Source organism: Gambusia affinis, linkage group LG06 (assembly GCF_019740435.1).
Source record: "Gambusia affinis linkage group LG06, SWU_Gaff_1.0, whole genome shotgun sequence".
NCBI classification, from domain to species: Eukaryota; Metazoa; Chordata; class Actinopteri; order Cyprinodontiformes; family Poeciliidae; genus Gambusia; species Gambusia affinis.
This window is the reverse complement of record NC_057873.1, coordinates 27,414,577-27,702,934: the sequence shown is the minus strand read 5'-3', so window position 1 is coordinate 27,702,934 and position 288,358 is coordinate 27,414,577. Positions and strand designations below refer to the sequence as shown.

Below are 288,358 nucleotides of genomic sequence, written 5' to 3'. Positions count from 1 at the left end.
GAAGAGCTGTGGATTCGACATGTTTGAATGACACACAGCTCTTTATAAACTGTGTGATGCTGTGAGAGTTAGTGGATTTACTTTCAGAATTTCAATTTGTGTAATTCTATAGCTAATTCAAACACAGCTACTATCAATAAAGTGTCACAATGCTGAACAAAACGTCCCAATCACCTGACTCCAGCTCAGAGGAATGGTGCTTTCAAACAGCGTCCAGACGACAGCTTCAGCGCAGTTGGGAGTCGTGAGGGAGCCGTCGTAGCGGAAGTATTTCTTCAAGCTGCTCTGAGGGGGAATAAGCATTTCCAGGGAGACGCCTGGCAGCGTGGCGTTACTGGCTGGGGGTTCAAAACAGACAGATAAGGAACAATAGGTTCAATCCATATATTGTGAGAGAAAAGTTGTTATGGTGTTTTGTTACTGTGTAACTGCTGGCCTTTAGCCTTAACACACATCAGCGTGCAGATAATGGGGTTTGATCATGTTCTTATTCCATGAAATCTGCAATATCTTACAGGGTTTAATGATCTGCTTCAGAGCATCAACTAGGGGAGCGTACTTCTTATTCTCAGACAGAGACTCCTGAAACGAAGAAAGAAAGTGTCTGGAAATAAAATCAGGATTATATAAAGACTGGTGATGCACACAGCAGATGATTGGTGCTCAACAAGTGATGAAGATAAAAAATTTGTAAAAAAAAAAAAAGATATATGATCAGTCATTTGATCCAACCGAGGAAGCTGAAAATGTGGGAAAATTTAGGATGACGATGATGAATTGGTCACACTGAAATGACGCTCGTAGCTCTTTGAAGACTCTTTAAACAATATTTACGGACAGATTTATGTCACCACTTCATATTTGCCCCTGACTGAGGCATTACTGAGCTCAATAAAAGGCCTGTTTTTATGTCGTTATGTCCTCAAAATTTAATTACATGCTACTGTTTTAGCTCATCCCATTTTAAGACTGTGTTTCCACTGGAAAAAAAAAAGTTTCCCAAAAGCAACAATGGTAACACCTAACCTTTAACTACCTTAAAGTTACCCATTAACTTGAAGGTAATAAATACCTTCAAGTTAATAGGTATAATGCACGTTACATTATAATGGATGTAGCATGCAATGACATGTGAAGATTTTCCTCAGATGAAAAGTTTGCCCTCGTTGCTTTTGGTGTCACATTAACCCTCGATTCAGATTGTTGATGAAATAAAAAGAAGTAAAGTTACCTGAAAGAAAAATCCAAGAACTGCAATTCCAGAAGGGTCCATCACAGCCTGGGACAAAGAACTGTAATCTTCTTTGATGTGGACAATGTGCATCTGCAGGTTAGATGAAAGATATACTTGTATTTTTATTGTTTTTTTTTTTTTTTTCTTGAGGTGAGGTTTATTGTATTTAAACAAAGGTCATAAACAAGTTAAATATGCTCCTGTTGCACGTATTACCTCCATGGGAAACTGCTCTCCATCAATCGTGTGTTCGGATCCAGGTGAGCCGTCCTTGCCCCAGTGAAGATGGAGCTGAATGGCTTTGTAATTTGCAGCCAAGTGTCCTCCACTGATCACGATACCAGGAGGTAAGTCCAGCTGAACTAAAAAAAAAAAAAGAGAAATGTATATTTATAAACATAAAATATTGAAAAAAATCTATACAACATAAGCAAAATATACATCTTTGTACACATTTATTAAAATAAATTTTTGAAATGAAGTATTCTTTTTAAATGCTGAAATGTTATGTCACTCAAAGTTTACAAAGACCTTGAAAGCAATGACAAATTCTTCAGTTTTTTGTCGTACCTCAAGAATCTGAGATATTGCCTTCCTTCTGTCACCGGCAAGAAATAAGGAAGAGACCAACGAGCTATCAGACCAACTAACGAACCAACCAATAAGTCAACCAACTAACCAACTAATGAACCAACCAACCAAGAAACAAAATATGTCAGTCAAAATTTACAAATAACTTGAAAACAGTGACAAATTCTTCCGATCTGTGTCATATCTCAAGAATCTGAGATATTGCCTTCCTTCTGTCACTAGCAAGAAGGAAGGAACCAACGAGCCACCAGACCAACAAACCAATCAAGAAACAAGATGTTGTCAGTCAAAGTTTATGAAAGAACATGAAAACAAAGACAAATTCTTGATATATTAATCATATCTCCAAGAAGTAGAGCTATTACCTTTCTTCTGTCATTGGCCATAAGGAACAAAGGAACCAACAAACTGACCAACTAAGCAAGAAACCATCCATCCATCCATCCATCCATTTTCTTCCGCTTTATCCGGGGTCGGGTCGCGGGGGTAGCAGCTTCAGAAGGGAGGCCCAGACTTCTCTCTCCCAGCCACTTCTTCCAGCTCCTCCGGAGGAATCCCAAGGCGTTCCCATGCCAGCCGAGAGACATAGTCCCTCCAGCGTGTCCTGGGTCTTCCCAGGGGCCTCCTCCCGGTGGGACGTGCCCAGAACACCTCACCAGGGAGGCGTCCAGGAGGCATCCTAACCAGATGCCCAAGCCAATCTCAACTGGCCCCTCTCGACGTGAAGGAGCAGCGGCTCTACTCTGAGTCCCTCCCGGATGACTGACCTTGTCACCCTATCTCTAAGGGAGAGCCCAGCCACCCTACGGAGAAAACCCAGTTCGGCCGCTTATATCTGTGATCTCATTCTTTCGGTCATGACCCAAAGCTCATGACCATAGACAAGGGTCAGAATGTAGATCAACCGGTAAATCAAGAGCTTTGCTTTTTGACTCAGCTCTCTCTTCACCAACACAGATCGGTACAGCACCCGCTTGACAGCACAAGAAGTTCAATATCAAACTCTTCACAGCAACAGTATTTATCATTATCCTGGCCTTCTACTGGATAATATTCAAAATGTAAAAAACAAAACAAAATCTATTCAAATTCAAGAATAAAAATAAATACTTTAGAGGGAATTTGATCATGAAGATAAAACAAGTTGAGAAATCAGAAACAGTCAACACTCCCCTCTTCAAAATCTTTGCTTTATTTGAATTTCCTAATCTTCCCCAAACTCCTCTCAGCTCTGTTCGTTTCCATTCAAGCTATTTTTCCGACTCCTTTCTTCATCCTTATCTTTATAGCCTACAGCTAAACATTACCTTCTGACTAGTTTTACTCCTGCTCCTGTCTTCATTATTTACCGTTTTTTTCCAGCGTAAAGTTAATTTGACCTGAGACCTACCAGTGTGACCGTTGTTCATGAGGTGGACGTTAGACGCCTCCTGGTAGCCGTTAAACTGAAGTGGGGTAAGCCGCTCGTCTTTGAACGTTTTCCTCGTCACGATGTTCACTGGAGACTGAGATCTGCCACCACATTGTTGAGAAACTGTCTGCCACACATCTGGGCCTGTGAGGAGAAGATGACAAGAAGACTAAAACAACAAGTTTACCTGTTAAAACCTTTCATGTGACTGGACTGAAGCAGGGCTCACCTGAACAGGTGCTGTTGCAGCTAACCTGTGACTGGTAGCACCATTCTGGAAGAAAGACGCACTGATGATGGTGTGCAGATCATCAACAGATTTTGCACTGAAAACATCCAAATGTCAAAACTCTTCAGTTGATTTAGTAAATAGTCTTGTGCAGGTTCTTCATGAATCGAAGAAGGCACAATTTCTCAAGATTAAATTTTGTAAACTCCAAAAATTGATGAAGGCTTTACAAATTCATTAACATAAAACATTGCACAGACCTGAAAATGTGCAGTCTGTCTAAATTTAAAGATCTGAACTCGTTAATGTGACTCTTTACAGGACATACCTGCAGCTGAGACGGTCTTCACGGACAATGCAAAGCAAATTAAAACCCAGGTGAGCTGCATGGTGGAAACCCACTTTACGTCTGTCTGCATTTTCTGACTGCTTTGGAGGTGAAACATTCGACGAGATGTCCAGAGGTCAATTATATATCAGGTAGGTCCACCTATCAACCACTCCCACAATGAATGACCTGCTATTTCCGTCTGGATTGGCGATATCTATTGTAATTTAGATTGAGTGCAGATTTGCTTCCAATGCTTAGTTGCAATTACCAACATTCTGCTGATTCTGCCTGATGTTTTACTGATTTCACCTTTACTCTCAATACTTACAGCCTCATTTGATGGAAGAATTTCCACAATAATACCATATTTGTAGTTTTTATACTTTTCCAATTTTTATAGAGTATGTTAAGTGTTTTTAAGGTCTTTCAACCATTCAAATCTGCAAGACTTTTTAAAATAAGTAGATATAGTCCTGTCCATTTTTCACTTACTTTGACTGACAGAGTTTATATTCAACAATTCTGTCAAGTTTCACCTGAATGCGTTGGCCTTAAATCCCTTTGTTCTGCTCAGTAACTAAGTTAATGTCAACAGCAGACGATGGTGATTTCTCACGATTATTTGCCTGCAAACAGGTTTACGATGTGATGAATGAGTACTTTAACGAACCAAACCATCAGAAGTTCAAACAAAGAATTTATTACTCCAGAGCTCAGTCATGGTGGACTTTGGTTTGATGAACATTTTTAAACTCAGTGAGTCAATTTTACATATTTTTTTTTAGATATTCCATCCTCAATCTACATTCATAACACAGCTTTAGTCGATCCCAGGATGTTTTTTGTGATTGCTGCAGCCCAAAATTATTGACCTTTTTGAAAAAGTTGAGGTCAAAGTTGCTCATTTTTTTACGGTTCATTTTTGCCATAACACTGTTTTAATCTATCACTGAAAAACATGAAGATGTTTTGTCTGATCAGCCATATGGTCAGACTTCAAGGATTCCAGATCCAGGAGGGAAACTTTAACAATCCCCCAGTAACACTCCCCAGCTTGTCTTTGTAAAAGAGGATTACAAGCTGAGAGGTTATGGAGAGGAGGGCCTATAACATGTTGGAATAGCAGTGTGGTTATTGTCCCGGTTGTGAAATACTGGATGAGCTATACACCCAAAGCAGGTTCTGGAGGGTGCATGGGAGTTCACCCAACCAGTTTATATGTGGTTTGTGGACTTGGAGAAAGAGTTCGACTGTGTCTCTTGGGGGGCAGTCTGGGGATATGGGGTACCAGATTGGGGCTGTTAGGTCCCTGTATGACCGGTGGCAGGTCCACATTGCCGGTAGTAAGTCAGACTCGTTTCTGGTGGGAGTTGGACTCTGACAAGGTTGTACTTTGTCACCAACTCGGTTCCTTTATGGCTAGAATTTCTAGACGAAGCCAAGCTGTTGAGGGGATCCATTTGGATATCCTTAGGATTGCATCGCTGCTCTTTGCAGACTATGTGGTTCTGTTGGCTTCATCTGGTTGTGATCTCCAGCTTTCACTGGAGAGGTTCTCAGCTGAGTGTGAAGCAGCAGGGATGAGATACAGTCCCTCCAAATCTGAGGTCATGTTCTGGAGCCGGTATAGAGTGCCTTCTCTGGGTACAAGAAGAGATTTTGCCCCGACTGGGGGAGTTTAAGTATCTTGAGATCTTGTTCACGAATGAAAGAATATTGGTTATTGGTGCAGGAGATCAATGGATGGATTGGTGCAGCGTCTACAGTAAAGCGAATGATGTCCCAGTCTGTCATGGTGAAGAGAGAGCTGAGCCAATAGGCAAATCTCTTGATTTACCAGTTGACCTACATTCCTCCCCTCATCTATGATCAGGAGCTATGGCTAAATACCAAAAGGTTGATAGACTGAGAAACTCAGCCAGTCCACAAAACACAACACCAGTCGAGGTGACTCAGGAATGTGATTAGGATGCCTCCTTAATGCCTCCATGGGGAAGAGTTCTGGGCACGTCCCTCCAGGAGGAGACCCAGAGGAAGACCCAAACTATGCTGAAAGACTATGTTTGTCGGCTGACCTGGGAACACTTTGGGATTTCCCCAGAGGACCTAGCCTAAGAGGCCAGTCTGGGTCTCTCTGCATAGACCAGGGGTGGGCAATCCTGGTCCTCGAGAGCCGGTGTCCTGCAACTCTTAGATGTCTCTCTGGTCCAACACACTTGAATCCAACAGCTGAATCTCCTCTTCAGTGCAGTCAAGTTCTCCAGAGTCCTTCTAATGACCTCATTATTTGGCTGAGGTGTGTTGAAGTAGAGATGCATCTAAAAGTTGCAGGAGACCGGACCTCCAGGCCTGGAGTTAGCCACCCCTGGCATAGACTGCTGCCTGGCGACCTGACTCTGGATAAGCTGGTTGATTGATTGATTGATTGATTGATTGATTGATTGATTGATTGATTGATTGATTGATTGATTGATTGATTGATTGATTGATTGATTGATTGATTGATTGATGTTTGCTGGGTTTAGAATTTAGGTTCATACATTTTTGGTTGATTGCCTTGCGTTATTCCTACTGTTTTATGACCTCTGACCAATCCCTTTTTCAGTGAAGATGATCATTAGGAGCCTTTCACACCAGATCAGTTTGCTCCACTCGGTCTACTTTAAATGGATCTGAGGTGTTTTCCTTGGATAGTCCACTTTGTTCTGGCAGGACAAAATGCTCATCCGAACTCTGCTGCAGTCCAAGAACACAAATCTTGGTCCGCCTGAAAATGCGGATCAAGGTTTCCTTACTGCGAAAACGTAAATCAAGTGAACCAAAGAAAAGAATGGAACAGATTAAATTTATGAACACATGCGTGCTCTGAAATCCTTGCTAGGAGTCTGTTATAATAAAATCATCTCATAAACCTTTTCACAAAACAAATCAAGCTGAAAGAGAGTGAGTTACTTTGCTGGAACTGGCTTTATAGCCTCCTGTCACGCAACTAGATCTTTAATGATCTAACCCCGGGCTGAAGGAAGGGGAAAAACCAAGTATGACTAAACCAGCGATATTGGAAAAATCTCTGCAAGACGTTTTATCAAGTCCACAATGGACAGAGTGTACAACAAAACATGGTGCGGCCCTATTCGGACATGTACTATGAAATTTGAGAGATGACCTTCTCAGCCAATCATGTTGCTTTATTGAGCAGTACTGAGGTTGTCCCAAAACTTGAAACAGAGAAGGCGCCTTTTTCTGAAGGTTGAGCCTCCTTGAAGACCTGCGCTTTTAAGATATGCTGATAATATATCTTGGACAGGACAGATCAGGTGAAAAAGTCTTATGCAATGACTCCTTTTTTCTTCGTACCGCTTGTCAAAATCTAGCTCTTTTCCTGATTTCCATCGCCATCCCACAAAAAAAAGAAGAATGATGAAACCCAAGGGAGCGACAAAAGGGGATGTGGGCCATTTTAAAGGAATTTCACCAGGAGGAAAAGATGAGGCTGCAACAGCTAAAGAGCTTTTGATGGTGAACTAGCAAAGCCAGAGTTTAGAATTTGAATCTAAACAAATGCCCAACAAGGGCTTTATTAAAACACCACTTTAAACATGGGAATGCCACACAGCATGGATAACAAACTGCAGCACCAGGAAAAGAAGGGAAAGAACGCTTCCACAACATTTTAGGACACTCAGTGCAGCTATAATCTTCCTTAATGAGGGAAAGGATATCCAGAATGGCTAACACAGCCTCACAGTACCAACATCATCCCAGCACAAGTTTCAACAACTTTCACAGAGATGTACCGCTGAATGACAGCCAAGATACTTCAGCCCATCACACTGTTAACATTTATTAGACAGCTGCACTGATTTTTATTTGAACGTTCTGTACAAGCTCACTTTACAGCACGCCTTTGCACATTAATTTGTGTGTGTGTGTGTGTGTGTGGGGAGGGGGTTTGCTACATGCGTTTCTGAAAATGATTATGCATTTTATGAATAAAATGTTTTCAGTGATCAGCAATTCATTCCTGTGGCAAATTGAGAACATAGATGACTTAGGTCAAATACAGCAGGCGTATAGGAAAAGGTAGATAAAAAGCCAATTGAACAGACTAACATTTCTCAGACTTGCGCATTGTGTTATGCTGCAGACACAAAAACGATGTTTTTGTGCTACTATGTTTACATCATTGTCTTTTAACCACAGATTTATAGCAAGATGTTGGGGTGATGCAGTTTTATGGACCAACTACTTCAAATGTAAAAAAAAATCATCTACTTTTAGTCTTAAAATAAGACTTTTTATTTTAAAGGAAATTGTCTATGTAGAGCAAGAAGATATTAAGGCCTTTTATTCATGCAAAATTAGGTTATCAATATTTTGTCTTGAGGCCAGGCTCTACGGTTGAAACCAGACATTTTCACACAGTGAGTAAAAAATTGTCTGTCTGAACTTTAATCAGATCAAACTTGTCTTTCTTTAGGTTACATTTACTAAAGGTATTTTTATTTGCTTAATGACGCAATTCTTAGAGAAAAGTAAAAAAAAAAAAGCAGAGGTTTTTTCTTGCAATGAGGGGAAAGATAGATGATGATGTCATGGCTTTGGAAACGTCTGATAGGTTAACTTTAACATTTGAGCTAATCAGAGCCAGAGATTGACTTATTTTGGTCAGAAGTGGACCCCCGAACTAAAGGCAAAAACCTAGTGTAGATGCAGGCTGAATCACAGAAGACAGTGTCATTGTCCACAGTGAAGCGCATCCTGTACCCACATGGACTGAAAGGCCATTCAGCCAGGAGGAAGAAATTACTCCCGTAGAAAAATGAAAAGCCAGATTGCAGTTTGCAGATGAACACAGGGACAAAGATCTTCATTTTTAGAGACACGTTCTGTGATCTGATCAAACTGAAGTGGAACTGATTAGTTAATGACCACCAATACATTTGGAGGAAAAAATGGGATGCTCTATATCCCAACTATGAAGAATGGCGGCGGCAGCATCATGTTGTGGGGCTGTTTTGAGGAACTGGTGCACTTCATAAACTAGACTGCATGATTAGGAGCAAACAGTGTGTGGAAATATTGAAGCAACATCTAAATACATCAACGAGAAAGGAAGAGCTTTGGTGCTGATTAGTCTTCTTAATGGACAATAACCCTCAACATACAGCCAAAGCGTTTAGTGTTTTATAAAAGTTTGGTTTGATTTAACCTCAGACAGTGAGGGAACAAATGAGTTTTTTTTTCTTCTTTCATCCATCCATCCATCCATTTTCTGTTGACCCTTGTCCCTAATGGGGTCAGGAGGGTTGCTGGTTCCTCTCCAGCTACGTTCCGGGCGAGAGGCGGGGTTCACCCTGGACAGGTCGCCCATCGGTCGCAGTTTCTTTATTCAACGTGCAGAAACTTCTGGTTTCATTTGTAGATGCTTCCTGTGATGCAAACACCAGGTTGAGATGTTATTATGAAATTATATATTTTTTTCTTCTTTTTACCTCTTGTAGGTCGTCTCATACCCAAACAGAACAGAGTCGTACAGCAGATAAGCAAGACCCATTGCTCAGGTTAGGAATGGGTCATTAGGAGCCTTTCACACCAGATCCGTTTGTTGTGAAAGGACGAGGACAACATGAACAGAAGGATTAAACCGCTCAAAAGGTGATGGACGTACCGATGAATGGAAATCGTGCTATATTTCGTGCGCAACTGCTACGACTATCTTTTTGTACTTTTCTTTGTAGTCGAGTTTATTTGTACAGGACATTTCAGCAACAATGCAGCTAAAAGTGTTTCACATGGTAAATACATCAGGCAACAAGAGACACCATTTAATCAGCTGTAGCCTGCCCCTCTCCCCCTCTCTGCACATGAAAACATCGAAAAGCTTGTTAACTCCAGCCGTACCTAATCGCTTGTGCCTGCGGTGTTCTGCATGCGCCTCACAGGACTTTTTCCAACCCCGCAGTGCATCCAGAGCTTAGCTGAAGGGATGTCAAGCCCCTTATATTTCTCTTATCATGCAGCAAAAATATAAACTAAAACGTTTCTTCAAATAACTGATCCACATCTCTGCGTGCAGCACATTTTCAATGGATTTTGAGATGAAAGAGTACACTGCATTATGTGTTTTACTTTTCCTCCGGTTACATAACGAGGGACAGCATGTAAAAGGGGTTTTATTTAATTAGAATGAATAGACTAGTAGACCCTCTTTAAGCTGCTGCTTGAGCATGACGCAGCTGAAAGTGACAGCAAATTAATCATTAGCTTTTTATTCCACAACAATATCTGCCTTTGATAGCCAATGTTGAACTATGGCACTAATTCAATAACTGCAGGACTCCACCTGAACTTTATACAAAGATCTGACATCAAGGATGAAGTGGAGGTTTTTGTCTTTATCAAAATGGATTTGTTCCATGAAACTGCAGTGGAAACACACGATTCCACTACCAGACTGAGGTAGTTGGAGGTTTTTAATAATTTATAGAGCTAACGTTCTTATTCACATATGGTATTAATCATGATTTTCATTTAATAGAAATGCCACAATTGTGAAATGGGTTGGGTTTTTTTTTTTTTTTTTTGGCATTAGTGCCATACTGTTAAAGTTTTGCATATAAATGCAGCAAATAATTGCATTCGACCACATAATTGCACAATTTGACATTTTGAAAATATATTTGCCTAATGGAAAAACGGCAATTAAAAAAAAATATATATAATTTCTCGATAAAACCTTTTTGGTGATACGATAAGGTGTGTTTTTTAGACCATATAAAAACCAGTTTACTTTGCAAAACATTTTCTGCCTGTCACATTTTAGCACGGAAAGGTTCAGAATATTTTTGCATGACAACGTAGCTTGCAAAAATCACAACACAGATGCTGGGCTGAGACTCTCAAACAGATGTTTTATGAAATATTTTTACTCAAAACAAAAAACCCACGAGAGAACACAGAGATAATAAAAAACATTCTACAATTGAGCAACTACACTTCAAACATTGTTTATCATTTAACAAAATGACAAGAAAGCATTAGGAAAGATTAGCTCTATGGGAGACATGAGAACTCAGTGTAAGATTAGACAAATACACAAACCCATTGTGCATTTAGTTAAATATTTTCCAAAGGTGATGTCTGGTGAACAGGAGTTCACTAGTAGATAGTTACATTTACTTGAGTAACTTTTAGAAAAAGTGTACTTTCAGAAGTTTTTTTTTTTTTTTTACTACGCTGTACTTTTTACTGGAGTAATTTTATCTTGAAGCATCAATATTGTTACTCTCTGGATTATCTTAAGTAACTTCACTGAATGAAGAAGAAGCTTGTTAAAATTCAACAGACACACAACTGGACTTTCCTTCATTTTGTTAGTTTGTGATTATGTTATGTTATGTTATGTTATGTTATGTTATGTTATGTTATGTTATGTTATGTTATGTTATGTTATGTTATGTTATGTTATGTTATGTGAATTACTTTCATTTTGACATTCAAAATACCAAAATTGTCCACATAACTCATATTTCGGTCTGTCTGAGGATGTAATCTTTACATATTACACGACTGGTGTTTTCTTCAGTTATTCAGTACTTCTTTCCTAATACCTTTTTTACTGTTATGACCAATGACATCAAGCCTGATTTAGCTTGACTGAACTTTGCTAAAGTTCTGCTAAAGTCGGAACTTGCACAAGTTCCTGTTCCTGTTTCAGGATCTAGAAGAGCGTGAAATCCAGGCTGTTATTAGCAAAACGTGCTGAGTCTACAATGACTATGCTGTGGTGGGTTACACAATTCTTCCCTTTCAACTCTCACGGACTTTATCAAAAGGCTCTCCATCCATCCATCCATCCATCCATCCATCCATCCATCCATCCATCCATCCGTCCATCCGTCCATCCATCATGAGTGCGAGGAGTGGCCTTGAACGCACCGCGCAGAATGGGGCGTCTCCGTGCGGCACAACTCCGGACTATAAAAAACCGGTGTTCTCCCGGCTTCCTCTGTCTCTTGCCCTGCTTACCTGTAGTGAAGACCTGCCGTGAAGCTGTGATGGACCGCTGGAAGGGCAGAGTGGCTCTGGTGACCGGAGCTTCGGTCGGGATTGGAGCGACCATCGCCAAAGAGCTGGTCCGGTACGGCATGACGGTGGTGGGCTGCGCGAGGAGCCTGGACAAAATTCAGGTTTGTTACACTTTGATAAAAAAAAAACCAAAAAACAATAATAATAATAATAATAATAATAATAATAATAATAATAATAATAATAATAATAATAATAATAATAATAATAATAAAAGAAAAGAAAAATGAGCAATTTGATATAAAGTTAGAATTTTATCAAAGCAAATGAGAATACATTTACATAATAATAATAATAATAATAATAATAATAATAATAATAATAATAATAATGATGATGATGATAATAATAATAATAGTAATAATAATAATAATAATAACAATAATAATAATAAAAGTTGTAGAGAGCTTAAATTATTCATGAAATTGTTAATGACAAAAATATTTATAGATGTATAGAGTCGGATTTATGTTTAAGATTTCTTTCGACTGTGTCGTGATTGCATAAGCTGGAGAACAGAGGGGCATTTTAAATGTAATATAAGCTAACAAAACCTTGTAAAAATACAATGGTCCTGTTATGCAATAGAATAAGCAGATCGGTTTACAGTTAAAATCCACCGGGACTGGTTTGTAGAAAACTGGAGTTCCGCAGAGACTCATGAGTTACACAATGAAGTCAATGTCTGCAGCAGGCAACATTTAGGGTCTTTATTGAGTTGGGTATCGTTGAAAAATTGTCAAATGATTCAAAAAGACAAAAGCACGTTACAGAAGTTTGAAATTAAATGTGAAATATGTTCAGTCTCTGTGTTTAAAAATAGCAAATTGTGAAGACAAAAGAGAAACGGTATGTTACCCGGATACAGAGAGAAATTTCCTGAACAGGTTAAAGTCCTGTTGAGATTAAACTGTGTAAATATAGTTAATTATTCACTTATAATACAATAAAGGTGTTCATTCTGGAAAGGCCTGGGAAAAAAAATCTGCCAAAATATATATATATATTTTTTTTAATCTTCAAACTAAAAAAGAATGAAATCATTAAAGTAAGAAATTATTTAAATGGCAATTTTTCATATTTTATTCTTCTTTCTGTGGAGGTATGGGAGTTGATTTGTACTTTTTTTCAATAGAAATCTGTTTTGTTATGCAAATCTAAAAAGAAAATGCCCCAAATCCAAACATTCAAAACCATCTGCTCATTTTTGAATATGTTCCAACATATTCAGATTGACTATATGACATTGTGGTAAAATAGTAAAATGATGCCAGTAGTTGTTCTGAGTCAGCTAAAACTGAACAGCAGAGAAAACCTCTGCATATAAAATAAATATGTTTTTTATTAATTGCATTCAAAGCATAGATGTGTATGTTTATGTATTTAATGACTGGCTTTGTTTTTTGGGTTTTTTTTTTTTACATTTACTGTAAAAGTTTAAGTTTATTGATCTGTATAATCAGATCCTGTTCACTAAACATTAGCTTACACATTTGACTCGACATTAGCTAATTCAAATATTAGTTTTGAAAAAGCCAGAGTTGACCACAATGGAAACTAAGGAAGCAGATTTACACATTAGATGTATGCAGCTTCCCACGTCTTTTGTGGTGCCATCTTGGATTTAAACTTCCATCCTTAAATAAAACTGAAAATAAGTTTCTTTAGCACAAGAAGATTTTCAGTCATCATATTGTCAGAAGCTTCAATCAAATGTTTTCACAAACTACTGCTTCGTTTTAGGCCCTGGCTGCAGAGTGTAAGAGCGCGGGCCTCAGTGGAGTCCTGATCCCGATGAAGTGCGACCTGACCAACGCGGAGGACATCCAGTCCATGTTCGCAGCCATCAAAGCGCAGCACAAAGGCGTGGACGTTTGCATCAACAACGCCGGCCTGGCTCACCCCGACTCTCTGCTGAGCGGCAAAACCAGCGCCTGGAAGAACATGCTGGACGTGAGGATTCACTGTGGCTCGGAAAATCTGATGAGACATTGTTTTGAGGCTTTCAGAGACAGTTGAAATATTTTATGTCTGAAAATGAGGAGGAGAAGGGAGAAATGAGCAGAGGTAAAGGTGGGCTAGTTCATCTACCTGAGGTTAATCTCAGGTTAACCACTTTTATGATTTCATTTTTTTTAGTTTGAAGAGGTTAGAGGTGGTTAAGATAAGTTAGTGAGGCCAGAGGGTACTTCACTGAGCCCAGGGCAGGAATTAGAACAAGACTAGAATCCAGAGAAACTCTTGTTAGTTTATCTAGAGAAACTACACATTCAGCATTTAGTATTAAACTTTTAATAACAGAGCAAGACCTAGAGGAACTCCTGATAGTTTACAAATCTAGAACAAACTTAGAAAGTACCATTAAGTTTTGAGTACAAGAATCCAGAGAAACCCCTAAATTACAGATTACTTATCCTTAAACTTGGGAAACTAATTTGTAGTTTTATCCTTTTTTCTCTTTTGCTCTTTCCTTTGGTTTGTTGTTTTGTTGCATTCCATTCTAATCCATGCAAAACACTTTGTTGCTGAAAATGTGCTATGTAGATATAATTACCTTACCTTTCCTTACCTGCTGTGATGGCAATAACACCAAACGGAGATACAAAAAAAACAAATCTAAGACTGTACTTGCATTATTTTTTGGCATTTGGTAAATAGAAATAATTTTGATAACTCTACCAAACCTTAAACAAGATGGTCTGCTTTAACAGACAATAAGAAAAAAAAATGTTTCAGTTAACTAAAACAGACACTAACATCTCCTGCAGAGCAATTTTCTACACGTGTCCATCCTCTGCATGTGGTGCGCTTGTTCTGCAGGTGAACGTTATGGCTCTGAGCATCTGCACTCGGGAAGCGTACCAGTCGATGAAAGAACGGAACGTTGATGATGGGCACATCATCAACCTGAACAGGTACGCTTTCATTTTACTCATTTGTTTTCTTTGCCTTCCAGACAGTAATAATAACTGACTGGGTCTTTTGCGGTGGAGAACAAACTGGTCACGCTAACTTAGCCTCTGGTTCATTGAGTATCATGGAAGTAATCATTTGGAACTGGAACCTTATTGTAATTAATTCAATCTTTTTTCTTTTTTTTTTTTACATTTCTTCCTTTGTTTTCATTTTAAATCCAGTTATTGGTATCAGCTGCCATGTCAGTTGCTGTATATGACAAAAAAAAAGCCTTAATAAGCACAGAAAGTTCGTACGAAGTTAATGCCATTGTTTGTTCTGCCAGAAGAACAACAGAGCTAAGCCCTAAAGTACCGATGAAGACGACTTTCTATGGGAAATCATAACCGGCCGCCCACAATTAATGGCAGCAACAAGAAATGTTTTGATGAACAAGCACAGCAAACAAAATCCAAGCTTTTGGTTGCTTATGAAAACACTGCTGAGTTAAATGAGAGTCTTCTGACGCAGAATGTCTGATCCTGTTCACTCATTTTATTGCGCTGTTTTTGTTACTTTTGTGGCGGGGATATATCAGTAGTTCTTTGTGCGTGTTTGACTCGTGTAACCCTCAAATATCCCCCCGCCCTCCTCCCCTCTGTTCCAGCATCTGTGGACACATTGTGATTAACAGCGGCGATATCCATTTTTACACGGCAACCAAGTACGCCGTGTCCGCCCTGACCGAAGGCCTGAGGCAGGAGCTCAGAGAGGCCAAGACTCACATCAGAGCCACGGTGAGGTTTCAGTGCCGTTCATTTAGAAACTGGGGTTGGCACTTTAACGCTTTAACTTCGACTCATTGATTTCATCGATTGTAACGCGCTGAAAATTATAACGTGGTTAGCTTAGCGTGCAAAGGTTCCAGTCGGAACCTTTTGTATTCACGTGTTTCTGGTGCGCCCGTAAATCTGACGCACAAGCGACATCCACAAACAACAAAGCTGCTTCTCTTAACCAACTCAAGGTTAATTTCTTCTTCAAAAGAAAAACAAACGATAGGATGAAACATAGAAAAGTCTGTTGTGTTCGAGTTGTGCTGAAAGGAGCTAACTAATCAACGAACTGTTCCAGCCTAGCATAGCATCTGAATGCTAATCATGTAGCAGCAGCACAGACGTCCCCAACGTCGTCCACAGTCTGCATTTCTAAAAGACTTTTGAAAGAACTTTCCTGTATGATCAGACGTACTTAAAACACTGAATTTGTAAAACAGCATTTTGTACCAATCTGATGGTTGAATAACTTAAACAACATGTTATATATATTTAGCTCAAAAGTATTTAAAATTGAAAATTTCGCTTATTTTGTCTCATTATGGTTTTGATTAAAGTGCTATTAATTGCATTTAACTCGATAAAAAATCTGAGGAGTGCCCCACCACTATTGAAAACGCACCTTTTGTATACAGTAAGCCTCCGATGAGTCAGATTATGATCTGTCCATGTTGATAGATCCACCACGCCCAGTAACGAACTCTCTGGGAACATCATAGCCGTGACCAGGTTTAAAGCCGAGTAGATCCATCATCTTTTCATTCCTACTGTGTGGCGCGGCCCTGTGAAGGTGTGTTTGTTGACAAGAAAGTTCACGACTCGAGCCGCTTTGTCTCGACAGACTGTTGGCGATTGCTATCTTGTTGGCGCTTGGAATCCACGATTTGCTGCTGAATTTGACTTATTATTCTTTCAATTCATGCATGAGTTTTTGGAATTGATCCCCAAAGATTCAGGTCCGACCGGTTCTGCAGTCTCTGATAGGACAGACGCCTTTTTTATGTCCCAACGTTAACTGACTGTCCTCTTGTCTCTTCAGTCCATCTCTCCTGGCATAGTAGAGACTGAATTTGCTCATCGTTTCTACAGCGAAAGCCCTGACAAAGCCACTGCAACATATAATCACCTTAAGGTAAGCATATTTTAAAAAAGTACACAAAAATACACTCCATACTTTTTACAGAGGAATGCAGTAAAGCCTTTATCTTATTCAACAGGCATTGGAGGCGATAGACGTTGCTAATGCCGTGGTTTATGTCCTGAGTGCCCCACCTCATGTTCAGGTAGTTGGTTTTTCTTTCTTTACATGTTTCAGTTCTGAAGGATTGTCCTTTGCTTTGCTTTTCTTTGTCTGAGCGCCTCCACCTTGATTTCCAGGTGGGGGATGTTGTGTTGCGACCTGTGGAGCAGGAGATGTGATGCTGAACCATGTGATGGCTGCATTTACGCACCACTCACTCTTCAGACGATCTCCATCTGTGAAATTAAAGATGTTGATCTCCAATTAAACAAATAAAAGTTTGATTTTAAGGTGGAACGTGTCGCTGCTTTGTAAGAGCATTCACAACTCTGGAATCTTTCCACATTTGTTTTTATGTGGCACCACATATAGATTCTATTTAAATTAAAACCATTAATGTAAACAGAATTTAACTGCTTTTTGAAGGGTTAATGAGAGCTTGATCTAAAAAATATAACCAACAAATGTCCTTGAAGAAATGAAACTAAGGGGGAAACTTATTGACATTTTACAACTGTTAAAAAAAAACAACCTTAATTTTGACATTGAATGACATTGAATTTGAGTTGCAGTTGGTAGCACTGTTGCCTTGCTGTCACGAAGTTTGCATGTTCTCCCTGTGCATGGTGGGTTCTCTCCGGGTTCTCCGGCTTCCTCCCACAGTCCAAAAACATGACTGTCAGGTTAATTGGTCTCTCTAAATTCTCCCTAGGTGTGAGTGTGTGTGTGAATGGTTGTTTGTCCTGTATGTCTCTGTGTTGCCCTGCGACAGACTGGCCACCTGTCCAGGGTGAACCCGCCTCTCGCCTGGAACGTAGCTGGAGAGGAACCAGCAACCCTCCTGATCCCATTAGGGACAAGAGTGTAAGAAAATGAATGGATGACATTGAAATAATCTTTTATGTCAGAGGACGCAGCTGAAATTGTAAAAATGCAATGTTTATGACAAACTGTTGACTTACTTTTAATTGTGCTCTTTCAAAATAAATTATTTTTCTGCTAGTTTAGAATTGAATAATCTTTAAAAATGAACACATTTTTGTTGTTTGCAACAACAAAAATATTTCAGCATTTTAATCTTTCACTTCTGCTTCCAGCTTGAGACAAATTTGGTTGCGTTATTATTCTTTTTGTCTCTTGCAAACCTTTACCTTGAAGTTATCGCAGATATTTAGAGCTCCAAATTATGTCTGAAACTTTGAGCTTATATTTCATATAGAGAGCGTTGATAGGCATTCTGATTGAATCAGTTAAGCCTTGAAGATTATTATATGAATACATGTTTGTAGAGAGAGAGAAAAATATCTTCAAATCACAGAATATTTAAATTTTAACACCCAAATCTTGGCTTTAAATTCTGTGTTTAATCGTAAATTCAGTTCACCATGTATATATATGTATATATATATAAAAAAAATAATAGCAATTATAATAATAAAAAGAAGAAGAAGAGGAAGCGTCACCCTCCAAAGAAACTTATTAAGCTTTTTGAAGGCAGTTCAAAAATACCGGGGAATGTAGGTTAGCAAAATTCAATTAGCTAATTTATTTGTAATCTATAACTATTCTAATAAACATTCTTAAACGTAAAGAGGTTAGTTTTATGTAATATGAAACAAAAAGGGGGGGAAAGAGGTTTTATGTCTTTTTATACGATAAATGCTAATAAGTAGCTTAGCAGTAACGGGAAAAAGGCCCATTTGTTCATATTTCTGAGACAAGTCTTCGCACAAGACCGGATGTGGTCATTACATCACGAGAGCGCAAACCTTCAGGATGAGGACTGTGGAATGGGGTGGGGGGCGGATAGTGGTCGAGGTTCGATGTTAGAATCCACCCACAAACTACTTTTATTGAATAGTTAGTGGGTGGATGGTCCCTAATGGAACCAAAGCGTCCTGGAGCGAGTACAGTCTGTCTACCCACTGTCTCTGACAGCGCACGCCATGAGGAGCCATGACAATAAATCACGGAGATAGTATGTGTCAAATGTTCAACTTTAAACTGCAGGAGTAAAATTGGAAATTCAGAGTGTATGAGAAGAATTATTCAACCAATTTTGTGGGTACAGGTTGATAGAGACAGAAAGCTTTTTAAGTCACTATTTTCTACATGTAGAAATATTGATGTCTCTTTATTATTCAAGGTTAATGTTTAATTTAATTTAGTTTTATGATTCAAGGAATCATGCAATCTGCCTTCTGCCAGGAAGTCGAACGTCCATCTCCAAGTTTGCAAACGTATGCAGCAGTTCACCTCTGAATGACTAAAAAAATTAAGATGAAATAAATAAAAATAAAATAGGGAGTTTTTTTTATTTAATTAAATGCTAAATTAACATTAATAATAAATTAATATATATTATTATATACATTATATATATATTAATAATTTATAATTAATAAACTTTGTCAAACAGACTCAGCAGAAACTCAGATTAAAGAAAACTTTTAAAAATACAGCTTCACATACAAACATTTGCTAGAACTTTGCAAGAGAAAGAGAGAGAAAAAGAGAGTTGTTTTCATTGTCCTGATTGTGCCTCATAAATCCTCTCCTGAGGACACACCTTAGTTTACCCTCTAAAATTGTAGATCGAATTTCAACAAACTCGCCGATGCAGTTTCATCGTCCAGCAGCTAATTCTAGGGCATTTACAGAAATGGTACTTACACAGCCAAATAAATGAAAAAAATTCTAATTTCAATCCACCCTTAGGATGTGTTGGTAACATATTGACAACTAAAACAGATTAGCACAGTACACATCATGCAATAATAAATCTATTTATGCTTTCTTCCATCTTTGTTATTTGTTGCTGATATTCAGCACCTTGTTTCAGCTGTGGCTGGTGTTAAAGTATACTTTATAAACAAAGTTGTTGTTGTTTTTGTTGTTGTTGTTGATGATGATGATGATGATGATGATGATGATGATGATGATGATGATGATGATGATGATGATGATGATGATGATGATGATGATGATGTTTCCAATTTAGTTTCAAATCAAAAACACAAAATGGACACCGGGACAGAAAGTAATTATAATTCATGTGACCCAGAGGTTTGGTAAGGAGTGTTAGCAAACAACATTAAGATTGTTGTCAGGACCAGACACAATGGTCTTTTTTAAAAATTATTAAATAAACCAATCAGTTTAAAGTGGTCATGTGCATCCTGAGATTTTTGCTATGCGCAGTGTTTGTGTTCCATAATCCCTATGAATACTGGGGTTCCGCTGTAATTTGTCAGTGCTGTACTAAAGAAAATAAATTGTTTATTTTAATTATGAGAAATTGTTTCATGATGTAATAGTACAGAATAGCAGTCAGAATTATCAGCCGTACGACATAAATATCATTATTAGATCATATTTATGTATGTTGTATTATGAGATACAGCGTACATAGACCGCATATTTCTTACTTTTATATATATATATTTTTTTTTTTATTTTTTTCTCATGACAGTGGCAGAAATTGGCCTCCATACGATTCGCAACGGTTCCCTGCGTTTTTTCTCTTTACGCTCCTCTTAGATAACGTATTGCGTCACCACCAGCGTGCTGCGTTCACGGGTTTGTAACTATAGAAACTCGCTGGTCTCTCTGCTGCCCTGTCACATGCTTCATGGTCGCCTTTTTTAGCTGAAGAACGTACCGGTGAGAAGCAGTGATGGACCGCTGGAAGGGCAGAGTGGCTCTGGTGACCGGAGCTTCGGTCGGGATTGGAGCGGCTACAGCTAAGGAGCTGGTCCGGTTCGGCATGAAAGTAGTGGGCTGCGCAAGGGACGTAGAGAAAATAAAGGTTTGTTTCAAGTTCAACTTTATTGTAACACTTTTTAGCACTAACCATCTTACTGAAGGTGAAGAGTGAGCATGTCAAGTGGATCACAAATTAAGTAGAAATCCCCAACTTCCTCCAGTGGTCCAATAAAAACTAATGGGCTGCGTGTGTGTGTGTGCGTGTGTTTGTGTGTGTGTGTGTGTGTGTGTGTGTAGGTGTGTGCGTGTGTGTGTGTGTGTGTGTGTGTGTGCGCGCGCGCGCGCGCGTGTGTGCGTGTGTGCGTATGGAGAGTGAACAGTGCCAAATTCCAATAAATATATTACTTGTGGAATAATGATTTACATGTGGCATTTATTTCTTTTAAACTAGAAATAATTATGGAAATAATTTATTATATGAAGCAATAAATCAATCGAGGTTATTTGAATAGCAAATTTCAGCAACAAGGCAGTTCAAAGTGCTTTACATCATAAAAACACAAAACTAAAAAGTCCTCAAAACGACATACAGTTGACAATTGAGAAACGAGTGACAAACATTGCATTTTGACGAGTGCCATCATCAAAATCATCAATACACATCGATAGCCAGTACATGCGTCTCAATTAAATGTATATTTTATTATGTTTAAAAACAAACAAGACGATGTAATTATTTCATGATTTTGTAAAATATTCCATGCTCCTGGGTCAACTTCACCCGTCAAACTCAGTGGGCGGGATTAGGGAAGCCAGACGTCTCATTGGCTACTTCACACAGGAAGTCAAGAGAACGTCGTCCACATGTACAGTAGGTGGCGGTATGCACCTTAAAGTTGCTTGTGATCCGCCATAATAGAAAAGAAGAAGAAGAACTTCGTCCACATTTGCTGTGACTTTGAGTTCAATAGCTTCACCGAGAAGGACAGAAATAACTTCAGTACTATAATAAACAAATACGTTTATGAATGTTAGTCGGTGTTAGCTAACACTGATTCTGCATGATGTCTGTGTCAGCTTCCTCAATGCAGGCTCACAGTGAGCGCTCCTGTTATCCTGTTAGAGATATTTCAGACCCCAACAGAAACATAAAGGTTGGAGCTGCTCAGCCAAAATTTGTAGCAAATAAATTGGAAAAATTTCTTGAAGTTATTCCTACACTATGAGTGGAAATAAGATTTTTAGCATCCCTAATCCCGCCTCCCGACTTCGATGGGTGAAGCTAACAGTTTCATTAAATAACTTTATTAAATAGGTATAAGTAAAAATTTATAAAATTGTGACATAATTATGTCCAGTTTTTAAAATGAAATCAATGCATGTAATTGAAACCCATATAATTGAATTCTATATTTAATAAATGATTTCTGTGTGTTTTCCAGTTTTAATAAACTAACGACACATGTGAATAACTCTTTCATAAGCTATTAATCTAATTAGAACGTGACACTCCTCACCCTCTTTCAAACCCAGCTGTGAACTGTTTGCACAGAAACATTAAATTAAATTAAGGATTCAAATTTGGCATGAGCTTCATCACAAGACTTTCTTGTGACCGTTTTCATCTTCAGTTCTTCTCAAATTTGCTACTGCACAGTAAAAACAAGAGCCTGTAGCTGGCTGTGTGAACTTAGTTTAATTAGACTCTGTGCGTAGAAACCCTGGAGTTGATGTTATCTGTTTTTTTTGGGGTTTTTTTTAGTATTTGCTATTTTGAAAACATAGGAAAACATAATAAATCTGGGCTGTGTTTTCTCAGGCAGCTGCGGTTACTGATGAGGACGATGTGCTACATTCTGTTGGGGACAAATAAAAATGAATGGTTTCTGTGTCTCCACTGAACAAGTTCTTAATAGCTTTTTGTGTTGTACAAAATATGACAGTGATTCTTAGGATTACCAGTGTCTAACTGAGCTCTAGAGAAAAGATAAATCAACCCAGATTTTCTTAATTTCCACTCATCATTGATGACTCTCCCTATGTCACATCGTCAGTTACACAGAAAGAAAAATGTATTAATCATGTATTAGCTAAAATTGGAGGTGGCAGATCAGCTTTTTATAAAGCCAGAAAACTGCAATCGGTGCTTCCCTACTATAGACTCGTTTCACCACTGGAGGACAGTTTCTGACTGTTCAAGATAGAAAGTGATTTTATTTGACTTTATTAAAATCAAATAAAGTTTTGATGTTAACTTTATTTCAGACAGGTTTGTACAGGTCAGGCGGTTCAAACCTGACCTGTACATGTAGAAGTGGGTCGATGGGGCAATAGTTTCACTCTCTTAAAAATAATAGTAATCAAGTTGAAGTAAAAACGTTGTTGTGTAAAAAAGTGACTGCAGTAAGAGTTTTCTTTTTGTTTTTTTGTTTTTTAAAGCGTCGAAGTGACTATTCCAGGATTGTTTGATTCTCATGACTTCACCTTTTTTTCAACACAATTTGAGATTTTAGAAAACCAGTTTTTGTCTTTGAAAATATGCAAAACAGCATTTCCAATGCCTTTTGTTTTTTTCATGGGTGCGCCGATAAATCCCGCCCACTCTCCTGGTTTTGTTAATTTTGGGAGAACGGTAGCAAAAATCAATTTGTTGTGTAATGACGGAAAAATTCTAAGCTTCAGTTGTTGACTGTGTGTTCTTTTTTTGGTTTTTTTGTGATGTAAAAACACATCACATAAATATGTACAGCACATAAAATAAAATTTCATTTGACTTTATTTCAGACATTAAAATCTTTCACGGCCAAAATTAGAATCTGCAGGTCAGGTTTTTTAAAAATCGGTAACTGGTGATCGGTGCACCCCTGGATTTTTTATTATTTTTTTGCATAGGCAGCACCTTAGATCAAATGTTATTGTATATATTATGTCATATGAAGAGCCTGCCAGAGAAACTAGCATAAATTTCCTTGAGCTGACCTCTGAAGGCACGGCTTTGGAGTTCTTTTAAATGCACCAGTGAAGTTACTGAAATAAAGAAGTTTTGTTGCAGTAAAATATTCAAAGTGATCTTTTTTAAAAATTTTATTTTCAGAGCCTTGCTGCAGAGTGTCAGAGTGCCGGCTACAGCGGCGTGTTGATCCCGTTCAAGTGCGACCTGACCAACGTGGACGAGATCCAGTCCATGTTCGCCGCCATCAAGGCGCAGCACAACGGCGTGGACGTGTGCATCAACAACGCCGGCCTGGCTCACGCTGAGCCTCTGCTGAGCGGCAAAACCAGCGCCTGGAAGAACATGCTGGACGTAAGGATGGTTCTGATCCGCCCGGGTCGGAGGGACGTTTGGCTGCTGATTCCACGTGGGAGTTTTTACAAAATCTTTTTCTCGATTTCACAGGTTAACATTGTAGCGCTGAGCGTCTGCACTCGTGAATCGTACCAGTCAATGAAGGAAAGGAAAATTGACGACGGACACATCATCAACTTAAACAGGTGAGCTTCTAGTTGATAACGATAGTAATAACAACAATCCTCCAAAATGGAGACGTGCGTCAGTAAACTTATCTGTATCTCACTGGACCTTTCGTGGAATGTTTGTGAATGAACTGAAATGCAATAAAATGAATTCAGTCGAACTCAAAGTAGTGGATGATGAGGAGAATTGACGCGTTTTCAAGATAATTTAAAATAAGAAATCTGATCATCAGAAATCTGGTTATGTTCAGCGTTCTTTATGGGGTTATTGAGTCTTTTTACTTCACTTACTCTGATGGTGCTGAACCAATACACGACCTGCAGCTTCTTCTGGCCAAACACTGGAGACCTTCAGCTTCTTCTATAAGTGAGGTCTGCTGCGTCTCGTCACTGTTGAGTCTTCTCTCCGTTTCACACGGTCTTCCTTCAGTAACGGTTCTCTTCTTGCAGCTTCTCCCTAAAAGTGAGATTTGTGTGTATCGGTATCAGAAGTGGAAAAAAGTGTCTAGTTATTAGGTGACTTCTGATCGCAAGTAGTGCTTCTGATTGACTAAAAATGCACGCCACACTTTTCAGATTATGTCTTAAAACTTTTGACAATCATGTATAATTTTTACTCAGTTTACATACAAATCCCAATAAAATGCATCTAAGTTTGTTACAGTGTGAAATAAATGGGTGGTGGTGGGGGGGGATATAAAATATGCTTCAACTTAACAAGGAACTCCACAATCCAGAGATATTAAATTCAGAATTTAATTCAAATTAAAATAAAATAAATATAAAGAATGTACTAATCCCAATGGAACTTGGATTGTTTTTCCACTCCCAGTCACTCAGGGGTGGAAAAATAAGACAAACAAGAATATTTTCCAAAATAAGCCCCTGACCTTACGAATGAAAAGCTGCCCCGCCGTTCCTGTCTGTTTGAAATGACGTTGGCTCCTCAAGCTTCCATCTTCTGTTGCAGCATGTGTGGACACCGTGTTCTTCCCAACGCTGATATCCATTTCTACACGGGAACCAAGTATGCTGTGACCGCCCTGACCGAGGGCCTGAGGCAGGAGCTGCGAGACGCCAAGACCCACATCAGAGCCACAGTAAAGGCCCCGTCGCTCCCTGTGGGGAATTTAAAGCCCTGATTTATACTCATTGAGTCGGGAGTGCATCATTAAAACCAAAGCAGATTCATCAGTTTAACCACAAAGTGTCACACGCTCTGTAAACCCAACCACCTCGCCCCGGCCCGGCCCATGTCGACCCCTCCAGGCGGGGGTCCGGGGAACACGCCGTGTACCGTGTGGTGCTCAACGCCCTTTCTCTCTCTGCAGTGCATCTCTCCGGGTTTAGTGGAGACGGAGTTCGCTCGGCGCCTCTACAGCCAAAACGCAGAGAAAGCCGCGTCGGTTTACTCCAGTTATAAAGTACGACAGCTACCGTCGAGTGGGATTGTTTTGTTACACTTCTGGGGAGCTGAAATGACTAAACTGTTTGTTTGTCCCCCCTCCCCCTGTCTCCCCCCCTCCCATTCCCCCCCATCACCTCCCCCCCATCTCCCCCCACCACCCATCTCCACCCCCCCTCAGGCTCTGGAAGCAATAGACGTCGCTAATGCTGTCGTATACGTCCTAAGCACTCCTCCTCATGTGCAGGTTGTTTTATTCTTCTTTGAAACAGTTTTTGTTTTGTTTTGTTTTTTTTTCTGTCATTTTTGTCCTGCTTTACACAATTTTAAATGACCTTTCCCCTGTATTTTTAATTTTTTTTTTTTCTGGTTCAGATCGGAGACATTCAGATGCGATCGGTTGAGCAAGTGTCGTAGAGTTGCCGAACTCTTACGCTATTGCTTCACAAGGGTTTGTCCACCATGTCTGTGGGATGAGTAAAACTCATCAATTAGCAGTAGAACTAATAAAAGTCTGATTTAAAAGGTAAAACCTGTTGCTTTTTTGTGCCGGTATTTTCCAAAAAGTAAAAGTTTGTGGTGGCGTGCTGTGGTGGCGTGCTGTGGTGGCGTAGGGGATAGCGCTGCCCACATTTGGAGGCCTTGAGTCCTCGATGCGGCCGTCACGGGTTCGATTCCCAGACCTGACTTGCGTTTGCTGCGTGTCTTCTCCCCTCTCCTTCCTCCTCTCCTGTCAGCCTACTGTCATATAACGGACATTAGAGCCCACAAAAAGACCCCCTGGAAGGAAAAAAAAAAAGTTTGTATTTGTAACGTTGCGAAGTAGGAAGAGTGTAGCTGTCAGGGTCCATTCTTCGGGAGTCGTAACCTTCATGTTTTAGATGTTTCTGTAGTTCAACATGACTGAGTGTAATGAGTGGCTCACTGCAGACGTTCATGACATACTGAGACAGGAGTTTCTGCTGTGACTTCAGCTGTGTTTGAACAGGGCCACATCTACAATGTTCAGAGTCTGGAGTTAGGGTTCCTCCTCCCCCAACAAACCCCTCACCCCATATATCCTTTTTTTTAAATGAAATTATTTGTATTAATTCACCGAATAGTGCACACATAACAAAAATCAAACATGTTTTGATCTACAAAAGAACAAGCAACAAATTAGATAAGAGAACAAACAATAATAACAAAAAAGAAAATCAAAAGGGAAACCCTGTTTTCAAACAAATGCTACAAAATATGTAAAGAAACATCAAATTTTAGAATAAAAAAAAAAAATTTTATTCACATTGTTACTGCAGTAGATTAGCCTGAATGCTGCCTCATCTCTTCTGGTTTTAGTTGGACAGGAGAGCTAACCTTTCCACTTGCTATGCTAGCTTGAGTAGCATAGCAGCTAGATGAATTTGGCAGCCAGTCAGAAAAATTAGCGTATCTATTTACATACAAGTTAGAAAATCTGCCACATTTTCATTTTATTGTACCGAGTGACCAGGCGTTTTAGTTTTAGTAGGACAACATTTTGTGATAAAACCCAACCAATGTAGAAAGTCCAACTTCTCTACTAGATTGTAACGTCTTGACAGCACAGTGGTACTTGGAAAAATGTAGTATTCATTGGTACTTGTTATTAAACTCTGAAGAATTCTTCCATCCATCCATTTTCTTACGCCCTTGACCCTAGCGGGGTCAGGAGGGGTTCTGGTTTGTATCTCCAGCACAACTTTTCGGGCGAGAGGCGGGGTCACCCTGGACAGGTCGCCAGTCCGTCGCAGCTGAAGAAGTCTTGTTCAAGAAGAATAATGCATGGCACTGAAGGTGGTAATCTTTTTGACCGGGAGAGAACGTCTGTGTGCGAACATCCATGACAAAATAAAATATTATCCTTGTTTTTCCAGATGATTCTGGAACCTAATCTGAATATTAGGCCAGGTCAGAGGTCACCAACTGTCCAAACTTTGATCACCAACTTTATTACCGTGCTAGTACCCTTCTCCATTTCCTGTCCTAACAGTGAAATGAATAAAAGAAAAGTTGGTTAAACTAACATATTATGGAGGGTTGCTGCATTCAGTTTATCTCTAAAGTGGGAGAGCTTGAACAGCTAGGCGCCAAAGCCGAGTTTCAGGTGACGGTCCGTTTTTCAGATATAAATATTTTACAGCCTCTTGACTGTCTGTGGTTTAATAAGATTAAAACCTGATAGAAGTCTACTAGTCAGGAGAATTTCAACATATATCATCCATGGCAGCCATGTTGGATATGGACATGGACAAAATGCATCTGGATTCAGGGTGGATTCTCGTTGTTTTTCTGACTGGGATATCTTAAATCTTAACTATGCAAAACTTTTAGCTAGCTGGAATTTGTCTCTTGATTGACCTTTATTATTATTATTATTATTATTATTATTATTATTATTATTATTATTATTATTATTATTATTATTATTATTATTATTATTATTATTATTATTATTATTATTATTATTATTATTATTATTATTATTTTGCTATTTGTTCATCAAAACTGATCATACAGTTAACTTGGAGTCAAAACTCAAATCAGAGCGAGTTATAGTTTATTTCTGACATATTTAGAACAGCTGGGCAAAGTGCTGTACAAAGTACAAAAACAATAATAGTAAAATATAAACTTCAATACAACAATGAAAAACAAATAAAACATAGCTAGACAAGATAGAAAGGTTGTACAGTAACAGGAAAGATATCTTCAACTTGAACTAAAAGCCAATGGACAATGGGGTTTAAATGATCTTAAAATGATCGCCAGTCTGTGAAAGTTGTTCTTTAACTCCAGTTCCAGATCGAACTCCACATCATTACCACCAGGTGGCGGTAAAGCGCTGTTCCCTTACTTGCTGGGAACAGCGCCATTAAAAAAATAACAGAAGAAGAAGCTGCAGCTTATGAATTTTTTTTGGGTGGGAGACGTATTTTATGAGTGGCCTCTCATATTATTTCCCCTCCTCGTATATTTCAGTTTTGTAGTGACAATGTCTTCATCTCCGGATCTTAGAGAGTTCGTCAGAGAAAGACTGACGGCTGCTGCGGAGGAAATCTTCTCAGAGTTTGAAAAGCACATCATCCGATATCAGGAAACTATTAGACTGTTCAATGGCTACTGGAAACCGCAATTGAAGCTGCACAGATTAAGTATGGACATGAAATTTAACTCAATAAGGGCATTTTTAATATGTAAGAAAGTCTCCGTGATTAGGACGGGAGGATAACTTATTTTATTCGCGGGAGCTTATTAGCTATACAGCTACACCCGCTACCAAAATAAGAGCTATGACGGCGTTTGTTTTGGGTTTATTTTAGTGTGTCAATATGTCCTTCAGAAACCCCAGTGTTAAATTTGAAACTAAAAGAACGAAATTTTAAAATTCTGTAAAAATGCTTTATGGTGGGCGGTGGTGACAGGTTGACTTGGGGAAAACTGATCTAGAATCTGTGTGGCATCTTTATTTAAAACAACTATTTGCTTCTCAGTACCTTGAAAACGCATTTTTAGTTAAGTGTACGTTGTATTCAAATTGCATATGTGATTCAGGATACAATCATTTAAGATGCATTTCACTGCATTGTGCACTGACAGACATAGAAGGAAACATTCTTCTATTTTCTCAAGATGTCTGAGTCACTTGTTCGACATTTAAATTATTTTTTGGTAAGGCTGAGCAGAGAAGGCACACGGACAATTTCAGCTGCATTCAGCGCAGCAGAAAAAGCTTCTGGTAGTTTCCAGTTCTGGGTTCTACTAAAGTGATTTACTGAACTCATCTATCAAAACAGCGCGCTCAGTCAAAGTCAAACAGTGATTTAACAAGAGGAGAAATTACTTGTTGTCACACAGTTAAGTGTGATTAGGATATATTTTTTCCGCCCCTGGATAAATAAAATCAAAATTTAAATGCTGCTTTTAGAAATTTCATTTTGTTTTCAATCTTCTGAAACTTATAAGTGTGTCTAGACCTGTCACAGTAATTTCACTGGACGATAAATTGTCCCAGTTATTGCAACAAACGATAATATTGTTGCTTTGAGTTCACTTCCTACAATAATAATAATGGAAGTCGGGCCTCTCAAAGTTCAATAAACTTTTAATTTAGTAAAGAACTCTTCATACTGGGAACTGGTAGATATTTCTAAATATAGATAACGACGTAAACCAACTTTTGTTCCGATCGTCTCCAGGTTCTCATCTTTTTCCGGCTTCACAGTCGTGGTTTTTTGTCTTTTTCTCCCCAGGCCTCCCGCAGCAACACGACAGCGTGGCGGACAGCGTTTCCGCCGGGCAGCTGGCCGGTGACGGGGGGACGAGCTGCAGCCGGGACCCGGAGGAACCACGGCCTCCACGGGTGAAACACGAAGAGGAGGACTGCTGCAGCGCCCAGGAGGAGGAGACACACAGACACACACCGAATGCTTGTCATGAGGAAGGTGGGGAATATGAACTTGTCCGTTCTGACTCTTCTACTGTGAAAACGCTGTTCAATATTTTTAGTGGACACATTTTTTGTTTTTTTATGATTTGTAGTTTCCTGGAGTTGTTGACTAAAGTTAGAATGTTTTTATACTATGTACTGTCTGATTCCACCATATTGAACTGCGTTCTTAAAGTTTTTCAGATTTGTAAAGGCTTGATTGGTTTACAGTGAGGACAGAGTTTCACTACCACAACGACACAAAACCACGCTGACCTTGGGTGGATTATGAGCAAGAATTACAAGACTATCAGTTTCTTTTTAAGTATTTGGATGCTCTTTCCAGTCAGATACGTTTCTAACGGTTTTCCCCAGAACATTTGATTGATTAGCCAACACAGGAAGGCAAGTAGCATTTGATGCATTTTGGTTCTGATCAAATGTAACTTAAAAAAAAGAAAGGTTAACATCTAAGTAAATGAAAATTACAACATAAAACAATTTAGTGTTAGTCTCTCTTGTTATATTTGAACTAAAAGGTCTTATAGAAGGATATTTGTTGCACTCTGATGTAAACTTAGACCTATTTTTCTTTTATTTCCACTTCTATCCAATCACATTCTGAATATTCAGAATTTTATTTTTATATATACATGGGTTTTAGTATTATTGTTATTATTATTATTATTATAGCTATTAGAAATTGAATCTGACAGCAACAGTTGACTATCTACAACATGTAAAAATAAACTGCAGCAATCTTTCTTTCAAATGACTCAGAAAGTGCAATTAGGAACTTTAAATAGATAATAAAGCATGATGTTGATCAGATCACAAAGCATAGAGCTAGACTGAATAGATTTGCCGTTATGGATCGGGCACATTGTTACCGATACACAATCTGGATTTTCTTGAATATCAGGACCGATACAGATATTAATATCGGATCAGTGCATCTCTATCCAGAGTACGGCTGGTTTTTCCTAAAAAAAAAGTGACACCAGATTCCTGCTCAGACTGGTGGCAGTGGTCCTGATGAGGACTTTCAAAATCAAAGTCTTGAAAATGCAAAGTATCAGATTATTTTCCTGCATTTGACAAGATTCTTAAATGGAAACTACTCCTTTCCTCCAGATTCTTTCAGCTGCTTTGTCTTTTTGTCGCTACAGACCTCCCACGCCAACAGCTCTGCGTGGAGGAGAACGCTCCCACTGACCAGCTGCTCTGTGGCCAGGACAGGACCCGCACTGGAGTCGAGGAGGAGCCAGAACCTCCACAAATCAAAGAGGAACAGGAGGAATGGAAGCTTGAAGCGCAGGAGGAGACAAACGGACTCTTGCCGACTCCTAGTTGTGAGGAAGGAGAAAGCTCTGTGTCAGAAGGACGCGCCAGCGTAGGTGACCGGACCAGCCTCTCGCCGTGTTTGCACCTAAGGAGGAATCTTACGAAGGAAGCAAAGGTGCACGTGAAGACGATATAAACATGGACCTCCCTCTGGTGTCGGGCTCTACGGCTGAGGCGGGCACGCAGACGTTTGGGTGTGGCTTTTGTGAGAAAACCTTTCAGGTTAGATCCCAGCTGATCCGACACGTGGGCACCCACATGCACAAAGGCAAGTTGAGATGCGGCGTTGGTAAGAAACCGATCCACCACGAGAAAACCAACGGCTCCGGCGGAGAACCGCTTGGTCCACAGGCCGGCTTCTCGACTCGCGCTGAGACTGAGCGAAACCTCTGCAACACGTGTGGGAAGCGCTTCAGCGACCAATACATCATGAAGAGACACGCGAGAGTCCACACGGGCGAGAGGCCGTTTGCCTGCGGCGCGTGCGGGATGTCCTTCAGTCGAAGGGACCAACTGCTGTACCACATGAAATCCCGCTCAGCCGAACCGCGAGACCCACCGCAGCCCGCCAACAAGCACAAGGCCATCCACGGGGCCAAGAAGCTCTATTTTTGCCAAACATGCGGGAAACGCTTCGCGCGACACCGCTGCTTCTTGTACCACGCCAAGAGTCACAGCCCGCTCGTCTGCAAGACCTGCGGGAAACAATTCAGTCAGTCATCGGGACTGAAGCGACACGAGTCAGAAATCCACTTGGGGGTGAAGCGGTTTCCCTGCAGCATCTGCGGGAAATCCCTGAGTAGAAGGGACCACTTGGTGCGCCACATGAAAGTCCACGCCAAGAGCAAGCCTTTTTCTTTGACGTAGCCAAATGTTGATAGAAACGCAGCAGTTAAGGGCTGAAAACGTTTTTAGTTTGATTGTGGTAATTTGACAGTCCACATGAGATTCAACACTGGTGAGATGCTTTCCTGTCACAGAGATTGAGAAGAGTAAATCCAGTGTAGTCCAGCACAATGGACTGCACTAACTTCAACAAACAGCAAATATACCTTAATATACACAGTGGAAACTAGAGATGCACCAACTGCAGTTTTCTGAGCTAACCAGTTACAGTCCATCATTTAAAAAGCCTGGCCTACCCATTCCAATATTGGCCAATACCAATTTCTTTTTGTCTGTAAATGTTAAATCGGTTCATTTCTATCAGAGAAGCTAACTTCTACAGTCGTTCTTATCTCTGCCAATCAGCGCCTTGTTCTTGAATTCAGCTGCTGGGATTGGCTGCTTTGCTTGCAGCAGCCAATAACGTGTCACATAGCCTTAATGAAAGAAATGTTCATAAATAATTTAGTTCAACAGAAAAATGTTTTGATTTGTGTAATCCACAGGTGTTTCATCAACAAAGCTTTTTTTTTCTTTCTCAAATCAACTTTGTTTTTCTCCCTAAAATTAAGATATTTTGGTTAAATTGTGTTTGTTTTCTGTGTCCTTGTACATAAGCAAGAAATACTCTGTCTTACAAATAACAGCAGAAATTATTGAAATTAAACCCATCTCGAAATATTTTCTGTCATTTTTAATTTTTATTTAGAAAAGAAAGCAAGAGGGAAAATTTGATTTAAAATCGGATCTGGGATGAAGGAAATGTGAGATTTTATCATAAAACACAAAATCAAAATGTCATAAAAACATCAGACAGATGGATTTTGTCAGGCACAAAGATTAAATCCTACTCCAGGTGCTTGTAGATGTTCTTAGGACTCATTCTGTGACTTTGGTTTCAAGATACTTTATATCCAGCTGACATATGTAAGAAAACATAACAAAAAAAGGCCATTTTTATTTATTGATGAAAAATGAGAAAGAAGAATTAGAATCTGATCTGTTTGAGTCGTATTGAAGAGGTAGTACCAGCAGGGGGCGACACAGTTTATTCCTCAACCTGTTCAATTTGAACTGCGGGCTCCAGCTGCTACGTAGCTCGTGCAAACATAACCATCTCGTTGGCTTTTTTTTTTTTTTTTTTTTTTTTAAAGAAACTTCCCCGATACATTCTGGGAAAAGAAAATTACGTGGAATAACAAAGTTAAAGCAAATATTTTTAAAGCAGAAGCATTTAGAATACATTTTGTACTTCTAAAGAAAAAAATCTCTAGTGGGAAAGAATGAAAAATGTCCAATATTTGTTATAGCAAAACTGACGTAACATTTTTTGATACTAAAATGAGTCGATAGCTAAAGTTTTTTACTCTATAAAGACTAGAGGCTGCTTCTTCAAATTTTACAAAGCTGCTTTTTCTTAGTAGGTCAGTTAGTTTGTAGGTGAGTTCACGTTCGACTCCGAACGCTAATTTACGCTAATATACGCTAATGGTCGCTTGATTTTTGACCCTCTAACCACGAATCTTAAGCTTTCTTATTGCTCGGCATGTTTCTTTGCTTTGCCATTTTGAAGAGTGACTCCACTATTTCGTGCCATATTTGTACCTCTGTGAAACAGGAAGCTTGAAATTTAGTAAAAGCTGCTTCAATTATATTTGCTTGATAGAATTTGGTAGAAGAGCCAGAATTTGATTCATCAGGGGGAAAAAAAAGTCTATTAAAAAAATCATTTAGTCTTATAAATGCTTCTGCTTGAAAAATATTTGCTTTAACTTTGTCATTCCACATAATGTAAGTTTTCTCTTACGGAAAAGATACTTCCTAAAATGAAATACTAGCTTCACCAAATGAGTGAATTCAAAATAAAGGTAAGCTGACAGCAGGTGTTGAATATGAAAACCTGTCTGCCACTGAGCTGAATCTGCTTTCTGAGAACGTTCAGGTAAAATCTGTGTTCAGTTTTAGACTCATCTGTTCAAACACTGTCCGTCCAGAAGTCCTGATCTTTGTCATTCTTCTATCAGGCCAACATGTTTTATCTTTTATTTAAACTTCCCATGAAATTTAAACTTGTCCAGTCTCTTTCCAATTCTACGGGCCTGGACTATTATGTTACAGGTCCCTTTGTCACTCTTTGGTTTTCTAAAGCTTCTTTTAGGACCACTATCACAAGTAGTACCACTGAGGTCAAGGTGAGTAGGTTTTCCAAACTGTTTAGAAAACCATCTTTGTTTGGGCTTTAATAAACCAGTAACGATGTCACGTAACACGAAAAGATAGGTTTTGTGTAAATGCAAAATGCTAAAATGCTCAAGTTGACATAAGTTTAAAATAGTATGTTAAATTGTTATCTCTTCCAAAAGTATCTTTTTCTGTTTCTCCTTTCTTTTTATTTAAATGAATCACTTAAAAAAAAAAAAAAGGTGGTTTAAATTATGGTTTTATCTCCACTAGGCTCTTGAGTAGAACTGTGTTTGGGTTTTTGGTGTCTAATAATAAATTGGTGTACAGAGGGAACCTGCTGGAGGAGTTTGACCCTGGCCTTTCACTGCAGATGCTCTCCTTTGACTCCAGACATTCCTGTAGATAACATTGTGTCCAAGACCTCAAGGGCATGACGTAGGCTGGCACAGGGCAGTCTGGATCAGGGACCTGCAGCCTGCGGCTCCAGAGCCACACGTGGCGCTCTGGACCCTCCTCTGTCGGTCTTGCAAAAATCGTAAATGTAAATGTAACTATAGAAGCAATAAAAATAGATGGTTTTAGGAATTCTTCTACTTCATGCAGTATCTGGTTGGAACAGTGTTTTTCAACAGGGCCCCCCTATCCATTACCGGCCCACATCAAAGAAGATGTAGGCTACTTTGCACTGAATAATATTTTAATATTAATATATCACTTTTCTTGATGTTTTTATTTTTGTGGCTGTGTCTGGAGTGGAAAAACAAAAGTTCCAGATGCTTTTAATGCAACATAAATATGAGACAGAAATATATATATATCTTTATTTAAATCTTTATATAGACCTGACTATTGATTTATAGATTAATAGTTTAACTGGACAGAAATTACAAAGAACAAAGCTGGTTCTTAATCAAATCCTAATGAGTCAGACTGCAAGTGTCATGGAGTCATCAGCCTCATGACATTAACACTGTCATGCAAAATAATATTGAAGAAATAAATATATCAAATCTAATCTGAAACATAAATAAGTGATAAGTTCTTTACTGTTATTGTCTACAAGATATATTTCTTCTTAGCACTAGATATGGTCTCAACAAACTCATGGCACTTCAACAATATTATTTGACCTTTTATCTGAAAACAGAGTCTGTTTGTTCTTACCATACAGTCCTCTGTATTAATTATTGCTCAAAAAGTCTTGTCATACCAGTTTATTCCTCTGTATTTACTTTAGTTTCTTAGTTTATTCTTGCATTTTGTTCTTCATTCATTTCCATTTGGTTTTCTTTGATATTATTTGTTATTGATGCTCACCACCAGTAATCTTCTCTCCTCACCTGCTGCGCTGCCTAATCATCATGTTTCACATCATGTGTTGATTTGCCACTCATTGATTTTTCACTGTTCGTCGTTGGATTCTCTGTTTTTATGCCCTGATTCACATCTAGTTTGTCGCTCTGTTCTACATCCCGGTTCTCCTGTTTCTGAGTTTTGCACATCGTTTTTTGTGTTTTAACCCCCTACAGCGGTCGGGAAGCGTATCGACTGATGAAAGCAGACTGACGTAAACCTTTTTAAAACAACGGGAAAAATCCCGGTATTCAGATGATTGGAGGTCAAAAGTGCTGTGGTACCGTTTCATACCAAACCACTTACAGCGCCGACGTTAACTGTATAAAATGAACGCTGTCTATCGTGTTATCACCCATGGAAGGATTTCTTTATTTAACTTATTAAATAAATATTAACAGTTAGGGTATCGTGATTTTTAAGTAATCACGTTTTTATGAGAGAGATATTCTGTTGTCCTTCTATGGAAGCGGGCAGCATCCAGACGGACATTAAAACACTTTTTAATATAAGTTGCTGCTTTGACATGATCACAACACTGCCAAAACAAATGTACGAAAATCAGACACCAGACAAGGGAGTCACAGCAACGTCATCAGCCTGTGTGACGCTGAACTGATGCGGTGACCCTATTAGTAGCAGGAGAACGGAGCTGCGCCAAGAAGCTACAAACACTGAAGAGAAGAAGAGCTGCCATAGATACAGTTGCAGGGATTGTGCAACTGTACCGGGATTGTGTTTTAATGTTACACAATACAGTTTTAACAAGTTGATCAAAGTCTGAACTGGTATTGTTGTGCATTTAAGAAGTAAAGTTTACCTTCGACTAGACGCCCCCCAAAAAATCTCAGCGCCCGCCTTTTGTAAAAATTTCCGCCAGCGCCCCCTGCTGTCCTCCGAACGCCCGGTGAGAAACGCTAGGTTAGAATATCATAGTGGAAGGGCAGCAATGACACAAGGCTTGTAATAGTAAATTTATGTTTTTTATCTTTATTCTATGCACTTTATCATTTTTAAGTGGTCTTTAAGTGGCCCATCTTTCTTCATTTTGCATATTTATGAAAGGCTCACTCATTTGGCCTCAGCTTGAGATTTTGTTCCATTGTAAAAGTTGGATTTATTTTGTTCTAAAATCTAAATATAGAGAAAAAAAAAGTATCCAGTACAGACCAAAAGTTTGGACACACAGTTGTGTCCAAACTTTTGGTCTGTACTGTACATTTTCACTCCAAAGCTGTCAAAATACAAATAACTTTTGGTGCGTACTTATGAAATCTTTTTTTTTTTTTTGGCTCTAGCTATATATAAGTGTAAAAATAGTTGCAAATGTAGCGACTATCACTTTTAATATGAAAAAAACAACTCAATGTCTATATTTTAAGGATACTAAAGTTAAGATTGACAATCCTTGCTTATCTTTTATTTGCTCTTTTCTTTCATTATTTTATGTAGTTCAAAACTATTTAAATCATTTGATGAATTGCACACAATGTACAGGCATGTTTTCTTTCTGAAGATAATCTTCTCCCCTGTCAAGCCAAATTTTGCTGAAAAGACTGAAAACATGATATTAATTTTCATCTCAACACATTTGCACTTTAAGTGGATGGTGTTTTCATAGAAAAACATTTAATCTGGTTTGCAGGTCATAAACTGCTTATGTTTGGACTATATTTTGGCAGGCGATATGAGCAAAATATTGTTGACAGTTTAATTTTCTTTCTGAACGTAACAACCAGCAGCCACCAATCTGAAACTCCCAAAAAATAACGCTCATAGCACAGCATTTCTCTGAAAATGTCACTGAACTACCGTAATTTCTGGACTATAAGCCGCGACTTTTGTCTCGTGCTTTCGACACTGCGGCTTATACAACGACGCGGCTTATTTAGGAATTTTTTCTAACGGCCAGTAGGGGCCTGAAGCAAAAAAGGTAAGCGTAAGACAGCTGGAATATATCTGTAGAGGAAGACTAATGTAACGTTGTGCTTTGTGCATGAATAAAATTAGCTCCCTCATCATGGAGAATGCAAGAAGAAATGCATTATGATGCAGCTTTCAAGTTAAAAGCAATGGAGCTGGCCGATAAAGAATATCTGACGCTATTTCAATCCGACACTGAGGAAGAAGACTTCCATGGTTTCAGTGCACAGGAGGAAGAGGATGACGGCTCTCTATGACTTTTAACCGTATGTTATTCAAACCAGCCCTGTTAGTGTTGTTTTGCTACATTGCTGCTGTTCAGAAAGAAAAGCTACGGCATATTATTAAAACTTCAAAACACTTTCTGTGTACCGTCTTTCTTTGTAAATATCTCATGTTTCAATGTAGGCACATGCGGCTTATACACCGGTGCGGCTTATGTATGTACAAAAATGTGTTTCCTTTAAAAATGTAGGGGGTGCGGCTTATAATCAGGTGCGCTCTATAGTCCGGAAATTACGGTATAAAACAATATTCTTCCATATTCACTAACAAATTTGCATTGTGTACCAACCCTATGCTCCAGCTAAAGGAATGTGAGGTATTCACTCTACTTTCTTATTTCTTCCAAACATCATAAATTATCTTAATTTAGATAAACTAAATTAACAAACCAGCTACGGTAATTAGCTTTGTTGAGTACATTGGCGTTGGTGTGTTGTGTACTGTTCAGACTGTTGTTAGTGATAGTTTTCTGTTTCCTGATGTGGCCAGTGAATTTCCTCATGTCTCAGCTCCCCACCTGTCTCTCATCTGCTCATTAACTCACCTGTCTTCCATCACAGCAGCCACCCCTCCCAGCATGAATACCTCTTCGTTTTTCTCAGGTTGTCTAATTATTGTCCCCCGTCTGTTTTGTTGTGTTCCTGAGTTCAGTTGCTATAAAAATCTGCAGTCCTCACCTCCACTGCTTATTGTTCTCGTGTGTGTGCTGGTGTGGACTTTTACTCAGCTTCTTTGTGTTACTTTCCGATAAAGTTCTTCGATGAAAAACCTCGTAACATCGTGGTAACAGAGGTCAAATATGGCTGCTGTGCCTGTTGAAGTTTCTCCATGTAAAGTATTATGTAAGCATGTGGAAAATCACCTGACCTGGGGGTTTCTGTGCCAGCTATTACAACCCTAAAATGGAAGAAGTGAAAGTAATGAAGGCCTAATCTGTGTGGACGAGAATGTGAGCCGATTTGTGGTGGAGGCAGCAAGTGGATCAAAGTCTTCACCACCCAGAAAACTCGCCAAACTGCACATACTCAGCGTTTTCATGGCGTCCGTTCTACAGCTTGAAAATTAAGGATTACAAAATCATCTGAAAGAAGTTTAAGAAGGTTACAGTTAAGCCTTTCCGGTTTATACATTCAGTTTTTCTATGATTTGACATTTTCAGCTGAGATAATGCGCAAAGTATTAAGCTAGCAAGACTGCTAGGTGACAGCTAATGTGGTAGTTTGAATTATATGAATTAATTTGAAATTTCACAGTATTTCTATAACATCTCAAGCTTGAATGACAGAGTCTTGTCTACACATTGTATCCCTAACAGTTAAATAACATGTTTATTTCTTTTAGATAAACACAAAACGTCCCTAGCAGCTAGCTAGCAAAAAAATTATTTTGGCTTATCTTAGAAACGCAGGATACTCTTAACTATAAAGAGTTAAGAGTGATACAATCCTATTTCCAGCACATAAGCAATAAGCATTATGTGTTATTAATTTACATTAAAAATATTTATTAAAATTTTAAGCCAGCAGCTGTAGTTCTTTTTAAATCTCGAAAGCAACCTCTAGCTGTTGGAGAAATTGTTCGTAACTATACATTTTTAAAAAGTATTTTAGCCTTTGCCAGCAAAATCCTCTGCAAACAATATTGGATGAATTTTTATCTGTCTGAGTTTTTTTTTTATTATTATTATTAGAAAAATCTTAAATAAATGACTTTTTTTGACCAATTGCATTTTGCGCCCTTCTGAAGATATCCAAGGGTACGCCTCAGAGTTCTGTTTTGGGGCAGGAGCATTTTTTAATTGAAAAAAACCCCAAACATTTTTATTTTAAATTGAATTTTTCTTCTTCTTTTTTTCTTCTTTTACCGGCACACAATAAATTAAACATACTTTACACTACCAGGTAAAAGTCTGGACATATCTCATTCAATTCAATATGATGTTGTGTCCCCACTTTTGATTTGTAGTACATGTCTTGATTTTACTGGTCAGCTTAAAAAAAGGGCCAATAACTTATTTTCTCAAAGAGCCTTATTGGTTTGTGTAGCTATTCCTGTATACAACTCTACAGGATTTTATCACAGACGTGAACCATTTCTCCAAACAAACCCACAAAGAATATTTTATAAATTTTATTACTGACATACGGGTAAAAATATTGAAAAACATGATTCTCGAGGTACAATCAGTGATTGTATGATTTCATTCTTTTAAGCAGTATAATGAAACATGACCTCTAGACTAAGTCCAGCTACGCCAGAAACACAGGGGCCTATTGCTGTCGACGCAACTGCACTGTCTTCCTCCTTTTCTTCCTGTTGAACTGTGCTCTCGCCCTCTCAATAGAGAACTGAAGCGGACTCATGGATGGAGCTGCAGACGTGGTCGTCCAGGACTTTTGGGATCTGACCTTGATTGGCGAAGTTGGAAGTGTCTCTGGTTCGTTTTGTTCCTGGTCGGATTTCTGCCGTTTCCTCAGAAGCACGTTGAGATTTGTACTCACTGTGGGGGCGGCCGTTGTCAAGAGCCTCAATTCATCCTGAGCTTCTGTGTCTTGCAGCGCAGGGATGCTCGCGAAACCCGGCCGACCAACCAGGATGTGAGGAGATGTGGGAACAAGGTTGGCATTTTCAGGGCCGCTGTGGGAAAATAGGTTTTCACCGGAGAGAAGGATGGCTGTTTTCCTCCTTCTGTTTCTCTGCACTCTCTCTTTTGACCTTCGCCTCTTTGAGGCAGAAAAGTTGGGGCTGAGAGCCGTAACCTGACTGTCCGGTCTGTAAAATGGCGCCCTTAAAAGCTGCAGCTCTGTGCATGGGGCTGGTGCAGAGGTGGTAGACCCGGTGAGAGGGAACGCTGTCCGACTCTCTGGAGAGGAATCCCGAGGGTCAGAGGGCACAATCAGAGCGTCTGAGCTGACTTTCTTTCTTTTCTTTCTCCTCTCCTTGTCTCCTCTCTCCTTTGACCTGCTCCTTTGCACTTTGGGGGCTACAATACGAACACTGGCAGTGCTTGTAGTAGTGGAGCTACGTTGCTCCGGTTCTGCAGTTGGCAGAATAATCGTTGGAACAGAGTCTACGGAGTTTAATCTACGGTGTTCAGAAGAAGGAGGTGAAGTTTTCTTGCCCCTCTTTCTCCCACCCTGTTTTTGTCCTCTGGTTTTTACTTTCTGTGGCGTACTAAGAGTCGTCAGGTTTTCTGAGGAAGGGACTTCCTCTTTCATCCTCTCAATTGACTCATCTGGCATTTTCTGGATCTTCAGAGGGGATGATGTAATGGAAACCGTCTCCTTACCCGAGGCAGGCTCATCTTTCATGACGTCATTGGAGGGCTCGCCTGTCCTTCTAAGCTCAAATTCCCTGTCATCAACCCTGTTTGCATTAATCCTTGACTGGTCACGTTTGTTGGGCTCGCTGATGAAGTTGCTCAAAGACAAGAAGATGTCTTCTGCCTTGCTTCCTGCAGCTCCTTCCTCTGCTTTCACACCCGTCTCCGTTTTCTGCTTCCTCTTCCTGCCCTTCCCTTTCTTTTTATGCTTTCGGTTTGCTTTCTTCTTCGCCCCGGTGTTCTTCCTCTTCTTCTTCTCCGAGGTTTGCGCCTCCTCCTTGTCGGAGTCTGCGTTGGAGCTTTGAGACGTGGAGACGGTGGCGAGCACCTTGATGAAGTCCTCGGCGGCGGTAACGACGTTCCTTAGCGACGGCTCCGATATCGTGCTTTGAGTGGGACTCTCCCGCTGCTCTTCCTCTTCGCTCTGCTTGGATTCCTCCCGCTTGCGTGGCGCCACCGTCAGCTCGTCTATGACGTCAATACCGCCGTAGTCGTATGGCACTGCTTCTCTCAGCACGGCGATGGGGAACTTGTCGTATCGTTTGCACCTGCGGGACGGAGGAGACAAAAGGAAAGGAAGTTCATAAAGAATTCATGATGAACTGCAGCCTTGCAAGTTGTTGGCCTTCTGAACTGGGCGGTGATACTTACAGGCCGTACCAGTGCCGCTCAGCGCACTGTTCCTCGTAGGCGAAGTCAAAGCAGGGCACACCGATGACGTTGAAAAACGCCTGACCCACAACCCTGGAGGAAGTGTCGTTGACTTGTCTCAGACAAGCTTTCAACCTGCAGGAAGAAATAAGAGTCGATCAAAAGGAGAAAAAAAACAAGAGGATATGATGTGGGCAAAACGAGGGATTCTTTTTGCCCACATCTTTGTATCTGACACGTTACATGTAAAATAATGCTTTGATTTTTTTTTTTACTATACTTGATTCTGCTTTAAATTTACAAGTGGATTTTTTATTTTGTCTCAGTTAAGCCAGGATTTTAAAAGGCCTCATGCAGTGGTTCATTGATATGGGGTCAACACCAGTGACCATCCAACTGGTCCTCCATGCTTGGCGGCTTTTTGATTTTAAAACCTGCTACACAGACGCACATGAGCTGAACAATTAACTAAATTCCCTAAATGACAGAGCTTGTTTTCCTTGACAATCACAACACTCACTTCGTATGAAATTATTATTTCAAGCACTTCTTTATTTTCGTCAATATTTTATTTTAGTTCTTTTTACAGAAAAGCTGTAAGAGCAGAAATACCTTTATGGAGTTGTTTTTTTACTGAGGAAATCTGGCGCTACTAAAGGTCAATTTGACCTAAACGCTCTTTCCCCTGCTTACGTGCGAAGCACAAAGTTGGACCAAATATGGCTTAGGAAGCAAGATGTTTGGATAGATAAGTGTAACAATTGTGATGAGATGACTTATTCGGCAACCCTGAAATGAAGCAGATGTGAGGTCAAGAGGTCTGAACATTCCCAAAAAGGAACCCCATACAAACTCAATTCAACGATTGCCAGAAAACCTGCGTAAAAGCATACGCAAAACACAAGCAGCAATATTATTGGTCAAAACTTACCAAACCACACCAATGGAATTGAGGTTCTATAAAGACAGATTGTACCTAGAATACTTTGAGATTTTTGGGGATTTTGGGAACTTTCGTATTCGAGTTGATGTAATTGTAACATGATCTGTGGAAAAGTGTAATAAATCTCCACCTGCCGTGGCCTGCAGTTAAGGGACTCGTCTCTGAGTATTATTTCTTATTTTATAAAGTATAATTAAGTGTTTAGACCCTTTCATTCTCTTGCAAAGCTTCCCTGAGTTCACTGAGTAAAAATTGTTGACTTCAGAGTCTGTTTTCTCCATGTTCTTTAAATGAACAGATTTTTTTTCTTCAAATTTCTAGTCTTATGTAATTGACACAGCAGCAAAAATGAGTTACTTAAAAGCGTTTTACCATCACTTTCAAACTATACAGATATCTGGTGGTGTTTCTCACCCTGTCTCGCGATAATTTAAAGAGATCATTTAAATGTATTTTCCAGGGACAACGTGCCGTTTTACAGCACAGTCAAGAAACTGTGTTACCGTCTGCTGCTATAAAAATTTTGTTTGTTTTTTTCATATGACTTAAAAGAAATTTTGTTGGACTGAGAAATAGTTCCTATGCTAAGTTAAGGAGACTTGCAGTTCCACCAGGAGCATTAATGCACTCCTAAATAGTCGCCATGAGAGATTCAGGGATTCCTCAAACCTTCATGAAAGGATCACAGCAACACTCTAGATTTGACAAGGGAATAACAATATAATGTGATAAAAAGATCAAAGTTGATTTTATATTCTTGGATGTTCTTGGATGTCCCAGGCCAGCTGGTGACCCTAAAACAAACATCAAATGTTTCTATCCTGGCCATCTTAGTTTAACACTCTGGTTCTTGAGTTAAACGGTGCATTAGATATAATAACAACATCATGCTAGGGACAGCTCAAAAATATTTATTTTAATGACGTTTAATCCCACCTATATGATTCAATACAGCAACAAAACACTCAACTAAGTTTGCAGTGTTACTCACTCCTCATCGCAGTCACAGTGGCAGATGGAGTGCCACTTGAAGTTGGTGTATCCATAGTTTGAGGAGAAGGCGTGGATGACGTGGGGGCAGTGGTCGTGGGTCCTGCAGCAGCTGTCCGTGTCTGCAAAGTCTCCTGCGGAAAGGAGGTCACGGGGTCACCGTTTAGTCAGGCGTGTATATGCGCGTGCGACCATTTCATTTCGACCACGCGTCGCCTCTCTCTTACCCAGCTGGTTGTAGTTATCCGCCATGTTCCCGGCTCCGCACCAAAGGGTCCCCGGGTAGGTGAAGCCCCTCTTGGATCTCCTCAGAACCTTCCTCTGCTCACTCTCTCCGCCGCCGTGCGCCCTACTCTCCTCAAACTCCCGGCACGCCAGCCTGGCTTCATCCATGCGCGCAAAACGCGCCTCCTCCTCCCCCTCCTCTCCTTCTTCCTCCTCCGGCCGCCGGTTGGTTCCGCTCCGCTCCTCCAGCCCCAGGTTGCACTCGTGCGCGAAGGACTTCACCTCCGTCCGGTTCACGACCACCGAGCAGGTCACCGGTTGCCCGCCGGGGCTCACCACAGTGCGGACCACCTCGGATCCGTCCGACACCTGGTAGAGGACGTTCCCCCCCAGCGGGGACATCTTTGCGCAGAAGGTGCCGTTGACCATGGAGAACATCTCCTTGATCTCCTTGTCCACGTCCGAAGCGCGGCTCGGGAAGTCGCCCCTGGCCACGTTTCTGTCCAGGTAGGACAGGAAGACAAAGAAGACTGACCACATGACGGTGGGCGGGTGGCACTTTTCAGCACCACGCGTAGCGCAGACAGCTCCCCTGGCGAGCCTCTTCTGGCGCTGGCTGGCGCAACCCTCCCACTTTTAAAGCCAGGCTGAGGTGGTGCGACTCGTAACGCGCAGTGACCACATGGGGAGGAGTCAGAGGAGCAAGATTAACCTCTTTAGACTGAGGGGCATTGTGTTTCTGGTGCGCGGCCAGCAGGTACAGCCGCCCGGTGTAGGGTTGCACCGAAGAGAGCAGAGGGTTAAACCCCCTCACCCCCCACCCACACCGCAGCTTCTCCAGAGAGACGTGACCGCAGGTTACCTTCCAGGCCCCTCCTCTCAGAGAGGAGAGGAGTCCGACTCTCTGGGAACATGCGTGGAGGAATTCGAGCTTGCCTACGTTTCCCATGGTAACGCAAGCATCATGGACCACACCACGGACATTGGACATCCTTCAAACGCAACAAAAAAAAAAAAAAAAAAAAAAAAAAAAAACGAGGCCGTGAATCGGTGTCGACCTAAAATCCAGACGTCGGGACAAAACTCTCCGGCTGAGGAATGTGGGGCGAGAGAGAGAGAGAGAGAGAAAGAGAGAGAGAGCGCTCCAAACTGAACTCCTGGAGTCACAGTGTGTCAAGTTTAAGGGGCAAGTTCAGTTTGGGAACCGAAGATGTAGGTCAGCTTTGTCCAGAAGAGTTTGAGATGAAGTTAGAAGATGTTTGTTCCTGTTAAGCATCTCCTCGTCTAAACTTGGAACACTTTTTGTACTGTTCCTGTACTATTAAAAATCCTAGTGAATTTTTAAAATTCCTCTATTTATATTAAATGTCAAAAAGTTTTATTAGATTTTTATTATTTATTTATATTTGTTTTTCATTCTGCATTCAGGTTGCATAAGTTCCAATTTTTCATTCCCGTTCGGGAGCAGACGGTATTGATTTATTATCGGCAATATTATTACATTATTATAATCAGATTTTTTTCCTATTCATTGTTAACAGTGTTATTTTTATTATCATAAGCAATGTAATGTAGCTATTATTATATCATTTTATTTATTTTTTTCTTCTTTCATAAATTCACGCAATACCTACAGGACTGCACTGAACTCTGCTTTTTTCCCCCACACATGTTGTTTTGTTTCTGTGTACATTCACTTAATCTTACACCGCTATTTGATTTGTTTACTTTATAATAAAAGAAAAAAGGAGATATTTCGAGATCGACCAACACAAATTAGTGACATTCAGAAGTACCGTAGAAGGAAAGTGCTGCTCCGTAAAAACAAAATTCCCCCTCATTTGCCTTCAGAGCTCACCTGTAGGAAAATCCTCAGCAGCACAACTATTAGCAGTGGCGGGTTTTGATATGGGCAGTTGCCCAGGGCGGAACTGGAAGAGGTGGTGGGGGATGTTTTCATTGGTGCAGAATGAGGGATTTGACTATTAGTCACTTCCCAGCGGCAACATTAGTACTTCAGCTTAAACATATCAAGCTTTTCTCCAGTTGCTTCAGGGATGCTGTTGATGGAGGACAAACCATATTACTAGAATGGCTTAGTCAAAGTTCAGAGTCTTAACTGAAAACCCTCGATCCTTGACAAGATCTGAAATCTAAGGTTCAGATAAAATTTCCACCCAACTGACTTATCTATCCAAAAAGGAATGGGCAAAACAAAAGCATCAACTGTACATGTGCAAAGCTGTTTGAGATATGACCTAAAAAGATTCAAAACACATTCAATACATTTGTGAAATGTGAAATAGAATTTTCAAATGATCTGTAAAAGAAAATGCATGAGAGCCATTTATGAATTTTGTTCCACTTAACGTGACAAAAGTAAAAATTTTGAGGTAAACAAAATAATTTAATTCAGTTTACATAATCATACATAATTGAATACCTTTGTAAGGCAAAGTATATTTTCCTAATCTGTCGTTTTGATATGATGCCTCTTGCTAATAAACGTAAGTGATGCATCTGGATGGAAGTGACTTTTTGTCCCAGGACAATAAAACCCTTCTAATGAGCCCAGTGTTTTTGTCACATGGTTGGTCTTACTGTGAGGCACTAGAGGAGGAGATCCAACCCACACAAGCCACTGAAATCGGATTGCTGGAAGGCGGAGAAAAATGATGTAAAATCACCAGAGGCAACATTCGATCACATCTCGAAGGAGTGAGAGGAGGGGGGGGCAAAGAGAGAAGAAGAATGAAGAAAAAAAAGTTTCCCATGAATTGAAGTGCTCAGGGGTGGAAGGATTGGGGGCAAGAGAACAAGAGTAATAATCCTGCAGTTCCTGTGGAGCTCATTTACCCCACACTGAAGAAATAACACAGAATCATTTTGAAGGGGTTTGACAAACTTAAACATTGAAGAAATAGAAATTTTGTTTTTAGGAGTTCTAGATATTTTTTTTAATCAAGGTAATCAATTAACAACCTGTATGCACAAAAAGTCTAATTTGTTTTTCCACACTGAAATATTTGGATTAATAATTTAAATAAGATGCTAACATGGCCATTTTCGATATATATTTTTGGAACCTGTGGCATTGATTCTTACAGGATTTGAACCGTCCATTTTATTGCACACAGAACAGCACCCTCTGGTGGCAGAGCAGTGAGTGCTGTTAATGTTTTTGCCTCCTAGACATGATTTCTGATTTTTTTATTTTATTTTTTTGTCAGATATTTCTCATTGTTAGTTTGGTGTGGTCCCTCTTTGCTCGTGTCAGACCTACATTACCCGTCTCAGATTGTTGTTATTCTGACATTGTGCTTTTTCTTTGTAAGTGAAGTTTGTGGTTTACGCAGATTAAAGATTTTCTTGCTTTTTCTCCCACCTGGAAACTTCTGGAAGTTGCTGATTCATCACGATCTGTTACACATGTTAAAGGTTCAGTGTGTAGCTTATGCTGACATCTAGTGGAGACATTAGATATTCTGTACTTACAATATGATGTGATTTGTTTAAAAAGATTGAAAAATTAAACTGCTATATAATGGTTTAATGGTGCGTTCAAACCAAACGTGTTTTCAGCAGCCAGACTTGTCTGGTCGAGTGCGTCCAACACGTCCGATGTTCCACATAGACTCTGAATGTAAGCCAGACGTGCCTGACGCTCGAAACATTCGTGTGAACACATCAAAAGTGCACCTGCGTCAAACTTGAAACGTCAGACGCGTAACGTGCTTGGTGTGAGCCCCCTCTTCTTTCATTTGGTACCTAGGTACTTACCAAATAAGTACTTACGGTACCTAAGTACCGTAAGTACCACAATGAAAGATGAGTGGACTCAACATGGCAACACATGCTTATGAGATGCAGGTGTGAGCCAGAGGCGTTTGGTGCCCAAATATGCTTTTCCTCCTCGTGTTTTTACCTCCTTTGGTGAGACTAGTTCAGTGTCTTTTAATGTCTGTTGCATTATGTGACAGTTGTTTGCATTTTGTAAAAGCAAAGCCTCAAACGCCTCATAAAGCAGCACAAAACTGCACGCATTCTTCTTTTTCACTACAGAGCACCTCATTTCATAGCAATGATACCTAAATATGAAAGATTGTTCATTCTAAGATAATAAATACATACAGCCACAACATTTACCACACAATTCATTGTGGGGTCATTTGGTTTAAGCCACACATGAGTCAGACTGTGGGAAAATGTCAAGGCTGCTGACTGCAGCGTCAGCACTCAGCGTGAGCTCTGAGCTCCGAAAACTGGGATGAAATTTCAGATATGAGTTTATTTTAAAACAGTGAGCAGCTTTCAGACAGAGATCTGTGAAATATAATGTGAATACATGGAGATGAAGGGTCAAGTTGTGGCTACAGTGAAAGTGAACTCCACTTTAGCTTTCTCAGAAATGGATCCTCTCTGGCAGCAGCGGCTTAAAGCAGGTACTTACAATAATAACCTCAGGTATGCGTGAAGGAAGCTTTGAGATCTTTTTTTTTTTTTTTTTTGCAATCTGTGGTCCAACTTCAGCAAGCGCAGATGCAAGACAGAAACAAATTATATGTTATTTAAAGTTTCTAAATAAAGCTCCATTTGAGCATTAAATAGCTTATCTTTGTAAAATGGTCAAATATTTGCATTTGAAAGGGATTTGGAAATCATTTCATTTATATTTTACACAACATCATGGGAATTACTTATAATTATCATAAGTAGACCAAATTCCAAATTCTAGACAATTCGCAAAGCCTAATGTCAAATTATGTCTTCCAAATTCGTACACAAGTCATAAACGTTAATCATGTAGCTAAATACCAGCAGAAGTAGGACTTTAGCCAAATGTTAGCAGCGGCTAGCGAGATTATAACAGAAGTTAGCATTTGGCTAAATGTAAGAATCAACTAGCATCTATATGGATGTCCTCAGAAATTAACATCTAGCTACATTTCAGCAGCAGTTAACATCTATCTAAATGTTATCAGAAGGGCCTATATAGTTAAATGTTAGTAGCAGCTAGAATCTCGCTAAATGTTAACTTATTACTTGGACCTCTTCTATGAACCTTAACATCTAAATGTTAACACCAGCTATCATCGAGCTAAATGTTATCAGAAGTGCACATCTAGCTATTTGACAGCAGCCTTTAACATTTAGCTAATTGCTGGTAGGAGTTAGCATATACCTTAATGCTATCCATCTGGCTAAATGTTAGCAGCAGCTAGCATCTAGCTAAATGTTAGCAGACAATTATAACTAAATTATAGTGGTAGCTTGAATACACCTAAATGTTAGTAGAAGTTAAACGCCGAGGTAAATATTAGCAATATACAAAATCCAAAAATCACAAATAAAGATACAGGAACCGAAAACATAAAAAAGGAACCATACAAGTTAATTTAAGTAAACAAAGAAATTGAAAAAACAGAAACACAATTGAAACCCGAAAATCAATCACAAACCAATCCTAACAGAATATTTTCAGTTATAACAACTATAAGATATTATAACTTATGTTATAATAACTTATTTAAACTTATTATAATAACTTACAATCACACATATAGATATAACTATAGATATAAGTTATAAATCCGATAATAAGCGTTATAAAATTATTATAACTCTAAATGTTAGTAGAAGTTACTACTAACTTCTAGTAGTAACTAGAAGTTAGTAGTATAACTCTTATAGTAAGAGTTATAATAAGTTATAATAACTTATAAGTTAAGTTATAAGTTAACTTAAAGTTATTATAAGTTATAACTTATAACTTATAAGTTAAGTTATAAGTTAACTTGTAAGTTATAAGCATTTGGCATTTATAATTATAAATGCCAAATGCCAAAGTTTGAAGTTTCAAACTTTGAAATGTTTCCACTGACATTATAAAATTTGCGCTGGATTATTTACTGATTTTATTTGCCTATTTCTGCGATCTAGATATGGATCTAGATCCCAGATTTCAGAGTTCAGAATTACTGGGGAACATTTTGAATATTCAATTAGAGTGCACACATCGTTTTTAAAAGGAAAAACCGGAGAACCCGGTGAAAACCTAAAGGTGGGCATTCTTTTCTGAGTTGACCTTTCTGTCACGGGAGCATTTAGAATATCCAATTATATTCAATTAGAAAACAGGGACTGAGACTCCAGATATGAAAGGATCAGGCTGTGAGTTTGAATTTTGATGCCCAGACCTAAAATATGAAATAAATAACAGGTTTATGAAAGTTTATTCCAGAATTTTGTTTAGTCTATGTCATCAAATGCCAATTATTTCTCAATGTAAAAAGTGATGTTAGCTCGTTTTACATTGAGAAAAAGATGTAAAGTTAACCATTTGTGTTTAACTAGTTAATCCCAGTAAACCACAATGTTAACTGGAATTGTGGTCTGCACTCTACTGGCAGGTAGAAGAGCCTCTCTATTTTCCGTAGAAGCTCTTGAAAGGTTTTTTGACTGCCGAAAATAACTTGCGAACCGGACCTTTTGGGGGTTTGGATTGAATGTAGCTATTCAAATATGATATTACGGCCCCCTTAAAAGGACGACCGCCGTGCATTGTTGCGGCCTTCCACAAGTCTTCAGTAGAACCAAACTGGCTTTTCAGACTGCTGTAGAGGTCTTGAACAAAATGTTTAATGTTTTCATTGTCTTTGCTGACGGCAAAGTCTGTGATGTCCTCTATCTCCTCCCCGGACAGGTAATACAAGATTTTCTTCATGTCACTGGACTTCAAGGGCCCACCGTTTTCCTCAGAACAGCTTAACACTGTCCTCATCACGAAGCACGCCATGCCATCCTCTAGTTCTTTCATCTTCTTCTCTGGGGCTTCAGTTCTCGGCCCCTGCACTTTAAGGATTGCATCGACAATTGACATGTTTCTAATATCTGATGCTACAAACTGATCGATCAGTGACAACTCGGCGAGATTCTGCAGGAAGTCAATGTCCCTGCTTAAAGGAAGATCAGATTTACGCTGCTGTATCAGTTCATTTGGGACGGCTGCGGTGAAGCGCCTCTCCTCTTTCTCCTCACAGGGCTCTGGAGTCTTGGCTCTTGGGAGTTGGTTGGACGTGTCATATATTTGTTCAACTAGATTATTGATCTCCGAGATTGCGTTGGACACCCTGTCGGTCTCACTTATGCGATTTGTTTCCTCGTTTTTGATCCAGAGAAAGATGTTCTGGAGAAATCTCCTCACTTCATCTTCTATTCTGGCGCAGAAAACCTCAGGGCTAATCACTGTCTGACCAGATATGTCGCTTATTTTCTCGTCGGAGAGGACGGAATCTGAAGGAATTTTTGGAGGAACAGGAAGTGTGTCATAATGGCTCCTCATGATATCGGTATATATTTTTTCTGTCAGTTCTATTTCAAACTGTCTGATCTTGTCATATAGCTGGGGGTTTTCCATGGATTCTGCACACAGCCTCTCAATTTGAGGTTTAATGGACTGAAAATCCAGTTTAGGGATTCGGTCCGTCTCAGCGTGGTCAAGTAGTTTCACCCTCTCCTCATCTGACAAAGCTCCAGGGACCATCAGTTTGGTTGGGCTACCTGCGCCACGTTTCAGTTTCACCACATTGGTCTCACTCGAATCCATGACCGAGGTCTCCAAAGACGACACCATGCGGGTGAACTGGTCACTGGCAAATCTGGAAAACTCTGGTTTTCTGACTATTTCTTCTTTTCCAGCAAAATCCGCTTTGTCTTTTGACACGAAAAGGTTCTTGATATCACCAACAATTTTCTTCAAGTTAAAATGAGGTGCACATTGACAGTGTGGACCGATTGGCGCGACCGTACCCTCAGCCTTACAGTAGTGAAGATCGTCGATAATTGTTTTGCTGATTCCGTCTGCAACTTCATTCACTTCGAAAGTGTCCGTTGACAGAGAAAATTCTGATTCATCGCCTGCCCCGTTGCTGAGGCCTGATTCGTCTGAGTATTTCCCCAATATTTCAGTGATGCTTTCACAAACTGAGGCCACAGAAAAGATGGATTTTACGCTAGCAGAAGCACTTTTCTCTGGAAGGTCTAAAGCAGCTTCTGATTCGGTTGTAGGTCTGCCTGAGATTCGCTTTTTTGTGAAGGCACACCAGTATCTTTCGGCGCATCTCGACCTGACTATGTTTATATGGTTTCGGAGACACTGAGATGTGTTGGAAACCATTTTGTTTAAATTTTTCAGGTTAGAAATGCAGCCACTCACAAATACCGCAGGTGATTCAGGAATACTAGAGGTTTCTTTGATGCCATTTGCGATGGACGTTACTTTTTCAGAGACCTCCTGCTCCATCAATGAGTTTAACTCCATGCCCTGGTCACAGACCTCTGGTGGCACCTCCAGGACGGTGGCCATTTCTGTGGAAATCATGTTGGTCAAATGCACACTGATGTCTTCATCTGGAATTTCGCTCTTCACGCCTGGCACAATCCTTTCTTCCATTACGGGCACCAGCAGTGTCAATGAATTTTCCACACAGTGCTGAAAAATGTTGTTAAGTATGTCAGACATAATGCCGGTTATATGTGAATCCCTTAAGCCCTGTGAAAGCAAGGTCCACTGTGCTGGTGACAGTGTGTTTAAACGAGGTAATATGATGTCCTCCAAATTGTCGATGGAAATGTGGATGTTTCTTTTCACTTGCTTGTTTGCCTCGGCCATTTTTCAAAGTTTTTTAAAATTATTATTATTATTACTATTATTATTATTTCAAAGTTTTCTGTAAAGATATGATGTTGTACTCACTATGGCTTCTGTTTTCGGAATGACGATTAACTTAAAACTAATCACTACGTAGCAGTAAGTTGCCTTTGACAATTGTTCACGTCACAATCCATTACGATGTAGGCTTCCTTTGCGCAAACCTTACCAAGCATGCGTATTAGACAAGTCTTGTTTACCGAATGCCCTCCTGAGAACAGCCTGTGGCAGCGTATTCATGTCTATGGGTGGAAGATTGACGCCTCCACTGTCACATGGTCTACTTAGCTCTGTAACCATAGAAACATAAACTGCGCCTTAAGCTATAATTTAACATTCTTTCTGATCATTTAAGTATCAGCCTGGATTATGAACCCATAAACCAAGTTGTATAATTAAATTGACAGGTTAAAGTTTCTACCTGCTAACGTTCTCCATATAAAGCGTCAGCTGCTACCTCCGATTATAAACTAATACGAGGATTTTGATTTACAAAATATCCAAGATGGCGTCGCGGCAGAAGCGCTCCAAAGTATGGTTAACATTTCTCACACACAAAGGAAGGAAGAAAGAAAAGATGACACTGGGGCCAGTTGCAACATGTGCAGACCTTTAATCACAATAAAATGTAAAGTGTTTCATACGTTGCTTAGCGACCGTGGTGATCCTCAAGGTGGGGGAGGGGCGAGATTTGAGCACATCGTCATCCACCAGCGATGAAGGGATGGAAGAAATTGAGTACTCAGGCAAATATTGTGCTATCAGAACGTTTTCAAGATGACTGTATAAAAGCGCTGTACAACTGAGCTGTTTTATGTGTTGCAGTTCTTTAATTTAATGTTGTAGCATCAACAATCTAATTTACCTTTAACACATTAATTTATTCAATGCATTCACTCACATTCACTTGGTGACATTGTAAAGTAGAGCTCTGTATCAATTATAGTAACTTACCTTACTACTTGTTATAGTTATGCAGATATGAAACAACAGGGGCCCCAAGATGGAACCTTGGCTCCAATGAGAAGTTACCTGCTGAGTCAAAGAATCCCTGGTTTTCATGTAAAAACTCCAACCAGTGATGTACCAGAGAGTCCAACCCTCTGGTAAAACATTCGTAACTTTGCGTTGGATGTAACGTGACAACATGTGCGAAAGACGGTGAGGTTTGAACACTCCTTTTTGGTTTTGGATGGAGTCAGCTAAAAGACAAAGTTGTTTTCACATCTGAAATCTCTGGCCTGTCAGCGGGGTTTAAAGGTGAAGTAATAGACTCAGACATCCAAAAGAATACAAAGCCAAGTTTATTAGCAAGTCTCATGAAAGTCCTGAAGTGATTCTCCCATGATCCTGATTGCCCTCTGACTCATAACCAGGACACAACAAAGAGTCTAGTGTTCAACATTCTGCTCACACAGGCTGAAAACTCCCTCCAGAATGTTTTACTTTACATAAAATTAGCCTTTCTATAGGCTTTTTTTTCCCTTTCAGCAACCATGATCAACACATACAAGGTGTCATATTTGACTGAAAAAACTTGCAAGACATCAAGTCAAGAAATTAAAAATAAAGCTAATAAATAAACAATAGTTTGTAAGTTTTCCAATCAATAAGGCAGACTTCCAAGTAAGTGTAAATTTATGCAATATCTCTAGATATACACTTTATATAAAGGAACTTTAGCTATGTAAAAAATCTGAAGAAAGGTGCATGGTTGTCCGTTGCAGCAACTGCATGAAATGCTGAAATTGTCATAATAGTGTAAAATAACAGTTTCACCTTCTTTCTTTACTGTTAATATGGATATTTATGACTGTGTAATAGGGATTTTGTAGATAGAAAGGGGGAAAAAAGGAATAAATTTCTGCCAAAACATTTCTGAGCTCCAAAATTTTAAAAAATATTCTAAAAAAAAATCCAAAATTGTAATAATAATCAAATAAATTTTCTAGAAAAAACATGGAAATTCTTTATGTTGTGATGACTTCCTGAAGGCGGAGTTTCAGAAAGAGAAGGAGGTTCTTAAAGAGATAAAAGTCCAACTTCAAAGAGATAAATTACAAAGTCAATTTTCTTTAAAGTCATATGTGAAATATTTATGTAGCCCTTTTATCAATCAAACAAATTCTTATTTGTATAGCACATTTCAGCAACAAAGCCTTTCAAAGTCCTTTTTATCATAACAAACACAGAAACACAAAGTTATGCAACAGAGAATCAACAATCAATTAAGTCAAATGCCATCATGAAATTCGTAATTGATTACGTTTCAAATACAACTCTAAACAAGTGGGTTTTTAGTAGAGATTTAAAGGAAGTCAGTGTTTCAGCTGTTTTACAGTTTTCTGGAAGTTTGTTCCAGATTTTTGGTGCATAGATGCTGAATGCTGCTTCTCCTCGTTTGGTTCTGGTTCTGGGGATGCAGAGCAGAACCAGAACCAGAAGACCTGAGAGGTCTGGAAGGTTGATACAACAGCAACAAATCTTTAATGTATTGTGGTGTTAAACCATTCAGTGATTTATAAACTAACAACAGTATTTTAAACTCTATTCTTTGAGGTACAGGGAGCCAGTGGAGGGACTTTAAAACTGGTGTTATGTGCTCTATCTTCCTGGTTTTAGTGAGAACGCCAGCAGCAGCATTCTGGATCAGCTGCAGCTGTTTGATTGATTTGTTGGACAGACCTGTGAAGACGCTGTTGCAATAATCAGCGGGACTGAAGATAAACGCATGGATGAGTTTCTCTAGCTCTGGCTTAGACATTAGTCCTAGATAGTTATAGAAGGCCGACTTTGTAACTGTCTTTAAGTGGCTCTGAATATTAAGGTCAGAGTTCATCACTACTCCCAGGTTTCGGGCCTGATTGCTGGTTTTTAGTTGTAATAACTGAAGTTGTGCATTGACTATAGATCGCTCCTCTTTATGTTCAAAAATAACTTCAATTTTATAACAACTGAACTAACAAAGTTACTTGATTATGTTATGAAATGATCCTATGGGCTAGAAATTACTGCCCCTTTAACAATATCAGAACATTAGGAATTCTTTATGAAGTTACCTAATTTTGCCGACTTTAAAGTCCAGGTCCAACAGCAGAATGAATCTATAACAGAGTCCAGTCCCACCCACCAGCCCCAGTCCCCCCTCTGGAATCTGATACAGGCAACTGTCTCATTCCTAGTCCGGCTGGTTTTCCTCCCCACGTTTCTCCATCTGGCTGCATAGACTGCAGCATCGCAGCTACTTCAGATGGACGTGCTGGACGTTCCCGCAGACCGCCAGAAAGGATGGTACCTTTCACTCATGGCCCCCAACACAAAAGGACCAGAGTTCGCCTGGCTGGACCCGTCCAGACTCTACTGCAACTCGCAGGTCCGATAAGAGAGGAGCAGCACGCGCTCCGGTCTGTAGCTGGTGGTTTATTAACTCTTTGCATGGTGTGAATTCTCCCTGTCGTTTTGGATCTGATCCAGGCTCTGGCAGACTGCGTCAAAGACCTTCTGGGTCCGTTTCACAGCGACCCCGTTGACCTGGTTGCTGGGATCGATGCCATGGGATTAATTCTTGGTGAGAAAACAAAGTCGTTTATCTTGAATGGGGAAGAGGGGGGGAAAGCAAACACAGTTCAGACCGATCTTATTCAGAACGGCTGCTACTGTGTGACTGAAGAAGATGGAGAAACCTGACCCATTCAGGGTGCAATGCTAAATTTAGACATAACTAATATAAAACTTGTCTCTCACACATGGTGGGACTGTGAGGGTTTTCTGTCTTTCTTTCTTTTCTTTTTTTTAAAGGGGCTTCTGTCGCCACGACTCTTGGAAAAGGTTTTCTGGCCATTCGTAAAGCAGGTCATCTGTGTGTAGCGACCCAAAAACAGAACTACACAGACTACACAGGAAGAGAAAAGACTATGGAAGTAAGACTGGATGTGCTAAAACCAGGTTAATTATCACATTTCACTTAAGTTACACAATCAGTTCTTAGTATAATGTTTAGAAAAAGCAAGGACAACTAAAAGATTTAAAACCAAAAATTCAACCAAATCAGTTCAGTCTTGTCAAACAATGTTTCACAAAAAGCAGTTAAAAAAAAACCCAAACAGCTTAAAATATGAAAGGAAAGCTTTATTATGTATTGTTTTCTGTCATTTATGTGACAATATTAAAGCTAAAGGGAATATTAAAAACTAATGAGCACTATTTGAGGATTGTTAGGATAAAAAAACCATCCCACTAAATTGGTGGCGGTTCCAGTAAAGCAAAGTGCAGTCATCATTAAAAAAATGTCGGCAAAATTGTAAAAAGTTTCACCTCAATATTTTCTGGTGAGAAACGCGAAGCACATTTTCATAACCAGAAATTTTAAAGCACTAAAGTTTTTATTCCAAAACCACGGATTAGTTTGACTCGGAGCCGTCAGTGGGTCACGGGAAGTGAAGAATACCGCAATCATTTCCATGCCGTTCTTTTCAACGGTGCCATCTAGTGATGGCGAGAGTGTATTGCAGTTTACATATACCACATAGACAAGTTTTTTCTAACTGAAATCAGAGCAAACTTCTTGTTTTATGTCAGTTACTGATTTTTTTTCTATGATGTGTGAACCTCTAACTTGTTGGCAATCAATAAATCAAAACCTTTAATTTGCAACACTTGACCTAATTTAGTTTTTCCACACCATTGACTGGGCCAAAATCGTACTCGTAGGCCAAATAAAATATAATTTTTAAAAACTGAAAAGGCTTTTTTTTTTTTTTTTTATATAATTGAACATTTTTTATTGTAGGAACAGGATTGTAGATTCAAAACCTCAAACAATTTCTGTATGTTTTTCTTGTAAAACAAAAGGCTTCCAGTTTTCTTTTAACTTTGGGATTTAGAAAACAGAAAAATATATTTCTGTCCTCAGCAACTAAACCCATGTAGGTCAGTCTTCATTTGAAAACACAATTTAAATGTAAATTTAGATACACCAAGGTGTTTTTAGAATATAAGTCAATGAGTTAAACCAGAATGCTCACTTTGTGTTTCATCTAACATTTTTGTATGTAAATTTTGATTTAAAAGTTGTAGTTTTGTCCCAATCTATTCTTGAATTCTGGTCCGGCAAAAGACAGGTCCAGGGTCTGTACTTTGACCACCCTTGTTCTTCAAAATGCTAAAACTGAAGATCCTTTTGGACGTGTTCTGTGGCAGGTCTGAGGGTCTTGCTGGTGGACCAGTGGATAGAGACGGGCGGCACGATGAGGGCTGCCATCCAGCTGGTGGAAAACCTGGGAGCCACGGTCGCAGGTCAGCCGGCGCGGAGACCTCGTTGACCAATCAGAGCTCGGCAGCTGAATTCAGACTTGTCTCCTCGTTTGCTGTGCAGGTGTGGCAGCCGTGGCCATCGAGAACACGGAGGGAGGGAAGTGGATCAAGGAAAACTACAAGTTCTCCCACTGCATCCCAGAAGGGCTGCAGAGCCAAGTGGACGGGAAACACCTGGACTCTTTCAAGAGCTTCACTAAGTAGAGGCGACCCTCAGCGAAGACGACTAGGACGCATTTTACGTGAAATGCTTTAATTTGCATAGAGATACTGTAACGTAGTAGGTTTAATTTTATTTTTTTTTTACTAACTAAAATTATTTGACATGATTGTATTACTGCCATAAAAAAAAAGATTAAACACTTAATGATTAAACAGCAACGACTAGTCAATGCAAACAGAAAACAGACGCTACAACAAAATTCCGTCACTGATTTGATAGAAAGTAACGTAAAACGTACCCACCAGGATTCCTGGAAATGTTTTTAAAGCAGTGAGCAGTGAGCAGCATGAGGCGTGCCAGAGAAGATGGTGATCATCAAAGAGTGTGGTTTAGAAATGAATTTAGGAGGGAATCTATTCACTATCAGTGTTTACAACGCTCAGCGTAACGCTGTAATAAATGGCAGCTCCATGCTGAAACGACAGTAGTGTAACCTTTGTGACAACTTGTATTGTAGTAGCATAATCTCACACTGATCCAACCTTTAATGTGAGCACATTTTTGTGGAGGGTAAAGAGTATAGAGCAGTAATAATCAAATCACAAGCCTTATAGTAATTTGCAATTGTGTAATATTGTTAAAAATAACACTTATTTTGGTAACACTTTGACAGATTTGTGTAAGACATTGCACTGTCATAATCATGACATAACACCTGTCATTATGATGATAGAGTCTTCATGAATGTTCATGACTGTTGTCATAAAGTGTAATTAGGTAAATAATGACACTTTTAATGAGAAGTTGAATTAAAACTTGCCTTAAAAGTCCATTAAAATGGTCAACTTTCCATTAGAAGTGTCATAATTTACCGAATGACACTCCATGACAACAGTCATAAACATTCCTGAAGACTCCTTCATCATCCTGACAGGTGTTATGTTATGATTATGTCAGTGTCATGTCAGTCTTATGCATGTCAAATAAAGCGTTATCATTATTTTTTCTTCTGTGGGGGTCAGGGTGTTCACACATCCTTTGCAATGTCTTCAACGACCTGAAGAATGTGTAAGTTGGCCTTCAACACATTAATCACAGGTCTTATATGTTTGTTGTGGCTATGAAGGTTTTATTCTTACGAGATTTTTATGTCAAAGTTATTACAGTTAACAAAACCTAACAAAATAAAGAAAATTGAGATTGAGAAAACATTTTTTGCCAACTGAAATTAGTAATGGTACTTAATGGTGAAAAACTATAACCAACTGAAACTATGTTGCTTTTTTATAAAAGTAACTAAACATACTGGAATTAGAGAAATTCTTCATTTCGCAAAAAACCAAGCAAACACACTCTAAAGACCGATTACGGTACAACTAACTGAACTAGGGAAACAGAGAGTCACAACAAAAACAAACTAAGCTACAAAGCAGAACCTAAACTTATTATAAACTTCTAAATTATTGCATTTTCTTGTCGAAACGCCCTGACTTTAAACGACACATAAATATGGCATCTCTGTCCTTTCTTTCCTATTTTGAAGAGAGACTAACAGAAGTGGGTGTATAAGTGACTCTATAGTGAGGCTTCAGGCAGACAAGTACTCCCAGGTTAGTAAGTAAAAGTTCACAGCCACTATAAAAATGAAAAGAAAAATTACTGGGAAAATTAATAGTGTCATTCAGTTTAAAATAAGGGATTCCAGTAGCTTTGTATCAAAAAGAATTTCACCCACATAATAATTGAACTTAAATTAAAGGTTGGATTTTGTAATTTTTTCAGTATGAAAATGTGCCACAGCCTTAAAAGGTACATTCATACTAAGATGATTTACACGTTTCTATCAAGTTACCAGAACATCTAAACGGCAACAAAGGAGTTGAGGGGAAGAACTAGTGATATAAAAAGTGGGAGTTGGGGAAAAACACACAAAACTTCACCTATATGTTTGAGCTAAAAATGCAATAAGAAATTGATTCTGAAAAACTCTACAGCAGCAAAACTGGAGCTATAAGCTGAGTAAGTATCTGAAAACTCTTTGGCAGTTTGATGGCAGCACTATCGCTCTGTGTTTAAAGTCCACCACAAATATCCTCACTTTTCCTGCTGGTCAGGAAAAAAAAATAATAGTAATACAGACGCTAAACATGCCATGAAATGCTCCCCTCCTTTTCTGGCCACAGAAATCCTCCCAACTAAGCTGGACGGCAGCCACACTCATCCACCGCTGAGAAAAAGTCTCATTCAGTCTGTGCGTTTGCTTTTTGTTTTTAAAAACCTTTAGCCCATCCTTACTGACAGCAGTTGGCCTGCTTCTTCTTTGTTGTGGTGTACAGATTGCTTGAAGTGCTGTTAATTCCTAAACGCAACAACAAAGAAGAGTGTTAACTTGTGGGACGTTTGTTTAACTTCTCGAGACAGTTCACATACTCACTGACAACATCGCCAATCTGTCTCGATGCGCTTTTCTCCAACTCGGCAAGAACGTTTGTCTCAAAGGCCAAACCGGCGACTCGAAAGAAGAACTCTTTGACGTTTTCGCCTGAAGAAAAGCAGCCATAGATCTGTTAGAGGCTAGTTGGAAACCACTGTAATGGCTAAGTGATACTTCACATGTCTCTTTATTTAAAAATATTTTTCTATATCTTTTTTCAAACTGCTTTTGACAGTAAAGTGTCGGAGATGGTGTTAGCATTTATGCTAAGAAAGCTAAACAAATACCGTAGACCCGAGCCAGTATTCACAGATTTTTCTGCTGAATGTGACTCCATTCCAAATTATTTATGGAAAATTTGCCTGTTTTTGTATTTTCGTCCAGTATATCCCAAATATTTGAAATAAAATGCAGCGGGAGAAGCTGAAATACCTTGGCGCGGTGCTAGCTGACATGCTATGCAGTGATGGTCAACTTAAAGAAGACTGTGGATGTTAGCTTCTGCAGTACTGTAGTGCGAAGACGGTTTCCACTCTAACGCAGTGTTTCTCAATTATTTTCTGTCATGCCCCTCCTGGGAATCATCACTTTTTCACGACCCCTCCCCCCGTTGACCTTCCCTCCTACTATTAATATTGTTCATATTTAATAATTTATCTGTACAAACCATTGGCTACTTCTACTGGCTGGAACAGCCTGTTGATTAGTTTGAACAATTCAGCCACCCGGCCTCATGACCGGAGGCTTGTTTATCACTCAAGCACGAATAAAGACAATTATAAAGTCTTGCTTCTTGCGCCCCCCTGATCCCTAAAGGGTAGACAGAGACTTGGTGTTTTATCAAAAATAAAAAAGTAAATATATTTTAAATACTTTTATCTTCGTGTTAACCCGCATGTCTGTCTTCTGTCACGTCGCTGCTGTTACACCTGAATTTTCTCACAGTTGGGACAGTGGAGCATATTTTTATCCCACTTTATGATTTATACAGAGAGTGATTGGCGAGCTCTGTATACAAAGGCAGAGTGTCAGACATTAAAACAAATTTCACTGGAATGAAATGTATCGACTCACCCGTCAGCGATGAGACAGCCCAGTACTCAGCATGAATCTCTCTCGCAAGTTTTATGGCATCTTGTTCGATCCGGGAATACTGAGCAGGAGACTGTTTGAAATGGGAGGAGAAACCAGAGGCTGCTTTCTAATATGCATTAAAAGCATTTTCATTTGAAATATGTACAGTCATGATGAAAGTGTTACGGTATACGTTCCAACTAAGCTTATTTGTTTCAAAAGCACCACATGAAAAATCACAACATTCAAGGAGGTATTAAAAATACTTTTCATTAAGTCAATGTTTCTACACTATTATTAATATTATTGTTAAATTGTTGGTCTGTGTGATATTCTAATATTAAATGTTGTGCTTCATTAGTTATGAAGAGAAAATCATGGCAATTAACAAAACGTAAAGAATAAAAAGCACCACACTGTTAAATTAATCTATATAACATGTTACTTAGTGAACTCATTTACTGAAATATTCAATTCAATTCAATCTTTATTAAAGAAAAAGTATTTTGATTCATAACAGAGATTAAAAAATAAAATAGGAAAATAAGAGAGAAGAAAATAGCAATGAAATAAATGAAGTTTTTGATATTATTGTAATTTATTGAATATATATAATGGTGTATATTTGGTAGATAATTTGATACGCCAATGTTTCTTGAGTGGAGAACTTGCCAAGAACTCCTGCAGTGCAACGTAACTAGATGAGTGACATGTGAGAATACAGGAATTGCCACATATCTGTGCAACTTACGTATAAAATTTTAAACGTTTGACGATACAATTCATCTGTAATTCACCACTAGCAGCAAAGTAAAAAAGGAACTTTGACGAGAATCAGGCGAAAGTTGAAGAGCTCAGACTCATCTCAAAAACAGCCAATATTTCTGCCTCAGTCAGAAAAGCTTTCGGGGTTTTTATGAGGAGGACGAAACATTCCTGAGGTTTCAACCAGAGGAAGAACACAAACTGTGTGTGTGTGTGAGAGAGAGTGGGCGTGTGTGTGCGTCTGGCGTTGACCCAAGCGCTTCCAGTAAAAAAAAAAACCCAACATAACACATCCACAGGCAGTGCCCACTTTAAACAGCGTTAAGACTCACACTCAGGTCCTTTTTTGTGCCGACGAGGAAGAGCTGAACGCTGGTGGGATCGTTCTCCTTCAAGGCGTCCTCCAGCCACTGCCTGCAGCAATAAAACATGGCAGGACATCAAACCGAGCGAGACAGAAATCATGAGTCCAGCAACACTGTCGTGATCACAGATCTTACCTGACGTGGCCCAGAGAGGCGATGTCATTCACGTCAAACGCGATTATCACAACTGAGGAAAGAAGAACATTTAACTTGAAGACTTTTTGAATTTTTTCTTCCCAACACCTGTTTCCTGTTTAATCCGCGGTATATTTGGGAAAGCTGGACGGACGAACCCTGAGCTCCTCTGTAGTAAGTGGAAGCGATGCACTTGAACCTTTCCTGGCCTGCAGTGTCCCAACTTTAACAGAGCAAAGACTCAGCAAAGTCACAGCAAGCGGATTAAATAAATAATATTATTAATAATAATAAAAAAGAAGAAATAATCAAACTCACAGCTGCAGGCTGAAAGGGACGCCGAGCACCTCAAAGCGCTCCATCTCAAAGTCAACACCGATGGTCGCCTTGTAGTTCTTATCAAAGGCATCCTTGCAAAATCTAAAGCAGAAATCTGGTTTTACTTTCTGGATCACTCGGTCACGTTGCTCACGCAGCTGAACTTTTTCTTTTTATGTAAATACTATTGAAAATGTGTTCTCACATTTATAGATTTCATGTCTTTTGTAATACTTTTGCTTACATTTTTATTTTGGAAGCAGGACTTCATGCCTTTCTTCTCAAAACTTGTATTGCTTCTACTATGTTGTCTTAGGCAGGAATTTGTTCACCCAGCCAAAGATCAGTAGCTGTTAGCCATCAGTAGCTCACTGCTGGTGGATGTTTAGTGTACTATGGAGAAGAAAGCTGACTTCGTTGTTTCTCCCTACATCCAGTGGGTGGCGCAGGTTGCTACAATCGATAGTAGCCACACAGGCACACCCGCTAGAAGGAAACAAACACACCCAGTACAACACTTTCATCCTATTGGCTGAGAGGTTACCAGGCGACTGTGCCAAAAGGCAGTTCTATGTTTTATAGAACTGTGAGCGCGAGGAGAAGTTTTGAGTACAAGCGTTACAAGTTTTGAGAAGAAGTCTTGCCTTCAAAAATAAAAATGTAAGCAAAAGTGTTAAAAGACATGAAATCCTGTTTTCAGACTGAAAATGTGTGCTCTGGGATTGTGGCAGAAAAATTCCTCCATATTCCTGGTTACCAATTATGTTTGACTGGATAACAATTAACACATGTTCACTGTCCTTCCTGCTATCTTTAATAATTTAACTACAAACACAGTTACACTCACTACTAATCCTCAACAATGTTTGTAGATACTCTCAGAGGTTGCAAAAATAACATCCGACTCTTAATGTTTGTACATTAGTAAATATTTTTAATGAATAAATCAAGCTTCATGCATTCATTAGCCTGCACCGTTTACCTATTAATCAGGCAGGTTTTCCCCACAGCCAGATCACCGACCACGATGACCTTGGAGATTTTAAATCTGACACAAGGAATGGTAGAAGAGTCAGCCGATGAAACATAAATAGAAATAGTCAAGCCGAGCTCACAGAGAGTTCAGGTGTTCGTTCTCACCCCACAGTGCCGGTCCGCTGCTCCTGGCAGGCCGTCCTCACTTTATTATTGAATTCGTCCGTAATCTGAAGAGCCGCCTCCTTTCTGAAAGCCTAAAATCAAAAGAGAGGAAGAGAAAGTGAGAGCGATATTGATTTTCTAAAACAATAAAGTTGCTGCTGACGCGCCCACTTTTGATTTTCACCTGAGGCAGCTGAGCGATGACCCGGTCCCGGCGAACCGGAGGAAAAACGCTCATGCTTGAAACTCTGAGAGACATGAAGCCTCGGGGAAAACGACGTCTGAACGAGAAAAACACAAACGTTTCAACTCTTTGGGTTTGTTGTTTCAAGCTGCTGTCACATTATGTTGCCGTAGCGCAGGGATAATGGAATGGGTGTGTGTCGTGTGGATCAAACAAATTGACAGATTTGACAGTTTTTGAAGTGCATGTGTCACTTTTGATGTCATCTTGCTCAGAATAGTGCATGTATATTAGAATCAACGATGTGGTTGCAATACAGGGTATTTGCAGGTTACGGCAAGTCGAATTTAACACTTTTTAATGCCGCTTCAAATGAAATTTAAGACAGAAAAAGCTTTAGATACACAGTGTTTGGGGGGATCCTTTGTCCTTCTCACACTGCATCTGGCTCTCTACACACTTAACCCCCATACTGCCAAACTTAAAAGTTTATTTTGCATAGAAAGCACCTAGACTCACATGGGTTAACAACACAAGCGAGACAGTGGTATAAACAAACAGCCAGATGTTGATAAATTCACCCTTAATGTAAAATTAAGTAATGTAAAATTTCTAGGAATATAGTGCCATTTCATAGCACAAAATGTCATGGTCAGTTTTTATGAAAACGCTATACATATCAAATATGACTTAGTAATTTAATGCTTTAAAATTAGGCTTATTTTTTTTTAAATGCAGCTCTATGGATTTTTTTTTCTTCTGTTGAATAAAATGACTAAAATCAAAGGTAATTTTTTTTTACATTTTTCAGTCGGAGTCAATGCCACTGCAATAAAAATAGATTTTAAGGCTTTCCACATATCTTTACCATTTTGGAGGGTGTGGTAAACTGGGTATCAAAACACTATCAGAAATCCTTTAGTGTTTATGACGCTTGTAATGCTTTTTTAAAGTAAACAAAAAAGTAAAAAAATATATAATGTTAAACATTTCATTTTTACATATATAACATCAAATTCCTCGGGATTAGTTCATACAGTAAATAATTGGAATAAATATTTCTGCTTCTAAATTCGTACATCTTTACTAGGTACTATTACAGCTTTACACCCAGAGGTTATAAAACACAGGCTCCTACTACTACACACATATCCCGAGACTTCCTACGAGCTACGGCAGCCTAAAGGAGCCAAAGGTGGATTACTCATGAAATGAAAGGTAGCCGGGGCAACTGTAATCAGTGCCGAGCCACTTACTGTCTGTTTTAATCCTATTGTTCATCAAAGCTCCGACTGAAGACAAAAGAAGTACAATTTACTTCATTCAGTTTCCTTCTACGTTCAGCTGTAGCGACTTTTTAAACTTTTATGTACCAACAAACCGTAAGTAAAAAGCTGAAAAGAGAGAAGGTCGCTGTGAGTTTTCTAAAGTAAACTGTAGAGAGGTAGCGTTTTAGCTGCAGTTGATGTTACAGGATACCTCAGCGATTCAAGATGGTCCTCTTCAGTCTTACTCCCCCAAAAGACGCCTCTTGCTCCACACTGACGCAGCTCACGCTTTCCGTGTTAAGTAAAAAAAAAAAAAGTTGACATTTATTAATGGGATTTAAGTCGAGCCACGGAAGTTGAGGGGAGCAGCCGAGAGGGACCGCAGCAGCTGCTGACTCAGTTCCCCTGGATTCATTCTTTCCTCCCACATTTTCCCCTGCTCGGCCCCCTGCTGGACAAAATGAAGAACTGCCAGGAATCTGTTGATCGTCTCCACTACTGCATCCATGACAAAGGATAAACTTTTTAAGAAAAATGATAGTTTATTTACTAAATTTGAATACACAAAAGAAAACCTGGCTTACATCTCAGATTTTTACTGACTTTTGGCTCTTTTAGCGCCATTATTTGAGACAGGGTTGTGTAACACAGACTGACCTGAGAGCAGAGCTGGAATTCTGACTTTTTAAAAGTAAGAATCCTGAGCAAAAAAAATTAGATTTATGAGATTAAAGTCTGATTGCATATGCAGTTGCATAATCTTACATTGAAAATTTTAGAGAAATCCAACCTTTAATCTGAGTCCTTTTATATTGTTGTTTTCTGACACTGAATTGGCCGCACAACTGGATGTTTAATCATCTGTAGCTGTATTTCCACTGGAAATGTGCTTAAAGCTTTGTCTGTATTCCCTAACCCTAACCCAAAAAACCCAACTCTACCTAGCACCTAAACGTTTGATCAAAACTCAAGAGTATTTTTGAAATTGCTATGTTTCCGTCCATTTTCTTACACCTTTATCCCAGGTGTAAGAATAAACACCTGGGATAAAGGTCAGGATTTGTTCCGGTGCCTATCTCCAGCTGTCAATGGACAACAGGCGGGCTCAACCTGGACAGGTCGCCAGTCCATTGCAGGGCGTGTTTCCATTGTACGAAAAATATTTTTGTAATGTAAATTTGTGCAATTATATGGTCAGTGGAAATGCTGCTAGGAAGCTCTTTTGATTGTTGTCAAGTCAAGGTTCTGATTTGTATTATTTAGCATCCAACTGAACAATGGCATTTTCTGAGCTGAACAATTCACTGAACTCAGTTGTCTCAACATTTGGCTTCATACATTGGATGGGCAAATTTTCATAATTTTATTGGTAGAAAGTGCTGTGGACAACATGTCCTCAAAAATGTTATGTTATTCAGCTTTCACATGCAAACTGAAACACAGAAAGAAATCATGACCCTTGTGATTTTAAACACTGTTTTATTCACTCAGTGATTCGAAAGACACTTTTAATACAAGAGTCATTTACATTGTTGTGCTGATGATCAATTGAAATAACTGTCGCAACTCCTTCCCTTCATTGTGTGGGAAACTTAGAATTATTGTAGTCTGCTTATGTTCAAAAGGCACTTTGGTACGAAGGCACAACAGCAAAGGTCAGACGCACATCAGCTCCGTCTATGCCTTTTTTTCTTGCCGTTGGTTGAAATATAAAATGAAGTTTACATTGATCAGCCACAACATTATGACTATTGGTAAAGAGAGTTATACGGGGTTGCTTTGTTACATCCTGATGATTTAGCACTTGCAACATCCTCATGTCTTTTTGGAAATAAATCAAAGATTGTATTGCTAATGTCTCAGGATCCAAACTTGTCCGTGCTTCTCTCCATGAAGAAGACTGGAGGGCATCTGATGTTGTGTCTGAGGAATAAACTTGTCAGTAAAATTTTACTGTCATCAGCAGTTACGACTTATGCAATGATCAAGTCCACTTAGAGCCAACAAACACGTACATCTTTAAAAATGAAAAAAAAAAAAGTTCTAAAGGAACGTGCACTTGAGGACAAATATTTACAAAGTGTTTTACATCCATTTCTGAGGAAATAAGAGAAAGAAGAGACATACGTCGATCAGGTTCAATCTTTAAAACTTGATCATCTCCAATGTGTTGCTATTAACCAAACCAGCAAAAGAGATACACAGTGTCTGACCACACGGTTGTGCTGCTGCCTGCTCGGTATGAAAGATTTATTTTTTCAGGGTTCCTCGTGAAAAAATGGCAGAAAGATCTCGTTTCAGCTCCACTGGAGTCAGTTAGAAACAGATTTGATCAAAGAGTCATAGAAGAAATGATCCTGCATCATAGCATGTTAGCAGTTCAATTGGTCATGAACAACTCTGTCCAGTCCAGCATCTCTTCAGCCATTCCTGGAGACATGGCTTCATAGAGACGGAAGGCTTGGTCCACATAGTTATGCAATGTTAAAATGCTAATTCAGAAAATTCCAAGTGTCAACAACATTAATCAAAAAGCCCTATAAAAAAAAAACACTTTTTCCCATGCAGGTGTAAAATAGATTGCAACATACCATATAGTGAGTGTGCTGTACAAAAAGCAGCAGACGAAACGCGATTACCCATTTCAAATACATACTGAAATATTCTTAACATATACTTCAATGGACAAGTGTAACATTACCACAAGATGTTAGCATTCCAGCAGCAAATAATATAGTTATAAATATTATCAGTACCTCGCTTGTATCAAGCGCCCATTTAAAGTAGCAAGCAACAATCAACCTGACTCAAAACATTAGCAACATCACGTTAAATAAGGAAATTCATCTAGTACCTATGAAGGTAAATTGTAACTGTACTTAAATGTCTTTTACTTTCTTTTTTTTGCTTTAGTTATAATAAAATATTGATACAGAGAGATTTTAATGAAACTATCAGTACCATTCTCATGTGTGTAAGCTAAATAGGCAGCTAATTTGAAGCATTTAGACAGGGAATGAATGAGAAAAAAAAAATGCTTTTTGAAAAGTAAACAAAAGTTGTATATCATCTTTAAACATACTACCTAACTAGTTAACTACATTTTACTAATTAGTGCCATATTAAACAATAAAAGAGAAGCTAGCCACCTGTAGCTTTAGCGTTTAGCTCAATAGCTGCAAGTATATATATTAGTAGTGTCAGGAATGCAACACTTTAAATTAACCAAAGGTTACTATAAAAAATAATTTTTAAATTAATTTCTAATCCACAACCATTAATTCTGTAATCTCATATGGGCTATGCTAGCTTCTGTGTTTCATTCACTTACTGATAGGCTACAATGGTCACTCAGGTCGAAGTTGTCAGGGTCTTAACATAATTTATTTTTATTAATTTGTTTTCTCTCGTTGATATGGTTCCATTGAACACTAGGCGGTACAAGTTGTTTGTATTCTTATCCTATTGCTGACATCCCGACTAGTTCCATCCTTAGTATTAGTACAAAGGAAAGATCTGTGGCATATTCTTTATATTTAGCTTACAGACATGGAATGGTCATGTTTGTTAAGTAAGGCTAATGAATGCATTTTACAAGCATTACATTATCAAACGATCGATATGGTGGTTTTTGTCATCTCTACACAGCCGCCATTGGATCACTTTTTAAAAAAGAATCACTGCTCATAGAAACCAAAACAGACTAAAATCTATTTACATCACACTGGTTGTTATTATCTTTCCATTAATGTTACGTATGTCAATTTAACAATCCCATTCCATAAAGCTAAGCTTCTCCTACTTCTTATGTATGCATACTAATCATTAGCACACAGTGCTTATACACAGTTTGATACAGAAGTTAATGTTAAATCCCACTCAGTGCTATCGCTACTTAGTTGACTCTGTATACTTTATTTATTATGTAGTTACGTTATACTACATATAAGCTGGTCAGAAAAATTGGTCAATAGGCCAAAAGCTTGAGTTCTTCCAAACTTCCATTTTAACCTTCAGTAGGAAAGTGATCAAGAGAAATGCTGATCTCATTTTTACAAAACATCAAAGAAACCTTAGTATTCCAACGAATAAAACATTGTCCATTACGCCAAAACTTGTACAATTTCAAGGATTTGTCAGTTTTCACTTAAACTCGTGTTGAATTTAGTTCAAATTCCCTACTTTAAAATTTCTGTGTAAAAGCAGCACTCGAAAAGGCTACGTGTTTTGGGGAGTTAATACTTTGGCAGTGAATCTGTTGTCATGAGCATTTGTTAGTATGAAAACACAACAAAATCTGTAAACTTCCCGTCTTAAATTAAATACATGGTGCAGTCCTGTAAACCGCTCACCCGGTCAGTCGCTGAGAAACTTCTTGGAGTTGTTGTTGTGCGTGCCGTTCTGTCCCGCGTACCTCTTGCTTCGGGGAAAGAAGTCAGTACGGAGCAAACGGTAGAAATAAATCACCATCATGATGTTCATCATCATCATGGTGACGAGGAAGTACCCGCCGTGGTCCATCCAGGAGTAGTTGTTGACGATGTACCAAGTGAGGTAGAACTGGGTGCCGAGGCGAAACATGACATAGGTGAAGAGGTTGGCAATTTTGTTGATGTGGTATATGGAGGAGGACTGAGCGTTGGCCAGCTTCAGCATCAGCCGCAAGTGCAGGGTGACGCTGTTGACCTCCACGAAGAGGGCGATCAAAGCACCGGCAATGTAGAGCTGGGTGTAGAGGGCGTACAGGAAACACCAGATCACCTGGAGACAGAACATTACGGTGAGGGTGTTCGTACCAATGGACGGCTAACCTCTGGTTTGGTTTTGGACAATAAATCATTAACAATATCAATCGCAATATCAATATCATAATACGTCTGATAGAACACTCAATAGCTTCCCTGAACTCTTATCCAGAACCGCATGGCATTCTGGGGGATGTAGGCAAAGGGAACACTATAGCTGCTCAACCTTGGTACCAACAGACCAACTGACTCTTTGGTTACCTAGCAACGACGTGTTGAGTAACTTGTGGAGAAGCAGTTCTCAAGCCTCATAAATGTTTGAGAATAAAGAAAAACAACAGCGTGGAGTGAAAGCTGTGGCTAAAAAAAGGAACGATTGCAGCACCAGTTTTCTCTGGAAGTATTTCAGATATTTAAAACTAAAAAGTAATCAATAATTATTAGGGCTGTCAACATTAACGCATGTGATTAATCTATAAAGATTAACACATTAATATTACATAATTCCACTGAAGCACAACCAGTTTATTGTTGACATTTCTAAGCTACGTTTGAAACAAAATGACTTCTTTTAAACCATCCTAAGTTCAAAAACCTGGAAAACTGAGATGTTTGGTTTGAGACAATAAAAGATTTTCGTGTATTTTTACATTTCAAGCGTACATGGTTAAAGCACGGTAATAAATCGTGACTAGTAAACAAGTAAACAGAAACACAAATAAGATAAGTTATGACGTCTCTGTAAACAAAATTGTTCTTTAAAAAAAGGGGGCTAGTTGAGACCAAAGCATCATCCAATTTTTGGTACAAGGAGAAAGAGAAGAGAAAAACGATAAATCATACAAATGGAAATTATTGCGTTTGTTTTAATTGATCAGTTAATTGATTCACTGTTTATTGCAACAGGCCTAGACAGCACTAATAATTATCTACATCTACTGATGTGAAACTTTTACATCGTAATACATTTTTCAGCCATATCGTCCAGCCCTCTCTAAGAGTGCCACAATCTGTTTAAAAGTTGACTTTTTCATTCTTTCAGTGTGAGATTATACTATTGCAGTAAATGTTGAATGTGTTAGATTTAATGGACACATTTTGAGTAAAATTTTTACTAACATTCATTAATATTTCAAGCAAAAAAAAAAAACATTAAGCGGGACAAAAGTCCAGCAATGTTTCTTCATCAGTGGAAATCCTGTTTTCTTTTGTCATCTACACTTTGTTTGATAAAAAAAGAGGAAAAACAAAGCTCTCTCTATTAATAACCAATCAAGTCAACTTCAACTCTCCCCTTTTTTTTTCCATGTCCTGGGAACCTGTCCAACGCATTGCAGAACTTGATGTTATCTTTCTTTTGTCTTGTGACTCAGATGTACTGTCTGAACCAGAAACGCCTGCTTGATCGAGTTAAAAACAAAAGCACGAGCACCAACATCTTACCATCGCATGATGGAGTAGGAACTCCCATGATCCTCTGCCGTGTCCCGTCAGAATGATGTCGCCTGCATCGTGCACGAAGTAACCTGGGGGTAAAAAAGTAGTTTTGTATTAATGTGGTGTGAGGTAAAGACATGGACTTTCCATTAAAAAATTTTTTTTTTTTCAAAATGAAAGTGTTGTAGTATAACACACCAACACAACAGAACTGACCTTACACACACATTTTAACAACATTCATGAATGCCTCTTAAAATGCATTGGGGCTTATAGATTACACATGAATAATAGATTTCTACTAGCTTCTAGCACTTATGAATTTGGTAATACAGTGTTATTCTCTAAAATTACACACTTGTCTGTGTAATGAGACGAGGCCACATCTTTCCAAATCTCTATTTCTGATTGGCTGATCGTTCCTGGTGATGTCTCCTCTCCCAGAAGGCCCGGAAGTTGCAATCGGAACCCAACTTCATTTTTGTATTGTACAGTATTGTCTTCATGTTTGAGGTGATGTTGAATTGTAGGTGATGTAATGTATCTAAAGAACAAATTTCAATACCTATATGTCGCCTACGGATATTTTATGTCCACTATTTTTCTTGATAAAGTTTTGTTTAAAGAAAAAAAGTGTAAACCAGGTATGCTGGTCGTTAGCCTCTCCAATGCTAACACCAGCCTGGTGGACAGAAGAGTAGGAGGTACACTAGAGTACATGCTAGTGTACTCTCTTCCTCATTCTTGCTAGCGCCGGCCTCTCATTAATCAGACTAGCAGCTATCGCTTCATAATAATTATAGCCTCCTGTGAAAAGGAAGTAGCCACTGCTTGATGCGCAGAAGTCTTAATTTTGGACCTAATACCACTCCATAGTTTATAGCATTGAAGTTATTGCTTTTTTTTTTTTTTTTTAATACAATTAGATAATGCTTCTCTTTTTTGTGTGACTGTTAAACTCCTCTGACAGGAGAGCGAAATGTCTCCAGTCATCATATTCCAGACATGCAAACTAAACGTTTCCCATTTGGTTATTAAACTGTGACAGTCTGATTCAGCTGAAATATTTCTACCGCCTGGGATTTTTTCATTTATGCATTTATTTATTTAGTTTTACGAGTGCCACTCTGAGGTGAGAATGACACACAAACAGCTGCTGTGTTAATGCGCCTAACCTCTCATTTCATTTGTGTTTGGGCTCTGAGGAGCTGTTTGCAGTTGTTGGGTGGGGGGGAAGCTCTCACCAGACTTGTATTCTCCTAGAGTAGAGACATGAAAACCAAGCCACACACAACAGAGATACTCGAACAGACCACCGAGGCTCGAGACGGTTGTTTTTGGTGGCCATAGCGTTCGCCTGTCAGGATTAAAGGAGGAGCTGCCGACTGCTTCAAACAACAGAAAGTGAGATAATTACACGCTTCTTTGGTAACAGGAGGCAAATGCAGCTGAACTCCTCCCACACTCTGCCGTGGGTGCAATAACATTTCAATATTCTCACGTACAGATCAAATAACTTGGCTGTTTAAAAGTCAGAACCTTTTTTTTTTAATTGCGTCACCTTCTCAGATATAGACTTCCCTTCGTATTTTAACACATCACAACAGTACAGTTTTGTGCTGGGATTTTATGTACAAAGTTGTTAGGTGCCTGGAAGGACAATGATAAAAAACTTTGGAACATAAAAATCTGAAAAGTGGCCTTCTAATTTCAACTGCAAATGGAAACCTCCAATCATCAACTTTAAGTATTCCAGAAGGTTAGTAATGATAACATAACAAAACAAACATCTAGTCAGGCGTCATAATTAGGAACTTGTGTAGGAATATGGAAAAATGAGTCATGGCTTCTCCGGTAAGTGAGAAGCCAGATGTTAAATTTAAAAAGAAAAATGTTAGTTTCCACTCATGTTTTTTTTTTCCTACATGTCATATTTTCACATTCAAAATGACAATTAAAAAAACTATTTTTTTTTTCTTCTTGTTCCCTTTTGTTCTGGAGAAAATCCAAATGGATTTGGTTTTCTCTTCATATTTCACAAATTAAAAACATAAAATCAATTGCCAAACGTGCACAGATGACAAACAATTCATATTTTCACATTTCACCAATAAAATATCACTTTGTGAAATTGTAAAAGTTTCAACTTTTTAAAAAAACAATATCAATGTTCCTTAACAAAGTTAGCAACAATGATATTTGTGTTGCTTGATGTAAAGCATTGTGAGGCATGAACAAACTTTTAATTTGATCTTCAAAGTGAACTTAAATTCTCCATAAATCTAACCTGATTAACTAACAGGTTAGATTTATGTTAGAGAAAGATGCTCAGTGGTGCTTGGACTAAGGCTCCATGCCCTAGGCGACACTTTATATGGGGGCGCAATGAGGCCGAAAAACAATTATGTTTTTTTGTTTGTTTTTTTGGTAGGTTACATCTAGATTCAAACACAGACTATATTTCACACCGTTGGAGTGCTTTTGCTAATAAAGTGATTTCTGAATTCAATCGTTTGAACTGCTTCTTTATGTTTTAATATTGTTATTTTATATTTTATTTTATATAAAATCCCTCCATGTTCTGTCACTGCTCAATTATATGCTACTTATGTTGCTCTAACAAAAAAAAAATCAAACTAATTAATTACATTGTTTATGTTTGGAATGTGACAGAATGCGAATAAAAGAGAAAAACTATAAGCGACCTGGATGTCATTTTGGCACATAAAACTGACAGAGGTGCGTTTACTGACCTGTGGAGATGCAGATGAGCAGGTAGGACAGGGGGGTGTGAAAGCTGTGGATGTTGCTAAGCGTCTCGGGCCAGATCACCACGCTGCAGAGAGGGACACACACAGGACGGATTAACGACTCTGAATATTCACCTGAGTCAGACAGGCAGCGGCTCGTTTGTGGACAGAAAACCCTGACAAAGCAGAAGCGTCGGTAAGAAAGGCCTTTCAAAAACCTCCTTCCCCCAACAACAGATATCAATGCTTTCAGGGGATGTTCTAAAGCATCGGCGCCTCTCTGAGCTGTATACACCACAGGTTTATTACTTAGAACATTTTGACAAATATACTTCATATTATGAACATTTTCCACACTTGATGTATGATTATGTTTGCATATATCAAACATGGCTTAAAAAATTGACTTTGCAATGTAATGCCTTGAAATTGGGCCTCTGTCTCTTTAAGAAACTCCTGCTCTTTCTTCTAACACGCCAACCTCACAACATTGCTCCTCTATTAACCCTTTAGCCAGCGCTGCACCTGCACTGAGAAGTAGCTCCTACAATGAGCTCAGCAGATGCACAGTCCAACAAATGTTTGCTAATTACTGCTGGCTAGTCTGAAGGAGCTGAATGGCATAGTCGTAGGGGAAAAGGTTCTCTATGGATTACAAGCTGGGAAGGTTAGATCCTCCAAACAGGCAAAGTTAGGTCCAACCAGGCGTTTTGCACAGCTAACTGGTTGCCATGGAAATTAAAGGACTCCTCAAACATGCCTGGAAGATTCAAGGCAACACTCCAGGTCTGTTTTTGACAAGGGAATAACATTGTAACTCGACATAAAAGCTCAAAAAAGTCAATTCTACATGATACCGCCCCTTTAATGGCCCAACGTTTTGTGTGTGTGTAAACACGCCACAGTGAAAGCTCGGTTCTAAACCGTGCCATGCGCTACTGAGTCATTCCTTCACATTTCTGATTCAGAAATTAAAGAAGTATTTACATTACTGGTGACTCTCAATGTGGGGAGATAAGTCATGTGTGTCGATTCCCCGCCCCTCTTTTGATGCTTTCACAATACACAATCAGGTTTTTCCTGTTGATTTTTTTTAATCTTTTCTTATTCTGTCTGCAGCTCAGAACTAAAACCACCAACAACCGTGCGTTAATTCAACAACAGAAGCAGCTCCGCATGTCCCTCCCCACTTAAGAATGCCATTGTCCCAGTTCAAGCATGCCCTTCTTCTTCTTCTCCTGACTGCCACAGACTGTCACTGCTACACACACACACACACACACACACACACAAGCATACACACATTCTCCCACACGTTGTACTACATCATGTGAACCGGGAACAAGACAATGCCACCTCAGTGTGGAGCAGCGGGGTGGATGGATGGAGCTGTCACTCACCAGGTCAGAGCCCAGGTCCCGGTCAGCATCGAGTGCACCATGGACACGGACAGGTTCTTCCACTTCCAGGAGCGGAAGGCGTCCTGCCGGACCACCGTGGGGACGGGCAGCCTCTGCAGCAGCTGGTGGGCCACCCTGAACAGCAGAGAGCAGACCAGCACCGCTGGGCCCGGGTGGCTCTTCAACACAGGCAGCAGGGCCTCCATGCTCTTCTTTACGTCCCTGCTCCTCTAGAATTAAAACGGGAGCTGTTGTTGTTGTTGTTGTTATTGTTGTTTGTTTTGTTTTTGTTTGTTTTGTTTTGTTTTTTTTAAAGAGATGGATTCCCTCCCTATGTGATGGGGAGCGTCGTGCAGGAGAAAAAGAAGAAGAGGAGACGATCAAATCACCGCGCAGCGGATGTCTGGCTGTTGCCGTCTCGCGTTTTTACGCACGGGTCCAAGTCCGGGTCCGGCAGGGGACGGAGGCGAGGGAAGCAGGGGGGATTCCGTGTCGGATCATTCCAGTGGGACGGCGGTGGTTTTCTACACGCCGCGCTTCGTAAACATGACGAGGCGAGCCGCGCTCAGCTCGGCTATCCGTGCAGAATGACGGGAGAAAAGGAGGAGGGAGGAAGGCAGTGGGGGTGGGTGGTGTCGCGGCTGCTCCGTCGGCTCGCAGGAACAAGGAGGGGCAGACACACCAAGATTATGTTACGCAAAAAACAAACTCCCAAAAGCCAGATCTGATGCTGCTGCTGCCGCTTGTGGAATGCGGTTCGGAAATATGCTGGTGACAAATAATAATGATGATAACAAAAGAATGGCATCAGCGGAGATCGTTCAGAAAGAATGATCATGGGCGGCACGTGACGTGCTTACAAGGTCCGAGCGTGTTTGGGTAATTGGGTTTTCTCATCAGAAACATTCCCAATCAGAAGCATTTCCATTACAAATGCGCTTCAAATCCTTGTTTATATTCTGATAGTAATAATAATAATAATAATAATAATAATAATAATAATAATAATAATAATAATAATAATAATAATAATAATAATAATAATAATTTTAGAAAACAAACAAACAAAAAAACTATTTTGTAGATGTGGCGTTTCCATTAAATAAGAAATTACACTAAAATCACACGTAAATAAGGTTGTTCACGCAATAATTACAAAATCATGGCAGCGACGGATGTAAACAGTTACACGAGACATATTCATAACTCAGCTGTGGTGCTAGCCAATCAGATGAGACACTGGAATCTTATTCAGGTGGATAAGCCGATTAGGACCTGGGGAAAATTGTAGTGATTTTACAGAGGAGCTATGGATTCAACACTTTCAAATGACTCCCTGGTGGAGCCAGCTGCACATTGTCGAGAGAAAAAAACAAACAAACCTTATGCTACTTTTCCTTCGTTTTCAGAAGTAGTAACATCCGGTTATACATCACGAGATTCATGTGATGTGAAAAGGTGTTTCCAATAGCTGAGAAACCAGCCCAAATCTAAAATTGTATCAAACGTGGACTCTCCCCCTCCCCCAAATTGTTGTGTTTCTATTAAGCAAATTTATTTTCGTAATTTCAATTTGGAAATTACAAATTAGAAACACAGATAGTGGCCCAAATAAAGAAGTGGTTTTAAAGAATTTTGTCAAATATTCATCTATGTTTGTTTTTCTTCTCACAAAACAAACATAGAAGAGAATTGATCCGAATTCATCAGAGGTTTTCAGGGGAACGGTTCCGATTTTTTTTAACTGATTGAAGTCCATCATCCTGTAAAGAAGAATGATTTTTCCTTAATTATAATTTATGAACACCTTATGACATGACTATTTCAATATCATAAGTCACTCATTTTTGAAAAGTGGAAAAATTACAGAATTGATTTATTAAATGTAGCTGGGTTTGGCATAAGAACTATCACGTATAATGTGTTATTCTACAGCAGCCATGCTATTGCATGATTTTGTTTTGTTCATGTTATTTTGTTTGCCATCTGCATGTCTCGCACGCTTCAATGTGCCCATGTAATGGGTCTCTGTTGTTGCACATATTGGCCACTAGAGGGCAGGGCAGTGCTTAGAATTGATCACCGTTTTCCCAAGGATGTGCCTCAATTAAATGTTATGGCTTCATTTCAAGAACATCATTCAAACTGTCAACTTCGCCCATCAAATTCAGGGGGCGGGACGATGGGAACGTTCTATAGAACATGGCATCTGATTGGCTGTCAAGATGACTTCTTCCAAATTTGCAATGGCTCCGAACAGAAATAACTTCATCCACTTAATTAAATTGCTCCAATTTGTTTACCACAAGCTTAACAGTAAAGACACATCTTATTTATTTATTTATTTATTGTGATTTGGCATTGCTCACACAGGCAGACACATCAGTGTGATACTTGTACAGTACTTTGGAATAAATTGGATTTTATGAGGAATGTTGTCACGTGTCTACTTTACACAAATACAGATTACTAAATTTGTGCAGTGACGTCACAAGATAGTGTGTTTGTGAAAGATAAAGAGTGGAAGATGCCAAAAAATTAGCAAACGATTTTGATAATTTGATTTTTTGTTTCCATCTGAAGCCAGTATTGATACCACAACAAAACATCTAGTCAGCCATGATCGTACCTGTGTAGGAACATGTAGGAACAGTAAGATATTTTAAGTAATATTTTAAATATAAAAATACTTCCATTTCTTTTCTTTGTGCTTTACTTACATTTCTAACCACTGGTGAGTAGATGTCCCCCTGTGGCAGTGTTGTATATTTCAGTCCTTCATGTTTCTGTTTCCCTATACTTCATACAGGAAGTGCCAGTGAAGATACTGGATAAGAAAACTAAAGAATTCTTTCGCTTTTCTGCTGTCTGGTGATGCAAGGAAGTGCACCTCATCATTAATGAAATAAATCAGTTTATGGGCAGAGGGGGTGTAGAATTTCTTTTTCTTTCTTTCCTTCTTTTTTTCCTTTTACTTTAAATCATGTTATAACATTATTCCCTCATCAAAACATGGTCAGAGGAGTGGCACGCCGAGACCTAGAGGCTCCTTCAGGTGCTGCCATACTATATTCCTGAGAAAGAGCAAACCATTGTTTGTGAAACCGGCGACTAGTCTGACTTCCATCGGAGGAGCTTCTTTTTTGAAAAAAAAAAAATGAAAAAGCGAGAGAGGGATTGAAGAGAAGGTTCGGTTACGCTCAGATGATTGTTTGTGGCAATGCATGATTATTTCAGATTGATAATGACAGAGGAAGCATGTACTTCACCACACAGAGCGGGCTTTGTCGCTGCACAAAGCATTTATTATCCCATCATGGCAGACAGAAGACGCAGTGGTCGCAGACCCTCCTTCCTGCGTAGGAAATGGGGAAGATGCTTAATAATTACCAGGTATATGGAAGCAACACTGCAGAACTTGATGCCCCACTAATGACATAATTACATCTCAACCTAACTTTTCACATAACCTGTTTATGTCTGCATGGGTCAAGAACATATTTCTCAGAAAGAGACATTTTACAGACCTAAAGGCAGTCGATTGGAATGTTAAAATAATGAGTAACTTTAGAAAAATGGCAGCTTGGGTTGACGATATTCTGAAAAAAATGTAAATAATACACTCACTAGAAGGAAAATACTAGGTTTTAGAATGATACAGGCCTTTATCTGAACTTGCCTCGACTGTTGCAAAGCTGGTGTCAGTCAGACATCTGGCATGTCTTTATCCCTCCTATTTATATCTACATGCTCCTGCTAGTATGTAGCTTGTTTCTAGCTTGCTGCAGCTAAAAAGACTTATTATCTTTGACCCTAAAGAGGAACAATCTACATACTTAGAAAGTCCAGAGAAAACTTATTTATACTCATCTAGCGACCCAGAAGACCAGAGCATACTTCTATTTACTTACACTTATTTAGCAACACAGAACAGAACAGAACAAACTTAGAATCCAGAAAACTACCTTAGCAACTACATTTTAGACTTCTATTCTTCCAACCCAGAAAAGGAATTAGACCAGAGGATACTTACTTACACTTATCTACCAACCCTGAATACGAGTATGTAGTTTATTTCATTCTCAGTCACTCCTTGCTGGTTCCTCCTTTTAAATCCTGTTACTTTCCTGCTTTACCCTGTTGGTTTTTGTTCCTGGTGTCCTGTTTTTTCTCTCTCTTCTGAGAGAGAAAAAACTCCATGAGTTCTCCAAGGTTGTTGGAAGTTTTGTTCTTCCTTTTGTAAAAATGAAACTCGTTGCTTGAACTCAGTCATTTTACACCATGATATTTTTTGTACTGTATTTCTCGCAGCCTTATAAAGAGTATCAGTTAACACTCAAAGGAGAGGCAGAACCAACTGATGGAAAACGGCAGGCTTTAGTTTCATTGATGGGACGAGAAGTCAAGCCTGTGCTGATAAAATAGCAGATGTTCCTTGAGTTTTGTTCTTTATCTTGTCTTAAAAGGTTTAGACCATTTTAGTATCTTTCTTGGTGACCTTTAAAATGAAAACACAATGTGGATATCTAAATGAACCTTAACAGACATTTTTGTTAAATGTTATTTAAAGCATAACTTGATGGACCAACGTCTATTCCCAGTCTATCTCTCTCTCTTTCTCTCTTTCTCCTTTTCTCTCTCCAGGATCTGTTTCAGAGAAGCTTCTGGAACACGACTGTGAACATTGTCAGAGACTCCTCACACCCTCTCTGTGAACTTGATGAACTGCTGCCATTATGAATAGTGTGATTTCACAGAGGCAGAACCACCAGACTGCTGTACAACTTTCTACCTCAAGCTGTTGAAGTTTTGACACACTCTATATTATTGCACATTTTGTTCCAGCTATTTAGTACGTTTTCCACAAATCTGTTGATCATTTCAGAGTTTTTCTGTGTAATTCTAAGTTATGCAATAAATGCATAGCTAAAAGCAGAGATTACCATTTTCTTTGGAACAAATGTTCCAAAAAAAGGAACTCCACTCACTTCAAAAGAATATGTTTTACTTGAGCAATGATATCAGAAAGTAGCTAAACCAAATAAAGAACAAACATGTTTTAAACAAAAATGTTTGAGACATTGACATCTAATTTTAACGTGAGATTTTTGTTGTTGTTGTTGGTTTCCACACAAGATTTGTTCTGTTATTTTCTATCTGCTGAGCCCGCTTGGGCCATTTTGAAGTTAAGTCTATAAAATACACAGAGGATACTGTCACTATAAGTACTTTATTCTGTTATAGCATATTGGTATATGTTTTAGGTTGAAGATGATTGATTTGAAAAAGTTTCTTCTGAATTTTTGTAATTTTATATTTGATTACATAAATAGATAATAAATCAGATGTGGACAAACTGTTGCTTAGAACTTAAGTAGCCTTTTTACAAAATATATTTTTCTCTTACTTGAATCATTGTTAAATAGCTGCCTTTTACTATTCAGTAAAGTAAAAGTATGCTAAATACTTTATCATATTTTTACTTGGATTAAAAATATACTAAACGTAATGCTTCTCTTTGAGTACAATCTTTGGTAACTCTACCCGCCTCTGGAATAATGAAAGGCAGTAGAATAATGAATTATTTACAAATTGCTGTACTTGCAACTTAACTGCCAAACCATAAAGAGAAGATGAAGAAAAAACGAGCCTCTGTTGTTGCCAATTTAGTTACCTAGAAAGGAGGAAAAAAGTATATCTTTTTGATTTTTAGTCCCTCGCTGGTTGCCGTAGTGCCGTCGCTCGGTTGCCAGGAGACGACTGGAGACGTTTGAGGCGCTTCGACGATGGAGAAGTATGAGAAAATCAAAGTTGTTGGGAGAGGAGCTTTCGGGTAAACTCTGCTCTTTCACACACATTAACATTGCTTCGTGTTGTAAACTTTTGTCTTCCTGAAACAACGGGGCTGTCTGGAGTTTATTAAGACAGACAGAAGTCGGTAAAGGTCCACTTTTATTCTTCAAATCCAACGGAATGTCTGTCTTCTGCTGAGAGGAAAAAGAGGGAGGAGATAACGGAGCGTCCGTTTTTTCACTAAGAAAAAAGTGAATGATAGTAAGCAGCCGTGATAAAACATGGCGGTGTAATTATATAGGGATTTAAAACTGCCGTTATGTAAGTGGAAAAGTATTCACACCCCACACTTTGATGGTACAACACAAAGTACAACATAATTAGGCATTAAAAGTAAAATGACATGTTTGTTTTATTATTATTTTCCACAGAATAAATTTAGAATTACCCCATTTACTCACAAATAAAGTCCCAGAACAACCAGAAAGGGACACAACAATAGCAATATCTTAAGCTGTCAAACGTTCATCCAACACTGTTTAGTCGGTTAAAAATAAAGCAGAGCTGCGACTAACTATTATTTCAGTATTCGACAGCTAAGTTAAAACTAAGCCACTTAGTTCTGGATATAATATGTTTACATATTTAAATGTTTTAAAATCTTAAATGCAAAATGTATACATTTTTGCGCAGTTTTGGCTTAGTTACTGCTCTGAGTGTGATGTTCTTTCAGCAGATGGGCTTCTTTTTTTTGTGTCTATTCTCCATTTAACAATTAATCGGTTACAAAAGTTGTAGAAAGTGATTTCAATAATTGATTAATCATGATTAATTCAATCCATCATTTCAGCCGTACAAAAAACCCTTCAATAGCCGGTATAACAGCAAAATCTGGTTCTACAAACTCACTTTGGCGAGTTCAACATATACTTTACCGGTTGTTTGATAAAATACTTTAAAAATTATATTTCCCTTTCCCTTAATATTTTTTGCTACAATTTTGCAATGCATTGCAATTATATTTGTAATGCAAAATTGTACAAAGATGGATTTGAAATACTTTTTGTTAAGTCAAATTTCAAATATTTAATCTCGTAACAGATGTGTGAAAAACTTTTTATGAACCCAGTTAAAAATTCTGAATTTACATTGGAAATCTTAGTTCAGGAGAAAAAAAAACAATTGAGGAACTTTTGACTCCATGATAACAAAGAGAAACTAAACCCATTTTTTTTCAAAGTGAGATGCATCTGCTTCAGCTTCATTCAGTCCCGATAACTTCACCAAAACTGAGCTGCCACATATCATCCTCCCCCTTCTTCTATCATGTTTTGTTTGTATGTTTGTTTTTGTTTTTTGAGGACATTTTTCTCGTGTCGTCTGGTTGGTCAGGATCGTCCACCTGTGCCGCAGACGCAGTGACGGAGCCTTCGTCATCCTGAAGGAGATCCCGGTTGAGCAGATGTCACGGGACGAACGCTTGGCGGCCCAGAACGAGTGTCAGGTGCTCAAGCTGCTCAACCACCCAAACATCATTGAGTACTACGAGAACTTCCTGGAGGACAAGGCCCTGATGATAGCCATGGAGTACGCACCAGGTTAGCTCCCTTCCGGATCCGGTTACACCGCGCTCTTTTGTCTGGGCAAACCAGTTTACTTTTCCCATGCCTTAGGGTTCCACACACAGACCACTTGAGTGCATCTTAACATCTAAGTCTGTGTGAAGTAGGTGTTTGTGCAGGACTGTGTAATAAGGGAAATTACATAGCTTTGCACCGGTGATTCCACAGTTCTTTGCCTTAACTAACTTTTTTACCCCCTGAAATCATCAGATTAAAAGCTTAAACTGTCTTCATTTTCAGACTAAGAGAAAAAAAAGCTTTGAATATGCTTTAGAAAATGTTTTATTATCTTCCTGAGCACTTAAATCACTTGATTGGGATTTTTATTGTTAGTCGGGTTAATGATACCAAAATAATTTTATGTCCCCATGTGCGGATCATTTTCTGATTTAGCTTCTGTGCCAGATATTCATGTTCTAGATTCTATTTACTCTTAAGCTGACATCAAGGCTTCCCTCACATTATGAAGAAGAACCCTGTTCTGTTCTTATTGTCTGATTTGATTCCATGTACCTATCTCTCATACTCCAACAACATTTCACCTCTACAGTGTGAATGATGCGTTTCCTTCGTTCCCCTGCAGGTGGGACGCTGGCTGAATACATCCAGAAGCGCTGCAACTCCCTCCTGGACGAGGACACCATCCTCCACTTCTTTGTGCAGATCCTGCTCGCTCTCTACCACGTTCACAACAAACTGATTCTGCACCGCGACCTCAAGACTCAGAACATTCTGCTGGACAAGCACCAGATGATCGTCAAAATCGGAGACTTCGGCATCTCCAAGATCCTCGTCAGCAAGAGCAAGGCGTACACGGTGATCGGATCTTTTCTCCTGGCTTAAGAACGTAAATGAATGAATCAATCAATCGATCAAGTTTATTTGTCTACCATGTCTCAGTAACACGGCAGTTCAAATTGCTTCACATCAATTTCATAAAAACATCATACAGTCACCAGTTGTGAAACCAGTAACAGACTTCACATTTTGTCAATTGCTGTCATTAAAATCATCAATACACATCAAATATGTTGGTAAATGTTCCAGTTATTATGGTTCAAAAGCAACTCTGATCATTTAATTTAATTTAATTTAATCATCAAACGTTGTTCCCAAATACTCTGGAAAAGTCTGGAATTTGTTTTAGCCATTCCTGTCCATCCGTCTGTCCGTCCGTCCGTCCATCCATCCATCCATCCATCCATCCATCCATCCATCCATCCATCCATCCATCCATCCATTCATCCATTATATCTGAGTTTGGAAAACTTTGATATAAACAATATCTACGAAGGCTGGTTGATGGTGTCAGTTGATCCTACCGCTGCTAACAGTGGCTGCTCTGTGTGTGTGTGTGTGTGCAGGTGGTGGGGACTCCCTGTTACATCTCCCCAGAGCTGTGTGAGGGAAAGCCGTACAACCAGAAGAGCGACATCTGGGCTCTGGGCTGCGTCCTGTATGAGCTGGCCAGCCTAAAGAGAGCTTTTGAGGCGGCTGTAGGAAAACAATTCTTCATTCTGCTTTTCTTCTGGCTTATGCAGTCACAATAATCCCACTGCTTTATAATACTTTAATACAGAAACTCGTAGTGTTCGGAAAGGTCAGGAATCGCTCCTAACCACCATGACTGCTACGCTTTTCCAACTGTACACTGCAGTTGGTCTTGCTTTCATTATTGAAATGTTTCGTTAAAGCTCAGATCTGTCTTCATCTAAAACCCGTTTTCTTTTTTTTTTTTCCCCTTCCAGAATCTTCCCGCCCTCGTCTTGAAGATCATGAGCGGAACCTTCGCTCCAATATCGGACCGCTACAGCCCAGAACTCCGGCAGCTCATCCTCAACATGCTCAACCTGGACCCATCCAAACGGCCCCAGCTCAATGAAATCATGGCTTTGCCCATCTGCATCCGGCCGCTGCTTAATCTCTACACAGACGTAGGCAATGTGAAAATGCGCCGGTACGCAACGGACGAATGATTAAAGTAATTGCACTGATTTGTGACAAAGACTCATAAGTTTTTGTTTTTTTTAATTCCAGGATTGAGAAACCGCTGTCGAACGTTCAGCCGCGAGGCAGACCAGGAGGAAGAGTTCCTGCTAACCGGACCAGAGGTTATATTAGACTTTGCGTAGGCCGGCTTTCACCTTGTGATTCTTATCATTCTTGTTTTTTGTTCTTGCCGTTAAGCAGACTCATCTGCGGGTTTGGGATCAGGAAAGGTGCATTCTCTCCCGCTGTCCTCCGTGTATACCTGGGGAAGTGGGATAACGGCGCCTCTCCGGCTGCCGATGCTGAACACCGAAGTGCTTCAGGTCTCACTGGGCAGGACTCAGAAGATGGGAGTCACCAAGTCCGGCCGCCTGATTACCTGGGAGGTAAAACACTGTTTTCACACTTCCCTCACATCCTAAACGGACAAAATGCTTAACAGGAAGTCCTCTGGTCAGACAACCCTCCCCTTCATTTTCCTCCTTACAACCGGACACTCCGATGTGTTTTATTGGAATCATCTGTGCTAGGCCATTGCAAAAATAATGAAAAATCTGTTAATTTATGTTCAGCTCTGTTAAATCAATACAAACTAAAGTTGGGAGAAAGAGCTCATGTTCTGTTAGATTCTCAATTTGATCCAGATTTGGACTTCTCAGCCAGGGAAGCTCTTTAATTTAAATCCTTCTGTTTTTCCTCTGGCTGTACCTTTAGGGTGGTTGTCCTGCTGGACGGTGAACCCTTCGCTTCAGTCTCGAGCTCCTCTGCCTCCTCTCAGTGATCCGACTGCCATCTGCAGGAAGCTACTCAGTGTGATAGTAGCGGAGAAAAAATGTACAGTTCCAGGAAAATTATTTGTCTGCCATCAGGGGTGGCCATGCTAACAAGACATAGCATTAGCAGAGAGCGAAGGGGAGGCTGTGAGCAACATGTTACAACAGCAAGATTGACAGCGCTAAGATCCTCCCCTTGGCTCTGATTGGTTGTTTCTGGCAGAGCTGGATATTTCTGCAAATGGAATAGGAGGATCCTGAGGAGCAACAATTTTAAAAATATGTTTCTAGAAACACGTTTTTTTTAAATATAAGTTACCTGCTGAAGCAATGAAGCAACATCTATGTAGGACCAAACTATTCCAGACAACGCGTGATGGCGTGCGTGGCTCTGTGTGTGACCTGGTTCCAGGCTCCCTCCGTTGTGTCTGGAGAGGCCAGTCTTCCAGGCCTGGTGGATCAGATGCAGCCGCTGTTCATTTCCCGTTTCCTGGAGGGTCAGTCAGGGGTCACCATCAAGTCCGTGTCCTGTGGTGATCTGTTCACCTCCTGCTTGACAGGTGGGTCAGTTCTTTTTGCTTTGAACCCAACAGAGAAACTAAAGGAAACTGATGATTGGGTTGTGGTCTCTTAACCCCTCAGCCTGCAGGAAGTACTCCATTAAAAACTGAGGCACAAACTGGAGGGGATTATAAACTCTTTTTTTTTCTGATCCCCCCCTTTTTCCATTATATTTTATTAGAGTGACACAGATAAACATTTCCTAAAAAGGGATTATGAGAATTCTGTTGGTGTGTGCAATAGTTCATGCCAGCTCATCAACTAAAAGTGCCATTAATCTCCGGTTTTTATTTTCCCTTTGCAGACAGAGGTATTATCATGACATTTGGAAGTGGAAGCAACGGCTGTCTGGGACATGGCAACTTTAATGATGTAACACAGGTACGCCTTCACGTTTCTGTCCACAGAGTTGTTCAAATGCATTAGGAAAATTGTTTGTCACTAAGTGAAACAGACTATTTAGATCCTGGGTGTCAAAGGCAATCAAATCAAAAGTACTAACTACAAAAAAGAAATTCAGTTTTCTTTTACCTCTTCAACAACATGCTGTAATATTTTAATAAAACAAAGTCATACAATTTTTTGTAAATTTGATGTTTAACTAAATCTTGAACCAAAACCTAAAAAAGAAGTTTTGAATTTTTTCCTCATTAAATAAAGGGCATCCATCCATCCATCCATCCATCCATCCATCCATCCATCCATCCATCCATCCATCCATTCATCCATCCATCCATCCATCCATCCATCCATCCATCCATCCATCCATTTTCTGTTCACCCTTGTCCCTAATGGGGTCAGGAAGGTTGCTGGTTCATCTCCAGCTACGTTCCTGGCGAGAGGCGGGGTCACCCTGGACAGGTCGCCAGTCTGTTACAGGGCAGCACAGAGACATACAGGACATACAACCATTCACACACACACACACCTAGGGAGAATTTAGAGAGACCAATTAACCTGACAGTCATGTTTTTGGACTGTGGGAGGAACCCGGAGAACCCGGAGAGAACCCACCATGCACAGGGAGAACATGCAGAAAGACCCCGGGCCGGGAATTGAACCCAAGACCAGACAAGGCAACAGCTGTACCAACTGCGCCACTATGCAGCCCAAAAAAAAGGCATCCACTTCGTAAATTCTTTGGGACTCATTCAGAGAAAAAAAAAAAATACAGTCTGATCTCAAAACAAAAAGATAATTTGGGTAACTCTGAAAACACCTGCTGTATTTGTTCTATTTGTATACACATATAGAGTATCAGAAAAGTCAAAGTCCTTTCAAATGAGATTACAACATTTCAAACCCATTTTACCGACAAGTTTCACCTCAAGCTCACCTGTTCACACTCGATTTCACGTCGTCACTCTACATCCACACTCAAAACGTTCCGTTTGCTTCAATTCAGCGCTTTGCTTGAGTCTCTTCTGCAAATCAACTCAATCATTCAGCATGCAGCATGTGATACCTGCATCATCTCTCTTTGTGTTTGTGTGCGCAGCCTAAGATTGTGGAGGCTCTCCTGGGCTACGAGTTGGTCCAGGTGTCCTGCGGAGCTTCTCATGTCGTCGCTGTGACCAATGAAAGGGAGGTGTTTGCTTGGGGAAGAGGAGACAACGGTACAACAAAAGAACCACTTGTGTTTTTTGGGGGGTTTTTTAAGGCTGTTTGAACACCAGCGATTTACGATGATGGCGTAATTGGTGGCTCTCTGTCCTGAAGGTCGCCTCGGCCTGGGCACCCAGGACACACACAACAGTCCCCAGCAGGTGTGTCTGCCTGCTGAGTTCGAGGCTCAGAAGGTGGTGTGTGGCGTGGATTGCTCCATGGTTATCAGCACGCGGTGCAGCATTCTGGCATGTGGAAGCAACAGGTTGGTGCTCTGCCTCCCCGACGCGAACAATGACTTGCTGGTTTTGCATCCTGCAGACTTGTGTTTATGTTACGAGGGTGTGTGGGATGGCGATAGATTAAAGGTTTAAAGAAATAGTTCGTCTGTGTATAACCTGTGAGACGGCATTCTCCAAAACTCTTTCTGCTGACAGGATGTAGATATGTGTGTTAGGAATGAGGAGTGAGAGCGAGGTCTGGTGTGACGCTTAACTTCTGTTACATCTTAAGTCTGTGTTTAAGGTCTATTTAGAATGTGTTTAAATGCTGATTTAACCAAGAATCAGAAATAGACAATGAAAATGCTCAATTCTGATTTCTTTTTTGCTCAAATCCAATATGTTTTTTTTTTTATTTTCTTTATTTATTTTCATGGTTGTTTATTCCTTTTATGTATCAATCAGAATCCTTTATGTCCGGATTTTTTTTTCAAACTGTTTTTGATTTTTTTTTAAAGCATAGAAAAGAAAAAAAAAAGGTGGGAAAAATGTTTGTAGAAATATATGCATATATTTTTAGGATTTTTTGGTGATGAGTTGTAATTCTCTCCAAATACAAAGTTGTTGTTTGGAAAATACATAAGTAGTATTAGTTTTTAGGGGTTACTTGACGTCGAAATAGTTTTTCACCTTTAAGGGTTTTCTACAGTGGAAGGAGGAAGTGTTCGCTCCTGAGTTGCTTTTTCGTCTGTCTGCCATATTGGATTTAACAAAAATATTCTTGCACTTGCAGTGGATGGACAGTAGCTGATAATGTATTTCATGATGCACCAGTGGATTATAGAAAATATCTTATTTAATGTATTTGCATCCAGTTGTTGTTTTTAAAACTATTTAAATATTTTTCTTGAATAATCATTCTACTCTAAAAAAAAAAAAATAAATAAAAAACCAGATCAAACTATTATAAAATTCATGCCTGTGGTGCATGTTACTTACATGAGACTCTATGTAAGTAACTTTAGTTGTAAACTGTTTTCGTTTCAGGTTCAACAAGCTTGGTCTGGACACGGTTACAGCTGGGGAGGAACCAAATCCTGGGAATCAGGTTGAAGAAGTCCATTCTTACACTCCGGTTCAGTCAGCCCCACTTAACTCTGAGAGGATAGTTTACGTCGACATTGGAACGGCCCATTCTGTTGCTGTCACAGGTTCAGAAATCTACTGTAATGATCACATGCCTGAAACAGATTTGTTCCTGCAAGCGTCTGACCTTGTTAGATTTATGTATTTCCCACAAAAACGAAGCCTGATTACTGCTTATTGAGTATGAAGAAGTTTTGATCTCATCTGTTATTTAAACTCCTGCCTGTTCAGCTGTCCACTTCGTCAGAAATCATTTCTGCGTTTTGACCGTTTTGCTCTCAATATGCAGAAGAGGGCCAGTGTTATACGTTTGGCAGCAACCAGCACGGTCAGACGGGCTGCAGCTCCCGGCGCAGCAGCAGGGTGCCCTACCAGGTGCTCGGCCTGAAGGACATCACCTTGGCCGCATGCGGTGACGCCTTCACCCTGGCCATCGGAGCTGGTGAGTGGATGATGTGTAGCATCTTTAACGTGACAAAAAGCATAAACTACGAGCAAATTAATTTAACAGCAAGGTTTGAACATTTGTTCTCTCGCAGGATTAAGACTTACTCTTTATAGGGTTAGTCATACTGTAAGGAAGGCTCATATTTCATCTTGTATTGTACTTTTTTTTGTCCTTGAGGGACTTTTCTGTCAGGCGAAAGTCTGAGTCGTGCTCAAACATCTTCATTAGGTTCTATGGCTAGAAGCATTTGATGCTACCTGTAACCAGTGGCTAATATACCGTGCCATCTAGCTGGGCTTTCCTTTGGGCTGAACTCACTTTCAGCCCTGAAGGTTCAAGCCTCAGACCGGCCCACTTTGAGAACCACCTATCATCATTTAAATCATGTAATTATAATCTTACATGTTAACTCCACAGTAAGGTCTTGAAATTCACTATATTTTTCTATAACATTTCTAATTCACTGCAGATACTTCATTGACCTGATTGAACATTTCATCGACCTCATTTGACATTGCTAACCGTGAGCTAGTTTTTGTGAAAAAGTTGCAGCGTACATGATCAACCCAGTACCATGAATACACACTAAAATGTCATATTGACATACTGGGATTTGCCCAGAACTTCCCAATTAGTCAATTTGTGTCTGTTAGCTAGCTAACTAGCAGTATGTGTCTGTCATGGGCGATGGGCTGGATGGAAGACAGTGGCAGGCAAAAGACACATGGTGTGAAACCCAACACAGAGGCAAAGGTTTGAACATTTTTCAATTTTCTTGCATCTTGTCTTAACTCAATTCCAACTCAGAACAACAGAGTACCGGAAAGCGCCAAAAACACACAATCTGTAAACCGTAACATCCTGACTGGGATTGAGTGAAGCCCCCTAGTGGTTCACCACAAAATGATATTAAAAATCTGTTTGATATGAAACATTTCAGTATATTTTAAGATTAAAATTGTCCCTGAGTGCAGATATTTAGTCATTCACCAGCAAACTAACAACCCCTCCAAAACAAAGGTGATTTGCTGAAATGGACAAAAGAACCACTTTCCTTTTCTCCCTCTTCTGTTGTTACTGGTCTCTAAGTGGCGCACAAGGCTTGTCGAACCTAATTAGATAAATCCATTTATACACTGGAACTACCCTTTTACCATGTTGGCCCTTAGATGGGTAACAGATGTCTTTTGTTTGTAAGTTTTGTTGTTGCAGTTGGGTGTAAAACAGTAAAAAGCTGTATGGTGACAGTGAGTGGCTCCCTGCGGAGAGGCCAGCAGGGCCTGTAGGTCTCTCTTTGTTGAAGAAGGGCTTTGTTCAGCTCAGACTTCCTACAGATAGAGCCATTATGAATCCAAGACAGACCTGTCAGTTAAAGATTTGAGTGGATTAGCCCCTCAAGAGGAGGTTTTCCTACAAATGAGGTGATTAATTTGTTTTCTTGGTGGGTTTTTTTCTGGCAGAAGGTGAGGTGTACACGTGGGGGAAGGGAGCCCGCGGTCGCCTCGGAAGAAAAGAAGAGGATTGCGGGATACCGAAGCCGGTGCAGCTCGACGAGAGCCACCCATTCGCAGTGACATCGGTGGCCTGTTGTCATGGCAACACCCTGCTGGCAGTCAAACGTAATATTTTTTGCTTATTGCCCCAACTTAGGAAACACCGTGGCGAAATGTAACTAATCTGATGAAAGGTCGTCTGAACTGCAGACAAGCATCTTCGGACGGAGCCAAGCGTGTGAATACTTCTGCTGTATCTGCTGCTTCTGGAGGTTGTTCTAGATTTACTAGAACAAACTAGATTGTTCACAAGTCTTACATTTTGTTGTGACAGGACTACTTACTCATATATTCTGAGTAGACTACTTTTCTTGTGAGACTTTTCTGTCAGGTAGAAGTTTGAGTTGGACACAGGCATTTTGTGACTCGAGGTGGTTGGAACTACCGCTAAATAGCTGCTAATAAACGCTTGCTAACTAGCTAGCTTTTTGCGTCCATAAATGGTAAGTGTAAGTTATACTCAGTTGGTTGGATGATGTTCGTCTTCACCACTAGCTCACTTCTGTTGGCAATCCGTACGGTGCTATCTACGTACTGGTCCAAAAAAAATGTAAAAATCGGCACTACGATATAAGATATGCGATTTTCTTGTCATGATACAAGTCTTAAATTTCATTTATAGTGCTGTTAAAAAGTCTAAAATTAGAGTTGTGGAAACCTGCAGAGACCCTGAATAAAATGCACTCAAGTTTTTGGTTGAATGTGACGGAGATTGAATTCAATTAATGTGTGTGAATACTTTGACAACGCAGTTTTGACAGTTTATTCCTTTTAACTTAGTGTTTTAAGATGTTATAGCACCCTCTGATTTTCAAACTCATATATTAGAAAGAAAATGTAGATTCTGTAAAAAACTTGATGTTCATATCTTCATCACTTGGCTTCTTTCAGATGTACTAACTTTACCTCTTTGTGTTTCAGCTTTGTTCGAGGATTCTGGTTCCAGATGACTTTGAGCTGAACACATATGATGGAGACCTTCCCTACTCCCTCCTCAACCCTCCTCTGCATCCGGTCCATTTGTGTGTGTGTGTGTTTTTTTTTGTGTGTGTGTGTGGTGAACACACACAGAAGGTCAGAACTATTCGGAGGAAACAGGTGTATCGCACTCCAGACATGCCAAAGGAATGTCGCAACGCTGATACCAAAGCTGGATTACTGCAGTCATTAGGCCGGTTCTCATGTGGTGAGCGATTGTCTTCCCTCACACACGTCTTTTCTGCCGTCAAAAGCCAGCGAAAGTCAAACAGGTTTTGTTCCCTCTTAAGACGGCAGAGTGAATGAGACGGAAAGAATGAAGATGGAGTCAAGAGACGAGAGCGCGAGGAGGGGAGTCGGGGTTTTTTGGGCTCTTTATTGGATTAGTGCTGCAAACACAAACAAGCAGCGTTCGAACTAGATAATGAGGAGGGAGTGGGGCAGGTGGGGGGGGGGACGTAAGGGGACATGTTACCCCGCTTGTTCAGACACATTCACAGCTTCTTCAGAGCGGAGAATAGCAGCCTGTAGAGTAAACAGGCAGCTATTCACGCCACCGCCAGCGGTAAACAACGTACTATTAACAACGTTGTTTTCATTCCACTGTAGGAATTTTTACTGGCTGAACAGCTGAGAGGGTTTTCACGCCACAGAGACCGAAAATGGTGAGAGGCAGATAACGACGTCTTTCCGGCTCCCATAGAGTTGAAACCAGACATTTGCATGTACTGAATAAATAGCCACAAGCATGTTTTTTTTGTTGTTGTTTTGTTTTTTTCTCAGTGTCTGAAGTTAAATCAGACCAAACTGTTCTTGTTCTAGGTTACTTAGAATTACCCAAATTATTTCTATTTGCTCAATGCCTGAAAACTTGGCGAGAACCATTTTTTTTTGTATGTTTTTGCTTTCTTCAAATTCAAAAATGTGCGTACATTTGGTCGTGGATAACTGTCTTTTTAAACTGTACAACTTAAATTTGAAGGAAAAAAATAATCTAAAACGCTCTCCGGCATTTAGCAAACACAGACAATTTTGGTCATTCTAACCAGCCTGAATCAAGAAAAGTTTGGTCTGATTTAACTTCAGACAGTGATGAGGAAAAAAAAATGTGTTTGTGTCTTTTTATTCAGTGTATGTAAATAACTGGCTTCAACTGGATTTGTGGAAAAACTAACAGATTATAAACAGAATAAACAACTTTGGTTTCTGTAGATCAAAAACATCTGAATTTTTAACGACAATTCCCCGCCAGGGGAGAACGAGCGTCGAAAAACTTCCCGTCTTCATCTGATAAGAGCTGATTATAGACAAACGGGAAAGAAGTAAAACATTGTGAAAGAATAGGGTGCCTTGTTATTTAATGAGGCTTCAAATTAGTTGAAAACTCACGACCTGATTAATTTGACAAAAAAACAGCAATAGAACAGTGTGGAAACTATCTATAATACATTAGATTACCACAGAGTCATATTTATTATGCTGGTGATTAATGTTTAATACAGCTGCAGCTGGTAACAGTGAGTAGATTAAAGTTTCATACTTCAATCTTTAAAGGTGAATTATTGAGTCCTAGTTAATTATGTCATAATATATTCATTTGAATGCTGATTAGTGAGTTAAGCAAAGTAAAGAAAATCTTTTTTCATCTGTAGTAGAGCATGAGTCAAAAGTAGACAGCATGTTTTTGAACTGCACAATTAAAAAGTGATTTTGAACATTGGTGCAAATGAAGCATTTTGACTTTTAAAAAAAATAAAAAGTGTAGAGTAGAGAAAAGAGAAGAAGGATGTGAAATGTTAGATTGAGTGGTTTAATAAATTTTTTTTTTTTAAAAACACTACGAGAGAATTTGTTAATAAAATTTGCTTTGTTCAAACACGGTGCGTTGCAAAGTGTTTATTTATGTATTTGGTCACTTTAAAATCACAAATTGTAATTTTAACAACAAAGTAGTGCAAAACTGTAACTCATATCGTCCAAAGCTGTTGGCTGATGGAAAGAAGAATCTCCTGTCTGTATTTTGGCGGATATAAAGAATGAAGATGCTTAGAACATATCGATTTGTGGATGTGCCATAACTTTCTCCAGCTGAACAGAAGTAGAGATAAAGTTATTCCCTAAAGAGGAACAATCTACTCAGCTTCAGTTATTACAACTAGAAACCAGCGATCAGGCCCAAAATGTGGGTGTAGTGATGGACTCTGACCTGAACATTCAGAGTCACATAAAGACCGTTACAAAGTCGGCCTTCCATCAGTGCTCCTCTTTCAGAGCTCTTTCCTTCTTATAACAGGTTTTCTTACACAGATTACCCAGTAATTAGCTCCATCACTCTTCCCATCAGCTGAAGACTTTCAGTGATCATTTTGTGTGGGGCTCCAAAATGTTTTCTCATCGTTTTTGCTGTTGTTTAGATAAACGTCTGCTTTGCAAACATTGTACTTTACATAAAACTCATAGGCCCAAATCATGTGATTAGTTATTTTAGAATTTTTATGTATATGTACAATACAACAAATATTCATGTATTTGAAAATTATAAAGTTACAGTCAATTTTTTGGTAAGAACATGGAGTTATTGGTAAAAAGAAAAAAAAAAAGTTAACACCCGCAGATGTATGGAACTACAATGCCCTGTAATTGGCATTAGTAATTGAAATTTTCCTTGGTATATAGGGCACCCAAACTGGTTCCAATCCGGTCCTGGCCAGCAACATGTTAGACTTTGGATGTCTAACAAACCTCTGACGACTAAGACATGGACTTAGAAGGCAATATGTTGCATCTCACATATTGTGCTCCGTAGCTCCGTAGCTTTGACGTGAGCTGCTCTTTGCTGGATTGGCGAGGCATAGTATCACCGGGGGTTTGAATACAAACGTCGTACTTTTCAGACTTTTTTTATTTTTGTAAAGAAAAAATACAATGGGATTTTTGCACATTGTATTTCCTGGTTCTCCTTTGTATAAAATCCCAAATAAAATACGTCGAAATGTGTGGTCCTAATACGACAAAGGTGAAAAAGTTCAAGCCATATGAATACTTTCGCAACGCATCGGAAAAATTGCCACAAAATTTTTCCGATGCACACAAGCTTGCGGTGTGTGTTTTTGAGCAATATGAATTCTTTCTCCCAGCTGTCAGGCTTCTGTTCGTCCTCGGAGACACCTTCCTTTTGTGGGGACATGGCCCCGCTGCCATTGTTGTCCTTGTCCCGGTGATGTAATGGTGATGTAATCCGGAGCCAATGCAGCAGGTGAAAGAAGATCCAGATGTGTGGGGTCGAGCGCTGGTCTATCTCTGTTCCTCCACCTCACATCTGCGGTGTTTGTGTTTTAAATCAGCTGTAGCAATGTCAGCTGGAGGGGATTTAAAGCGCACAGGTGCTAGATTTTAACAGAAATCACAAAGATTAATATTTAGTTTGTGCATTTATCCGCCACTAGAGGGCGAAGTTGTCCCTCTTCAACGTCTGCTTGGACGTATTTGAGTCAGAACCTTGCTTTTTATTTATTATCTCTCACCTTTTTTTTGCTACGTTTTCTCACAGGTGAGCGTATATGACACTGTACGCCGGGTGAATATGAGCAAAAAAAGTCTCATTAAATTTCCCGGAGGAGAGGCAACGGAGGTACAAGGCGACTCCTCCCGCTTGGAGGAGGAGGAAGAGGCGGAGGAGGAGCTGCGTGTGCACCTAAACAGACGGTGAGGGTAATGCATTGTGTTCAGTGTGTCAGTCCTGCACGCAGCGCAGTCAGGAGAGCGGCCCAGCCGGTCAAAACAAACCCAGCGGAGGGGAGGTATCGTTCCTGCTGCTGCGGCTGTCCTCTATCGGGAAAGAGCGGCGGTGGGGGACGAGTGCTCCGTAGCTTTGACGTGAGCTGCTCTTCGTCTTAAACGGCCCCTCAAACAGCTCCCTGCTCCCAGAAGGGAAAAACAAAACAAGAGGGCATCAGCTGTATCATTTTTTTAACCCGAAGGCCCCGAGAGAGGGATAAAAAGCGACCGTGAGCCCCGCAGACATGCCCGGCTTCGACTACAAGTTCCTGGAGAAGCCGAAGAGACGCTTCCAGTGTCCGCTCTGCAGCAAGGCGATGCGGGAACCCGTCCAAGTGTCCACCTGTGGACACCGGTTCTGTGACACCTGTCTGCAAGAATTCCTCAGGTAGGGTCTCCGTGTGTGTATATAGCCTATGTGTGTGTGTGTGTTGAGAAATAAATATATATATCCAGTTATCTGCAGGTGATATTGTACCCTGCTTCTGTGTGGCGCGAGCCTCGGTAAATAAAAGCTCGAAAAGGTGTGTCCTGCTCACCTATTTTTATAGTTGGTCTTTTGTGCTTCTGCTGCACAAAGCATCTGGACAACCCGAGGCCTGGTGAGCAAGCAACGACTGTAATTTCACTTTATATTTTTTTTTTTGATTGATTTTTTTTTCTCCACATGTGCAAAATAGCTGGAATAAGCTATTTTTCTGAGTTATTGTGGGCTGTTGCAGGCCGGGGCTTTTATTTCTGCCAATCTAATCTGTAGGTTGAGGTGATTCTGGAGTTTGCAGCTCTCTTGTTGTGGTGCTTGTGTCCTGCAGAGGGCCCCTGTGTCCTCATCCCTCGCAAAGGATGGCTCAGTTAGTAGTCCCTGTGTCTGAAATTAGACAAGATCTTTTCTCTTCAGGAGGGGGGAGTCAGCGGGGGCCACTCTGAGGGGACCTTTCACTTTGGGGTCATGACTGCAAGAGACCTCCTCACCCTCCTAATCTGCTCCACAGTGAAGTCTGTTTTAAGGCTCCTACAAAGACAGCCTTTGTTTTAACAGTTTTAAGATGGCACCGTCAATAATTATCTCTCTACACTTAAAGGAGACTCGCATTACGCCTAGAACTAGAGCCGTATAGTTCACGTGTCCCTTTTCACATTAATCCGCTACATCTGTCCATCAGCACGTCTCTGCTATAGATGGAGCACATGTGACTCCTTGTTTGTCTTTATGGAGGTTTTAAAGGCTTATTTTTCTCCCCCCTCTCTCCTTGCATGAAGGCTCGTTTCAGTCTCTTAAAAACTCTTGGAAAAGCATGACTTTGTTGTGGTTAGAGTCAAATCTTCTTTTCCCAGAAACCAAATTTTTGAGTTTGAGTCTTGTGGCTCGGGCTTTGACCTGTGGACACAGATTTGGCTGACACAAGAACATTTAGGGCTTTTTTTTTCTTCATGAAAAGCAGAGGTTTGTGGTTGTGAGAGAACAGCTGCTCTAAAACAAAACTTAACTTACATTTTCTTGGTAATTTCCTTCGTAAAATTACAAAGAATGATTACAAAGTAAGACAGTTTAAGCTATTTAGCATTTTGTAGTGTTGCTGTCAAAACCTCTAATCTAATCTGAGTCAAAATCAAAGACTTTGAATGTGCGGTCTTAAGACAGCTCTAGAGTACAACACACTATTTTTAATAGCGAGACTAATTCAGTTAGCATTGCTAAAATAGCTGTCACTGCTTTGGATAATTTTGAAAATGTTGAACCTGACCTTATCTTTGACATATGAAAACGTCTTTGTAATTTAACAAGCTCCATAACAAATACAGATAGGAAACTCAAAAGAAGTCTTGCTCTCTCTCGCTCTTTTGCAGCCTGAACGAACAACTTAACTTATTAACGTCATTAGCATCCACTCGGATAACAAAGTCTTTATTAAGAGAACACTTGATCGTAGAGTTGTACTTTAAGTGTCTACAAGTTATTTTTATTACTTGTACACAAGTAATTTGAATCATTTTGTAAACAGAAAATCTTCTTGTATGAAAGGAAATGCTAACAAATCGCTATCTCCTGATTCAGTTACGGTAATTACTTTAACTTTGAATTCCACTTTAGGAAGCTCGTTCACTTTAAACAAAATGATAAGTTGTGCATAATATATAGGGAGATGCCACCAACTGAGTCATGGACCTCACCTGTGCTGACTCATATCTGACTGTCAATGATCGATTAAAAGGATTAGCCCAGAAAACATAAACCAGATGTTAGGCTAAATAGGCTAAATACTTGGCAGAGAAATCTGAATATTTGAGTCTGGAAAATTATTGAGAGCATTTTGATTAGGAACCCTGCAAATGATCTGCAGTGTCATTTCAACTTCACTAATGCTGAATATGTTAATGTTTTCGGTTCTGACTTGATGCAACAGGAAGAAAAAAAGCTCATCAGCAAATAGAACTTTTCTTAAGCTTTCCACTGTCTTTTCAGCAAAACAGGAAAATTATATTTGGTGATAATTCTCAGCAAGTGCGTCTGCCGGTGGAGTGACGCTGTGAATACATTATCCAGTCGTGAGTTCCCGGTCTGCAGTGGTTTTTGAGTCATCAGGAAGCCTCCTCTGGTTTATTAAACAGCAGCATCGTGAAGCAGAAGTGGAAGAACAAGCGAGAGCGAGGGAGGAAGAGTTTTCTTTTGCTTTTTTTTTCTCATCAATGAGTTTTGCCCGACGCTTTGTCTGCATCATCCTGCTCGCCTCCATGCGCCTCCTCCTCCGGACTACGGTCCATTTTCTCCTCCCACGCGCCAACTGAAATTACAGTTTCATAACTTTGCAAAGTTTTAGTATATAGAAGTTGTGCTGCTGTGGGGTGTCGCAACAGAGGATGTCACGACCTAAAGCAGCAGTGATTTGCTGAGACGTGCGTAACACTTTTTGATTACAATGCAAAACTCTATCTTGGTCTCACTACCGATTAGAACAGTCTTTGAGCAGCAAAATTGGGCAAACTCCTACTAGTACCCAGGGATGCACTAATCAGTCCAGTTCTTGTTAGGGAGCACAACCACTCACAAAAACGGGAAATCCTCAAATACATAAGACCCTGTCTAAAGACATTAACAACTGTGTATTTTAATAGTTCAAACACCAAATATGTTTTAACAAGCATTAATACACAAGGTGGAAATCATCCTAGCACCACTGCAGAAGCTAACGTCTACAGTCTGTCTTATCTTCGCTTTTGTCGCTACAGCCAGTTGATGACAAGGAAAATAAATGACTCTCCTGCATTGGTTGCTTTGTAAATGGCAGCCAATCGTGTGCGAAGTAGTATTGTATCTGTGTAGTTTCCCATGATGCATTTAAAGAAGGTAGTCGCAGTATAATTGCAGAGTTGACATTTTAAACTGTCTTTTGCATCTTAGCACTAGCCTGGTAAAAACCTACGTTTTGCTTAGACCCTCATACAGATTGAGAAACGATCGTTTCCTAGAGGCATGGAATCTGACGAAGTTTTAAATTTGATATTATTGCTAATGTTTTGATCATGACATTTGTAATGATTAGCTAGCTAACGGTGCCAAAGGTTGAGGTAAACTTCTCCTTATGTTCACCAGGGAACTCGATCTCAATGGGAGAAATCCCAGTAAAGGGAGATGAGACTCCAATCGCGTAGAAAGGTAATGGTCAGGCTAGATTAGCGCTAGATTAGGACAGTCAGCATCACAAAAACAATAGTCTCTTTGTGTTTATTGTAGAAAAATAGATTCTTACCTGAACTCAGACATCCTAAAGGTTTACAACATGTTCCATGACAGACGTCATGTAGATGTCTATTGTATACGTGGGTCTACTGGAGTGAGAATTTATTAGGAACAGAAAATCTTGTTGTATGACAGAACGGAAGAAAGCTTGAAAGTCTCTGACCACAACTGGAAGTTTTTTTCCACTGTCATTTAGCAGCAATAAACAGATTGAAAACATCAATAAGAAAATCAGTGATAGTTGCTTTAACAATGTATCCCCTGGTTCACTTTGCCAATGTATAAAAAGCAAATAAACATCAATAACGGCAGCAGACTCGTGGGCGCTGACAGATCCACTCGGCCGCCTTCGTTTTCACCTCTTTAATTAAGGAAGTGTGCTGGTCGAGGTCATTGAGCCGGGGAGCGCCCATTGTGAGCGGAGCTCAGGTTTATTGAGACTGACAGACAGTAGTTGGCTAATGCCTTGCCCATTGTGCAAGCACGAGTTGAACCTCTTTCCCACTAACTATTAAAGGTTGTGTCACAACCAGTCCAGGCTTGCCAACCCAGTCAGGAAACCTTCACACGTACAACTGATTGTGCACTTGTTTTCATAAACCTTTTTAACATTTCTTCCATGTTATAACCTTACACTTTGGGAATTTGCGTTTTTCTTCAGCAGGGCCAAAGAGCTTGTAAAAAAAAGAAAATGTTTAAAGGCCTGCATCCTTCTTGCCATTTCATAATTATACACTACTTTTATGTTGGTCTGTCTCAGAAAATCATAAAGGAAGATAGAGCACATAACACCAGTTTTAAAGTCCCTCCACTGGCTCCCTGTAGCTCAGACAATAGACTTTAAAATACTGTTGTTAGTTTATAAATCACTGAATGGTTTAGCACCATAATACATTAAAGATCTGCTGCTGTTTTATCAACCTTCCAGACCTCTCGGGTCTTCTGGTTCTGGTTCTGCTCTGCATCCCCAGAACCAGATCCAAACGAGGAGAAACAGCATTTAGGATCTATGCACCACAAATCTGGAACAAACTTCCGGAAAACTGTAAAACAGCTGAAACACTGACTTCCTTTAAATGTCAACTAAAAACCCACTTGTTTAGAGTTGAATTTGAAACGTAATCAATTACAGGTTTATTGATGGAATCTGACTTAATATTGTGTTTTGATTGTTGATTCTATGTTGCATTGTGTTTTTGTGTTTGATTTGGTGTAAAGCACTTTGAAATGCCTTGATGCTGAAATGTGCTATACAAATAAAATTTAATTTGATTTAAAAAAGCAACAATCTAAAATTAATGGTTTATATTTGTCAGAATGTGAAACGGTCAAAGAGCTATAGGATTTGCTTTAACTCTCATTCAGTTTATTACAGGACACAAAGTCCCTGTAGTTTGGAGTACATTCCGAAACCCGAGTCACTTAAAAATAATGTCTTTTCAACTTAGTTCCAGCTTCGAAAAGCTAAAGAATAACTTTTTTTTTAGCTGATGTTTAGCTTGATTGGCTCTGAGGAGGCAACACGTGAGTGGTTCTGCCTTCTCCGTGTTCGCGCGCCTCTGTTAGCATGTGATGCTAATGGACGGCGTTTCCTCCCGGAGCAGAGCGGAGAGGAATGTGCAGCAGCAGCAGTCCTGCAGGCTGCCCCCGCTCCCAGGGAGAGTCGTGGGGTAAGAGCGGGACTTCCTCCCAGCTTCGACTCTCTCTCTACGATCAAATATGAGTCACATGCTTCAGCGCTCGTCAGGGGCGGGCTTTTGTTGTAGCTCCTCTGCCTTGCTAAATAAAGAACAATCGATGCTTCATAGCTGGGCTTAGCTCCGGGCCATGTACGCTGGGTTCGACGGAGACGCGGTGTGACAGCGGCGCCCGTTGTGGGTACGAAGCTCTGGACGGGGGACGGGATTGGGTCGCTCAGCTACTGCTGACTTTGTGTGCACTGAGACACTAGGAACTTTTCTTCTGCCTCAATCGCCCTCTGACCTGGAATAAATGGAAGATTCAGTTTCAAGTTTTAACTTTGCAGCTGGTCTTATATGCGGTGCTACGTTTGCATCCATCACTCATGCTGCTTCCATGTTGTGGTGTTAGAGGTACAGTACACCGATGGGAAAAACTGCTTGTTCTTTCCCTCCTCTGCCTCTATATTTCAGTGTCTGTGTAATAAATGAAATGGGATGAACTGGTTTTGTTTAGATGAGATTTTCTTTTCATTTGTTCAAACTCTCTCCACAGCATAAACTGAGCTCCAGGTTGACTGTGCCACAATTACACCAGTTCTGATCAGAAGACGATACAAGAAATGAACATAATCCACTTGAAAACAGCAATTAGGTCAATTCATTTCAATTTCTGATTTTATGTAACCTCGCACTGTGTCAAATTTACAGATAGTTATCTGTCTGTCGATCCATCTTTCTGTCATTTCTACATCTGTTTGTCTTTTTCTCTGCGTGTCTTTCTATATGTCAGTATTTCTGTTCTGTCTCTATATCTGTTTCTGAATTTCTATTTTTCTGTCTGTCATATCTATCTTTTAGTCTTTGCATCTATGTTTTTGTTTTTATCTCTGTCTTTATATCAATCTTAGTTTATTCAAGGTGAAACTACAGAATTTAGTTTTTGACTTCTTTCTGTTCTCCATCCAGTTGGAGCAACACTGAGTTTCAGGAAAACTGACTCCAAACTAGTGCCACAGCATGATGCCGCCACCACTCTGCTTGATAATTTGTACTACCCTCCTTGGTATGAAAACGTCACTCACCTTGATTTCTCCATTTATTCTTCTCATCGTGTTTTGAAGCTGGGGCTTCTATGTTAGCTGGCAGCCTCCAGTTGTTGTTAAACTGGCCTCAGGGAGAACAAGTGACAGTGGTGTTCCAGGTCCATGGTGGTTCTTGAACATCCATCCATCCATCCATCCATCCATTTTCTGTTCACCCTTGTCCCTAATGGGGTCAGGAGGGTTGCTGATGTCTATCTCCAGCTGCGTTCCGGGCGAGAGACGGGGTCACCCTGGACAGGTGGCCAGTCTGTCGCAGGGCAACACAGAGACATACAGGACACACAACCATTCACACACACACTCACACCTAGGGAGAATTTAGAGAGACCAATTAACCTGACAGTCATGTTTTTGGACTGTGGGAGGAACCCGGAGAACCCGGAGAGAACCCACCATGCACAGGGAGAACATGCAAACTCCATGCAGAAAGACCCCGGGCCGGGAATCGATCCCAGGATGGTTCTTGAACATTCAAGTCAATTTCCTTTACTCTCAGGATGACAAATTGGGTCAAGCAATAGGCGGTGGTCCATCATAATTAGGGTTGCTACAAATGATTATTTTAGTAATCAATTATTCTCATGATCAATCAATTAACTGGGGGGAAAAAAATGGCACATTTTTGGATTTAGCCACTTAAGCCTTCTTATACAACATTAGACATGCTTATAAAGATGGTAGGAAATAATTTACCATCTGTTTTAAAAATAACAAAATAAACATTTTGTTGCTAAAAATGCAGTAACATGGCATTCATTTAGTGCAGTGTTTCCCAACCCTGGTCCACACTGCACTAAATGCCCTACATGTTTTAAACGTTTCTCTGCTTTAATGTTCCTGATTCAACTGATTGCAGTTCAACAAACGCCTGTTAATCAGTCATCAATTGAAATCAGCTGGATTGAAGCAAGGAAATACCTAAAACATGCAGGGCAGTGAGCCTTGAGGACCATGGAGGGAAACGCTGATTTAGTGAATACTTGATCATTTGTAGAAAATGATGCAGCAGCAGCTAAAAAAATACCTCACATGTGAACAGCCCAACCGTTTCTATTTGACTTACAGGACTGATATGTTAAAGGTGCTTAATATGGGTTTTTTCTTTCTGCTTTTTTTTTTTGTGCAAAATTTTAAAACTGGGTGAAGCTAAAAACTATGGCACTTGAAGAGTTTTTGTTAGAACTTGGAGTTAAATGCACAATATATATGTTATATATACAGTCTTGTCTGAATTATGTTCTGATTGTCTTGTTCTTTCAGCACATTTTTTTTGAGTCTGTATACTCTAGTTAATAATTAACCCCCTCTAAATTAGTGCAGATTATTTCAATAATCCGATTAATCATTTCAGCTCTAGTCATATATGAGTGTTTCAACAAGACGGGGATTAATCAAACCTGTTTTTTGAGGCTTGGATAAACGTCCTGGACCTTAACCAGATTAAGAACAAATGAACTGCACCTGGAAGCCATTCTTAGACAAGGAAACCAACCAGTTTCCATAAATCCCCCTCAAAAATCAAGTCACAGCGTCTCCAGAAGCTCGTTTGGAGCTCCAAGACGCTTTGCGGTTGAGGCGCTACTTTCTAAAAGGCGTTCAGCCAACTATTGGTGGGGGTGTGACTATTTGTTGATGACTGTTAAATTAAAATTAACCACATGAAAGTCCAACACAAGTCCAAATTTGCAGAATAAAACCTCAGATGAACCACACAAGGAGACGATAGCTCTTCTTCCTCACACACCAAAGTTCTGTGCAGAAACGCTGTTTGGCCGTTTCTCGAAGTGCCTGAATGAAGTTTGTGTTTCATCAGCGCCCGGTGTTGTGTAGACGTCTGCCACTTCGAGGCAGCTGGGCCTTTGAATCTCAGTGGGTATCTGTGTCTAAATGGCGGCGGCGCCAAGGAGGGCTGATGAAAGACCGCCTTCTCATCCTTCCCTGTCCTCACAGAGACGCACAGAGGCTCCGCAGGTGTCCTCGGGCGCCCCACGTCCAGATCCGGAGAGCTCCGTCCTTCTCTGTCACAGAGAGGCTTTTTGGGCCTCCGTTCTGCACATCGGGGCGACAGAGCTGGAAGTGGCCCAGTAAATCTCAGCACAGTCAATGCGGCGACAGACACATGCAGAGATCAGAGAGGTTTGGGAACAGAGCGGTGCTTGTTTGAGGAAAAGAGGTTTTAAGATAAGTGGGCGTCTTTTCCTTCAAGAAGCCTTAATTTACCTGTAAAGTCAAAGAGGGGAACGCTTCTATAATGTCAGCAGACTGAATGGACTTCGCACTGCAACCTTCCATTGATGTTTACATTCTGAACTGCAGCCAAAATAGCATAAAAAGTTCACTCAATTTCAGCTTTAAGGGCTTGATTTGGAACCTATTTGCATTTAGTCATCATGTTTCACTGCTATCTTTTCTTTTTCTATGAAGTTCTTTAATATATATCTTGGAGCCATAAATAGTCTGTTTGTTTTGAGAGAAAGTCCAGAGAAACGACCGGAAACACCTCCAGATCACAGGGTTTTATGGAGTTTGGGATGTTTATCCCAGTTATCCATGTTTAGTTTGAAAAACTGAACCTGCAGCATCTTGTTTAAAATGTCCTGTTTTTTCTCGTCACTTTTTCTATCTGAACCGTTGTGATCAATTTGTTTCCATGCCTCTGCATTTCTCATAAGCAAACTCTTCTAAGCCTTTTCTGGGATAAAAATGGGCTTTTCGCAGAACTAACTCATCTCAACGAAATGCCTTAAAAAGTCTGGAATATGTCAAGGTTTTCCAACATAGGTCTTTAAGGAATTTATTTGCGTATCCTGAAACGTTTTCAAACCTCATGTAAATATTTTTTTCTGTGTTCTGTAGCTCCAGCTGTTGAATTTGTGTGTTTTAATGCTTGTAGCTTGCGTCGCTTTTAAAGGCCTTCGGTGTAAAACTTGCTGAAGCCTTTCTGGACTCATCCACATATACTCCAGAGGCTGGCAGATGTAAGCCGGCCAGCTTTGGGATTAGATGATCGTCTCCTGAGAGGAAGCAGAGAGGCTTCAAAGATGCAGCTGCATTGATGAGAGAAAACAAACCCAAATATTTCACACAGCTGCAGAGACTCTCTGCACACAAGAGCGATGGCCAATGCCAGCACCTCTTCTGCCTCGGATGTGAACAAATGAGAGCAACCTCACACAAAATTGACATATATTTGGTGTCAGACTCTAATTTTGCTCTGTGTGAACCTTGACAGTCCAACGAACCCTTTCTGCCCTCGATCCAGCCAATGTAAACTCATTTAGAGCCACAAATGTTGCATTACTTTTTGGGGTGGAAACAAAAGACGGCCTATAACTTTTACTAAATATTTACCGTGGGGATTCTGTTGTCAGTTTTAAAAGGAGCACCATTTTACTACTAACTTTAGCTCTTAAAATATTAACCTAAAACTTAAGCATTTTCTTTTGCTGGATGTTGATCTTTCTGGAAAATTATATATACTGGTATATAAATAAAAAAATTATGTATATATGTATGTATATAGCACATTTTTTATCGACTTCTCAGCAATGACAAGAGAAGTCGATCTAAAATATATTGCTGTTAATTTCCACGACATCCTGTCGTGGAAATCCAGTCCAATTACTGATTGAGAAGCTTCTGAAAGCTGTATTAGTTATTATATCTACGTTTAAAAACATTAGTTAGTTCTTTATTATTGCTAGCCAAAGTTGTGGAGAGCCATTTTGGAAGGTCCGAAGAGCCACTCGCGGCTCTGGAGTCTACATGGAAATACTCGCAGCCTCTGCCGTTTGTTGTAACTAGGCATAATGAAGGCAGTTAGTGGTTTACAGGAAGAATGTGAGTCAGTCTTTACACCTGGATGACACAGATTTGTTTCACATTACATGCAATGAAAGGCTTACGGAAGAAGACGAGTCAGGCTATTTTTAGTTTGCTTTGTTTAGTTTTTAATCACTTGATACTAAACACATCTGACGGGTTGAGCCAGCTCTCCGGATGTTTTCTGATTTATCCTCATGAAGTTTTCTGTGTTGTGTAATTAGGAGGCAGTTCAAGGTATCTTGTTTTTCTTGAGCATATTTATTGGTTAAGTCTTTTGTTTTTAGCTTTACCTTGTGTAAATTCTATAAAATTTAATAGCACTTTATTAACACTGAAGGTAAAGGAAACAAAAATTCCCCAGGAGGACATTGTACTTGAAAGCCTAGACTGAAAAGCGTTTTTATACTGCTTACGGTTTTTTGTAGTTTTCAGCAGATTGATTTATCTCAAACTTAAAGGTATAATTGTGAATTTTTGTAATGGTTAAAAAGATTCCTCCAATTTCTCATTGCTTAAATCCAAATTAATTGGTCACAAATGTCAAAGTTGGTTGGAGGCCGGCAGCAACCAAAGCATAAACTGGCTACATGTTTGCACTGGTTGTGGAGACTGCCGATTATTTTCTTTGTAAATCCATCTATGAGCCGGTGCAGCACCAATGAGCCTATTGTGACGCAGGTTGTTAAAAGATGTAGAACAAGTGTTTCCAGAGCAACCGTTTGATGTAAAAGTAGCTTTTCTGCTTCGCTCCATCACTCGCTTTGGCTAGCCGTTAGCTTGAAGCTTTGGCATCAACTTGACTGGGTTGATGCTGGCAGAATTACAAACTGTACCCCAATGAAACATATCTAGACTTGGATTCTGTCACCAACAAATCTGTTCCTAATTTCTGGATTTAAATAAAAAAGTAGATAAAGCGATATTAGATTATTGGGGTTAGGGTTAGCCAGAAATCTGGGTAAATGTTTTTTAATGTGTTTTTGCCTGAAAATGAGCATGTTTAACTAAAAACAATTATTTCTAAGAAGGAAATATCCAACCATAGTGAAAATGTAAGAAAACTCAGTATTTGTACCTGCATGTGGACATGGAAAACAGAGATTTATGGGTAGATGTATCCATCTACTTGCTTTGACATGATTCCCAATTCACATTGTCTTATGTTTTAAAATATTTTTATTCTTACAAGCTATGTAAAAGTAGTTAAAACCTATACATTGGTTCACACAAATGAACCTCCTGTCACCATGTGTAATTTCTTACAGGAAGTTCTGATTGTTTTGAAGCGATCCGATTGGCTGACGTAGCCAATCGGATTGCTTCGTCACTGCCCCCTATGGGTTTGGCATGTTTGAACAATATGTGCGGTTAATGTGGATGAAAACATTTCTGAATCCAGTCCCATGTCCGATGTTATTATTTTAAAACGATATGGCAGACATGTTTATTTTTTATAAAGACCCGGCTACATGTGGACGAGACGTATGTTCTTACTGTCTGGGTTTGGGGGTAAAGTCAGACATTTCCTTCTGTTTTTTCCCCACCAAACATTTCCCAGCATGCACCTTTTACTGATATTCTAGTCCCTCTGGTCTCTTTAAATATTAAGTAACCTTCATCAAGGAGTAGAAAAGCCTTTTGGTTACTTGAAGTGTTTCCTTGCTGCTTGTAGATTGCTGCCCACCAAAGTGAACAGCATCTCCCCAGTAAAAGTAGCAGTCTAGTCTGAACATGTCTCGACTTGCCCTTTCCTATAAAAGCTCCTTCTAAAATGAATATCACTGCCTTTTTGGTTAAATACAAAGGCGTGAAACATTCCAGCTATGTGCTGAACCACCTTCCCCTCCGCTCAGCGATCACGCTGGGACGAAAGCGCCTCGCCTCGGCCCGGCCCCGCCGCTGGACCGCTGCCAGCTGGCCCAGATCTGCCGAGCGGCGTGGCTGGCTGCTTCCACATGCTCGGGTATGCACGTTATGTGACGAGGCAGCCCAGATAGAGAGGTGTGTTTTGTTGACGCGCACAGGCTCCCTGCCTGCTTCCCATTGCACAGCGTGCGAGTCGGGGCTTGCGTCTCCGTTGCTGTGGTTGTTTTTAGATGTTTCGTGGCATCCGAGGCGCTTTATCTCTGCTTCCCTCTACTCCTGCTTTCAGACCGTGTTTGTGTTGTTTACAGGTCAACGAGCAGAGTCACTGCACATGCATACGGACACACACGTGCTGGAGCTCCCACACACATTATGTCTGCTTTCTGATTTCAGGATTTAAACGTGTACATTGCCTTTGGGCAAACTCTGTGGGCTTATTAGTTGATTAAGTCATGTAATTTATAATTGATGGAACAAAAGATTTCTCTAATTGAAAGTTGAATGTTTCATATTTTTAAAATGAAAAATAAAAAACATTGGTTTAATGGTATTTACATCCAAATTTAAAGTCAAATTAATATATGGTTTTGTTTTTGGAGGTTTTTTTTGTTTGTTTTTTACGACAGCTAAGCAGTTCATTTATGGCAATCATAGTTTTAAACTACTTGAATAAAAGTGAAGGGTGACCCTCCTTTAGTTTTCTTGGTATCGGTTTTGAAATGTCATTAAGAAAAACTTAATATCAGGCCTTAAAATGTGTTAAACCAAGCAGATTTTCAGTAGTTCAATTATTTCTTCAAACTTTTTATCTGAGATTTTTTTTTTCTTCTTACTTTATTCCCCACCGACTCCTTCATATTTTGTAAACAAAAGCGTTTTTCTTCTTCCGTTTCTCCGACTATAAATAAACTTCTGAGAAGTGACCCTGATGAAGCAACAGGTTCCTTGATCCGTAGCTTCTCAAGAATCCAACTCTTAACGGCGGTGCCACCGTTACTCACGGAGCAGCGGACGCCTACGTGACCTTTAACCCCCAACGTTTGTGTCAGGAAGTCATCCTGTGGCTCTGATTCAGTTCCCGAGGTGGCAGGAAGGCACTTGAGGAATGTGTGTCTGACAGCAGGGCAGCTGGGGCAGGAAGCTCCGGGGAAAGCGGGCGGCTCGCTGCCGAGGCACCTGTCCTCAGTGAAAGGCTTCTCTGTGGAGCCGAAACAGGTGTCGGCAGAGACGTTTAGCCCCTCGCTAAAGGCCGACACTTACTGAATCGGCCATTTAACCGACGGGGGCCCTCGTCAATGTTAAGGTCACTGCCCAGTTGCATGGGTTTTTTTTTTTTTTTTTTTCTTTCTTTCCTGTTGAATTCAGACAACTGCTTCCTTCCTGCCAAGGTTCCTCAGCTCTCTTCAGCTCAATGAGAGCCTCAGTCAGAATAGCTTCAGCGCTCTGAGCCGCCTCCTTCCTGACCGAGCGGCAGATCCCATGAAAGGACGGCACAGGAAGTGCTCCGTCAGGTGCAGCTCCAGATGTCAGGAATGAGCCACCATATTCCTAATCTATACTGAGAGACGGGAGTCATTTAGTGATAAACTGCTGATTATGATGAATGAATATGGTAGTTAATTTACTTTAAAATGTTATTTATGCTGCTAGAATAAAAGATGAAGGCGATTTTACGGCTTTTCACGTGTTTTTATGAGGGTGCCGATAAACGTAGAGGGCAGTGTACACATTTGACATTTGCTCCAACTCAACACTGTTGCACCATAAAGTCGTCTTTGGATGTTTCCTCTTTGAGTAGATTTGGTTGATTGGGGACCAAAATTGCAACATTTGTTACATTTTCAGCTGGTGCAATCAAATAAACCATTAGTCAACGATTCATTGTAAGTCAATTAATTCTTTACATCAGTCTATTATTTTCTCTTTTGTGTTTTCATTGTATTTAGAAAAAAGAATCAGTATTGGCCAAGAAAACCCCAAAGCAAGCCAACAGCTGAGGACCCTTAACATTTTTCTTTTTTAAAGAAGTTATTGTGAGTTGTGATAATGTCAGCAACCCACCAGCAGCACCTTTTGTTTATTTATCTGCCTTGCTGCTTTAAATCACTGTGTTGCTCCTAAAGCAGCCGAAGAGGCTCCTTGTTTATCTGCTAGGATTCAAAGCAAAAGCACTTCCTCCTGACAGTTGCCGTGAGAGATGGGTGACATCTCTGTTTGTTGCTAATTACTCCCATTGCTCTTTGTTTTGTTTTTTTATTATTATTATTATTATGATTATTCAACAACTGAAAATCTTGTCATCTACCTCATTGTTGCTCCTGGAAACGGGAGGGGGCAGGTTGCAGAATTTCATGCCTCGTGCGAACAATGCAGCTGAGGCGTTCCGAAACAAAGGAGGCGATCTGACGTCAGCCCCCCTCGCATCGCTGAACAAAGGAGCCGCATCCACGAAGCAGAGAGGTGGACAGCAAAAAGGACAGTCAGGCGCTTGAGCGAGCGCGGCTCTCCGCGCTGTTTTGGTCTCGCGTCACGTGCGTGCGAGTCTTCGCAGATGGTGGCTGATAAGGTTGACCTGCAGGACGTCTGAGGTGTGACTACACCAGCTGATCCATACCTGTTTTTGTTTTTTGTTTTTTGTCATGTAGCCCACCGATGTGTGTAAGCCATCCCTTTTCCCTCCCTGTTTCCATGGACACAAATCTAAATTTGTCCCCTGCACACCTCTCCGGCGTCAATCGAATCATCGACGGAAGCCTTTATGCAAAATTCAAAATAGGTCGGATGTTGGGGTTACGTAAGGCCACGCTCTTCCAGAGGATGGAACAGCAGCGATGAGGCAAAGTTCAGACATTGCCGAGAAGGAAAAGTTTTTTTTTATTATTATTTTCCCTCAGAGGAACCGGAGTGACTCACAACACATCAGACTCAGCTGTGCCGCCAGCACTCGGCGCTGCAATAAGGCTGAATCACAGCCTGGCAGATCATACGCTCTGACAGGGGAAAATCCAAATGATAAACCCTGGAAGTCTGCACCTTTGAGCTCATGTGATGTAGAAACAAATGTGCTTATCAGATTACCAGCATAGAGGCTGAATGGTTGGGTATGTCTTCATAAACACTGTATGGGTTGGACTGGCTGCCCCCTCACTAATTCATCTGGCCAAAGGTGCACTTCTGGGGTTGGAGCAGAATAGTTTGCCTGCACAGGAAAGCTGATAACAGCTTATTCACAGCTGCTATCTCATATGCGGGTCAGCTGGAAAAGGTACGGGTTCGCCTTTGTGCAGAGTCGTTTATGTTTCCCGTTCCACGGAGATACGAACCTGTGTGAAACCGGAAACAAAGATGACTCGTGGATGATGGCAGAAGCCGGCGGTCTTATGTAAGGGGGGATTTCAGAGCGTTTCTGTGCCCCAGAAACATTCAAATACTCAAAACCGCACAAACTGACACGCTTGGCTTTTTAAATTACCAGCTGGTTGTGTTCATTCGGTAGTCAAGTGCCATTGAACAGCTTTGTTGTTAAATCTACTTCAAACGTACTCAATTTCACATTCTTCCTGCACAAAAACCATTTAGATTTCAAAGCTAGGACAGACCAGAACCTTGTGTCTCAGGATCTTTCCTTCCAACTTGGGCTAGTGTTAGAAAAATATTTATTTGTGATAATATCTATTATAATCAACCAGTTTCAAAATTTGTCTTTTCAGTTAAAATCATCAGATTCTCAAATGATCATGTTAGGGTCATTCTTGTACCCAAATATTTCTGGTGTGTTAGAGTGACCTGCCTTAAGATGTTTCCTTTCTTGCACGCACTGTCCACTCCACACCCACCCTATAGACACGTTCCATGTTGTTTACATCTGAAAAATTTGTACATTCGCACAACACCGAAAGGCTTTAAGACGATTCTTTAACTGCTGCAGCTGTGGGACAATTCCTTTAAAATGAAACCCGGCAATGTGGGTATTATTAATTTAGTGCAGTGCGCCACAGCAAAGGGAAGAAGAAAGCAGAAAAACATGTTGAAGAACAGCTCAAAACCACTCGTATTCTTCTTTTGCCACATGCGTTACGATAGCAACTGACTGACAACAGCTCCACTAGTGCTTTACGATTCAACACCAAAACAGAAACGGTCAAAGAACAAAACATTCGGCTGGTTATGTTTACAGGCTTAATGAAACACACTGAATTCTGCAGCACATCTACATTTAAGGTTGCCAAAATCAAGCTAGCATAACCGACCTACCTCCCTCTCCCTCGCTGTTTTTTTTTTTTTCTCAAAACTTTTTTCTGACTTTTGACATGTGATACCGTTGGACCTTGTGATCTACTTGTTGTAGTGTTGACAATTAATAGCAATTAGTTTCTTTTGCATGTCACATGTACATTTCAGGTTTTATTGCGTTATGTTGACAACTGGACAGCAAAAACCAAAGGTCATCATCGTTTTTGCAGTTTTGTTCTCTCCAGCAGGGAGCTGATGGACGGGATGTTGCGCCCGTGACATCACGTTGCAAAGTGTCTATAGATATTCAGTCTCTACATTGACATCACGACATCCCACAGTGTTACACAATGGTGGCCGACAGCTAGCGAATTAGTCTTTTTAAATTACTTTTTTTAATCAATTTTGGAACGTTTTATATGAATTCTAAAATTTGGTGAAAGAGAATTGTGATTTTTATTTGAATATATTTTTTAGGCACACCCCTAATAAATCATCCTTATAACTGTCTATTTTTAAAGTTCAAGAAAACGAAGCATTTTTAGAGGGGGGTCTCAAGTATTTGACGGTTTCAGCTATTGGCCGGCAGTTTTGGTCCCTGACCTCTCCGGATATCGAGCTGTCTTCCTGCGCATGCTGACTAACGCAGTTTAAAGACTTTAATCCACAGCAGCACCTTCACGTGTCTCATTGACTTGAATAAACCTCCTCCTACTCGTTAGCAAAGTATCTAATGTTTGTTCCCTTTTAAACTCTGATCCACCAAATCATTTTAAGCCATGTACACAACTAACACACTTCAATATTGCAAAATCTTGTCAAACTCGTTGGTTTGCAGGTCAGAATAATTATTTGCAACTCCGAATATTTAAAAGCCAATAAATCTTTGATTTGCGGATTTTCTTTCTTCATTTTTTCCCCCCATCTGCGTTGATTTGTTGTGTGTAAAAAGTATTATCAGCTCTGTAAGTGCTCCCTGGAGACAGGCGGATGTAGCAACAACAGCTCTACTCAAGCATTTAACACGACACGTTACGGTGGTCTGCTGTTTTTGTTGTTTTTTTTTCTCTCTCAGCCTGTTGAAAACACACTTCTTTGCACATGTTTTCAAAGAGGTTTCAGTCATGCAGCATTCAAAGAACTTTGTTTTAACAGGAGGAGGATGAGAGCTGTGTTTCTCTGAGGCTCCTTTTCCCCTTGGGCATACAGAAGATCTACACACATTTAAAAAAAACCCAAAAAAACCAATAAACAACAGTCGTCTTTGTCCACGTTGAGCTTCGGGAGTGAAAGTCGTCCCCGTAAATAAGCAAACCAAAGACTTCTCTGTAGCATTAATGGGATTTATGATGAGAGCTGCAGCTCATCGTCACGTTCCTCTCCTGAAACAAACTCTTGTCTATTGGTGCTGCTAAATTGTAAAACCTTTGCTCTGATTGATGTCCCAGCTGTTGGCCAAGCCTAAAATAAAATGTTCTGGATCTTTCCCTCTTGGTTTGTGGTGTTGCTGGAACTAACCGTGGCCGATTTCGAAGACGGCGCTAAAAGATGTCGAGTTTTTCCTGTGTGTTGATGTAGCAAATATGCTGCGTAACACAATTATATGTAAAAAGAAAATGTGTTACTTTGCATTAGATAATCATTGAATTTTTTTTTCATTTTTGCTGAATTCATATCCGATTAGCTTTTTTTCTTTTAACTCGGGGCTGCATCTCCCGCTCTGACTGTATAACAGGATTTATTGTGAGATTTGAATCCTTAGCTAATCCATTGTTTTTGCAGAAGAATGGCTTCATGTCTGGGATCATAAATAGTAAGGGAAAGTTTGCAAATTTTGTTTTATGATTAGAAAATCCTTTTCTTTGGACTTAGTGGGCATTAAGCTCCTAACCATCCCATGCACCATCTGTCAGGTCTTCTGACGACATTAAATGGCAGTGCTGTGCGCCACATGTTTACAAGATCTAAGCAGGTCAGAGGATTTATACCACTTATGCTAGATATGGGGCTAACATTACAGCTAACAGCTTTGTTTAATACATAAAGGTGTTAATGACCTGATTTTGTACAAAGGCTTTTATAGGGATTGAACAGACAGAACATGTAGTTTATTAAATAGAGGTGTTTGTGATTTTATTATTATTATTATTGAGGCAAATCAGATGTTTTTAATTCTCTGCTAATTTAACTTGCAATGAAAATTTCAGTCTGAGAATTAGTTAGAATAGAATGGAGCGTTTATCATAGAGCACATGTATACAAATTAAATTGTTTGTGTTGCGCTAAAACAAACTAAACCGTATGAAGTAAGTTTTAACAATTCCTAATTAAATAATCAAATAAGAAATAATCAATTTATCAATGTTCAACACATGCCATGTTAAACAAGCTAAACTCAACCAACATGATCTTAAATAAATTCATCTAAGCCAATTCTGAAATTATGATAATTCATTTTCTACATTAAACCAATCTAGGCTTAAGTCATGCAGTGATAAATAAATCTAAGCTAACATCTTTCTAAAAGTGATCAATCAATTTGTTAAAGAAAGAAAAGAAAAACAACAATCCATTTAATAGTCAACTTTCTAAAGCTTTGGTGAGCTAAGCTAACACAGTTTCTAAGAAGTGCAGGTTGATTTATTTTGTCTTTGTTAAAATAAGACATGTAAACAAAGCTAAGCTAATAACAGCTAACCCGAGCTGAGTGTTTTCTAAAATAAGGATAACAAATTGTTTAATAAATAAAAAGAGAATAAAGCAAACAATGTCTACCTGAAGTCATCTTTCTTAATATGTAATCTGAGATTAACAAGTTTATTCCCAGTTTTTGAACAATACAACCAATCTGGTATTATCCATTACAATAAATCTGTAATCCAACACTGGCAGTCATTCTTGTTACAATGTTTGTGGTGAAACAAGCTACAAAAGGAGGTGGTTTCATAAAAGATCTTGAAATTCAGCATTGGTACGTTTAGCATGCATCCTCTTACATAACGCATTAATTTTAGAGACATGGCACCGATTTAAAAAAATGCATTTCATCTCGTCTTTCTTGATTTGACTGACGGCTTGAGTAGAAGCTGGAAATACGCTTCTCCCTTCACACTTAATCTGTGTTAGAGCTGCGATTTCATGCTGCGCGTCTGGATGATTGTGACTCCAGTAGCTGATTCATTGATGCTGCTTGGAGGAAAACCGACGCGACTGCGTTTGCTGCTGCCTTCCCGTCACCATATGCAGCATACAGTTGGCAGCCACCTTCCCTTTTTACTAACCCACTTTTTTTTTTTTTTTCCTTTTTGGGAGATTCTTAGATCGTCTAAATTCATGGCAGGCATTTAAATCCGACTGTCTTCACTGCAGATAGTCCTTTTCAGCAGACATCTGCCCTCTGACGTGAAGCTAAAATTAGAACAGCCATCTGTGATTAAACCAGCCAGAATTTACATGCGCATGAAAGAAAAATAAACTTTTATAGGCTGTAAACGCTTCCATTTGTCGCTAAATAACACCCTTTGGATTCTTTGGTATAGCATTTGAATCCTCACAGTAGTGTGAAAGTGAGTAGAAGAATCGAGAGTGGGATGTTTCACGCTTTCCGCAACCTTGACGGCAGTTTTTAACACTTCTTTGCGGGCCAGTAGGTCCTTCGCACGTCTTTGACATGCTAGAGCAACGGACTTTTCATTGATCTCCAAGTTTGGTCCTCAACTAACCGCTCTTAAACCACATCTGATGTAAAGTGTGTCCTTTCAAGCCCTCCTTTCCTTTCATGTACGTAGGGCAGACCATCGTCTGCGTGGGTACGCTGCAGCCATGGTGGTCTCTTCTGGGTACTGTGTGGGTGAGGGTGATCGCTCTCACGCATCGGGTGGGACTTTAGCTTTCTATCATCCACTCATCCATTAGGATCAACAACAATGGGGAAAATGGATTTGGTTTTCCGATACTCTAAGCTTAATCCGAAAGCAGAGAATCCACAATCATTACGAAAAAGGAATTTGTTTGATTTTAAGCAGTTTCTTGGATGTATTAAGACTTTGTGATTAAATGACCTTTGCTTTAAATTGAGCTCTTTTTTTAAATAGATAATTTCATATTTATAACCGTCTTATTTTTTAGTCTCTTGCAACAGAAGCAGGTCACTCAAAGGGGAAGATGCCATTATTAGGCTCCATAACTCTCAGGCCTTTTGTGATTCACCCATTTTACAACCTACTGCTTGGTCTCATTCTCTAACCAGTAATATAATAAAATTTATGTTTGATGTCTGTATTTATACATTGTTTGTCAGAGCTCACAACTAAAGACTAAAGGCTTCCACATACTTGGAAGTACCATGCAAACTCTGTTAGTCACTTGGACTCCATGGATGCTGTTCTCTGACAGTTCAGATTCTGTTGTTTTACCTCCCAATATCCTAGATTTCTTGTGACGGATTCCTTAATTTCCAAGTTTAAGGAGCTAGCTAGATGCCTAGCCTTGTTTCGTCTCCACTAAGGCAGCTACCACACACCCATCAGTGCAGCACACAGTGATAATCATGCTAGTTGCGCCGACTAAACTTTAACAGCATAGAAAAAACTTTTTTTATGCTTAGTCTCGCATAAAAAAAAAAAAACATCTCCGCGTGAACACCGCTTTCTGCCAAGCAGTTTACTGTACGACAGAAAGTACGATCACGCAGTCTTAAAACACTTCCAGCAGTTTTAACAGATGGAGGCATTTGGACCACCCATGTTTTTTTTTTTTTACTCTGCACTGATCCCTTTTATGAGGTTTTTTTTGTGTGTCTGTGTGGTTTTGGTAACTGACGATCTGACGGGACAACCTTTCCTCGCTGTATGACCGTGACATTTGCTTCGCTCCTCCTGAGCACTGTGCTAAGACCGCAGTAGTAATCCCCGGCCGTGCCTATTGTGCTTCCTGATATTGCTGTCAGTACTACATATAAGAAATTGATCATTCTTCAGCTACATTTGCTGAATGGAAACTGAACATCCAGTCTCAGGAACAACCAGTTTCACTTGATGAAGGGACAACAGTGCCAGGGAGATTATGACTTATTCAACACGAAGCCACAAGTTAAGGTTTTTGTGAATACGGCAGCAGGAAAGAACTAGACAACAAGCACCAGAGCTTCAGAGGAACATCTTCATTAAAATGTTAATAAAACAAACTCAAAAGGAAGAAGTTACATAAATTGCACACAAATTACTTGGAGGCATGAAGCTTAGCTATGAAAAGGCCACAAAGCTACCAAGGCTGGGAATTGACCTCTCTATATTGAGTTCTTGATCTATTTCTACGTCAGACGGTGCCTCATGATCAGGTTTAGTTGTTGTTTTAATGCGGCGTTTCATCGGCTCTCTCTTTCATTTGAAACAAAGGGGTAGATCTACAGGGTTAGACTGGGACTCTCTCAAGACATCTTTCACTTGGCAGAGAGCCTAAAATAACTTGTGAACTTTTGAACTGTAAATCATGACATAATACTCAGAACTTGAGTGGAAATCTCTCTAGAAATTAGCATATTTAGCTCCCCTAAAGTCAAACTAAGCTTACAAGCTTTTAGTATTATCGTAGACTACAGGAGTGTATTTTTTTCTCTCTTTTTTATGTTTGAGGAACTCAGATTTAGACCCTATAAGTCAAAAAGTTTGAGTCCTGTAAATTCATAAAATTTCCAGAAGAAGCTGAGAACCAGGATGAAGCTCGCCGGGTCTTGAAGATTCCCGCAGTGATATGGGCTCCATGTCAGAGTCCAATCATGCTGATGGAGGACAACAGTGCGAGGGGGATTATGACTAGTTATAAGCTCGGTCTCCCCTCCACTCACACTTAAGAGTGGATTATGCCAACTCGCAGGCTTTTCCTCCCATCCTGCAGATGGCTTCTCCTCCTCCCTCTGACCCTTTGCGTCCAGCCTGTCCTTCATTTCTGGAGCCGGCCCTCCCTCAGGCAGGTGGCTCTCCGTCTACTGATGGCTGCAGTCGTCGTGTGCAGAGCTTCGTTTCTCGTAGCATTATTACTCGTGTTTTTAACCTCTCACTAATTGAAACTGATTTCAGCCATTGAAGAGAGGACGGCCGTCCAGTGAAGGGAGGCTTTTGGTCAAGACTGGAATCGCCAGAAATATAAAATACATTTACGACAAAGTACTGAGGCCACGCTAAGAAAAATAATGAATAAAATGTTGAGACTAAAGTCATAATAAGTTGAGACTAAATTCATGTACAACTATTCAAGTTGTACATGAATAGTCATTTTATGACTATATTTTCATAATATATTGACTTTGTTCTCAAAATACTGACTTTCTCGTAACATTATTCCCGTAATATTATGTCTTTATTCTCATATTATGACTTTATTCTTGTATGACTTTTTTCTCGCGATACTATGAACTTGTACTCGTGATATCATGACTTTATTCTTGTGATTTACGAGTTTGGTCTCGTAATTTTGTGTTTTTATTTTTTAGTTCTCCTCACTACGGCCCTGATCCTCTATTGTAGAATCTGAATGTCGTCCTCTGAAATCTGGTTCAGAGTGTGTCCATGCAACATCAACACAGTATTAGTAGTCTTCATCTGGTAAAGGTGACATTTCAGGAAAGCAAAGCAAGGTTTTTCCAGCGACCTCGCTCACAGATGGCCCGAGCTCACGAACGTCAACACGGCGAGGTGCAGCGGCACGGAGAAACCGAGCTCATTACATAAGCAGTGACGGCAGACGCAGCGATTGCGGCCCCAGGTGTTCTGGCTCAGTGCTGCGTTTTCCACAGCCGGAACATACTCTCTGTCCAAATCAAAGTCCAGCAGCATCAGAGTCCGATTTGTATTTCGTTCGGTTCTCTTTTTAAACTGTGCGTAGCTCGTAGTAGAAGCATCCTTTCATGTGTTTCTATCTGGAGCCACATCGCTGTGAATGGGTTGCATGGGGCGCAGGGAGAGGAGCCAGGGAAAGAGGCCAGATATCCACCCACACACACACATATGAACACACACACTTTAGTAGTAGTGCCTTTCTTCCACTTGCATCATTTTTTTTCCCCTTTTTGCCAAAGCAACAAGACAAAAATAGTATATATTTTTTTCTTCCTAGAGAGAGAAGCGTGAACTAGAAAGGAGCTTCAAAACGAACATAAAACAAATGTAGGGAATGAACGGATCGTTTTCCACTTATCCTTTCAGGCTCGTCTGACAGAGAGTCAGGCGTGATTTATTTCGGTCTTTCGATGAGCGCGACCTGCAGACTGTCAGCCATTGTTACTTCATTTCAGACGGCTGTGTGGAGGGGGGTGGGGGTTGGAGGCCAGTGATGATCCTGCAGGTGTCAAATTTCAGGTTAGTCATTTCGCTGCAGGCTCCCAACATGCGCATGTCAGAAACCACAACAGAAAACTAGCATCACATTTCAACTGTGAGCCTGTTAATTTGTTCATTTGAATCTTCTAATATGCTTGGTTGATTTACAAAAGCGATAAAAAAAAAAAGGAAAAGCACAAGATCAGAAACCAAATTAAAAGCGAGAACTGTTGTTGTTTTTTTTTAATCAAAATACTTTGTCAGTTCATCACATTTGCGAGATTAAACATAAAAGGATGCATGTGATACTTTTTGCTTCGTTTTGTTGTTGTTTTCCATGTACAAATCATTTGCCAACAGCTCAAAAGCTACTATTCTAAAGGACAGTAAAGTCCAAAAGTCTTGAGTTACTTGCTTATTTTGTGGCACCAGTCGCTTTTATTATTGTTTTTTTTAGGCGGAGAGAACATGACTTTCTTCAAAGCTCCAGAAGTTGGTAGTCAAACCATGGATGTAAAATCCTCCATCTGTTACCGTTACACCTTCTGCTCCTCAGACTGTGTTGGAATCTCTGTAGTGAACTTAATAAATTGTCCCTTCAAATTTTCAATTGTTTTCTTGTTAAAATACTTAGAAGAATGTTTCTTTGTGCTTGTTAAGCCACTTAAATCTGATCTACCATTTGATGTTTAGGTATAACAATTCCAAAAACTACTAATTTTGGTGTTTTTTTTTTTAATACAATCCCTTTTTCTTCATAGTTCTGAGACGTGTTGATCTCATCACATCTTTTTTTAATTTTTTTTTTTACCAATTGCAATGACATTTATTGGTGACGATGTTAAACTGGACATAGATTCATAGAAAAACATGCCATTGATTTCAATGAATTATAGAACTGGAACTCTGCATCTGCAAATACTTAGTCCTAAATAACTCAAATGTGTCAAAGAACAAGCATTTCTGATGGGGATATTCCCTATATTAACACTTGGACACAAAACAAATAAAAAGCCGTTCAAAGGAAACCTTTGAACTTCGTAAGGGCCGTCAAGGAGCCTGAAAACTATCGATGGTTATTACAGGTTTTAGATGATCACAAAAAAGTCTGGCTTTTGGAAAGTAAGGAATAATAGTTTCAGTTTCAAACTTTTCTCAGTATTATGTAAAAAACAAAAAAAAAAACGTTTGCTTGTTACTAATATGCTTGTCCATGACCAGTTTTTGTTAAATCTTTGGATATCTGTACTTACTTATACTTTGCCAACAGGCTGCGTTGTGCAATATGGCTCTGACTTCCTGTTAGTCTTTTAACAGAAAATAATTTCCTACACACCACAGGTGTGTGAACGGCTCATTACGTAGGCATTACCTCCCACAGGTAGAACTGCGTAAGTAACAGCATCATTCTGCATCCTGCACAGAAAGAGAAGCTGCTTTCAACCTGTGGGCAGGTACAGGGATACGTTCTGTGGATGGAAAGCTGCTCCTCCCCGTCTTTGGTCTGATAAATTCAGTTCAGTTAAACAAAACATACCTGCTGAGCAAAACCCAATGTTACAACTTCTTCACATTTCAATTTCTGTGACACAAATGTCTGGGTCACTTTTGTCCCAGTTTGTGCTGGACTGAAGAAATCCTAACCAGTAGCTCATTGAGTGTCATTTGGAAGAAATTACAGCAAGTTTATGGTTTGTGGTCTGACAGCTTCAGATGTTTCTGGGAAAACGCAACAATCTACTGTTAAATCTTTGGAAAAACGTTTGGCTTTCTTTTGAGTGAAGTTACTCTTATTAAAGTGGAAGAAGTCGGGGTATAATTTACCCGAATATTTTTATTTTTTTATGTGGAAACATGCCGTACAAACTTTTACAAACAGAACACCAGAATGTTGAGACAGTTAAACCTGAATCAAGACCCAAAAATGTATCGTCTGAAACATTTCCAAGAGACACGGAAGAAGAGAACAGCTTTGTACAGTATGCTGTAAAATACTGTACAAGGACTAGGATACATAACAGACCCAAAAAAAGAGAAAACTTAAAAAAAAATACTTTATTAATTATCCCATGTCATAATCTATCATGGAATATTAAGTCACTTGTACAGCACTTCTGCTCAATAGGACACGAAAGTAAAGGTGATAAAAAGCTGATTCCTGTTACCAGCCAATTTCTTGATTCGTTTCTAATCTATACGTCAATAGTTTATATGCCACATTACTTTGCATATCTAATTGAACTCTGTTGTCAAACATCCCTCTCTCCTGGCTGTCTCAAGGAAAACAGCCATCGTCATCGTTATAAACGGGAGGATCAGACAAAAAGGAAATCCGGACTTTACACACAGATTTTGAGGGATTACAGTAACCTGTGTGAGATGAATCAGAAGTCTTACTTCTCGGCAAACTTCCTGAGCGAAGGGTTTGGTTTCAGCCTGCAGGCAGCTTCTGTTTGAGAAAATTAACGTTAATCCCAGTTGTAGCTTGAAAAGACAAGAAGGTTTGGCATAAGCATGAAGATGAAAGCCGCTCGAGGTAAATTGGCGGTTGGGACGAACCTCCCGATGCCTCCCGGGTTGATGGCAGCGGTAAGTTCGGCCCATCGGAGAGCTGCAGTCTTGCGCTCCCTAAAGCGTTTGGTTGGGTTTGTTCAGGGCGTCTCGTCGGTCGTTCCTACCTCTCTGGTAAACATGGGGGTTTGTTTAGGAGTCTCTCTGTTGTGTTAATCGATAGACCGGACTTCAAGGTTACTCATGGCTCCCTGACTGTCACCAACGCGTCCTCGTGTGTGTGGTTGGAGCTGGTTGCTGTCACTTGGAAAAATAAAACCCCTCTCCCTCCCCACTGCACTCATGAGATTAATCTGGAGGGATTTGTACCTCTCGCCGTCTGCCTGTCAGGAGCGCTGCGCAGAGGGACCAAAGGATGTTGTGACGGCTGTGTTGGTGGTGTGAGCTGGATGAATGGACGCTGCCTAAGAAGATTTGGTGGATGAGTGGGGAGAGAGAAAGGGCAATTATACAGGGGGAAGGGGGCAGATATGATGTGAACATGAGTATCCGAGCAGACGGAGGGAGGTGGTTAAATTGTAATGAGGTGATTGTATTATACAGTACGGAGTCCAGTCAGAGCTGCTCCCCTGTGACATCTCATCTCCACACAGAAGCATTGCTGATGAATTTGTCCCCAGACGCTCATTGACTAGGCAGTAAACGGTAGCTGTTAACATATCAGCCTAACTTGGTTTAGATCATTTATTATTTTTAGAAGCAATTTCTTACAGTTTAAGCCTTCATGACTCTATTATTGGTAGAGATATTTCTAAATCCTGCATGTTTCCTGACAGACCAGTTTACAACTCAAAAGGAAACAAAAAAATAAATTTATTGTGCTCCATGTAGTCTCCCTGTTTCATTTGGAAGTCCTGCTCTCTCTCACTCTCTTGCAGCCTGCATGAGTTGCAAACATTGAACGTGTTGACAGTACTGTTTAATTTACATCCTATAACATCCTGTTTCACCTTTTGTGCTTTCTCTGGCTTCACTGGTAAACACCTCACTCACAAAAACATATAAATTTGTTTGTTTTTTACCAAACCGGTTCTGAAGCTCAACTGCTGCCTGTGTTTGCGTTACACCAGTTCTTTGTGTTTACACTGAGGCAAACTCTGGCTCTGGGTCCCCATCATCAAATAATAGCCTTTTTCAACTACCCAAAATGTTACTTTAGTTTTTATTCTTCTTAATATAAAACACAGCTATTAAACCACCAATCTTCATCATTAATAAAAAGTCTGATTTGCATCACACTAACAGAATCTTACTGTCTCTTTTCATCCAGCTGCTTGTTTTTTTTTTAATCATCCACCATAGAGCTGCTCTGACAGCGGATGTTTTCCCTGAATCCATAAACATAATTTCAGAGTCAGTTTTCCTGTGTTTCAATATTAGCAGACATTGTTAATAACGCCTGGTGTTAATGTTGTGGTATTTGCTGTTTTTCTAGCACTGGTACCGATCACGTCAAAGATCAGCTGATTGGGAAATTTTAAAAGATGTTAGATATTTGTTTGCAGGGATGCTGAGATAAAACAAGATGAATAGTGCAGCACCGCATTTCTCATCGTATTTACTGCATGAAACGCTCACAGGGACACAGTGATCCGACTCGATGTCGACTCCAGTGTCAGTAGTGGTTGGCCTCTGGAAATGCTTGAGAAGAGAAGCTTTAGTCCTGGAGACTCGGTTCAATTAGGGTAATTGAACTCCAACAAAATTCCAACAATTGTTACATTTTCAGCTGCTGCAGTTCTGTTCCACACTGTACCGTGTCAGACAAGACAAAACGTTTCAAAAACCTGTTCCCCTCTTTTTATCCACCAAGCATCACTGCAGGAAATGACTCAAAAAGCTCTCGGGAAGAGATTGAGCGTAACATCCTCCTTATGAAATGTAAACAGAAAAGAAGTGGCATCAGATTTTAGCGGTTGTAGGATTTCTCTTTTTGTCTTAAGCAAAAGACCACAAGCTATTTCTCCTGCTCACTCAAGACTCACGTGTTTTGGTTTGGTTGTATTTACACAGAACGCCCCGTTCTTTAGTCGACTTCCAGCTCCGGCCCGCTTTGCTTTCACATATGCATTTGAACCGCGCCAGAGTTCACTTCAACCGAACCGAGACTTTGGTTCTTAGGCGAACCACTGATCAGGAAAAATTGTGGCCATTAGCTGATTTCTAACATGCAAATGAAACTGTAGCTCCACCACACGTCATTGTGGTTTCACCGAGTCGATGTGAATTCAACCCATGAGTGAATTGCGTGCAGTTGTTTGCTAGTGGAGCTAGACACGTAATCGTCTCTGCAGCCAGGACAGGAAATCATCCTGACTCTCTGCGACTCGGCTGTTTTTCGCCTTTCTGCCTCTCCGTGTCTCAGAGTTGGACGGGGCCGGGCCCCGGGGCCGTCCCTCTGCGTCTCCCCCATCGCAAGCCGAGGCCCTGTCACTTCCCATCTCCTATCGGGGTCTACTGTCGCGGGACATTCGGAGCTGGCTGGCTGTCGCGCACAGTCTTCGGCGATGATGACGATGAGTTCAGTAAATGGTTTCACACAGGAGATGCTGAGTGGACTCTCGCAGGCTTCCAATCGATCGGCCCTCCCTCACGGCCCGTTGTGGTTTTGTTAATTGGTCTCCGGCTCACTGCTGACACAGTAACCCTAATGGAGAAGAATTACTGCTGTGCCGTCATGCATTAACCTCCCTCCTCCACCCCTCTTTCCATCAACCCTCCCTCGCTCGCTCTTGGGCCTGACCTCTGCTCCCATCCCCCCTCCCGTCGCCGGCAGCATCAGCAGGCGCGTTTCACAGCTGGGTAGACGGAGAGGCCAGTGCACACACACTCCCAGCCGGTGCACACACACTCCCGTCCTGTGTTCCTGTGCCTCGGGGACCTAAGGTCAGGTGACGCTGATGACCGAATTAAAGCACTAAAAGGCAAACACTCTCTGAACAGCACTGCTCCCTAATTAGTTTAGCTGTAACTGAGGCATGGTCTGGGTTAGAGGGGGTAATTTTAGTACCTTTGTGCAAGGTTTGAGCTTATATTCAGGTCATTATGAAAATATTCCCACTGCTTTAACTTTTTCTCATTTTGTCACATTAAAACCACTAACTTCAATGTAATCTTTTGGGATTTTATGTGAAAAGCAAGGTACAACTGAAGTATAGGGGAAATGAAAACTTGAATGATGTGTTGCGCATTTATATTTGTTCCATTTTACTCTGATACCCATAGAGGTAAACATCTAGTGCAACTAATTGCCTCCAGAAGTTGGCAGATTGGAGTCCATCAGTGAATAAGTTAATCTCAGGCCTCAGAGGTTTGTTGCAGAACATTAGTGGTCTTTTGCCCAAAAAAAAAATCCTATAGCCGCTAAAATCTGATTCTTCTCCATTTTTGTTTACATTTTGCGAAGAAGGTTTTGCTCACCGTCGTCTTCAGAGGTTTTTGTGTTGTTTCCTTCAGTAGTTCTTGGTGCAGTGCCCCTACAGGCTTGGAGGTGAACAGGTTTTTCAAAGGTTTTGGTTTGTTTGCCCCAGTGTAGTTTGAAAGCGAATTGCAGCAGCTGAAAATGTAACAAATGTTGCCATTTTGTTCCCCAATCCAACCAAGTCCACCAGACTATCAAGTATGAAAACACCATGAGTCAGAGAAGCAGACAAAGTGCACATCGTAACCATCAGGACAATTACCAGTTGTAAATTCACGCCGTTTTATCAACCTCACAGACGTCTTTTTTTCATATACTTTGTACTAATAATGTATAATTATTACATTGCCTATGTGAAAGGTTGATATTGAAGTTAATTTTCTCAATTATTTTAGTTTTTTTTCCATTTGTTTTTTTCTTATTATTCTTCCGTTTCCTGTCCAGGTCATTCCTGGAAATGAGATTTTGTTCTCAAGGAACTTATCTGGTTTAGTGAAATAAAAGTGAACAAAATGTAGTTTTTAGCTTCTTCTGCAGCAGCTCTATAGACACTCTACATCGTCTGCAGGGGGGGGGGTGGAGAAAAGAGCTCATTAAAGTCACTTTGCTTCATGGCGCATGGAAAATGTGTTCCCTGTATGTGATGCAGCCTGATGAGTCAGAGGAGTTTTCAGAGTAAGGGTGAGCTTGAAAAGACTAAACCTTTGTGCTCTGCAGCGATGCTCAGAAACTCTTTTTGACTTTTTAACAGCACTTTGTGGTTCTTTAATACCCGTACTGTATAATTGCCTGCATGCTTTTCATAAACCAACATGTTCTCTGTTTCGTTTTGCAGTGAGGGCGTCTTCAAATGTCCAGAGGATCAGCTGCCTTTAGACTACGCCAAGGTACGACGGATACACCTGCCTGACACTAATTGACACCACAAACTCTTGGGTTATTGAGCTAACAACGTTTTAAAAACTTGTTTGCATTTTTGCATATTCCCTGGACGTCTTGGAGCAGTCCAACCCTACTTTTAATATTTACACTCATAACAAGCAGCAACATGTATTAGATAGAAACAGTGAGGCGTCCCGTCGGTAAAATCATAGATTAGACGAGCCAGAGTTTCCTCCACTTAAGTCATAAAAGACCAAATTTGTTGTTTCTGGTGCCCAAAAATACAAGGTTAGCTATCCAGTTTGTTGCTTTGTCGGTTGCTTTTGCGGTCACTTTGTAAATTTGTTCAAGTTTATGACATAGGATCCAAAAATCTAGCTTTTAGTTTCAAAAAAAGCATAACAATGACGACCCAAGATGCTGACCTCCATCCTCTAGAATATCATCTCCAAATGAATAAACAGTCCCACAGACATCACATCCATCAGCTCTATTCAGATCAAAATGTTTATACAAGTGGGACATTTAACTGAATAAATATATTCTGCTTTACATTTTACTGTTACATGACTTCATGTGAGCACTGTGTCGAATCTCTTTAGTGTTGTAGATCACTAACATGAAACAAATTAAAAAGTGGGTTAGAAACAAGACAAAGCTAATCCAGTTAAAATTGATGTGTTTTTTTCCCCCCAAGAAAATTGGCTATCATCGGCTCCTACAAGGACAAATACGCCATCTCAGAGGAGTTATTATAACAAATCTAGTTCATGTGAAAACGTGAACTCGTGCGAACCCTGCAAACATCTGGTATTGGTTTATGTATCTTGTACGAAGGCATCGGGCTTTGACAGGTCCGGACTGCAGCTGGTTAGACGCTGTGACTTTTACTTCACGTTGTTAAAATAAAAACCTGAGGGTTTGTGTCTCTGATTTACTGTAGTGCACAAAGGCAGTAAAACACGTCTTTGCCCCCAAGTTAGAGGTTGCAATTTATTTCATTACACCAGAACGTTTATTAAAACCACTGCACTCAATCACTCCCTGAGCAGATTGAGAAATAAAATTCAGCCGTCCTCCAAATGTAATGTAATCAGATTGTGCTCAGGGAGAGGGGGGCATAAAGACCCTATTCAGAGTCGGGACTCTCTCACGTGTGATCTCTGCTTTTTGAAGCAACTACATTTCAGGGCTCAGGGACACAGAAAGATCATCTCTCTTCTTTTCTTTTCTGCTCCAGCTTTTGGCATATTTCTCTGATGCTAGACTTTTGTCTTATTGACTCTAGAAGACATAAACAATAAAATTCACAATCACAAAAAAAAAAAAAAAAACATTAAACATAATAATGTCTGCAGATCTCTTAAATAAACGCTCTCTCTTCTGATATCTCGCCACACTACTGAAAAGATGTGAATAAATCTTAAATATTTGTGTTTTTCATGAATGCCAGTGCTATGTAGTGGACACAGTTCATTAGTTAAACTGGTGCAGATATTATTGAATGCACGCTTGGTGTTTTCAGGATGAAGAATTAAGTGAAGGGGACGTTTAGCTTGGATGTCCTCAGCTATTTAACTGACACCCTGAAAACCTGAGATGTGCAAAGACTGAACAACACGACCCGAAGAAAACAAAACGAAAGCAGAGATGTTTATGTTCAGCAGTGAACCTGAACTGCAGCATGATCTGCGGGCCCCGGTGCTGTTAGCGATGGAGGCGCCTCTAATAGCAGGAACTCCCCTGGGCGGGAGGGAGGCGCTCATGGCACACCTGTCAGACATTGTTATTTACCAAGGCGCTCCCAGGCTCCCAGTCGCCTGCAAATTACCCCCATCTTGGTGGTCTCCTGTCAGGGTTATCGTAATGCTCACTGCACGCCGTCACTCCTTTCCAAAAAAAAAACCCCCAAAAAAACAAAGTCAAAATGCAGAAACACAACCGCAGAAGAACAGCGCTGCAGTCATTAAAGGATTGTCCTGCTGCCACTGCTGCTGTAGTTATGGTGAGGGACAGAGTAAACCCCCAACTTGAACCGAAGAGCTTAACATCTCCCCGATGAGCCGGGGGACTAAGTTATTAAAAGGTCATTATTGCAGCTTTCCAAGCAGATTCTAAGACTGGAAAGAATGAGAGATTGTTCTTTAATTTCCCCCCCAAAAATAAGTTTATTACAGCAAAATACTTTGTGCACAGGAGTGAAAAGCTTACATATCTGCAGTTGAACATGACCTGAGTGAGACGAGTTATTTTAAGACATTTCCAGGTGCATTGTGTTTTTGATTGGACCGTGCTTACTCATGTTTCAGTGCGGGTGCACGTGACTGAACAAATCACAACTCAACAGCCAGCCTACAGAGGGCCGTTGTGACATTTGTTAGGAAGTGGCTTTTCTTGTTTGACCGGGTTTTTTTTTTTTTTTTTTTTTCCCCCGGCGTGGGGGGACGGAGGCTTAAAAGCCTCAGGACAGCGACTTGATGGAGAGGATTTGGGGGGATTTTAGTCGAACGCAGAATCTTCATCATTGTTCAGTGACCACGGATAAATATTTCTCTGCCTCTTTACTGCTTATTTCTCTCTCTGAGGTCCCATAAAGTCACAAACTTCTTCATTATCACTGCAGTAGCAGGCCTGACTCACTGCTGCAGTGTAGGGAGAAAAAAAAGATGTGAAATTCCCTCATTTCTCTGTGCAGCTTAGTGTAAACAGTGTCGCCTTTCCAACGTTTTGGCGCAGCGTAACTTTTATTTCTGCCGACAATCTTGTGGTTTTAGTTGAGTTGAGTTGTTTAATGATACTCAAAGAATTCTCACGTCAGCTTTTTGTCTTGTTTTTTTTTTGTTGCTCTTTTACTACCACTGTCAGGCTGCCTCTGTTTCTGGTTAAACTAGACCTGGCAGTGGTTTGATTACGTGTCAAAGTGCAAAAACAGAATGACTTTATCATCAATCAGGTAAATATGTAAACCTTCCTAAATATGTGACAACTTAAGAGCTGAAAAGAGTCTAAATATAATCTCACATGTGAGGAGAAAACGTGAAAAAAAACTTGTTCAACTTCTAGTTTTTGCTAATATAACTGTGGGAGCTAATTCTCAAACGATTTTTAGTTTTTACATTTTCAAAAAAAAAAAAAAAATGTATTGGTCTTTTGCCCTCTTGCTCGGTTAAGCAAAATGTGTGGCCCTTATTTTTATTTTTTTTCATTGTGTTGAAAGGTTAGGGAACTATATGTATATCGGTAGATATAATTATTGGGCATAGCGGCAATATTAATATTGGATGTCGACATTCCAAATTTTCACATTAGTGCATCTTTAGAAATTAACATTTAAAATATTATTTTCCAACCTTTCTGCTACAAATCGTCATTAGTTACTTATCAGTCCTTCCAGATTCTTGTGGATATTCACTCAAAATCAACTGATCAAAAAGTCACACTTACTGTCACACCTGGACCAAGTGCAGAATTTCTTGCAAATTTTTCTAAAGTAGCAACACAAAATCGGATTTCGATTGCAAAAGATTACAAAGACATTTGTGAAATCAGATTATTTTACATCTAGCAATACAAAAAGAGCAGTCTTTATGTTCATTCCTTAAAAATGTACATACTTATCTTTTTTTGAAGCTTTATAACCATTTTCAAACAAAGCTAAGCATTTGCCTAGCACCCCTTGTTTGGGATTAGCACAGTTAGCGTAGTTATCATAAGCTAACGAGATTTCTAAAAGGTGGCCAACATTTCCAGATCCAGAATGCTCTATAACAAACAGATGAACAGAGCACCTTAGCTGCTCACTGTTTAGCCTTTTTGTTGTTGTTCTTGAAGTCTTGCTCTCTCTTGCTCCTTTGCAGCCTGTATGATATGCAGACATATTGTTGGACATCCAGCCTCCATTTTGACGTTTCCATCACTTTACTTCCTCTAATTTCATTTTTAACACCTCATTGAGACTCAAATGATCCATCTTAACTACTTCACTCATATAATTGGAAAATACATCCTAAGTGTTATCAAGCTAATGTCACATTCAGCCAGGTGGGCGGAGTCTTACAGGACACACCAGTTACAGATGACATTTCTTAAAACGCTGCCATTGTCAGTGAACAGCAGCGGGTGTCTGTATCTGTTCTTCCCTGACTTCATGCCACGTTGTCGCCCTCAGATCTACCCGGACCCGGAGCTGGAGCAGCAGATCCTGGCGCTGCCCATCCGCTGCATCCACAGCGAGGAGGGCTGCCGCTGGACCGGACAGATGAAGCAGCTGCAGGTGAGAAGAAGCTCTTGCTTCTCTCTCTCTCTCCCCGTCATTCACTCGCCCACTTCGGTGCCCAACAAATGGGGCAGATCTGCTGAACGTGTGGCTGGTTTCTCCTCCACCCTCAGGGCCACTTCTCCACCTGCGCCTTCAACGTGATCCCGTGTCCCAACCGCTGCTCCGTCAAGCTGACGCGCCGCGACCTGCCCGACCACCTGCAGCACGACTGCCCCAAGCGCAAGGTCAAGTGCGAGTTTTGCGGCAGCGAGTTCACCGGCGAGGCCTACGAAGTAAACACTGCTTTTTTGTTTTTTGTTTGTTTTTCTTTGTGGTTGTGTGAGTTTGATGGAAAAAGAAACACCTGGCAAGAGATGACTCATGGTGTCAAATGAAACAAGTACCTGTTAAAAACAGCTGGAAGAACTCGGGCCTGTGCGTCACCGTATTAGAAAAATATTTTCTGGTAGCACGAATGATGGAAGAGGAAACAACTTTTTAATGTTTTTTCCTCAGCAAGTGAATGGAGGGGCCTTTTACTCCTCACTAAAACCTCTGTTGGTCCTGACTCCCTTCTATTTACTCTCTCTCTATGTACACATTTCAGGAACCACCACCTTTCACTTTCAAATAAACAACAAAAAAAAACTGTTAGAAATGTTAAGTGAAGGTTGCTCTCTTTCTGGTCTATCTACCCTCTTTCTTTTCTTTGCTTCTGCCATTGTGACCTGCATTCTTTGCTTCTGTGTTTGGGTCTTTTCTCCTTTCCTTTCCTCCCTTCTTCCTTCTTGTCTCCGGTTTTTGTGGATTCTATTTTATAAGTGTAAACATAAATTCACTGATTATTGTTATTATGTCACATTTTAAAATAAGCATAAAGAACCGAGACGTGTTAGAACCCTTATAGAAAGGCTAACCCTGTGCATACAAGCGCCAGCAACGAGACACAAAAACGTTGAAAGATGTTAAAACTTTTATTGCTGTCGTCTGTATCGCTTCCAATGAGTTGGGTTTCACAGCGAGTGGCGAGAACTTTTTCCTTTCTCAATCATTCGTCAAGCCTGTCACTCATGATAGACATAAAGTTCTAGCTAGCTCTCTTAGCCAGCTACTAGCTAGCTAACTGGTGCCTAGCTAGCTACCTGTTACTGGTAGCCTCACCTGCCACAGAAGGTGAAGAGGTCGGCACTCAACTCAAAACTGACGGAAAAATATCTACATATACAAGAATATAAGAGATTAAATAGTTTTCTCACGACACAATGTAAGACTTGTGATTAACATATTTAAGATCAACGCACATTATTATAATGTATTTAAGATCTTCATTTTAGATACGTGAAGTTAAGGACAACCAAAGTTTTGACTTTGATTTTTTTTCTTTTTTCAATCATCAATAATAATCTAATCTAATCACATTTGTTTCTGTTTTGTTTATTTGTTTGTTTGTTTGTTTGTTTTGGTCAGAACCACCAGGGCGTGTGTCCTCAGGAGAGCGTTTACTGTGAGAACAAATGCGGAGCGAGGATGATGCGCCGCCTGCTGTCCCAGCACAGCATGGCCGAGTGTCCCAAACGCACGCAGCCCTGCAAGTACTGCGGCAAAGAGTTCGTCTTCGACACAATCCAGGTGAGTTTCACTTGAGCCAAAGAACAAAAGAGAAAAAAGAAATTGGCAATTGTAAGAAAACAGAACCAACTTGTATTTGACACAACAACGGACAGAGACGCGTTTATTTTCATGTAAGTATTCCTGCAGCTGCTTTCTGTCTGAGGCCTGAGCGGCGCAGGACAAAGAAGAAGTGCAGCAGCAGCAGCAGCAGCATGTTTCCATTCAGGGTGTCTGTGTCCTTCTCCAGCTGGACGCGGTGTGAGCCGCTGCCATTAGTGCTTTTAAGTTGAGCTCTCTTCCCCTCAGCACTTCTCTGACAAAGGCAGAGCTGTGATTTTCCCCTCCTCTCACATGCTGGTCAAGATGTGCTGACGTAACCAAACGTGGGTCGAACAGCTGATTTCCTGTTTTTTCACGGATTTTCATGACAGTGTGAACACCGAGAAGCTTTAAAGTTGTTGAAACACTTTCTTCTCTGTGAGCGAGAAGCGCCAAACATTAAGTTGCGCACAATTCCTCTGTTGTTGGCAAATGATGCAGCTTTTAAGCTTTGTCTACAGCGACTTCAGTGTCCATCAAAACAACAATTTTATCGTTTATCGCAATTATTTTTGGGACAATTTATCGTCCAGGACAACCATAAGCATTTCTGCTTCACTTTTAGCTTTTTCAGCTAACTTAACCAAATCGCTCCAATTTATAGCATTGCAATAATAAAAAAAAGAAAATTGTAATATTTTTAGCATACAAAAATGTAATCACTACTATTAAATTTATAATTTACCCCAAATTCACCAGAAATACCATCTAAAGTCAGAATACAAGACACAATTGATCTGATTTATACCAAACATGTAGTCAAATCAACCCCACCATAGACTGGTATTTTTCATGCATTTATTTTCACTCTTGGTTACAATACAGTGCATTTAAATTCAGTTTGAAATGCCAAATTGCAAAAATGTTTCCTATTTAGGGAAACCCAGATGATTATATTGATTCACTGACTTTGCAGCAAACTGGGAGGGTCTGAACCTTTGTCACCTCGTGAAAAGTGAGCAAAACAATATGAAATTATCCCGCAGATACCTTAAATGAATGGAAAGCATATCGTCTCTTTTTCATTCATTTAAACCAAAAATAATGTTTCCGTTTCCGTTCTCTTGGACGCAGAACCACCAGTATCACTGCCCTCGCTTCCCTGTCCAGTGTCCAAACCAATGCAGCACTCCCAACATCGCCCGGGAGGACCTGGCCAACCACGTCAAGGACAACTGCGGCAACGCACTCGTCCTCTGTCCTTTCAAAGACGCCGGCTGCAAACACAGGGTAAGACTGACCTGCATCTGTGCTCATTAAAATTCTCCTGACTCTGTAGGAATTTCCTTTTAACACGCCCATTGTTGTGTTAATCATTAGCCAGGAAGCTTTTTGAAAAAATACATAATCTTTACTTGACCTTGGTTACCAGGTCCAAAGATCCAGGTTGTTGCCTAATAACAGGACAGATGCAAACAAACTGACATAGCTATCAGTGTCTTTTTTAAAGGTACCAAAGTCTGGAAATGCTGTGATGTCACTTTTCCTCTTTTTGTAGACTCTGAGAGTCAAGAAAGCCTCAAATGGAAGCAAACAGAAACACATATAAGCAATAATAATAAAGGTAAAATTGAGACTATATGGTAAATATGAAGAAACATCAGATGCAAATTGGTTTTTAAACAAGCTGGTTCATGAACATTCGGACATGAATAACTGCAATTTTATAAATCATGAAGGCAACAGAGAGTTCTAATAATGTTGAGGTATAGACCTTTTCAAAATGTAACCTGATAACCTGAGAGTGTACATCTTGTGTTGATTTAGATTTGTTATTCCCCATTTTCCAGAGTTGGCTGCTGTTTGAAAATACAAAGAGTTTTTAAAAGAGACAGAGGCTCAATTTCAAGGTGTTAAGTTACAAAGTCAAATTTCTTTTAAGTCATATTTGATACACATGACATTTTTATAACAACTGAAGCTAACATAGTTACTTGGTTGTGCTATAAAATGGCACCATGTGACTGGAAAGTACATAATACTGCCCTCCTAATCAAAAGAAACTTCTGGATAAAGTTACAAGGAAACTTAACTTAAAATATAGAAAACTTAAATTAATTATTTTGACCCATCAACCTATCACATTTCAAATCAACCTGACGCAGTGTTTGATTGAGTCAGAGTCACAAAGACTCATGAAAAATAATCAAACATATTCAGTAGAGAATTACCTGTATTTTATGAACTCTTAAACAGCAGTGATTTGTTTTTCTCCCTGCAGTGTCCTAAGCTGGCTATTAGCCGTCACTTGGAAGAGACCACCAAGTCGCATCTCACCCTGATGTGCAACTTGGTTGGTCGCCAACGGCAAGAAATCCTGGAGCTGCGACGAGAGATGGAGGAGCTGTCCGTCAGCCAAGACGGCGTCCTCATCTGGAAACTCAGTGACTACTCCCGCAAACTCCAAGAGGCCAAACTGCGGAGCAACCACGAGTTCTTCAGCCCGCCGTTCTACACGCACCGCTACGGCTACAAGCTCCAGGTGTCGGCCTTCCTGAACGGCAACGGCAGCGGCGAGGGCTCCCACCTCTCCGTCTACATCCGCGTCCTGCCGGGAGAGTACGACAACCTGCTGGAGTGGCCCTTCTCCTACAAGGTGACGTTCTCCATCCTGGACCAGAGCGACCCGTCGCTCTCCAAACCTCAGCACATCACAGAGACCTTCAACCCGGACCCCAACTGGAAGAACTTCCAGAAGCCCTGCAGCAGCCGCAACTCGCTGGACGAGAGCACCCTGGGCTTCGGCTACCCCAAGTTCATCTCGCACGAGGAAATCAAGAAGAGGAACTACATCCGAGACAACTGCATCTTCATCAAGGCCTCTATAGATATTCCCCAGAAGATAATGGGTTGAGACCCAAGTGTTTGTTTTTCTGTCCATGAAGGAGGAAGATGGGTTAAAGACTGGAACTGACACTTAACCTTGAAAACTTCTACACGTTCATCCTTTAGATCCTTCCTCCCCTGATAGCCTCTCCGCCGCAGAGCTTGAAGCGAGTCTGGTTTGTGCGAGCTGACTTGGAGGAACTCGCATCACGAGAGGGGACAAAATGTTTGGTCTGCAGAACTGTCACTCGTTGACGTTCCTTTTTTACGTTGGTTTTTTCTATGCGTTTGCTGACCTTTTGATCACCCTCTGCAACTTAAAGCCTTTGAAATCAAACAGTGCCTAGAGTGTTTATCTTGAGTTATACTTCTGTTTTTGTTTCTGCAGTACCAACACAAGAAGAATGTGGTAAAAATATAGATGTATAAGGTTTGAAGGGCATCTGTGAGTGGAAAGAAACAAATGTTCAGCACCGCCCCAAAGAAGAGGGACCTAGCAGATTCAAACTCAAGCCCAACTGACTTTTGTTTACACACTCGGACAGTATCGTGATCCTTTAACAAACACACCGTCCCCCATGATTACTACCAATGAGGTTTATATAAACACAGGTTTATACAAATACTTTTAGGTGACCCTAAATATCTAGATGTTTTAATTAAATGTCTTTGGCAATTCATAGCGCTCCTTAGGCCATGAAAACTCTTACGATATGCTAAATGTGAAATTTCCGTTTCTTGTTTGTTTAACTTACCTTACAGAGTTGAAGACTGAAAAACAGAATGGTTTTGTTAGGGGAAACCACAGATAAAAATTGTAATCTTGAATCTAGACATAAATTTAAGACTAAGCAACTTCCTGTTTTTTTGAGGTTTATGTACCTCCACTGAACTTGGAATTTCAGGTTAACATGTCTGACCTTTAGCAGAATGCTGACCACAGCTTCCAGAGACTTATTAAAAAGACTTAATAATTGAGGCTTTAGAGTTTTTACTATGCTAGAAAGAAAATTAATTTGTGCTGATAATGAAATTAAAGCTGGCTTCAGAATTGCTTAAATATCTTTAATAAGAACCAGAACCAGGAAGAACTTATAAAACCTCTTTTCATTTATCTCTAAAAACCCCATATTTTTATTTCCCTAAAACTTGACAAAAACGCATAAAACTAAAACTAACATCCATTTTCAAATGGCTAGGTTTAACTTAAATATTTGAAGAATAACCAACATGGCTTTTATTGAACAACTATTACCAATATTAAATGTGAATCTCACTCCTGGACCTAAGCCGTTAAACTATCTGCTCTGATTTTATGTTTTTATGCTAGGCTATGCTAACTTCAAATTATAAGCATAGCTTTGCACTGACAGCTACATACATTTTCATTTACCGGTACTTTTTGTAACAGTAAAAGGTCATTTTGAGTTTTGTTTTGACCTTTTAGCTTTCCAAAAACACTAATGCAAGACTTTTGCAATTGTGCAGCTAAAGGTGATCTTTGAATAGCTAAGCTTAGCTTAACTCTGAATAAAAAGTAAGAACCATCATGGCTTTTACTGAACAGTTGCCACCCAGCAGTAGATGTAAGTTGTAATTCCTCCATACATATAGATGGAGCAAGTTAACTGTTTGTTCCAGATTTCAGTCGTTTAAGGGTTTTCCATACATGCAAGAACTGAGAAAGATTTTTATTTTCTCAAGGTGTCAAGATTTCACAGAAAGGAAACGGCACAATTCTTGGGACGTCAGCAAAGCCTTTTTCCCCATTAAACACATCCTATATAATTTTTAAATTTCAAAGCTTTTCCTAGATGATTTGTTGAGGATACTCTGCATTCATTTCCTACTGCCCTGGAATTTCTCTGCTCTTGCGTAGTATGCATAGCCCTTTAGGCTAACGATTGCTAACAATTTTCATTAGCATAACTTACCCTAGATATTCAAACATCTGTTCACTTGTGTCCTCTAACAGAGAAAGTCTGATTTTATGTACTTTTTTTAAAAAAACATTGCCAAAACCAAGACTACACTGAAAACAAATTACACGAGAATGGTGAATATGTGTTGGTTGTTATCGTAGCAGGAACTAGCTTGCGCTCTTGTGTAAGTTGTAACCAGATCAAAGTGTCAGGGGCTCTCTGGTGTACTGAACACACACACAACTCTACCTGGCTCCATATTTACAGAGTCCTCACCTTTTGTCCACTTCCTCCCGACTATCAGAATACACACCCGTTTTAAGAGTGAAGGAAAAGCCATGTGGCCTTTTTTACACAGTATGTCTTCGCATGAGAGTTTTAAGGGTGTGCAGGCAAACGCATGCTTCATGTGTCAAAACCTCGTTCTCACGTTTTGTTTTTTGTTTTGTTTTTTTAATGTAAGCTGTATTCTTGAAATCTTCACTTGTTGATGACTTTTTGCTATTTTTCTTTAACCCTTTTCAGTTGACAAGAACTGTCAAAAGGAAAAACTTTTCTGATTTTGTTTTTATAAAATGTGAACCTTTGTGGCATAACCTATAAGGACAATGAACATTTGACATTAGTGTGCTTATCACACGTGGGGAATGGAAAGGCGTTCAGAGGCTCGGTGTAATGTTAGCTCAACACACAGTGTGACAACGAGCAGCCTCGTGCTGTACGCGTGTTTTTGTCAAAGCACCATAAGGAACTGAGAAGACTTTTACAGTTTACTTATGATATATGTGAATACTAATGTAAAAAAAATGCAGAAGCACATTCTGTCTTTTTATTATTATACATGGGGGAATTCTTAATTTCTTGTCATGAATACCAGCTGATATTTTACAGTGACGCAAAAAGGCAAGGAAATAAAAAAAAAGAAAAAAAAAACTTTTTTGTAAGATTCTGTATTTTTCAAAACACTTAACTGTTTTATACAAGCTCTTTATGTTGGAGAGTCGGGGTTGACTTTGGGAGTTTTCGGACCCATTCGTCTTTTGAACATTTGGATAATTTGTTAGTCTGTGTGGTTTGAGCCTGTTCTGTCTATATTATTTCCTCTTAAAAGTATTTATTTTAAGGAGCCATCCAGAGTCTGATGGCACAAATGTTTTATTATGTTGATTGATGAGTGCTTGTCAATTTCTTATGTAAAATAAAATACCGTATATCAGTTGTTTTACTTATTTCCATGTGTGCTCCACAATCTATTTTAATTGCTTCATTGTGTTATGGAAACACTCGTTGACATTTTATCACCAAAGTAAAGGCAGTATTATTGTAAAAGTAAACCACAAACTTAAAAACAACCTCCAATATGCAATTTTATTTGCAAAGCATTGAGTGTGCTGTCCAAGAAATGGAGAGAAAATTACTTTGAAAATAAATATGACGGAACACTTGCATAAGAGGAAACATTACAATGAAATTTTAAAACTGGGAGTTGGTTTTAAAGTGTTTAAGTGTTTAGTTTTATAAAAACTAAACGCTGCCTGTCCTTGTTTAGTTCTACGACATGGATGGTAAAAGGAAAACCAGCAGGACGTGCGTTCCTTCAAACCTCTAGAAATATGTCAGTCCTCCTTATCTAATATCCAATCCAAGCTGATTTTAAACAAGAGGAAACAGAAACTGATAACTTTGACCTCTGATTCTTAGACGTACATCTTAATCACTGATTTACCTAACAGTTTAAAGTCAGTTCTTTTGAATTTGAACATTTTAAAAAATAAAGCAGAGGCCTGCAGAGTTCAAGACGTGACTGTACTGAACCCATACTTCAAATGCTACACTTGACGAGTCCCTGCCTTCCCATGATGCTAATTAAAAGCCTGGTATTAGCAGTGGTGGCGGTTTAATGAAAAGTCCCCATGAACAAGCAGTGACTTTAGCTTAGCCACTGCATTAGTTTAACCCAAATACAAGAAGTCCCCCAGTTAGTTTTATTGCTGTTTTTTTCTTGAAACTGTATTTAAATTAATTAAAATAACTAATTTGTTTGACTTTTAAGTTGGCTTACGACCAAAATACGTAGCTCAAGATTGCAGTTTAAATCTGCTCTGAATTTACATTGTGCTACTTTTTTATCGGTGGACCAGGAGTTTGACGTCTGTTTGACAGAAATGTGTGCTGGAAATACAAAATGTTTAAATTGTTAGACCAGCGCATTAGCCGCCACCATTACATTTAAAGTATCAGCATACTTAGAGCTTCACTGAATTATTGATTAAATATGCCACTAATGTAAATACTTAATGAAACTGAAAGCCGATAAAGCTCATCTAGCCATCTGTCCTGTTGGGACTGCTTTATAAAAATTAAAGCAGCTGCAATATTCATCTTCTATTCTTCTAAACCAATAAAAAAAAACACAAAAAAAAACGCTTACTCAGTTATGTAGCTTTCCTGTAAAAAACATCTTAAGTTTGTGCTGTTGCCAATTTATTTTGCTTCTATCTAGATATCTAAGTCAGGGGTCATTGTAGTTTTGCAATTTTTTTTTCCAATATCTCCAGTCAGAGATGGTGGGAGTGAGGCAGACAGGAGTTTGCATCAGCTCTCCATTTGGCTCTGGTGCAAGATTACACAAGAGGAAAGTGAGCTTTTAATATCGAAATCTCTCTGCAACCTCTAAAGAGGACAGTCTTGCATTTCACTTGCTGTACAAACGCTGGCCAAGGCCCTGCAAAAGCTATAATCTCGCTTCTCTTAGTGCTCATTTCATGGCTCAAAGATAAAAACATCTGGGGGGGGGGGTTCTGTTTTTTTTTTTTTAAGAAGAAGAAGAAAGGAGTGGGCTTCTTTTTCACTTCAAGAGCCAGTTATTCAATAACGCAGAGAAAAGTTTTTAGTTTTAAATTGAAAGCTTCGCGGATTCCTGGCATGGAGCGAACAACCAACAACCCTGTTGCTCCTTCAGGGCGACGGTAGCATCAAAATAGTAACAGGCTAATTACATGTTAGCAGAGCTTTTTCCTCCCCGCGCTCCATGTGGAGCAGAGTCACGTGCGCCTCGCCGCATACAGGCCCGTCGTTTGGCTTCGCTCTCTGAAGTGAGCCTCTGTTCCCTCAGGTAAATCATTTGCAGGTAGTCACATTCCCAACACTGTGAGCACACAAAACGTAACCTTTGGCCAAAAATACACACTGGAAGAAAAAAAAAAAGGAAAGAAGCGAGATGCCGGCAGGGTCGGAGGAAGAGGAGGCGGTGAAGATGGAGAAGAGCCCGACCTCCTCGTGAGGCTTCCCTTGCCTCGTGAAACCCGGCACATCAAAGGGAAGCTGCGGTTCGTGAAGCGGTGCCAGGCTGTCGCTGCTCATGCTGGAAGTTTAACAATCGCGCCTCAGAACCGAGCTGGTTTATGAGTAAGGTGGTGTCCCATGGCGGCTTTATAGAAAATCTGTGCCTGAATTAACGCCAGAACCTCCCTAGAAGATTAACAGGACGAGTCAGAGCAGTCATCTAAAGCAGTGGTCCCCAACCTTTTTATTACAGCGGACCGGCCAAAGCCTTCGTAAATTTCCGCGGACGGGGGGGGCATGCGCGTTGTGAGGATCGTCGAACGGGGGGGGGGAGGGGCGTTGTGAGCTGGCGCAAGACTCAACCCTCGGCATCCGGTGTACGACTTTTCAAAATAAAAGCTCCTCCAGACTCAATACATAGAACGGACATATTTTATTAGTTCTTGCGCGGCCCGGTACCAATTGGTCCACGGACCGGTACCGGTCCGCGGCCCGGTGGTTGGGGACCACTGATCTAAAGAATAAACCTCACAGCATGTGTCAGCACTGACAGCTGACCTGGAAATGACTATTTAATGTGAAAAATAAATAAATAAAAATGGCAGAATGTAACTTTTATTTTAAGAAAACAGATGTCGCCATGTTTTGACAGTGTAATATGACGCAGATAATCTGACAAATTATTGCTGCTACCAAAAACAACCAATCAGAGCCAATGTGGTCTTAATGTGGTCAATCATCCTCATGTACTCTGCTCAATTTGCTAATGCCAGAGAAACCATTGATGGGGACAAAAACATTTTCTCCTCTGTCATTGGTGGCCATGATAACTAGCTTTAGCATTCACAACTGTTCTTTTCTAGCTGCAGCATAGCTGAGTGAGGAGGATGATTGATAGCACTAAGACCCGCCTCTTTGCTCTGATTGGTTACTTCCAGTTAACACTGGGAGAAGACAGAGGAGCTATATATTACATATTGTATTAATTTGTTGCATTATTATTATTATTATTATTATTATTATTATTATTATTATTATTATTATTATTATTATTATTATTACATGTTACAGTGAGATCATTACATTTCTTACAGCACAAAACACACATGTAAATATATTTATTCCTCAACTGTCTAATAATCATAGAAACCCGGTTACTTCTACCTTTAAACGAGAACTGCTGCCTGACACTCAACGGTTTTTACTGAAAGGTTTCAGATTATCAGCTCTTCTCATTTCCATTTGTTCTCTATGCCTCAAGACTTTCTCCATGATCCTCTCTTTCTCCAAGGCCGCTCCACCCAACCCGTCCCTCTAATGAGTCACTCACATTATCCCACTTATCTTTGACTCACTCCGACAAATCCAGTGACACAAAACATAATTGACATACCCCAAACTTTAGAATCCCTGTTGTGGCGATGGCACACATTTCCATTTCCAAAATGCCAAAACTACTTAATGTGATATTAAAGCTTTCCAAACATTCACACAGGTCCACTCAGGTCTCCAGCCGGATCGTGAAACGTTTGAGAAAAAAAAACAAAACCAGAAAACAAACGTGTGGTCCATCATCCACTGCATTTTTTCCACGTATCTGTGCAGCAGTGGAGTAATAAAATTCAACTGCGAAACTAGAAGTTAGGGTCCCAGGTCAAAGGTCAATGAGATCCAGTGTGGCTGCCTGCCAGTAGCAGCGCTGCCAGGCATGGATCAATTACTGTTCTGGGTTCATCAAAACACACAGAGGCGATTTTTATGAACGAAATGCTCACCCACACATCTGAACGAGCTTTCTGACTGATCATAACTCTCATGCTACAGATACAACAACCTAATGGGCCACCTGATAAACATATGCAAAATGCCTTAAAACAAATTTAATGCAGTCGGGAGGGGAAAAAAAATCAACCTGGGATGAAGTTTTTTAAGAACATGATCAGAGGTGCTGCTCCCTCAGCTACTGAAACGTTTTATTTTCTAAGGCTGACAGTTCATTTTAAACCCATGACCGTCTTATGTGACGTAACACAGAGGAGACAGGACAGCATTCCTCTCAATTAGCTTGGATGAGGGTTGACCATTACAAGTCAGGAAATGACCACAAGGAACAGCTACTGTATGAGCAATATTTAAAACTTTTCAAATAACTTAAACTGCGGATAGAAAACTCTGACTCAAGGGTTGAGACTTGGAATCACCATCGGCAAGAAAAGGCCTACGTCTCACCTTCACAAACGTAAAAACAATACATTTATTGAGGTGGAATGTGTTCCTGAATAGATAAAAAGTTTTATTTTTATCACTGTTTTATGACATATATTTGTGGTTGTGACAGTGGTCCAGTTCCTGGCGTTACAGCACATGAGGCTTTCTGCACTGAGTTTGCATGTTTTCTCTGTGCCTCTATAGCTCTTATATAGTTACTTTCTCTCCAAATTGCCCATATTGTAGGTATAAGCGTGTGGAATACAAAATTGTTGGATGGCAGGTTGTTTTTCCTCTCCACTGTCGCTACATGCAGTGGAATTCCTCCTGTAAAGGACGCAGAGCGATTGTCAGCTGTGGCTACAAGGAGCTACAAGTCAATGACTTCATGTGATCCACTGGGTTTCCTTAGATAACTTTAAATGCATTTGAATGATGACTTGAACTAAATTTACGGTTTGGTAGCTAGAATCAATTGGAATATTTGTGTGATTGAACTGAAATGACTTATTTGCAAGCTGCCTCAAGAGGGCATTTGTCGTGAATTAGTCCTGTACAAATAAACCAAATTTAATTTAACGTAGTTGTGACTCCAACATGGCAAAATATTTATTCTATGTGTTATAAAATCCATCCAACCATCCATCCATTTTCTAACCCCCATGGCCTCTGTGGGGTTGGGAGGTGCTGGTGTTTATCTCCAGCTAACGTTCTGGGCGAGAGGCGGGGTCACCCTGGACAGGTCTGTGTTATAAGTTATCCAATATTTTTATGAACAGCAGGTTTTTTTTATTTTTACTTGAATCAAGATAACATGTTTTGTCTTTCTTATTATTTCCACCTGTTGCAGTCAAATCCACGCGGAACGTGAGCCATTGATCTCGACAGAGTATTTTTATGAAACGCGTTTCTCATAAATTCCATAGACAGCGAAGTGTCGTCTGCGAGGGCGATTCATCGGAGAAGATGTAAACACTAAGAGGTGCAAAAAGCAGTCAGCTACTGAGAAGAAACTGTGAAAAACAGAAGTGTGTTTGCAACATCAGTCAATAGACATCTGTCGCTCATGTCGCCAAGTTCTGTTCGCTCAAATATGAGAGTTGTAACACGAATCAACCTGCCGGACCGACAGGGTTCTTTATTTTTATTTTATTAAAGCTGCAAATCAAGGATAGGAACATGGAGTAAAAAAAAAAAGAAGCAGAAAAAAGAAAACAATAGCATGATATTTTTAGCTGCTATTGTAAACTGTAATGTTTTTTTATTTAATCTTGGAAACTGGATCATCTTATTTTCTGACACAGTAAGGACAAATTTACTGTATATCTGGTTATGAAAAAATGGTGGATTCACAAATTTTGTCCCAATTTTGTACAATATGCTGAAATAATATTACATAAATGTTTCACAAATCAAGATTTCATTGGAACGTTTACGAGCATGGGAATGGAAATTAAACTGAAAATGCTTAACTGGGATGAAAGTGTGCAGATTCTATGTCTTTGTGTGTTTCTGTGTGGATGTGATGTTTTAGATTTAGATCATCCAATGGTCGTCCAGTTCAGATTTCCATTTAAAACTCCTGGTATTTTAAAGACAGAATGATACGAAGGATTTCAGAACTTTTGGGAAGTTTTATTATAGTTTTTGTTGCATGTCTGGTTAAAGTATTTTGTATTTTATTACTCTGTGTGTGCAACTGCAGTGCTTTATGCATTGTGTACAGCACTTTAATCTTTGTGATAAAGTAAAATGCTTTGTAAATACACCTGGATTGGATTTGGAATATGAATGGAGCCCACAGCATCACAGACCCCCTACCTTACTGAACAATGAGCATAAATGTGGGTGGGTTCGTGTGCACATGGATGGTTTTATGTTTTAAAAGTTTGTAATAAGTAGCTAAAGTAGCTTAATAATTTGGGTCAGATGGGTTTAAAATATATGGAGCCATTTGGATGAGATAATTCCCACGCATATTAAGAAAATTAATGAGGACGAATATTTTTAAGAACTGTAACATTTGGTACATTTTCAGCTGCTGTGGTTCGATTTCATACCACCACACTGTCTCAAGCAATCAAAACCCTTTGATTGCTGTTTCCCCTCATCGCCTGCGGTGGCGCTGTGCCTAAACTACTGAAGGAAACAACTCGAGAACCTCCGAAGAAGACACCGGGCGCTACTTTACGAAAGGTAAACAAAAATGCGTCAGGTTTTAGCGGTTGTAGTATTTCTCTTTTGCCTTTGGGTAAAGACCGTGAAACATTTCTGTTGCTATCACGATAGACTCGCGCGTTTGTGTTGGTTGTATTTACCCGGAACGCGCGGACAAACCTTCTCATTAGATTTCTAATATGTCCTTAACCAAAACGCTCTCCGACCACAATTAGCTTAATTCAGCTGTTTCCATTCTGCAATCCTCCCAGTGATAAACACACTGTTGCGTTGACAAGCCAGTGGAAACAGATCCCGCTGGCCAGCAGGCCTGCATGTAATCTTAATTCCAGCCTTTAGCTCATAAGTAAAGCCTTTCTGTGGCGCCAATCATGCAGCCCGTAATCTAGCTGTATGCTCAATGGCCACATGGCAGATTGTCAAGAAAGAGGGAAAAAAGAAAGTGGACTAAAATAGAACTGTGACCCATTTATTAAGATCTATTTTTAGTTGCCTGTTTTATAAATAAGTACTGAAGAAAGTGTTTTTAATAACAACAGTTAGAAACGCAATCCATTTTCTCAATCTGGCACTTAAATGTTATTTAATAATTGCATCCATTTGTTCTAATTCTATTTGTTCACACTGTCAGGGTACTAGTCAAAGAATGCCTTTAAAAATATGTATGGTGAACCAAGTTTTTACATTGTTAGATCTATAATTCATGCGCAACAATTTTTGTGATCTGTACTTGAACCCCTCGCACTCGGGAAAGCTACTCAAGAAAGTATAAGTAACCTAGGTTACTCTAATTGACTACAACAAGCAATAAAATATATATACAAAATAATTATTAACGCATCGTTGTGACAACACACTGAAGGTGGACTGTTGGAAAGAGTAGGAGCTTCTTAAAGAGACAGAAGCCCAGTGTTAAAGCAACAAATTTCTTGTAAGTTATGTTTGACATATATACAGCGTTTTTATAACATCTGAAGGTAACATTAATAAAATGGCACCATGTGCCTGAAATATACATAATACCATCCCTTTAAAGGTTGTTTGCTTGAAGTTGACTTGTCAGTAAAAAAAGACAGGCAGAAAATTAAATATCAGTTTATGAACTTCAGACGTTTTCAAGGCCACATAAAAAATATATATATATTTTTTTTTCCAAGCCTTTCTCCTTGCATATTTAATTTCAAGTTCACTCATCCTCTCTCACATTAGCATACATAAATATGTTTTTAAACACAAAATGACTGCAGTTAAACTGTAAGGAAGTTCAAGTTGAAGTTTCTCCGCGCAGAATGGAAAGGAAGTCTTTGTTTTTGTGGGTCATTGTCTTCTCCGGTAAGCGCCTCCTCACTTCCAGCTTTTTCTTTCTTCTTTGTAGTTTCAAGGCTACGGCAGGTCGTACATCACAAGGACAGGAATCGTAAGCTGTGAATTATTGAACTCTGCGTTGTAGTCTTACAGTTTGAGCCAGAGCTGAGTACAAAGACTGAAAACATCATGCAGCGTTAAATATCTGTCCAGTCCACTTGAGAATCCGTTGCCAGGCTTAAAAATCACTTCACATTCAACCTGGACCTGCTCTTTGGTGAATGCAATGGGGAAAGACTTCACTAGATATACAATGTATGGGTGTATTACTTACACTTACACATTGTCAACTTTTAAATTCCTTAAATTTATTCAAGTGACAAAATACAGCATAACAATAGAAGGGATTAAACATATTATGCTAATTTTCAAAGCAGCTTTAGATGATTTGGTTTTATTTATTTACCTGTTCATCCCACTCACCTGTTCCCAGTCCATCAACTCCTCCGGTACAAACACAAACAAGAAAGGAAAATATCCCATGTATTGGCCGTCATCAAATACAAATTTGTTGAGATGGTAAATTCATAAAAAGCTCACACTTCAAAATTTATCACGTTACAGAACCCAAGGGCTTTGGCGTACGCAACTGCTACAAAGATCCGTGTAATCAATTTGCTTGAAACATCAAATTTCACTCTGAGAATAATACCAAGAAATGCTGGAGAGTCGGACAGCCGACTAAACCTTCCCGAATTGAGTCGGAGGACATATGAATTCAGCAGGGATTTGTACATAATTCAAGAGATGGAACATCGTGACTCTGCTCTCATTAGAGCAGAGTCACTAATGACAGTTTGGTATGTTATGTGGTATGTTCGGGAACCTCAAGCTAACCCAGCTAACCGAGAAAACAACTAGTGGAAAACGACGCGTTGGATTGACAACAGGCAGAGGTAAAACTCTGCCTTGTCCGTAAGTACCGCTATCCACCACAGTCAGCTGAACAGCGAGAGATCGGCTGTGCTTGGACAACACGTCTGGCCCAGGGTGTCTGTGTTCACAGAGCGACAGTGCGGCTAGCTTGCTGCGGCTAGCTTACTAACATCACGGCTGCTAACCGGGACGAGGCCAACGTCCGGCAGCTAACCGACCTAACAGAGAAAACAACCAGTGGAAAACGACGCGTTGGATTGACAACAGGCAGAGGTAAAACTCTGCCTTGTCCGTAAGTACCGCTATCCACCACAGTCAGCTGAACAGCGAGAGATCGGCTGTGCTTGGACAACGCGTCTGGCCCAGGGTGTCTGTGTTCACAGAGAGACAGCGCAGTGGCCTCCAACTGCTGAGCAGGAGCCTTAAGGAAGCGACAGGCAAAAAGAAGCGAAATAATGCCTCCAAAAGGATCCAAGACCGACGGGAGACAAGATGAGGACTATGTATCACTCACGCAAGTCAAAGAGTTGCTGAGCCAGCAAAAGCAAATGTATATGGAGTTACTCCAACAACAACAGGACAATTTTAAGGGTTTTGTTAAAATCATTGTGGACACTACTAACACCAGAATGGACGCAATGACACGAGAACTACAGGACATTAAAACCAGCCTGCAATTTACACAGAAAGACATTGACGACATTAAAGTAGAAAGTGCTAAGCACAAGGACCGAAATGACACGGTGCAGTCAGACATATTTAAAGTATGTGAGGGTATGATGACTATCACGGATAAAATGGAGTACCTTGAGGGGCAATCAAGGAGAAACAATCTGGTTTTTGATGGAATTACTGAATCACCAAATGAGACTTGGGCTGAGACTGAGGAGAAAGTGAAAACTATTTTAAATGAAAAGCTAAACTTTCAACATAAGGTTGACATTGAGAGAGCTCACCGCACCGGTAAACATAGAGGAGACAGACCCAGGCCTATTGTTGTCAAATTTTTACGATACAAGGACAGATCAACTATTCTGCAGAGCACCAAGGCACTTAAGGGATCTAAGATTTTCATTAACGAAGACTTCACGGATGCAGTAAGGAAAAGGAGGGCGGAACTAATGCCGGACTTAAAAGCAGCACGTCAAAGAGGGGACATTGCTTACCTACGTTATGATAAGTTGATCACCCATCCACGTACTAGTACCCCTAAATTATCCAACAATGTATGACAGACAGCCAGACATAGCTGACGTTCACTTCTGAAAGAGAAACATGCAACAGATCATGGCCTATGAGGATATAGAGTTACCCGTATTCCAACACAGAAACTATCATCAGCAAGATATTGAAACTGACATTGATCCTGATAACAACTCTATAATGTCAGCAATGATAGTTGTCACTATTACAGCGATGATCAGTTCAACAACAGCATTAAAATGGAACAAAAGCTGTCAATAATTCACTTCAATAGCAGAAGCCTTTATGCAAATTTTGACAGCATCAAACAATACCTCCAACAACTTTCACAGACATTCAATGTTATTGCCTTATCAGAAACTTGGCTCAATAGTGATAAGGGCATAGACTTTGAAATCAATGGTTATGAAATGGTTTGTAAGAACAGAGAAAACAAAAATGGAGGGGGAGTAGCTTTATATGTTGACAAGAAGATTAATTATAAGTTGATCGAAACAATGTCAACTGTGATGGACAACATGTTTGAATGTGTGACTATAGAAATACTCGTGGACAAAGGAAAATGTCTTAGTGAGTTGCATTTATAGAGCCCCTGGATCAAACATTGAAGTATTCAACAACTGGATAGAAGAAAAATTTATAACAATTAATCAAAAAATATTATTTTTCTGTGGGGATTTCAATATTGACCTTCTCAATCCAAATAAACATAGAATGACTGAAGAATTTATTAACACCATGTTCAGTTTAAGCCTGTATCCTAAAATCACCAGGCCCAGTCGCATTACATCGCACTGCGCTACCTTAATTGATAATATTTTTACAAATGTGCTGGAAAATAATTTAACTAGTGGAATATTAATGAATGACATAACCGATCACTTACCAGTGTTCATAGTCTACGACTGTAAGTGCAAAACAGACGATCAAAAAATAGAGACGCATTACAGACGGGTTACGTCTGAAGAGACACTAAAAGCTCTAGAAGCTGAGTTGTTGGCCTATGATTGGAGATTAATATATAAAATGAATGATGTGAATTTAGCATATGAAGAATTTCTAAAAATATTTAAAATATTATATAACAAGCACTGCCCAATCAAACAATATAACAGGAAAAGCAATCAAAAAAATGAACAGTGGATCACAAAAGGAATACAAAAGGCATGTAAAAAGAAAAACAAACTTTATAGAGAATTTCTAAAACATAGAACGTCTGAATCAGAAAACAAATATAAGAAATATAAAAATAAGTTAACTAATATTATAAAAACATGTAAAAAGGACTATTATCATAAATTACTGGATAGGAATAAAAACAACATTAAGGAAACATGGAATATTTTAAATAGAGTTATTAGAAAAGCTAACAATAACAAATATCCAGACTATTTTATAGATAATGAACAGAATATTACTGATTTGAAAAGTGTCGTCAATAAATTCAATAGATTTTTTGTTAATATAGGACCTCAATTAGCAGAAAAAATACCGACTACAAAAACTGCAACTCAGCAATATCTAATTGAGAATAATCCCAGCTCCTTATATCTCAAGCCTGTACTAGAAGAAGAAATCATAAACATTGTGAATAACTGTAAAAATAAGACTTCCACTGACTGTGATGATCTGGACATGAAAACTATTAAAATAGTAATTAAAGGAATCTCTAAACCACTAACTTATATTTGCAATTTATCATTTCAAACAGGATCATTTCCCAACAAAATGAAAATAGCGAAGGTCAAACCAATGTATAAAACTGGCAACAAACACCTCTTCACTAACTACAGGCCTGTTTCTCTTCTCCCACAATTTTCTAAAATCCTGGAAAAACTCTTTAAGAAAAGACTGGAACAATTCATAGAAAAACATTCGCTACTTATCAGCAGTCAATATGGATTCAGAGCAAACCGGTCAACATCGCTGGCGTAACTGACTTAATAGAAGAAATAACCAACGCAACAGATAGTAAGAAACTGGCAGTAGGGATATTTATAGATTTAAAGAAAGCTTTTGATACAATAAATCATGAAATCCTACTTAAAAAATTAGAACGCTATGGAATTAGGGGAGTAGTTTCTGACTGGATGAGGAGTTATTTAAAGAGCCGGAAACAATTTGTGAAATTGGGAGATGTGGAATCTGATTGGCAGGAGACTGTCTGTGGAGTACCACAAGGATCAGTATTGGGACCAGTTTTATTTAATCTTTATATAAATGATATCAGTAAAGTGTCCAATGTATTAAAATTTATCTTATTCGCTGATGACACAAATATTCTAGCCTCAGGAGACAATTTAGAGCATCTTCTCTCAACAGTCACTTCAGAGATTAGTAAGTTAAAGATATGGTTTGACCATAACAAATTATCCCTAAATTTGGACAAGACGAAATTCATGGTCTTTGGGAACTGTTATAAAAATACTGAAATCCAAGTTCAAATAGAGGATGTAACTCTAGAAAGGGTTTTTGCTAATAAGTTCCTCGGTTTAATAATAGATGACAAAATCAGTTGGAAACCTCATATTCAACATTTACAGAGTAAACTCAGTAGAAGTATATCCATATTGGCTAGAGCTAGACATGTATTGAATGCTAAATCACTTCATATTCTATATAACTCTCTGATTTTACCATATCTATCATATTGCTGTGAAGTGTGGGGAGTTAATTACAAGAGCTCTTTACATCCGGTAACTCCTACAGAAACGAGCCATTAGAATCATCCATAATGTTGGTTATTATGAGCATACAAACCCGCTCTTCATAATATCCAGAATTCTCAAATTTGACGAGCTTGTAGAATTTAAAATGGCTCAATTTATGTTCAAGGTATCTAAAAAGTTGTTACCTGAGCACATACAGAGCACGTTTTCTGAAAGAGAAGGGGGGTATAACTTAAGGGGTCACTCAAACTTCAAGATCCGCAATTTTAGAACAACAAGAAAAAGCTTCTGTATTTCAATTAAAGGTGTAAAGTTATGGAATAAGTTACATGAAGATTTAAAACAAAGCAATAGTTTAACTCAATTCAAAAGAAAGTACAAAGAGGTAATTTTCAATAGATACACACATGGGGACAGAAAGCAATAAGGTGTGTATTGAAGATAACAACTTGGTGTCAGGGTTTAGAAAGATAAACCAGCATAAAATGGGAAAATGTATAGGTAAATATTAGTAACTGTTACTTCTGACTGCCACTTTGATTTTGATTTTTTTTAATGACAGTAGGACTCTAAAGTCTCAAGTGTTTAGGGGTAGGAGTTTATAAGTTCTCACTTCTTCCTACCCCATTTTGAGCATGATATGTTAACTGAAACAAAAAATCTGTATTTTCTCTTCTTTCTTATGCACTTCTTGTTACTGTGCACTATTTTATTTTTATATTTGTATCATGTTCGAATAAATTTCATTTCAAATTTCATTTCATATCATATAGCACAAGTTTGGGGTAATATTCTCTTTTAGCGAGAGACCTTTACCTAATCTTCTGAGATTCATGTGGCAACATAAAAAATAGATTTGTGGCCAATCACTTTTTGAAAAAAAAGTAGACATGAGCTATGTTTCCATTAAAAATGTACACAAAACCTTGACATTATTCTGCTAATTTAAAAAAAAAAATCATGCAATTTCACAATCACATAACGATCACACGTAAATAAGTTTGCCCACGTGATAAATCATTAAAAAAAACATGCCGTGCCATCATCCTCCAACAACTACTTTCACCTTCTCTCCAACATCCGGTTGCCATCTTGGCTGTCGATCATGTGACTCATGAGTTTCCATTGCAGTTTCGTGAGATTAACCGTTTCAATACGAGTAAAAAAAAAACTCCACCTCATCCAAGCGGAAAAACCTTTTATCAACGACCGAGAGATTCTTCGATATTGCCGTGTTTCCACTGAGCAAATTTATTTTTAAAGTGTCAAATACGGTGGAAACACAGCTGTTGAGAAACATTTCGTCCCTCCATCAGTGATAATGTTCTCTGCAGTAGGGTCTATAGAAGCAATGTCACAACAGTGTCAACCGCGTTTAATCCTATTACAACCACTTTCCTAATCACCAAGATTTCTGGATTAAATTTCCCGTGTCAGCGGCGATTAAACTGGGAGAGCAATGGGATTGCCGTTGCTTCCAGATGGGCTGACTCAACTGGAAGTGACCAGTGGTAGCATACGATAAGTATAGATTATATGGTTCACCGCTGGCTTGGGGTTTGGCGTACAAGCTGCTGCCTCCTCCAACCAGCGCCAGCAAGACGCATTCGCTTCAGAGATGTAAATCCGACGATGTTCTTACAGGAGGACTATGTTTTTGCTCTGATCCTGAGGAAAATCCAGGGAGAATCTTGACCAGATGGCCCGGCTGAGATTATCTTCTAAACATGTCTCCGTTTCTGTCACTCAGCCGCCCTTGGCATCGCGACATTTCTATGAAGACGTAGAGGGATAAACACCCAGTGAGCAGGTTTCCCCCTGTGTACCTCTGTTGCGTGTTTGTTGCCGTGTGCTTACATGTGGCCGGGGAAGGCTTGCTCAAACAAGCGCGGTTTGTTCTCTGGCCCGGCCGCTTTGAAAACGCTTGGCACCACCCACACTTGTCTCGAGCCGTGTTCCCACATCTGTGCCGTGGCTCAAATATCACTCCTTCCCCCCACCAGCATCTGCTGCAGGCGGAGGGCTCAGTTCTCCTCAAACTCTCAGATTATCTCATGTTTAACTCATTTGAACCCTCGGAGATAACCTCGCCGGTCTAAATGATATCGGGACGCCCAAAATGAAACGGCGATGAGGAAGGGGGTAACATGACAGTGGGGTGTGTGGAGCAGTGGGCCGGTTTCGGTGGACCGGTGGGTATTATCCTGTCGTTCTTACAGAAATGGTCTGAGGACTGACAGTGAGCAGAGGTAGAGCGCAGCCGTTGCCACAGAGAACAAGCTGAGTTTCCTAGAGCCGGCCTCTGATTGGCTGAAGCCTCCACTGAAGGAGGTAGACTCTGCCAATGGGAAACTATTGATATTTTGTTGCCAGGCCAAGCTCTCCTGATACAAAACTCATGTTTATGAGCAACAAGATCAGGTTCAGAAAGTTCCTGTTTTCACGAGATGATTATATTTGAGTGTATAAATGTGAATAAGTTCATATCTAATATTCACAATAAGTCCTGGTTTCTTCTAAACTGGAACCAGCTGCTCCTTCACATCAGACTGGCTTTTTAAGTCACTCCTTATAACACATTTATACTCTCTGGTTTTTAATACGGTGCAAAAGGTGCATTTGTTGGGATTTTTACGTTTCTATTTCTGTCTTACACATATTTTCATTTATGTTGCAATGTATATTATTTGTTGTTTTTGTGTGTGGCTCTTTTGCCAACTGCAGCTTTTCTTAAATGTACTAGATAAATAAATGTAATTTGTTTTGATAAATTAACAGAAAATCTACTGATGTAAATGTTCCTTTTAATAAATTACAGCAACATTTACTGCTTTCATGGAAATGTTGTTTGACTCCAAATAAAATACTTAGCAAATCAAATAAACAAGAAAACATTTTAAATAGATTATATTTCATTTTTCACCAGTTTTATTTTTTATTTGCAGTCTTTGCAGATTTTAAACCAAATGCTATTGGAAAAGTGGCATTTTATAGTATAATTATTTTTAACGATTTGGACCTTTTATGATTTTGGTGTGCTTAAGATTTAGTGCTTTAAGTTTATTTCATTGTGACGAAACAATTTTGATAGCATTTTACTTTAACTGGGTAAAAAAATATAAATAAACTGAGACGGGTCAGGCATCCAGAAGATAGATAAGTCATATCTTAGTTGTACAATATGTCTGATATTTTATTTAATGATAAACATAAACGTAAAATTAAAACCCGCTGTCAATAAAGACATACAGATGCTTTAGACCATGCTTTGGTGTATACTGCTTTTCAAAGAAATGTATTAGGGTTTTTGGTTGTTGTTGTCAAGTTATTCTTTCATTGTTGATGTTTTGTGAATTTATGCTGTACTTGTAGTTGTATTTCTGGTCGTTCCACGTTACTGTGGTGTTCCCGAATCACCTGCCAGTCTGTTCCTGTCATTCCCGCTGCTGAACGTTGCTGTTTTGAGAACGCAGAGGCGATGCACAGAACAGAAGTAAGACTTAACGGCTGCAATTAAATGCTTTAGATAAAAATGATAATGAAGTTCTAATTCAATAGAAAGTGCTGGTGATAGATGTTCTCCATCCAGTCTGACTACGGTTGAGCTGTTTGGCAAAGAGAATTGAAAAAAAAAAGGTAAAAATTTTCAAAATTTCATAAAAAATAAAAGAATAAAAATACATTATTTTCTGATCTTTGTCTGAATAACTATGAAGTACTTAGTGTTTGTCTATGACAGAAAATCCCAGCTGAAGTTTGTTGTAACTTGACTAAATGTGACGTTTCAGGCCATATAAGTGCTTTTGTAGATGCAGCCTCAAACTATTCCCCCACAGCCTGCTGGCAGGATGGAGCTGTAAGTGTGTGTGTGTGTGTGTGTGCGTGTGCGTGTGTGTGTGTGGGGGGAGGCGGGGGGGTGAATCGGGGCGCAGGTTGCAGAGCGATCCTGTTAGTACCTAGCAGGTTTCTTATGGGAATTTGCTGCTGACATATAAAGGGTGGCGAGGCCCCCGGAGGGCTAAAATAGCAGGTCAAAACCTGTCGTACAAACAGAAGGCGTGTGACTGTGTTCACGCTCACCCAGAATTAGAGAACTTACATTTTTTATATGCTTTAATGTTAATGTTTTAACTGTTTCCTTGTGTAAATGTGTCTGTTTTGTTTTAGATGGGCTTTTTCCTCTTCACCCTCCTGTACCCACAGGAAAATAAGTAACTAAAATAAAACTATTAAAATGTTCATTTGTCATTAACGCAGCACCAACTGAACTACTTGCTTTTACTAACACTGCACTGTAGATGTTGATTTCCATCTCTTTTTGAGTGGTGCTGCTGATTTTTCACCATCTTCACCTTGGGTAAAAATATTTGCTGTTTTGAGCCGACTGTTAAATATCTCAGAACGATTCAGACCAAAATGCACATATCGGCTCACGCTTCCTTTTTCTCAGTTGCTTTATTATGTTTGATCGGTTCATGCAAACAGATCCTCCCTGTTTTTAATAAAGTGTTTTCTGTCTGAGTTTTCAGGGTGTTTGAGGCTGTGGGGCATTAACTTTATGAAGAAGATGGAAAAACAATGAGCTCACATTTCTCTTTGGAGATTTCATTTTCTTCAGTGTATCCTTAGTTTTTAATATGCCCTTTATAACCTGGGTGTGAGCAGGAAAACTTTTGTGTGTATGTAGAAAAATAAAGTTTTGAATTTAGCCAAGTGTATCTAGGTATCTCGCTAGCTAGCTAGCTAGATATGCTAGCTAGCTAGCTAATTTTGAGCTAGCTAGATAGATATGCTAGCTAGCTAACTAATCTTGAGCTAGCTAGATAGACATGCTAGCTAGCTAACTAATCTTGAGCTAGCTAGATAGATATGCTAGCTAGCTACCTTTCATTTGTTGAAAATAAGAAGAAAATGAAACTTTGTGGACAATTTCTAATAAGAGGAGTGCTTAAGCGTCCAGCCACAGTTATGCTGAATGTGTTGGATGGTTGACAAATGAAAGTTTTGTTAAGAGTTGAAAACATTAGCTTAGCATTCAAATTGCCAAACAAAAGACAAAGAATACAACTGTATTCAGACTGCAGATCAAACTTTCTGCTAAAGTTTCACATTTTTATTACACGAGGATGTTATTTTCCAGTATCTGCAACTGAACATAAGAATATGAAGCTCTCAGACATTCAGACCCCTTCAGTCGATAAAACGCCGACTCGTGTGCTCAGCAGGTTTTACTGATTTTTTCCCCCGTATCTAAGTAAAGTGATTATGAGGTGATAAAAAGGAAACTGCTTGAGGTAAATGTGGTTAAAAAAAATAACCAAAAATATTCAGGACTGAGTGAGGGTTAAGGCACGACTCAATACTGTAAATGTAGCTTTAATTTTGTTTTGGAATTTATTTTCTTTTTAAATAAAACAGAAAAAAAGAACAGACACCTGGAATTGTTAAACAATACAAAAACTTCCACGAAGGTAACAAAAACAAACAACGAAAAAAAAACATTTGAAATCTTCAAATATCAGTAGCCAGAGGGAGCGATGTTTCTGGTAGCTATTAAAGGGGCAGTGTACGGTAAAAGCAAATATTTTGAGCTTTACATCATGTTATTATATTCTCTCATCAAAAACGTACCTGGAGTGTTGATTCGTTCATGTATGTTTGAGAAATTCTTCAATCTCCATGGCAACCATTCAACTGTGCAAAACGCCCAGGTGGTGCTAGCTCCACCTTTGACAAGGTATCTCCTCCTTGGCGTTGCAGTTTCCAAACTTCTGATCTTCTGTGCTCTCACTCGGCTCCTTCAGACTAGCCAGTAGCAATTAGCAAACAGCTGGTGGAACTGAGCATCTGCTGACCTCGTTATCGGAGCTGCTTCTCAGTGCAACGCTGGTAAAAACGTTGTTAAAAGGTTAATAGAGGAGACATGTTGTGATGACTTCCTGAAAGCAGAGATTCAGAAAGAGCAGGAGTTTTTAAAGAGACAGAGGCCCGATTTCAAGGCCTTCAATTGCAAAGTAAAATTTCTTTAAAGTCATATTCGATATATGTACAATTTTTAGAACAACTGAAGTTAATATAGTTTCTTGATTGTGCAATTTTGTAGCACAGTGTGCCTGGAAAACTCAGACAATTTTAAATCCCTAAAACTGAGAAAAGTGCACCTTGGCCGTTATTTTTCCAGCATCCCGTCGTCACGTGAGCGCTAATCAGAAACAGGCCAGCTGGACCGGGTCCAGCTTTCGCATTGCTGGGTCAGAGAGGCTGAGAACAATTAGCGTGCGTGAGGGCTCGCCTTCCCTCGGCGAGGAAGGAATGACACATTCATTTCTCAGCACTCATTTAAGGGGCTCCATTTAAGTGAGAGGGATTATTTAAGAAGTGGAGCGACTCCATTCCTGCGTTGTTGAGTCAAAAGTAAAGCAGTTTCTCAAAGTAGGAGAGGATCCGTTCGAGTACTCCCGTCCTCCTTCTTGCATAAATTAGAAGTGGGTAAAACAAAAAAGAATGAAAACTTTGATGTCGCCACCCAGGAGCATTTTTGGGTGCTACAGGGAGGGGGCGTGTGTGAGTGTTTGCGGTGTTGGCTCGGCTCGGACTGGCGCCGTGTTCGGCCTCACGGCTGCGGCCGCTCTAGATGTGCTTTGTCTTTCTTTCGTTGAGGATAGGCTCAACAACAACAACAACAACAACAAAGAAAATACAAAACAAAAAACGTCCGAACAAGAAAACACAGAGTCTGCAGCGGGAAGGACGTGGAGCGCAAACGGCTGCGGGGATCTTCCCATCCTCCACCCTGGCACTAAACTGTTCCGTCCTGGGAGAAACTCCAGTCTCTGTGGTCTGATGCTTCTCATAAAAGGTTTTTTTTGTTACTTTTATTACTTTCTAATACCAGTGCTTTGTGTCAAGCCTGTCCTGTCACTTTTTTTTTTTTTTTACCACTCTGCTCAGTTTTTCCCACAGTAAACTCGTCCACAGCCTCTTCTCTGTCTCCATGGCTGATGAACTGGATCCAGAACTCCAGCACTGAAGGTTGTAGAACTCAATCTGATTGAGCTTAGGGGTCTAAATTAAAAAAAATTAAAAATAACATGTATGTCCTTTCATTCTGTTTCCCCAGTTGAATAAAGGTTTATTGGAAACGTTAAGCTGATATTAATAGATCTCAGTTCAAGGTTGAATAAACCATGTTGAAGTTCAGGTTTGAGATTCGTTGTTGGACTAAAAACAATCAACAATCCTCAGAAGAAGTGAAACGCCGCCTTAAAAATAAACTTTTTGGAGCTTTGCATCATGTTCTAATGTTATTCTGTCATCAAGTGTTGCCTTGATTTTTTTATGCATGTTTGAGAAATCCTTTAGTGTCCCGTGACAAACCATTCAGCTGTACACAACGCCTGGGTGGACCAAGTCCCGCCTTCGAGGACGAAGCTCCTCCTTTGAGCTGGATATTACAACGTTCCATCGTGACTTCCTTCAAACTAGTTAACAGAAATTAGCAAACACCTGGTGGAAATATACGTCAGCTGAGCTCTTTAAAGGGTTAATAGAGGAGCGATGTTGTGATGACTTCCCTAAGGCAGAGTTTTAGAAAAAGTCTGCCTTTTTAAAGAGCCAGAGGCCCAATTTCAAGGTGTTAATTTACAAAGTCAAATTTCTGTTTAAGTCATACAGTGTGTTTACATTTTTACAACAAGGTAACAGTTACTTGATTGCGCTGTAAAATGGTGCTGTGTGTCTGGAAAAGACATTATTCCATTTTAAGTGTCATTGGGCTCTGCTTTGTACAGAACATTAATTTCAAATTTTTTGTTTCAAAAGAAAAACCTTTTTTTAAAAAAAAAGAAGAAAAAAAAGAGTAGTTTTCATTTCAGACTAACAGTTTAAGTGCTGCATCGTCCGTCATCGTGAAGCTTTATTGGGCAGGCTGCAGGTGTCAGCTGAGGCGGGTAATGAGTTTAGTCATCAAGCGGTGCCGTGTCATCCTGATGGGCCGCCTGGGAGTCCTCCATCACCTACGGCTCTAATTGTGTCGTCGTGCTCCTCTCTCAGGCACAGTACCGTTCCACTGGATTAACCAGCCTGGATGTGGCACTTCAGCGGGGTGACGTCCCACCCGCCACTTCCTGCCCACCGACTGCTTTGTTTTCTCTGTAAACCCTCCGAACGTTCAGGACCTGTTGTCGCAGAACGCGGCTGTTTACTGGGGCCGAGGCTGCCGCCGTAAATCAGACCGAGGAATGTCGCTGAAATTCAAAACCCCTGCAGACTTGTAGATGTGTAGACGTGGATAAATCTTAAATTCATCCCGTTGCCAGAACAAGATGTTGCTCTGATTTATTTGTTTGAAATCCAACCTTTAATTTGAGGGGTATTTTTATGCAGGGGGTGGTTAAGAAGTCCTAAATTTTCAAATGAAATCCAAGAGCAAAAACCTGTTGGGACATGTGGTGTTGATCCTTGGTTCTCTTCTAACATTTCACCAGTTTGGACGTTTGACCTCTGTGAACCGTCCACATCCGGGAGGGTCAGAGGTGCTGTCAGTTCAAAGTTTTGCTCTTTAGAAGAGTCACTGATGTCCTGTTCTTTTTGCTGAACTTAAACAACAAACATTAAAACAGTTGACGCCAAATATTTAGAAACCCGTCTTTGTTTTTTAATAAATGGAACATGAAAGACTTTGTAATCATTTGCAAATCCCATTTATGTACAGTAACCCTTTGAAAAAACTGTTCCCCAACTTCGCCTGTGGTGGCGCTGCACCAAAAACCATTGAAAGAACGACACAAAAACCTCAGAAGAAGAAATTGAAATCAACTTCCTTCATAAAATGTAGGCAAATCTGGAGTGGCATTTTCTATTCTTTATTGTAGAATTTCCTCATTTGTCTTTGACAGCAAACCACAAGACATTTCTAGTGCTAGACTGTCGTGTTTGTTTTGGAGCTTTTACCCAGAATGCCCTGGGAGTGTAGTCCACTTCCTGCTGTTGGAGCGGTCTCTCGTCTGCTCAGCGTTTACACGTGCATTCGAATTGCGGCAGGATTCATCGAATTCAGAGACAATTATTCTTGCTATAACAGTTTTTTAAGGTTTGTTTGATCAACATGTTGGGCCACAACCATACTTTAAGAACAGTCTTGATCTTGATGTGGCTCAAAATGAAAATAAGTTTAATACTCCTGATTTAGACAGGAATTCTCTTTATGAAACATTATGCAAAAATAAAAACGGGCTTCAAGGTTTCTCTTTTGGTGTATAATTTGACCCTGGTATTTACATCCCAAAGAAAAACAAATGTTTATGAGGACTTCTGCAAACACAACCACATCAGCCATTTTTGACGGTAAGGGCGTCGGCCATCTTAATGCTGGTTAAAGCTTACCTTCCGGTTTTTGTTATGTTTGCACATTTGCGCATAATAAACTGCGTTGATTACAACACCTTTCCGCAGCAGGGGCATGATTCACACATTCCATTAACACAAAGGTAAACTCACTCACATTAAACATTAACAGTTTACATCGCTCACCCACACACTGAACTATTTATCAGTTCAGAAACCAAGTAACCTTTTTTTTTTTTTTTTTTTTTTTTGTAGTTCGGCGAGGGTTCGGCCTGGACACAGTGAGGCTGGAGGCGCTCCCACTTTTTATCTCCGAGCTTTAAATTCAGATCTGACAGGTCGACTGAAACTCTGGTGGTGGAGGAGGGAAGGAGGCGGCGGCCGGAGTGTGACTCTGGGTGTCCGCTTTCAAGCAGCACTCCGGCTCAACATACAGTGAGTTTAATCTGAGGTCAGTCAGCTTCACAAAGGGCATCCTAATCTAAACCACTATTTAAAAAAATTCAAGCAGAAAACACAGTACTTCTCAGCCGCATTTGTTGATCAATCAAATGGAACTTTTCTGTAATGGATTGTTTCTCGAAAGACAGTTTGGTTAATAAAACAGTTTTATTCCGTCCTGTCGTAAAGTCAAGTCAACCCCGGCAATCTCTTCCAGAGATTCTTAAGTATATAAAGCGATATTTGACAAATTGACCTTGTTTTCTTGTACTTTTCCAAATGCAATCCCTTTAATTTCTCTGTATTTTCATCAAATTAATGTGTCAATTTCATCACTGATTTGTATGGACCGAAACAAACAGAATCAACATGAAAAAAATGGAATTAAACTTTAAAGTTAAATTACTTAATTAGAAATTAACACTACGTATGTTAGAAGTAATTAAAAAAATGTCAATTCTGCAGCAATACACAGTGCCTGTAACAAGTGTTCACTCACTTGAATGTGTCTCCCTTTTATTGTCTTTACTGATCGATCCTGATCATGTATGGAAACATGTTTAATGTCAAAGTGGAAACTGATTTTTAAAAAGTTGAATAAAAACTTATAGAAAGTTTTGTTTAATATGAAACAAGCGACTAGATGAATATTCAACCCCTTTTGTCGCGGATTTGTGGCTAGCAACCCGACAGAACTTGAGCGTTTTTGCAGTTCGTTTTCCCCTGTTGGTCTGGACCTTTTGAGCAGGTGAATAAACTCAAGATAACCCTGAAACGGACCGAACAATAAGGGTAAGACGCACTTTGTGAGGTGGTCTCGGTCGGCTTCCAAACGAATTCTGGTCCAGTTCGCTTCTGGTGTGAACATGGAAAAAAACCTTCTACAGGGGATGTACTTCTTTTTGAACTTCATGAGCCACCGTTGCTGAGACTGGTTACCTTTTTTCGAAATGAGATGGAAACATGCGATTTTCAACAACATGATCAAATCACGGGGCCATCTAGCGCCCGGGTTCCTTAAGATACCAGCAGGTTCGGCTGGGGGGTGGAAACCATGTTGTTGATGTAACTCTAGTCACAAAGATGACACGATTTGTTTTTCAGATGTCTTATTGTTTCTGCAAGATATCTTCACAAGCAGAAGTCGAGGCCCGACTGGTAGAAAATGACCAATAAAACGACCTAGAGAAGAGTTTAGATGGAGATTTGTGTTTCTTCTGCTTCAGTTTTTTTTTTTTTCAATTTTTAAGCTAACAACAACAAACCGTTTCGATTGTGTTTGTGTTTTTGTCATTTCTCTTTTGCTTTTAATAAATGCTACCCATTAAAACTACACATTGAGAAATATTAAAATATGAATTAATAGCTGTCTGCATTGGGTGAGTAATTCTTGAGATTAAATATTGAACATCTTTTCACGTTGACGTAATTTGGCAAAGTACAGCAAAAAAAAAAAAAGCTTTGATTTGATTGATAAACTAATATTTAAGCACACAAATGTTTACTTGAAGTTCTATTTATGTGACTCTCTGGAGTCTAGAAGGTCACATAGACGAGGAGAGTCTCAGTCATGCTGGTGTAAATGCTGCAGCGGAGAAACTACTCACAGTCAAAAAACTCTTTATCCACCACCATCGATGGTTATGCCTACTAGCCTTAGCATTCACAACAGGCTCTGGGGTGAGCAGTGTTTACAGACGCATGATTGACAGCGGTAAGATCCTCCCCCTTATTCTGATTGGTTGTTCCCTGTTGAGCGGTGCGATTCTGCAGATGGCAGCGGGACCACAGGGAGGAGGTAGAGGAACTCGATCTTTTCACAGGTTATTTCTCAAATTAAACAGCCATGACATAATGACAGTTTTAACATTTTAAATAAAATGTACATACTGCAGCTTTAAAAGACCTGCAGAATATTTAACTCTGCAGGTCTGTCAGAAAGATAACGACCACTTTCTGGCTACAAAAACTATCAAATCAGTGTTATCAAAAAATAGACCAGAGGCTGAGAGTAAAAGTGTCAGTGTGTGACAAACTTTTATAATCTTGTCACACTTTTAAAATGTCCTTCTTTTTTTTTAAACAGCAAATTTCCGTGTATTTATTCAACTCAAATAAGCTTTGGGTTTGTTAGTGATTCAGTTATCCCTCTGTTGTTGTTGTTGTTGTTGTTGTCATCATACAGACGTTCTGTGCTTCCACATAAAGAAGAAAGATCTCATCTGAGCCGAGTTTATTTCAACAACACAAAATCTTGCAGCTCCACGGGGATCCTGCTGTGCCTGAGAGAGATAGCACACCGCCGTCACCGTGTAGGAAAGGTGCGGCCAAATTGGCGCAGCGCCGCTGCAGCGGCTTTGAGGGGGACATAAATCTGTCCTGAGTCTCCTCCGATATCTGAGGACAAAAAAAAAAAATCTCAGAAGGTCGGAAGGCCGAGAGCTGGCCTGGTGAGCTCATGAAATCACAACGCATGACAGGTTGGAGTTGACTCATTCCTCCACGCCTGACCGCATACGTCTCCTCTCAGAAAATGAAATATTTGCATGTTTAGATTGAAATTTATTTGCTAAAAACAAAATCAACATATTTGAGAAACAAGAAGCCGGACAGAGGGAAGAGCTGTAAACGTAATGAGTTGGGAGGTCTTCATCTGACAGGCCTGTGCTCTGACTGTCAGGGCAGGTCGTGACCCTTAACCTCAGCTGGATACCTTTCCTCCCTGCTGGTGCTGCTGCGCGTCGGCTCCTCTAACTTTAGGAAAATGGCGTCGTCAGGGGAAACGGCCATGTGTCTTCCAGCTGTCTCCACCCAGAGACAATGATCCGTGCCTCATGATCGTCTGCTGTACAGCTGACAGGATTGATTTTCTGCTGGAAATCGACATCAGGTGTCAGACGTGGAGCAGATTTACGTCAAACAGCTCCCGTGACCTTCGACCTGTGCTGATGGATGCATTTAACCTCCGGATACAGACGGTCCTCATGTCCCTGTGGGTTGTGGCAAAATTTGATATGAGAAATGTGGCTCACCGCCCAGGGGGGTTTGTCCTGTGGGGCGACACCTCATTGTCTTCATGGTCAACCTTAGCCTTCAGTGTTATAGAAAAAAAACAACTGCTTTACAGAAATGATGAAAACATTTAAGAAAATACCGCCACAAACAGGAAGATGCATCTCATCTTTTCAGGCAATTTTTTTTCTTTTAATCTGTCCCCATAAAAAAAGTTTTCATGGATATATTTAAAGACAAAATTAAGAATTTAACTCTCCCTAAAGAAAATTCACACAAAGATATTTAACATCCAGTGTTAAAATGAGCTTTCAAGGAGGTTATTGTCATTTTAACCTGTCCTAAAAACTTGATGTGAAATTAAATAAGTTACTCTGGTCCTGTTGAAAGCCTAATGGCTTCAATAAAAAACTGGTGAACAAACAAGTGACATAGTTGATTAATACAAGTACCCAAAATCGCAAAATGAGTAATTACAGGAAGGGGAATGATGTAAAATGGACTTTTTTGGATTTATTTATGCTATAATGTTATTTCCTCATCAAAAACATACATGGAGTGCTTCATACGCGTTTGAGAAATCTTTGAATCTCTCTTGCAACCATTCAGGGGGTGCCTAAACGCTTGCTTTCACAAAGCTCGGCCTTTTCTGTGAAGCTCCTGCAGACTAGCTGGCAGTAATTGGCACACACTTGGTGGAACTGTGAGTCTACTCATTACTGGAAATACTTCTCAGTGCATCAATGGTAAGAACGGTTGCAAATGGCATAATGAGAAGCATTGTTGTGACAACTTCCTGAAGGCTCCGTCTCTTGAAGGAGCTTCTTAAAGAGACGGAGGCCCAATTTTCAAGTGTCGAATTGAGAAGTCCATTTTCTTTTATGTCATATTTGTCCCACATAATTTGCCCATATCTTATTTTCAGAATTTTAAAATTCAGTTTTCAGTTCCACCTGGAGGTTGTAATTTTTATTCTTCTTTTGTTATTTTTAACAAATTTTTGCTGATACGTTTATTTTTATTGCCAAGTTTCCTTGTAGATTTTCTCACTTTCTACAGCTTATATTTCAGTCAGTGTCACAGAAGTGACTGGCTAACTTATTTTGTTAGACTGGTTCTGAAATAGAAAATAAACAAAATGTGTATATGTTATGATTTTACAGGGAGTATTTTTTGCAGAAAAGAATGTGAAATAGTGTAAATCCATGAGGCAGAAAATGTTTTTCTTTGATTCTGATGTGAATCATCATATATAATTTAAGACTGTTGTGATAGAGATTTATGAACTATATCTACTGACATCATAAATAAATTTCTCCTCACTTTAAATAATGACTTAAAAGAGGCTGCGGTTCTGCTCAGAGACTCGGACATAAAAGCAGATTTTCTGCTTCTGCTCCTTTTGACGCCGACCTTAACAAGTTAGTGCTTAAATTGGGCCGTTAGTTTAAAAAAAGAACAGAAGTGATGAAAGTTAATAAAAGTTACAGTTGATCCAATCCGCTAATGTCATTGTTTTGGATATATCACATTTAATGAGTTCTTTACAAGTAAGTTTTTAACAGGAACCTGAAGCCGCCAAGTAGAGCCTTTCAGGCAGCAAAAATAAAACCACCCCGTTAACTTCACGCTTTTTCTGTTTTTCACGCTCCTGTCATCACTGTCCAGCGGTGAATAATTTAGGCCGGGCACAGTGTGGCGTGCGGTGAGGGAGTCATTGCTCTCCAGCTCCAACGCTGTGGCGTTGGTGAGAGTCGTAAGCTCGTCATGAATAAAACATCTCTGCGTCTGAGCCAGGAGAGGGCTTACGTTGCAGCAGTTTGCAGGCCAACTGGGTCTTCAATTGCGATAAGTTATTGCGATTTTATTTGACAGAAAGACTCGGGGGCTGGAGGGTCCATGATTGTGAAGTGGAGGTAAATGATAGACGGCTTTTATACGTTTTTTAGATGAAAATCTGAAAAGAGAGGCAATGCGGTTTGATTCAGATTCGCTGTTGATTCCTGTACAAACGTTCATCATTCTAAAGTCGTTCTTAAAGATCATCTTATTGATAAGCAATAATAACGTCACGTTCTAAATTTGATCTAAATTTGAGTTTGTTCTTGACTTTATTCCATTGTTGTCCAACTGGAGATTGACTGGCATGTTCAGGATGATGTACAGTAACTTCTAAATGTTAGATCTTAAACGTGTAAACATTTCTTTTTTGTTTTTCTTTCAATTATGACTTTGTTTTAGCCACTGTTGCTTGGTGCCAGATTTGTGGAGTACATGGAAAATAAAAGCTTTCTTTTCTACAGATGCTAAGGCTAGTTAGCATGGCAACCAAGGATGGGAGAAACAGTTTATCTACATGCTAGTTGTGGAGAAAATCAACGTTGTTTCTCCTTTTTGCAGATGGCTGTAGGACCACAGAGAGGAGCCAGAGGAGTTAATTTTCTTCCCAGATTATCTCATGTAATACAGTCAGAACATAGTGAAAATTTCAACAAATGTTTTTAAAAAACATGTTTGTAAAACATGTTTTGTCTTCATAAAACACTTCTTATAAAAGTTATCTGTCGCTGCTTTAAACTTCTGAAGAAGATTCTTGCTAACGTGTCTTATGTTTTCCTTGGACTTTATGAAATAATGTTGGTTCTCTAATGTCCTCTCAGGCCTCGTTTCCACTGACTAATGCAGACTTTGTCGGTGATTGGTCTGCTTCCATTTTAAAAGCGGCCCTTACAGCCGAACCGCACCATGGCTGTTCTATAGGGCTATCGGGTGGAGCTAATGATGTCCCATTGGGGGCCTTAAAGATGTCACTTCTTGTGACAAACACAAATTTGTTTTACTTGAGCAGCTTTTTGGGGAAAAAAAAATACTCTTAGGAGTGTTTTTGCTATTCTGTAATTTTTCTTTTCACTTGAGTAATTCGTACTGCTACTCTACCCAGGCTTATGTGAATCATTTTCATTTTGGTTTTTAAAATCCCCAAATAACTTTAGATTTTGGTGCGCGGTGAATCGGCTGTGTCGGACGTGCTGCTGGTGGTCCTGGCTGGCTCTGCTGGTGGTTCCAGTAACTGAACATGAGAATGAGCCGCTGTCAGCACTGGGATCATGTGTCGGTGTCAACAGACACAAAGGCTGCCTCTGAGTCTGTGGTGAGGACAGCAGGGAGAGGAGTGTGTTAAAAAGACCAACATTAGCTGCGATTCTAATACAAATGTGCACAAAACTTTGTCAATGTTCGGCTAACGTCAGAGAAACACAAATTTGCCATTAAAATTTCTTTTAAGTCAGGAACACACTTAAAAACATGTCAGTAAGTTTGTTCACAAAGTCAGTGATTAAAAAACATGCTGTGCTGCAATCCTCCAACTACTTCCTGTCATTTTCTTCATCTTTTCCACCAGTAGTAACATTCACCTGTTGACCATGTGGCTCATGTGCGAAATACACTAATGCTGCATTCAGACCGTATGCGATTTGAGTGGAATCTCACAGTGATAGATGCGCTGCGTGGCTGAAGCGTTTCAAGCATTTGACGATGGTCAAGCACGTCCGAAGCAGCAAATGCCAGAATTGGAGATTGTTGATGCCAAAGTGGGTCAGCAGATCGTCAATCCGAGGTCGTCAAAATGAGACCAGAGTAGCGCTGAAAGTAACCCTGTTCAGCATGCGGCTAGGTTTTAGAACTCACCAAACTCACAACAGCCCTGAATGATTTGGTGAATTCAAACACGGTGCAGAGGTGACCAGTGGTGACATTCTCTCCGCTCGGTAAATAAAGCCGAGACGCTTTCTCAATATTTCATCCGCCATTGAAACTGAAATAGGAAAAATAAAGTTTAGAGGCGCCTCCCAACACGTGTCGTTCCACTCTTTGCTCAGATGTAGCAGGTCTAGAGCGATTTTGAAGCTCGATGTTAAGCATCTGACTTTAGATGCGCAAGTGTCCAACCTGAGACACTGGATGCGTTCTTGATTTACGTTTGGTCTGAATGCAGCATAATTTTGATACAGCCGAGAACATTTTTATAGAAAACCGTGAATTTGTTTGAAATTGGCAAATTTATGTAATTCCAATTTGCTCAATTATATGGTCAATGGAAATTCAGCTTGTCACCTTTATTGTCTTGTTCCCCTGTTCCTTCCTACACTGAAGGGGGTCTACAAACACCAAAGCCGTCTGGAAATCCCAGTTTAACCAGAAAACTCTCAACCAGCCATTATGACAGTCAGTCAATTTACACTCTGAGTTTCCAGCTCTTCCCTCTCTGGTGCGCCGGGCAGCAGCCGTTCCCTGATTGTTCACTAAATGATTGTGTGAACCGGTGACTCTGGAGTCCATGTTTGTGTCACGGTGTGCTGAAGGAGATAAGCAGTGCTCTGAAGGAGTCGGTGAGCTCAGAGGGACCAGAAGAAAGTCCTCTGGATCATACAGGAAAGGGTGTAAAACGAGCCGCTGCACAAACAGGAAGTGGATGATGGATTGCAGCTTTTGTAGCAGAGGAAGGAGGGAATTGCTCGAGAGCCGGTCAATCGCTTCAGCACATGGCCGGGTTGTTAGAAAACTCTCAAGCAGGAAAAGAGACTTTTAAGGCCAATTGTAGGGGCATGTGGTGACTGGAGGTTTGTTTTCTTAACTGGTTGAACTTTTCAGTGTTTTTCTTCCTTAATTGCATTTTTATCACTCTAAGGATATCTAAATAAAATGTAGGTCTATGAAGCAATAATGCAATCCGTTATTTACTTACTTAACGGGAATTTTCAACATTTTTCTACATTGCAAATCAAATTAAGCAGTTGGGTTTTGTTTGATATTTTTGATTTATTTCTTTCTTTCTTTATTTTTTTTACAAAAATGTATAAATCGTAGGCACTTTTATATTGTGGAAACTTTAAAACACTTATGAAAAAGTAAAGTCTGAGGAAACTAGATGGTATCAAATAGTACTTGAAGAATTGATTTACTTTTAGTTATTAATCAATTACTAAACCAATTAATCCGATGAATCATTCCAGCTCTAATTGCGTTTTATAACTCAGATATAATACAACGATACAATCATTTATTCCTGAGTCGTTCTTACTTCTATAGTTTAAAACAGAAGAAATTTGTAATTATTTCCTTTTCTCACGCAAAACGATTTATTTGTGCAATTTTCTTTTTTAAACATACTGCAAAGTTATCAGAGCAACGAACACTTCAGCAGACGAAGAACAAGGCTCGCAATACATCATAAAGGTTATTGCATGTACAGTTTGTCTAAACCTTTAATACAGCGCACCATATGGTGAGGATTATGGGATAATAAGTATGGAGTTTCATGTCTTCGCTGTACATCAGATTAGAATGGATATAACCTGCAAAGCGTGCAGTAACGACATCTGACGTGTTATTAAAATGCCTTCAGAATCACTTTACAAACTATAGAAGAGGCTTGCATTTCTAAAATATCTTACGGTAGTCCTCTGGGTGGTCCCACCTGTGCTCTAGCACCAACAGGTGGAGACGCATTTTCTGATCTATTTTAAGCAAAAATCACCTGTTTGCAAGCGACAGTCGGGTAGAACAGCATTGACCCAAAACGATTTGCTGTAAAGTTTATTTTATGAAAGATTTTGTAAACTTAAAAAAAAAAAAATAGCAGTGAGAACTTTACTATCAGGAATGAAATGTTGCTTTCCATTCAACTTCATTATTTGTGTTTGTTTCCAGGAGACAAGTAAATGCAGTTCATGATAAATGTTCATAAGACTTCATGTTATCTTCAGAAAGTCCTGCTCTCTCTCAATCACCTGCAGCTTCAATAAACCTCATAAAAAAGTTACATTTTTCTTTTAAATTGCTTCCTCTGATAAGCGGCCAACTTGTATCGGCTGACTTTGAGTCTTTTTCTGCTCAATAAAAGTGTCACGAGTCGTTACTCCGACCTTTTAGCTCCATCAGTAACTGCTGAGATCATCCCCAGTGATCACATCACAACAACTGATTTTTCTTTCCATTCCAGATTTGTGTTTTGTTTAGAGGTTTTCCTCGTCTAATGTCTGAGGGATGAAGATGATATCCAGAACAAGTCAGTATTAATTCCACCAGTACAGAATAAGTCACAAAACTGCCCTGTTAGATGACCGGCGGTGTTATGTAACATATCATGTAACCTGGAGTGTTGCTTTGATTCTTTCATGCATGTTTGAGAAATCCTTTTATCTCCCGTGGCAACCATTCAGCTGTGAAAACATCTGGTTGGACCGAGGGCCGCCTACAAGGACGAAGCTCCTCCTCTGAGTCGCAGTTTCTGAGCTTCTGCCTCACAGAGCAGCCTTTCCCCACGACTCCCATTCTCAGCTCCTTCAGACTAGCCAGCAGCAATTAGCAAACACCTTTTGGGACTTTACATGCTGAGCTCATTAAGTCAGCTCAGCAGGTGTTAAAGGGTTATTTCAAGAATGATGTTGTGATGACTTCCTGAAGGCAGAGTTTCAGAAAGAGCAGGAGCTTCTTAAAGAAACAAAGACACAATTTCAAAGCGTTAAATTACCAAGTTTAAGTCACATTTGATATATATATCATTTTTACAACAACTGAAGGTAACATTTTTACTTGATTGTGCTATAAAGTGTCACTATGTGCCTGGTTGACACATAATACTTCTCCTTTAAAAGCCTCATTTGAAGCAACAACAACAACCCCGTTGACTGTGAAGTGAAAAATAGCTGATTCTTATGCAATGTATAGTTTTGCTATCATAACCTGTTGTGACCAAAGAAGCAGTTTACATCAAACAACACTGTGGTGCGACTGTGGCCCCTGCTACATCCTGCTACAGCGGGCAGCATTCATACTGACCGGGAGCCCGTGTATCACCGTGACGCCTCTGACACAGAGCATGATGTATGAGGACTCCTCTACAGTCTGTCTGCAATTAGCATCCTGGCTGCAGGAGATGAGACTCGGCTGCTCAGCCACGCTGCTGCTGCTGCTGGTTGTGGTTCTGGAGACCCTCAGGATGGACTCTGAGACACCAGGTGAACAGACGCACGCTTTCAATCAAGTCCAAAAGTATTCACACCCCCGTTGGAGCACTAATAATCTATGTAGAGAATATGTGGAAGGCCAAAGTAAAACAGAAACACATGCTAATGGCGATACCAAAAGAAATGTTTACATGAATAGTAAATATATATATATTGTATTTTAAAATTCAGAAAACAAACTTATTTGCTTATTTGTATTAATTCTGGGCTTTTAGGATTCATTTATTGTTTAATGCAGAAAGTATTAGATAACGCTGACAGCTGGATGCTGCGTTTCCCCCGTTTCATTTTGAACATTCACAATTGTACGTTGCATCAGAAATTGCAGTAATGAGTGGAGAAAAAAAATCCTAAAAGATGCCAGCAGTGGATTGTGTGGCAGTGTGAGTCATTCTGATCCCACACACACACAATCAAACGGGGGGGATCCTATTTTAATTTAAAATTGACCGTTATTTGTTGACCATGAACTTATTAACATACATTTTGTCATCTTCTAGATAAATAAAGGATTTTACAAAGATAAAAGACATAAAAAGAAGGAAACTTTTCTCAGAGCACCAAAAAAAGGTCCCACTGGTCGACTTGATGTCTTTCTTTATTGTCCTTGAGAGAAGCAGCAGATTTGTATTTTTCTGTGTTCTGAAGACCGTTCTCATATGGATTCATAGGTCAAAGGAATGTACTTTTAGAAATGTGATCCAGATGTCGACGGAATAATCTGTAGCAGCAGAAACAATGCTGAGCTGCAACACAAACTTTCTACACCCATTAAAGCCAAAACCAACTCTGTGAATGTTTTTTTTTTTCTTTCTCTTTTTTTTTTAGAAGTTGAAAAAAAAACCTGTCATCTGGTTTTGATCGTAAATAATTTCTAATAACTTCCCTTCTCCTCTGCCGACGGATCAAATTGTGGATCGTTCATAGAATAATGAAACTCCACTTCTTAAAAAAAAAACAAAAAACAATCATCTCAGCATCAGTTCTCCACCGTAAATCTGATCTCAAACTACTTAGTCGGGGAAAATACTCTCCATGTGGAAGTTGTGCTACGTTGCATCAGCCAAAAGGCTAAAAAAAAAAAAAGTTTATAACATCCAAAGAGGGGTCTGGGCAGGCTCCGATTTTTACGATCCCACAGACACAATCGTACTGGAACATGTGGTTTTGATGGGCTCACGTGCGAGGCCGAGGCCCGTCGAGGCTCCGGCGCGCAGCCATTACTCACTGAACTGCAGCAATGAGAACCACATGTCAGTTTTCCAGCCCAGGAAGCCGGGATCCCTGTCGTCCCTGGGCTCGGCCGAGTCCTCTTCCCGAGCAAGCAAACAATGGCTCGGTGTTTATTAAGCCTTCCCGAAACACGGCGCTTCTCCCGAATAAAAGTTTTCACACGGCATGAAAGGAAATGTGATGTGAGCTCCAGGGCTGTCTGGAACAGGCTCAAATAACAAGCAGAAATTATCATTAGAATGAAACACAAGCGTGTGGAGAGGAAAAAAACTTGTTTGATATGGTTGTGTTTACAATATTAGAAATCCAAATGTTTATATTATTGGTGGAAACTTTGTTTCTAAGAATTTGTGTACTAGTAGTTGTGCTAGATCAGCTAGTATAGCTGGGAGCTGATCTACCATGGTTGGTTAGCTGCTGACTAATCGTAGCATTTTGCCCTGATTTTTAACTTTATTTTATCTTTCTGACAAACTTAGAAGCCCTAATTACTGCGACGTCTTTAAAAACAGCCATTAATCTCCATATATGAACAAAATAAACTGTGTTTAGTTGTTCTGCTATTAAATTATTGAGTAAATAGACACATGATTTCAACAACAGTAGTATTTATTGTTTTTGTATTCTGTTATTCTTGTTATTCAACCGTCAGATTTCTGGAAAATGTTATTCTAGCCGTTCAGCTGAGTCTCAAAGGCGGAGCTAGATCCACCCAGGCGTTTTGGTCAGCTGAGCGGTTACCACGGGAGATTCAAGGATTTATCAAACACGCATAAAAGAATCAAAGCGATGCTCCAGATTTGTTTTTGAATAATAATAGGACGTGATGTGAAACAAAAAAAGGAGTTGATTTTATATAATACTTCCTCTTTATGCATTTTTCCATCTTTTCAATATTTTCCTTTATTTCGAAAGTAAAATGCAGACGGCCGAGTTTTGGAGAACTTTAGTTTCCTCACTTTATGTGGCGTGATAACAAATTTGATCAATTTTTCTTCAACATGTTTTGCAATTTAAAGCTATTGTGTGGTTTTGAACATGGCATTGTTGTTTTGAGCACAAGTGCCTGTGTGCTGAAGCTAAGAGAAAACGTTTTTCTTTTTTTCTGAAGCGCCATGAAGAAATTAAATAAAATTGGTCAATTATCCTTGCTTTATATTGTGTTATTAACTCTTTTCTTTTGGCTTCTCTTCCGTAACTCAGCTTGAGGAAACCGAGACTTTCATGTTTCCGGTTTTCCGGAAGCCTCCTGCTTCTGCTGCCGCCTGACATGGCACACCTTCCCACTGACCTTCCCACTGGGATGTACTTGTAAACGCGCTCTTGTTGCCCACGGCCCGGTCTGTGAAGTCTGAACTGTGTGTCATCTGTGTCACTCAGCTGTTTGCTGTCATCAACGCAGCGCTTGTGTGCTGCTCATGGCACACTTTGTGCGCTCAGTGCAGGACTCTTGCAGCCTGGAGGAGTCTGAATTTGATTTATTGGTCTTTAATACATCAATCCACCTATTCTGTCAACAGTTTAGAAAGCTCTTCATGGCTACTAAAGTCTGCAGGTATTTTAGATCCCCTTTAAAAACTTCTGATTCTAATAGTTTAAGCACAAGATAAACCTTAATGTGCATGAATATGTGGCACACAGGCCATTTTGATGGAATAGTCGAGGTAAATTGATACTGTTTTGTGTTTATTAATACTGTTTTGTGTTTCGTTGTGTGTGTTATTTACTAGTGGTGTCGCAGTTTGACGTGGTTGCGGAGGGGGGTCAATATCACTCCGCCGTTGCTAGGAAACGAAGGTTGTGGAACGGAAGTGGATGTGTTCTTTTTTTTCTGTTCTAACGGCTGATAAAAAAAACGATACCGCTAACGAAGTTACTTTGTAACAATCATTAAATTAAAATGTTGCGGACTCAATCCCCATCTCTCTTTTGATTGTTTGCCACCGTTACAAATACGCACAGTGGAAACCGTCTTGGCAGAAGCTAATATCTATTGTATTCCTAATCATCACTCTTTAGGTTGTAGCCAGCCATTGCTAAGGAGAAGAAACGGCACTTCTGGATTGGCTGCTTGTCAAGTGCCAACCAATTGCATGTCAGATAGTATTTCAGCTTCCCAAGTTGCATTTTCATTTAAAAATGTTAGATATGCTGTATGAAAAAGTCCGTATATTTTACATAAATAATTTGGAGTCTGGTTTTGTAACATAATCTGTGATCACTGGACCGCCAATAGGTGAGGGTCCACTTTTGTGCCAAATCAATTCGCACAGATAGAAAAAAAGAAAAAGAAAAGAAAATGATCTATTCATGTGAAGCAGACAGTTGCACATTCAAAGTCACTCAGAGTCAGTAAGAAAAATCTCCCCTTTTCCACATATGATTTGTCCTTCTGTTCTTGAAAGTTAGACCGAATCGTTGATGTCAGCAACTCGGCGGCGGTTTTGTAGCTCAAAGGAAAAGTGGATGGAAGTAGTTAAAAATCTCACTTCTCTGACATGATCCATTTCACAGCAGTTCTTGCAAACCAGATTGAAGGTTCTGGTGCACAGCAACAATTGCATACAAAAATGGATTTACAACATAATTGAGGTTTGGAAAGTGGCTAAAGTGATTTCACACTGGGTTCCTATCCGTCTGTCCGTCTGTTTGACCTTCTCCAGTTCTTTGTAGATTTCTCCTCGATTGAAATGGCTGCTGTCAATTTCAGAGTAAAATTTTGTCTTTACACTTTAAAAGTTAAAGAGAAACTCCTGACTCAGATGGATTGAAGTTGAATAGAAGAGAAACATCCTTTAATTGTCCCAACGTGGGGAAATTTCTGCAGTGACTCACACAAACAGAGAATATAAATATATCCATAAACAACAGAATAAAAACATAAATAACATACTGTACAGAAAGGGCAACATTTCAACATAAATACTGTGTAGTTTTAAAAAATATATTGTACTCCAGTTTTGTGGGATGTACAACTGAGTTAGTTAACTAATTTAATTCAAACTTTATTAAAGACAGTATCCTGGTTAATAGTAGAGATTAAAAAAAAAATTTAGAAAAAGGGAGAAAATAAAATCTACCATCCTGTCATTGGTTTCCTCTTTCCCTCCAGCCCGGCCACTCAGTGCCGTGGTTCCACCCCGATTGAGGCCGGTGTGGAAGTGTGTCTCTTTATCTCGCCTTTCCATTCCTCCTCCTCCCTGGCAGCCACTTAACGCTCCTCCTCGGCGTTACTCTCACTCCTAAAGAGCAGCAGGTGACATCCAGGAATACTTTCGCCTCGTTGACAGGCCGCATGGCATACCGCTGGAAGACGACGCCACACATTCCCGGCCACCTGGCAATGAGGTCAGGGGGATAATGTTCTCGCCGGGGCCGACGGCTCCAGACCTCCGGGCCGTTTCTGCTCCAGCTGCGGCCTTTTATGAAATCGTTCTCCCTGACCTCTCGCTGTTGTTTCTGCCCATTCTCCTAAGCGCCAGCGCCAACAATACATCAGTGCAGGTCCTCATTCTTCCTGTATATAATTCCAGTGAGAGTTTTGTGTTGCATCCACATTACTGAGACCCAGGTTGCTTTAGCAGGCAGCTGCTAAAGCAACAGGGCCGTGCTGTGAGAGCCGTCAAGGCCTCCGTGGCTGATGCGTTGTGGCAGTGTTGTGGTGGATCCGCTCTGCCGTGAGAGGAAACACGGGAAACACGGAGCTTCACAGGGAGGAATCTCTCTTAACATCCACAGCTCAGCCTCAGTGGGGATTCTCCTTCGTACGTATTTCCTCCACTCACCTGGTTTCCCATTCCTGCAGGTTTCTGTTTCCGAGCAGAGATATAAAAAAAAAAGAAAAAGAAAAGAAAAGTAAAGAGAAGAAAAGATGCCTGTTAGAACTGTTTTAAAGGGCCGGTGTTTTGTGTTTTCCAGGCCCATAGAATCATTTATAGCACAATCAAGTTTCCTCCAGTTATCAGAAAAATGTTGTACATGTCAAATATGACTTAAAAGAAATGTTACTTTGTAATTTAATTCCGTGAAATTGTGCCTCTGTCTCTTTAAGAAGCACTTTTTGAAACTCTGCCTTGTATAATGATGTCAGCAGATGTGCAGTTCCATCAGGAGTTTGCTAATTGCTGCTGGCTAGTCTGGAGGAGCTGAATGGAGAAGGGCTGCTCTGCTTGTAAGTTGCATCTCTTAGGAGCAGCTGTGCCTCGAAGGCGGAGCTAGGTCCACCCGGACGTTTAGCTCTGTTTGAACGGTTGCCATGGAAGATTAAAGAATTTCTCAAGTATGCCTGAAAAAATCTAGTAAACTGAATTGAAACTGTTTTGAATTTAGCTTTAACACTTAATAATGTGATGTTGTGGTTATACAGCAGAGAGAGAACCACTGTGTGTCTGAATGGTTTCTGTAAGAAAGAGGATGGAGACATAACAAAACGCTGGGATTTGATAAGAAAGTGCATTTTCTTCCTTACAGCTCTCTGGTTAGGTTTGTTTGACAATCCCGTGGGAGCGTCACGGCTTTACTTTGGACAAAGAGCACTTGTTTTCATAAGCAAACAAAAAATCTGAGCTTTTTTGATAGTAAAGTCTACCACTATACCCCCCCAGTCCAGCTCTAACAAGCTGACTACCACAAAAGACAGCAGAGATAGTACACTAAGTACTTTCTGCTGTGTTTATTTTTGGGTTTTATCCCATTTATTCCACAATCTTAGGGTTTTCTTCATGCTAGAGCTTCAGATTGCCATATAATAGCCAACTTCACATAACAAGACTAAGATGAATCATCTAAATTTTAATAATTGGCCCTGAAATTAAATAAAACTGTTACCAGCTGGCATGTTGCTAAATCAGTAAGAAATAACAGAATGTTGTGCTGCGCTCCAGATCCCAGTCAACAAAAGTTAACTGGAACACACTGAAGTCGAATTTCCCCCTGGTCCAACTAACAAGTGAAAATTAGCCTGTGGCTAGAAAACCTTCGTACAAACAACGGTGACTTTGTGTTTGTAGATAACCTTGTTTACTGCGCTTCAATTCAAGTTTCCAAACTCAAACTGAATTGGAAACTGGGAGAAACTCCGACTTCTTCTTCTTGTGTTATGTATTGGCGGTTGGCAAGCAACTTTGCCACCAAATAGAAACTTCTAGTATGTCAGTTATGACTTTTTTTTGTTTTATTGAATATTAAAACATTTGCAACGACCCTCCACCCAACTAAGGACATGTAAGGTTCACTTCGTGTTTCAATATGGCGGCTCGCCACGTCTTACTGTGGCGCAACATGTTTATTTTACAAGGCACACGACACGAGTCTAAAATCACTGTGACAAAGTGACTGCCACTATAACCTGAACAAACTGAAAACTTATGGTGTTTGCTTATGGAAAGTAAAGATTTACACATGTTGTTTGTAACAGGTACTGCTAACAAAGTTTACGGGCGTCGCCTCGTTGAAATCCCGACTTCTTCACGGTTAACTTCCTTGGGGTCAAGCCCAGCTCCGAGTGCATTGTGGGTAATGTAGGCAGTAACTACATTGCGCACAATGTAGCGTTAAAATAGTTCAGCAACAATCTCAGGTTCTGCTGCGGTGATGCCTTATCACTGTTGCTGGTCTGAAAATGTTTCTTGAACTGCTTCTTTTAACTTGCGCCGGCTGTGCTTTTTAAATTCCTGTGGGCTGTCCTGAAGGCCGACACATGCTTTCCCACTGAGCCTCTGTGCTGCTGCGTTGCTCTACATGGGAAAAACCTTACATTCCACACCCACTTGTTGACCTTCATGAACTCGAACTGCGCTGATTCTTCAGCGTTACCTCAGCCGTGGGGATGAGGATGTCCACATGAGCTCACAGGGAGGAGAACCCTACAGGGGGAACCTTTAAGCAATGGTGGCTCCCCAGGATTTGCTCTGGTTTCAATATATTAACTTACTGTTCCTCACTGTGGATAGTGGAGCGTTCTTCAAGATGTTTATTTCAAGATTAGATGTGTAATGATTCTCCGAAGTCAGGAAAAACACAACTGTTTATGCTTGCCCTCTGTAAATCCAGCTGTCATAATCTCAGTTGTGGGCTGTAATATTTAATAGGAGCTCGAAACTCCACACACATAATAACCCAAACAAACAAGTTTTCTAGGAGGTATTTTTTTAAAAACCAAATGTGATCTATTTATTTATTTTTGTACTTTTATTGTCTGCTTATTTCCACACAAACTTGTGGTTGGCAGCATGAGACATGAAGAACAAGATTCGTAGAGCAAGGATTGGCAGAAAATATTTCACCAACAGTGTGTATGAAGAGTGTAAGTGAAAAGATGACCAGATTTACTGCTTGGTTTATGTTTGGCTCATTACCCAAACACGATTATTTGTAGAAATCTTTTACCACTTGAGGTCAAAGCCGACCTTCTTACAGTGATAAGTCTTTTTCTTGTCTACATAACTACAGCACTCCACGCCAAAGCACTGCATGTCAAATGAATCTCAGACTAAACTGGATTACACTAAATGTGTTTTGAGTTTCGATGTCAGGGAAGGGAAGAAAAATCCAAGCTTTTGGTAATGTCCACAAAAATATTGATTCAGTCGACCCTTCTTTCCCAATTCAAAGCTGATGTTGTTTTGCTGTTTTATGAACCTTTTTTTTAAATCAAGTTCTAAAAGAAGGAAGGAAAATAGTAAAGTTAAGTCAGTTTATGTAAATGTTCTTAGCATTAAGTAGATCTACCTTTTAGGCAGTTTGACTCTGGTGAAACATTTTAGGAATCCTTTCACAGCTTTCTTAGAAAAGCGGGAGTTAGCTGGAAGCTCGGTACGGTTTTGCTGATAGACCTGCTGAAACCGAGTTAGGTTTGTAGGCTGCTTTTCCTGCCAACCGTTTTCAGATCCACCCAGGTTTTGGTTGGCGACTGAGATTTAAATTTTATGACTATAAAACTGTAATGTGGCTTTTTTAAAAATGTTTATATGCCTTCTTCGATTCTGAGCGGCGTTTCAGTCGGCATCTTGTGAAAGGTCTTTGGAGTTTGTTTTAGCGCTGATGTCATATCGATCCTATTTCAAACTCTGTGGCGTGATGCTCACACATTGCCATGCTGTTCATGTTTGCTAGAATAATCAGAAGCTCACAAAACCATATTATCATCTTTATGGATTACAAAATTGTTTGCAGGTGTAAAACAAAGTGTGACAGAGCTTTAAGAAACCTCTTTGTTTCCTTCTTTCTTTGTCTTTCTTTCTCTCCTCCTATGCCGACAAAAGGGTGACGATCAACAAAAAATTATATCTAATGAAAATAAACAATATGTGAGATTTAAATGTTTTTATGACTAAATATTTCCCCCAGTTCATCCAGCACAGTAAAGGTTCAACAGAAATATCCTTACTGACTACATGGTTTGTTTGTGAGTGCAAAATCAGACATAGGCTGCGACAAGCAAGACGTGAAACAGGGTTCAAATTGGCAAAATGGCTAATTCGACCTGGAGCCTTTTTAATTACTTCTGCCTCTTAAAAGTACTCAGCGCCACAATAAAAACCAACAGTGGAAACTGGCACATTCCCAAATATAAACAATAAATTTCTTCATAGAACATTAAATTATAAAACAAAAAATCATACTCGTTGGATGCGTTTATGTTTTGGACGTGTTCAAATGTGCAGTAAAGCACAAATAAAACCCCCAGGAGATACATAACGATCTTAACGAGTCACCCAGAAAGAAAAGGTCATTTCTTTTAAGCAACTCTGCTAATCAGTTACAGACGGAGTTAGTTTTCTTTTTAAAAGAAATCTCAGTCTGAAAATGTAATTTAAGAAAGTACAGAGTTAACATAAAAAACCCCCCAAAAAAACAACAACACACTTTTAGGTCATGGCGATAAAAGCAAGCACTGCAGATTTTCTGAGATGGAGTTCGTGGATCATCAGTAATATGAAGTGGCATATTTTATTGAAAGCTACAGTTTGACATGTTTTTTTTTTTTTTTTTTAACTCCTCGCCTCCAAGGCGTGTGCCAGATGCCCTTTTCTTTCTCTAGGGAGTCCCTCTGATTCAAACCCCGGCAGCTGGGGAGTGCTTTGAGGCAGAGGAGTGGCCAGACACCAGGGGAGTTTTTAAAGATGTGACAGGGTGGGGGCCGGTCTTTTTTTGATTCGCCTCCACCTAATCTGGCACACGCCTGTAACAGAGAAAGCCCTCGCCTGTCAGCCTTTGAAGCGAATTAGCAGCGTGAGGGCCTTTCTGTAGGTGTGAGGGACAGAGGAAGAAGGGGGGGCTGGAGAGACAGCAGGTTGTTTGCTCAGGCGACGACAACGATGATGATGATGATGCTGTGGTGGAGAGAACTTGAACGTTTTCTTTGTTAATGTGGGTAATGGAGTCTTCCTTGCATTGCCAGCCAAGATGTGATTTGATGCGGTTTGCTTCCACATATGCTGACTTGGGCGTTTTAGACTGGCTGCAGCTGAGAGTATTGCTTTGTCAAATTTATCGAATGAATAGAAGGAGTTAAAATCTCACCTTTTTTTCCCCCCTAAATAATGATCTCTTTTGCAGCAATACTTACAAACTGGATTGAGAGCTACGATGCTCAGCAACATTTGTGAATCATACAATGGCTTCACAATCTGACTGAATGTCTGGAAAATAACTGGTCTACACCAAATACTGTGATAAACACACTGGGTTGAGAAGTTTATAAAATTCAGTTTCAAAACTCCATCCAGAAAACTGCAAAACAGCTGAAACACTGAGTTCCTTTGACTCAAGACTAAATAACCACCCGGTTAGAGTTGCCCATGAACCACAAGGAATGAAACATTGACCAACATGTTTGATGATGACGCTCATCAAAATGTAAAGTTTGTTCAATTGTTGATGGTGTTTTCTTTAAAACTTTGCAATTTTTGTGTTTGAACCACCTTGCTCCTGAAATGTGCTATGCAAATAAATGTCATCCATCCATATTTAGCTCAGACAATGGGTCCATGAAGACACCAGTGTCCTCATAGTGGTTAAAGCTACAGTCGGTAACTTTTATAATAATATGTTTCTCACTGAGACAGATGATCTGTGAAAAAATTGCATCCCCGTGCCTCCCATAAAAGCACATGCTATTTTTTTATTGTTTTGTTTTAGATCTTTTCTCATCAACAGGTCGGTAACGTCACTGAATAAAGAAGGGTTTTCACAGAAATGTGCTCATGTTCAGTTCAGACATCTTTATTTTCAGCATTTAGCACTTTAGGAAATTCTCTTAAAACTAGAGACAAGACTGAAAACCAACAATGGATGGCTTTGATCTCCTTCTACCCAAAATACAGGGACCTTATATAGTTGAAAAGCCTGTAATGGTCTGAGGGGACAAAAATGTTTTTCTATTCAAGGCAGTTCAGCCTATTGTTGGCCCTCAACCTTAAACCAATGGTATAGTCCAAATGACAGAACGAAATGGTTGGTTTGGGTCGTCCTTGAAGAACAAAAGACTTTGTGAGAGAGTAAACAGGGATAGACTGGCTTCATTTGGTTAAGCTACAAACTGCCACATAGAAAGGAGAAGTTCCCTTTCAAAGACACACAAATTGTAACGCTCCCACAGGATTGTCAAACAAACCGTTTCAACAGCGAGCTGGAAATAACACAGAGGGGAAGTACAACCGTCTCTTTATCGTGCTCCATTCTGTTGCGTTGAACAGCCACTTTGTTATTACTCATGTATCTGCGGCGCTTCGGGCCCCTCCGCTCTCAGTGAGTCTCTCCCTCGAGGTCCGCTGTCGACCCAGAGCGTCGGGAGACGGGACGCACTCTTTACTGGGGCTGAACACGCTTGTCACTGCGGATTGTCCTCACAGCGAGCAGGAGGACATTCATTTAACCTAACAAGCACTTCCAAGTTCATGCAAAACTTTTCATTTCTCTAGGCTTAAGGCTAATACTGTGTGTATTTGCTCTTACTTAGCTAACAAAGCAAAAAATAAAAAAATAAAAAATAGAAAACTAACATTCAGTTGTCAGATAAACCCACTTGTAGACCATAAGTGCTGGGACCAGAAGCAAAGCTGCAGTTCTAGGCGTCAACTTTTAGAGGTATTCATTTTTGCTGGATCCCCTTTTGTGCAGACAGAGGGAGTGCTTGAGCTGCTGCTGGAGTTCTGGTTTGATTCGGGGGCCAGAACTGGAGAGATCCTGTGGAAAATATCTAGAACAGGATATTTATTACTTTCTTCTATTAAACGGTGGTGTGTTCAAGCCATTCTCAGGCCTGGAAGAGGACTACTGAGGACTAAATACAGTATGGGGGCGATTTGGGGTGAACTGTAATATCCATCTCACGTATTTCCACTCCTCAGCTTAACCAACCAGCCAACACACATACACACACACACGCACACACACACACACACACACACACACACACACACACACACACACACACACACACACACACACACACACACACACACACACACACACACACACGCACGCACAAACACAAGGCTCAAGAGGTAGCCTGTGCTGAGAGTGAAAACAAAGGCTTGCAAAGCATTGGCATTTTTCATATGTAAGACACTGGAGCAAGAGCGACGCCTGGTGCCAAAAAGGGGAAATTTACCTTTTCCTTTTGTCCTGAATGTAAAAAGTGCTTAAATGAAGCGAATGCGTGTTTGTATACATATGTTTATGTATGTAATGAGTAATGTACTCATCATAACATTTGATTTACTATGTAAAGATTATGTCACCAGCGAAACAAAATAAGCTATTTTCAAATTCTGGTATCTTAAAATCTAAAATGAAAATAAGTAAATAAATAAATAAATAAATAAAAATACAATCACAAAATAACAAATTCGGGCACAAGAAACAGTTTTCCATATATACATATATATATATTCTTCAACATAAACTAATAAACCCATTACTTATAGTAGGCAATTTATATGTGACGTGAGCTGTAAGCAAAAAATTTACATTTAAAACAGTTTCGTTAATTACAAGTTTAGGATTTGTTTCCTTTTATATATGCCTCTAAAGGTACTGCGCAAGCATAAACATAATATTTTATACACTCAACGATGTCCATTCGATCTACATGTTAAAAATATTCTTAAAATCTTGGGACTCGTGTATCCCACATTCTGCGCATCCAATCATATGCACTCGATTAGCTTTGACTTGAGCTTCGAGAAATAGATCAATCCTGAACCTCAATTCGGGGTTTTGTTTTTATTTTTTTCTCTCCAAAAATCATACTAAAATGGACTGTCTAGCATCGTTTACAAGTAAGTGTCTGTAAAAACACATAGACAACCAATTAAATTCAGCAGCTGTTCCTCCAGTGTTTGCGTGTTTTTGATATTTTTTCCAAGCCGTCGCTCTATGTTGTTAGCCAAGCTAACTTTAGCATTCACAGATAAAGAAAGCGCATTAAATGTTTCATTCAAAACCTTAAAATATGAAAGCATACATTTTGGTATTGCTGAAGATGTTCGACCAGTTAAGCAGCGATAAAGACGCAAACCTGAAGCTAATTATAAGGAACTAAATGCAAACATTAGCTAGCTTTAAATTTGCAGCCAAATGTTATTTTATAGCCTAAATTAAATCCCTTTGTAATTCTGACTGACTAGAGAATATTTATTTAATGAATATATTTTATATGTACTCGTGTTTTGCAGTCTATAATTAGTAAGTAAACCGTAACTATGATATTGCAATCATAACGCCTGTAATATTGCAGATGATCCCTTTGACAAGCCGCCCTGCAGAGGATGCTCTTCATATCTAACTGAGCCTTACATCAAGTGTGCACAATGTGGACCAGCTCCGTTTCTGCTCTGCCTCCAGGTGAGTGGATAACAAACATGTGGCTCATCAGCAGACCTCTGACTGACCCCAGTAATAGGAAATGGTTCTATTTATCTTATGCTTGTTTTGTTTTTGTTTTTTTGTTTATTTTAACTTTCCTGCACTAGATTTTGTTCGAGTTTGGTGTTGATTGCTAAAATTAACTTGTGTGTTATGCATGAAAGAGATAAGCACGTTGTTGGCTCCTCAGCACTCCTAAAATATCTCTGGACTGAGATAAAGTTTCGGGAATGGGGGTCTGCAGCCTGTGGCTCCAGAAGTGGCTCTTTAATAACTTTCAATCATCTAATGTAGAAATGGACGACAGCTTTGGGGTAAAAATGAGGAGAATGTTTCTTTTCTTTCTTTCTTCTTTTTTTTTTTTTGCATCAGTGTCAGTTTTCATCTCTTAGCACATGCACATCCTGTGGATGAACACATCTTGGGAAGAACATAACAGTTTCATTTGGCCTGTTTTTAAAGATATAATTTCTACTTTATTCTCAATATTTTGACTTTTATCACAAAACAAAATTTTGACTTTTTTTTTAACATTTCAACTTTATCCTAAATCCTTTTTATATAGCAAGACTAGCATCTTGCTAAGAGCAATTTACGTATGTTTATATTTGTATATAATCTTGACTCATGCAGTTATTATATTAGATCATAATCGATACAGTCCTCTACAAATATTTGTCTAGTTTCGGTGTTGAATGGTTCCAGGTATTAGTCAGTCCCTCCAGGATTTTTCAAAGTTTTCTTGAGATTGTTGCAGGCTATAGTTAAGGATTTTTGTGGCGCCTTCTTTGAAAGGTTTCAGTCATAACAGGGTCTTACAAAAAAGTTTAAATTGCTGCACATACCCTCCCCCAAAAAAGGCAAGATTTTAACCTATTTAAGGTGCAAGAACTTTCTTGAAATAGTATCCTCATACAAATCAAATCATGCCCCAAAGGATTTGTCAAAATTTAAATAAAGAATTCCGTATTAATCATTCTCTCTAACGTGAAATGTTTACATTACGAGCAAATCCTACAGGACATCTCAACAGAAAAAAGGAAAATATCATCAAGCGTCACCCTTGATTTTGTCTTCCAGGTTTGGCAAGATAAAATCCCGTCATAATTCCCAAGTATTGGTCAAAATTCAGCCGAGTTGCAGTGATTGGTCAGAAAAGAAGGGAATACAAAAACGTTGAGGTGATGGGTCAGAGATGACTGGTAAAAATTTCAAGTCTGTGTAAAATATGTGAATGACGAGTGAATTTGCGTTACTGTTTATGATCGCAGTGACCTGGAAGTCCTCCGCCATTTTGACTGTCCGACGGTCTTAAGAGATGGGGTCATTTGGGCCCCGCAATTTTTGTGCAGAGTCACACTGACCCTGCGTACGCCATTATGAGTTTTGTTGTTGTTGTTGTTGCTGGAACTGACTGTCTGACGGGACAACCTGTCGGCTTCCCCCTGGTCGCATTGGAGGGTTAAAAGCTTCAGAACAGGAGAATCTTTTCCTGGTTTTAAAAGTCTTTTCAGTAGGAAGTCAGAGTGACTTCAGTCAGTCTAACCATGTGGATCTCTTTCAGTGTTTCACCAGGGGATTCGAGTACAAAAAACATCAGAGTGATCACAAATATGAAATCATGGTGAGGAGTTTTCTTTTATTTCACCATGTTGCAAACCTGCAACCCCCCCACACACACAGTCCTGTCAGATGTGTTACTCTACTTCCCCACCCTGCAGACATCGGACTTCCCGGTTCTGGAGCCGGGCTGGACGGCGCAGGAGGAGATGGCGCTGCTGGAGGCGGTCATGGACTGCGGCTTCGGGAACTGGTGGGCACTTCCTCACTGTGATTTGAGAAGGCTGTCTGTCTGCCTGATTGTTTTCCCTCTGCCCCACTCTCTGGTGTCATTTATTTAAGGTTTCAAGGTTTGTTTCTGGGTTTCACGGCCTCAGGGTTGAAGCTCTTCATCACACCGCTGCCATTGGCTCTCAGGTTAAATATTAAATGTTTGTGTCGTAGCTCAGAGCGCAACACGTAACTTCCGGGGGAGACGTGAACACTCTCTGCTGAATGAGTTCAGTTTGTGATGCTTTAATGAGTTTGATGTTTTGGTCTGTGAGGAAATTTTCTCCCACCACAGGTTGTTCTGTCACTTATTGTTTCCAGCTAGAAAACAATAGCTTCCATCCATTTGTTTGTCTACTCATCCACTCAACACAGTATTTGCGCTCTGTTTCCTAAACCCATCAACCCGGTGTAACCCGTTCATAGATCTGGACGAAGCGTCCTCGGCGGAGCCAAAGGATGAATCTTCGTGTTTGTGTTTTTCTCGCCTCTCCAGGCAGGACGTAGCATATCAGATGCGCACCAAAACCAAAGAAGAATGCGAGAGCCACTACATGAAGAATTTCATCAATAACCCGCTCTTCTCCTCCACCTTGCTCAGCCTGCGGAAAGCAAAAGACTCTTGCTATGCGGACGGAGCCATTCCTTTCAAACGTAAGCCGTTTCCATGTTTTATCTCTTTCATTTTCTCTCACAACGGAACACAAAACCCTTCAAAAGAGACACGATAGGCCGGTTGTTTCCTTAATTTTCTTTTAAAATCATGGTTAGTGAGATTAGTCAGACACGGTGTTTCAAGGTAGCTTTATAAATGATGGGAGTTAATAAAACGTGATGATTTTCTAAGTGAAGTGTGGAAAATGTTTTTCAATTCTAGACTTTATCTTCTGTCATATATAAGATTCAAAACTAATTTATAGAGAAGCATGCTTTTAACTTTCATTTACATTTAAATAAAAAGCTTTACTTGACTTTTGCTACACGTATTTTTAAATTTTTAATCAGAATTATTGATCATTAAACTCCCTGTGGTTCTTATTCTTGATCTCCTCTTTCTTCTTCTAGCAAATAATATAAAGATTTCATGGATCGCACTCTATTCCTTAAACAATCTGTATTTATTGTAGGTTATTCCAGTTTATATTTTGTAAGACTATATTATACAAGTTTCCATGCAGAGGCGATGTGCTACAAATGCCAAAAAAAGCTTTTAAATTGCACTGGAAGAGAAACCGATCGTTTGTTGAAAAGTCAAACATATAAAAAGTAAAACACAAACGTTTACTATTTGACCTACCGATTGAAACTGAATGATTGATGCATCTCTACAAACTACAGCTAATTTCTTTTGTAAAACCATGTAAAATCCCCATGGCTTCATTTGAAAAAATGTTTTTGTGGATAAAAGTCAGACGTCCTTGTATTTTTGTTTTGTTTGTTTTTTTCCATTGAATTTTTACTTGAAACTTTGATTGAAATTGAGCAATGCTTTTACAATAAAAAAAAATGCTTCGTTGGAAAGTTGGATAATATCAATTATGAGTATTCAGAAAATCCAAAATAAAATTTATAATGAAACTAATAACAGAAATTAGTAATATTAATAAACTATGAACATAAGATTAGGCCTAAAATCTCCGTCTGCCACACCTTTTCTATTAATTTTTTTGTGCTTAAGGCGACTAGCTGATCAAATTTTGTAACATTTTTGGCCCCTGGGATGAAAATTATTTAGTTTATTGGTGCCCTATCAACTAAAGAAAACTTTGTTTGCTGATACAGTATTTTAGCAAATAACAGTATATTAATAGGTAGTGCTATACATAAATGGGGGCGAACTGATGATACCTACTGGAAATGGTAGATTTTGGCCCCAAGAAGAGATTATAACTTCATAATTTTCAGACACTTTAGTATTGTTTATATTCATACCCCCCTCCACCCTCCATTTATCATTACATCTCACTTGATATGAAAATATCTGCATTTATTAAAAAACTAAAATAAAAAAAATGGTTACAACACCCCCCAAAAAAGTGATGCCCTGGGCTACTGCCCATATGAGCCCTTTCTAAAGTCCAGCCCAGAATGTAAATAATCACAAACCACTGAAGCATTTTGGGTTCTTACATGTATTCCTCTGACCCCACAGCCTCTGACGACCCCCCCCGGCCGACCTTTGACTCGGTTCTGTCTCGGGACATGGCAGGGTACATGCCAGCCAGGGCCGACTTCATGGAGGTGAGGTTGAGCTGACATCACCTGTCTGGAACGAGTAAATCAGTCAAACGGCCACTAGAGGGCTCGGCAGTAAATGTTCATGAAAATAGTGACTCACACCTTGGGTTGTCACCCGGCAGCCAGTCGTCATAGCGACGTCATCAGAGCCTGACGCCATTTTTATCTCTCTCCTAGGAGTTCGACAACTACGCAGAATGGGACCTGAAAGACATCGACTTTGTGGACGATGACTCAGAGATACTGCACTGTACGGCTACTTTATTTTTTTAAATCATGTCTGATTTGCACCTTCTACTTAAACTTTCTGCTCCTTTCACAGCTCTCAAGCTTGCAGTCGTCGATATATATCATTCGAGATTAAAAGAGAGACAAAGAAGAAAGAAGTAGGTGTTTGTTTTCATTTCTGTCTCTGTGGAAATGCAGCCAGTAGCCTGCAGTGATCTCAGTTTTTCAGCAGATGGCGTCAGAAGCTTCTGTATTCATTGCCCTGGTATTTTCTACACTGGGTTACAAATAGTAATTCACACCTTTTCCAGCAGCACTCTGCTTACTTAGCATCTAGCATTTCACTGGACGGATGTATTTATAACATTGTTTAGTGTTTTATCAAAAGCCGCCAGTCCAGAGTAGATGGGATTATCACTGAACGGGTTGCTAACTTTAAGACGATTTATTTGCTGCCGTTCATTTGGTCTTTCAGGTTGAGTTTACAAGCCGCAGGGTGTCTGTTCACTCCATGAATATATTTAGATATGCATTTGTTCTTTCCTCCAACATGTGAATGCCAGTCTGTTTGACAACATGCCCGTTCTCCCGGCAGGAAGGAAATAAGAAATGTGTTTTAATCCTGAAGAACAATCCAGTTTACAGACAGCCCCGTCCTCACTTTTGGTCTTTTTGCTTCCCTGCATTTTCTCCTCTGTCTTAGACACCATTCACATGAAATTCTAGCAGATTTACTCATTCCATTTTAGTTGTTCCAATATAAATATAAATATTTGATTATTTAAGTGGTTTTTTGCGTATGTCTTTTTTAGTATTTACCAATACTAAGCTCTGTGTAGCGTTGGACAAATTAAGAAAACTGAACATTTAAATGATCATCATAAGATGCCAATAAAACTAAATTTCTTTTATTGTTAGAATAAAACTGTTGGACAAACAAAATGACAACATGAGTGTCCAGACGTACCGTGCCATGTCGAAGTGTTCACAAACTTTTAATTTTGCGCTTTGTCAGATTAGAACCAAAGATTTCAGTCGAGCTCCGCCCACTTCTTTGTTGAAAGCCAAGCACATTTGGTCAGCTGGCTTTCCCACCATACGCGCTGTACTCTGACTGCTGGAAAAGACGAGTGCATTTTTTATTAACTCCAACAAAGAAGAGAAGGTTGATCTCTGATAACCCATAGAAAAGTTTTTTTTATATCTCAAAAATGACAACGGCACAAACGGACATTTTTGCTGCACAAATGTAGCACACTTGATTGATGCTATATTTCATTTGATTTTGTAAATTTGGGCTGGCTGGTTGACCTTTGACCTCTGTAAACTTTAAGATGGTAGCGGCACAAACAGAAACGGCTGCAGGCTGCTGCACAAACGTTAGTGCAAACGTTTCTGACTCGGGGGTCAAAGATGCATTGTTGTACAATTGCACATCTGTTCACACCCATTATTACATGTACATATGGTAACAGGAGTTTGGGGGCGTGGCCAGAAGCAACTTATTTGCATAAAAGCGACAGAAGCTGTAGCTCAAAACTGGCCGAACTGAGCAGGTGACATTTCATTATCTGAGAAAGAGTTTGTGCAAGAAATGTAGTGAACATGTTTTGTAGAACCCATGCACATCTCTTAACTTGTTTTTAAAGAAGCATAATAGGTGTTCTTTAACATTCCTGGTTTTTTTTTTTAGGAGGAAAATAAATTTTCTGTTGTTATCCTGCCAGCTGTCACTCTTTGTCACCACTCACTGCGCCTCGCATCCATCACAGAGTCAACTTTAACGAGTTTCTGCTCCCTGAACTCCGTGGAATGGCATTCAAGGCTCGCAAAGCGTTTCCCAGCCACCTCGAGCAGCCAGGCTCCTATTTTATCTCTGCTAAGTTGTCAGAGAGGATTGTAAGATCAGACCTTGAGCTCCGCAGCCGAACATCAGAACTCACATTTGTGAGCTTTCTCCGGCCCTAAAAGCACTGAATTCTGTTTGGTAGAAACCGACTACGGTTTCTACCAGTAGCCTTGATTCACTTTCCACTGACGCTGGCTCCACAGTTTCCTGTACCGCCCGATTCATCCTGAAGTTTAACCGCCCATTTTGAACACAACTCACTAATAAGTGTTAGTAATTGTAGTCCTGGTGTGTTTTTGGCCGCCTTCCACATATTGGGTTTGAAGAGTTCGTCTCACAGGTTCAGGACAGACAAACTGACCGAAGAGTGATTTAGGATTGGCATAAAAAGACAGCTTTACTGGGAGCTTATTTGATATTTACACTGAGATAAAGTTACACCTAAGTGGATTCCATTTCTTGCTTTGCTTCAGCAATCAAAGGATGGTTTTTCTGAACCGCTCTGTTCGTCTCTTTCAGGATCATCCGAGACCACGGTTTGATCAACCTGCGCAAATTCCAGAGTGAGTTCCCTTCAGAAACTCATTAGCTCTGCTGAGTCATTCACAACGGCTTGGCCAGACATTTCATACCTGGCAGCCAAGTCGCTGCTCTGCTTTCTGGAGGATGTGTGCAAACAAAACTGTGCTGTAATAACCTTGATTTGTCTTTTAAGGTCCTTGACTGTTTACATTATTTTTAGTTATATCTGAGCTTGGATGAATACGGATATAAGTGTTTTTCGTCCAATTTGTTTAAAAAAGTCTAGAGAGGTAGGTTTTTAACTTAAAGAGCTGAAATTAGTGTTTTTCTGTCTAAATCATGGAAATGTCCCGAGAGCATATTAGGGCCATCATGGACACAAGAAAAAAAAAAAAAGGGAGGTAATTTTCCTAAAACAAACTCTGAAACTTTGAGATTTATTTCACATATTTCCTAGAAAGAATTTGGTCATTTTTTGAGCTTGTCAAAATTTTTCGACTTGGAAATTCACTCAGTTTCAAACGTAGAAAATTTTCAGCTCTTTGCTCTGAGAATTTCCTTTTCTTTTCTAGAAAGTTTCTGAGATTAATCTCAGCAAAGGGGAGGCGATCTGCATTGGATAGATCAGGTTGATTGACAGCACTAAGACCCTCCTACCTCCCCGCTCTGATTGGTTGTCTATGACCAAGCAGTGTGTCTGATAATATACTATCACAACATAGTGACAGTTTTAACACACATATTAAAACATTATTTTTTTACAAAAGTTACCAACTCCATCTTCAATTATATTATCACTTTCAAAAACTGTGTAAATTATTACAATATTGACGTCCATCTTGAGTTGAGCGTACTTAAACTACAAAATACAGAAACAAAGAGCAGAATCTGAAACCTGGTAACTCTGTTGTCTTTATGTCATCAACAGGGGAACATTTTGTGCTTTAACTTTGTCGTCCCCTGTTTTGTACCATGAAAACTTTCTGCACATGGATTCTGTCATAATGGATGAGTAAAACCTTCACTAGCTACAAATAATTACAGCTATGTTCACACTTCAAACAAGAAATACGATAAATGTTTTTCAAAGAAAGAGAAAGATGTGTGAATCTTCCTGTCAGTATGGGCGTTGGGCGTAACCTCACTCCCCTGTTTTGAAGGGCGTTGCTGCAGAGACGGCCGCAGCCTCCACCTGTTACAGGTTGGATTTCACCGGGTTCAGTGAAATAATTCCTTGCAGGGAGGGACCAGATGGATTTAGATTTTTATGGCGAGCTTGAGCCGCGAAAGGATTTTGTCTGGTTCTAGTGCCTCGTAACTTTCCCCGCCGTGCCGCCTCGCCACGTGTTGCTCCGCAGAGCTCGCTCCAGGTTCTGCAGTCGGAACAGTTTCCCCCCTCATCTTTTATTGACGTTTCCCTTCAGCCCGCCGGTTAGCCCCTGCTGCCTTATCTCTGCAGCCTTTTCAAGACAAAAGCCAACTCAGACTGGAGCTGCACACCGGTTGCCATGGAGACTGTCAAAGAGCGCGTGTGTGTATACGTGTGCGTTCATGCGTCTGTCACATGCAATCATGGGAGCGGTGGCGTCTCTCGCGACCCGTCGGTCCGCTTGTCGTTGGCTGTTTGGGCCCAGTTTGGAGTTCTGGTCTCCTCCCTGCGTGTGTGTGTGTGTGTGTGCAGGGCGGCGTGTGCGTGTGTGTGTGTGTGTGTGTATCCGGTGTTCGGTTAGGTCCGCAACTTCATAGACTCAGCCGGAGATGGCAGCTGTTAATTAGCGCTCACACACGCCGCAGTCTGAACCCACAAAAGAAGCCTCTCCTCTCGGGCTCCGACATTCGTCTTGTTACTCGGCAACGCGGCCGAAGCTTTCAGGCGAACACAACAAGTCTCAGAGTGTGTATGCGTGTTCAGGGGAGTTAAATGTGTGAACACTCACCAGCGGAGCGTCGCTCTGGCAAATCATGCAGCAAAGAGATGAGTTTCTGTTTTCATGCAGCAAGGCTGCTGAATGTTTTATTGAGTATGAGTTTGAGATTCTTCCTCTGCAATGGATAAGAAATCCAAAATTCAGTTTGTTTAGGTTCTTGAACGAATTGTGAATCTTGGATATATACAGTGTCTTATAAACTTATTTATCCCCTGTGGCGTTTTGCTTTGTCACAACCATAGACCTCAATGTGTTCTGTTTTGATTTACATGGTTTTATGTGATGGGCCACCACAAATTGAAAAGTAGAAGAGAAACAGCACAAAGTGTGTAAAAAAATTCTAAGCTGGAAACAAATAAATGTGGCACACATTTATACCGCCTTAAGGTCAGAAGTTTGTAGAACCACCTTTGGTTCCAGAGGCAACTTTTGGGGGTTTTTTTGCTAATGTTTTTTGGCAATAAAATCTCAAGTTCAGTCTGATTGGTTGGAGAGAATCAGTGGATGTTATCATCTCTCAGCTACTGCCACAGATTCTCAGCTAGGTTTAGGTCTGGTTCTTGACCAAGCAAATCTAACCCATACATGTTTCAATCTAAAGCACCACAGGGGAGTGTTTATGTATTTTTTGTATTGCTATATTTTTAAGTTAACCTAGCATTACGACAACCTTTGTATCCTATTACAGGATTTCTTCCATTGCTAACATACTGTACACACAAACACATAAGTTTGTATTTCTACGCATATAAGGACTTTGCATTGACTTCCACTCATTTTATTTCCTTCATTTATACCTAAACCAGACATTTTCCCTAAACCTATCCAGTACTAGTCTACTCCTAATCCTACCTCTAACTTAGTTCACCTCTAATTTACCTCTAAGCTAACCCTAAACAAGGGGTATACCCTATTAGGGCCAGACTTTGGTCCCCATAAGGACATCAGTCTTCAGAAGGTCAGTGAATATCCCAGAAATGATCTTAAGAAGACTAGATAAACAAGTACACACACACACACACACACACACACACACACACACACACACCATCTTTCGATATTCTCAGGGACTTTGCATTGACTTCCATTCATTTTCAGTACATTTCTCTAACCTAACTCTTACCCAAAACCGTTACCAGTACATGTCTAACCCTAAGCCCAACCTAAACTGAATTCACATCTTAGTCCTAAACTTAACCCATAACTCAAAACCAGCACTTCTTGTCTTTTGGGGGCCTGGGGCTTTATACTACTTCCATTGATAAATTACTTCACTTATAACAAAACATGTTCCCATGTTTTTATAAGTGAAATTATCTCCAACGGACCTAATATTTATTATAAATACTATGGAATTTTGGACATAAAAAAAGTTTCACTGTCTTGCTGAAAAGTTACTTGTAAGTTAGTTTTGTTTTATTCTCAGCGTATTTGCTCTAGAAATTAGACCAGATCTGCTTGGTAATATTTTGTGCATTTTGTGGTGCAGGTGCAGTTTTAAAGCGAAGGACTCGTAATCAGTTTTAGTGCAGCTGGTCACTCCCAGCCGCCTGGCTCAGCTGATCCGTTTTTTCCTGTAGCAGATCAGAAACGGTACACCTCAGAAATTAATATGTTCTAATAACATCACCTCTCACATTCCAAAAAAAATAATAGAAGAGGAGGATTTAAAATCTAGCTTTATCAAGCAGTTACTGATGCTGTTTTTTTTTTTGGATGTGATAAAGTTATAATCGGCTTTAAATGTTACCACATCAGTGATTTCAATATTTCCCCTCTCCAGATTGAGAGCTCTGAGAGGCAAGCTCATACAGTGTTGACAATTAAAGATCTTTGTATTGACTGTATTACGCAAGCTGAGCTGTGTAAAGACACCCTGAGTGCTAATAGCTTTTTGTGTAATCAGTGGTTTTGGATGAGAAGTGAACATCCATTCGGCTACAGGGAGAGAATTGGTTCCCTGCAGCCGCCTCAGGAGATCGTATCAGCCCCGTCTGCACAGAGCGGTCGTGATTACAGGTGCAACCGCGGCGCACAGGCAGGGTTTTATTCTGATCATGGCTGTGAATCCCCTGGCCAGTGTTCTAAATCTACCCGCCGGGTCTCTTGAAGTCATACTTTGATTCCTAAACAATACCTGTGGTTTAAAAAGTAGCTGGGCCTCCACCGACCCCGTTCACTGCGGCGCTGAATTGTTTCACAAGCCGAGGATAAAAGGTTGGGAAGGTGTCGCTGTTTTCGTCCTGCCGTCCCCCGTGTCAATAAATAAACAGGTTGAAGTGGCGATTGGAAAAATTGCATAAACGGACCATGAATCACTGTGAACAATGTGTGTTTTTCACAGTCTAAATGTGATCTGAGTTCAGTTATTCTAGTGTGTCAGGCTCCTATGTTTTGGTCTTTAATCAATGCAATAAAATTATTTGGTTATTTCAAATGCTTCTTTATTTTCAATAAACTTATTTTAGAAATGAAAACATCTTTTCTATATTGGGTATTAGATGGGAAGCCCAAACGTTACCCACGTTTTATATTTATTAGCTATAAACAAATAAAGTTTTCATTCATGTATTTGATAAAATCACTTCTGTTATTATTGTTGGGTTTTTTTACAGAAATTTGGTGCAAAAGGTGGATTTTATAGGGGATTTGCTCCAATCCACACAGTCACAATTCTATATTGTCACCTTCCTAAAATAATGGTCTAAGTCACTATTTGCCAAAAGTGATACTGGCAAAAAACAAGGAAGAATCTGCCAATACTGAAGTTCAAATACACTTAAATGATCATAACATGTGATGAATGCCCTGTACACACGAAGCCGGGCAAATATCTCCTCCACTTTGTTCAAAAAGATAATATCATAAACACAGGATCTCTTTCAGAAAAGTTTTCATCCACATGAATCCACACAAATCTGTCCCTGAGCGTTGCATAAAACATGCCAGAACCATAGGGGGCAGTGTAGCGCACAGCTAGAACCTACAGTACAGACCAAAAGTTTGGACACACAGTGTGTGTCCAAACTTTTGGTCTATACTGTATGTCAGCCAATCAGATTGCTTCAAAATAACCACAACTTCAGAAACAACCAATCAGAGCCAGGAGGAGGGTCTTCATGCTGTCAGTCACTCTTTTGTATGTGCTGCTCACAGCTTCCATCTTTGCTCTCTGCGACGCTACAGCTCCTCCCCCACTGCAGAGCCTGTCGTGATTGCTAAGGCTAGTTAGCATGACCACAGTGACGGCAGAAAAATGGTTTTCCTGGAACAGTCAGTGGTTTCTCTGCTATTAGCACATTGAGCAGGGCTTGACCCTGATTGGCTATTTCTGATCAGTAGGGATGCATTTCTGCTAATGACGATAGCAGCTCAAGGAGGAATTGGAGGACCTCGATCTTTTCACAGATTATCTGTCTCATAGTGTTAAAACATAGCGACAGTTTAAACAAATATGTAAAAAAAACCAACACTTTTTAATAAAAGTTACATACTGCAGGTTGGAGTTTCTTTCATACTTTAGAAAAACAGTGGTTAAGTGCATCACTAAAAGCCATTGAGTGACATTAATGTAACAGGTTTGTTCTCTGTCCATTAACTCACAAACTAAATGACTTTCCAGCTGAAGCAGCAGAAGTCATAAACTGCTCCAGAGGAGGCGGATCGCTCCTTTCATGTTTCTCCGTTACATTCTCCTGGATCTGCTGCCCACTCATTCCTGTCCTCTCTTGTCTCTCTCTCTCTCCTGTTAGTGTTGGAGCGATGTTACCCGAAAGAGGTGCAGGAGCTGTATGAGGTCATGAGGCGGTTCGCCAGAGTGGTCGGACCGACCGAACACGACAAATTCATCGAAAGTCACGCACGTCAGTATCGGCCCCTGGCGCGTACACCTGAGAACATGCACAGAGTTTTTTCACCAAGATCGAGCCAGTCTGAGTAACCTGGCTTTCTGAGTTTCACTCTGAAAGGATGTAACTTTGAATCCTGGTGGGAAAACGAAGTGACATTACCGCTTTCTGTTTTTAGAAAGTGTGTGGATATTTTCTTACTTTATTTCATCTTTTGAAATGTTTCTTCTTCCTGAAGTTTTTAATTGGATTTTACAAGATTAAAGTTTATTTAGAAGACACACATTTCTACTCCTCTTACCCTAAAAATGTCGCGCTTCAGGACGTCATCTCACTCACGTGGTGTTGCCTGAACACACACCTGCTTTCCGGAGGCATGTTTGCGCTCAGTAATGGAAGGCGTGACATGTAACACAGCAGCGATGCTGTCTGGTGGGGCATGATCTGCCATTCCTGCTCAAGCTTTTACACACAGCGTTGGCTCTGAAACGTCCCTGTGTAGAGAGCTGATCGTAGAGAACAGGGTGTGTGTGAGTGTGTGAAGGCTTCTCTATCTGCAGCAGGTGTTACATGCTTGAAACCGACTGAAATTACTTGAGAGCTGACTGGCTCTCTGTTCTAACAATTTTCAGAAAAAAATATTTTAAGAAAAGTGCCTTATTTCCATTCCTGCATTGATAGATGCAGAGTTCTCATTCTCATCATTGAGCAACACCAGCAAACTGTTTTCTGCTCATCCCCATTTTTGTATGTTTGTTGTCACCTGAAGCATAAATACACACATCACTTTTTGCTCAGCCACTTTACCGTTTAGGATCTGGATGGATGAACATGTTTGATGGAAGATGTGCCAAATGCCTTCTATAAATCTAAAAATAATGTTCTCACCATTGAAATGAGTCCTGTACCAACATGGGCTGAAAGGAAGAAGCCATTCCTCAGAAGCCAACTTAGAAACCCAGATTACATTTCAGGGTTTCTCCAGAAAAGCTGCTGTGTTTGTTGGTAGGGATGCAAGGTGTATAAAAAACATTTAAAAGAAACAGCACAGTTAAGTCTGGTAGCCCGCCAGGCTTAGAATACTGAAGGAAACATTCTGGAGGCTTCTGCAGCAGTATGATGACAACTGGAGCGCTTGGCAAACATTTGTGTTGTTTGTTCCTCCAGCTGCGTTTCCATTAGCCACATAATGGCTCAATTTAACAGCAAGAAAATAAATTCACTTAATGAAAATACAGCAATTTTGAAAAGAACTAATTTCTCTATAATAGAAATGAGTTTTCTGGGCGTGCTGCGGTGGCGTAGTGGATAGCACGACCCACATTTGGAGGCCTTGAGTCCTCGACGCGGCGGTCATGGGTTCGATTCCCGGACCCGGCGACATTCGCTGCATGTCTTCCCCCCTCTCCCTGTCAGCCTACTGTCATATAATGGACACTTGAGCCCACAAAAAGACCCCCTGGTGGGGGAAAAAAAAGAAATGAGTTTTCTATTGTAGAGTTTTTTGGCCACATAAAAATTGGTTTATTTTGCAAAACTCTGATGGCAGCATTTTGTTTTGGAGCACGTGAGTCATGTGATCAACAACCAGGTGTTGCCACTGGCACAAACAGCAAGGAAGACGACAACAGGAAGTAGTTGGAGGATGATGTCCTGAGTCATTTTTTTACTGACTTATCATGAGAACCAGTTTATTCACGTGTGAGTTTTTTTTTTTTTTATTGTTTCCTATTTAATGAAAACACAGCAATTGCAAAATTGTGTCGTTTTAACTTTAGCCGAATATCGTCAAGGTTTTGTTAGTAGTCCTGATGATTATCACTTTGTTTTACTTTATACTTTTGGGTTTTTTTATTGTTGAAGGGAAAATAAAATCCACCTTAACTTGAACTTGTATAAAAATCCGACTTTTATTGTATTTATTCAGCCATCTGAAGGACTTAACTCGATTTTTGCTTCCGCCAGAGTGTCTGGAGGGCTCCTTTCAAACAGTCTGTGGCTCTGAATGTGCATCTACTGTTATGTTTATGAATCAGTCTGTGCAGATTTGCATTAAGCGACCTTCAACTCTCTCTCTTCACAGTTGAGTTCGAGCTGAGGAGAGAGATCCGCAGGCTGCAGGAATACAGGAAGGCAGGAATCAAGTCCTTCTGCAGTGAGTTGAGTTTTGATATTTTCACTTTTTGGGACCAAAAACGTCAAGTAAAAATCTGGGTGTTTGTTTATGGTTTTCATATTCAGGACGCTGGACACATTTAGTAAACATCCCTGCACTCTGGGGAAATGTGACAGAAAGATGGGATTTCTACAATAATTGCAGACACATCCTCTGAATACAGAGGACTTTTCCAATATAAATATGAAAAGTTGTGTGTAGTTTTATAATTGTGGCTCTTTAGGAAAGATGAGCTGAGACTTTTTGGATATCCTAGAATCTCTGGACTCTAATAAAACAATTTTACTCTCAAGAAGAGAAAAGTTTCTTAAATCTTTGCCCGACTTTAACTATAAATGTTAGGAAATTGCCTCAGTTATGAAAAAGCTGCTTTCACTGCAGAAGCAGCAACATAATCGTCTGCAATCCAAAGGTCAAACTTTGTCTTCAAGTGGAAATATTACAGACGGGACCTTAAATTTAGATGAAATTCAGTCATTTTTCTTAATCTTCCTTTAACATTTAGTTTGTCTCCAGGTTCAGCTGGAATTCTTTGGAGATATGTTTTTAGAAAAGTGTACAGGAAAGAGTTTTGACTTAGATGATGTTTGACCTGTCGCTAAAGGAAATGAATCAATTAACCACATGAAGAATTAAAATGATTTCCATTTTGATAACTTGATATTTTTTGAATGGCAGCCCATTTTATGTTTTTCATTTCTATTTTTATTTATCAATTTTGGTTCTCTTGTTTTACTTAGGATATGTAAAACATCTTCCAGTACAAATGTGTAGTGTCTTTTACGAAACTAAAATTTATTAGTCTTGAACTTTCATTGCTACCCTATTGTTGACACAATACTTAAAATGGCCTCAAAGAAAAAATATTATCGCTTATCCCAATAATTATTGGGGCAATTTATCCTCCAGCAAAATGTTATCGTGACAGACCTAATGATGCTGTACGTATAAAAAAGTGACGGTATAATAAGCTTACACTCTTTTCAGTCTGCGCTTTGTGTTCTTGCATTGGCAGAAATTTAAAGATTTATTTCTGTGCTAGCTCTTTTTTTTTGCTTTTGCTTCTTTTGTTTTTCTTTTCAGCATTGTGTTTTTTCTTTTCTACTCGCGTAAAGAAAGGTTAAAAATGACTGAAACATACATATGAAATAAAAACTGGTTATTGTTGCATTAACCCGTACGGCAATGCGTTGCGTTGCGCTGCTTTCCATTGTGGTCTGCAGCGGGTACCGGCTCGCTGTGGCTCCACTTTTGAACTCTTCCTCCTACGTTTTCCGTCCACCAGGTGCCAAGGTGTTCGAGCGAGTGAAGAGGATGCGTGAGGACGAGCGGAGGAAGAGGACCATGCTGAATGACGTTCTGCAGTACATCCAGGACGGCAGAGCGTGTCAGCAGTGGCTCAGCAAGCAGGCGGCCATGTGAGCGTCCGAAGGGTTTGCGCGGTCTGCGTGTTACGCTACGCTACAATAAGCCCCATTCCTACATTAGCTTGCGCTGCCATTTCAACACGTACCACTCTGGTTTTCTTTTCTTTTCTTTTCTTTCATCGTCATCTTTTCCACTGGCTGTCGTCCAACTTCCACCTCTAAATAAAAGCTCTCAAACGGAATGACTCATCTTTTTTCCTTTTTTTTTTTGGATGACATTCAGGAGTGAGAGTAGTGAACAGAGAGGCTGCGTAAAAGTGGGATGTGTGTCTGCATAAACACAGCAGCAGAGATGATGAGGCTTTTTCTTTCTCCTCTGTTACAGAGATGCTGGCGTCACTCCAGCTGTCACAACAATCACGGTGTCAGGTAGGAAGTTTCTCTCCTAGTCTTCCTCTGTCACCTCCGTGTGGCTCCAGGGCTCAGCCGTAACAACAGAGCTTCTCTCCTTAAATGCTCAAAAACACTTTCAGGAGCGTATTTATTCTGCTCTTTCTCGCGTTTAAAATAGCATCGGTTCTCTTTGCTCCCAGAGCTTAAAATGGACACTCCTACATCTCTGCATGTGCAGGAGTTGGCAAAACTCTCTTGTTTCCAGACCTTTAGTTTTATTTAAGTGACACAGAATTTCCCAGATGGTGTTGCAGTTCTATTCAAGACTCGACTGGACTATATGAAACTATGCTAAAGTATGCTATGCTATGCCATGCAATGCTATATTGTGCTATAATATGCTTTGCTATGCTATGCAATACTGCACCGCTACACTGTTATTCCATAGCATATGTTTAGTATATGCTAAACATATCGGATATACTATAAGTTATAAGTATATAGCAGATATATATAATAGTTTAGTATAGTCTGCTATACCTGGTTATCCTAGACTATATAATGGTTTTCCATGTTGTTATATAATATTCTTAACTACATTATGTTGTGCTATACAATACTATGATGTTTTATGCTATGCTAAACTATACTATACTGTGCTGTGCTGCACTGTACTTAACTATGCTATGCTATGCTAACCTACAGTAGTGCTTTGTCAGGCTATGTTCAACTATATTATACTATGCAATATAATGCTAAACTATGCTAAGCTACCCTACACTAGATGTATACCGGTACTACACTGTACCATGCTAAGCTAAGCTATGCTAAGCTTTGTGGTAGGTTAACAGAGCCCTTCACACTTCCTGTTAAGATTAGTTATATTTTATTACAGTAGCATATTGTGAAACTTTACATTTAGAAAACACTAAGCCTTAATTTTATCGCATTAAGTCAGTGGAGAAAATCACAACTTAAGAAATAATTATATTTAACACAATCAGCTGTGCTACTGAGCCATTTCACGCTTTGTAACGTTTTGTTCCCCTGATAGTTAACAGCCTGTTGTCTGATGATTAGAGCAGCGTTGCCGTGTGAACTGGGTGTTTTAAACGTTATTACGTGTCTGCTGCTCAGCAACAGGCAGGCGGAGTGCTCCTCCTCTCAACCTGACTGGACTTCCAGGGACGGAGAAGCTCGACGAGCGTGAGAAGGAGGTACGGCCATGACAGCCTCACACACATAAAGTGTCCAGTGTGTGAGGCTTTTTGCCTGATTTTAAAACCCACCTGCTTCAGATGCATTTAAATTGTTTTATGCCAACATTTGCAATGCGTTTTTGTGGATATCTACAGGAGAAACTTTGACAAAAGCTGCCAAGTCCGTCCCGGTGTTTGTGTCCATAGACAGAAAGGAGACTGCTCACTGTTTTCTAATGACCTCAGCCAAAGGTTCACCTCTAAATTTCCATAAAATGGAATCATAAGAGATTAGAGCAGCATTTTTTCAGGAGTGACTACGACCTCCGCGGATCACCGGATAAACGTAGCACATCCAGGTCTTTTCCTAGCCTCTAAAGAAAGACGAGATTTAACTCAGAAGAAAGAAATTGTCCCTTTATGTGAGACTTGACGGAGATAAAGATTCAGCTTTCTCTTTATCAGGAAATCTCCCTGAGCATCAGACTGTTTAACCTCAGTGTATTCATGCTTTCAAAGCCCCTGTAAAAATTAACAAGTAGCTTCATTATTCAGTTAACCAACCAAGGGCTGCTATTGTGTTGCTCAGGAACATTTTGCTGCAAGAACTTCCAAGTTATTTGTTGCCATGGTCACCCGAAACCCAAGTGTTAATCTCAGTGATGTCATCTTCGGCTCATCTGCAGTCGGGTGTTAGAAAGGTTAGAAAGTTTTGTTCTGTCGCAGAAGCAGCCTGTTGCTGCCTAACTGTTTATTTCTCAGTGACTCTCTGTGGATCTTTGACTTTTACCTGTTAGTTTCATAACAGTGTTTTGTTGCACTTTAAATTTAGTTTGTTGGGGATTGCCATGGCGATGCATAAGAGAGCATTGAAATGCCTTCCAAAGTATTTTTGACAAAATATTAAAAGAAATTTTGTCAATGTAAAATTTCATTTAAAATTTGTGCAAAATAAGGACTAACATAACCAGGTAACATGGAATTAGCGACTGCATAAATGTTCACCCCTTTTAAAGTGACAGACCTAATTCAACAGAGGTCCAGTCAATTGATGGTGGTTGGATAGAGGTCACCTGAGCGCATTGCCTGTGTATAAAGACACCTGTGTCTGGAAGGTAAAATTCACTGGTTAATCAGTATTTGCAACATAAAGACATAATAGTCCATGCAAATCAGAGAAAAGATGATTGAAAAGTATAAGTCAGGGAATGGTTACAAATAAATCTCTAAATCCTGGGGGGTTCAGTTAGATTGCCAAGATATGGAGGGAGCTGATCCACCGCTTATTACGATTTATCATGTAGCCACATGTTGATTTTAAAGACCTTGTCAGACTCGGTGTGATGTAAGCGCCTTGTTTTTTTATACCCGAGTTGTACTGGGAATTTACTGTATGGCTGGAACAACTAATGAGATTAATCGTGATTAATCAATGATTAAAATAATCCCCATCTAATTTGAGAATCGATTAGTCGTTAACTGGAGCATACAGACTCTGAAAAAGACCATTTGCTGAAAGAACTCACTCAGAGCAGGGATTGAACCAACAAATGTGCACATATATATAAACGTATGTATACAAAAAACGTAAACACATTTTTCATTTAAGAGAAAAACACCTTTTCTGTAAACATGTTTTACCCAAAACACTTTTAGCTTCATTGTTTCAAATCCACTAAATGAAAGCTGTCACTGCATTGTAGGCAATCAAATCTTTGTTTTCTCATTAAAACTAATATTATATAAAATAAATCTTAAGATGTTGCATGAAAATGAAAATCTTCAGAATGTTCCAGTGTTTTATGTGATTAATTGATTAATCGTCAGAATAATAGATTACTAAAATAATCCCTAATTTACTGCAGAAAGACTCCCTTCGCTCTTTGCTTTTGTACTTTTTATCAACTAAAACTGGATCTTGATAAACTTCCTGTAAGGTAAGTCTTCCTGATATGTGCGGCGGCCATAATGACACACGTTTCGTTTCTTCCCGTGTGTCTGCGTAGTTGTGCCAGGTGGTACGGCTGGTGCCGGGGGCCTACCTGGAGTACAAACAGGCTTTACTCAACGAGTGCAGGCGGCAGGGCGGGCTGCGGCTGGCGCAGGCCCGAGCGCTGATCAAGATCGACGTCAACAAGACGCGCAAAATCTACGACTTCCTCATCAAAGAGGGTTACATCACCAAGGCGTAGGAGCTCTGAGGATGCTGGACTGTGGTCAGAGGCTCATTCTGCTGTAATCCTCCTCAGACTGACGGTGTTTTTAAAAGTGTTTTTATTTCCAAGTGTTGTCATGTCGTGGTCGTCAGTTTTTACACATAATAAAATGACGTGTTTGTGTTATTCTGTGTCTGACTGGCTCCTGTTTTAATGAGTTATTTCTTGACAGATTGGCTGATAAATATAACTTGGTGAAACATCATTTGGATGATTAAATCAAAATAGTCCTTTCCATTGTTTTTCAAAGCAAATCATTTAAAAATAATCAATTTTGAGCCACAAAAACGAGATTCGGATCCAGGGCTTTGTAATACCAACACAGGCTTCCAGGTAAGGATGATAATGTGCCTTCTGGAACCACGGATCGCTCTGTAAGAGTCGGCAGCCAGAACGCTCAGGTTACCATGTTTGTGCACATAAAGTTCCTCAATTAAGAAAATGACTTTTTATTTATTTTAATTGAGGAAAAGATTTAGAAAAAAAACATGAGATTTTAACTTTTGTCTTCTGTCCACATAAATCTTTACTGAAAATAAAATTAACATTTTTGAATGTGAATTGAAAAACCATCTCCATATTTAATAAATAGCTTCAACTTCTTTGCTTTTACAAAATTGAAATGAATTCAATTTTGAATTAATTTTGTGGATTTAAAACAGTCAAATTTTTTGTGCAATTCATTGCGTTTTCTTTTTAAAAAAATAAAGTTTGGGCGATAGTTAGGGGACAGCGCAACTCGCATTCAGTCCTCGACGCGGCCGTCGCGGGTTCGATTCCCGGACCCGCCGACATTTGCCGCATGTCTTACCCCCTCTCCTTCCCCCCTTTCCTGTCAGCCTACTGTCATATAAGGGACACTAGAGCCCACAAAAAGACCCCCTGGTGGGGAAATAAATAAATAAATTTAAAAAAAGTTTCGGACACTTTGTTGCGTTTCTCGTTCACCCATAAATACGCACAAGCAGCATCCACAAAGCTTCTCTTGGCCCAATGGGCATTCATTTCTGTGTCAAAGACCATCTGATGGGAGGCTGGATTATCCTGTAGTTGTGGTAAAAGGAGTTGGCGTATCACCGACGCTAATCAAGGCTGAAATAGCATCTAATGCTAACAATGGCGCAGCAAACAGACGTTCCCACTCTAAAGCCAGCATCCGCAGTCCGAAAAAAAAAAAAAATTCTTGCAAGAAGTTATGAATGATTAGGGGCTTAAAAACAATAATTATTTTTGTTGTTGAATTCATCTTTTTTTCCCCCAATAACTTAGTAGCAGGAAGACTCTTAAGAAAATATTGCTAATTTTGTCATATCGCAATTAATTTTTCAATTGATTGCGATTAATTACAGACACTGCAATTCACTCGATTAAAAAAAGTCAATCGAGTCCCTCCATTAGTTTTAATGGAGGGACTCCATTAGTTTTAATGGACTCCATTAAAACTATCATATCAATGAGATATGATATGAGATATCATATCTCATTGATATGATATCTCATATCAATGAGATATCAATATCTCATTGATATGAGATATTTCTCATATCAATATGAGAAATATCTCAAATTGATATTTCTCATATCAATTTGAGATATGAGAAATATCTCAAATTTCTCATATTTTATATTACAAAAACAGCCACTTCATTTGAAGCTGGGCTGTTTAGTCCTTAACTTCTGCCCGATTCCTGCTAAAAGGAGCTGAATAATGTTCGTCTCTGACAGAGGCGTCTCGATCTGCCGTGTGACTTGGGGGAACAAACTGTGACGCAGGCAGTGAGGAGACCGCCGGCCTCCTACTGGCTTATCACAGCTGAGAGCCTGAATCTGATTATGATGGCGGATTCAACCTTTGATGATAAGACGACCGAGGAGGGAGGGAGCCCTGAGCTTGGAGTCGTGAAATGCAGAAGCCGGAGATGCGCTTGAGAAGATGTGAAGGAGAAGAAATGTGTTTATGCCTCTGTGCGTCTTATTAAATAAACTCTCCAGAATAAACAGGCCTCAGCAGAGGGAGATTGTGTCTTTCTTTTCCTGCCAGTCAGAGCAAACTAATCAGGTTTTCTCTCTCTGTGTTTAACGCCTGACGTTGCACAAGTTTAAAATCATGTTTGTTTTGTTTGCTCCTCCAGTACAAGAACTTTTGCTGCTTCCCCAACTGGCCAGCGTTAAAGATGGAGCCCTTTCAAAATCAATGCAGTCCCCTCTGGAGGAAAAGCCTGTCACTATCTCATTCAATATTCTCCTCTTCACTTGTTGTAGTGCACTAACTCCTGTTTAAGAAGGTCTAATTTATGCACACTGGGTGCAGATGTAATCACAATGCAACAATAAGCAGGAAGACATAACCCAGTGATGATGCCGTCCTCTTTATATCATCAACGTGAATGTTTTTAAGGTCTTGCTGTGCGGCTGTCTTCTCTAAATGCCTGTCAATTCCATGTCATCTTATCCTTTAAGTATGAATTGAGTTATTTATTTATTTATTACATCATTTTAACATTTTAGAAAGCTCTTAGATTAATAACATATGGTTATGCAATGATCACAAGTGAAGCCATACAAACATCCTGTCGTCAGATTTTTTGTCGTTTTTTTTCTGTTCCTTTTCAAAGGTTCAGCTTTATAGGAATAGAATAAAAATAGGAACATTTCTTTTTTCCCCCCCAAGTTTCAGTTTCAGGATAATCCAGAGTGATAAACCACAGAAATATTAGAAGCCAGTGGAGACCTGGGTGACTTTGTAAAGCTGTATTGAGGTGATGAACTGATTTTGACCACAGAAAGCATCTTCTGTTACCTCTGTTGTGGTGATGTGATGACAGTGCGTATGTTTTCAGGAGGTTTTGAGATTTTAAATCAAACCACTGTACCAAACCCCCATTTTTATTTAACAGGGATCTTAGAATGAATTTAAAAGTTCCCCTAGAAGTCTTAAAATTGTAGAAAATTAGATTTTAATTTGTTAATTTCTTTAAAAACTGATCCTTTCCGTCACACTTACTTTATGTTTTGCTTACTTTGCTGAATTAGTAGGGAACAGACTGTAAATTGATCTTGTTTAAATTTACAAGATCATATAATTCCTTCTTCAAAATATGAGATGAGAAAGTTAATGATGAAAAATAATTAAGAATTCCTCCTTCAGTTTTCTACAGATATAAGCCTCACATTACAGACTAAAATTTGCTATATTAAAATGGCTCAGCATCATATCTCTATGACGACGTATTAGGACCAGTGTAGATAGGAAAACAATGAGTGCATTTCCACCAAAAAGCGTATAAATGTTGAGATTATGTGTGAAAATTTCTGAATTTCAAAAGTTAAACATTTTGTTGACTTTTGGACATTTTCTGAGTACATCTTTTTTTTCTTGCTCTCTTTTTTATTTTTCTTAAAAACCAGAACATTTTAACAGGCCTCCTCTGCATACATTTCTTTACAGCTTTTTATCAAGCACTCAGACCCTAGCATAAATGTTGAACTGAACCGTTCCAGGTCGCTATCAAGCTAATTTTCTATTAGCAGCTTTACAAATCTTTTACATTACATCACATTACCAAGGCTCATTAAAACAAACTTTTATCTTGGCTTTTTTCAATTCTTCTTTCTTTTCTCCCTCCCTGAAGAATAAGTCCTTTTTCAGACATTGTGTTGCTAACTTAACTTCTGACCAGAGCTTTGGACGTTTGGATGCGCTCTGCTGCTCATCGTACAGCAGCTCACGTTACCGGTGAAGCGTGCGGTACCTTCCGCGGCCACCAGTAGGTACCGCACGGTTTGCGGTACCTACGCTTACCGTGGGAGCAAAATATTAAAATTTTTCCCATGGAGTATTTTTTTTTTCTTTTTATCCATAAAACAATAATTTCTACATACATTATCAAATAGATATTATTGTAAAAACAAATCACTTCATATTGAAATTGTGCGTTTTTGATTAAATAATGACAGAAATTATAAAAAAAAAAAAAAAAAAAAAAGAAATCAGCTCCTCTCAGGGCCCTTAGTGGCTCTGAGGCCCTGAGCGGCTGCTTAGTTTGCTTAAGCCTTGGGCCGGCCCTGTCTGCAGATTAAACTAGCAGTGAATAGAAATAAGTACCATATTGAAGAAATAGTTCAATAAAATCAATATGTATGATGTATCCACCTCTTTGCACTTCATGTAGTTCAGTTTTTTCTTAATTTTCAGCCTTTGTTTCACCTCTCTACACTTTAAATTAGTGTTGATAAAGGAGTCTTTCCCAGATAAGGTTGCACGCGAGGTTAATTTACATTCTTGACCTTAAAACTAATAAAATGTTACAAATTATGCCTCACTTTTTGAAAGATATAACATTCATAAACTTTTATGATATTCTCAGTGTAAAAGCAGGGATGTAATGGAAAAGAGTCTGAGAAACGGAGACATTTTTCAGTAACAAGACCGCCCTGGAACAACAGCTAATCAATTGGAGAGTTAATTAGGCTTTTTATGCGCCGCCGTGTTTATTTTCTGAGCAGAATCCGATTTGAACCGGAGCGGATTCCTCACCTGCAGCCTCCTTCTCCGTCAGTGTGACTGCAGTCGGTGCTGAAGTGGCAGCAGATGGAGGAGATGTTGGTGTCAGCGCCCGGCGCGCGCACAGCAACTTTCTCAAGCCGCCCACGCGCGCGCGCGTGCGCACAGATTTCTGTTCAGCCTGACTTCTTCCTGCTCTTTGCTCGTCCTGAACCCTCAGTGATAAACTGCCGCTGACCTCGTGGATCAGTGTTCAACATGGAAACCTCGTGCTCTCGTGGCAGGAAGCTTTCAGATCATCACGGCTCAAACTTCTTTCTTTCTCTTTTTCTTTTTTTATTTTTATTTTTTGCACAAGTTAAGAACTCACTGGAACAAATCTGTAACTGGATTATGAGGACAGATGGAGCATGAAAATAGTCTTAAAAGAAATTTGTCGAGCATAAATAAAATATATTCACACTCTCGTCTGTTTCAACCACACCTTTGATTTATGCTTTATTTATCTTCACAAGGTTTGTTTTTGTTTTGCATGTCAGTTTTGCTCTTTTGTTTATTTAGCCTTTTTTTAGTTTTAGCCTGTCAATGTTTAGAAGGATTGGGTTTGAATATTTTTTCAGCTCAGCCTAGTTAACCAAGTTTCTAACTTTTATCACCATCATAATCACTCTATTGTGTCAGATTAGGTGTTTAAGTCTCTTTTTTTCTCTTGTTCTTTGGTAAAAACAGACAATTCTGGCATGTAAATTATGTTTATATTATTAAGAGCTATGAAAGGTGACCTTGGATGTTTTTTTTCTGTCCATTTTCATATTTCCACCATAAGTAGAGAAAAGCTCCAAGCGTAAATATGACATGGAGTCTAAAAGACTGAAATCCCAAAGATGCCTTGGATTCATAATGACTTCAACATTGATCAGTGTATATATTTTATATCTGCTTGATGATTTTGATGATGGCATTTGGTAAAATACAATGTTTACTTGTTCCACTGCGTTATGTTTTTCTGGTGTGAAGCACTTTGAAGTGCCTTGTTGCTGAAATGTGCTGCACAAATAAACAAGTTGATAAAGAGGCGTTCAACAGCTGTGTGGGAACATGAAGCTAAGGAGGAACTCCTGGAAGAGAAACGGGCACTAATGTAAAAAATAAAGACAAAAGAAACACAATAAAGCAAATTATTTGACAGATTTTTAAAATATTATTTGAAGCATAAGAACCTGTTTACTGGATGTTTTCAAGTAAATGTGCTGCAGAATATTAAACTTTTTTTCAGTAATGCTCTAAATAAAAAGAAACATAAGTATAACAAACTCCTATTAGTCTACAATTGATTTATTTATATCCATCCATCCATTTTCTATACACCCTTTGTCTCTAATGGGGTCGGGAGGGTTGCTGGTGCCAATCCCCAGCTAACGTTCTGGGCGAGAGGCGGGGTTCACCCTGGACAGGTCGCCAGTCTGTCGCAGGGATTTATTTATATGTTATATATTTATATTTATATCAGCTATGTTATATTTGACCATCTTGTTTTTTTAATGGAGGTGGGAAAAACACAATTATTATTATTATTTATTGCTAGGGATGCTCAGATATGACGATTTCAGCCGATATCGATATGCAGTATTATTATAGCTGTTTTGGCCGATAATTGATATATTTAATCCTTTTGATATCTGGAAAAAAATCACGTCTACTGCTTCTCTGCTTCTGGTAAACTCCCCACAATCCTTTGCTACTTCACTATTATTGTCACATGACCAAACAAACGCTGCCTGACTGTCCTTCTTCCCCTAGAAACACACAGCAACAAGATGGAAATAAATATCGGCTATTAATATCAGCCCAGTTTTATTTATTGGACTGATCCAAAATCAGGTGTAGACAATAGATGGATGCATGAATTAATATAGTGATTCAGCATAATCTCGTTAGCGCCTTTTTATTCCTTTAGTTTAATGCTCTTATTAGATCAGTGAAATATGTTTTTTCGTATTTTTCTTCTTCTTCTTCTTCAAGAAAATGCAAAAAGAAACCACAAAGTGCACAAGGCACATCGATCCATTGGTTTTAGAGCTTCTCCTCTGCTGGTGCCTTATTGATTTTTAACTTTGCTTCTATTCAGGGAAGAAGGAGGAAGATGTCTCCCACATCTTTGCTCTGTGTTGTTGTACGACCCTTTAAAGGGCGCACACACACACACACACACGCACATGCACACACACACACACCCGCACACACACACTCTCTCAATCTTCTGTCTCTGTCTTTGTGAGGACCGCCCAGCCCCTTTCACCTGAACGATCACAGCTAAACGCATCTGTTCTCGCATTGACTAAAGACTAAATTGGCTCCTCACAAAGAAAGGCACACACACACACTTGCACACACATATTGTCTTTCTGCTCTGGCTGTTATAGCTGTGTGCTGATTAACACGGAGGTAAACCCATCACCAGGAGGAGGGGCAGCTCACATTCACCCTGTTGCTCACACTCATCCGCTGGGCAGAGAGGAGTCGTGACTAACCAGAGCGGCGAAGTCTGCCGTACCACCACCCCCCCAGCCCTCTACCTCCCACCCCCAACCATCTGTGTGCTTCTTCTTCCTCACCGACTCACATTCAGAAGCAAGCCGTGCAGGACTCAGAGAGATAACCTTAATGAAATAAGATGAGAGACCTCCATAGCAGCCGGTTCCTGTTTCATCTGTGCAGCAAGCAAATGTGTGCGTGTGGGCGTGTGTGTGTGTGTGTGTTGGATGACGGAGCAGCTCTGATCAGAGTGACAGAGAGGCGTCGAGCTGCTGCGCTCAGCCACCTTGACGCTCTTGCATGTCGCCACAGCAAGCATTTAGATCCCATGTCTGCTTCACCACCATCACAGCTGGAGCAATGAGGGGGGCGCCTGTGGGATCAGCAACAACTTTATTTAGACCTACACACACACACACACACGCACACACACACACACACACACACACACACAAATACACTCCTGCATCTCAATCTCCGCTGACCACAAAAAACACTTTCCATTCCCCTCATCTTACCATCTCTCTCTCTCACACACACACACACACTTACACACATCAGCTCAGACAAAAATAAACATCTCTAGCGTTTCAAGCCAGCGGGTATCATCTCATCCACACTTTGGTTAGCTTTCTCAGTGATAATTATTCTGAAAGGCTGAAGACACTGATACAGTGATGACCACTACCACTGCAAATAACGTATGGCTGTTAACCTGCCATCAATTTTGTCAGGTTATCGTTGCTATGTGAAGCCAAAAAAAGAAAAAAAAAGGGTTGGGTCAAAATGAAAAAATTAGGATACATCCTGCCTTATCTATGACTATAGCCCTCTATACTAGCATGTCAAAAGCTAACTTTAGCTAAGGAAAGAAGCTGTAAAAATGTATCTAAAACCACCTCAAAGAAAAACCAAGCTAAGCTTTTTTATTAGATCCTAGACGAGCCCCCAAAATGTTTCAATTGCTAAAATTCACTCACTCATTCTGTTTACATTTTGTAAAGATGAAAGTCATAGGTTTCTATCAATCAATCAAGTTTATTTGTGTTTAACATTTCAGAAACAAGGGAGTTTAAAGTGTTTTAAAAATACAAAATTACAAAGTCATAGAACACTGTCAACAATTTAAGCATTACAATTAATCAAACTAGTTGCTATGTTGTTTCCTTCAGTGGTTCTTGTTAGAGCTAGTGTTGCATTTTCAACAACAAGCTGCAAGACCCCAAATACTTACATTCTCTGAAGTAATGTGGTTATGTTGTATAAAAGATGAAGGGCATAACAATGAAAAAATGTCTGGTAATAAAGAGATGGAGATGAAGCCTATGTCAACGTGTTATGGGAGTAAATCTAGCGTACCATCACATGCTTAGTCCAATAGAAAACTGTGTTGATGAACTGCCCAAATGAAAACAACACCCTTCTTCTAAAAAGGGTAACAGCACAGCAGGTACCTTATCTCCCACTGGCTGCCAGAAACAAACAAACAAACCTGCCACCAACTAGAGAAAGTACTGTTCCAGAATCAGTGTGGAGTCAGCCATGTCCAATGACCTGCAGAAACTACCGGACCACTAAGACTTAGAGGAGATAATCATACAAGAACCCCAAATGCACTGCTGAAGGTGTTGGTTGTAAAACTTTTCTACTTCTGAAGGGCGCTCCTGTTAGTACTTTCTCATAATTCAGGGGTTCTGGGTTCCAGAAAGTTAAATGAGTCGTCACAATTGAGCAGGTTACCAAGTGTCCATGTTTTGCTGTTGCAGGGATCCATGCAGAATTTTACAGTTAAATCCCCGTGGCAGCCCATCAGTTATCTGGCATTACAGGCGCTCAGGGTTAATCAGTGTTACATCCCCCACTGATTCGGGGCAGACAGCTCCTTCACCGAGTGGCTGCAGGTGCTTGTTATTATGGGCGATGGTGTCATTGTAAATTTTCAGCCTCCATGGCAGATGCTCTTTCCAGAATGCCTCTGACTCATCTGACATTTCGGCATTGAGCTGGGTCTCCTTCTCCACACCTCCAAACATTTTTTCCCCCATTACCTTGTTACTATACTAATGCAGTTTCCCCATTTTTCATTATCTTGCCCCTGGGTGAAAAAGTTACACTTAGATACAGTTTCAGAAATCTCTCAGACATGTTGGATCATCCCTAAAGTGCAAAATAAACAAATAAATAAATAAATTTAAAAAATCTCACCCTCTAACTGTTTTTCTTTTGTCACTGCTTTGGTTTTTACTAATGCTGTTTGTTTCCACATGATTGAACTGGGAATGTAATTAGCGATGACTGAGGCAGAGGCCATAGGTTTACGGGGTGCGTAATATCTCCCCCAGGAGCTCTTTGAAATGGGATTGAGTTTGGAAGGCATGTCTAATGATGGCTCTGCACATGGATGTATTCACTAAGGTCCTCGCACAGAGAGCCCTGCAGGTGCAGCTGCGATCCTGAAGGTCTCGGAGTTCTGGCCGTTTCTCTCAGGGCGTCAATAATGAGATTTGAAATAACGGACCTGAAAGAACTGTTGGTTTATTTGTTTTCTCTAGCCGCCTGCAGCCCGCAACGCCAAGACAACATTTAAATTGGTAATGTGTGTGCAGTTGCTGCATGTACACATTGCCTGAGCTGCAGCAGAGTGCACAGGGTGTCAGAGTTCAGGACCTGCAAGTTGATCTCACGGATCTCTGGAGACATTGAAACAAACAGATTTGTGTAAAGATATTAGATGTTGTTGCTGTATAGAACAGCAGCAACAACATCTACAAGGGCAAAGGAGGAGGAAAGATTCCTCCTTCTTATGGAATGAATATTTTATTCCACATGTTACAGACTATATGATAGTGACTGTATCTGAAGTTCTGCCTCATTTTAATCAGTCTTCCCAAATTAACTATTGTGTTTTAGGAGCAAATCCATTAAAGGAGTAGCATTATGTATTTTCTAGATACATCAGTTGTTTTTAAAAAATGCTATATATATCAATAAATATGGCTTAAAGAACTTTTACTTTATAATTTAAAGTCTTAAAATTGGGCACTTGTCTCTTTAAAAACTCCTGCTCTTCCTGAAATGCTGCCTTCAGTAAGTCATCACAACATGGCTCCTCTCTTAACCCTTTAACAACATTTTTACTAGCGCTGCACTGAGAAGCTTCACCAGATGTTGGCTAGCTGCTGCTGGCTATTCTGAAGTGGGGAGTCGCGGGGGAGGGGCTTCGTCTTGAAGGCGGAGCTTGGTCCACCCAGGCATTTTGCACAGTTGAATGGTTGCCAGGGGAAAGTAAAGGATTTCATGCAACAAGGAGCGTTGCATGAAAGAATCAAAGCAACACTCCAGGTATGTTGTTGATGAGAGAATAACATTATAACCTGCTGTAAAGCTAAAAGAAGTTTGATTTTATATAATATTGCCCTTTTAAAATATAGCTGAAGCCACTATATAAATAAATAAATATACATATAAAATGTGTCTCAATGCAAAGTAACTAAGATTCAATCTTCAGGACTCTTGCAGCAAATCAGTAATTTTTTTTCAGCTTGAGAAAGAAAAATAATTATTACATTTTGAAACTGAAAGAAATAAATGAATTGCCTTTCAAGGCAAGCAGGTTCAATGTTATGCTAATTCAAATCAGTGCAGTTCTATGGTGACTCATATTCATGTCAAAATTCCTGAGGAGCGTATTAAGCAATCACAACAGGGAATATATTAATCGAGAGAGTGCATAGCCCTGATCGCCGGTATTTCCATTTATTCACAGGCCCATGAACACAGTGAGCAGTAAAACGTTCTCCTTCCATCCATCTGTGTGCACTCTCAAGGAAATAGGACTCTCTGTGTGTTTATTTGGCGTATTTGTCAATTGGGGCGATAACTCCACTTATGAGTCTGACTGGCCGCAGGACTTGGAGAAGAAAAGAGACAGAGGAGGACGAAGGAGAAAAATATGGTAATGAAAAGTAAAGGAAAAAAAGCAACAAACTTTCCTTTTCTTTATCTTCTCATCTTCTGCCTTTTTAAGCGGGTTTGTTGACAAGAAACTTCGATGAATGATAACTATAATGAAAATACTTCAGAAGTACCGTAATTTCTGGACTATAGAGCGCGCCTGATTATAAGCCGCACCCCCTACATTTTTAGAGGAAACACATTTTTGTACATACGTAAGCCGTACCGGTGTATAAGCCACACGTGCCTACATTGAAACATGAGATATTTACAAAGAAAGACGGTACACAGAAAGTGTTTTGAAGTTTTAATAATATGCCGTAGCTTTTCTTTCTGAACAGCAGCAAAACAGCCCTAACATGGCTGGTTTAAATAACATACGGTTAAAAGTCACGGAGAGCTGTCATCCTCTTTCTCCTGTGCACTGAAACCATGGAAGTCTTCTTCCTCAGTGTCGGATTGAAATAGCGTCAGATATTCTTTATCGGCCAGCTCCATTGCTTTTAACTTGAAAGCTGCATCATATGCATTTCTTCTTGCATTCTCCATGATGAGGGAGCTAATTTTATTCATGCACAAAGCACAACCTTACATTAGTCTTCCTCTACAGATATATTCCAGCTGTCTTACGCTTACCTTTTCTGCTCCAGCGCCCCTACTGGCCGTTAGAAAAAATTCCTAAATAAGCCACATCATTGTATAAGCCGCAGGGTCGAAAGCGCGAGACATAGTCGCGGCTTATAGTCCGGAAATTACGGTATTTTCATCAGAAGTATGATGAAAATACTTCTGTCAATAAATAAAAATGAGACCAACTTTTAAAAGTCAGGTGAAATCTAATTATATTTAATCTTACTGAAAGACAAGACAAGGGGGAAAGTGTAAAAAAGCAACAGAAAACTATTTCGGGGTTTGATTGGCTTACAGTAAAATTTGTTCATTCAGCCATTATTTACATTCATTTTGAACAACTATTGTCACCTATAAATTTACAAAATGGCGGAAAATAACAATGAACTATAAAATATCACAAATATGTTGCACTTTCAAACAAAATTCTGACAGCAATAAACCCACTGCTCCACATGTTCTTCTCTACTACATAGTACATTTTGTCGACTAAAACATACTAACGTTTACGAATAAAAGTAAAGATTGTTCAATTTTTTTATAAGCTAGCATTTATTTTAAAAACAAGTTAACATTTGTTGTCAAAATCCATACCCTCTTAACTGAACTTTCATCTCCTTCTTGCACATTAGAAAAGCGTTGAATCATGGAGGCAGAGTGCTCCTCCTCTTTCTCCTCCTCTTGCTCCTCCTCTTGCTCCACCTCTTGCTCCTCCTCTTGCTCCTCCTCTTGCTCCGCCCCCCTGCGAGCGGCACTGATCGCCCGTCATACCGGAGGCAGCGCTGCTCCGTACTCTGTCTCCCTCAGACAGCGGACAGGACCTGGCGGATGTACCGATGGCTCCCCTTTCCGCTGACGTTCCCGTGATGTTGGCGTGTGTTTCGGCTTGTTGTCGCCACCTCGCCGGCGGTGAGTCCGGTCAGACCGACTGACGGTGGATGTGAGACCCCGGCGATGCGCTCCGGCTTCTGGCTTCTGGCTTCAGGGGTTGAAGGCGCTTTAAAAACACCTCCATCAGTGCCCGAGGTAGAGAGCCGACTGGTAAGTTGAGTTTCACGACTGATTAGAGCACAACGTCGGCATTATGTTGTTGACCCTAGTTCAGATTCTTTTAACATAAATACACATATTTTTATTTAAAGTCTTCACTATTACTATTACTCTACTATTTATTATGTTTTATGTCGTATAAATAAAACTGGGGGAAAAAAGTAATGTCAAAGAAACACGACTCCCGTTTCAGTTTGGCTGTTTTTGCTGGTTAATGTTAATTTCCATTACATTGCATCTTAACTTAGAAGCGCGCGCGCGCACACCTCGCGTCATTTCCACATGGACGAGCAGCGCGTGCGCAGAGAGGCGCTCCCCATTCACAGCCGAAGCTTTATGAATTAATAAACACGGGGATTCATTCAATTTAACGAGCGTGTTCACACGGTGGGGCAGAAACGGTTCAATAAGAATGAACCAGAAGGCGAAACAACTTCTGACTTTTTAAACATTCAGAACCAATTTGTTTAGAAGTGAAAACTAAGAAACAACCAACAAACACATGAAAATCCCCAAATCTAAATGAGAAAACACATTTGTATCGCACAACTGCTGTGGAATCACTTAAAATGTAGACAAGTTGAAGCCAGGGGCATAAAGGCAGCAGCTTCAGACCAGCTGAGTTTTCTTGCAATGGACACAAAGAGCACTTTGAGCTTCATTTGACATCATTTTTAACATCAATTAGAGATAATTAACACGTATAATTGAAGATCCATTTATCTGTTTTTCATGTCCGCTGCAGTGATGGGTGATGCTTTAAACTGCTGTTGAAAGTGTCACTGAATAAAATGTACAACAGGAAATACAAAAGGTCTGAAGACAACATGTGACCGTATAGCTGATATTTGGTTGTCTCTCTTTCTTTTCCCTGCTCTTCCTCAGTTTGAGCAACATTCACGATGTCAGGATGTGGCATAATCCTGTCTTAAATATTAGTCTTTAATATTAGTGTCCAGCATTAAAAAATGCTGGACACATTTTTTTAATAAAGGATTTTATGGAAACCTTTTTTATGCTGAATATAAAAGGACAAACGTTTTTTTTCTTCCTGTCATTAAATCTTAAGTTTGTGAAGTGAAGTGTGTGAGTGGCAGCATCATGTTTGGAATAGGCCAAAAGTAAGGCATGAGTTATGAGGAACTTGTGAAATGGCTCCCATAAAGATTGACCTAAATCAAAGGCAATGATAACAATTATTTTAAACAAATGTATGTAAGCTTTTTTTTTAAATAAAAACTACAAAATTATTATTCTTACATTTAAAAATATTGGAATTCCTAAATGACTAAAAAAGGCAGAAATAATTTAGTCTGATTTTAATGCCAGACTGTAGAAAAAGAAAAAACAAAAAAATATTAATGTTTATCACGTGTGTAAAGGTGAAATACTAGCAGCACAGCGAGGTTGTAAGTTCAGTTTTTGAATTACCAGTTTTATAAATGATTAGTAGTAAAACTAACTAGACCAACACAGAGATTACAGCAGTCTGATGCATAACTCAGACAATTCAGTAATTGGCAGAAACCAATTACTGAGATTTTTTGAGGTCTAACCAGATGATTCAATTTGTCTTTTGCAGGCAAATCAATCAGTCACCAGAAAACTTATACAAAACACAACTGAAACTCTAAATATTAAATTAATTTATATTTAAGGACAAATGTATATTAATTTTAGAGATAAATCCAAAGTAGAATTTGCCGAAATCAGAAATCAACTCTATGACCATAAACTATGTTCTGTTTTGGACTGCAGACAGATCTGTAGAGCGCCTACCTACAGGATGTAATCAAAAGTTTAGCAGCAACGGTTTCAGCAAAATGTCTGCCTCAACTCTGGATATAATGGCACTAATTTGTCCAGGTTTTGCTTAATGGTAAAAACAAGAATGAACATAACATTTGGCAAACAGGTCAAATGATGTATTACTATTAAACAGTTGCCCAAGTTTTTTTTTTGTTTGTTTTTGTTTGTTTTTTTTGTCAGTGGCGACTTTAAGAAATGTAGAAAGTGATTCCAGATTTCCAACAGTGTGAGGAACCAAGCTAGCCAGAGCACACATTGATCTGGAGGAAATGATCTGACCACCAGGATCTGATGCACATCAGACAGTCTTGCAAAGTTGCAGAGTTGAAACCTTTAAATATACACTGAGGTTGAAAAGTAATAAAAGCAAATAAAGCACAAATGAAATGGGGCCAAGTGTATAACTCTGCGGAACCCCATGGTTACGTTTGTATTTGTGTGCTGTATTAAAATCCAAAAGGCTGATTTAGACTGCAGTATTTGTTAGCTAGTATTCGCTGCATCGTTTCATCTTTTCAATAGAATGCTGGTCTCATGGCATTAAATGCATCTAATCGTGTTCAAAATGCTAAAGGCTACGTTGCTGGAAGAACAGATGAGAAAGACGTTGGTGCCCTGTTTGGTTCGCTTTAATCAAACTGGTTGGTTTACCTACAAGGTCCAGTTCGCTTTGGGGAGATGTGATCACAAAATCAAACCTCCGTCTCTGTTCGGTTGAAGTGAACTCTGGCTCGGTTCGACTTTATGTGACACCAAGCTGACTGGACACCACCCCAAAAACATGAAGTGGACTATAGCGCAGGGCATTCTGGGTAAATGCAACCAAAACAAACGTGCAACTAGAGTCCTAATGGGAGAACCTGCTGGTGGAAGATAAAAGAGAAATCTTACATTTCACAAAGAAGGAGGTCAGAGGTTTTATGTCGTTTCATTCAGTGGTTCTTGGTGCAGCAGGCAGGAAGGAGGACCATGTTTTCAAATGGTTTGGGTCGTTTGACATGGTGTGGTGTGAAACCGCAGCAGCTGAAAATGTAACAAAAGTTTCACTTTTGGTCTCCAAATCCAGCCGAGTCCACCAGATTTCTTTTGTAACTTTGACCTTTCCCAAACAAGGCTAAGGTAAAGAACTCCTCTGTCCTTCTGAGCTTTGGTTCCCTTGAATCTTCCTCTTCCCGGTTACGTCGCAGAAACAGTGAGAGTCACAGAGCCGCTCATTGATTACAGAAACTGCAAGCGGCCACTTCCAGACTTCATTCTGCCTGAATAAACGGATTGCTTCCTACTGAGCGACGAGGCTGTCGGCGGCCACCGTTTACCTCACGTTTCCGTCGTTTCGTTGTTTCCACTCGTCTTCGTTTGCAGTGGTGCGACGGTTTGGGTTTTGATCCGGTGTTGAGGCTGTCCCTGCTTTTTCCTGCGGGTGGGTCTCGTTTCCAGTTTGTGTGAGGGGACCGGGGAACCGGACCCCCTGTGGAAACTTATCAGTGTGGGAACAGCATGAGGAGATTTGTGATCCGCGACCACCTGTTGACAGATCCTGAGAATACGTCAAATTTTCCTGCTGCCGGAGCGAATTCTGGACGGTGGAGGGGCCCTTCTGCTCGGGTCCCGTTACCGCCGCTGACCCTCGTTCTGTTTTGGCTGCAGTTTCTCCGACGCGTGGTAGAATTTTTTTCTGTGGCGACAGCTTGTGCATAATTCTTCCCTCCTCTGCTCTGTGCAGCTTCGCTCCGGCCCAGCATGCGGTATTAATAACTACATGGTTGGAGCAAATCTCAGCAAAAGCCCAGTGCTGTGGCGCATCAGCACTTTGAGGAGGTGCCTGTCGGGGATTATTTGGTTCCCTTATCGTCTTGATCCCTGCTGATGTTGGGCGAGGCGCCCCAGCAGCCAGTTTTTATCTCGTACTTTGTTGCAGGTTGATGCATCGGCGGACAGTTGGAGCTGCAGACTCTAATTCGGAGTTTAACAAGATAAAGCTGTACTCTGCGGCGCAGGATGACCCCTGGATGTTGGAGGAACAGAAAAGGCCTGCGAATGTAGTGAGTCATCAAGACGGAAGTCATCAGCTTCTATGCACCACAAGTCTGGAACAAATTGCCAGAAAACTGCAAAACAGCCGAAACACTGAGTTCCCTTAGACAGAGGCTCAAACCCCACCTGATTAAAGTTGCTTTTGAACCACAATAAATGGAACATTGACCAACTTATTTCATGTGTATCGATGATTCTGGTGATGACACTCATCAAAATATAATGTTTGTTCCTGGTTTTCTCAGCTGTTGAGTGTAAGCTTTTTTGTTTGCATTTTGTGTTTTTATGATTTGAAGCACTTTGAGCTTTGTTACTGACATATGCCATACAAGTAAACTTGATTGATAGTAGATTACACTCAGCTACGTCTCTCTCCTCTGAAGCCTTTCCCAAGCTCCTCCTGAAGCCGAACGGTCAGCGCCCGGTTCTGACCTGAGCGAAGCCTCCTGCCCAAACCCGACCTTCTTCAAATCAAACAAAATTGATGTCAAATGTTTGTTTTTCAAGATGTTAATAAAGGTTTCCTGAGCTCATAGAAGGTCAACCAGCCCCTCCAGCATTTGTTAAATCAAACCGATTTTGTGTCCATCAACTGTGCTGCGTTTGTGCTACTGAAATCTTCCTGCACAAACGTAGCATAAACATTTAACACCAGTTTTGTTTGATTCGGGTAATGGTTGGGCCAGTTGAACTTTTGACCTTATAAACTTTCATTGAGTTTAAAAGGTCACAAAGAAAAAATAAACATGTTAAATTGTTAGTACGGCAGTATTATGTAGATTTTTTTTGCTTTACATCAGGGTATAATGTTATTCCCTCTTCAGAAATATACCTGGAGTGTTGCTTCGATTCTTTCATGCATGTTTTAGAAATCCTTCAATCTCCATGGCAACCATTCAGCTGGTTGTAACTCCTCGAAGCTACAGTTTCCAAGCTTCTGAGCTTCTCCCCCTCAACTTTCCCTCCCAGCTCCTTCAGACTAGCCAGCAGCAATTAGCAAACACCTGGTGGAACTGAGTATCTGCTGAGCTCATTATGGGAGCTACTTCTCAGTGTAACACTGATAAAAAACATTATTAAATATGTTTCTATATGTTATATAGAGGAGCCATGTTGTGATGACTTCCTGAAGGTGGAGTTTCAGAAGGAGCAGGACTTTTTAAAGAGACAGAGGCCCAATTTCAAGGTGTTAAATTACAAAGTCAAATTTCTTTTGTCATATTTGATACATACAGCATTTTTGTAACAACCAAGAATAACATAATTTTTTTATGTGCTTGGAAAACAAGTAATGCTGCCCCTTAAAATTTTTAATTTATCTAAACTGATAATATCAAATTAAATCTACCAGTAAAATGCTCCACCGATGGTTTGATTATGCCTTGAATAACAGATTTGTGATGGTGCCTGTAAAGATCTTACTACTTCTGATTGAATCTGAGCGTTATTTTCTTTTTATTAGCTTATAATTTAAACAAAGTTAATAGAAAACAAAAACGTTGACAATTCTTAATGATCTAAACAAGGCAGAACAGCATTGAGATGAAGTGGATTTCCACATAAAGTTTCAAAATCAAATATTTTTTGTGTGCTGCCTTTGCTGCTGGTCTGCTTCACTGGTAGAAACTCTGGTTTTGTTGCCTCATCACTAGTTTCTGTCGACGGCCGTGAATCTTCCTGCAGGGCGGCGCTCTGAGAAGCCCTGACTGGACACCGGGGGTCGGCTGAGCAGACGTTATTCTGTTGCTTTAGCCGCTTTTCTTCCTGAAAACAAACACAGACCGTGCTGAGATGGCAAAGGTGTGATCAGTTCAAGTCTATTTATTTTTTTATTTTTATTTTTTGACTCCTACAAGGTGAAGAGGAAGCAACACAAGTTTAGCCTTCAGGGAGATGAAGGCTGTTATCACATTTCTGTTTTAGTTCAAGTGCGTGAAAAAGTCCTGAAACGATATCTTTGGAAAAAGAAGCATAATCTTCTCTGGACTCAGGACTCTGTAAGTGACTGATTTTTTATTTATTTATTTTTCTAATTCAAAAGAACAGCCCATAAAGAAAACTGAGTCAAAACAAAAGCTTTATTAAAAAAAGAAATTTGTGGCTGATTTCTGGTCACCAACTTTATGAAGCTCTGACTTGTCGCTGTTCTGATATTAGCCGACTCCGAAGTGTTGCTCTGTTTAAAAGGTACTAATGTTCAGTTTATTATCCTGACTGGTGTGACCAGTCGTCTTGTTGATCAAGAAATAAAAAAATGTAACAAGAATTTGGTAAAGAAACTTTAAGAAATTTATTATTTTTAAAAAAAAGTGACTTCCAAGAGGCAATAGAGGCTAAAGTTCAACCTGCAGCTTTTATGTCTCAGCTAATAAGTTTTAACACAGAAGGAATTTTCCATCTATTACATATTTATTCAAATGGGAAGCGTGCCGATCCCATATTAATATCTGTATCAATCCTGATGTTGAAACAAATTCTAGATCTGGAATCGGTAGCAATCTGGCCGATACATAAGGGCAGATCTACACCATCTAGCTCTATGCTTTGTGCTTTATTATTTATTTTACATTATATTTAGAATTCCTAATTGAACCATCTGGAAGAATGTTTCTTGCAGGTTTTTCTTTTTTTTTTTTACATGTCTGACCAAAATAGTCGGCCTATTGTTTCTGTTTCTTATTTATTTCCCATTGGCTGTTTTACTCCTGACTGCACCGATTGAACAAACTAAAGTTTTGTTGGTTTTACATGAAAAGATTGTGAAGCTGTTGGTGCATTTAAGTGTTTTGTGCAGAGTAATAATATTAATATGTAATTCAGTACTTTTACATCAGTGCTTAGGAAAAAATAAACGTGTTTAAATCACTTCAGCTGTTTTTCTGTATCGACCGACACAAAGTCTCAAATATCGGTATTGGACGTGAAAAAAGTGGATGGGTTGAAACTGTTGCTTGGCCATGTTAGTAGCTGCTTCACTTTTAGAGAAAATAAATTACAAATGGCGCCAACTTTTGCCCTAAAGACCTAAGGAAAAAAAAAAAACATACATTGACATCAGCAGCCGCCATGACGACTAGGTGTGATTTGTACGCAGGAGCCACGGATGGATGAACATGAGATGAGGCGAGGCTCCTCCAGTCACGTGGCAGGAAGCGCCACTCGGCCTGCGGCGCCGAGGCCGTTCCACCTGAACGCTGACAGAGCGGAGACGGGCCGGTCCTCCAGTCCCAGACATGAACACCAAGCATCCATGAAAACCTCTTGAAAATATATTTGTATGGTTTTACTGGTCGGTCTGACGGCAGCCTCTGTTTGATTTGATCTGTGCAAGAACCCTCAGGTTTTACAGACGATGGTTCCAGGAGGATTCGTTTGCAGCACAGGGCTCTTAAACAAGGAGGTCTTTTTCTTTGTTCTGTGGCGTTTGCAAACGGTTGCAGTTTTGCACGTCCTTGTTTTTTTTTTTTTATATACGTTTCCACAAATAGAAATATTCAGTAATTCTAAGTACTTCGCAGGGAAATAAAAAAAAAAGGTAAAAAGTAGTGCATAAAACACAGATGTATTGAAAATATTATTTCAAAAATAACATAATATTTGCTATATTTTCAGTTGCCTCTGATGTTTTATACATGAACCTGTAGAGACACTTATGATAAAGTAAAATTGTGAAAATAGTTACATTTTCACTAGTTTAGTGAAACTAAACTATTTTCATGAAAGTAGTTTAGTGAAATCAGTCTAGTTTCACTAAAAACAAAATAATTAGTTTCTATTGAAACTAATTAGTTTTGATAAGCTAAAATAATAAGTTTTATTCCCTATTTGACAAAAAAAGCTAACTTTATTTTTTGACAGTTCTTGGCTATTCTCTTCCTGATGTGCTTGATTTGTGTTTAACCTTCTGATGTTCAAGAGCGGAATGGAAAATTCTGACACCAAGCAAAAAGAAATAATTTTGGTTATCTTAATGGACTTAAAACAGATCAAATTTAATCTAATTAAAGGTCAAACTGTGAAAAAAAGGTTGTCTGCTTATGAGGTCTGCAAATATCCAGTTTCAGTTGTATTATGGACAGACTTGGTGACATAAATATCTGTGAGGTTTGAATATTACAGAAGTGTCACTAGTATGGAGCCTTGAGGAACTCCACATATAATCTTGATCTGTTTATGATTCGAACTGCCATACCTTGTGGCCCATTGGGAGCAGTACAAAATAAGTACTGCCAAGACAGACGTTTAAGATGCATCGACAGAAAAGAAATGCAGAAAATGTTTTTCAGTGATTTTTCCTGAAAAGAATTGGTTCTGTATATTGGTCTGTATTTTTGAGGCAGCCAGAAAGAAAGAAAAACTTTCTGTCAGCGCCGTTTTCAGGGCCTGAGTCTACAATGAAACAGAAAACTATTTAGTCTTGAAGAAGAGTAAAATTGAGTTTTTGTGTCTTGCAGGAGCTGTCTGGTGGGTCCCTCACTGCTATGATCCTGAGCACCTCAAGTTTTTGCCTTCTTGAGTTTTGAATCTCGCCCGGTTCCTCGATGGGTTCCCGCAGCCAGAGCTTCTTCCACAACCACCATCACCACCACCATCGCAGCTCCATGGTTCCAGCCACCGTGCCAAGGCTGCTGCCGGAGAGTGGGAGTCTGCTGGGGGGCATCGCCCAAATCACCCCAAACCTCTTCCTCAGTAGAGGCAACGTGGCGTCCAACCGCAGCCTGTTGCTGTCTAAGGGCATTACCTGCGTGGTCAACGCCACCATTGAGTTGCCCAACTTCAACTGGCCACATATGGAGTACGTGAAGGTCCCCCTGGCAGACATGCCCCACTCCCCCATCTCCTTGTACTTCGACAGCATAGCCGACAAGATCCACAGCGTGGGGCGCAAACGAGGGGCCGTGCTGGTGCACTGCGCAGCCGGGGTGAGCCGCTCGGCCTCGCTGTGCCTGGCGTACCTCATGAAGTACCACCGCGTGTCTCTGGCCGAGGCCCACGCTTGGGTCAAGGCCCGCCGTCCCATCATCAGGCCCAATGGCGGCTTCTGGCGCCAGCTGATCGAATACGAGAGGAAGCTGTTCGGCAGGAACTCTGTTAAGATGGTGCAGACACCCTACGGGATCATACCCGATGTTTACGAGAGGGACCGCAGGACCCTCGCTCCTTACTGGGGCCTGTGAGCGTCTGCGCTGGCCATCCGTCCGCAGTGAGGGATAAAGGTGGAAAGCGAACCCCGTTTTTTTGTCCCACCTGAGCTGCAGGTTTAGGCCTGTTCTCGTCGGGTGAAGTGAGATGTGTGAGTGTAGATGTTTCTGAAGCATATTTACTGAAAATGAACAGAGGAAATTTGATGGTGCTGCAGTCTAGTCTTTGAGTTGGGAGCAAAGCAACTGAAAGCCCAGAATCCATCGAACCGATGATTGTCGGGTAACACGGATGTTCTGGACTGAACGCCCAGAGCTCAGAGTGGTCGGATGGTACTGTGGTGTGTTTCCCGGTGTGTTTTCCCACTTCCAGAGGAGGCGAGCATTTTGAGGGCGGGGGTTTGGGGGGGGAGGTGCTCGAGCCTCTGCAGTGCCGACAGTGATGTCCCTTTCCTGACGTGGTGTCATGTGGTGATATTGTGTCAGTTTCCCAGTAATATTTAATGTGAAGGGCAGCAGCATGCTCTGAATTCATGGTAGCATTAAAGAAAAGTGTGCAGAAAAATAACACAATGTATCGCAATGTGCTGATGGGGGGGGGGGCTTACGGAGCACTTTACTCAAACATTCAAAGATGTTACATCTAGCTTTTTACAAAGGAGAAATTTGAAAACACAAAAGCTAGAAATGAAGGTTTTAGTGAAAGCTCCTGTGTAACACAGGGTTGACTGTCCCGTCCTGTGACCACACTATGTTATTGTAGTGCTACTTGATGCTCTAATAAAAATTATATCTGCTGCTTTACATGGACCGGTAGCTTTGTGGTGAATATTTCTATCCAAAACTGTCATGTAAACTGTTTTTTGACTTTGTGCAACATACTACTGTGATGACACAAGCATAGATATGCATGTCCTCACCCCTCAGGTCGTATTTTTTTGTCATCAGCCACTGGAATTTCAGGATGTCCATTTTTCCAAAATGGCTGTCGTTTTTGAGTCTTTTTATGTCTATCAAAAATGTTACTCATTAATTGAATGAAGTTTAAGCCATATCATTTCCAGTCTGGTCAGCTATTCATACAATTTTAAAACAACGACATGTAGCAAAATCAGAAACTGAGGACTTTGCTCTTTGCGAGACTCACACCAGACAAAAGAGAAGAAGATGCGACACTGACTGAGAGACGGTCGTCTTAATGGCTAGCATTAGCTTAACTGTTGGGTGTTAACTGAGCTAGGGTTTTAGTTTAGCCAATTGTATTGAATGAACCTAAATTTCACTGCGTCTCATTTGGACTCATTCTCAAAGTTATGACATCATTTGAACAAGTTTTCGACATTCTGCTGTAATATTTGTCATTTCAGCTCATTTTGGAAGTCGTGCTATATTCTCGTCATTTGGGTGACATCGTTCTGAACTTTCTTTTGTGTTTGGCAATTTTCAAAGTCAATGTCTCCGTTTAGTATGACGTTCAAAAGGAGCAAAAGTGTGACATTTTATTTATTTATTTTTTTGATTTGAATTGAATTTTTTTTATTTACTCTTATTTCCTTTTTAGGATTTGGATGTGTGGATGCTTATTTGTACAAAACATTATTGAAAAGGATGTGTTGCAAAGAATATTATTTGAGATGGGCTCTCATGTTAAAATAAATCTACATTAGGAGGAAACTTTAACCTGCGCTGAATTGGAAATATTTTAGTAAAATACATTGAATTACAAGGTTTTACAGAACACATTATATTACATTATTTTAATAATAATGGGTTGCTATGTAAAGTGGACCAGTCTGAGAAAATGAGTCCCATTCTGCTCACAATAGTGTAAAATTCAGTGGTTGGTTTGCATGCTGTCTTCTTGCTACAACAAGATATTTTCCTCCTATCTAGAGCAAAACGCATGAGAATTATTGGCGTAGCAAACAGAACCCGTCTCACCGCTTTGGACGAGTTGTTCTGTAACTGGGCGAAATCGATGACACTGATTGGTGTGAAGGTATTTCGTCTGAATCACATTTCATTCCTGGGCAAAACTACGGCCTCATAATGCGATTCCAAAGCATGTAATGTCTCATCATCATTCTATTTAAACGGCAAAGCAGAGATCATGTCCTGCCAAGAAAACACGCCGTGCGACGATCGGTGAAATATGAGATGGCGCTCGCTGCTGTTAAATGCATTCACAAGTTTATATGTTAAAGTACACATACTGAGACCTTCATCGTTTTGAACAATTTCATCAGCTGGGACGGGGATGCTGGTTGGGGTGGGTGGGATGATGGATGCAGCTCAACATGGGAGGAGAGTTGACGAAAAGCCGTGGTGGATTTGAGACCGGGGCGGGGCTTCACCTTCCTGCACCACAACAATGTGAACCATCCAGAGCGACAAAGATCAAAACAGAGTTGGAATGGCCCAGTCAAAGTCCAGACCGTAATCCAATAAATGGTATGTTTTAATAAACAAGGAGTATGACCTCAATTTCAAGAGGACAGACAGACACTTTAATAAACCCATGTGGGAAATTATTTTGTTACAACAGGGAAATAGATAAAGATGATTTTTAAACTGTATAAATATATAGAGGAAATAAAATAGAGGACAAGAGACTTGAAAACGGATGTGCACAGACCGCTCACTGAGTTTGAACTATTCATTAAAATATGGGAACACATTTCATTGTTTGGATGTACAAGGCTGGTAGAAACAGAATACATCACTGCTACTGTAATGCTACAAAAACATATTTCTACAATGTATAATTTTCCTTTTACTTCACAATTATACGCTACTTTAAGTTTGCATAAAACTTCTTGAAATTTGTGGTTGTATTGTGGTAAAACGTGTGTAGGTTCCAGGTGTTTGAATATGCATGAATAGCACCGTAAAACTGAGGAACCACGATTAGCATAATTAAACCACTGAACCAGTAAGAGTAGATATTAGCATTAAATAATAGGTGCAGTATTGATTGTGCCTTTTTATAGTATAATCAAGTAACGAATCAGTTATATAAAAAAAAATACTGGATATCTCAAACATGACAAAGAAATTTCTCTTCATAATTTAGCACCTTGACATTGGGAGCTGAGTGGGGGAGGAGCGCTCTGTGAGGAAGACGCTTTGCTGGAGACTGCGGCTCCGAGGAGGAGCTTTGTGGAAATAGGCGGAGCTTTGTGACAACAAGCGTTTAGGCATGCCCGAAAGGTTGCCACGGGAGATTCAAGGACTTCTCAAACATGCATGAAAGAATCAATGCAACACTCCTGGTATGTTCTTAATAAGGGAAAAACATTACAACATGATAGGATGTCACAAAAGTCAGTTTTACATAATAAGCTTTCACTGTTTAGGGATATGTTTGAAAATAAATCTGTACTTCTGATTCATATTTGAAGCCTTTTCCTGGAGTAATGAAAGATCATTTATCTGAAAACAGACAATGCTTTTGCTGTCTTACTCCTTCTTTTCAAACTCTGCTTGGCGGCGTCTCTGAGAGGTTTCCACATCAACAGATTGCAGTTATTTCCCTCTCCAAGTGCCTCTAGATGCTCGAGCCACGCAGACGTTTCCCTCCCCATGTGAGGTCTTCATATGTCAAAGAAGCGTTCTGCCATTCATTTTCATTTGCTGCGGTTAGAGAGCAGCTGGCATAAATTGATGAACGCCATTCGTCTTATGCCCACACTTCTGAGAGGCCCCCTGAAGTGGTCTCCGCAATGAATTCCATCGTCCACCGAGACGACGACCGTCTGATGGCGTCCACAGAGATTGGTCCGAGTGATGGGTCCAAATTATACGCCGCAGACGTGTTCTTTGATTGCTCTTCCAACACAAAAATGCATCCCTCCCCGGCTCTTATCCCTTCCACTGCTTCTGGACGCGTTGATGTAAGCGCAGGCAGGCGCTGCAAGTAAACACATCTTTTAACCGGAAGATGAAATATTATCTTCTATCATTCAAGCAGCAAAAAGAAGCATTTGTGGGAGCGGGCTGGAGCGGGCCTGGACGTAGCACTGCAGGTGGAACAAATGAATGGAGTTTTTGAAGGCAAACACAAAGCGCCAGGTTGAAGCTAGCTGCAGCGTATTCACTTAAAGGCTTCTTTCAGTAAACGTCCAGAGATACAACACTTTGCAGCAATTCCTTGAACATTATGATGTTGAGAGCTGTTTGTTGTCCTGGAAGTTGAACCTGCACCGGACACAAGACTCAAATCTTTTATAGCCGCTAACAAACGTGTCAAACTCAGGTCCTTTGGGTTACCATATGTGTCTCCTAGTGTGATTATACTTGGCCCTCGAGACAACTGCAGATGGCACAGTCATAGCTAGCATTAAAAATTCCAGAATGCTTTGCTGGTGGTTTGGTGTGTCAGTCAGAAAACCTCAACCATTGACCTTTATTAGCACCTCCCTCACACAGGGCACCAAAAAATGGTGGAATGAAAGCTGGTTTAAAGAGCAAATGATCATCTCACAAAGACCCAACATTACTGAAACCAAAGGAAGTAAAAATGTTCAAACTAATTTCCCATATTTCCCCAGCATGGTAATAATGTCATGCATCCTCTCTGAAAAGCTTCACTGTATCTCGTCCCACCTATCATAATGGTGCTGTCACTGTCCTCTACAGTTCTTCTAGGGTCAGGTGCAGTGTTTGCTTTCTAGTGTGTTTCATGCAGACCAAAAAGTTATTGTTTCAATATTAAACTCTACAGCTTCCTCTCTGACACTAATGTTAATGAACCTCTGAGGCTTTCAAAGAACAACTGAGTTCTTACAATATTCTATTGTAAGAAGTGAACCACATTTCATTTTAGGGTATCGCTCTTAACGATAGGCTCTCAGCTGAAAGGGTCGTCAACCTTGGGTCGCAGCTGTTCTGCCTCCTGGGGTAGGTCACCCTGAGGCCTGTAAGCTGTTGGATGTTTCAGGCATGCCAATGTTTGCAACTGAAACTGTGAACAATCAGAAATTTAAAAGACAAAACAAACATCTTGGTGTGAACAATGTAGTTGAAATTTAACCGAGTTAGTCCAAGTGAACTTAACTTCTTGGGCCTGTGTATCGACCGGTCAGTCAGTGAGAGTCTGTCTCTTTAAGTAGTCCTTTTACATGTCAGCTGAAAACTGATTTTTCTAGTTTTCAAAACTCTTCGTTCAACTTTCACAGCAAAAGAGCCAATGGACTATTCAGCTTCATATTAAAAGCAAGAGCCCAGCCTGGGCAACAAAAGATTGTTTGTCTTAATGTGTTGACGTCGGTGTGTGCTTATGAGTGCATTCACAACAGCCCTGCTTAATTCACTTTAATTAAACTCCAGTTCCTTTGTCTCAAAAGTCCAGTTCGCTTGGGGACGTGTGAATGCTTAATGAACAACGATGCTATCCAAACAAACATAATTCAGTCCGCCACCAAACCTAGGTCTTGGTTCGGTTAAAGTGAACTCTGGTGCAGTTCCAGTGTGAATGCCAAGCAGTCCAGAGACCGCTCCAAAAGCAGGAAGCAGACTCTAGAGCAGGGCATTGTGGGTAAATACAACCAGAACAAACACGTGAGTCACTAGCTGGAGAAATAATTTTTTGTTTGTTTGTTTGTTTGTTTTTACCAAAGACAAAAGATAAATCCTACAACTGCTACAATCTGACATCGCTCCGTTTCTGTTTACATTCCACGAGGAAATGTAAACAAAAACATAAAGCTCTTTGTTTTTTTCAATGGTTCTAGGTGCAGCGCCACCACAGGCGAGGAGGGGAACAGATTTTTCAAAGGTTAGCGTGACAGCGCAGAGTGAACGCCAACCACAGCAGCCGAAAATCGAGCAAATGTTGCAAATGTGATTCTAAACTGAAGTGAGTATACCAGACTGTCAGGACTGAAAACACCCAAAGATCAATCTTTGAATTTCTCCCGCCTATTTCAACGATAGGCCCCGTTATGAAACAGCTGTAGTTTTATTTATTATTATTTTTTTTGCGTTGGAAATTCTAACCTCATTCAATAGGAAAAGAAAAAGAACCGTAGAAAACAAAGCAGTATTTCATTGTCGAGACAATTATTGGAATAACATGCTTTATCTGCAGTGAAATATTAAGCCACAGTTCTCTGGCCTTTAATGATTCACTGTAATCAGCGACAGCTACAGCACAACTCCCACCTCACGCCGCTATAAATCCTGCAGTAGCCTACAACTTTAACTAGGCCACGCTGTTTAAATTTCAGCTTGCTGCCCATGTTATAGTTAGACGCTGACAGCCTGATTTTGTCTCACTGCAACATATGCTTTAACTGTTGGATGTGATTCACAGAGAGCATTTTTTATTATTTTTTATCCTCCGAACACTCGCAAACATTAAGGGAGCTGCTGCTGATGTGGCTGCCAGCAGCAGCCTCAATAACATTCCCCTGGGGGCCAGATTTAAATCCTGTTAGTGCTTCATGTAATGGTAATGAAAATGCAGGATGGAAGCGGTTATGTAAAGGCTCCATAACTGAGCATATTTAGATGGTATGAAAGAAGTGGAGGGAGAGGAAGGGAGGGGGAAATAAAGGCAGCAGCCTCGCAGCCGGCCGAGGCTCATCCTGAATGCGGCAGGCAGCAGCTTTGGGTTTGTAATGAAACGAGTCGTTGTTTGTCGGCGGGCGGCTGAATGAGTGTTTGTCTCTGTGGCGGAGCAGAGACTCATCACTCCGTCGTCTCTTCTCCGCCTCGGTTGTCTCAGCTGATTGATTGAACGGCGTCGGACTGTGAGACATGAGCTGTATTCGGTTTTCACTCGGCGTCACAAAAGGGAAGAAGAGTGATTTTTGTGTCGTGGCCCTTACAGGTCAGAAACTGAGGCTTTAGAAATTGACCTCCAAGCCCCCAAACCTTCCGACGCGGCATTGTGATTGTTTTAGGTTGAGGTTAAAAGTTCTCACAGTTTTCATTTTTACTGCTCATATAATGGGTTATCTGTGCTAAATCAAAGCTTTTTGTTTTTTGATGGGATTCACCCACACCAACCCCGAGGTTTAAATGTCAATTATTCTGTATTATTTATTCATAATCCGTTTCAGCAACAAGGCAGTTGAAAATGCTTTAAAGCTTAATGTAGTGACTAATTATGAAACAAGCAATACACATTACATTCAGTCAAGTCATCAACGTCATAAAGCAAATATACATTGAACGTGTTGATCAATGTTGCAGCAACTACCAATCAAAGGCAACTCCAAGCAGGAGGGTTTTTTGCTTTGACTTAAAGGAGGTCAGTGTTTCAGCAACGTTGCAGTTTTCTGGAAGTTTGTCCCACATTAGAGAAGGGGCTATATCTGGTGCATATAGAAAGCATCAGATCTGTGTTTCTTTTTCTCAGCTTTTTCTTTTTGATGTAGCTGTGATTCTCCTCTAGTGAAGTAATAAATACTTGTTTTCCCTTCTGTAGCTGAAATGAATAACTGTAGGATTTTCTTCTTGAGTCGTCATGGTGTAAACTCCTAGAAACGTAACCTTCTTTAGCTTCTTATATCAAACACCAGGCTCATAATGGCTGCTGTGTTAATCAAAAGGAGGGGCCGTAACAACGAATGATCAAAATAAAGTAGCATACAACAGCTGCGTTTGTTGCCAAGTCAATATTTCAGCGGGCTGTCGCAGACAATGGGTGTGAAGACGTCGGGATACATCCTGCATTCTGAAGCTTTGTTCAGTAATTGATTTCTGTTTTTGTAATTTTCTGCAATCCTCTATCAGCGTTCGCCGTGAGAGGAGAATTCATTTTCTGCTGGAGATAAATTAGCCAGCAGCGCGGGATAAAACGGATGTTTGAGGACACACCTGAGGAGCGCGAGGACCATAATGAGACAGGTCTCACGGCGCCCTGAGACAGCCCATCTGATTGGCTGAGCTCGACCGCCAGCGAGCGCCGCAAGGCTTGTTGGGAGTGAATTTATTCCATTTTGCGGTAATGTGATGGAAATGACGGAGGCTTTCTGGCCTCAGGGAGACTGCGTCGTTGAGAAGGAAAGGTGTGTGTGTGTGTGTGTGTGTGTGTGTGTGTGTGTGTGTGTGTGTGTGTGTGTGCGTGTGTGTGTATGTGTTTGGCAAAAAAGAGTGAGCAGAAGACAAAAAACATCAAGTCATTTTAATGAAATGACCACTTTATTTCAGGGCTGCACTGTGGTTTTCGTTGGGCAAACATATGGGCTGCATCGGTCTACGCAGCCATTTAATAACACAGAAAATCAACACACAGCACAACACAAACTGCTGAACAAACTGAGGTGACATCGTTATTGAAAAATAAAAAAAAACAATGCTGAACAAATTTGACATGGACTTCCAAATTTGCTAGTTTATGCTAATCGTGTCCCAGAACAAGTTTAGTGTTAGACAAAGTACGAATAGTTTCTCTAAAAATTCTAATATTTTATTAATATAACATCTACTTATAACTTTTTAGATTAAACTAAATTCAACGCAGAGGTATTTTTTGTTTATGAGACCCACGCAAGATTAGCTTCAGGATTAGCTAACATTGGCTCTGGCTAAAAGGTTCTCAGATCGCTAAAAGTTAGAAAAATAGGTATTTGTTCTTTTCTGCTTTTTTTTTGGCTGTACAGGTTTCACTGATTAATCTATAAGCTCATTTTCCATGAAAAACATGGTGTCACAGCACATTAAACCCATGCTAACCATGTGGTTGAGTATCATTTAAGAGTTGCAAAAAGTAATTGTAAAGCACTCAAACAATAACCTACTTGGTTTATAATGTGTATATAATGAGTGTAGACTAAACCAAACCACAACAGATTTGGGTTTGTAAAATCAAGTTATTTAAGAAAATTCCCAAGATTATTAACACTGACATAATAAAGCCATTATTGCCCACACAAGGACATGTTGTGTTTGTTTCTTAATTGTTTAATAATGAAAATTTAATTTAAAAATGCATTCTGTATTAACTTGGGTTGGGTTTTTGATAAGTATTTGAATTAGTTTGATGTGCTTAAAAGTGTGACAAAAATGAAAAAAATAAATAACTAAAGGAAATCAGGAACAGAGCTAACAGAAAGAGCAGTGAGATATAAGAAAAGTGGGTCAAACTTCAAGTCGACACAAATCAAGAGTATTTGGTTTTTCTTTCATCTCTTCATTGAGGCAACCGTTTCTGGTGCACTTGGGCTAGCAATGCGACACAAGCGGAAAAATTTTCTTTTGACGATGTCATTGCGTCCTGTGTGTTGGGTTTCACTGGGAGTGGTCAATGACTTGTCACTGTCCCCATCCTTCCCCGGAGCTAGCTAGCTAGCGAGGATATTTTACCCGTCAGCTAGTGGTAGCCTCGACCATCTCCAAACAAAACGCAATAAAGATGTTGGCGCACAACTCAAACTAAACCTGACAGAAAAGTCCTGCGACAGATAAAACTACATACAAGATTTAAAGTTCTGCCATGATCAGATTTAAAACTTGTGATTGATGCATTTAAGAGCAACTTACACTATTTTATTGAATTTGAGGTTTTAATTTTAGATGGATGAATTTAAGAGTTTTTATGGATGCGCAAACATCTTGAGAAAAATCAGTGTTACATCAGTACATATTAATAACCCAAAGCTTGAAAAATGCTCCAGCTACTCTTCAAATTCTTAACAGAATGATTAACATGGACTCAAATCTTTAAGCACTCTTATTTATTCACATTATACTCGGAGTTAAATACAATGCTACAACATGACATCGTAATATACAGAAAAGAAAGGGGCGGGGGAAAAATCAGCTGCAGTCCAACTTCACACAATCAGTTCCTTCATAACTTTCAAAAATCCACACCAAACAGAAGGACAGAAACAAAACACAATTTCCTTCAAGAGCCCTCTCTCCCATGCCATTAAATATTTATAAAATACTATTTAAATACCCGAAAGGTGCTGAAGGTTTCATTCAAACAGACATTCAACAGGACGCATAAAGAGATGAATGCCTTGTAGTACAGCGGCGAGTCTGAATGATTTTTTTTTTTTCAAAAAGCGGCATCAAATGAGCCTGCAGCACAAATTCAAGTAAAAGTCGATTTGTGATGAAGAGCCAGGCTTAAAACCAAACACAAGGAAAGAAAAAAAGGGACTTTAAAAGCACACACATATCCATTTTGCCAGTGTTCTATTGATCATATTGCACTGCTAATCAATAAAATATGACTCGTAGTTCTTTCATATCACCTTAATGTGAAGTGATAATCAGGTGAAATAAAGCAGCAACAGTTACAGATTTCAATACAACCTCCCTCCCCCGACTGACCGATGTGATTTGTATGGATGAGGTAAAGGTAAAAAAAAAAAAAAAGATAAACATCTGAAATAAACAGAACTAAAAAAGAAGAATGCAGCAGAATCCAGTGAGTGAATGTCCTCCTCTCGCTGTCGGCGTGACGCGACCGGCCGCTTCGCCCGCTTCTACTTAATTATTTCCTGCTCTGTTTCCATGGCAGCTCAGAGCAGGTCAGGCAGGATGAGCCCCGGAGGTTTCGGCTCCACGCAGTTGATCCAGAAATTGGCACAGCTGGCGTGGTACTGGTGGCCCCCGTACAGCAGCTTGAAGTTGTCCGTCTCGGAGTTGAAAGCCTGTTAGACAGAAAGGGTGAGGCGCTTAGAGACCCAGATCCACAGGAGGAGAGTGGGGTTGGGGGTGGGGGTTCTGTTTTACCGATACACCCTCAAACGACTCTGAAAGGTAAGAGGATTTCATTTCACACATAAAGCAACCCGGCAACATGAAGGTGGGTCTTCATGTTGGTTTGTCAGCAGAAAGGTGTGAAAGCCAACCAGAAACCAAAGAGACCAACATCATTTGGGGTTAATTCTGTTCAAAATGGAAGCAAGAGCCTTGGCGTAGGACAGAACCCAACCAATAAACCGTCTGATGAAGTGGATCGGAGTGATTTTGAATGTTTTTGCATCGCTTCAATTAAAATTCATCACTTTACAAATACAATATTCCATGTGTTAGTTCAGATATGAGATAACTGAAAATAGTACAACAAATAGATGCTTTAGATCAAAGCTGATTAATGTGAAAGAACTGCCCAGTCAAAGTCCAATCTGTGGTGGACCCGTTTAGACCACTATGGTCCGTCTACAAACCTGGATCTGAATTGGGTTGAAGTGAACTCTGGTATAATGCGTATGTGAACGCCAAGTGGACTGGAGAGCGCTCCAAAAGCAGGAAGCGCACTATAGCGCAAGGCATTCTGGGTAAATATGACCAAAGCAAATGAATGAGTCTACACTAGCCAATAAAAATGGCTTGTCAACAATTAGAACCACTAAAATCTGACGCCATGTTTGTTTACATTTATGAGGAAGGAAGTCGCTCTCACATCTTCTTCAGATGTTTTTGTGTCGTTTCCTTCAGTGGTTCTTGGTGCAGCGCCACCACAGTGCAGTGCAGTGTGAAAGTGAACTGCACCAGATGAAAATGTAATATTTAGGTTCCCCCAATCGAACAGAGTCCACCACTTTACAAAAATTTCAAAAGATTTTGAAAATTTCTGAGTTTTCCCAGAACAATTTTCTCGAGACACACGTCAGACCTTTCAGATTTTTTATTGTAAAATAAAGTGAAGATCGTTTACTTTTCTCTTCACTTTTATGTCCCCCACAAAAAAATCCCAACAAAACATAAGTCTGTGTAATGTCACAAAACGAGCAGAAGAACAGGGAGTGTTTTTCTACTGGTCAGGTAAGGAAGTGAGTCGTGGAGAGCATGACAACACACTCTCAGAATCACGTCGAGCCGCACGCTGCGATTAATTAGCCTCTGTACTTAAGCAAGGCACCGGAGATTCAAGCAGAACTTGATTTGTGTCATTTTTGGTCCAGTGGTGCGCCGCGGTTCTGTAAGCGACCCCACTGGAAATCAAACACACACACAGAGGGGAAAGAAAAAAACCCTCCCAACTCTCAGATCTGAAGGTCGGACAGCTTCGTCTCAAGGTCAGTCTGGATGGGATTCTGTGGTAGCTTAGATCAGTAGAAGAACAAGAAGTCTTTAAGTTGTTTTGAATAGATGCCAATAACTTCTTGCCAGATTGTGTCTTTTGGGATTCACTTGAAACTTTAACAATTTTTTTTCTTCCAGTGTGTCCTTTGCAATTTGAACCAAATAAAAACAACATGAACAATTTGAAATACATCCTTTAATAAGATTGAAATCTGACTTCTGTTTTAAACATGACCCCAAAAAACTGCTGACAATTTTTGACCCTCACATAATGGCCGCCAACCCCCCCCAAAACAAAATCTGAATTCTTATTAGCATAAAATATTTATTGTATTTCTTTTCTAAAGGACACTAATTGGTAATTAAGGGTTTAACTGTTCAGAAAATGTACATTTGCTTTATATGGTGAGGATTAAATATGCAATATTTCTAAAACATCATTTATGTGTCCAGGCGACAAAGGTAGAGCCATTTGTTTCCATAGTTACAAACAACTTTGCTTCTACATGAATAAACAAAAAAAGGTTGGATTACAATGTTTTCATTTTTAATCACTCAGAAGAGGTTTGGACTGAAGTCAATAATGGTAATAATTAGATTTAGATTAGATTACATTTTTAAATACTGCGTCAATGGATAATATTTCTCATGGAGGCGTTTGGTTTGTTATTTTTGACACCCAGTGAACGGTTTGAATGTGTCGTAAACATCTGACCTGTATCGATCCGTCTGTTTAGTTTGAGTGAACACAAACCTAAAAACGGTCATTTTAAAAGAATAAAGATGATTCATGGTGCCGTCACACATTCATACGAGTGTTTCCACCAACAACTTTCTGAAATATTTCTTCCGCTTGGGCGAATAAATGTACGCCGTGTGAAATTCAGAGAAACCAAATGGTTCATGATACAGTAAACATGAATTCAGCTCTCAGCTGTTGCTGCACACAGAAAACACTTTGTGTTCAATTTCCCTCTGAAGCCACATATGAGGGAACAAAGGAGGAAACATCTCGACTGATGTCTCTTTAGAAGCTGAAAAAACTCATCTGTGGTGATTTATCTCCGTCGAGGCAGAGGGAAAAAAAAAGGGATGGATACAAGATTCGCTCTGAGGCTGCATGTCTAAGACGATTAAGAGATTTTTCGCAGCAATTTTTTGTCAACGCATTTTTCAGCAACATTATTTTCCTCAAAGAATTTCCTGTCTGCTTTGCACAAGCTTCACTTCAGAGAAGTCCAAGATGAAAATAATAAAACCCGCTCACTTTCTGATCGCTCTGAATTTGCTTGCCTCTTTATTATTTGGTGTACAGTCGAACTGTTCACTTCTGTTATTCACGCCATAAAAAAATGTTTCGCAGAAAATCTGAATAATGTAAGACAGTTTTTAATGAAGAGGTTTTATGGCCATAATCAGAGCTCTGCTGTGTCTTTGTTCAGTCGTATAAAACAATATGCTGGCAGGTAGTTCAGTGGATGCCACCTCACCATGATGCTCTGGGTTCCTCTCTGACCTCCTGGATGAGTAGCCAGTTTGTTCTTGGAGGAATTTGGTGGAAGGTTCTTCTCTTTTTGAGTTTTTTTCCAGCCTAGCTCCTGGTGTCAAACAGGTTTCCTTTTACTCTACAGATCTGGCAAAAACCTGGTGGTGACTCATAAAACTGAATAATTATTATGTTTTCTTTAGACAAGGAAAGAATGGTTTAGATAGCTTTCCGATCACTGTCGGAAAACTGCATTTTTTGTGTTTACTCGGGTTTTCTTTCTCTAAAATTTGAGAGATCGGAAAGAGTTGGGGTGCTTTGACCCCTGATAATCCGGGAGACTCAGTTCAATTCGGGACCAAATTTGTAGTTTGTTACATTTTCAGCGGGTGTGGTTCGCTTTCACACTGAACTACCATCAAACAAACCAAACCCTTTGAAAAACCTGTTCCCCTCCTCGCCTGCGGTGGCGCTGCACCAAGAACCACTGGAAAAAACAAAATAAAAGCCTCAGAAAAAGACACTGAGCGCAACTTCCTTCTTCAAAAATGTAAACAAAGACGGAGGAGCATCAAATTTCTTCGGTCTTTGGTAAACGACTACACGCCATTTCTCCCAGCAGCACTAGACTTGCGCGTTTAGTTTGCCCGTATTTACCCAGAATGCCCTGCACTAAGGTTCACTTCCTGCTTTTGGAGAGTCTCCAGTCTGCTTGCATCCACATTCATTTCAAACACACCGGCCATACAGAGACCTAAGTTTGTTGAATTTTGGGTTTTCCTTAGGTGTAAGGTGAAACTATCAAACAAAAATAATCTCTTCACATACATAACTCTGTCTCATGAAACAACATAATTCATATATTTCCCTTTTATACCTAAAATAGTGAGGAAAACATGTCTTTTTGGTGATATTCCAGTTAATTTAGATGAAACAGGAAGCAGCGTGAGGCGGCTCAAAGCGACAGTGAAAGCCCTCTGCCTCGCAGTGTGATCTGATTTGGTCTAAACGTGGCGATATGACCCCCGCGTTGAGTCTGCGTTTCCACTGGCCGCAGCTGTAGCCGTGTGTGTGTGTGTGTGTGTGTGTGTGCAACCGGCGGACGCTAATGTGTGTGATGTGCAGCCTAGGAGTCGTTCTGCCCCGGTGGAATAAGTGAGGCGAAGCCGGAGCGAGGAATGACTCATGTGCAGTGAATCATAGGAGACGCAAACATCAGAGAAAAAAAATAAAAAATCAAAATAAATTCATCTGAGCGCTATAACACACCATTAAGCGAAAAACGTCTCCACCTGTCTGAATGCAGAGTGCGGCTCAGACGCTCCGCTGCCTCCCTAATGCAGACTGAACGACACATTTTCCACTCTGCTCACATTTCCCTTAGCGGAGTGATTTCCAGTACAGGGGCCCTTTGTGGCCCCGGCCTGCTTGTTCCTGTGAAGCTGTGCTCCGGACCGCCGGGGTCCGGAGTGAAGGAAGGAGGACTGGAGGGCGTGGAGGAAAGAAAAAAATAAAAACAGAGCGGTCATCTATAACAAACCTGCCTCATTCTGCTCAAACCTGCGAAGGCTCTGACGTCAACGGAAGCTGATCAGAAACGTCCTTTTTTTATTTTTTAAGACTAGGAACATTTAGAACCGCCGCTCTGAACCAACAATAACTACTTTTACAATCAGTATAATTATTTGCCTGACCTTTTCATCAGATGATTAAAGCTTCATATTCAGGCCAGCAGATCTCCCCTTTTGGCTAATCTAGCTTAATCACAAAGATTGTTTTTTAACTTTTCCTTAAAATGGCTTTTTTTTTTTTTTTTTTAAGTTAATGATAATTTCATGCGGCTCCAAGCGCAGCTGCCTTTTGTCATAGCTTCACTGTCTTGAGAATGGTACATACAGCTGAACCCAGAAGTTTACATACACTGAATAAAAAGGTGCATAAGCCAAAATCAGAGCAAACATCTCGTGTTTTATTCCGTTATTCAGCTTTCATGTTTTGACATAATAATGAGAGAAGAAATAACGCAGAGATTTATTTATTAACATCTGATGATGATTACTCTCTCTTTAGCAGAATTGGGGAGTAACTAGTTACATCTTCTGGAGTAACGTTTTGGAGTAAAAATATATGTTTAGGAGTATTTTATTATGCTGCACATTTACTTCTACTTTAATAATTTCATTAAGAAGTATCGCTTTGCTTGAGTATTGAATGAAGAACAAGGTTTTTTCTTAACCAACAATGACCCACACAAACATGTTTAGTTGTTTAAGTTTCACAACTTTGATATTAAAAATTACATGACGCAAAAAAAACAAAAATCTAGCTAGTAAGGGTTTATTAACAGCTAGGTTTATTAACTAATACATTAGTAGCATTAATTTACTATTAATGCATTAGCATATTAATGCTAATGTAAGTAGCATTAATATGCTAATGCTAAAGGCATTATCTCATGAATTTAAGGCCTTAATTTTAGGCACATGAACTTCAGACTTTTTAAGGATGCACGGACTCCCTGTAAAGTTTGGTGGTGGCAGTATCATACTGCAAAGCTGTTTTGCTGCAGGAGGAACTGGTGCACTTCACAAGACAGACGCCATCATGAGGAAAGAGCATTATGTGGAAATCCTAAAGCGACATCTAAAGCCAGGAAGTCAAAGATTGGACTCGGATTGTTCTTCCAAATGGACAAGAACCCCCAGAATACAGCCAAAGTGTTGTGTTGTTGCCGTCTCCAAATTGTGAGAAAAGTTGCTTGTAGAAGTCTGATTTAACTTTGGAAAGTGAGAAAAAAGGTGTATTCATAATTTCATTCAGTGTATCTAAACTCCTGGTTTCAACAGTGCAGCATTTTGGCTCCCAGCCAGTTCAACGGTAAACAAACAAAGGATGAGATCAGCTAATAGTTTGAAAAAACAAAACTCTTAAGGAGAACGAAGCTCAAACTAAGCAGCCTGGGTTCATCTGCTCCTTATCAGGGCCTCTACACCTCTACTTTCCCTTCTTTGTACTTTTTCTGGAACAAACAAATCAGCTGTCCTTCACCACAGGACAAGCCACCAATCAGTGCCTTTTGCCGGTCAAAGGGGGAGTCTGGCCTCCAATGCCTTCTCACCACTGTGGCTCTGCCAAAATCGTAATTAAAAGATGCATTATTAATCTCATGCTAGTGGCACACGGGCAAAACAAATTGGTATAAATGTCAGTTTAAGTCTGGTCACAGAGGAGTGAGTGTGTGTGTGTTGGTGTGTGTGTGCAGGTCTATTATCTGCCTCTCTCCTGACTAATGCTTAAGCCACATCTGCCGAGATGCCTCGCAGTCGTCTCGCTCGCATCATCCATCTGGCTGCAGCCGAGCCGCGGAGGGACAACCAGAGACGATGAGCGGCGGTGGCGGCGCGCTGCCCTTTAAACCGCAGGCTCTGAGAACACCATTAGCTGCCCCGCTCCGATAAAAATCACCAAGGTGAACACACAGACATGCAGCAACCCCCTCCATCCCCCATTCGGAGAACGGTTATTAGAAACAGCAACGGTTGTTAGCTGAAAGGGAGGGAGGTGAGCAGTTACCTCGAGGTGGAGGTGAGAGAGGGGAAAAAAAATGAAAACGGACCCTGTTACCTTTAAAGAACCAATCCCAAAGTGATAAAAAAAAAAAAAAAAAAAAACCCAGCTTGAGGTGCCAAAGTGACAGAGCTCCACTTATTCCAGAGTGTGTTGTTATCTTTTGATAGTTATTTTGACATGCTGCGGTACAGAGGCTTTGGAGACAACCGTGTGTCTGCGCCAATAGATGGAAGCAGCAGCAGCCTGGCAGGGCGGGGCTGTCAGACCTTCAATTAGAGCACACACTGGGCAGTAATGTGACACACACCTGGCATTTAAAGGGCCTGCATAGAGAAACAGAGAGCTAATGGTTTTACATATTCACGAGCAACTACACTGACCGTTTTACGGCTAAACAAAAATAATCGGGGAACAAAATCAACTGGACGATGATGCAAGTCTTGATGCTACAAGCCTCTGCTGCTTTCTCAACTAGACGAATGTGACTTTACAATTCAGCTCATTCTTTCAAACTACAATAATTCATTATTTCTTTTTCTTTAAAAAGGAGTTCATGCAACATGTTGATCTACCCCTGACCTGTGTTTTGGTGTTTAACTCCATGTCCCTAAATGGTCCTGATCAATAGTTTTCCAGTTTCTTTAAACTTTTGGCTTCTTTTAGGGCTGCAACTATCGATTATTCTGACAATCAATCAAATATTCTGTCGATTAATTGAGTAAAAATCTTTTTCATTTAATATTAATCCTTTTTTCTACATTAGAAATACATTAAAGATGCAAATGAACAAATAATTCAAATTCTTTCTTTAAATAAGAAAAATAAACATTTTATCATCTACATTGCAATAACACATCAATCCTTTAGCGTACGCTTGATCAATTTGTAGCAAATGATGCCGATCATCTAAAAAACAAAAGTACTTCAAACATCAACCGAGTTTTTTATTTATTTTACATGCAAAAATGTATATATGTATAATTTTGGCTTACTTAATGCTCTGTGTGTTGAGCATTAGTTAACAATGCTCAACACACATAGTTAACAATTAATGGAATACTAAATCTGTTAACTATTTCAATAAACTATTGATCAAGGTTAATCTGATTTATGGTTTCAGCACTATTCCTTCTTGTGTTTTTGGAGGGCGTCTCAACAAGAACTAAACTTGAGCTATTGGCTGATGACTCCCAGGGTCCACTGGGTTATAAAGGATGTTTAAATAAACATCCTTGCCACACCTTGCAGAGTCTTACAGATTTTGTTTTTTTAAACATTCTCATTCCCCAGCACATCTCTGTGCAGCTGTGTAGTTCAATTACACGACAATCAAGGACGAAAGTTATCAACTAATGGGTTAATCTAAAGTTAACTGATCTTGTTCATAGACAAGCGACTTTTTAAAAATAAATCTGAGTTTTCTCTTGTATCAACTTTACTTAATTTGAAGGGCTTCATTTTTCACAATAAACTAAATTTAAAAATGAAGGATTTAATTATATTTTAACAAATTGTTTGTGTCACCTCTGTTAAATACCGACTGAATTAACAGAAATGTGAGATTTTCTTACATTATTAAACTTAAGACATATTTTTAAAATATACCAAAACAAAAACTTATTGGGTTGCCGAATAGAAAAATTAAATTTGAAAAGATGAAAATGTTGTAAACACTTCATCCCAATAAATTGCTAACAATATTTACAGGGAATTAAATAACTTGCATGAAACAGGATTTTAACTGACCAACAATCAACATGCGATTCTCTCCTTTTTCTCTCCATTTCCAAAAATCCTCATAAAGTTATTTTCTCTGTAATTGAACTAAATCTAAACTTAATGTGACACTGCCACACTAAAAAACTAAAACAAACTAAAGAGAACTGAAGAAATGAGTTCACATGCACACCGACGAGGATGCAGTCAGGCTCCAGCAGTGCAGGCGGCGGCGATGCAGAGAAAAAGCAAGCCCATCTGTTTACATTAGCAAAGGGTAATAAATGTGTGTTTACAATTTCCAAGCAAAATGGATGGAAGAGAAAATCGCTGCTGAACCCAAGACACAATAATCAAACCCAGGAAGAAAAGCTGCTGCTCCAGTGAATGTGATAACAACAACAACAACAACAACATTTTGTACTTCTTAAAGTTCTGCACAGTGAAATAACGTCTATGCAAATGTGTCAGGGAAGCTGCTGGACTGTAATAGAGGATAGATAGATCCTGTCACTTTGGCCCCCCTGCAGGGCCCGAATGTTAGAGGAAAATAGGCCCCCAGAGTTCCCAAGAAGAAAAGAAAAAGAAACAAAAAAAAAAAAGAAGGATGAGATTCAGATGACAGTTTGACTGGTTCATACTCGTTTTAACAGACGTCCAATAGCGCTTCCCTCTTTGTTCTGCAAAAATGTTTCAAAGTCAGACATCAGTGGCTACGCGCGGGCGGTGGGGAAACAGCGGCATTCATGAAAACACGTTTCGACCGCCGGCATGCGTCCGCGGGCACAGACCTTGCTGCGAGCGTCGACGTTCAGCAGACACACTCCACACGCCAGCTCCTTGGCGTTCTTGATGCCGGGCCGCAGGATGCAGGAGGAGAAATCCAGGGAGCTTTCATCTGGCTGCACACACACACAAACACACACACACAAAACACACAACGTGGTTTACTTCCTGCCGCAGGGCGACATGCAATCATGTCTGTTTCATGTACGTTGGGTCTGGTTACATAAAACGTCTTCACATGTCACCGGTTTTATTTTGTCTAAAACTTTTTGGCTTCTGAACAGTTTTTATGTTCAAATTACAAACTTTTCCAGCACACTCAGTCTCTTTAAGCTCAATTAAAGTATGAAATAAAAAAATAAAGATTCAACTTGACAGATGTGTCTACAGTGGTCTGGATTTAAATAATACAGACTGGATGGATAGAAAGACATAATCAAAGATGCACAATATATCGGAAATAACATCGGTATCAGTCGATTTTAGTAATTTTTAAAGTATCCGTTTGATAAATAATACTGGGCTGATATGAAAAACTGATATTTATTTCCATCTTATCTGTGTTTCTAGAGGAGGGAGAAATAGTAAATGGAAGGATTAAAAACGAAGTTACTAACTGTATAGAGTAAACAATGAAATGATGAACAGATGGATGGAGAAAAAATATAACGGATGGATAGAGCGTTCAGACAACTGGAGAAGTTAGGAAAAAATCTTTTCTTTTTTTCCAGATTAGTAAAGTTTTTTTTGTTTTGTTTTGTTGTTTTTTTTCACCTAAATTTGAAAACCTTTACTGATTCTTAAAATCCACTGGCTTGGCTGAAGAAAAATGTGTGAAAAAAAAAATAAAAAATCAAACGTCTGATTGAAAAGCTTGAGAAATAAATCCAAGCTGCCAGTTATTTCCGTTGATCCGAATGTAAATCTACCACGGAAAAACAAAAAAACGAACAAAAATAAACAATAAATTATTGATTTTACTTCGTCATCACTCAACACTTCATCGGTGAAGTGTTTGTGGGAGCATGAATGTTTCGCAGTGACTCACTACGAGTTTGGCCAGCGACATGAAGCCGATGAGGTTGTTCCAAACCCGGCTGATGTCCTTCAGCAGCTGCTGCAGCTTCTCTGAACACACCGCGGTCGCCTTGACGCCCAGCTCCACCCGCCTGGTGACCCGGTACACCTCCACCACACCTGATTACAAAACACACACATATGAAAAAAAAAAACAACAACAGCACATTCTCATGCTTCATTGAAATAAAAAGAAAAGATGAAGCGTTGTGGGTAAAACTTATTTTCAGACAAAAGTTGTTTTTTGTTTTTATCTTAATTGTAAAATGTTAATTGTTTTTTGTACAGTTTTGGTTTAATCACTACTCCCAGTTTTTGCTCGTTCAGCAAATTGCCTTTGTTAGAGTCTGTATATGTCGAGTTAATGTCACAAAAATCAATAAATCAATTATTCACAAGATACATTAAAACAAAATCAATCATTTCCATTTAAGTGATTTATTGTTTTTGTTTCTTTCTACCAAAAACTGGTTAATAAAAGTCTTCAGTCTGGTGCTTTGGTCTCAACTAGCCCCTTTTTTGGAAAGGCAATTTTGTTTATAGAGACTTTATAATTGACTTTATTTGTTGTTTCTGTTGTTCCCGAGTTAAACGTTTGTTAGAATTTAAAGTTTATTGATCTTTATAATGTGTTACATTATTAGGCCATTTCCATTATATTACTTGAAAATGCTCCCCAAACAACAATATTATTGTTTATTGTAATAAGTTGTTTACCTCTAGCTAAACTTGTTACAGGCCTAAGTTAATGATTAATCAATCACGTCATTAGTTGACGATTATTTCAAAAGTCAATTCAATGTGATTAATCCGATTAATCGTTTCTTCTTCGCCTTTTAAAACTCAGTCCAACAAAGTGATCTTATGACAGTGACTTAAATTTGAGCCGCCTGCTGTTTGCAGTGTGTGTGTGTGTGTGTGTGTGTGCGCGTGTGTACGGGTGTGTGTACGTGTGTGTGTGTGGTTCCTCACCCAGCAGGTACTCCATGCCCTGGGCAGACTGGATGACCTCGGTGCAGACAGACGAGCTGCTGATGCCGTTCAGGGTGTTGTTGGCCTTGGTGATGACCTTAACGAGGAGAGACAGAAGCCAGCGTTGTGTCACACATGCTATTTCTGTTCGTCATCATCATCATTAGTGAGCGTAAGCTCTGCTGCTGAGTGAACATTGTGTTTTAATATGTACAGGTGAAAGATAGAAATGTTTAGTACCATGACCCAAGTGCACAAGGCGTAGTTTGCTTTAGTTAGTAAATCTCAGTAAACTGATTCTTTATTTGGGGGGTGAGTATCTGTAGGAATCTGGTTTCCTCAGAAATGTTGAAACATATCAACAAAGCGTTTTGCTCCCTTAAAATAAAAATCCAAAACATCTTCCAATCACTTTTGTATTGGACAGAAATAGTTTGCCTTCATATCTACATAAGTACAACGGAGGATTAGGGACACACCAAGAAAATAAAAGAAATTTTAATGACAAGAATAAAGTCGTAAAATTATGATAATAAAGTAATAGAACAACAAAAATAATGGTATTTTTCGTAAATAATAATCATAATACTATGACTATTGACAAAATATGACTTTATACTTTTTACTTTTCTCATATTTGCCCTTAATTCTCAAAATCTGACTTTGATCTTGTATAAAGTCGCATTTATTCTTCAAATACTACAACTTTATTCTCATAATGCTGACTTTTTTATTCCAGTATTATGACTTTATATTATATATTTATTCTCATAGTTTGACTTTATTCTTGTAATATGTTTTTTTAAACTATCTGTGTTTTTCTTACTATGGTCCCAATATTCCGTCATGCATGAGAGAAGATCTGGGACAGAAACTCTAACAAAATGCTGAATGGTGAGAAAGTCGGACACAAACCTCCAGAGCGCTTTCCAGACACCTCTGCCACTCGTATGCGTACCGCTCACTTTCCTGCAGCAACCAGGAGCTGCAGTTAGCTCACAGAAAGACAAAACCAAAACAAAACAGCTGCAGCACACTGAGGGACTTGCTCACCTCCACCTCCCCGGTCAGGTCTTTGTACTTGTCCCTGATGACGGGCAGGGTGGGCTTCTCGTTCAGCGTGTTGGAGCGGTCTCTGAAAGGCTGCTCCGGAGCGGGAGATGGAGGCGAACGCCCGATCTCCTTCTCGCCCAAACTGTGGCTGCGTTTGTGAGAGCCTGAGGCCAGGACGGGAGAGGAAAGGGCCAGAGAAGGAACAAACAAACAAACAAACAAACAATTGGTCAAAACGGTTGAACCACTTCCAGCATATCAGACCTGATTCTGTGTGATTATCTCATTTAACTCAGAATTTCCTCTGCATGTAATTTGATTGCGGCGCAACGTCATCCCTTCCGACTGAAATTTTTTGATATATTAAATATGATTAGAGATTGAAATGAACTCGAATTACTAACAGCTTCACCTGCCTCCTGGGCGGTGAAGCTGGCTGCTGTGCGCTGCTCTGCCTTCAGGACTGAAGACAACAAACAGTTTGAAGTAGAGGCAGAGAAAAGGTGAAAGAAAGGTGCTGAAGGAAGGTTACATTGAATGCATTTTTAGTTTTAGCTTGTGAAAACGACCTTCATTCAAATGTTGCATTTGAATGACAGTAACATCATACAGTTTGGCCTTCAAGCGCAATGTTTCAGATACATTCTGAAGGCTCAGATTATGGTATTTAATCAGCAGTAACGTACATTCCATAATTATGATTTACTTTGTACAAAATCCCATTTATATACACAAAAGCTTGTGGTTGTAACTTCACAAAATGAGGAAAGTTTCATTAGGTGTCAATTCTCACTTTTAGCAGCTTGCAGTGATGGTATCCTTGCATTAATACTCTCTCTCTCTCTCTGTGTGTGTGGCCAAATTCCCCAAACACTTTTATGAGGTGAGTTAATGCTTCATTTTTGACAAATAATAATTAGGTACGAAACAAAGCCAGAGACATGCAAACAGGAATAATTCGCAGACAAACAAATCCTGGCAAAGTACCACACCAAACACGGGCACAAACTGAAGCCCTCGGTGTTCTAACAAGACCTGAAGCTCATCCAGAGTCGGGTTATCCATCCCCAACTCCTCCACGACCCAAACAGAGGGACGCGTCATCTTGCCCCTCACCCACTCACCCCGCCACAAAACCTCACTGCGATCAGATGACTGCTACACGGGGCGAAGAAACTATAGCGAGGCCCTTCTACTTCAGACGAATTAAACCCGGCCCGGGGAGGGAGGAGTTTCATGGGGGCTTTTATCTCGGTGTAATTAATTATCTGTGGAACGTAACAGCAGTTAAAGGAACGAACGGCCTTAAAGTGGTTCCGGTTAATTTCGGCTCATGGATTTTTCGGGCCTCCGATAATCCATCTCGGCGGTCAGTGCCATTAGAGCGGGACTGTCATGGCAACACCACCATCTAATGTTTGACGGCTCCATTACAGATCAGGTGGAGGTAGAGCGGCGAGGAGCCGAAAGACTGGAGATTATATTCAGCTGCTCCCCTTGGAAAAAATTTGCTGCTGTTTGATTTTGTTTCACTTCAACATCACTCAGATTAGCTGTTACTGATGGACAGAACTCACCAGTTTTAGCCAGTTTGGTCTTGTGGAAATGTAATTAATTTTAAATTATTTCAGCACACTGAAATAATTTAAAGTCCACATTCCTGTTCGGTGTTCATTTCATATGTTTCTCTCTGTCACTCCCACATGGACAAATACAGGTTCACTAAGAGATCAGTTGAGAGAGCAGAGGATGTAGATTTGATGGTAATTTGTGTTTTACTGTAGAAAATGTCAGCTCTTTTCATCTGAACATAGAGTTTTCACAACATCTCTGTGAAAACTGATAATTTAAAGGATGACTATTCTTCTGGCTAAGTTTAACTGAACGTTACATTATAGAGATGCAATTTTAGGACTTCTAGTACGTTTCGATGTACGAAGCCCTTTATGGACATTGTAGAAACTTGTTTGCTTTGCATGTATTTCTAATCTGTTCATGTGGCATCTTGAACACTTAAAGTGTTTCTGCTACTATAGAATGTTTTGTAGGGCGTCTCCATGGATGTTGACATCTCATGTGTGAGATGTCTGAAGTTTTATATCTTTTTCTTTAGGATGCAAACACAGCACAAACTTATGTGCAAAATGCCAGAGGCAAAACAGGTCAATGCTGCTCTAAGACAGAAACTTTCTGTAAGAAGAAAACAAACAAAAAAAAAACAACTTCAGAAATATTCAGACTACTTTAAAGTTAATTTTTTTTCCAACATGTTTGGTTTTTAGTGTTTGTAGTCTAAATGGTTAGTGATTTTCACATTGGACTGCGCTGATTTTCATGCGCAGTCCAATCTTCACCATATTCTGCCCCAAATAGGTACAAATGTATAAATACGGTTTCAGTGATGAGGCTCTTTAAATGTGTAAATATGTGTAATTTTAAATAGACTTTTATTATCACTGTGACTGTATACAAGAGGGGATGTATGCGCAAATTTATTGTGAGAGAATTCAATAGTTTTCCAAAGTAATGCGAAGAAAAAAAGTCTCTCAATCCGATTAAAGATACAGATTTAAAAAATAACACATGGTCTACTGTTTACATTCAATATACAGTAAGTTATATTACTGTTTATAAAACATAAGTTCTTTTTAAATACTGCTTATATGCTTAGACAACAATTTTAAAGTTCATAAACTTTGAAAAACTAAAATATGTAAAGTTTACATTGTGGCCCTTGGTTACCAGAAAACGCTGTCATCTCTTAGCAACAGCTTAACAACAAGTATTGTTATTGTTCAAAAAACATAAGATTTCCTCTGCTCTTTTAAAACACTACTCATCTTATTCTACTTAAGAATTGTCAAGTTGGTGAAGTTTGGAGAAAAGTGAAAATGTTTTTTTTTTTGCCATTAATGGTACACAGACATTGAACACAAAAGTAAAAATATAATTTATACTTCGTGGCAGTTTATTACCAGAAAAAGAAAAAACGCTCATCTCTTAACACCAAATTAATAATTATATTATTGTTTATAAAATATAAGTTCTTTTGAAATACTGCTTATATGCTTAGACAACAAATTTAGAGCTGGTAAATTTTGCAAAACTAAAATATCCAATGTTTACATTGTGGCCCTTGGTTACCAGAAAACGCTGTCATCGCTTAGCAACAGCTTAACAACAAATATTGTTATTGTTCAAAGAACATAAGATTTCCTCTGCTCTTTTGAAATACTACGTATCTTATAATACTTAAGAATCGTCATTTGGTGAATTTTACAGAAATGTTAGTTTGTTTTTTTAATCATTGATGGTAGATATACTATAAAATAGAAATTGAACATAAAAGTAAAAAAAGGACATAAGATTTCCTCTGCTCTTTTGAAACACTACGTATCTTATAATACTTAAAAATCGTCACTTTGGTGAATTTTGGAGAAAAGTGAAAGGTTTTTTTTTTGCCATTAATGGTACATAGACATTGAACACAAAAGTAAAAACCTGATTTATACTTCGTGGCAGTTTGTTACCAGAAAAAGAAAAAACGCTCATCTTTTAACACCAAATTAATAAGGTATATTATTGTTTATAAAACATAAGTTCTTTTGAAATACTGTTTATATGCTTACACAATAAATTTAGAGTTGGTAAACTTTGAAAAACTAAAATATGTAATGTTTACATTGTGGCCCTTGTTTACTAGAAACGCTATCATCTCTTAGCAACAGCTTAACAACAAGAATTTTTATTGTTCAAAGAACATAAGATTTCCTCTGCTCTTTTGAAACACTACATATCTTATAATACTTAAAAATCATCACTTTGGTGAAGTTTGGAGAAAAGTGAAAATGGTTTTTTTTGCCATTAATGGTACACAGACATTGAACACAAAAGTAAAAATATAATTTATACTTCGTGGCAGTTTGTTACCAGAAAAAACCCCCCAAAAAAACGCTCATCTCTTAACACCAAATTAATAATTATATTATTGTTTATAAAATATAAGTTCTTTTGAAATACTGCTTATATGCTTAGACAACAAATTTAGAGCTGGTAAATTTTGCAAAACTAAAATAGGTAATGTTTACATTGTGGCCCTTGGTTACCAGAAAACGCTGCCATCGCTTAGCAACAGCTTAACAACAAATATTGTTATTGTTCAAAGAACATAAGGTTTCCTCTGGTCTTTTGAAACACTACGTATCTTATAATATTTAAGAATCGTCATTTGGTGAATTTTACAGAAAAGTTAGTTTATTTTTTTTATCATTGATGGTAGATATACTATAAAATAGAAATTGAACATAAAAGTAAAAAAAGAACATAAGATTTCCTCTGCTCTTTTGAAACACTACGTATGTTATAATACTTAAAAATACTCACTTTGGTGAATTTTGGAGAAACGTGCAAATGTTTTTTTTGCCATTAATGGTACACAGACATTGAACAAAAAAGTAAAAACCTGATTTATACTTCGTGGCAGTTTGTTACCAGAAAAAGAAAAAACGCTCATCTTTTAACACCAAATTAATAAGTAATATTATTGTTTATAAAACATAAATTCTTTAGAAGTACTGCTTATATGCTTACACAATAAATTTAGAGTTGGTAAACTTTGAAAAACCAAAATATGTAATGTTTACATTGTGGCCCTTGGTTACCAGAAATACTATTATCTCTTAGCAACAGCTTAACAACAAGAATTGTTATTGTTCAAAGAACATAAGATTTCCTCTGCTCTTTTGAAATACTACGTATCTTATAATACTTAAGAATCGTCACTTTGGTGAGTTTTACTGAAAAGTTAGTTTGTTTTTTGTTTTTATCATTGATGGTAGATGTACTATAAAACAGAAATTGAACATGAAAGTAAAAATCTGATTTATGCTTTGTGAAATGTTATTACCAGAAAAAGAAAAAATGCTCATTCCTTAGCACCAAATTAATAAGTTATATTATTGTTTATAAAATATAAGTTCTTTTGAAATACTGCTTATGCTTACACAACAAATTTAGAGTTGGTAAACTTTCAAAAAACATAAGATTTCCTCTGCTCTTTTAAAACACTACTCATCTGATTCTACTTAAGAATGGTCAAGTTGGTGAAGTTTGGAGAAAAGTGAAAATGTTTTTCTTTTTTGCCATTAATGGTACACAAACATTGAACACAAAAGTAAAAATATAATTTATACTTTGTGACAGTTTGTTACCAGAAAAAGAAAAAACGCTCATCTTTTAACACCAAATTAATAAGTAATATTATTGTTTATAATACATAATTTCTTTTTAAATACTGCTTATATGCTTACGCAACAAATTTAGAGTTGGTAAAGTTTGAAAACTAAAATATGTAATGTTTACATTGTGGCCCTTGGTTACCAGAAAACGCTGTCATCTCTTAGCAACAGCTTAACAACAAATATTGTTATTGTTCAAAGAACATAAGATTTCCTCTGCTCTTTTAAAATACTACGTATCTTATTCTACTTAAGAATTGTCACTTTGGTGAATTTTACAGAAAAGTTAGTTGTTGTTTTGTTTTTTATCATTGATGGTAGATATACTATAAAACATAAATTGAACATAAAAGTAAAAATCTTATTTATGCTTCAAGACAGTTTGTTACCAGAAAAAGAAAAACGCTCTTCTCTTAACACCAAATTAAGAGATATAATAGCAAAACTAATCTCTGGACATATTCTCTTATTATTGTGGCATTTAGCCACAAGTTAAGATTTGGTAAATCTAACTTACCTAAAACAAGAGACGTTTTTGTCAGATTTAACTTTAGACAGTGAAAAAAAACGTGTTTTTATTTGGCGTATGTAAACCGCACAAACATGTTTACATTACATATGTACAGATATGGTTGAAAGGTCATGAAAACTCACCTTGAACAGACAGGTCAAAGGTTGCGAGCTCGTTCTTGATCATCTCCTCGCTGGATTTGACTTTGGTCTGAGCGCTGGCTTTCAGGAAGTCAAACTTGTCGAATTTGGGCTTGTCCCCTTGGAACGTGCCAAATTCGTCCGGAAACTCGCCATGGTTTCCCTCCGAACTCACCTCCGTAGTGACAGCGGGCGAGTCTGACTTTTCAGAAACAGTACTGGCAAAATCTCCAAAGTCATCGTCATCGCCAGGCTGCTCCACGGAACCGAAGTCGGCGAAGGCCTCAAACTTGTCGACTCCTGAAGGTCCGTTCTCTGAGGCTAAAGAGGTCGTGACCTTTGCCGGGGAGCAGTTGGACATGTTTTCAGTGCTGCCAAAGCTGAGTTCGTTCCTCTGTGACGGTACTAAAGATGATAGAGAAACACTTTCCATGCCCTGGGGCTTTCTCAGATCACTGGCCAGACTTTCATCTCGATCTGACCAGTCGTAGCTGGACAGTGTGCTGAGGGCCGACGTCCCAAACGGGTCAAACTTCATGTCGTCTCTTTCTATAATGACAACACAGACATACTGGGTGGTTCGTGGGGATAGCACAAAGATACAAGGATGAAAAACAAGCTGTTGCATTATTCATACAGTAAGAATTCAGGAAGTATACATACACTGATCATGGATTTGACTGTCATTAATTGCCTTTGAATGATGCTCAAATTATTTCAGTGACTTTTAGGCTGTTTTCACAGGTGAAGTTGCAAAATGCGTTATATCTTCAGCTGGTGTGGTTCGTTTTCACTGTACTTTGTGTCCAACAAACCAAACCCTTCTAAAAACCTAATCCCCCTTCCTCGCTTGTGGTGGTGTTACACCAAGAACCCTTAAGGGAAATGACACAAAAAAAACTCTGAAGAAGAAGAAGAAGACACTAAGCACAACATCCTTCACGAAATGTGAATAAAAATGGAGTGGCGTTGGATCTTAGTGGATGTAGGATTTCTCTTTAGTTATTCATAAAATACTACATGCCATTTCTCCTGCTAGTGTTGGTTGCATTTACCCAGGATGCCCTGCGTTGTATTGTGCTTCCTGCTTTTGGAAAGTCTTAGCAATGTCAATCACACTCGTGTAGGCACATCCTCCCCCTTGTTCGCTGCTACGCTACAGCTAGTTCCCCACAGCAGAGCCTGCCATGAATGCTCAGGCTAGTTAGCACAGCAACCAATGACATTGGATAAACAGTGAGTTGTTTCTCCGCCTTTAGAACATTAAGCGAGGTGAAAAAATTTAGGAAAAATATATCTAAATTTTTTTTTAAATTTAGATACATTTTTTCACAGATTATCTGTCTCATCTTTTACTGTAATAACAGGGACAACATGGCAAGAGTTTTAAATATGTATAAAAACCATAGTTCATAAAAGTTACCTACTGTAGTTGTAACGTCTGTTTCCATGATGCTCTCAAGATTGAAAAATGCAGATGTAAACATTTCAAAATAAAACATGTGTTAGTCTACCTCAATTTCAAAATAATGGGAAAAATTTACTCATAAAATAAGACGTTTTGCAATTTCTTTCATTAGGGTATTTTACTGCAGCATGATGTTAAAATGGATGTGTAACTGTCTCCATTAGGAGTCAGCTGTCATTCCTCTCACCATCCCTTTTATGTCTTGGAAATCATTGGTGAGACATCACACTGCTGAACAGCTGACAAAATATTTTCTGCTGAGGTAATCAGATGACAAAATTAGTAGTCTTATTCTCTTTTCGGCTTACATGTATTCTACTTTTTGCTAAATTACCAATATGGTGCATACAGTCATGGTAAAAAGAAAATGAACACGTTTTCAAATCTAATGTTTTAGCTTTACTATATCATAGAAATTGTTTTGTTTTAAAAAAATAAAATCTCAAGTGCCCAAACAACAGATTTCACTCTGTCAATGATCTTTAAGAAATAAAGATCCAAGTACATTTTAAAAGCTATGCGATGAAAAATTATGCGCACCACATGTTTCAGAAGTACATAAAAACACCTTAAGCACCAATAATTTTGGCCTATAATTTCACAAAATGGTGCTTCAATAAAGAAATCAACTGACTGCTATTATGGGGGACAGATGGGGGACAATGGGTCTACAATAAAAAACAGAGGAGTTCATGGTCCACTCAATGAGTAGCAAGGCATCCTGGTGTTTCGGCTGCAAAAGAACCTAAAACCCAAGGTGCATGTAGAGCAGGGGTGTCAAACTCCAGTCCTCAAGGGCCGCTGTCCTGCAACTTTTAGATGTGCCTCTGCTGCACCCCCTGAATAAAATAATTAGGTCATTAAGGCTCTGGAGAACTGATCTACACAAGGAGGAGGTAAGTAAGCCATTTCATTCCAGTGTTTTGAACATGTGGCACATCTAAAAACTGCAGGACAGCGACCCTCGAGGACTGGAGTTTGAGACCCCTGATGTAGAGGGTCAACACCCTGGTGCAGTGAAGACTCCAGGAACACTAAGGGCATTTTCACACTTGATATTCTGGTAGACTCGGTTTGATCCGGGACCCAAAAAGCAACATTTGTTAAATTTTCAGCTGGTGTGGTTCGCTTTCACATAGCACAGTCTCAAACAATCCAAACCCTTTGAAAAACATGTTCGCCACCTCACCTGCACCAAGAACCACTGAAGGAAATTTCAGTGAAGAAATTCTTTCTTCACTGAATGTTAACTAAAATAGAGTGGCATCAAGTTTTAGTGACTGGGATTTCTCTTTAGTAGGAGAAGACGAGCCATTTCTCCCGCTATCGCTAGACTCGTGATTTTGTTTTAGTTGTATTTACCCAGAGTTCCCTGCACTATAGTTGGCTTCCTGTGTTTGGTGCGTTCTCCAGTCCGCTTGCATCCACATATACATTCGAACCAAACCAAATTTTACTTCAAATGAGCTGAGACGTAGGTGTTTAGACGGAGCAGAGTTTGCTTTCTTGGTCTGGATCAGAGTTTGATTGTACATTTGCACCTACCCAAATATAAAAAACACACCTTCTCTGTAAATGAAGTGGAGATGGATTAATGTCTTTCCCTCCTGGCAGTATTGACACGTACCTCAATACTCCATAGTAGCAAACTGTCAAAGCTGTCACACAATCGATGAGGTGATCAGTTGCATTTGATCAGCAGCAGCTGTGTGCTACTTACCGTCTTTAATCCCAAATGCAGAGTTTTTTGATTTTGATTCAGTTTTACCCAGGGAACTGGTAAAACCACATTGCATGTCAACAGACCTCACCTACTGTTAGGGTGTTGAAAACCGAGCAAAAATGAGGGAAAAATTAGATCTAACAGTTTCCCTTTACATGCAAAAATCCGCATGAGAAGACGAACTGTGAAAATCTGAATCAAATTGTCAACACATTTTGCTTTGACATCTTTTCAGCTGAGAGTGTAACAATAAAATCCTAAAATATTTGGCACTCTCAATATGGCAATGGCATAATTTAGATTTCAGCACATAACACTTCATTTGGGAAAGACATGCTCCCGCCCACACAGTGGATTATTCTTAACACAATATGTTATTTTGATCATTTAAATGCCTGAATTGAACAGTAACAGCCACATTTATTGCCACTCCTGGTAAGAATGAATAAAAATATAAAATTTTGCTTCATCACATACTTATTCTCAAAAATAAAAAAAGCAAACCTTTAATTTAAAAGCACAAGGTTCCAGGAAAAACCCTAATAAACTCTGTTTCTTTTTCATGGTAGCAGAAAAGGCTCATTTCTGGCATCACACTCAAACAACCCATTACCATGTAGATAGCATCCAATGGTCGTCAAGGAGACTTGTTGACCCTAAGACTCGACTCCTTCCTGCAATTTCTAACTTCTATCTCCCTTACTGCAGCACTTACTGTGTGTGGTGGCAAAATATGCACAGGCCCTCATGAAGCCCACAAACCAGTGGAAACAGAAACGAGCCTCTGTTTGGCTTTTTATCCATCATTACCAGGATGACAATATGTGCAGATACCACCGTATTCATCTGATGTTTTGTGTTTTTTTTTTCATTTCCCCTTGGTCATAATGCAACACAGGCTCTGTTCTAGAAATCTCATCTCCACATTTCTCTGTTTACATTGTGTTTTTTGTGGTCACACGTAGGAGCATTTCTACCTTGAAAGTGGTGTGGCTTCTGAACAGTTAAAGATTGGTCTCATCTTACCAGGAAACTCTTATATGGTTTTAGTGGTACAGATTAAATTAGCTTTAGCATGATATTTCTGCAGCCGAGAAGTTCTAGGCAGTAAATCGGAGCCACTTCAGTGGAGTGAAAATTTGCAATGTGTGTGTGTGTGTATATATATATATATATATATATATATATATATATATATATATATATATATATATATATAAAACATTTATTCCAAGTCTTTCTGAAGCTCTTTGCTTGTAGTCTTTGGTTCCTGGTAAATTATTGTGGCAATTATTTTTTATTACTAGCAAAGGAAGCGAAGAGCTCACGGTCATGGATGGTGAAAATCCTGTTGGATATTATTGCTCAAATGGTTCTCACTGGAACACCAAGACGTTTGAAAAATGTCCCTAACCAATGCAATTAGCATTTCTAACAATAGCTGTGTTTCCATTAAAAATGTAAGCCAATCTTTGTCTATGTTCCGCTAATGTAAGAAAAACAACCAAAACAAAAACAATTTTGCGAAGGCAACGTTCTCCTTAAATAGGAAATGAAATTAAAGTCACGCTAGCGTTCATGATCTATCAGCCTTCAGGTTGCCGTCTTATTGATGCGTTGGCGCGACAAACCCCTTATACTTGTGTGCGGCTACGCGTGAAATGTTTTGGCAAAATTGCAGTTGGTGATATTACAGAAAAGCTATGGATTCAATACGTTTGAATGACACCCAACTTTTTATGAACTGTGTGAGGCTACGAGAGCTCTGGTGGAGCCAGCTGAACATTGTCCGAAAAACAGCAAAAACAAACCATCATCCTCCTACCACTTCCTGTTGTCTTCTTCTGCGTTTTTGGCAGTAGTAGCATCCAGCTGTTGATCATGTGACTCGTGAATTGCAAAATAAAATTCAGATATGGCTGAAAAACCATGTCATGCACAATAACGTTTTAGCAAAATAGTTATTTTCATAAGAATTTGCGTAATTTTATGATTAATGGAAACGCAGCTACTAAGGTTTCAATGGTCTTCAAAGAGCTTTTATCTTTTGCCCATCATGACATACTTCTTGTGAAAAACCTTTTGATTAGGCCATCAGTGAAGTATAAAGCAGTTGATATTAATTTACATAAACCGAGGGCGAGACTGCTTTCTAAATACTGACAGATTTCAGCTGGTTTCTTGGCTTTCTTCACCTTGCTTCTTTTCTCCGTTATGATTTATGAACTTATCAGTTGCAATATTTTTGCATGCAGCTACCTTACATCGTCGACATGACGTTAAAATCCCATTTAGAAATGCATTTACTGAGAAAGACATTGTGTTAATTACTTGTTTTCCCTGTTATTAAACACAATCTCCTTTTGTTGTATATGTATATCAGCTATGCAGGGAAATTACAATAAACTAATATCACCTGTGTTTTCATCCAGCAGAAGGATTTCTATTTAAAGGGCATCAATCAAAACATTGTCTGTTTGTCCTGTTTTCCTTTAAAACTAATATTATCTGACGCCCGCACAGCATGCTTTTTCCTCTCATTTGAACAAACACCTACTTCCACCTTGTTGAACCCTTCCTATTTTTGCATAACAGGGCCAGAAATGTGCCAAGCAATTTGTGAAATTGACAAGGAGGCTTATTATTTGTAACTAGCCCGGGTTACTCTTCTCAAAGAAGGAAAGAAGACGGAAAAAATAAGACGGTACGCATTTGAGCAATACCAACAGCAAAGTTTATTACGACAACATCAGTAGAGAGAAAGAGAGAAAAGGTCACAAAGTACTGTGTGAAAGAAGCCTACTGTTACAAGAGGTTTTCGTGAAACTAACACTTGTAAAAATTAAAACTCAGTCATTTTTTTGATTACAAGAAGCATGCAGAGTCAACAGTGGAGGCAGAAAAAGAACAAACAAGAAGGTGAAAACGGACAAACAAAAATCCGGAGGTAAAGAAGCAGAAACCAGAAAGAGAAGGCACATTCACAGACTAGAATCAGCAGTTTTTAGGGAGTTGACAAACTCTGGACTGTTAGTTAAGCAACAGGTGGTTTTGGAAAAAGGATTTGAGTACAGAACATTTGGAAAGCCTGGTTGAGAAGATAACCCAAAGAACAAGGCAAGGAGGAAGTAACCCTTTGAGGCCCTGAAGGGGGGAAAAAAGAAACACGGGCAGAACAAGTCGAATTTAGAGAGCAAAGAGAAAAGCAGCAAGATTTTTACATTTGGTCAAATGTGAGCCGAGATAATAAAAACAGAAAGGGGATAATTTCACATCTGCCTTAATCTGATGGAAATGAGAGGCAGTTAAAGCACTCAAAGGGTTACGGAAAACAAAGCGGGCCACCTTACACCTGACCTCCCAGAACGGGCCTTAAATACATCCAATCAGACAGATTTAAAGAGACAGTATCCTTTTTTCTCTTGCTACAGTGATTGTTTGTCAGAAATAAAACACTAAAATTCATCACTAAATACTGAAGGATACATTGAACATTAACAGTTTGCATCACAGCAAGACCAAGGAGTCTCTCTCTAGCCTCGAAATAAGACAGTTAATATTCCTGTAATAAAAATACACTACTAAAATCTTTATGTATACATTTCTTCTTGGATAAAAACAGCTTGCAATATGTTTTTTCGTTGTTGTTGATTTTTTTATGCATAAAATGCTCACCATCTTTTATGTTCTTGTCAATTTCACAAATTGAAAAAAGCAGGCACACTGCAGCAAAATAGCAAGGCAGGAAGGGTAATGCTAACTTCACTATGTTCTCAGAGAGCCAGAACCGAGAAATCCATGCAGCGTTCATTGAAGTAAGACGAACAGGGACAAAAAAAGAAGAACAAAAAGGAGAATAAAACGAGGATCTGAGTCCATTTGGTAACTCACAAAAGAAATACTGTCTCTTTAAGAATACAAACAGTTGCTAAAACACAGTGCAAAGCGTATAGAGAGGGGCTCAAACAACTCGGCCTGCTACATTTAACAACAGGTTGGTTGCTCTCCAAGAACAGTAGAGAAAAAAGATTTTACTGAATTTTGTTTCTCAGGAATGTATCGATGTTTCCATGGACCAGATTTATTTTTATTTTTTGCAATATCTGAGCTTGTTTAAGTTTGCTGAGAAGACCTTTAAGGAATATGTCAGAGCATGTTTACATTTCTGTTTGTTATTTTCTCCAGTGAAACATCCTGGATGAAATGATTTGCTGCGCAAATGGATTTGCAACCCTTGGACTATTCCACATTTTGTTACAGTACAACCACAAACGTCAGACGTATTGGGATTTTACGTGACGGATCGGCACATAATTGTTTAGTGGAAGGAAATGTTTAGTTTTGATGGAAGAAGAAGCTGATCTGGTCAGGTGAGGGTCAAATCTATGTGCAAAACACAAAGTGTGAGGAAAAACTAAACCTGAACGGCACATGAAGCATGGTGGTGGAGGGGTCATGCTGTGGGGATAGTTTCCTTTAGATCAGACATTGCTGCAGCAGGACACAGGTAAATTTAGCTGGACGATAAAGTGTCCCAGGAATTATTGCGATAAACGATATGTTTGAGAATATTTTCAAGCAATATATTAATAATGGCATCTAAATGCAAGTTTTCCCTCTGAAAGACCAATAAACTTTAACTTCATTAAGTTAACACTGGAACTGGAAGATATTTTAAACATCCAAAATAAAAACAACCAAAAACAACAAATAAAATAAAATTGTAAACCACAAGCAACTGAAACTGTACATAAAACGAATCATGAAGTCTGTACTCCAAATTGCCATTCAAAATATATTAATCATTACAACAAAAATGATTGAGTTTATTTTAATTTATTGTATGATTTATTGTATGATTATAAGTTTTTGGTCAATCGTGACAGGCGTAGATATTTGCTTTTGAGTTTGGAGTTGACCAGCTGTGGTTTAGATCAAAGCATCTTTATGAGTTAATTCAGCCAGAATCCAAACCTGAATCCAACAGAGATCCTACGGCAGAGTTTTCAGATTCATATTCAAACATTTCCCAGCCGAAATGACAGAACTTCAGCTATTTTACAAAGAAGAATCGGCAAAACCAAGAGGTGCTGAACCAACACTAAAAGACTTGAGCCTGCACTGCAACAACATGTAAAACTTGGGGTGTGCCTATAAATGCTATAGATGCTTAGTCAAGACTATCCACCTCCACAAAAATCTGTAAAAGTCTTTCTCTCTACAGTGACGGAGGTTAACAACAGTCACCCCAACTGTTTATAGCGACTTTTCAAATGAAAAATAATCAGTTTCGGCCAAAATCAGAATCGGCAGGTCAGGCTTTATAAAGATCGACAGAAAACTGCAATTAGTGCACCCTTAATGTAAAACACTTTTCTGATTTAAGAAGTGAAAAAATTTTAAAAAGAAAAAAAAACATGTCATATTTTCCTTCCACCTCCCAATTATGTGGTGATTTATGTTTGTCTACCAAATAATTTATATAAATTTGTGGCTGTTAACTGCATGGCTACCGTCAGATAAAGACTGAGCAGAGCACTGTGGAGTATTCATCCAACCACAATTACTTAAACCCTCAGATTACCCAGCTGAATCGGGTGAGGCGCAATGAAACACAAGCTGTGAGATGGAAGTGAGACGCCGGATGAATAAATGATTAGGTGTGGCGAGGGGGATGAAGAACAGGAAGTGCTGACCTGTAGCCTAACCTGAATATTAAGGAAACTGGGTTGATTTCCATTTAATACATGAACCACAACAACAAGCACCGGGGTGGAGTTGGACTTTGCCTTCGTTGACACAAGGTGGGGACTGAAAAACGCCTCAAAGCCAGACGGTCATCAAAAAAATAAATACATTTTTTTTTAAAAATACTGCAGAGTAATACAATATTTGGTCAGACATAAATAGAGAACCGCATGCACTCACATTCAAGCACTCAAATCTGAAGTTTATATTGCATCCAGCAATAATGTCGCTTTAATAAAATAGATTCTCTCCCAGTTGCTGCATGCAAAATCTCCTATTAAAGGGGGGGACATTTTCTGTTTCCACTTAATCCAAACTAGATTTTCTCGGATGCCATCAGCACACGGCAGCTGAAAATGATACCCTTCAGGGAACGCCTTTGGGATTTTTTTTCCCAGTCTATTGTGCAAAAAAAAGAGAAAAGAAAAGAAAAACCTGTGAGCTGAATAATTCAGATGATTGCCCCCACCGTCTCCTGTACTCATCTGTATTCAACCGGACCGCCTGTCGCCACCGAACGACACGACAGCAACGCACGAACGGCACGCCGAGAGTGTGCCGCCGCCTCGGTGGGGACACAGCAGGAAGCTTATCGGAGTCGGACAGGCTGTGACCGGGGACCTCGACTATGAGCTGCGGCTGCGAACGCATCAGAAGCCAGGCACTCGTCAGTTTAAATTAAATAAGCTATGAGGAGGAGGCGGGGGCTTTTATACCGGCTTATACAGGGCAAAGGAGAAGAAAGAACGCAGACGTGAATAGAGGAGAGGTATAAATAAATAAATAGAGAATAAATAAAGAAAGATGTATGATGAAATGTCAAATGGAGGAAATGATGCATCTAATCTGATATGTTATAGGTACGGTGGCCCGTAAGTGCAAACTGCTTCAACGGATCACTGAACACGACTTCAAATTTAAATACATGAGAACAAATTCAAAAGCACAACATTAACTAAGCACAACTACAAAACAAAAACAAAAAAAACGAAATGAAAGAGGCAGGTCCCAGTGGGAGGCATTTAAAATGCATTTTTGACATTAGAACCAGAATTGTGGGCTGGTAGCATCAACTGACTCCCTCTTTGGTTACCTGGCAACAACCAGTTGACTGACTTATGCAGCAAGTTGAGTTTTAAAGTAGTTTCCTAACTGCTTATAAATAAACAACAGCGTTGACTGAAAGCTGTCGATAAACCAGTAAAGGTCACGCCACCAGTTTGAAAGCATTCTAAAAAAAACCCACAACTAATAAATAATTATCAATATTGGCAATTATCAATAGACTGATATGAAAAACTTATATCATAATAAATCTTTCAGCAACATCGTCCAGCCATAATCATTCATATCATTCGTATCATTCATACTAGAATGATATCAGAATTATTAGAATGATGTGGCGTTGGCAAAAACATGCAAACGCCAGAATCACTTCCAGTTCTAAAGCGGCGCCGTCCAATCAGTCTGCAAGTTCCCTCTAGGACCGACCTCTTCTGTTTACTTAACTTGTAGTTGTGCTTTGTTAATGTCGTCGTGTTTTTGAACATGTTGCGTTTTCAAATACGTATTTGTGTTTAGTGACTTGTCAATGTGTTTTGTGCTTCAGGGCCACCGTATGCAGGAGCATCTGAGCGTATTCTCTTCAACACAGACCCCATTTAGTTGCTCTTTGACCATATGTTTGGTGATTGCGTTTTTTTTGTAAGTGGCTCCAGTGAGAGCGGAGATACCGGCTGGCCTCTGAAACAACATGGTGGTGCGGGTGGGCGGAGCCTCACCAGAGCAAACGCACTAGTTCCTCACCTGTGGCGGGGGGCTGGTGGGCCGAGAGGCCCGGCAGATCCAGGGAGCTGTCTGACATCACGTGCTTCAGGTCCCCGCCCATGTCCGACAGCTTCATGTCCAGCTGCACGGACAGCGCGTCCTCCGAGTCGTCCTTCCCCGCGCTGCTGCCGCCGATGGATGGCAGGTCCAGCGACTTGACGGACGCCGAGTCCTCCTTGCCATGCTTGAAGGCGGCCACCTTGTCCACCAGAGTCTTCTCGGAGGCACCGAGCGCCGTGCAGAACTTCGACGACTGGAAGTCGGCGAAGTCGTCCGCGTCGCTTCTGAGGGAGGAGAAGGAGCCGCCGCCTACGCCTACGCCGCTCTCTTTGGTGTCGTCGTAGGACACGGCCCCCTCCAGAGACAACTGCTTCAACACGTCGTATTTGTCCAAGCCCTGCTGAGGCTTCTTAGCCGCACCGCCCTCGCCTCTTGGCTCGCCGCCGGAACTTCCGAATGCCATGAAGTCGGCAAAGTCGTCCTGAGTGGCCGCCGCTGCCCCTCCTCCTGCCACCGCCACCGCCGCAGTCGGGGCGGATTCTGAGGAGGAGCCGAAGAGGGCAAAGTCACCAAAATCATCCGAGGGAGGCTTGGCTCCGCCGGGGAGGAGGCCTAACGATACAGGTGGGAAAGCGCCGGGGGGTTTTTCAGTGGGTGCGGAAACGGAGGAGAAGAGGTCCAGGTCGGCCATGTTGAGAGGATTTGTGGGCTGGGAGAGAGACACTGCTGGCTGCTGCTGTAAAGTCTGAGAGTTGGGAAAAGCAGAGGGGAAAGCGGGCTGAAAGATCTTGGCCTGATCTGAAGGGTCTAGTGGAGAGACGCTGTCGGCGGTTTTAAAGTCTGTGAAGCTGTCGTCGGCATTGACAGACTTGAAATCTGCGAATCCTTCCCCTTAAAAAAAGAGAACAGAGGGAAAGATCAGCAACAAAAAAGAAAAAGAAACATAATCCTCACTGTAACAGCCAACAATTCAATTTAAAATCCTGTAAGAGAGGAAGAGTGGATTAGCTGCAGGACGCCTACAGTCCTCTGAGAAAGGTAAACTTCCAGTTCTTGTGATAAATCATGGGCAACACGTCCAAAGAAACAGCACACGTCACCGCACAAACAATGCTCAACCAGTCACAAGTTTACATCCACTCATGATCAGCATGAATGCACAACAAAATAAACAAGAGCTGGTTATCCAAAGAATCCAAAGAAATGTTTTTACTCTGATCTCTACAGGATAAAAATAAATTCAAATTCAGTTCCACTGACTTTTGAACATTGATAAGGGTTACATTTTTTTTTTTCCCAACATAACAAGGCTTAATGCACTTTGACCACTCTTCATAGTAGGATAAAAATAAATTCAAATTCAGTTCCACTCTGACTCATACACAGGGTTAACACCTAATTGTCAGAACAGTACTACTGATAACTTTTCATTTAGATATGGAAATGACCTGTAAACGCAGTTTGGTCGTTTGTTCTATCCATCCTTAAGCCAGTTCCGATGTCTGTTTTGACAGCACTGTCATATCACAACACCTAATTGTTTAACCTCCGCCGAGGGTTTAACGGAATGGAAAAACTATCACAGCGTAAGCATTTTAGAACAGTAACTACTGATCACTTTTCATTTAGATATCTGAAATGTAGCCAAAATGGTTGCGTGACCGTTCCTCTTTAATCCTCCATTTCCTCTCCAGCTCATTTTCTACTTTGACTCTGTGCCGCCATTTTATTTTTTTAAGCAGTTAAGAGACACGGTGGCGAAACCTTAAAGCTGGCTGCAGGTTGACTCTTTAGTTGCCTAGCAACAACCTATTGAGAATAATAGAGAAAATAATAGTCAAGATGAGAATTTTCTGCACTGATTAAAGAAAAAACCTAAACACTATAAAATGTCTCATTTGTGTTGCAAAAAAAAAAAATCATACAACAAGATGTTGATTATAGCACAAACCAAAACTCAGATTGCATTAAGTTTAATCATTGATATCGACTGATATGAAACAATTATATCGTGATACTTTTTCAGTCATATTGTTCAGCACCATTAAAAACCCCAAATTAATGCGACTCTGATGACCAGTGATGAATGTATGTAAACTTTAGACAAACGCCCACATGATCATGCTAGTGGAAGATTCAAATTGCAAAACTTACAATCTTTATTACTTTTTCCAAATGAACAGAAAATAATAGTCAAGATGAGCATTTTCTGCACTGATTAAAGAAAAAACCTAAACACTATAAAAATGTCTCATTTGTGTTGCAAAAAAAAAAAAAAAAATCATACAACAAGATGTTGATTATAGCACAAACCAAAACTCAGATTGCATTAAGTTTCAACATGTCTCGACACACTGTAGTAGTAATATATGCAGGGACTGAAAGAGAGAATCTGTTCACATGGCAGCTGCATGGTGGAAGAGGGAAAACTAATGGGCTCATTAGAGAAGACGGAGCCCGGCAATGCCAAAGAAAGGTCACAGCAAAGCATGACTTACTGGAGTCGTGAGAGGAGCCCCCATCAGAAGCTGTTCTAATGAAGCACGGATGGGAAACACACGGAGATCAACATGGGACAGCGTAAACACGGAACAATGCCGTCATGGCGCGTGACGGCTTTTCCCAATTTGCAACTACATGTTTTACTAGAAATAATCTGGCTCTGACCCCGAACCCCTCACCCATTTTCATGTATGGATATGTTTTGTTCTCTCAAGGAAGATGTGAAACAAGTTCTCTTTAAACAGCAGAAAAAACAGAAATTAGACTTGAAACAAAGAGAAGTTGAGTTTCTTACCGACTGTTTTCTTGTCAGCAGGTTGCTCTAGCTGTCTGAATACACTGTATTTGTCCCCAGCATCTAAACAATGAAACAGAAAAATGAGTCAAAATCAGATGAGCGTTTCCTTCTGAGCTCTACCAGGGGGCACTGACCACACTCTTCAGTGTGGATGTTGTTACTGAAGGAAAAATACCCAATTTTAGCCATTTTCTGTGTCACTGAGGTGTTTAAAACTAAGAAAGAGGAAATAGAGAGTATTTTATGACAAATGAATCATATCTATGAGTTATTAAGACTGTAAGAGCTGAAGAATTTCAAAAGATAACAGTAAAGGTGAATGGAACTCAACAAAGTTGCTCTGCTTTCGGCTTTAATTGCTTCATCTGGTCCCATAGAAATGAATACTATTTTCTTTGACTCTAGTGGTCTGGTAAGCAGTGTCCATCGCTAAGGATAAGCGATGGACACTGCCGTCTAATAATGCAAACTATTTATCATTAGGGGTCGGAAACCTGCATGAATATATATGACTGTCACTGCATGACACAACATTCTTCAAAGCACTACAAACACAAATATTGCTCTTGAAAAACATTTCCATTTGAAAAAAGTTTCTTCTTTAGAAAAGAGTGACTCATATCAGCACAGTAACGGCATTTAATCATATTTTGGATTTACTGATACTCTTGTTGAACAAACGGTGGAGAAAAAAAAACAAAAATAATGTTTCCAATCACAATGTCAGTTTTGATGTTTTTTTCAAATTTACCATCAGCAACTAAAATTTATCACAATAAATCAAATTTCTTTTAATGTAAGAACTTTTTCACAATAAATGATAAACAATGCAATATATGTGGGTCTGTCACAGTAACAAATTCTGCTGGACAATAAATTGTTTCAGAAATTATTGCGATAAATGATAATAATGCTATTTTGAGACCATTTTCAAGTAACACATTGATCATGGGAAAATAATGCAATTTTGACCTCTTAAAGACTAATGTACTTTAACTGCATAAAGAACACTGAAACTGGAAGATGCTATAAATATGAAAATAAAACATAAAAATCAAAAACCACAACTAAAAACGGTGATAAAAAACACAAGCATAAACGCTCTTAAAAAATAATCAGAATAGAAAATGATCTAGCTCATTTTAATTTATCATGCGATTAACTGATTAATTGGTTATTGCGACAGGCCCAGATTGATGCTCACTCCTATTTAAAATATAAAAATACTAAAACAAACAAAATGACTGCCGTATTTAACTTCAGGACAATATTTTCTAAGCATGAACGGTCTTTGTTTTTCTACGTGGCTGTATTTGTCAGTAATAATTCAGCGAGGACAGACGGAGCTGTACACATCAGAGCCAACATGTTGCGCTACCTGAGACGGGGGGAGCGGGCTCTGTGGGCTGATCCACAGACAGCTGCTTGAACACGGCGTACTTATCGGAGGACTTGCCAGAGGAGGAGGACGAGCCAGACACCGGAGTCAGCATGGCGGCCGTGCTGCAGGGACGCACAAGCTTCGTTCAGATACCATGAAGTGTGAACACCAACAACAAAACTTTGCATCTGTTTTTGGTTAGGTTTAAGAGATTTTATTTATTTCTCTTTTAGGAAAAAAAGGCTGCAAAAGAAATACATCTTACATCGCTATAAGTGATATAAGAGACAGGATATATTGTGAATATGTCGTCAACGTAATATCAGTCTGTGGAATGTCGATATAACAAAAGGATGTTTGGGGTGTAATAATTGTTGGTTAGTCTATTCCACATGTTATGAAGAAAGAGAGAAAATAAGAAAATAGGAAAGATTTTCTAATATTGTGTATCCTGGTCTAACAGATATTGCCGTTTAAATGTCAAATAAATATATTTTGGCATACAGAATTTGCATGTATGGCATTGAATGAAATCTTACTAAATCTTGCAAGCTGAATTTCAATATTTTGCACATTGATGTAGAAATGACAAAAATAATTTGATATGTTGCTCAGCCCTAAAAAGGTATGAATTAAAATGCATTTGACCATTCTGCACAATTATCAAAAAGCTGCATAAAGCCACAAACTAACCAACGACGAACAGATGGGAAAATTTGTGCTGAAATTCGATATTAACATCGCTGCTATTGCTGATAACTGGTATTAACCAACATTATAAATATTATATATACATTATATTTTCAACCAAAAACCAAGTATCAGATTATATTAGCCTGCATATAAAAATCCCCAACAGAAGAATCTGCTGCAGCGTTTAGTCCGGCCCAGAATTTCTACCCACCAGTGATTGTATCCCACACACAGACCCACTAGTTAACAACAAATAAAAATTGTTTTCATACCAATTATTACTTTCTATTGTTCTCTGAGAAATATCACTTGATCAAGTCTTTCTCAAACATTCCACACAACAAAATAAATAATAAAAGTATGCATTATTCCTGCTTATATTGTATTGCGTCAGTATCAATATGAGCCAAACCAAAGCTGCAATATTGTTATATCGGAAGTGAAAAATATTTACAACTCTTCCAAGGCATTTTTATTGATATGGTAGAAAATGACTGATGTTAGTGCCGATATATATCCTGAGTCAATAAAAGAACAGCAGCCAAGATTTGCTCCATTGTCACGTTCTAATCCGAGCCTTACCAGCTTTAAATTTGCAAATTTCAATTCAATTCAATTCAAAAATACTTTATTAATGCTAAAAGGACATTTAATAACTATTAATTAATAATTAAATCCCAAAAAAAAAGAGAAAAAACTACACTTAAAATAACTGACTAGACTATTGGTAAATTATCTCCCACATTCAGGATGTAAGTGTAGTTATGGCTACCGGTTCGACTCTGACATATGATTTATCTGAACAACTGTCGCTAACTGCGACAGGATTTCTTTCAAAACCCTTAAAGCTAGAGCTATAAAGACTCCTTTGACTTAGATGTTTTTTTTCTTTCCTGCTACTCTCCATATCTCTGTAGATAATTGCCGTGCAGATCCGTCTCACTGAAAGAGCAGTCTGTGGGAAAGGAGCCTAGAAAGTAATATAGAGAAATGAGGCTCTACTGTCCACTGAAATCAATTCATTAAGACATGACCCGAGCTCATTGCTATTCAGAGGAGGTTATTACAAGACATTAAGGCGGTGTAAGACAGACAATGAGCAGCGCAATTATTATGCTAAATAACTGGGCTATAAATAACCAACGGCAGCTGAATATTTGACACTTGTCTCTGCATATAATCACAGCTCTTCTTCAGAGAAGGTAGTCGGAATGCAGAAGGAACGGCAACTATGAAGTATATCGGCAATATAGCGGTAAACTCCGGATTATTCATGTGACTTTTTTAAAATACTTAAAATTGGAACATTTCAACTCATGGAAAATATTTTCCGTGGTGGAGTCTCATCCTCACCTGTTTGGATGTTGGTGTGCGGCAGCAGGAGCAGCAGCAGCGGTGGGAAAACTTCCTCCGGATTCGCCCTTGAAATCAGCGAAGGCCTGGTCTCCGGCTCCGGCCCTCGGCGCGCCCTGGAAGTCCTGGAAGTCATCGTCGTCGGTTTTGCTCCCCTACGAGAACGGATGCGGAGGATTTTATAACAGACCAGCATAAAAAAAGTGCATATTTGTAGAATAGAAGATAATTGAGACATGGTTTAGTAAATGTTTAATAAAAAGAAATGTGGTGTGCATTTGTATTCAACCCAAATGAGTGAATATGTTGAAGAACCACCTTTTTCTGCAGTTACAGAATATCGATTGCACTGATTGCAGTTTTCTGGTCAATCACAACCTTTAAAAAGCCTGACTTTACAAATCACATTTGTAAAGCTTTTTAAAGATTGTGATTGACCAGAAAATCGGATTTCCACTTTTTTTGTCTGAAAAATCAGAAAATACTGCTACAAAGTGAACAGTTGCTCACGGTTTCCCGCAGTATATCATAAGCCTGCAGGACCACCAGGCTTTACTTGCACCCCGACCAGGCTAAGCATTGTTCACCAATTAAAAATTTTTATTGTTTGACTTTTTTTAACACTTTACACCGTACTTTCCAGACTATAGAGCGCACCCTGTATAATTTTCCTTCCATTTCACATTGAAGCTCTACTTTGTTTGGCTCCAACATGACATTGTCATAAAATGACATTAAAATTTTGGTCTGTAATGTGAAAAAATGAGAAGCTCCGACACTTTAACCAGGGTCTGCACCTGTGCTGCTGGTCCGGGTGGGAAAGTGGCGATGAAACCTGCGTTCGTGGGCGGTGGAGCGTGCACGGTGGGTGCCTTAGCCATGACTGGTACCGGTACTGGCGCTGCTGGTGTTGCCATGGACATGGAGACGGGCGGGTGGGTCATCATGGGCTGCTGGTGCGGAGGGATGACGGAGGCCAGGGCCATGGCCAGGCCCGGCAGGTTGGGCATGGGCGGGGATGGAAACTGACTCAGTATTTCCATGTTCAACACTGGGAGGCCAGTCTGGAATGGAGAAAGACAGTTTTCACTAAATTCAAGTTAAAAATACTTTATTAGGTCCAAAAAATGGGATAAATTAATGATTACTTATTTAAAGGAGCAGTATTATGTGTTTTCCAGGCACATAGTGCCATTATATAGCATAATCAAGTAAATATCCTACATTTGGTAAAAAAAAAAAAAAAATGACATAAAACAAATTTGACTTTGTAATTTAACTCGCTTCTACCAGGTGCTTGGTCATTTCCGCCGGCTAGTCTGAAGTTATGCGGTTGGCTGGGGCCCAGATTTGCGACTAGAGGAGTCGGGAGGGAGGGGAAGCTTGAAAACTGCAGCTCTGAGGGGGAGTTTCATCTGAAAGGCGGCGCTGGGTCCACCCAGACCTTTTTGCAAGGCTCAATGGTTGCCATGGAGATTAAAGGATTTCTCAAATATGCATGAAAGAATCAAAGCAACATTCCATGTATGTTTTTGATGAGAGAATACCATTACAACATGATGTACAGCTCAAAAGAGCCCCTTTTACACAATTTTAATGTACATTTACTGATTAAAGTGGTGAAAAAGCGTCTTTAACAGACTTATGGGGCCCTCAGGCAGTAAACTGTTCCTCTCTGTCTCAGAGCAGATTTGCTGTGGCAGAACGCACCTTGTTTGGGTTCGTTTTTTTTTTTAAGGACGTAGGAGATTTACATCACTGGCGGTGTTTTATTATTCCGGGGAGGAAAACGGTGGCACGCCGCGTTTCGTGAGCTGCCTGCAGATTTGCAACCCCCCTTCCCTCCCCAGCCGAGGGGGAAACACGTTATGCGACAGGCTGGGGCTGATAAGAAGTCTCCTGCTGAACTCGTATGACGGCAGGAGACGTCGGGCTCGCCGTGCTTCATGAGCCTGGAACTCATTAAGAATGCTGCTTTTTTTTGTTTTGTTTTTTTCACGTTTAAAGTTTGATAGAGGAATGTGTTGAGGATTATTCCTGGAGTTGTTGCAAGGGGAAGGGGTATTTATTTGTGGTTGTTTGTTGCTGTTGTTACCTGTGCCACACCGATTAGTGCCAGTACGGTATAGAGCTCCTCCTTGGTCAGCATGCCGGGGGTTGTGCGGTTGGCTGATGCCCAGATTTGCCCCAGCGCCTCCCGGGGAAGCCCCGACGACATCAGTATGGGGTAGAGCTTCGCCGTGTCTATCCCCGCCGGAGTCATCGTCAGGTCCAAAACCTTCTTAAACATGTCTGCCAGGAAGAACAGCCAGAGATTCATGTTTATAGGACTTTCTTTCCCAATTTACATTTTGTAACGTCGACCTTTAACACATTTTTTCAGAGTTATTTTATATAGTTACACAAAGTAATACAGAATTGGTTTTCATCATTTAAAGAAAATTCAAATCTAATGCCACGCCTTGGTAGGTCTGTAGATGTTCCCTAATATTTCCACCTTCATATGAAGGGTAGGCCATCGCATCATAACATTTTCAAAGTCTATGGCATTATTTTAAATCTTAACCGTACTTTAAACGTTTTTTGAAGCAAAAATTCACCCCTCAGTCGGCCGATAGAAGCGGCTTTGTCATCCATTGCTGGTTGGTTGCACCAAAAACATAAGAATACAAAGATTCTGACTTGGTACTTTCGTATGGAGAAGAATAAAATGCGCTAAATCTTTTTAACACGTTAAAATCTGAGTAATGAACTTACCATTTTGATTAATTAATTAATTGTCGGTAAAGTTCCTATCAAACCTGTCTGGAGTTTTCTTTAGCCTTCATGATGCTCACAGGAGGACACCATCAGGTGATTTCTCAAGTTAAGAGGTTGCACTAAATTTTATCTACCAGTATTATAAGTAAATGAGGATTGAGTTAGGTATGAGTGTTAGGGCCACTGTAGAGAGAAACAAAAGGAGGAGCACATTTCCAACAGAAAACTCAGAAATTCAAAATAAGTCTTGGAAGTTTTCTAGAAAATACATAGAAATTCAGATTTTCAAAAGTCTCAAATATCTGACTTGTGACACTCAGAAGTGTCCAAGTTTTTTTTTTCCTAGAAAATTTCAGAGTTTAATCTCAAAATTAATTTAATGTCTTTCTTGCAAAATTTTGACTTTGATCATCAGAAAATTTCACGTTATTACTAGAAAACCTCTGAGACTAATCTAAAAAATTTCAGAATTTTATTTTATTTTTTTTTCCCCAGCAGAAAAAAAACAAAACAAAAAAAAACAAAACACAAAAACCAAAATTAGGTACCACTCAGCAGGAAATAAATAACCCAAAACTGAAACACTGATCCCGTCCTTGAGTGGAAGCGCTTACCTGGGACCAGGCTGTCGTTGTAAACCCAGGCAGGCGGGATGGACTGAATGTGCTCTTGTTGTGGATACACAGCAACACCTGCTGTCACAAGCAGACCGGGAGACACTCAGTTAGTTTTTACGATGAGCGTCTCGTCTGGGCCTGCCGACACCTGAGCCCCGCTGGCGTCAAACTCAACAGAGGGGGGAAAAAAAAAAAAAGAGCTTGACGTCTGCCGGGCTCGCTGCAGATAAATCACAAGAGTTCCTCTAAATAAGGCCGTAAATCCCATCTTCAATGAGAAAATTAAAGTTAAAGAATACAATTTCAACACCAACAGTGATAAAAAAGCAAGTTTTTTCTGGTAGTGATGAAGTCTTTAAAGAAAGATTATCTGGCATTTTATTTCTCTCGATAACATGGACAGGAAAAAAACAACCAGAAATAGCAAAGTAACATGCACAATCAGATCAGGTGGCCTCCCAAGAGGAATCTACCAATTCATGCGCATCCCTGTTAAAACCGAGAAGGAGCCATGAGCCAGAGGTTGTTGTCTGGGATTCAAATCCACGGTGAAAGAGAGGCGGATGGCGGTTTATTAGTCAGCAGGAATCACCCAGAGACCCCGACAGACACGGTTCATTGCCAGGAGGTAACATGCACAATCAGATCAGGTGGCCTCCCAAGAGGAATCTATCCCTGTTAAAACCGAGAAGGAGCCATGAGCCAGAGGTTGTTGTCTGGGACTCAAATCCACGGTGAAAGAGAGGCGGATGGCGGTTTATTAGTCAGCAGGAATCACCCAGAGACCCCGACAGACACGGTTCATTGCCAGGAGCAGAGAGAGCCTCTGACAAAGGCGGAAAGTAAGCAGAAACGTAGCAGAGGATTTACAGAGAGCTGGACGGTGCGACATCGTAGATAGAAAATCAAAAAAAGTTAAAGAATACATTTCCACCAAAAAACTCTGAAATTTTGAGATTAAGCTCAGGAATCTTCTAGAAACAGTTGTGGACATTTTCTGAACTCCAAAAGTCAAAAATGTGAAGGAAAAATAAAAACTTCAAATTTTGTATTTGACCTCTTATAAACTTTGAAATTTCTCGACATCCAAAGTCAAAATTGTTCGACTTTTGAAATGTTGTGGTCATAAGAACATAAATTATGGAAATTTTCTAAAAAACGTTTGGAAATTTTCTGAGCTCGTAAAGTCGAAAACTTTTGACTTTAGGAAATTGAAAGGTGAAATATTTCCACTTATGACACTCGGAAATTTTCACATTTTTTTCCAGAAAATTTCTGAGATCGACCCTGAAATTTGTGAATATTTTTCTCACAAATTTTCTACTTGTAGAGTTAAGAAGTTTCCACTGTTTTTGTCAAGAAAATTTCTGAAATGTATCTGAAAATTTTTGTTTTTTTTCTTGAATTTTTTTTTTACTTTGAGCTTGGAAATGTCCAAATTTTTCTAGAAAATTTCTGATATTAATTTCAAAATTTCTGAAATTTTTGGCAAAAATGTAATTTAAATTTTCCCCCCCCCCATCTGCAATGACCAAATACGCCGTCATGGAGAATTCCAGAGAATCAGAAAGCTTGATTTGTTTACTCCCTGAATTTCATACAAACTGAAACAAGAAAGACTGGAAACTACAACCAGTTAGAATGAAGGTATTTATTGTTATTCGTTAACGCTGAAGCAAAGCAAGGTGCAGTAGAAGCAGCAGTAAAGTCCAGTAAACGGGCGCTTCTCTCACCACTCTCACTACCGCTCTGAGCAGCTGACGGCAGCTGGGGGTCGGGCGGTGAAGCCGCGGCTTCCTGGGTCTTCTCCGTGACGAAGACGGAGCTCAAGTCCTCGGTGGCGGCGGCCCAGTTCCTGGCCTTGGGGCTGGCCGAGAACTGGGACGAAACCCTGGCTCTCGGAGCCATCTGAGCCAAACTCTGCTTGGACTTAAAGCTAATTTGAGCAGATTTATCGGCGGTAAGATCGCAGGAGGAGAAGAACTTCTCTTCCAGCGAGGGGCCTGGAGGGGTGAACGAGGAAGAAGCTCCTTTAGTAGCATCCAGACAGTGTGGGGTTTTTGTAGGAGGTTAAAGAAAGTGTGACATAGTGCATGTATTGCATATCAAAAGTAAAAATCTGATTTTCATGATCATCTATAAAATAATTTAACATTTAGAAATTTAAATTTCATTCTGGAAGCCTGGGAGTTAATAATGTCACACATAATGTTTCTTTTCCAAACTCTGAAATAGAATTGAACTACCTATGTGCTTCATTTGACCTTTTTTATTCTAATTACAGTTTACAATAAAAATCACCAAAAAAGCCCTGAAATCTGAAATTTTTCATCGCCTGCCTCGTCTGTCAGTAGCTTCTCTTCCTGATCTCAAGTGTTGACTAACAAATGAAGTCAGAAGTGACTCAGTGGCCAGAGATTTGACTGGACAGAGGGTTGGCCGCTTCGGTCCCCTGAACAGGAGAGCAGCTGTCTGGTCCGACACTCACAGCGCAAAGCGTTGCCAAGTGTCCGCTCAGCAGAGAAACTACCACTGATAAATGACAGTTGCAGTCTCCTCACCTGGTGTATGAAGCAATTAGTTAACAGGCCATATGAAACTAATTTTAGAATTAGAATTTTAGATAATGTCACTATTTATTTATGGAAAAGAAAAAAGTTGAAAAACTGACCATCATTATACTTTCTCTTCCCAATTTTCCTTTATTTTGTATTGGTCTACTACATAAAGACTCATTAAAGGGGCAGTATTATGTATTTTTGGCACAAGGAAACACTTGAGTGTGATGGAAACAGGGTGTGAACCAAGACAAAGAAGAGTTACCTTGAAATGAAGGTTGTGAAGTGGTGTTGACAGCAGAGTGCTGGGAGGCAGTGGGAATGGACACAGAGGCGGGGAGAGGTGGAGAGGAAGTGAATGATGGCTGAGCTGGGGCTTGAGAGGTGAAGTGCAAACTGGAGGAAGGGAAAGTGTTTACAGGGCCCTGAACAAAGTCACTAAACTCCTCATCGTCCTCAACCACGTCCTGAGAGGCGACGGAGGACGGAGGCTGGGCGTGGACCTGAGAGGAGAGGCTGAAGGCGGCGGTGGAAGAGAAGGAAGAGGAGGACGGAGGGAAGGAGGCGGGGGTCTCTACGGGCCCCTGAAAGTCACTAAACTCGTCACTGTCCTCGGAGAAAGCTGGGGGGAGGGAATGAGTGGTGACAGGCGGGTGTGACGATGATGACTCTGCAAAACGGGGACATAATGAAGACGGCAAAAAAAACCACACACACAACGATGGAGAATGAATTAAAGGGGCTGTGTAGGGGGGGGAGTCAATGTTACGTGAGAAAAAAATGTAACCAAAAGATAGCCAATATTTTATTATACATTTTTTGATTTTGGTTAACCATATAAGGATATTATGTTTGTGCCTTAACAGCACTTTAAAGTTGCACTCTGTAACTTTTATAAAATATATGTTTTTGTTAAAACTGTCCCTATGTTGTGACAGTATGTTGAGCTCCTCCTGAACTGCCGACTCATCTGAAACAACGCACAACTCACTGCTGACCAAAAGCAACCAATCAGAGCAAGGAGGAGGGTCTCAGTGCTGTCAATCACCCTCGTGTTCTCACTGTACATGTACATGATACACTAATGGCAGAGAAACATTATGAATGAATAAAACTGTTTATTCATATTCATGAGTGACCATGCCCACTAGCCTTGGCTAAGACCCGCCTTCTGGATCTGATTGGTTGTTTCTAGTTAGCACTGGGAGAAGGCAGAGGAGTTAAATTTTTTTCACAGATTATTCATTTTATAACATACTGTCACGACATAGTGACAGCTTCAACAAATGTGTAACAAAATATTTTTTCTATAAAAGTGGCATAATGCAGCTTTAAACGCACAGACTAGCCAACTTCAGCTTCATACTGACTCTTGTATTTATTTATAGTCTTTTGATGATTTTTTAAAAATCATCTTGTAATAAAAACAACTTCAAAGATTCACTGGTCACACAAATTATAATATAGGGAATATCCTCCATAAACACAGCAGAAAGTGGCTCAATTCTTACTGACGGCAAGAATTGCGAGAGCAATTTCTAATGGCTAAAACCATATCTAAAGTATAATTGGATGTGCATGTATAATTCAAAAACAAAAGTTCAAATATATCATTAAATGCCCCAAAGTAACATAACTGTTAATAAAAATAAATTTACTTAAGAAGAGTGGAAATGAGATCTAAAAACAGAAGTCTGAATTAAAAACACGACGACAATAAGACTGACAGAAATTCAGAAAAAATAAGATGCATTTTATGGGTCGAATACGGTGCAATTATGGATCAATTTTCAGACTGAAAGCCACGTCCCTGACTCCAACAAACCACAGTTTCTTTAAGCTCTGAAGTAAAATGGGAGTAAAGTGTCAGGAACTCCATGAACAGACTGAATCTACCTGGCTTCTTGGTCTGTGATGAAGGAGTCGGGTGCATTTTAGCGTCTCTGCTGAACCCGTCCAAGTTGCCTTTGATGGCTTCCAAGGCGTCGTCCCGACTCTTCTCCCCTGTCTGGGCGCAAACCAAGCAGAGAGTTACACAAAGAAAATCTGAGGCCTGGAAACTGTATAAAACCAAAAGGTGACATTGGGAGGGAATCACCTTGGGCTTGACGCTGCTAAGCAGCCTCAGCTTCTGCTTTTGCTCCTCAAACTGTCTTCTCTTTCTGTCCTCCTCCAGCATCTTGTGCTGCTGCTCCAGACGTTTTCTGGAATAAAAACACAGGAAGTTTATTGGAACGCTGAATCTTAAAGGTACAACACTATAGAAAAAGGGAACATCATAAGATGTTACTTTTAGAGATGTACCGATCCGATATTAATATCTGTATCGGTCCCAGAAATTTGTTATGGCGACAGGTCTACACATGAACAACCTCTTCCCCTCCCCATCCAGAACCAAACGGCAACAAGATGGAAATAAATTTTGGTTGTTCATCTCAGCCCAATCTTATGTAATTTGGGCTGAGAATTGAACCGATTTGATTAAAAAAAATGACTAAAAATCAGCAGATGCCGATGTTAATGCTGATATTCATCCCTAGTTTAGACGTCTTAATTTAGACTTTGAAGTCTTGATAAAAGCCCACAATTCAGGTGTGATTAAACCAATTTTTTGTGTACAATTGTTTACATTTTTGTCTGACTGTATATGGAACATTTAGTTGTAAATCAGTCATTTGTGTTTAACTACCTTTTTGCTAAAATTTTTTGTTTCACTTTTAATACAAAATTTTACAGCACATTCATTTCAGAGTGAATATAATATTTTTCTTTGCGGTTATATTTTAAGACATCATTGCTTCAGCCCTATACCTGCAATAAAAACAGAACATATGAAAGCTGATGCGGTAATGAGGAAGCAGAAACAACATGTTAGCATGTAGCTTACTGATGCTCCTCGGCCATCTGTTTCTGCATGTCAGCTGTGTACTGGGGTCCAGCTGGTCTCATGCCCATGAACTGGGGCTGACCTAAAAATGGCATCCCGGGGGTCTGCATCCCGATTGCCATCCCACCCTGAATAAAAACACACACACATTGAAACCAGTACAAAAATTATATTAGCTCTCCTTCTGTCACCGCCTTTTTACTTGACATTAAATGGCTTCATAAAGGGAAAGGAAAAAATTTAATTGAACAGATTCTTACAAATGTAACATCTTCTCAATAACATCTTGAGATGTTCTTGAAAAAATTTGCTAATAGAATATTAGTGTATTAAAAATACCTTTCCTTTAAGGGGCAGTATTATAAGTTTTACATCATGTTATAATTTTATTCCCTCATTAAAACATACCTGGAGTGTTGCTTTGATTCTTTCATGGATGTCTGAGAAATCCCTGTAATCTCCATGGCAACATTCAGCTAGGTGAACCTAGTGGCGCCTCAGAGCCGCAGTTTCCCAGCTTCGGAGTTTCCCCTTCCCCGCTACTCCTACTACACTCAGCTCCTTCAGACTAGCCAACATCAATCAGCAAACTAATTGGAACTGCACATCTGCTGAGCTCATCATGAGCTACTTCTCAGTGAAACGCTGGTAAAAACGTTAGAGTTAATAGAAGAGTGATGTCATGACTTCCTGAAGGCAGAGGTTCAGAGAGAGCAAGAGCTTCTTAAAGAGACAGAAGCACTATTTGAAGGAGTTATATTTCTTTTAAGTCGTATTGGATATATGTAGCATTTTTATTAGAACTGAAGGTAACATAGTTACTTTATTGTGCTTTAAAACAACACTCTACACCTGGAAAACATATAATACTGCCCCTTTGAATAACAAAAATCAGGAACTCAAGTACAAAATAAAGGGAGGCTGACCTGCATTGGAATGGCACCAGGGGGCATCTGCCCCCCAAAGTTCATCCCCATCATTCCCTGCATGTTGGGCTGCATGACAGGAACCATGGGGAAGCCCTGCTGTGGCTGCGGCTGCTGCTGCGGCATCGGGACCATTCCTGTGGGAGACAGACAAACAGCGTTCCAAGCTGCTGGACGTGTCAACGTAGACAACCAGGGTCCGGTTCAAGGAACACAAGGCGACGGGTCACAGAAAAAACAGTCTGCCATGTTCGAAAATGATTTGATCTCGCTAAAAAAAAAAAAAACAACACGTTTTTGAGAACAGCTGAGAACACGCAAAGAGACACTAGAACAACCGAATCAGTGTTTCTGGTGACTACAGCGACAGCTTGGAGCAAAACAAGGAGAGTTGGACGGAGGTGGGGGGGCGAGGGAGGGATTTGGGAAAGTGTGTGTTCAAGTTCACAGATGCTGTGCAAGCTGCCGAACATTACTGAGCAGGAGCTCTTCCCCCCGACCCACAGAGATTAGTCACCGTGTTAAGACTCAACTGGGCTGAATAAATGGTTGTTGAAGAGGCCGCTCACATTCTAATTTGTCTGAGTGAAATGACACGGGTGAAGGGAGCAGGAGAGACGCCTGTCCCGGTGGCGTGCTAACGGCTTATCAGGGGGTTTACGTCGAGATCAACGTTCCAAATGACACGAGTGTGTGCTGTTAGGTGACAGCACGTCTGATTGTTCGCAGATAAGTGGCAAGATTAACGTTCTGTGGTGACAATAAACTCTCGTTAGGAGGAAAGACGAAAAGCGGCGAAGCAGAAACACACCCACCACTGACCATTAATTCACTCATCGATTATTCTGACGACTAATCAGATAAAACGTCGGAGCATTCAGCAGATTTTTTTATGCAATATTAGAAAGAATTTTAAAAGATGCAAATAACGAAATGATTCAATTCCTTTCTTAAATAAGAAACATTTTATCACCTCAAATGCAAAAACAGTATTCTTTTAGAGAATGCTTGGTCATTTGTAACAAAGGATCCAAGACTCATGTATCTTTTAGAACATTACCAGGTTGAAAACATTCATATATTGGTGCCTTTAGAATAACTTACCTTGCGGTGGTCCCAGGCCCCCACCGACAGGATACATAAAGCTTGAGAAACAAAGAAGAAAAACAGAGATTAGGAGATTTTAAGCATCTCTTGGATAAAAATAATATTGGCTACAGAGAGAGCAGCAGCACAGAAATGGGCTTCCTACAAATTTGTGTTAACATTATTATTAATATTGGAATCGGGATCCATTTCTACATTTATTCCCCCAATACATTTGTTGGCATCATAGGTCATTTTTAAGCAAGCTTGAAGCAAGTTTCTGATTTTATGTTTTGTCTATTTCAAAGAAGGAACCAGACAAACTGAGATGAACACGTCGCATCCCGACAAATCAAGACTTTTGTCTCGTGAGTTTAAAACGTTCTTCTGGTAAAATGTTGTGTTTAATTCTGCTAATACTATGACTAATGACTCATAATTAAATAAAACTTCACACAGCCTGAACTTAATGCTCCGACATGCAACTCGCCGAAGAGATTAATAAAATAAAATCCACTTTAAAAAAAAAAAAAAAACAGACATTTGTGATTTATTGTTTAGAAAGTGAGAAAAAAATGGATTAAAATTGGAAATCAGATCCGATCTGAAAAAAACTACAAAAACATATTTTTAAAATTTAAGTATTTCACACACATCACCAGGATTGTCAGAGTAAAAGAAAGACAGTAATGGTTGCTGCTCTTCCTCAACATCCCAAGCTGCATCTCCATTACAAATGTGAGCAAAACTTTGTCGACATGCTGCTATTGCTGAAAAAACACTATTTTGTAATTGCTGTGTTTCCGTTCAATAGAAAACGCAATTAAAATCACACGTGAATAAGTTGCTCTCGCAATAAGTCATTAAAAACCCACATCACCTCTATCCCCCTCCTGTCGTCTTGTTCGTCATTTCCGCCAGTAGTAACATCCAGTTGTTATTGTTGCCAATAAAAGTGTTTTTATTGCAATTTGGCAAAACACGCTCGTTTAAATACGGCTGGAAAAAAAAAAAAAACCCTCACCCTGTTGCTAAAACGTTATATTGAAAAACATTGGTTGTATTTTTTTAAATTGCAGTTTTTAAATACATTTTTTTCATTATACCAATTGTCACAATTATGTGGTCAACATAATCACAGCTGTCTGTCCACGTCGCAAAGACAGGCATCCCTGCAGGGAGAACGGTGTGACGAGAGCCACTGAGAGACAGGTCAATAAATCACATGTTGTTCAAAGTGAAATGCTGAGTTTATGAAGCTAGAGAAGAATCTTTGTCATCAAGGGTCCAGACAGGATTAACTGGAACCACCATGTGCTCCAAGACCAACTGTTAGCTTGTTATACAAACCCAAAACAGCTGAAAAAAAAATGACAAAGTGATCCTTTTAACACCGGTTAAACATCAAGGTTAAGTTTTCCCATTATGAACCCTTTCAGACTGTAAATAGCTGCACCAGAACATACAGCAGAGTAACAAGAGCAATGAAGGAACTCAGCAGCCTGGAGGTAGCTTAGCGTCCCCGGGCGTTTTGGAGTCCGTCACTGGGCTTTTGAGCCGACAAACAAGCTTTTAAAAAAATAATAGGAGGGAATCTCTCCAAGTCGGCTAAGCCTCCCACTTTACCAGAGCCAAACTAAACAAGCCTTCAGCTATTTGTCAAAGAACTTCTTGCCACTCTTTCCTTCTTCAGGCTGAAAGCAACCAGGCAGGAACACATAAAGACAGCCAGGAAGTGCTCCACCTGAGCCAACCAACATTTACTTTAGATCAGCAGAGCTAAACAATATCAAGTAGAATCAAATCACATTAAATGAGTATTAAAAGGGTCTACGTTCTCTTATGTACATGTGCATCTGATAGGAGAAGCAATAAGAAACAATTTGCATCAGAAACTGACATTCGCTGTGATTGTGTTCAGAAATGTATTAACAAAAGGGACCAAAAAAATTAGGTTACATTCAGTAAGGCTGGGAGGATTCTTGGCTAAGCAGCCCCACTTACATAAACTAGAGCTGACGAAGAATGAGAATCGACACAGGCCATCAAATGTTACTTTAGTCATAGATCATTCAATCAGTTATTCTGATGATTAATCAATTAATCGGATTACAAAGATGGCACATTCTGCAGCTGTCAGAATGTGGCTGTTTTTCATTTTACCATGCAAGCATTTTTTATGCAATATTGGAAATACTTTAAAAGATGCAAAACAAAACATTTTTTTGCAACATAAAATTCATATAACGCAACATTGTTTTAGTGTACGCTTTATCATTTGTATCAAATTACGCAACTGCAGCAAAAACACTAACATGAGCTTGACTTAACATCAGAACACTGTTGACAAATTTTTAGATTAATCGATTAGTAATTGGACTGTAAAGATTATCTGAAATACAAATTTTATATATTTTTTGGCTTAATTGCTCTTCTGACTGTGTTCTTCCAGAAATGTGACTTTTTTCTATGAGTTTGTATGCTGCAATTAATAATCAATTACTAAATTAGTCGACAGTTAATCGTTTCAGCCCTGAAACGATTTAGAGGTAAACTAAGAGCAGGAGGTGATAATGTCCGTGAGGATGCCTCACTCTGACGGGTTTTCAGGGTCAACCTGTTCCCTGGAAGAGCTGCAGCTTGAGGAGCCTTTTTCTAAGAGCACAACAACAAATAACAGGCCACGGCTGAGCAGATTAACATGGGAGAGGATAAGCAGCTACAGCAGCTGTGACACTGAGCAGACTCATGGATCTCAGAAAAAAAAAAAAGTGTGGTGAAAGAAAGGCTTTAATAAAACGCATTTGGTATGCAAACGCTTTCTATTGTTTTCAAGATGTAAATATGATCTATAAAGGGAAAATGGAGGCTGCATTTAGAAGAGTAGGTGGTGTATGACAGTAAACAGCAAGGCGCTATGCATGAATCTGTCATCACTCATTACATGACAGAATCCATCCATCCATCCATTTTCTGTTCACTCTTGTCCCTAATGGGGTCAGGAGGGTTGCTGGTTCCTCTCCAACTACGTTCTGGGCGAGAGGCGGGGGTCACCCTGGACAGGTGGCCAGTCTGTCGCAGGGCAACACAGAAACATACAAGACAAACAACCATTCACACACACACTCACACCTAGGGGGAATTTAGAGAGACCAATTAACCTGACAGTCATGTTTTTGGACTGTGGGAGGAAGCCGGAGAACCCGGAGAGAACCCACCATGCACAGGGAGAACATGCAAACTCCATGCAGAAAGACCCTGGGCCGGGAATCGAACCCAGGACCTTCTTGCTGCAAGGCAACAGCTCTACCAACTGAGCCACTGTGCAGCCCCGACAGGATGCAACACACTGAGTTTTTTACTACATATTTATAAGGATGTCTTTGTAAATGGGCTTTCAACCAAAGATTGTTTTGGCTGAAACAATCAAAACGTTTGTTCCGCTTTAGTTAAAAATTCAAAAACAAAACAAAAAAACAACAGAAATGTTTTGTAAAGAATGACAGCCAATTATAATCAATAAAGAGATTATTTTCCATTGATTGACATCTACAAAAAGAGAGGTGTGCAACTAATAGAGGTTCCCCGATTACAAATTCTTTCTTTTATTTTAATATTAGCATATTAAAAATGCATTGAATTTTGTGCTTCCAGACTTCCTCTATAAACTTTAAACAGCTTCCTGGAGACCTGATTCACTCACTAAGATTTGGTCCTTTGTAGTTGTGATGTGTGTTATCTGGAGGAGCAGTGTGTTGTAAGTTCACCATGAAATTTGTTAGATGAATGAAAACACTGAAATTTCATTCCAGTAATTATCATGATAAACAACAACACTGTGGTTTTTAGCCCATTTCCAGGGCATAATAATGCAATTCGCCCTCTCAAAGACAGAAACTTTACTGATTTTAATGAATAAAACACCAAAAACGGTAAAATGTAAGTAAAAACCACACACATCTGAAACCATAAGTGAAATAAAATATAGTGATACATCTGTAAACAAAAATACGATTAAAATATTCTGGTGAATTTCACCAGAATATTTTAACATCATTCTTTATTAAATACCAAGCAATTTATGGAATATGTGATACGGTATATTGTGTATTTCCAGCTGAGATACTGCGGGGAAGACATGGAGCAAATGGGAATCGATCCCAGGACAAGCGCGTGAAGACTATGGCCTCTACGCACGCTCTACCAACTGCCCACTGAGGGGCTTTTCAGGTGATTTCCAGTGTTGTTTTTGTTGTGCGGTGATGCAAAGGGAAGATACAATGTCTCTATTCACAGAGACAAACAAATAAGCGCTTATTCAAGGGTTATTTATAGATTTAAAGGCCTTAACCACAGTGTAGTCGTGTTTTTTGTCATTCGTGACTCGCCTTAGTCCCAGTGTTGAAGTCTTCGGTTTCACAGGTTGGATCAGTATCACCTGGCTAGTTGAGATGCTTGTAGCCAGAGAGTATTTATTATTCAGGCTGCTTCTTATGAATAAATCATGAGAGTGTCCTTTTTTATCTCCTCCACAGAACATGATAATTACCACCCCTTCTAATAGACTTTAATATTTCCAGCTACTTGAAGGAATATGCTAGCTATCCCGCTCAGCACAGGATTGACTATCCATCAACTTTAAAGCAGATATATTTGACTCTTAAAGAGAAGCCTTGACATATAACAATTTCTCCTGTTCTATGTGAGGAGAAACAGTCGAAATTCAAATGTCACATGGTACATTATCAAAAACACTCTGTTTCAATGGAAGGCTTTATGAAATGTGACAATGAATGCAAACAGGCCTGTCCACATACCTGCAGGGAGCTAGAGGCTACAGGGGATTAATGAGCATATCTCTAAGAAATATGGCGTCAAACGTCTGGATACTATCACAACAAGGCGAACAGCCAATACGGACAACATCAAATGTGTAAAAATGTAAGGTTCGTGATGTCATTCTGTTCCTCTTTGACCACAAGAGGCAGAGGGCTAACGTTAGCTGTGACAGCTGACAGCCAGCCAGCCATCTCGTCTCATCACTCTGTGTAGACAATAAAAACCCCGCCTTCGACGCAAGCATTTTAAAGCCCTCTAAATGTAAAGTTGGCCGACATATAGAAGTGCGTGTTTCATCAAGTTATTATTACGTGCGATAAGTTCTCCTTCAAAAAGGCTAAAATACCTGCTGCCTCCCCCAGATCCTGGCCGCAGCGCCATCTTGATAACAGCAGTCACTAGTCAGAAGATGACGTCAGCGCTGACGACAAAAGGAACACGGATTTTGCCCTGAGTTTAGTCTGACAGGCACAGCTGACGACAGAGAAAGAGGGCGAATGTGGGGCCCCAAACTAAGGCAGACAGGTCAGCTTGGATAAACCCCACGAGATCTGCACTACTTTCATTGGATACAAATAAGTCAAGAATAATAAGTTAACTTAAGAATATTAACGAAGCATCGAGGATTGGAAATATAATCAACCCATCCATCAACTTCCACTAGGTATGCTGGTAAAATTCTCAGAATATTTTATTTTTATTTTTATTTTTTTCTGGCAGCAGACACACAAACGTGACAAACAACAATTCTAGTTTGGAGAGATCACTTAATTTAACATGCATATTTTTGAACTGTGGGGGAATCCCGGTTTTCTGGAGAAAATATTACCAAACAAAAGATTGAAGCCACTGGCCTTCTTGCTACGACAGTAGATGACAGCAGTACCAATTTTTGCCACCATACTGCCCAAATTAAAACAATGACTGAAAATATTTTAACTGTTATTAAGTTATTAATTTTAATTTTAAT

At 39.7% G+C, this 288,358-nt stretch overlaps 12 protein-coding genes and 1 pseudogene across 29 annotated transcripts in view; 8 read left to right on the top strand and 5 right to left on the bottom strand.

The window, feature by feature from the left end:
* ca4b (carbonic anhydrase IV b) overlaps window positions 1-4,361 on the bottom strand; it is a 5,990-nt gene extending 1,629 nt beyond the window's left edge. Inside the window, exons 1-7 of the mRNA XM_044118994.1 lie at window positions 3,794-4,361; window positions 3,466-3,510; window positions 3,216-3,380; window positions 1,451-1,596; window positions 1,232-1,324; window positions 516-582; window positions 175-338 (exon numbers count right to left, since the gene is read on the bottom strand). Of these exons, the coding sequence (XP_043974929.1) occupies window positions 175-338; window positions 516-582; window positions 1,232-1,324; window positions 1,451-1,596; window positions 3,216-3,380; window positions 3,466-3,510; window positions 3,794-3,911 (798 nt within the window). The 5' untranslated portion in view covers window positions 3,912-4,361. The remainder of the gene's footprint in view (window positions 1-174; window positions 339-515; window positions 583-1,231; window positions 1,325-1,450; window positions 1,597-3,215; window positions 3,381-3,465; window positions 3,511-3,793) is intronic.
* A 7,369-nt stretch (window positions 4,362-11,730) lies between these two features.
* Window positions 11,731-17,155, top strand: LOC122832193 (dehydrogenase/reductase SDR family member 11-like). Its single transcript, XM_044118718.1, has 7 exons — window positions 11,731-11,988; window positions 13,631-13,840; window positions 14,708-14,802; window positions 15,450-15,579; window positions 16,658-16,750; window positions 16,836-16,901; window positions 16,996-17,155. The coding sequence occupies exons 1-7, from the start codon at window positions 11,746-11,748 to the stop codon at window positions 17,035-17,037; spliced, it is 879 nt and encodes a 292-aa protein (XP_043974653.1). The 5' UTR covers window positions 11,731-11,745; the 3' UTR covers window positions 17,038-17,155.
* A 3,253-nt stretch (window positions 17,156-20,408) lies between these two features.
* LOC122832192 (dehydrogenase/reductase SDR family member 11-like) lies at window positions 20,409-25,974 on the top strand. Its single transcript, XM_044118717.1, has 7 exons — window positions 20,409-20,666; window positions 23,658-23,867; window positions 23,961-24,055; window positions 25,008-25,137; window positions 25,369-25,461; window positions 25,624-25,689; window positions 25,818-25,974. Exons 1-7 carry the CDS (start codon window positions 20,535-20,537, stop codon window positions 25,857-25,859), a joined length of 768 nt encoding a protein of 255 aa, XP_043974652.1. The 5' UTR covers window positions 20,409-20,534; the 3' UTR covers window positions 25,860-25,974.
* A 2,359-nt stretch (window positions 25,975-28,333) lies between these two features.
* On the top strand, window positions 28,334-32,799 carry LOC122832575 (annotated as a pseudogene).
* Window positions 32,800-39,979: 7,180 nt separating this feature from the next.
* proca1 (protein interacting with cyclin A1) lies at window positions 39,980-44,634 on the bottom strand. Its single transcript, XM_044120361.1, has 4 exons — window positions 43,997-44,634; window positions 43,771-43,903; window positions 41,837-41,971; window positions 39,980-41,733 (listed from the first exon to the last, which is right to left on the bottom strand). Exons 1-4 carry the CDS (start codon window positions 44,532-44,534, stop codon window positions 40,134-40,136), a joined length of 2,406 nt encoding a protein of 801 aa, XP_043976296.1. The 5' UTR covers window positions 44,535-44,634; the 3' UTR covers window positions 39,980-40,133.
* Window positions 44,635-55,843: 11,209 nt separating this feature from the next.
* Window positions 55,844-59,293, top strand: zgc:174895 (uncharacterized protein LOC100126024 homolog). Of its 2 annotated transcripts, XM_044120283.1 has the most exons (5): window positions 55,844-56,077; window positions 56,179-56,272; window positions 56,503-56,649; window positions 57,904-57,999; window positions 58,079-59,293. In XM_044120283.1, the coding sequence occupies exons 1-5, from the start codon at window positions 55,955-55,957 to the stop codon at window positions 58,219-58,221; spliced, it is 603 nt and encodes a 200-aa protein (XP_043976218.1). In that variant the 5' UTR covers window positions 55,844-55,954; the 3' UTR covers window positions 58,222-59,293. The 2 variants fall into 2 exon arrangements, 1 of the variants encoding a protein (XP_043976218.1); XR_006370908.1 differs by having other exon boundaries at window positions 56,023-56,077; window positions 56,179-56,624; window positions 58,079-58,121.
* A 355-nt stretch (window positions 59,294-59,648) lies between these two features.
* On the bottom strand, window positions 59,649-66,278 carry rab34a (RAB34, member RAS oncogene family a). Its single transcript, XM_044120282.1, has 11 exons — window positions 66,075-66,278; window positions 64,596-64,692; window positions 64,412-64,503; window positions 64,254-64,319; window positions 63,272-63,373; window positions 63,112-63,176; window positions 62,954-63,005; window positions 62,786-62,867; window positions 61,689-61,779; window positions 60,615-60,722; window positions 59,649-60,539 (listed from the first exon to the last, which is right to left on the bottom strand). Exons 2-11 carry the CDS (start codon window positions 64,668-64,670, stop codon window positions 60,472-60,474), a joined length of 801 nt encoding a protein of 266 aa, XP_043976217.1. The 5' UTR covers window positions 64,671-64,692; window positions 66,075-66,278; the 3' UTR covers window positions 59,649-60,471.
* A 1,043-nt stretch (window positions 66,279-67,321) lies between these two features.
* Window positions 67,322-76,971, bottom strand: tlcd1 (TLC domain containing 1). The gene is made up of 4 exons (XM_044119698.1): window positions 76,196-76,971; window positions 74,799-74,881; window positions 72,052-72,134; window positions 67,322-70,624 (listed from the first exon to the last, which is right to left on the bottom strand). The coding sequence occupies exons 1-4, from the start codon at window positions 76,399-76,401 to the stop codon at window positions 70,220-70,222; spliced, it is 777 nt and encodes a 258-aa protein (XP_043975633.1). The 5' UTR covers window positions 76,402-76,971; the 3' UTR covers window positions 67,322-70,219.
* A 4,960-nt stretch (window positions 76,972-81,931) lies between these two features.
* nek8 (NIMA-related kinase 8) lies at window positions 81,932-94,760 on the top strand. 5 transcript variants are annotated; one of them, XR_006370904.1, is made up of 16 exons: window positions 81,932-82,028; window positions 83,381-83,586; window positions 84,194-84,426; window positions 84,975-85,106; window positions 85,359-85,567; window positions 85,648-85,721; window positions 85,801-85,985; window positions 86,785-86,932; window positions 87,238-87,314; window positions 88,432-88,549; window positions 88,653-88,803; window positions 89,807-89,970; window positions 90,195-90,347; window positions 91,814-91,972; window positions 92,828-93,092; window positions 93,494-94,760. XR_006370904.1 is itself a non-coding variant. In XM_044120229.1 (15 exons), the coding sequence occupies exons 1-15, from the start codon at window positions 81,982-81,984 to the stop codon at window positions 92,854-92,856; spliced, it is 2,085 nt and encodes a 694-aa protein (XP_043976164.1). In that variant the 5' UTR covers window positions 81,932-81,981; the 3' UTR covers window positions 92,857-94,760. The 5 variants fall into 5 exon arrangements, 2 of the variants coding, with proteins under 2 accessions (XP_043976164.1, XP_043976165.1); XR_006370903.1 differs by having other exon boundaries at window positions 93,175-94,760; XR_006370905.1 differs by lacking the exons at window positions 91,814-91,972; window positions 92,828-93,092; window positions 93,494-94,760 and adding exons at window positions 90,531-90,739; window positions 90,823-91,805.
* Window positions 94,761-96,599: 1,839 nt separating this feature from the next.
* On the top strand, window positions 96,600-139,231 carry traf4a (tnf receptor-associated factor 4a). 3 transcript variants are annotated; one of them, XM_044118541.1, is made up of 8 exons: window positions 96,600-96,760; window positions 96,865-97,049; window positions 127,253-127,304; window positions 131,468-131,572; window positions 131,689-131,850; window positions 133,025-133,186; window positions 134,342-134,497; window positions 135,489-139,231. In XM_044118541.1, exons 2-8 carry the CDS (start codon window positions 96,907-96,909, stop codon window positions 136,119-136,121), a joined length of 1,413 nt encoding a protein of 470 aa, XP_043974476.1. In that variant the 5' UTR covers window positions 96,600-96,760; window positions 96,865-96,906; the 3' UTR covers window positions 136,122-139,231. The 3 variants fall into 3 exon arrangements, with proteins under 3 accessions (XP_043974476.1, XP_043974475.1, XP_043974478.1); XM_044118540.1 differs by having other exon boundaries at window positions 96,600-97,049; XM_044118543.1 differs by lacking the exons at window positions 96,600-96,760; window positions 96,865-97,049 and adding an exon at window positions 101,955-102,070.
* A 22,195-nt stretch (window positions 139,232-161,426) lies between these two features.
* On the top strand, window positions 161,427-204,652 carry tada2a (transcriptional adaptor 2A). 2 transcript variants are annotated; one of them, XM_044118539.1, is made up of 15 exons: window positions 161,427-161,579; window positions 184,605-184,711; window positions 186,297-186,356; window positions 186,454-186,545; window positions 187,059-187,216; window positions 188,715-188,803; window positions 188,978-189,050; window positions 189,123-189,186; window positions 191,397-191,440; window positions 197,080-197,190; window positions 199,259-199,330; window positions 200,637-200,769; window positions 201,104-201,147; window positions 202,249-202,328; window positions 204,317-204,652. In XM_044118539.1, the coding sequence occupies exons 3-15, from the start codon at window positions 186,354-186,356 to the stop codon at window positions 204,500-204,502; spliced, it is 1,149 nt and encodes a 382-aa protein (XP_043974474.1). In that variant the 5' UTR covers window positions 161,427-161,579; window positions 184,605-184,711; window positions 186,297-186,353; the 3' UTR covers window positions 204,503-204,652. The 2 variants fall into 2 exon arrangements, with proteins under 2 accessions (XP_043974474.1, XP_043974473.1); XM_044118538.1 differs by lacking the exon at window positions 161,427-161,579 and adding an exon at window positions 184,006-184,146.
* A 12,251-nt stretch (window positions 204,653-216,903) lies between these two features.
* On the top strand, window positions 216,904-228,247 carry dusp14 (dual specificity phosphatase 14). 2 transcript variants are annotated; one of them, XM_044118537.1, is made up of 3 exons: window positions 216,905-217,190; window positions 220,927-221,050; window positions 225,497-228,247. In XM_044118537.1, the coding sequence occupies exon 3, from the start codon at window positions 225,584-225,586 to the stop codon at window positions 226,217-226,219; it is 636 nt and encodes a 211-aa protein (XP_043974472.1). In that variant the 5' UTR covers window positions 216,905-217,190; window positions 220,927-221,050; window positions 225,497-225,583; the 3' UTR covers window positions 226,220-228,247. The 2 variants fall into 2 exon arrangements, with proteins under 2 accessions (XP_043974471.1, XP_043974472.1); XM_044118536.1 differs by lacking the exon at window positions 220,927-221,050 and having other exon boundaries at window positions 216,904-217,190; window positions 225,497-228,246.
* A 7,604-nt stretch (window positions 228,248-235,851) lies between these two features.
* Window positions 235,852-287,841, bottom strand: synrg (synergin, gamma). Of its 9 annotated transcripts, none has more exons than XM_044118984.1 (23): window positions 287,735-287,841; window positions 282,568-282,608; window positions 281,464-281,600; window positions 280,538-280,665; window positions 279,749-279,854; window positions 279,547-279,658; window positions 277,916-278,320; window positions 276,826-277,095; window positions 275,090-275,170; window positions 273,811-274,007; window positions 272,513-272,779; window positions 271,716-271,870; window positions 269,667-269,791; window positions 268,286-268,348; window positions 265,468-266,379; window positions 254,726-255,271; window positions 248,835-248,998; window positions 248,697-248,750; window positions 247,782-247,878; window positions 246,781-246,929; window positions 245,738-245,848; window positions 245,588-245,626; window positions 235,852-236,796 (listed from the first exon to the last, which is right to left on the bottom strand). In XM_044118984.1, the coding sequence occupies exons 1-23, from the start codon at window positions 287,767-287,769 to the stop codon at window positions 236,665-236,667; spliced, it is 4,326 nt and encodes a 1,441-aa protein (XP_043974919.1). In that variant the 5' UTR covers window positions 287,770-287,841; the 3' UTR covers window positions 235,852-236,664. The 9 variants fall into 9 exon arrangements, with proteins under 9 accessions (XP_043974919.1, XP_043974920.1, XP_043974921.1 ...); XM_044118985.1 differs by having other exon boundaries at window positions 275,090-275,167; XM_044118986.1 differs by lacking the exon at window positions 245,588-245,626 and having other exon boundaries at window positions 287,735-287,840.
* Window positions 287,842-288,358: the final 517 nt, after the last annotated feature.

Excerpts from the sequence above, each read along its gene's own strand:
- traf4a (XM_044118541.1), top strand. The coding sequence starts at position 96,907 with ATGCCCGGCTTCGACTACAAGTTCCTGGAGAAGCCGAAGAGACGCTTC. Across the intron at positions 131,851-133,024 it reads TCACCGGCGAGGCCTACGAA|AACCACCAGGGCGTGTGTCC; the intron begins GTAAACACTGCT and ends TGTTTTGGTCAG. Across the intron at positions 133,187-134,341 it reads TCGTCTTCGACACAATCCAG|AACCACCAGTATCACTGCCC; the intron begins GTGAGTTTCACT and ends TCTTGGACGCAG.
- zgc:174895 (XM_044120283.1), top strand. The coding sequence starts at position 55,955 with ATGGACGTGCTGGACGTTCCCGCAGACCGCCAGAAAGGATGGTACCTT. Across the intron at positions 56,273-56,502 it reads TGCCATGGGATTAATTCTTG|GGGCTTCTGTCGCCACGACT; the intron begins GTGAGAAAACAA and ends TTTTTTTTAAAG. Across the intron at positions 56,650-57,903 it reads ACTGGATGTGCTAAAACCAG|GTCTGAGGGTCTTGCTGGTG; the intron begins GTTAATTATCAC and ends GTTCTGTGGCAG.
- rab34a (XM_044120282.1), bottom strand. The coding sequence starts at position 64,670 with ATGTCTCTCAGAGTTTCAAGCATGAGCGTTTTTCCTCCGGTTCGCCGG. Across the intron at positions 64,504-64,595 it reads TCATCGCTCAGCTGCCTCAG|GCTTTCAGAAAGGAGGCGGC; the intron begins GTGAAAATCAAA and ends TTTTGATTTTAG. Across the intron at positions 61,780-62,785 it reads GCACAAAAAAGGACCTGAGT|TCTCCTGCTCAGTATTCCCG; the intron begins GTGAGTCTTAAC and ends CATTTCAAACAG.
- tlcd1 (XM_044119698.1), bottom strand. The coding sequence starts at position 76,401 with ATGGAGGCCCTGCTGCCTGTGTTGAAGAGCCACCCGGGCCCAGCGGTG. Across the intron at positions 74,882-76,195 it reads GGGACCTGGGCTCTGACCTG|CGTGGTGATCTGGCCCGAGA; the intron begins GTGAGTGACAGC and ends CCCTCTCTGCAG. Across the intron at positions 70,625-72,051 it reads TCCTACTCCATCATGCGATG|GTGATCTGGTGTTTCCTGTA; the intron begins GTAAGATGTTGG and ends TTCTGTCTCCAG.
- LOC122832193 (XM_044118718.1), top strand. The coding sequence starts at position 11,746 with ATGGGGCGTCTCCGTGCGGCACAACTCCGGACTATAAAAAACCGGTGT. Across the intron at positions 13,841-14,707 it reads CCTGGAAGAACATGCTGGAC|GTGAACGTTATGGCTCTGAG; the intron begins GTGAGGATTCAC and ends CTTGTTCTGCAG. Across the intron at positions 14,803-15,449 it reads CACATCATCAACCTGAACAG|CATCTGTGGACACATTGTGA; the intron begins GTACGCTTTCAT and ends CCTCTGTTCCAG.
- tada2a (XM_044118538.1), top strand. The coding sequence starts at position 184,122 with ATGGACTGTCTAGCATCGTTTACAA. Across the intron at positions 200,770-201,103 it reads CTCAGCAAGCAGGCGGCCAT|AGATGCTGGCGTCACTCCAG; the intron begins GTGAGCGTCCGA and ends CCTCTGTTACAG. Across the intron at positions 202,329-204,316 it reads TCGACGAGCGTGAGAAGGAG|TTGTGCCAGGTGGTACGGCT; the intron begins GTACGGCCATGA and ends GTGTCTGCGTAG.
- synrg (XM_044118984.1), bottom strand. The coding sequence starts at position 287,769 with ATGGCGCTGCGGCCAGGATCTGGGGGAGGCAGCAG. Across the intron at positions 280,666-281,463 it reads CTGGTGCCATTCCAATGCAG|GGTGGGATGGCAATCGGGAT; the intron begins GTCAGCCTCCCT and ends GTTTTTATTCAG. Across the intron at positions 247,879-248,696 it reads GTCTGGAAAGCGCTCTGGAG|GTCATCACCAAGGCCAACAA; the intron begins GTTTGTGTCCGA and ends CTCCTCGTTAAG.
- dusp14 (XM_044118537.1), top strand. The coding sequence starts at position 225,584 with ATGGGTTCCCGCAGCCAGAGCTTCTTCCACAACCACCATCACCACCAC.
- proca1 (XM_044120361.1), bottom strand. The coding sequence starts at position 44,534 with ATGTGGTCAGTCTTCTTTGTCTTCCTGTCCTACCTGGACAGAAACGTG. Across the intron at positions 41,972-43,770 it reads CACTGTGACTGCGATGAGGA|GTTGAAAGCTTGTCTGAGAC; the intron begins GTGAGTAACACT and ends TTCTTCCTGCAG. Across the intron at positions 41,734-41,836 it reads GAGCGGCACTGGTACGGCCT|GTGCAAACGATACGACAAGT; the intron begins GTAAGTATCACC and ends TCCGTCCCGCAG.
- nek8 (XM_044120229.1), top strand. The coding sequence starts at position 81,982 with ATGGAGAAGTATGAGAAAATCAAAGTTGTTGGGAGAGGAGCTTTCGG. Across the intron at positions 84,427-84,974 it reads GCAAGAGCAAGGCGTACACG|GTGGTGGGGACTCCCTGTTA; the intron begins GTGATCGGATCT and ends GTGTGTGTGCAG. Across the intron at positions 89,971-90,194 it reads CCATTCTGTTGCTGTCACAG|AAGAGGGCCAGTGTTATACG; the intron begins GTTCAGAAATCT and ends CTCAATATGCAG.
- LOC122832192 (XM_044118717.1), top strand. The coding sequence starts at position 20,535 with ATGGACCGCTGGAAGGGCAGAGTGGCTCTGGTGACCGGAGCTTCGGTC. Across the intron at positions 23,868-23,960 it reads CCTGGAAGAACATGCTGGAC|GTTAACATTGTAGCGCTGAG; the intron begins GTAAGGATGGTT and ends TCGATTTCACAG. Across the intron at positions 25,138-25,368 it reads AGACCCACATCAGAGCCACA|TGCATCTCTCCGGGTTTAGT; the intron begins GTAAAGGCCCCG and ends CTCTCTCTGCAG.